General features: G+C 30.8%; 12 protein-coding genes across 15 annotated transcripts in view; 6 read left to right on the forward strand and 6 right to left on the reverse strand.

Moving 5' to 3' along the window:
• The first annotated feature begins 12,822 nt into the window (after positions 1-12,822).
• Positions 12,823-14,956, forward strand: LOC126741125 (39S ribosomal protein L14, mitochondrial). The gene is made up of 2 exons (XM_050447457.1): positions 12,823-13,146; positions 14,672-14,956. The coding sequence occupies exons 1-2, from the start codon at positions 12,936-12,938 to the stop codon at positions 14,923-14,925; spliced, it is 465 nt and encodes a 154-aa protein (XP_050303414.1). The 5' UTR covers positions 12,823-12,935; the 3' UTR covers positions 14,926-14,956.
• A 4,645-nt stretch (positions 14,957-19,601) lies between these two features.
• LOC126741249 (polycomb protein Sfmbt) lies at positions 19,602-43,624 on the reverse strand. The gene is given in 20 exon segments (XM_050447629.1): positions 19,602-19,764; positions 19,767-19,839; positions 24,110-24,322; positions 25,014-25,165; positions 25,379-25,511; positions 26,923-27,017; positions 27,079-27,235; positions 30,089-30,274; positions 33,427-33,533; positions 33,586-33,720; positions 33,785-33,914; positions 35,082-35,162; positions 35,164-35,269; positions 35,327-35,493; positions 37,735-37,899; positions 37,956-38,151; positions 38,208-38,424; positions 38,485-38,728; positions 42,142-42,350; positions 43,461-43,624. Coding segments are annotated over 20 exon segments (2,874 nt in total). The 5' UTR covers positions 43,468-43,624; the 3' UTR covers positions 19,602-19,663.
• Positions 43,625-48,781: 5,157 nt separating this feature from the next.
• Positions 48,782-100,405, forward strand: LOC126741008 (uncharacterized). 3 transcript variants are annotated; one of them, XM_050447250.1, is made up of 10 exons: positions 48,782-49,498; positions 67,767-68,085; positions 72,126-72,324; positions 72,626-72,819; positions 72,907-73,002; positions 80,924-81,383; positions 81,767-82,529; positions 89,081-89,272; positions 99,705-99,840; positions 99,987-100,405. In XM_050447250.1, the coding sequence occupies exons 1-10, from the start codon at positions 49,370-49,372 to the stop codon at positions 100,166-100,168; spliced, it is 2,670 nt and encodes an 889-aa protein (XP_050303207.1). In that variant the 5' UTR covers positions 48,782-49,369; the 3' UTR covers positions 100,169-100,405. The 3 variants fall into 3 exon arrangements, with proteins under 3 accessions (XP_050303207.1, XP_050303209.1, XP_050303210.1); XM_050447253.1 differs by lacking the exon at positions 48,782-49,498 and adding an exon at positions 60,203-60,469; XM_050447252.1 differs by lacking the exon at positions 72,907-73,002 and having other exon boundaries at positions 48,785-49,498.
• Positions 100,406-105,115: 4,710 nt separating this feature from the next.
• LOC126741124 (ER membrane protein complex subunit 3-like) lies at positions 105,116-106,239 on the reverse strand. The gene has a single exon (XM_050447456.1). It carries the CDS (start codon positions 106,147-106,149, stop codon positions 105,409-105,411), a length of 741 nt encoding a protein of 246 aa, XP_050303413.1. The 5' UTR covers positions 106,150-106,239; the 3' UTR covers positions 105,116-105,408.
• A 4,164-nt stretch (positions 106,240-110,403) lies between these two features.
• Positions 110,404-134,159, forward strand: LOC126741274 (rho GTPase-activating protein 19). Of its 2 annotated transcripts, XM_050447657.1 has the most exons (9): positions 110,404-110,788; positions 111,839-111,996; positions 124,449-124,668; positions 124,753-125,111; positions 127,613-127,782; positions 127,840-127,998; positions 128,199-128,358; positions 130,636-130,787; positions 132,439-134,159. In XM_050447657.1, the coding sequence occupies exons 1-9, from the start codon at positions 110,661-110,663 to the stop codon at positions 133,057-133,059; spliced, it is 2,127 nt and encodes a 708-aa protein (XP_050303614.1). In that variant the 5' UTR covers positions 110,404-110,660; the 3' UTR covers positions 133,060-134,159. The 2 variants fall into 2 exon arrangements, with proteins under 2 accessions (XP_050303614.1, XP_050303616.1); XM_050447659.1 differs by lacking the exons at positions 128,199-128,358; positions 130,636-130,787 and having other exon boundaries at positions 132,439-134,157.
• Positions 112,500-114,053, reverse strand: LOC126741275 (metallophosphoesterase 1-like). The gene has a single exon (XM_050447660.1). It carries the CDS (start codon positions 113,791-113,793, stop codon positions 112,642-112,644), a length of 1,152 nt encoding a protein of 383 aa, XP_050303617.1. The 5' UTR covers positions 113,794-114,053; the 3' UTR covers positions 112,500-112,641.
• Positions 134,160-139,166: 5,007 nt separating the features above from the next.
• LOC126741385 (uncharacterized) lies at positions 139,167-146,680 on the forward strand. Its single transcript, XM_050447779.1, has 3 exons — positions 139,167-139,281; positions 142,184-142,968; positions 146,384-146,680. The coding sequence occupies exons 1-3, from the start codon at positions 139,167-139,169 to the stop codon at positions 146,678-146,680; spliced, it is 1,197 nt and encodes a 398-aa protein (XP_050303736.1).
• Positions 146,681-151,737: 5,057 nt separating this feature from the next.
• Positions 151,738-153,963, reverse strand: LOC126741099 (uncharacterized). The gene is made up of 2 exons (XM_050447421.1): positions 153,822-153,963; positions 151,738-152,645 (listed from the first exon to the last, which is right to left on the reverse strand). Exons 1-2 carry the CDS (start codon positions 153,867-153,869, stop codon positions 151,989-151,991), a joined length of 705 nt encoding a protein of 234 aa, XP_050303378.1. The 5' UTR covers positions 153,870-153,963; the 3' UTR covers positions 151,738-151,988.
• A 5,433-nt stretch (positions 153,964-159,396) lies between these two features.
• LOC126741737 (splicing factor 1) lies at positions 159,397-184,683 on the reverse strand. Its single transcript, XM_050448282.1, has 14 exons — positions 184,356-184,683; positions 174,104-174,282; positions 173,750-173,896; positions 171,791-171,866; positions 169,202-169,354; positions 169,035-169,141; positions 165,667-165,833; positions 165,447-165,605; positions 165,113-165,254; positions 163,846-163,902; positions 163,139-163,312; positions 162,307-162,402; positions 160,704-160,838; positions 159,397-159,535 (listed from the first exon to the last, which is right to left on the reverse strand). Exons 1-13 carry the CDS (start codon positions 184,541-184,543, stop codon positions 160,726-160,728), a joined length of 1,758 nt encoding a protein of 585 aa, XP_050304239.1. The 5' UTR covers positions 184,544-184,683; the 3' UTR covers positions 159,397-159,535; positions 160,704-160,725.
• A 2,897-nt stretch (positions 184,684-187,580) lies between these two features.
• On the forward strand, positions 187,581-216,984 carry LOC126741736 (attractin). The gene is made up of 22 exons (XM_050448281.1): positions 187,581-188,136; positions 188,867-189,088; positions 189,238-189,361; positions 192,286-192,437; positions 192,547-192,589; positions 192,645-192,819; positions 192,923-193,034; positions 193,090-193,358; positions 193,413-193,593; positions 199,191-199,461; positions 199,519-199,740; positions 202,041-202,258; positions 202,368-202,536; positions 203,028-203,134; positions 204,271-204,374; positions 204,673-204,809; positions 206,596-206,824; positions 209,091-209,310; positions 209,364-209,528; positions 209,657-209,783; positions 211,573-211,726; positions 212,188-216,984. The coding sequence occupies exons 1-22, from the start codon at positions 187,901-187,903 to the stop codon at positions 212,352-212,354; spliced, it is 3,804 nt and encodes a 1,267-aa protein (XP_050304238.1). The 5' UTR covers positions 187,581-187,900; the 3' UTR covers positions 212,355-216,984.
• A 6,681-nt stretch (positions 216,985-223,665) lies between these two features.
• Positions 223,666-228,535, reverse strand: LOC126741738 (probable ribosome biogenesis protein RLP24). Its single transcript, XM_050448283.1, has 3 exons — positions 228,368-228,535; positions 224,024-224,274; positions 223,666-223,902 (listed from the first exon to the last, which is right to left on the reverse strand). Exons 1-3 carry the CDS (start codon positions 228,446-228,448, stop codon positions 223,710-223,712), a joined length of 525 nt encoding a protein of 174 aa, XP_050304240.1. The 5' UTR covers positions 228,449-228,535; the 3' UTR covers positions 223,666-223,709.
• Positions 228,536-228,958: 423 nt separating this feature from the next.
• The window catches only part of LOC126741138 (uncharacterized), a 4,568-nt gene continuing 2,994 nt past the window's right edge, over positions 228,959-230,532 (forward strand). The window contains exon 1 of the mRNA XM_050447474.1: positions 228,959-229,188. Within this exon, the coding sequence (XP_050303431.1) occupies positions 229,106-229,188 (83 nt within the window). The 5' untranslated portion in view covers positions 228,959-229,105. The remainder of the gene's footprint in view (positions 229,189-230,532) is intronic.

A 230,532-nucleotide genomic window follows, 5' to 3' on the forward strand; every position in this document is an offset into this window, starting at 1 on the left:
CACATCTCGTGAGAGTCCTCCCCATGTACCGCAGAGTGTATAATGACAACTCCAGCGAGCGTTATTATGAAAATTGCACCACATGTCTCCTCAATTCTCTTTTACTTCTCGTTTTTTGAAATAATTACATCGTGGGAGCGCGGGGATGGTGACATTTTATTGTTCCTCAAAATCTCCCCGGAGTCTATTGAAATTTACGGCTTTTAAATTTCGAGGCTTGAATTTGAATCGAATTAATGTAATTAAGTACAAATTGTATAATGTTATCAAATATATTACTGAACAGATGCGATTTGTGGCTTTGTATTTATTAAAAAATGTGAGATAATTTTTCGTTGAGGAACTATGTTATAGAATTAATTATGTTAACTTTTTTATTACTAAATATTTGACGATGGTTAAATTAGTAGTTAATGAATGTTTTTCTGCTGATTACAATATTAAAAACAGAAAGAATGGAAATTCCAATGGAAATTCGTCGTTTTACTTTATTTTTTTTAAAAATTAGTTTAAGAGGGAAATCATATATACAGGTAAATGCACTTTTCATCTTAAGTTGGAAATAACGGAGTTTTTACTGAAGTAGAGCAAGTTGTCTTTCAAACTTTAATTACATTAATTATTTGTGACGGTTATAATTATTATGAGAAAAGTTCCTAATTATTTTCTTGTTATTGTAATAGTCTCTATTGAAATTAAAACATGTAATAATAGGAGAAATTATATATGAGTAATTGTACAGGACGTAAAGCCCATTAGAAATAATGCTATACGAGAGTAAATTTTTTAATAATTTTAGGGGATTTTAGTCAAGAATCATACAGTATCAAAATTAATAAGATCCCAAGTACTTACAATTTAGATACTCTTAAGATTTCAAAGGAATGTAGTCCCGATGTAAAGCTAGTCAAACATGAAATTTGCTTAATAACAGGATAGGTTTACATCACAATTCTTTCCAAAAATTGATAAGAAATCTGTTCTCTGGTACACTTACGTTACATAATACAGATTTACAGAGTATCCCAATAAAGCGAACCCTGATAGTGTTTCTTTTTTAGTTGTGAAATTTGATTACAAACAACGCTTAATGCGTTGCCAAAGACTACGCATTTGCGCATATTAGGTGTATTGCGTAACCTCTGGTAACGTATATAGCGTTTTTACAATAAATTTTTAAATGTTTTAAAGTACTTACTCTTAGTATGCTTCAACCTTTACTAGCCAACCAACAATTAGTTTTTAGATTTGTATAAAAAAACAGCTAATGCGTGACCAGCGTCTACGCATCACTATATAAATTTCTAAACTGTCTTCGTTTAAATATAAAAAAATATAATAATGGTCAGACTTGCATGATACTGCATAGCCTCTAGCCACATACAAAGTGTTTAAAGTACAATTTTTTTATATGAATTAAAGTTCTATTAACTTATTAACTTATTAATAGTCACGAAGAAACTTGAATTTGAGCACTTTTAGTGATAAACTATCTATGTCTACTACAGTTTCTATGAAAATACATGGTCACCAGCCAACAATAAAAAAACACGAATGAATGGAATTTTGTTCTGTATAAAAATTCTCAGAGATAAGGTGACTCGCAAGGTGAACTTCAATAATAATGTTTAACACATCTCGTGAGAGTTAACTGTTGACTTTAGGTATAGGACATGATGCAAAAAACATACGTAGAATTGCACGCGAAATTCAAAAATTAAATAAAAAAAGGTTCATTTGAAAAAATTAAGTTGATGGTTGTAATTTATTTTGAGCAACCCTGTATATAAAAACTTAACGTACAAAAATGCGCAACTTGAAATAAAAATCGACGGGTCCGAGCGTTTTTTTTTCGAACACACCCCTGAATTTTAAATGAATTTAGACATAACTTTTGGGATACACTGTATAAGCTCTAGACACAAGACGTTTTTAGTACAAATTTTTAAATAATTTAAAGTTTTAATACTATCCTTTTCTGGCCGACACTTAATTTTTAAAATTGTACAAAATCTAACGAGTGGCTAGAAACTACACTTCACTAAAAGTTGCCTGTCTTGATTTTCATGTTAAAAAATTATGAAAATGGTAAGCATTATGTGGTGGTGCATAACATATTTTATGTATTTATGAGTTGCTGCACTATACCATTTTCAATTAAAACAAGTTTTACCACTTCTTCAAGATTAACCACGAAATACATCTCGCACATTTTGCTGTAGAAATCGTTACAGCTATTCATTGTAATAGGTTTATTTGTTGTAGAACCCAAAGAAATGTGTTCTTTTTCCAAGTCAATATCCTTTGATGCATCCTTTAATAGTGATCTCTATTATTGTGTGTACTTTATTCTTTCTAATTGTTTACTTAATAGCCTCTCATTTAATTTATATTTTCATTTTCAGAGAATTAAGCAGAATTATCTGCGTGAACATTCGCGATTCTATCTAAATCTATCTAGTTCTAAATTTTCGTTATCACTTTTTCCCTGCTACATTCTGGTACTTTTTTTTTGGCACACTATAATCTATTTTTTTTGTATTGGATCGGTCACACTGTTTGTATCCCTTAAAATAATCCTAATACCCTTAACATCTAATATCCTTAAACTAAATAAGATGTTTTGAAAGGATTGTTTCAATATAAATAAGGAGGAAATATAAATAGCACATTCCACACTTCCGTAAATTCATCTGAGAGGCACCACCCTGTAGGTTTGACTTTTATGTAGAAATATTAAAAACTCTAAAATACAAACAAAGAATACCAATTTTTGTCAGAAATCTCGAATTGATTTGTCTCATTACTCTTTCCTAGCTGTTTTCGCTTGTCGACTTAAGACCGGGGAACGTCATTACCGCATTTACGTTAATTACTGGCAGTACGAAAAGCCTCAAGATGCAAGAATGACTTTAATGAATATTGACGCAGTAATTACAAATCTCAAACAGGGATTATGAATTTGCATTTAACGATAATGGGATTTTATTTTGACGAATTGCAGATTTGTTCGAAGTTTTAATTATCCCTTAAAATAAATCGGCTTAATGTGGCCCGTTTTGTATAATTGCGAGTTGAAGTAATTGTAAAACTTATTTGGGCTTAATTTTGAAATTTTTATTTAGTATGATTATAACGTAAAACTTGAAACTTTATCTGTTGATAAACTAGGCAATTTTCCTTACATATTTCCTTACATATTATATTGCATGGTTGTTATAAGCTTTTGAATTTGAAACATCAATATTAAAGTCCCCGAGCCAGGTTATATGGTTAAAATTAGAAAACATATTAATTAGTGTCTCCTCTAATGTTAAGAAAACATTTTGAATATTACAATTTGGAGGTCTATAAATTATTCCAAAAATATGCGGTTCACCATCAATATTAATTTTTAACCAAAGGCTTTCTAAAAATTAATACATTTCAGACAAAAGAATTTCATAAGTTAATCTGCTCTGAACAAAGGCAACAATACCGCCACCTCTATAATGTTGTCGATCATTTCTTATTAGTTGGTAATTAGGGATGTGTACAGCATTACTATCAATATAGCGAGTTAGCCATGACTCTGTAATTGCAATAAGGTTCTTCAAAATCTTTTGACCAGTATTCCACAGAAAAATCATATATGTTTATATGTGAAACTTTTACCAAGGACATAAATTAATGTATATATTAGAACCCGAATAAATAAGTAAAAACAAAAACAAAAAAACCTAAATAGTGCGTTTGAAGAGAGGTTATGCAAAGAAAAACTATATGTAACAAAGATTATAAAAAAAGAGTCAAAAGAAAAAAAAAAGGTAACTAAGAAAGTTAGGAAGTTAGTTTGTCGCAAAGTTATCTAAGAAAAAGAGTTTTGAGTAAATAATTACGAAAGTACCTGTCATTTTATTAACATGTATTAGTCCTCCTCACGCCTATTTTTTAGCCCCACTAAATCACGTTCGGAACTAACACGATGAACGGAACCATCACTTGCTTTGACATAAATGTTGTCATTTGACACCCACGCACATTTGTTTAAAAAAAGGTCCATTGCTTGATTTAATAAAGTCAGCCGTGTCTTAGTCAGATCTTCTTTAACACCAGTATTTTTAAGCATTTTTATATTTTTAAGTACCGCCGATCGAACATTATCACTTCAAAACCGCACAAGCACTGCTGGCGGGTTACGGCCAGGAATTTTTTGCGAAATTCTGTAGCATTTCTTTAATTCGGTGGTATTGATATGTAAATTAAGTTTATTATTTAGCAGGGATAAATTTCTCGGATGTTTTCGTGTTGTTCAGCTTTTAAACAAAAAATCCGAATATTGTTGCTGCGCATGATGAATATTGTTCTTGATTCTCTATCTGGGACCGGAGTTGATTGTTTTCGTCCTGTAGCTGACGTAATCCAGTTTTTAGGGTTGATATTTCTTTGTTTTGGGATTCGAGCTGTTTTTCAAACTTCTCTCCTATTAATACTGCTACTTTTTCTGCAACATCCCATAGAAATTTATCGTGAAAAACACTAGAGATAATGGATTTTATCTTTCTTACATCTGTTGTTGACAAACCCATATTTTGGCGGGAAGCGATGTTGGCTAAGAATCCAAGAAAACTGGCACAAAACAGAACACAGACTACACAAAAACAGGTCAGTCGTCAAAAGAGGTTACTCTTTATCTCTAATGTCACTTATGTTTTTAAAAAGAAAACTTTAAAACCACTAATTAGAAGGATTTTTGAAGAGCAACAAACACCACGCCTTGTCTATTCAAGCGCCATCTTCTTTGGTTTTTCATATAATTTTTGTGATCACCAAAAAAAACTAGGGGAACAGCAAGTAACTTTTGTATGACTAAAATATGGATTCACATATGAAAATCCAAGTTTTATTTGTGTTTTGTCAACCTTAACTCACAAATCACACTTTCTCCTAAAACATAGAAATATTCAGAATCTATTTCGAGAGAAAGTACTAATAAGGTTTATTGGAAAAAAATAATAAATTTAATCATAACGTCATATAAAACTAAAAATCATCTCTTCCTGATAAATTAAATAAACTTGATAACTTTAATAATTAAGGTGAGGGCATAGATGTATAATGTTTAATCATTGGCATCGGGTGCGGATTTAATAACCATAGAAATGTTGTTATTGTTCTGCCCTAGAATTCTATCATTTCTTACTAATGTAGTAAATTCATGTCTCTTAGAGGGAGTATTTCCAGATGAATGGAAAATTGCACGAGTGATACCCCTTTCTAAAAATAAAAACGTTACAAGTTTTATGAGTTAAGACCCATTAGTATTTTGCATTATCTCTGAAAACTGTATTTAAAAAATTATAAATAATTAAATACGAAGTTTCTTACATAGAAATGACAACCTACACACTTAAACCATATATAGTTGTGTAACGATGCTTTTAAATATTAATGATGACATTATAAAGTAAATAGATTCTGGTCATTCATCTGTTCTGTCGCTTTTAGATTATTCAGAGGCATTTGATAGGTTTTTCGGAAGATGCTATAATGTTTCTATAATCCAAAATTTTCTTAAAGATAGAATGCAGGATGTCGAAACTAAATTCAGTCAATATTTGGTATATATCACTTATATTACTTACTCATAATATATAATGACTAATAAAGATTTTAAAAAATTAACATAGTTTTCATCACGTCACGGACTGCTAATAAATCTACTTAAATCTTATGTAATGGTTTTCAGTAAGTTTAGGGATAGTTTAATGTTAGATTTTAATATAGAAGTGGATGGTATGTTCTTATAATTTACAAATTGCTTAAAAAATCTTGATCTAAGAATTGATATAGAACTTTAACTTCAAAGGCATTATATACAAAGGGCATATATTTCTTTAAAGATGCTTTATCTACCTCGCCAAATTAAAATAAGCAGATTCTGTAGTGTTAAGTCAGTGCATCTATTGCGACATTTTAAATGGACCATGTCTAACAAATAGAATTGCGAAAGTACAAAAAAGATGTTTGCGATTTATTTATGGCATACGGAAATAGCTAGACTTGAAATGCACTTATTACTATTTTTTCACAAATATTTGACAAATAAGATAAATTATAGAACCGATGTTCACACCTTAAACCTAAGATTTAGAGATTTTAAAGATTTTTTTCTTATAGTATTTATAAACTGTAGAACACTGTTCCTCATTCATTAAAAATTGTGAATTCAATAAATGCAGAATGCAGTGCAGCTGATTTACATTTAGTTAAGTATTTTTTATAATTTTTTTTAATTACATTTTTCTGTGCCATCATATTTAAATTGTAGTATAGGTATTTTAATTTAAGATTAGTTTTTTTCTTTCTTTATTTTAATTGTAACTTTTCTTTTGGTACATAATGCTATTAATAGTTCACCTTCTCCATGAATAGGCTACCTGGGCTTGTAAAAAATATCGTTCACTTTGTTACCTAAGTCTTTTGTATTTGTCAAATTATTAAAAGTAAAATTTTCTTTAAAAAAAATTATTACTACTATTGTCCTTGGTCCTACACTCAACAAATTCCAGGCATTTAATTCTTTTTATAAATTGAAAATAATCTTTCATATCCTTTTGGCTATTGTTTTTTTTTGAAAATTGTGTTTTTGATTTTTCTTTAAAGTTGGTTACATTTGGTCTTTTTAAATTTTTTAAGTATTTAAAATTTCCCCTAGAAAATAAGTAATTTTTATCCTAGTCATATTTTTTCGCTTTAGATATATTTCTTGTTTTATTTCAGTGATTTGTCATATTTATTTTTATTTTCTTCAGAAATTGTAAAGATTTTTTTGATTTTTTTTCAGACACTTGAGTAATTTGCCATTTTATTCCAGCCGTTTCAAATTTCTTTTAGAAAAAAGATTTCTTTTTTGGCTCTTAAGAGTTATTTTCGATGCCTGTCTTTAACTTTTTTAATATCTTTTAGTCATTTTTGATGAGAATAAAAATATTTTTCCGTGCTTTCTGGCTTCTGGGGTCATTTTTTACATATTTTACTTTGCTCTATAATTTCTAGGTTTAGAATATATACAGTTGTAATAAAATAGTTTTTTTAGGGGGTCATTGATAAAATGACCTAATGAAAGAGCTCCTACTGAGAATATTCAGGTAAAAGTACATCTAATACCAGCACACTATAAAGGTTCACCAATTAAAAATGGTATGCTTAGAAATCCTTATTTCATATCGGAACCGTATTCTATTAATTAATATGAGACGCCCTACTAAAGGTGGAAATACAAAAATGACAAGATTGACACATTAATAATGTTTAATTTCACCCTCGATCTGTTGTGGTCAAGGTACAACTCGAACAGATTCTCAGTCTCACAAAACATTTTACGTACGACAACAGGTAAAAATCTATTCGTCTTTATTTTCTTTGCGGAGAATGAAGGCGGTGACATGTTGTTTGACAAGTACTTATGCTGTCCACACCTCGGTGAATGGATGTCAGCCGCAGCTTAGAATTGGACGGGACAGGTTAACAAAGGAGCGAGAATAAACATTCCTTCGGTCGACCCACTTGAAAGGTAATACTTTTAATCCAGTAAACAGTCAAAACACCGGGCCTATCAAAAGGGATAAAGGAAGTATTTGCTTAATAGGATTTATTGAATGGTGCTGGAGTAGTCTAAGAATATCTTGGGTTTCTGTTTTTTTAAGCCTGTTATTAGAGCTTTTAAGATATTATAGGGTTATAGTAAAGGGGTTAAAATAATATCCAAATATCGTATCACATCATTCGGCTATATTTGGACGAACTTGTTTTTTAATTCAGGCGAATTCAGGGTTATTATACAAATTCCATAATTGTGTATTTTATTGTACAACCACGTTTGCTGGATCTTGGATAAAAAAGAAAATAAAAAAGAAATTAAAGATGAATAATGGCTTCTGGCCGGCCGAAGTTGTTGCCACCTGGAACTCAAGAGAGATGAGAAATTCCTTAATAGAAACGTCTTTACCTAATTCATATGTAAAAATAAAGAACAATCGATAGTAAGGTATGTATTCTTCAAAAATATTCAAATTAAATTTGAGCGTTTTAGCAAGCCATAAAACATATGGTACAAACATGTTGATCTTTTTTATTGTATTGAAGAAGTCTATTTTCGGAAGTGGAGTGAATGGTTAATAAAAAAAAGGATTTTTTTGGAAAGCCTTTTCTCCACAAAACAAATGCCATATTCTTTTTCAATCTTATCTCATGAGTTACGCATTTCGATGCGATAAATCATAGTTTTGGTCAATAATTTATTTCGTTTTTTGTTGTCACTAACTGGACATTCTATGGACATGCAGGTAATGAATCCTAAAATGATGTTAGCAGCTCGAGTATTTTAATTTATTTTATATCCTGAGACATTTATTTATTATTGTAACATTCATTGAATATTAATAATTTGGTACCCATAGACGGTTCAAGAGTTGGCCATTGTAACCTTTTTCTATGAATTTTTGATTAGATATCAAATTTGTTTTAAATTTCATTTTAAAATTTATTATCTAAAAAATTAAACTTTGTAAGTCAACACTTTTATTTTATTATCTCTCTGTTTCTCTATCTGAAGGAGGGTTTATGAATTTTCATTAATACAATAAATGCATTCGTCATTTATTGATAAAATTTGCAAAAAAATACTCGAACCTAAACCGCCCTAAGTAATATAATTGTCCGTTGTCCGCTGTTCCCCTCCACAAGTTCTTATTTATAATATAGAATATGTTAATAATTCTGCACAGTTCCTGGCTTACTTTTTTTTTTCTTAATTTTTTCCGTTATTTATTTTTGTCAAAACTAATTAAGTTTAACGGTTTTTATCACAATAGGTCTTGCATATAAGTGGATCTTTTGCTATCGGTTATATAGTTGCGAAAGAATCCTATTTTGTCTATATGGAAAATATGGATTTTCAATTTCAATATGAATTTTTAACTCACACCCACGTTTATACCCTCAAACTCATCCTCAGGAATCTGAAAAAACTATATTTTAGTTGGTTCTTAAGTTATGCCCAAAATTTAAATTTGGTAGCTTTGAAACCTTATTTAACCCAACGACAAAATCTTTGAGCTACAAAAAGCGTTCTTATATATAAAATTATTTTATAAGAAATGCACTTTGACTAAAACATGTCGCAAGATCTTATGCTTCAAAAAACCTTTATGTTCTGTGGTGTAAAAAAGCGAAATTGTGCAAAATTCACCCTTTATGACATTTTTATGAAGGAGATGCACGTTACTCAATTTGTAAGAGCGTTGAAACTAGTAGATATGGAAAAATTGTCAGAGAACTTAGATTTTAAATATAACAAACAGCAAAGTCTAACAAGTAAATTCGAAATGATTTCTTATAGTCTCATAAAGCCAATTATTTGCTTTTTTCATCTGTAATATCCAGTGATATCAAAATGATGTCAAGTTTTCTGTATGTGTGTAATGGGAAAAATAAAATATACCTGATCTATTGAGGCGATATCATTGCCAAATATTCTATGTGCGTTTCAAAAGAAGTATTTCGTAACATTCCTTTAAGATTAGGAACATCCAAACATTGATAGACCTTTGCTGGGATGTTCCCCAAATTATCTGCCACTAGGAGGTCTAAGTTTCCCCTCATAAAATAAAGTGGTGATCGTCCTTTTTCTTCTTTCTATCTACGGTTATTATATTATCGTTATCATTTTTCACAAAATTTACGAAATTTATTATATCGATTTAATGAACTGTATCTATTTCGATTAATTTTTTGGACTTGGGACTGGGCTATTATAGATTGTCTCAGACTTTCCTTAAGTATTTGAGTTATTTACATAAATGGTAAATCCACAAAGGGTAGTAAATTTTTTTTTCAAAAAAGTAAGACTGGTTGGAAGTGAGGATGTTTTCTTTATTGAAAAAGTCCTCAAGAGCTTAGTACAAATTCTGCCGAATAACGCTGAAATTTTTAGTTTCAGACCAGTCCCTCATATTACTCGATTTCCCTATGCACGATTGACTAGCGTCTTTAAAATGGTAGATCCCGGCCAATAAAACTGGGTGTCATCACAGATTTAACTAGCTAACGCAATAATTGCGTTAGCTAGTTAAATCTGTGGTGTCATAATAATGCCTCAAAAAATATAGTATACACTTATATTTACGTGAGTTAGACATCACATCATGAATATTTGTGGTTTTTTATAAAATCACCATTCGATACAAATTTCTTAAACGTATATCTACTTCATATTCTGTTATTCTGAAACCAACTGTTGGAGTTAACATTCTGCTTAGCTCACACAGCTTCTTGCAAGATTTGAAGGGAAACAAAGAATTGGCGTTGTCGATGTTTATGTCACTTTCCTAAAAGAAGCGAAAGTAGTTGTATGATTTTAGATTGATATTTATAGTATCTATGAATATACTTTATATACCATTATTTAGCTTGTAACCTTCAGGATGTAAACCATTTCCTGAAATGAGTCCCGCCCCTGACCTATTCTTAAGGACTTTTGGGGACCACTGTAAGTGATTTCATTTGAACAGCTTGGCGACATCTATTCGCCTCTTAAGCAATTTGATCCAATTTGCGCCATCTACCGCTTAATATTTTACACATTTTCTACGCTTTGTGCTTTACATTTTCGTCAAAAGAGGTCCAGCACACGAGCATTTATGACATAAGGACTCCAGATTAACAAACAATTAACAACACAATATATTACGGAAATTTTTACAACTACACAATCCAATTTATACAACTTAACACAACTTAAAAGTTATATCATTCATATAACTAACTATAGATATTTTGACAATAATTAATCTGATTCTTATTGTTCATATTATCCTAATTAGATGCGATGAATCCAATAGAATGAAATGAAAAATTTTACTAGACCACAAATTAGGTCTGTGTTAAAAATTTTTCATTTCCTACGCAAAAAAAAAGACAAAAAAAAGTTTTTGTTTGTAAATAAATAAATATATTATTCTACTATAAGGAACAGAGGAGCAGAGGAGGCACAAAAATTAACAAGAAGGAAATTAAAAATTAAAGAAAAAGCCAGATAAATCATGTATTTATTTATTTATGCTCTTTTAAAACGTAAAATACCTGTTATTCCATTAAAAGAGTGCCTACTACTGATAAAAACTAAAGATACTTAAAAAAACTAAATCTAGATAAAATAGTGTATCTAGATAAAACAAAAAATAAAATCTAGATAAAACAAGTAAAAAAACTATACATCTAAATAAAAAGTTAAGCCTTTACAGCTTTTACAGACTAGGAATTTCTTTTAAAGCATTCTTTATTTGTTTTACAGAAGAATTTCGAAAGTCTATATAACACTTAATTATAACTATTATAAGCATTAACAAAACATTTCTATTAACTATTGTTTTAAAGTTTTTGAGAGGATAAATATGCTTTTTGCCAGTCCTGCAACACAATCCACATCCTTATCAAAGATAAGATTAGGATCCAAAAAGATGTCCAGGAATCCCACTCAATATGAACCCTTAATATCACTACTCTTAAATCCTGCAATTTTAAACAGCTTCTGTTACTCTCAACCAACTGACCTGTCTATATCATTGACATCAATACTGGATAGGAGTGACCCTAAAATGGAGTACTGCGGCATATCGTGAGATATTTGGCATTCTTTAGATATATAAAGTTCCAGCCAAACAAGTTTTCTGCGTTCTTCCAATAAGGTAATTTTTGCAAAATGATTGACTAGCAGGAGTTAAGCCATAGCATAGTGTTTGAACTTGCTAAGAAGGATCTTGTGGGATATGCTGTCAGAGGTCTTTGAAAGGACACAAAAAGTTCCCCCATGTAGGATCCCATTTCAAAGCCTTCAACCACATACTCCGTAAACTTCAAAATTGTCTTTGAAGTAAATCAGTTGTTTAAATAATTTCTACTTTCCATTTTAAAAATTAGTATGACGTTTTGAATTTTAAAACTGCTTGGATAGACCCCCTTATGTAAGGTTAAAAGCTAATATGTAAGGATTAGATGCTCTGTGAGTTTTTTTTAGAAAAGGGGCATTTAGTTCTTAAATGTTATTAGCATTTTTATTCCTTAAATTACATTTATTATATGAAGGAATATTAGGAATACAATGTTAAATGTTATTGTATTTCTCGACAGTGTTAAGCCTGGTTAATAAATTCCGTACGGTAAGCAGTAAGAAGTAACACGTATGGCGCAAGGAAAATAAACTACTAATATTCAAATGGAGCTATTCATATTTTGCGTATGACGCAAGTTGTAAGAAGTAATTTCAAGTTCAATTTCATTTCTTCCATCATACTTCTTACGGAATCGTAAGTGATCGGCATTGCATATAACTCATTTTTTAGAGCACGCAATGTTAACGTGGAGTACAACTAAATGAAGCAACATGCAATATTATAACCCAACCCATCCGAAGTAAAAGAGGTATCTTTCAAGGAGACGTGCTAAGTCCTCTTTGGTTTTTTCTGGCAATGAACCCTCTATCACGAAGTTTAAGCTTGAATAACTATGGATGTTCTATCAAAAACAACAATGCCGATATCGTTAAAATAAACCATATGCCCTAATCCTATTTGCAGCCACAAAACATCAACTGAACCAAATGCTTAAAATTACAGGAATGAATTTTGCTACATTTTTTTACTTCTTACGTTGTTAATTTATGAATTAGCACGATCCTTACTTTTTACGTCTTACTGCATACCGTGCGGAACTTATGAACCCACCTTTAGTCGCTTGTAAAGGATATGAAACAGCAACGGAACCGTAGCCACTAAAGCCTACTTAACCTAACATTACTGTCTATTAAACCTAACCTCAAAATTTATCTATTTATTTTAGAGATTTTGAATTTAGAATCAAGAAATTTTTCAACCTCTAGGCTAAAATAATTAAAAATGTTCAGCGCAAATGTTTGTAAATTCCGATCCACAGTCCACTTAGCCCACTGTGCAAGAAATTTCCACCTATCCCAAGCAGTATCTGAAATTCAAATGATGACCAGACTTAGGGTCGTAGATAATAGTGCCATCGGTAAACAGGCGATGGCAGAAGGAAAACCACCCAAATGCATTCACGTATACAATAAAACTGGTATTGGTAAAATAGGTAAGTATGTATAGTAGATCAAAAAAGTTTTTGTGTAGACTTAAGACCCAAGATATGAGGCTTCCAGTATTGCCAGTCTCATGTGGCATCCTTTCCTTCAGTAATATTTAGTTTCAGGTATGAAATTAGAAGGTTTTTATAAAGCAAATGTCAACATGTTTTTTCTACCTGGGAAAAACAACTCTGGACCATCCATCATCCATTTCTTGCCATTCATTGTTTCCTCATAAATTATTAATTACTTATATTGACTTTTAGCCCCCACTTGTGCAAATCTTTTGTTGCTCTTTTTGTCTTAATTATATAGGTTAATGACTCTTTTTTGTTGTTTTTTTTAGCTTCTTTATTAATTAACTTTTGCTTCTATCAGTAGCTGAAGAGTATCAGTTGTTGAAAATTGCAGATCTTTTTCCAAGAGCTTGATGTAGCTTATAATGTATATTATCTTAATTTTGTTTTTAACAATGTATTGACTCTTTATGGCAAATAAATTACTTTTGAATTAAAGAAAACAAGTTATAAATGATCAAACTTATACTTCACAGAAGCAGTTGTTTTATTTTATGTTTGAATATATTAGTATAATAATAGACATATCTTCAAATTGACCAATATATATTAATTTAGAAGTTTTATTGAATTATAGGAAAATGAGCTTTGAGTCATTTCTTTTTTAGTTATTTTAGGACTTTCATAGTTAAGTTAATTGAAGTGTGTTCCACAAGAGTAAACCAGATTTTTCTGAGAATTTTTTCAGTTTTTCTTAATTAAAGATCTTAATATCTTCTGATTTCTATATCTGATAATATAATTTGGAATCACTATTACCAACCAGCTTGCTGCAATATTTTAATATTCACACCATGACATTACTTAGCAAATCAATCTGGATCAATAAACAAAATGTCCCTGTAGTTTACATACCCAAAAACAAACCATTTTACCAAATTCTCACTTAAATATGAAGAATATCTGTAATTTGTACCAAGTTGTGTACTCCTAAAAAAATACTCCAGAATAAATTAAATAACTATAGGTTGTACAATAATGCATACTACTCCCAGATGCAGAGAGAGGATGAGAACTTGTGCAATGTCCACTATCCAAAACTTATACAATACAATAGTAAAGATGTACTATAGTATCTAAAAATACTTGTTTTTTCATGTCAAATTAGTGTTTAAATGTTAAACAACCAATTATAATATTGTCCAAGAAAGCAGATTTTTATTTCACTCTTACATTTTGTTACATATCCAAAATTTTAATGAATTTTAAAATATCCAAAAACTAGATATTTCAAACATTATGTAGAACCTTCATAACTGTTTCTTCATCTCTGTATTTACCCTTGTATATTATTTTGCCATCTAAAGTGAGGAAGTAAAATGACAACATTATATATTCTTATTTTCACCTCCATTACTTGTCCAATATTAGACTTTTAACAAATATAAACAGGACCACTTTTCAGTTCAGTTATGTCTCTATTACAAAAGTATCAAAATGTTACTCTTGCTTTTAGGTGACAAAGTTTTAGTGGCCATAAAAGGAGAAAAGAAAAAAGGAATTCTCGTAGGACTCAAGCAAAATCAAAAAGCGAAAACACCAAAGTTTGATAGTAATAATTTAGTTCTAATAGACGACAATGGAACCCCACTGGGAACCAGAATCCACGTGCCAATTCCTACGATTTTGAGAACAATTTTAAAAGAAAAGACCTTTTCGAAAGGAGCAGATTACACGAAAGTTCTGGCAATAGCTTCTAGATTTGTATAGGTTTGTTTGTTAATATATTTTTAAATTTTAAGTAGTTAGTAAGTCTTTTATTATCATTTGTCACGGTTTAATACCTTTTTTCTTAATACAAATAAAGTGGATATTATCAGTGATTAAAAAGCTATTATTATTAACTTTGACCCAAAAAACGTTTTAGAGACGTCATTATTATAGAATGAGTTAATTGATGGTACTTTTTCATACAAACAAAAAAACAAATATTCATTTTTATTATACTGAACGAAGTTTGGTTGGTACCAATTAAAATAGCAGGTAAGTATTCCAACATTTTAATATACTTACCATCTCAGTACATACTGGAAAATCTGCTATATGTAAAGACTAATAAGGATAAACTTATGCGCATAGTGAAGTACACCAGGTATAAGAACACCCAGAACAACTCCTTCATACCAGGTTACCATATATTAAAAAGGTGTCTAGATGGTCCACACTATACTTACTAATAAAGATAATTATTTTATATTATCCCTGATTAGATAAAAGATTTGGTAAAAAAAAACAAAATAAAATAACTTATTTTGAATATAGCTTTTACTCATTTGAATGTTTTTAAAAAAAAATTATAAAAAATGTTATTTTAATTTTTTTATGTATAAATATTGAACACCTTTAAAATGCGTGTGTTGTGCAAGAAAAAGTCTAACGGAGCCAAATTGCACGATCTCAGTATTTCACGTCACCTCCACGTGAGATGATCATCATCCTCAAATCGCTCCTCCAGAGTGTCCATTGTGACGTGAGTTGAAATCACACGCTGTTGGTATTCATATAATCCAGTTCAGGGAAAAATAAGGTAACGATCGACCTAAAGCGCTCGCCGTTAATGGTGGTTATCTAGCCAACGTCGTTCTCAAAAAAATATGGACCGGTGACGCCTTCAACCCAAAATCCACACAAAACAGTGACTTTTGAGATGCATTGGACGCTCTTGGATCTTATGTGGCTTGGTAGAGAACAAGGTGCAATTATGGGATATCATTCTGTTTTTTTGTTATTACTAATTTATAAGAATACTGTTTTTTTTGTCGGCAGACAAAGGACCTTAACTTGCATTATATGCTGGTTATTATATAATTTATTGAAAAACTTTTCTTCCAAATTTATGTTTTGTTAAATAAAAATTACATTTTAGTTGAAATGGTTATCGTGTTAAAAATATGGGCTTCGAAAAAAAATATCTACAAAAATCTTAGAAATAATCATCTTTGACAGCACCTGCGCAGTCGACATGGCACCACATATTAAACATTGAATCTAGCCCATAATTGTACCTTCTCCTCTATCATCTTCAATTCAACAACTTGGTTGATACCTATTCAACCAGCTTGATTCGCTGAAGATTTTTAATGAAAATCAGAGTCAGTTTCCAACTGTTTCATGGAACATTGATCGAACACGCGTCGGTCTATGGATTTAAATTATCATTTAAACGTGGTGTTAAATGCTGTATCGGTACAGGACGATTTGGTAAAACAAACTGAATAAATCACATCCAATTCACCTATATAACCGAACTCCCTATTTGACACTGTAAATTAGCATTAATAAAATTGTCTGTTACTACTGTCGCTTTCATTTGTTCACGAAGAATAATATAAAACTTGAACTAGAAATAGGATTGTCTTTTCCAGAATTAAATTTTTGTGATACATACATAGTATATGAAAAATATATCTAATAAATATTTCCCTTAAGGTAAAGTTTAACAAATAAATCAAACAAAAAAGTTATATGCATTTATTTATAGACCTTTATAGGTTGAACTAGAACTTATACAAAAAGTGTCAAAAAATATAAGTTGCCAATTACTAGATCTTAATATCACTATAGAAAATAAAGATAATAAATAGACAAGCAAACTTCGGAAACTCAAACTCGCAAACCTATATACATAATACTCTAAAGATATAGTATTCTGGACACTTCTTGAACTGGATAGTTCGTTTTTTTACAGTACATTAGTTTTACTTGAATAAGCGTTTGATTTTGAGAATTTTGACTCCAACATGTTTCATTCCCTTATAATTTCTTTAATGTACAATATAGTTTTTAAAAAATAAAGTGGCGTGTATTTTCGGAAGACAGAGGCAAGATAAATGGTGATAATTACTAGGTTTTTAGAATATAAAATAGTGACAAGTGAACGTTTTGTTATATGCGATTGGTGATTGTAAATGGAAATATTGGAAATTTCCTAACGCGTCTCGTAAATATTGAAATCTAATACACGATTCAGAAATGTTTATTAATACAGTAGAGTCCCATTAATCTGAATTAAGAAAAAAATGATAATGATGTATTATTGGTTTTTTATTATAAATTAAATCGTGGGTTTATTGTAAAACGCATCGACTATATTTGGCATTAAAAGGCAACACATCTCGTGAGAGTGTAGGAATTTGTATTTTTTTTCCATACGAAAATCACGGTTAAATCGATTAGAAAAGATAGATTCTACGCACAAAGTTAGGGAAAAATGTATTTTGTGGCTAGTAGGGGTTGGATTGTAAATTTGAGATCAATGAAAGCGCTGTACATCAATATTGTTCCTCGGTAATATGTAATGCATTAGCTTTATATTGGAAATAGCTGCCAGAGAAAGCATTGTTCCTGGTTGAATGGTTCCTTAAGCCATTCGTGTCGTAGGTCCGAAGTTACTTAAGTGGAAAAAATCGACCCACAAAAGCCTTTCTAATTGTTGACAATGCACCTAGCCATGGACGTCAAGAAGAACTTGTAACTGAAGATGGATGCCAACCTCTTAAATAAAACGCTATTCGCTTAATAAACCTATTTTGTAAAAAGAATTTGTTACAGTTGAGGTGTGCAAAGTTCTTTATCGCAAGAATCTGACAAAGAAATTATGGTTTGTACTGGAAATGATAAAGTATTTTAGTGAAAATAAGTGATGATGAAAATGTGATAACAAGTTTACATGTGATTCTGAAGTGCATGACAGAACAAAACGACTTTTCCTTAAATGATATTTTATAACTACCAAGATTAAAACAGAGTGCTTGAGAAAATTACAAGCCTCTGCAATAAACAATAGTTGTATATATTTCTTAGATTTATTGCATTTTGTATGCATTTGAATGTTCAAAATGAACCGTGTTACGGTAGCCCGAATTTTTAACTAATTAGAATTGTCCTGGTTTTTATTGATTCAGATAAACAAAGTTCTACCGTTTCAAAAAAATTTTTTCATATTTTATTTAGAACCCTATAAGCTACTTTAGTACAATTTTTACAAACATTTATAGCAAGGTTGTTTAGCTTTTATTTCAAATACTAAATTGAAAATTGCGAAAATTTCTAAGTCTGATGAGGGTATGCCTCTTGACTTGAAGTCTTATATATCTTTCCAATATTTCCATAAATACATGTGATTTAATAGATAATATTGGTTTTGCTTGGAAATTTAATTAACTTAAAGCGACAGTTCATTGCACGCGTCATTTTATTTTATTTTTTCTCTTTACAGTAATTTTTATTAGTAATCAAGCAATCAGCAGTCTTATATGGGGCACCATAATTTTAAATTAAGTGAAACATTTAATTTTAAAAAAATGTTGTGTTGGTGAAAAAAATACGAAATTGAAGGTGTGTCAACCCAGTGTAAGCCTCCCTTTAAAATAGTAATTAATTTAACTTTCTCAAGCCTACTTTTTTATAGAAATATAAATAATGTAGCATTCTTGAGATTAACTGGAATTTAAGAAAAATGCTTGGAGAATCCTCCTATATTACCTTATACTAATATACGCACAACATCAAATTATAATAAAGAATAAATAATACTTTTATTGTAAGTATTCCTATTTGTTACACTGAGAAAACTTATTGTACTTATTGCCATACAATATTTTCTATTTCAAAAGTAAGAAAAATGCAGGGAAGCCCTTTAAATATTAATATACTAAGCCTTAATTATTTGCGCTTGGAATAATTTCGGCATTGTAAAAATCTTATGAAGAAAATACATGTACAAAGAAAAACGTTATTAAGTATTAATTTTTTAGAAAACATGTATTACTAATGAGCAATCCTATTTTATTTTACCTATATTTAGTGAATAAAGATTAAGTTACTATTAATTAAGGCAAGTATACTCTAAAAAGTTACCAAAACCCTATAGGTTTTCCCTCTTTTTCTGAATTACCTAAAGTTACAAATCTTCTTGTATTGAAAAGAACTACACAAGACAAGAAGAGCCAAAATCACGTAAAAAGTTACTTAATGGTAAAATGAATCTATGTACTAAAGCGTAAAAGTGTAAGGCTTACATGAAGAAGTGTTTAGGCTGCACTGTTCATGCCTTTAAAAAATTAAATTCGAAAATTACAAATTAGTCGAATTCCCTGGATTGAAAAAAATTACCTCCATTTAATTACTGTAAATCTTTAATAATTTAAAATCATTTAAGATTTACAGTACACAAATTTTACGAAATAAATCTGAGAGAAAGCCTAAACTTTACAATGTTTCCTGTAGCGTCGTAAAGAAATCAGTGAATTTTAAATAAATAAGCCCTATAATAATAGAAAGTAAAAAGTTTACAGAAAAGAATTCACAATTTTCTGGAAAAAAAAAACTTCTATAAATCAATAAGATTAACAGGGATACGAAAAATCATGAACATAATATACTGGTCAAGTAAAAATAAATATAATTTACGCACCTCTAAATATTTACTTTTGCTTTATATCAGGCACTATAAAATCTTTTTGATATTGGCTTTTATATTTAGATGGCGTAGCGACGAAGGCTTAACCTTCATTTTCAACTGTTGGATCAGATCAAAAATTTTAAGCTCGGTCCCACCTTGCCACCCGTATATTCGAGTATATCTTCTTTGCTGAGATCCAAGAGAGCCTGGCCAGTCACTTGCTATTAAAAAAAAACAAAATTCATTAAAAATATATATATTGATTATATTATACTGTATTTCAAATAGGTAGAGAATAATTAAGTGTAACTTTCTGACAGTTTTGTGGTCATCCATAGGCCTGGGTAACCTTAATACAAAGTTAATAAATAAAGCGAGAAAAAAAAGGTAGGATTCAGACGCTATAAGAAGGGTACAGGAAGGTGCGATTTTTAAATTCAACACAGATTAGTATAATATTTAATATACTAATTTAGCAGTATATTTATAATGTACACTTCATTGTGCTTGTGCCAAATAATCTGGCGGATGTAAATAAATAAATAGGACTGGTAATAAAAACACAGAGTATAAATGAGGAGTGTCTTTTCAAATGGGGATATCTACATCTTATCTTTTTTTTCAGGAAATCAAAAAAAACTGTTAGAACAAATACGAAAATATTTGCGGATAAATGGTTTTACTATTTAGAAAGTACATAAACCTACTATTAAAACACAATGTTCAGAAAAAAATCATGCCTTTTAATTTTGATGTTAGAAATTGCCAAAACTGTAGAATATCCTCTTTTGAAAAATCCATTTCAATGAATCCCCTTTTGTCTTGAACTAATTGTAAATATCCCCTTTTGTTTTGTTTATTATTAGTAAGAAGTATGAGTTTTTGTTTTGATTACATTTTATCAGGATAATAAAAAATTAAGCAGATCTTTAATATTTTTTATTACAAATATCTTAGACGCTATCAAAAATAAACAAAACACAAATTCTAGGTCAAAACAATAAAATATTAGTGATCAGAAGTTGAAAATTTATTAAACTTTTATTTCACCTATATCATCTGTAACACAATCACACATATTTTCCATTTCGGGGTTTGATTGTACCTCGGAAGCACTATTTGGATCATCAATTATTAATTTTTTGTACCACTGTAGTTCTTCCAAATTAAACCACTCATCACCAAACTGTTTGTTCGGCAACTTTTTTATGTCCTTTTTTTTGTTCTTGGTTAATGAATGTAACCCCAAATTCAAATTATCCCATGACAAAGGGTGCCTCTTTCCCTTTTTAAGAATTGTTACCGGTTTTTCCAACAGATTCTCAAATCTATAGTTCTCATAGCATTTTAAATCAACGGTGTAATGACCTCGAACCTTTTTTTTAGTAAAAATCATTCGTTTAATTAGTTTAAAGTATAATAAAATTTAAACCAAACATGTAAAAAATGAAATGTAAATATTAATTTATGTAAATATCACGTTTTGAGAGAAATAAAAATAGTAAATCCCCTTTTGAAAAGAACACAATTATTTCAATGTAATTTACTAAGGACATATCACGTTTTGTTTCGGTTTATGATGGTCAAAATATGAATTTTAGCATAGATAAACGGATTCAAGACTTACGAACTGTACGAACAGAAGTTCTAATAATAGATCTACTACCCGTACTCCTGCATTGTCAGTCAATGAAAAAGTTATTGTTTTAAATGTGCATGATTGTTTAAAACACGACCACCCTAGTTTTGCTGTAGATTAAGTTGTACAGAAATAGGATTGGAATAGGAAAATCTACCAATTATAGAGTATTGCGAGAAAGAAAGACAAGTCAAGAAGAACCTCAAAGCATAGTACAGAAAAGCCATTAAGGAAGTGATAAGAAAGTTATTAATGTTTATTTAAATCAATGACGAAAAATACAATCTTTTATAATTAAAAACATAATATGTAATATTATTTATATTTTTTCTAAACTTTCAATAAAGTTATAATACTTGGTTTAATTAATGTTATAGTACCGTGCCTGCACGCGCTTGTCAATTTTCAGTGTTTATCCGATGGATAATAATAGAAAAGCTCATAAACCAACCCAAAACCAAGCAAACCTGGATGATACTACCTGTACTCCGTAAAAAGCATTAATTTCGCATTGCAAACTATGGAAGTGGTATACACTTTTGAAAGATCACCCTATACCCCAACTTTTCATACTTTACTTTTTTAATGCAAGATTTTATTACTCTCTATCTATTTGGAATCGACTATAAGTAATTGAAACAAAGTATACATTAAATTATTGGATTTAATTTTTTTAGTTAAAGATGGGTCGTAAATAAAATATTTATTTATACTGCATAGTACGAGGGTATGCAGTTTCTGGGTTGATTTTTGAAGTCACCAAAAGTTAATATTCTAAGGCCTTAGGTGAAGAAATCAATGTATTTTAAGTCTAAGTCACAATTTCAAGTTAAAAAGAGAGCGTTAGCATTTCTCCTACTTCCTTTCTACTGATTACACTTTAGAATTAAACGTGCAGATCGCCGAAACATGTGGTGTATTGCATTGCTCCTACAAGCCTCAACCGATAAGTTGTCCAACTTGTTTGATAAGTTGTATTTCAATCTAAACTTATTTGCCAACCCCACGGTAGGAATTAGTAAAAACTTCTATACTCTATAGAGCAAAAAAATGCACAATCATCTTCCTTTTACGATTAAATCTATGACAACATTTTCCTGTTTTCGCCATGCCTTAAAAGCTTTACTATTGGAAAAGGCTTTATACACAGTAGAAGACTTTTTTAATCTTTCCTTTTAAATACCACACACACACTGGCCCTATTTACTTTATAGTCTCCATCCCTAGAATTAGTTATACCTATATTGTGATAATAGTCGTAATTTAACTTCAACTTATTTTTATACTTCTTTTACCTAATTTACATTTTTGTATTGTTTTATATTCTTTTTAATATCAACTTCTGACTTTATAAACATTTAGTTGTATAAGTAATTTGACCTTGTACAATAGGTTACCTAGTTTAATATATGTATAAAATCTAAATGTCTTGTGTTTTTGTGTACTCATGTGTTTACTTGTATGTGTTTATTTATTTATTTATATTAGCTTTGTCTACAAAATTTATAATTTTTTGACAATAAAGCGATTGTATAAACAAATGAAATTTGTGCGAATTTTTTGACGTGTTCAGTTGTTTTTGGTCAGTTCTTGCAAAACCAAAATTGCCTTAATTTTCTGATTTTAAATAGGATACTCTTTATATTTTTACATACATCAATGAAACATAAAATTATAAATATATAAATATTTATTGTATTATTTAATAATGAATTCAATATTTATAGGCATAAAGAAGTATTAAGTTAATTAAGTGCCTATCTTGTAGAAAAAATAAATAAATAAAAATGAAAATATTTTGAGTATTGGATTTATTACCTTATGATTTTTTACGCCCCCTGCATATATTTAAACTTATCGTTTTAGATTTGCAATTATGTTGGTCTGGCTAAAGATTAGTCAGTAAAGTTATCAAATTTATGTACAAACCTATCGGTTACGCATACGTAAGCTCCACAGATCTGGTTTACTAGCTCGGTATTTCTCGAGGAAGAAAGTGCTATATCTTCTTATCTTTGACAGATGAAATATGTCAAAAATCAACATAGAAATAAACAAGTTTTGATAGGATTTTGAAAGATATATACTTTATAGAGTTGTATGATAAAGCATGATGCCAAAAATTATTATTCAATAGTTTTTTGAATATCCAGATGAGAAGAGTCTCTCAGTGTAGGGTATTCACAAAAACAGTTTTTCTATTCCCATTTTTAGTTTTGTTAATTACGAATATAAGCTATTTCAGACTAAGACATGCCTTAAGGCTTAAAACACTATCAGAAAAGTTAAATAAAACAGCAAAGAACAGTTTTTCTGTTTTGTTAATAAATCTGGTTTATATGCTATAAGTTACCATACCAATGATTTATATAACCGATTTTTTATCGAATTCAGAATAAGTATTAAAAAGCCTTTTACAGGCGAAAAGAAATCCTTTTTATTTATAAGAAACATTTCAAATCACTATGTAAATATTAATACCAATGTTAAGAGGTAAGAGCCAATAAGTTCCACAATAAAACTTTTTCTTGTACTGAAACTTTCCCTCTAAAGTATCTTTAATTGCCAGTAATATAAATTTGGATTTTAGTATTTTATATAGTTTAAAAACCCAAATATCATAAAAATTACATTAATATAAAAACAAAGAAAATAATTAATACCCAGTAAATGCTAAATCAAAATTACCAAACAAAACAGGTAATTCCAATAATATTTTGGTAAGAAATTTATAAGTATACTTTTTTATCATAATACAAGAAAATATTTGTTCTTTTTGACCCAAGAGTAATATTAAAAAAAACTGTTAAGGACCTTCATTATTTAAAATAACGATTCTTTTCATCACTTACCTTTTTGCTAAACGCCTCACAATAGTTTGCACAGTCGTTAACATTTAAGAACTCGGATACGTCCTCTACGGACCATTCCGACGGACACAACTCTCCTTTTGAATTGTTGATATTGTTACCGTTATCTATTAATCGCGGTATTACTTTCGGACTTGTACTAACGGCTGTTGTACTGGTGGGTGTAGGTGTGTTTGTAGACGCAGCTGCAGATGACTGAAGAGGAAAAATTAATATTTATTTACAACAATTTATTCCTTAAATGATATTATTTCTGCTATAGTAGAGTATAAGGCATTACATCATAATATAGTAAAAATATAGGCATATTTAGAAAATCCTGTCTTTCAACATTGTTTTTACGGTTATATACCAAGCACTTGAAATGATTTTAACTTTTACAGGTATCACCGTTCTGGACCAAGATAAAATTTATAAAAAAATTAGTTAAAAAGCTTTTTAATAATAATTGAAGATAAGTCGCATATAAAATAAGAAGTGCAATATGATAGAACGCATTATGTTTATATTATCTATTTAACACATATATTCAACCCCAAACTAAATAAGACATTACATATCAGGTCAATTATACAACAACAACAAGTTGAGCGAAAAAGTGCAATAAATTAATTGGGTATGTTAGTAGTGAGTTAAACTAATCCTAAATCAAAGCTTAGTTCGTTCTCACTTTTACCCCGGGCAAAATATTCCGATTAGCCTAAATTTCAACATTTCCGTATAAGCAACCCTATTAATTTAATTTTTATGTAAATCTTTATTTAAGAAGACAGATTTATTTAGACCGTATAAGTTTTTTTTTAATAATAAATTAGACTAAAAAAAGGTTTTTAGTCTAATTTATTACTACCGTTTTGGTTACCTTTAGTCAACGAATATTTCTTACCTCTAAAGCCGAAAATAGATTCACTGGCTCAACTTTAGGTTCTGGAGGCTCAGATTTAATAGCTGTAGAATTTTCCATAATCGGTATAGGCATTCTAGGCAGTCCACTCGAGGCAATAGGTAAGCTTTGGTCGGGACCTATAGATTCTTCTCCTAAAATTAAGATTAATAGAAGTAAAATTTTTACAGGCAAATTTTGTAAACCGTTTTATATGGCAAAACGTCAAATATTTATCCATGAGAGATGAAACAACAAAATATAAATAAGTTCCTTTTTAGTTTTTATTATAAACTTATCAGTACTTTTCTGACAAATTCAATATAAGAAAACACTCTATTGATAAATGCAAAAGTTTATCAATTTACCTGCTTCAGGCCCTTGGTGGTCCTCACTAGTTTCACTCTTCAGATCGACACTGACCGAGTTATCATCGTGATCAGCTTCGGGGACATCATTTTCGATGTATTGCTCAGAGTCAAATATCTCCCGGCTTTCAGTCTAGAATCGATAAAAATTATACTGCAAATAATTCTTTCAAGAGATTGAAAACAATTTCTGGTAATCATTTTACAGTTTGTTTAAAAGTTACTTATTTTATACAGTAAGCCGTAGGCAGTAATACCATGTAAAATAGTCAATAAATTTTAGTTATACATCATAGTAGTAGTCAATAAAAAACTAAACAAAAAGGCTAAAAAAACTACGGAATGTAAGTTATTTTCTCAAATTAGTGCTGGGATTTAACAAATAATATCAGCAAGAGTGAATAAACTCGATAAAGTTAAATTAAAAATTTTGCAGTCTCCCTCCACTTACTTATTAAACATTCAGTTTTTTAAAATTCTCGACATGTTTCGGACACAGTGGTATTATTACTATCAGGGGATAAAAGATTTAAAATTGGTATCAGATATACGCCCCAGAGTTTGATTACATGTCAAAAAAACCCTCTATTTATTATTATTGTTTTTTTTTTTATTTTATTTGTCTACATTCAATTGTTAACAAGGACCGAACAGTATATAAAAAATTTACTGATATATATTTTTTTTATCTACTTATTTAATGAATCATAACACTAATGCCAAATAGTAATATTGATTCATTGATAAATAAAGATATATTAATAGAAGTATGCATACATAATATGCTAAAAACCTTACATCTAAACAGCTTTTGTTTTATTATTTTTGAAAATTGCAACAAGTTGGTTAAGTCATGATCAATAACAACAGATCATTATAAAATTGGCACATCCTATATTAAGGCAAGCTTTTAAGAATTCTCTCCTGAGTTTGTTCTTGTTGAAAAATTAATAATAAAGTAAAATTTAAGTAACGTACAAAACGTTCACTATCTGATAATTTACTCTCTACGCTGATATAAAATCTGCAATATTTATCCAGATCACTATCAATTTTTCGCAAAGTGCCTTATCGTCAAATATCAAGATTTTCCGTCAACGTCCTATTTAAATTTTCTTGTCAGCTTTAACTTCATACCTCATGTCAAATCATTCTTTAAAACACCAAATAATACTTTCATTGATGTCTTCATATTTTACAATATTTCAGTGCTGTTGCCATTTTGCTTAACAATGTTATTCAAACCCTGTCCTGATTATCATTTAAAATATTAGATCATATGCCAATTTTATTTATTTGCTATATAAAACAATCAGATAAGAAATCATTATTGGATAATATTATACAAGGCATATTTAAGATCATTTAACTTGAATTGAATACCACCCACATTTTGGAAAACTGTAGAGTAGGAACTGTAAAGTAGTCTCTAGAATTTTACTGTGAAACCATTCTTCAAATTTGTTAAGTCTAATTATTATATAAATTTATCCCTATAGATGAAATACCTGTCAGTTATAAAAATTAAAAAAAAAAAAACTTACCTTGGGCGTTCTTATTGAATGAGAAGTCGACGATGAACTTCCAACGGAACTATTCTTGCAGCTGTCTTTGTTTTTCTTCTTTCGCTTCTTTTTTACTATGAATAGAAGAGCATTTAATAAGCATACTGAATGTAGACCAAAAAATGCACAAATTACCTTTTGGAACTTTTGATTGGGGTTGACTAGCTTTGCTATGAACTGGGGGCCCTTCAAGTTTATAGCCGACACTTTGGCACCAGCCTACCGGATAAATATCCGAGCTTTCACAGTCCAGCCACTGGTCAAATTCCTCTTCCCAACCATTAAAATGAATCTGAATATAGATATATAAGTATTAACACTCTTTGGTACATTTCCCTCATCTATTTTGTCAAAGCCACTATATTATTAGTTTGTCTATAAATGCAAATAAAATATCCCTTACGCTCCAGCATGTGACAATTGTGTGAGTCTTATTAACATGGGATATAAACATCAAAATGATATTTTAACTGTCCAAAACGATACGACACGATTGTGCAAGACACCTCTTTATGCTTTTAACGCACGGTCAATTATTTAAGTAATACATTGTTTTTCCTAATAAGCTCAAAAATATTTCAAAATATTTTGCGGCCATTTTTAGAAGTGCGTACTATGTCGCTGTATCACAATTGTAACGGGCCAACCAATACAAAAAAAAATTCGGAACTGTTTTTTAATAGTTATGTTTTTTCTAGGATCCAAGAGATTATTGAACTTGGAGAGGCTCGTAGCCAATCCAGATGACGTGTATGAACTCCTTGATGACCTCGAGTCCGATTTCGAGGTGGAAAGCGATAATGATGAATTTTTTGCTCCACCCGAACGCGTTTTATCGGAAGATGAAGAGTTCAAAAGCAGCAGCGACAGCAGCAGCAGCAGTGACGAGGACACGCCTAGACCTAGTACCAGCCAAAAAAAGTATTCTGCTCCAACATGGGTAAAGCAGCCATTTGAAGGCAAAGAAATCCCTACTATGTTTGATAACCATGAACCTGAGCCAGTTTTGAGTCCATGGGGTTATTTTAGTAGATATTTCAATGATTAGTTTTTTGAAATGGGGGCAATGTTAACTTCTCAGTATTACTTGCAACAACATGGTAGGGAAATCACTCCAAAATTGACTGATGAAGAAATTAGGCAATTTTTTGGTATGCATGCAATTATGGGATGTTTTAAGTTTCCTAGAATCCACCTTTACTGGAGTATCAAATATCGATTACCTCTCATAGCTAATGTTATGGCGCGTGACAGGTTTTATAAACTTCGAACGAATTTTCACGTAGTCGATAATCTATCAGTATCGGATGATATCAAAAAGAAGAATCATCTCTGGAAAGTTCAACCAATGATAGACCGAGTTCGACAAAGATGACTTGAAATTCACAGGCCAGAGAATGGTTGTTTTTCAATTGATGAGCAAATGATACCCTTTTTAGGACGATGTCCTATACGTCAATTTGTCAAAAATAAACCAAGGCCGGTTGGACTTAATAATTTTGTCATTACAACGTCTTGTGGTACAATATTGGATTTCGAAATATACCAGGGTTCCTTGACGCCATTGCCAGATAAACAACTTGGTTTAGGGCCATCAGTTATTCTTCGTTTAATACAAACCTGGAAGCTTTATTTTTTTTGACCGATATTTTTCTACAATATCATTATTTGAAAAATTAAAAGAATTAAAAATGGAAGGAACGGGAACCATAATGACAAACAGAGTAAAAGGATGTGTATTTCAAAAAGATGCTACTATGAAAAGAGGCGACGCAGAAGTGCACGTAAAAAATGATACGAAAGTATGTTTGACAAAATGGAAAGATAACAAATCAGTCGTCATGGCATCTACGGCTTTTTGAATAGAACCAGTAAAAACTGTTCAGACATGGGATAAAAACACAAAAAAACATATAGAAGTATCCTGTCCAAATGTAATTAAAGTTTATAATGAAAAGATGGGCGGAGTTGATATTTGTAATCAAATAACTGAGGCTTATCGAACATACTTTAAAACCCGAAAATGGACATTTAAAACCAATCTACACTTATTTGACATAGCTATTGTGAATAGCTGGATGAAATATCGAAATGACTGTAAAAAAAATGGATATAGCTCAAAGCAAATCTAAGATTTTTTGCAGTTTCGACTAGCATTAGGAGAATTTATGGTTTGTGGAACAAAAAAAAGAAATCTAAACTATGAACACGCTCAAACGGATGAAAATGAAGAACCTTCTGCCAAGAAGGTAAGATATACACCTCTACCTTGTGAAGATAAAAGATTCAATGGATTTGATCATTGGCCAGTGGATGAGGATCAAAAAAATCTCAACACTTATTGCCTGGACTCCTGTCAAAGTAGATCAAGAATCAAATGTATTAAGTGTAATGTTTACTTATGTTTACAAAAAAACCAAAATTGCTTTAAAACATTTCATGTTAAGTAGTGTATTTTCGTAGAAATAAACATGTTCAATATATTTTTCGTTTTATTCACATTTGTGCCAGTATCATTTTGGCTCCTATCCAACACAATCGTGAGAGTCCCTAAAATCTTATCAAATGTGATTTTTTTTCTGAAAAAAATTAGGATCTCTAATGTGGTCATAATAAGCATTGGCGTAAAGTTTTGTCTCAAAATTCTAAAAAAAGTAGACTCGGGAGCGTAAGGGATATACACACAAAAATTATCTAAATTATCTATGAAGAATGTAACAGAGTTTTAACAAGGACTTATCAGATTTTTCAGACGTTATTTGCTAATACATATCCAAATACACCAAAACCCTCATGTTAAGAGTTGAAAAACTAATAATGAAAAATTAAATAAAAAATACAATTGTTTTTATTTTTGCTATTTTTAGTTGTAAACATAATAAAATAATGAAAAAGAGAGCTTTCGTTTAAAAAAAATCGTTTTGAACAAATTTTTTACATAAAATTCTAAATCGACTAACCAATCAACTAAAATTAAACATCTGAAAAACGGTGAAACTTAGGCAGTCTAGATAACAGACGTTGATAAGACGTTACCGGTTATAAGTTTCATGTAATTATAAATTCGTCACCTTATAAAAAACAGTAGAAATTGACAAACAACAATTTCTACTTTTTCTGCCCATAGAATATGTTTTACACTTACTTTTAATAATCTGCCAACGACTTTTCCTACGGTGGCAATGCACACCAACCTAGGATCCATCAAATCAGCTGCCTCGATCTTCATGCCGGGAACAAAACCGTGCAAAGGTACGTATGTGTTAAATAAACCTGGATCTGCGGGAATATGGCCGGTTTGGATGAGGTAAGAGTTCCAATCGAAAGAAGCCTGAAAATGTCAAAGGAAGGAATGAATAGCTGATACTTTTGAAAAAAATTACATGGCTATGTGATAAACCCCCAAACTATGAAACAAACATAAAATATCCTAAATAACTCATTATAAACACATACGATAAAACATTCATATTTTTTTAAATTAATTGTATACTAATTTTTAGGAATATTTGGAATATTTTGTATATATATACAACGTTTATATAATGGTTACAAATTTTATATTATTTATAATTGAAAAAAAAGCACGGAAAGTAACATAACAAAAGGATGAATCGGACGATCTTCTAGTACTTGCCGATACGCGGTTCTGCTTATTGGCTTCTTCAGGACAAAATATATTAACTCAAGTTGTATCATATAGGTAGCATACACTATCCAACAAAAGTAGAGCAACACTTCCAGAAATTTTTGCAAATACCGATTTTAAAATTATAAATGCATGATAACGTATACAAATCCACTATGTTTTAAAACTACAAAGTAGGCTATGATTATCACTGTCAACAAAAATTTTCGCAATCAAAACAAATTATTTTATTTTGACGTTTAAGTTTAAATGCTTCGCGTCAAGTCTAGTAACGCGTCAAAAGTAAAGCAACATTCAAATAAATTGTTCAAAAGAAGGGTTTTAGCAAAAGTAAAAGGATAAAATAATTGTGTAAGGTGATTTTTATGTTTTTTTGAACATTTCTGTGTAAGATTAATCATCCCTAGAGGAATTCCAATTTCAAAAGACTTGAAGCAAAGAGTTGTGAATGGATTCATGGAAGGTAACAAACAAGCCGATATTTCAAGACAGTTCGAGTTACCCCGGTACACTGTGTCCAAAATAATATCATCGTATAATGAGAAGGGACATTTAGAGAAATTGCCAAAATCGGGAAGGCCAAGGAAAACATCAGTAATGACAGACGCATCAAAAGGATTTCCCAAAATGATACTTGGAAGTCCGCACCTCGAATTATTGCCGAAATTCCAGAAATTACGGTTGGTATACGAACAGTACAAAGAAGGTTAGTAGACGCAAAGTTATTTAGTAGACGTCAAGCTAAAAAGCCGTTAGTTTCAATAAGAAATAGAGCAGCAAGGTTGGCATTTGCACGCCGGCATTTAAACTGGACCGTCAATGACTGGAAAAAAGTTCTATTCGGTGATGAAACGCGATACAAAATATTCAATTCTGATGGAATGAGGCGTGTGAGGCGAACAATCAATACAAGGTTTAATCTTAAATACGTAACACCTACAATTAAGCATGGTAAAGGTAGTGTATTTTTATGGGGTTGTTTTTCATGGAATGGGGTAGGCCCTATGCACTTTATTAATGATACGATGGACCGATTTGTTTATAGGGATATCATGCAGAATGTTATGCTTCCTTATGCAGAATGGGAAATGCTACTGCGTTTTATTTTTCAACAGGACAACGATCCAAAACATTCTTCACAAGTTGTTCAACAGTGGTTTCGGGAAAATAATGTTCGTGTTTTACAGTGGCCAGCACAATCCCCAGATCTTAACCCCATTGAGAATCTCTGGGAAGAAGTAGAACGTCGTATTCATACCCAAATGTTTCCAAATAAACAATCCTTAATAAATAAAATTAGTGAAGTTTGGACAAGTCTTCCCGAAAATGTCATTCAGAAGTTGATTGCTTTAATGCCGCGCCGTTGTCAGCAAGTAATTAATAATAATGGATATTCTATCAATTACTAATGTATTACTTTCAATTGTTTTTGTTGTTAAATGTGTTAAATATATTTTGTTGAACTAAAGTAAAATAAAATACTGTTAAATACAATTTGTTGCTCTACTTTTGTCCGATAGTGTATGTTTCCTTAGTTTAAGGAGGTAATAAATAATAATAATAAACATTCTTTATTTGGCAAAAAAAAATACAAGCTTACAAAAACTAGTAGTAACCAAAAATGTGCAAATAAATGGCTGACAACGTCGGAATTCTGCCAAGGCAGATCTGGTTTTAACATTGTGGCTTAAAGACATAAGTCATTAAGCCACATAAGTGGCATAAGTAACGCTATCAATCTAATCTAATCAAATACAACAATATAAGTACAATATAAGTAGGTACATACCCAAAAAACAATTTTTATATTTTTTTTCAATTTTCAAAAAAAAGTCACTACAAAAAAAAATAAAAAAACAGATGTGTAATCATACCAAAGACCTCAGCAAATATATACAAAAAATGCAGTGAACAATCCAAGAATCATTAAAAAAAAAATTCTTTTTACGAGAAGTACTGCAAGAAATTGATACCCAATCTAGGTTTACATTTAGGGAATTTACATATATGATAAGAAAAATTGTAAAAAAAATTATAGTTTAAATAATCATAATATGTGAATGATTAGTATTTATTGTTAAATTTAAATGGTGTACATCATTTCTAAAAGATATTTTCTAGGGCAAACTACGATATTTTAAAAAAGCCTTTTAAAATACCCCTATCCTCATAATCAAGACACCAGCCATAAACCACATCACAGTAACTACACTGTGAGCACCAAGGAATCTTTTATTCTTCTAATCTTTCTTTTTATTATCCGCATTCCATACCTAAATAGTGCCTGTGCAACTGCATTAATTTTAAATCAAGATTTTTAAAGCTTTTTGAGAAAATTTGCAAAGTGATGTTTAAATCGAAGGTCGTCCACTACAAGGCTCAAACTCTTGCACTTGTCGACAACTGAAATTATTTCGTCCACCAATCTGATGTTTATACTAGTTGATCTGAATACACAAATCGGCTTCTGTTCGTTGTCCCTTATGTTTTTCTTTTAAATTTTCCTTTGTTTTGTGGTTGCTTTACCCTTGTTTTGATTTTTTCTACTTCCTGATTCGATGTGTATTATTTTTTATCTGACATTACATTATATATTACGTAATTGATTGTTTATTATGTGTCTTAGGTTTTTTGTAAGGTTTGCTTTTTGTTTGTTATTATTAATATTTATATTTTATTTACCACTACAACTTTATTTCACAAAATTCATTAAAGTTGGTGATTCATGAAACCATTTTTTGTGTGTTTTTATGTATTTTTTCTATAGTTAATATTATGATTTTTATTTAAGAAAATAATAAAATAGATATCCATTATAAAAATAATATTCTTACCTGGTCATAGCCCTTTGGTGGGGTAAGAGGTATATTGTGTTTATGGCAGAACCCTACTGGAAAAATGCATGGCGATTTTACGTGATAGCAAAACCAATCAGCGCCTACTAAAAAATATACATGAATATTAGAAATTGAATACGAATGACAAAATTTTACCTCCAATATCGGACTCGTAGGTGTCAATTTTAATCATTATATAACCATAATGTAGAACATCCATCACAGTAGCCACACATATCGAGGATAAATTAAGAGGGTCAATTGCTTCGAGTTTCATACCAATTCTGAAACCTAAAAGTAAAAAGTGTAAAATATTTTTTAAAAAAATTAGCTTTTGAGTCTATATTATATATACCTGAGTTATTATAGTCTGGGGATCCCACTTGAATCGGGTTAAAAAGTTCTTCAGTGGCATCCTCATCCTCATAAATTCCTTGACTAGTTCTTTCAATATAATTAATTGGTGCTACCAAGTGATGACCAACCTAAAAAGATTTTCCCTTAGATTAAATTTCTGATCTATTATATTCTTTTAAACTCTTAATTTAGTACAAAATATTTTTTGGTTGTTAAATACTAGCTCTGTATTACCATGGTCGGTACTAACATTTAAAAGAAAAACAATAATAGAAACTTGAATGAATTTAATAGATAATCATTTAAAGCGATTAGTTACCGTTTACCATTAAAGAAGTGGAACCAATCTTAAAATTTAACATAAATCATAATACTAGGAAACTGAAACATTAGAAAAGACATTAAAGGTAACTGGGACATTCATTTAGCTGGAAATCAACTTCCTATTGTCGACCGAGCAAAGAATCTTGGGTACTATTATAGATAGTTCTATAACCTTCGAGCCTTATATTAAATTAAAATTAAAATCTGCTTATCTGCTATACTTAAAAATGTATATAAACTAAAAAAATATATTCCTTTTAAACAAAAATATTTTGTTTATTGTGCAATACTTTAATTTTGTTACTTTTTGATTATGGTGATGGCAATTCTTTATAGCTTTATGTACGTATTATTAATGATCAAAGACCTGGTTATTTGGAGAGTCTTCTGTAAGCTGAATACTAGTTTTAGAAAGAAATTCTCGGGCTTAATATTATCAAGCAATTTAAAACACTTAATAATAAGCTGACTTCGGCATTAAAACCGTTAAAATTAAAATTGTGATCACTGTTCATTCAGTCGTGATGGGAACTCCAAATTCGCCGCACAGCTTCCTCCTCTGTGCTTTTGCTTTTTTCTTAAGATCATAGTCATATATAGAAAAATCTTTTATTTTTCACAGTTTTGCATACTATACAAAACATGCTGTAATTCAAAATAAGCTTGAAAGGAAAGTGTAAACTAACATTTGGCATTTAAAATGTATTTTCCTTTTATTTTCTTTTTTGTATTTGTTCGCAGGGCAGTTTTCTATGCATTTCTGTAGGAACGTATGGTAGCGGTTTCTTTTAATGAACGAACTGTCCTTTTTGTCGCATAAAATATATATTTTTTTAAAATGCCATTATATTTCTTGTAGTATTATTTAACAAATAAATGCTCTCGAATTGAAATAAGCAAAATGAATGAACAAAGCCAAAATGAATAGTAAATACACTAAAATACAGGTAAGCAAATATTTAAAAACTTACTTTTCGGGCCCATCCGACGGGATGTAAGAGAGGCGAGTCTTCATGGCACCAAAATCCACCATCTTCCGGCGCCATATCGAAAATACTTTACGTTAAGTCTTTTACCTAATATCTTATGTACTACGGCCACTTTTACTTGCGATATATGATTCTTATCCACTACTTCTAAATTAAGACCGATATCAAATCTAGAAATAATATGAATATATAACACAAATCAAGGAGAGCTCTTTACTAGACCTTACCTAGATTTAAGACTTTCTGTAGCTTTATTGCTATAGTTTGAAGGCAGTGTCCTAGCGCCAGTTAATCTCTTTCTCAAAAAGTCTTTCCAGTCGTTATATTTATTTTCTATGGTTTTTGGAGGTATAAGTGGTTTTCCTCTTGTCGCACACCAGCCAACAGGATGAACCTTGAGATAAAAAAATGTTTAGTACACACTACTCAGTGGGTTTAGGTTCTAGGTGTTAATTTTTCTCACTTTGAGAGAAAAAATGATTAACTTATCAAACGTTAAAAAATTTCATGAAGTTCAGAATTTAACAAAAAAACTAATAATAAAGGCTTAAAAAATTGTTTTATATAGTTCTCCTTACTAGTTTTTTTAGTTAAATACTTGCTTTTGACCCTTAAACTGATTGAAAAATGTTGATCTTAGACAAATTTAGAGTTATATTCTTATGCCAATATTATTTAGGTCAAATATTTAAATGTATAATATATAATTTTATGACATATATTTATGTTTCAGTGTTGCTGTTATACTAATATAACCTTTAATTTATTCTGTTATGATCATTTCCCAGAGTTGCTAAACATTGCCTTGTAAGGAAGATTCATTTTTATTAGATATTTAGTAACAAGCAATTTGCTACCAAGAATTGAATCATATTTGCAGGAATAAAAATGTTTAATCATCTTCCTCTGGAATTCTGGAAAGTATGGGCAGTGCTAAACTTTTAACTGAGTAGATTAAGATATTATTTATTGCAGGTTATAATTTTATCTCTTTGTTGTCTGTAAATGAATTTTTATGAATTTATTTTGCTTTATTTCTTAGTGTAGTGCTTAGTCGTTTAATACCAGTAGAGATGTATTTCATTTAGTATTTATTTCCTTTTTAGTAATTATGCTTGTTTTAAGTATTAATTCTTTCATAATTTATTACCCTTCATTTCTTTTATAAATTTTGAATCATATATGTTTAGTTTAAACTGTTATAATCAGACCTTAGCCGAAAAAGTCCTGTTATATCATCTTTCACATGGTTGGGTATAGTCATAATTTACCCTCTTTCAGTTCTAAAATGGCAACCAAAAAAAATTTTCATCTGTATTTGGTTTAATGCAATAAACAGGAAGTTCAGTAAACTGCTTAAGAGACTCTACCAATCCTCTATTACCACTAACGTTATTTGTAACAATTGTAACATTAGAAGGTCCTCTCCTCTTATACACAATCTCTTTCCAGTCATCTTCATCCTTTTTTTTATTTATCGACGGTACATTTTACCTGAGGGGTTTCATTTACAGTTGTAGTTGAATGTTTATTATCTTGCGAAATATAATTAGCACCCGGACTAAGATAAAAGGTTTTAGCAGCGTTCCGTGGCCATAAGGCCAACGTGGCAACCTCCCTTGAGCCCTATTTAAAAACTAGCTGACATGTTTGGTTTTTCAGCACCTTTATGACGGTTTCCTAACTTGAAATCGTTGACTTGAAACTGTTGATTATCAATGGTACGTTCCATCTCCTTAATTTTCAAACAGCAGGTAAGTTCCATACTCATGCATTTAATATGATTCTTTCAGGATCTGATATATCGTTTGACTTACCAGTCAAAGCCAAGTCTTCATTCAAATAATAAGAAAACTGGCCATTATCATTAGACTAGATATTTATTTATTTTTGTTTAGCTGATCTAACTCTTTAACAATAGCCTTATATGGAGCCATATTGCGATTAAGAAATATAAAATGTGAAATTAGAAAATCAAGCAAAGACATTGAAAAGGCTCATCTAATACAAAGTTTACTCCATATTCTGTTGAACATACTATGCAAGTAAAAATAAAAAGTTCAAAGAGGGACGATTTTGACATTCTCATGACAGTTATTGAGAAAACTGATGGAACATTTTTAAGGCTAGTCAAAAATACAATAATTATCGAAGAATTGTGTCCAGGAACCAATTTTCTGTGTGAAGTTGAAGAATTTATAGCTATAAAAAAAGTATCAATGGAAACAAAAAGTTACAAATAAGCAGTTCAAGGTTACAAACAATACAACTTTAAAGCTAAATGCATAGCCAATACATTTTTTAGGATTGTTTTAGTGCAAGCTTTGATTTGCAAAATTTGTTTTTAAACGTTTATCGCCCTGAACGCGTTTTACTCAGGTAAGTGTGAAACCTGTAGAATTTCAAGAATCTTAAACACATTATCCATTCTTTCTAGGTGTAAAGTATAATCGTTATTCTGATTTAACCCGTAACGCACACAGTAAAAGTGAAACTAAAACTGCCTTTCAAAAACACGTTACCAACATGACGTGAAAAATTGTATTAATAAAATTTAAATAGCAAAGTAAAGAGACTTTTAGTAGCAATTGAAAAAGATGTTTAGAAATATTATAGATTCATCAAAATCTGTTACCTGATTTGAACATAAGCTAACCCAAAAATCCTTGGAATCATTAGCACCAAATCCTTCATATCTTAGCTGAGCTTTATAACCCACAATTCTCATGACTGTAGCTACCCAAAATGAGTCTGGAATGGCATCAGAGACATTATCACAATCTGTATTTTCCACTTCCACCTAAAACAGTTTAGATTTTTTGTTAAAATCCACACATGCCATGGGAGATTTATTACCTTCATTCCAACCATAATGTTTTCCCAAATATCCGCCATTGGGGCATGCTTAAAGCAAGTTACAGGAGCTGCCACAAAGTACCTGTCACTTAGTTGTGAATCCCAGCTAAAAGAGTTGGCTAACTCAGATGGTTTTCTTCTTACTAGAGGCACTGTATCATCCACGGTGGGAGGAGGTTTTTCTAACTGAGGTAGCCTGAAATCATAATCACAAAAAATATATTAATAATATAGCTTTATTAAATTTACTACCTTGGATCTATATAGCAATCTGAATAGTCATCATTAAAATTCATAGAGAAACGATATCTTGCATATGGATATTTGGTCTCAGGAATGTCTTGATTTGGTGGCAGTGGTTCAGGTATAAGTCCGCTATAACCTCGAGCGCAGGCCATTGAACAGAACCTGCGTTCTCTTGTATAAAATGCATGCTTGACCCCTATTGCTCCACATTTTTCACAGACAGCTAAAAAGACAAACAAGGTGGTTGGAATGTATTTCCAAGATCAGCACAAACTGCAATTACCTATTCCATCTTTTTGAATAGGTATCACCGATGGGTCAGTATTTCCTTGGTAAGCAATAGGCGTTTTTAAGACGAGACCAGGATGTTTCACGGGCTTGATTTTTCTCGTCGGACAAGGCAAAGTTTGTGTGGCTGTCGTGATCATATATACAGGCTGAGAGCTGTCTTCGTCAAGATAGCTGGAATCATTGCTCTCATTCTTCATGTCAATAAAGTGCATCATGTCATAGCTTTCAGAAGGATCCTATAATTTTTACACCCATGGTTAAAACATCATTATAAAATTTAGTAAAATTACGTTATTTGAGGAAAAGTGGTACATGTATATTAGATAAATTTTAATAATTTTCAATTTATAACGTCCTCACTTATATTTTAAGTAAGAACAAAAAGAGTTCTTAGGTTTAAATGTATAGCAGTAACAATTGATAAATACTTGAGAATGCAATATATTTTATTTTAATTGCTTTTAGTAGTAAGCACTTGTCTTCTGAAATTCAACACTTTGTACAATATTAACTACTAATTGTTTTAAATCGATTAAAGTTTCAAAACCTGTTGCTAGGATGAATGCTTATTAGACTAGAATAGTAGTTAAATTTGTTTCTGCTTCTATTTTTATTATTTTCTGGAAATCCAATTGCAGCCTTCTCAGTAATGGTTAAGTCTATATTAACAAAAATGTATTATGGCAGGGAATTTTGTTATTGACACTAATTGTTAATTATCTTTTGGGCATCTGTCCCTAAATCAGCAGTTTTAGCAGAATAGGGGTACAACTTAATTTATATATTGTTAATATATATATACTTAATTTCTACTTTAAAGAAGCAACAAGCACCTGATAAGTAATAAATATATTAGATGTATTTAAGTTAATTATATTTTATCTAAATTGTAATAATGATCAATTATGTAACTGTTAATATTATGTTAAATAGTAAATTCTATTATTATTAGCTATACTGGGCTAGTAAACTTTCAATGCTTAAATCAGATACAATCTTACATATAAAAGAATCTTACCATTTAATATCAGTTATAAAAAATATCTTGAACACATCCATTACATAGTCCAACTAGAAAGTATCCAGAATTTTTTATTGTTTTCTAATTTTAATATATTTTCTTTTTGTAACATTTAAACAACAAGACAAAAGTACTGTGTTAAGTAGATTGTGCCGATAGTGGGCTATGGATAAAATCACATAACAGTAACTATCAAATATTTTTTATTGTAAACAGGGGTAAGTTTCACGAATTAATGTTGCTAGTAGAAAAAAGAAAAGGATGGAATACTTGTATAGAAAGTGCGTTTGAAACGTTAAAAAACTATTTCAATTGACTGAACTTGAAAAAACTGCAGTGTATGAGACAATTAAGAGGATAAAAACTGGTACAGATATAAGACCAGTTTCGGGAAGACCACTCAAGATTCGTGGAAATAATTTAAACGCTTTAGTGAATTTAGGACGACGAAATCTGAGCCTAGACTTAGACTGGTCTGCAGATTTACAATGAAGAATAAATATGGGTCCACAAATTGTCCACATGGCACTGAGAGGTAAGGCTACATATGAAGGAAAGAAAAAAGATCACTGCAATAACACCACTAGAAAAACAACAAAGAATGGAGTTTTGTCAATGTTTTTGAGGATAATATCTCAATGTGGTGCTACACCTCTCTGTATAGTTGATGGCGGTGTTTTCAGCAGGATAATTCAAGATGCTATACTTCTGCCTATACTCAAGCTTGGATGCATGAACACCAACTGACAATAATTCCAGAGCCAGCAGCTTCACCAGATCTTAGTCCCATAGAAAACATATGGAAATTGATGAAGGTTGAAGTGAAATGAGCAGTCTCATAAATTAAAGAAGATTTGATTCATATAGTTTTGCAGGCCTGAACCACCATCGCCATAACACCTAGTGTTTTTACTGTACCTGGACGTTTAGTTAAGTGTTTAGAATTAAATGAAGGTTGTATAAGTAAATGAAATGAATTGTTCATTGTTATTCTGTAATTCAAGTAATAAAAGTATATACTGTAAAAGTATAATTGTGCTCTCTTTTTTCCAGATACTTTCTATACTGACTGTGACTTCTGTGACTCAATGAAATCTGTCAATGGTGTTAATCTCAGAATATTGATGCATAAGTTGGATATCTATAGTTTTAGGAGTAAGGCAGTGGAATGGTTTATATTTGAGTGATAGAACTCAGCCTGTGTGTTTTGATTATGCTTCTTCTACCGCAAACCTTATATGGTGGTGTACCTCAGGGTTTGGTTCTTGGCCCAATTTTATTTATGTTAACAATTTTATGAGCCTAAAGATTTCTAGGATGTTTAATTTGTTTGCGGATGATGCTACTGTCCTGGAGTGATATGAATGAGCACATCCTGGCAAAATTTGTTAATAATGACCTGCCTCTAATTAAAACTTGGTGCAACTTAAATAAACTTTGTTTTAATGTCTCAAAAATCAATAATATCTCATTTAAATGTGACTTGGGACCAGTTTACTTAGAAAACCAATTGTTAAGCACTACATTAGATATTAAATTCTTATGCATTCAAATAGATAGAATAAACTAAAACTTCAACAACACATTGAACAACTGGGTAGAAAGCTTGCATCAAACTGGTTTGCAATTAGGGCATATTTTGCATTAATTGAATCCCATTTACGGAATGGGTTATGTTTTTGGGCTTCTCGTTCTAAACGCGAAAAAGGGCAATTAGGTACATGAATAAAGCTTAAGCTACAAATGCATGTAAGACTTTCTTTGTTGCAAACAAAATTTTAACATTGCCCTGTCTTTTTATACTTGAAACAGTATCTTTAATACACAAGAAATATGGTGGCAGTTTGAGTCAGCATTTGCCTTTTTAATCCAAAAGGCAGACACATAGGGTGGCCATTGCCCATTCCCAGATCGGTCCTGATGATTGACTTTTTTATGTATAATAGTTGTCAACTTTTTAACCACTTGCCTATCAGAATAACACAGATTTCTCAGACTAATAGATTTAAAAAGGAAGTCAGGAAATTGCTTGTTGTAAGACCCTATTATGATATTGAAGAATATTATAATGATACCTTGTTAATCAAATTTAGTACCTACTAATATAAGTTTGATTGTTTGGTGATTGTTTTTTGAGCTTTCAGTTTTATCAGTGCTTTATTTTATTTCAGTTATATTTTGATTTATTGTTCGTTCTCACTACTTTTATTTTTTTGTTTTATACAGTTTTGTTCACGACAACAGTTTAGAACAATAAAGCATATTTTGAATTTGTATATATATATATTTTTAATTTGTCCATGTTAAACCACATTTGCCTTGTAATGTAAATGCCATAAACAAGTAGTTATCAGGTACAATAATATTTTGACTTGAAACTTGCAACTGTTATGTATTGGTATTTTTTAACAACTTATATACATATACTATAAAAATAAGCCTGCTATTAAATGATTTAAAATTATTGGGACAGATTGGTTTGGAAGGTATCTGGCTATATATACAAAAATATTTTTGTAGTAATTATTTCTTGTAGCCTTAAGGCAACATTTCCTTAATTTAAAATGTTCACAATCTTTCCAGCCTTCATAAATTTATTTTTAACCCTTATTCTACCATTTTACTTACCATATGGGAACTCTGCATAGTGCTATGCATATCTTCCATTGATTGGCTGGACATACTGTGATGTGAAGGAGTGTAATACATATTTTCATGTGGTTCTAGAAGCATCTCTGGATCTGGAGGGACGAGCCCAATTGGAACATCACCAGCTGCTTGCTGGGATCCCATCCATACCATACCCATTTCTTGCATTCCTTGCATTGGATTATATACTAAAATGATATGTTTTAACTCAATTTTATGTTTAATTTATTGGAAAGTTTTTAAACAAATGAAAATCATATCAAGATTTGTTTTTCCTTAATATAAAATAGCAATAAAGGCCAAATTATATGGCAGTTAAACAAGATACCAAAAATAAAAAAGGTTACTGTTTTTAAGTTATTGATATCAGATTCATTTATTGTATTTCTATTTTAGTAACAACTTAAAGGTTTTCTTTTTCAGTTCATGTATAAAATTCATTAAACATGGTTTATTGTTGACATAGGACAAAATTTAATTCTGTAAATTATTTTCTACAGCAAGGTAACTCAGATAAGTAGGATGCATATTTTTATAATTAATAAAAAAACTTATATCTGTTGTCAACAATTTAAGCCTAATAAAATATTAAAAATAAAATTGCATTTTCATTATATATCAGAATACAAAATAAGGACTGCTATAATTTTACAATTAAACTGGTCCACAGAAAATTATAAATGTCTCACACCCAGGAGCAGAAAATAGTCTTGTACCAGTCATCTAAAATTGATAATCCAGAAATTCCTGAATACTATATTATAATAAATAACTGTACAGAGGTAAGTAGAAAACATACATTTTTTACAGAAAGAGGTGTATCAACCCATATTTTAACGACTAGCCAAATATCCATACCAATGGAGTTGTTCTGTACAATATTGTTTAATATCCTGTATTGGACAAATTAGTAGCAACAATTGTATAAGTTTTAAGTTATAAAATGCTTTGACCTTACAAGATAATGGGGTTATGCCTGTGAAAATCAGAAAGCCATATAATTCTGGATATAATTCCTGGTAATAGATTCATGTAAGAATGAATTATATTTTTTGGAAATAAAAACTAAAAAAAATTTAAAGGATTACAAACTTTATCCTAAAGGAAAGTATAAAATAAATCATGTTTTTATGTTAATGCTGAATTAAACGTGACACAAATTAGACCGCGTAGCAGATTATAGTAGAATATTAGCTAAAAAACCGAGGTATAACACCAAGACTTTAAGGAAATTACTTTTGGTAAGCTACCTAGTGGACAAAAGAGCATTTGCACGTAGTTTTGAACATAATACTTACCGTTCATATTTAATTCTTTCTTTCTATGGATAAACTTAAATAAAACCTAAAATACGAACATTTTAGGTAAAACTTATTTCATTTTCATAGAAATTAACAATAATAAATTCAAAAATTATCAATTACATATAGACATCTCAAACTCGGAGTTTTTGTTAATGATAATGACATGATTGACGCATACATGACATGAATGTCATTTGACAAGTGAAGTGAGAGAAATGACAATTTATCCGGTTATTTTAACCGCGTCTTTTAAAGCAACGACTATGTGTGGCGTCGTGCTCCTTTGTTGCTACTTCCTTAATCCCCGATTTACACGCAAAAACGTATATACGTTTTAACTTTAATGCCGATTATTTTAAATTAAACAAATGGTAGTAAGAGAACGATTAGGGATGATTAATGTTTTTCATGTTTTAAATACTAATTTTAATAGTGGATTGATTCAAATTCGTCAAGCAGTTTATACAATATCAGCATCGTAACGCAAGAAATAACATGAATCAATGCGTAAATGATACATGGTTTTAAATTTAAAAAAGAAGAAAATACCGTATCCCACCCTTGACTATGTAAGTGCAAAAGAAGTGGTTTATATCATAGATTCTCTCAGCTCACTATAAGCAACCCTGGGAGCATAGCAGCCGAAGATTTTTTTCGCTAAGTAGCATAAAATGAGCCCTAAAACTTAACTTGCCATCAGCAGTTATTCTTAAAGATATAAAAGTAGTAGTCTTGGAATAATTTAACAAAAGCAAATTAGAGTTGCATCAGGATTTACTATTTGTCAGGTCTGACGATTATGCTGTCTTTAGACTCTGGTGACCAATGGAATGTCAGAAGCTAATGATGTCTACAAAAGCCATATCATTTCTATAAACAGAACAAAAGGGACCCAATTTCTGAAATTCCCAACAGCTTTCCAGAACTTTTATGAAGAAGAGTTTAAATACGGTTTTTAGAACGACCGGATAAATAAAAAAGTAAACCAGAAGTGATAGCACTTCTAAGCCCATAATGAAAAAGGCTATTCAGCAAAATTCCATTATCTACACCGTTGTGCATTTAAAGGGCCACAGAATACCAACGCAAGAACGTTACCATCAATAATACCCAATTACAAATCCATCAAAGGCTCCAAAATTGCGTCGTTCGTATTATATCTCATCCATATTCCCGAGGGTACTTAATTGAATGTTATATTTACTATTTACGGGAAACTGGAAAGCTTTAAGAAGGTTTTTTTAGGGGACAAGTCATATGGATTTAAGGGGAAAATAAGGCAACAACTTAAATACATGCATTAATAATTGAACACAAACGTTAATGGTTTGCCTAATGTCTTAAATCATTCAAAAAGCATTTGCAATCTAATATCAAGTTTAAGCTTTATTGTTTTTAAACTTTACTTATATTGTTAACGAAGCATATAGCAATATGGGAATTATTATGAGGAACTCAATTTTTTTTACAAAATCTGATACAATTAAGTTTCTGTACCTATATTCAAATTCAAATTCAAAACAAATTTATTTATCATGAAGGTAAATAAATAATCATATACAAAATTGTAACATAATAATATACATATGTTGTACAACCCACCAAATACATGATAAATAGGACCATGCCTCGATTATAGAGAACCGTTTACACAGGTTCATCATAAGATAGAACCTGTGTGGTATAGCTCTTCAAAAACCTTAAAAGTAAAAAGTTAAAAAAAAGATTTTCTTGATTAATCGAGACATGCATGTGTTGAGTATCATATTCAAATATTTAAGTAAGGCGAAGCAGGCGGGGGTTCTGGATATGCAGGAAAGGTAAATTAATTAATATTTATAACAATAATAAGTAGACAGCAATAGAAGATCGAGCGGCTCAGCTCTTTTAATTTTTATTGTAGATTAGGTATTGTTTTTTTGAGAATCAAGCAGTTTATTACGAATATATTTTTTATATGCAGTAAACAGAAAACTTTTGCAATTAGCCGGAAGTCTATTCCAAAGTTGAGAGGCGAAAAAAATAAAAGATTTTTGAAAATTTGCTGTTTTATGTTGTGGTATCCTAAATAAATTTATAAATCTAGTGTTATGCTCATGAAGAAAATTTGTAAAATTGTTAGGTAAATATAATAGCTCCCTAGTTTTTATAACTTTATACACGAAGGAATACATGTGATATTTTCTACGATTTTTCATATTTAGAATTAAGTTATTGTTTAAATAAGGAGAAATGTGACTTCTAAATGGAATTTTGTAAGAAAAACGCATACAACAATTCTGAAGTTTTTGTATTGAGTAAGCGGAGTCTTCAGTCAATGAATCCGAATATACCACATCACAATAATCAAATAAGGATAAAACAAGTGTGTTACATAAAAAATATTTAGTTTTAGGAGGTAAATGATTTTTTAAGCCCTAAAGTTTTCTTAAGCGCATGTATGCAATTTTGAGCCTTTATACTTATGTGTTTCAAATAAAATACCGCTATCCTCTCATACTACTGGTAGCTGCTCATTACGAATTTTTGCATTTAAAGTTGTTGCTGCATTAAGGGCGTTCTTTCCACCACCCAGAAAAATTACACATGATTTAGACGAATTTAATTTCAAATTATGGTCGCAGGAAAAGTTATCTATATTTTCTAAATCCTTATTAAATTGTTCTTCTATTATGGGTAGAGTTTCACGTGTAAATGAAGTATACAGCTGGGAATCGTCAGCATATTGTTGTAACATTGAGTACTTTATGCAGGATTTCATATCTACAACATGAAAAAAGCAACGGCCCCAAAATAGAACCCTGGGGAACACCGATACAGGTTAATAACTTGATTTTTCAGTTGTAGAAGCCTTGTTGATTACTACGCAATTCGCTCCATTTTTAAGATATGACTTAAAGAAATCAATCGCGTTATTCGAAAAACCAAAATAATAAAGCTTTGCTAATAACATTTCGTGGTTTAAAGTATCGAAAGCTCTACTAAAATCCAATAATCCAAGACATGTTATTTCCTTTTTTCCTCATTTATCCTACAGTTATTAAGAAGGTGTACTAGACTAGTGGTAGTGCTAAAGTTCTTTCTAAAACCCGATTGGCAGTCCGGGATGATATTATAAAAATCAACAAAGCTGCATATTTGTTGGTGCACAAACCTTTCTAAAATTTTGTAATAAGCAGCTATTTAAAATATTTAATAATGGTTTTGTAAGATATGGTAGGCACATTTCTAGATCTTATAAGCCTATGGAGTCTTCACCTATTGCGTTACAGTGTATTGTTTTAATGATTTTAATTAATGTTCGCTCATCCAATTGTGTAAAATTTAGGGAAGACCTTGTGTTAAAATGCCTATTAGCTTTATAAAAATTAAGCTTTTCATTTGAAGTTGTATCCGCTGTAGTATTTAAACCTGAAAAATAGTTCCTAAGAGCAGTTTTTAAAAACTTGTCTGGTAAGCCAGAATTCCTCTTACAGCCAAGGTTTAATTTTCTTGCAGCATTCCAAAATTCTCTTCCATCCTTTTGGGACATTGTGTTGAAATAGGTGATTTTTTCCCTCGCAACAGCATGCTTAGTGAAATTCCTTAATTGCCTATAGTACTGGAGGTGTGCTTCAGTTTTTTATTTCAAATATCTACGATGAGCCTTATCTCTTTCTTTCATAAGAAATTTAATATTATTTGTAATCCACGGCGTAAACGAGCATGTTTATTTATTAATAATAATATATTCCTATTAAATATGTCAATCTTTTTATCTATATCTTGTGTATAATGTATATTATCTTGTGTATAATATATAATATATATTATGTATAATATTTATATCTCTATAGTAAGAGCACGTCTTGAATTGCCATGTATATTATATTAAGAAAGGTCCAGAAAAAGTTTTTTCGGTATTTATATTTGAAAGAAAATGAAGTCTATCCCTACTAAATACCTTATATTCGAATGTTTACTAGTTTTAACTTTTAAATATTTATTTAAAGAAGGTTAAATCACCCTGTGTTATTGATTTGCTAAATCTGTAATAATATTAGATATAATACTAATATTTGATGGAATTAATGAATATAAGAGTTCCTTATATCAATCAAAGAGTGCAAGGACTTTTTTGTGTTACTTATGCAGTAGTTCTCCCTTTACTTTAAAATTAAAAACATGTAATACTTTAACATTGCAACATGATTTGGATATTTTTGACCATAAGCTGTCCTGTAAGTACCTTCAGGTGTTGAATAGATAGATAACTCTCTGGAACATTAATTTGGCACAAGATGATCCTTTACGTTTATCAATTCCTAAATAAAAATCAACTTGATGTTATTAGAAGAGATGAAGAAAAGGGTCACGATTAAGTTAAATTAAGTTTGGAACCGGATTGTGAAACTTTGGAGCAATATTCAAGCAACTTATTAAAATTATTCACATATCATAAACAAGACATATCACGAAAAATGTTTTTTGTAAGCTTTTGAAATGTTATTCTTACTCATTCCTCTATACAGCGCATTTTAGTAAAATATTTGCAGCTACTATACATTGAACATCACTGGTAAAATTTATAAAATTATTTTTGTCCCAAAAAAAAATGTGTTTCTACTCACAGTGGGTGCCAACTAAATTGCAACAAAATATTAGAAACAGTCACAATGAACTGGAGAAAAAATACTTTTGGTTTTTATTTTTTTACGCCAAAACAGTTTGTTGTACGAAAGTAAGTCTAAGAACCAAATTTGGTCTAAGATAAATTGGAATTTCAAAAATAGTTTAGGTCTATAAAAAGTTTGAAGCACTTTTTTTCTTAGAAAATATTCAGTTCAAACCGTTGATAAAAATTTTTAAAATATTTTACGTCAAAAAATGGTTCCTAATAATGAAAAGGTGTTTACAAAATTTAGTAAATATATTATCTAAGAGTAATAAAAAATTATTATAAAAAACTCAGTTTTTTCTAAAATTTTTAACACCCTGTAGCTCAAAAGCTAATAGGTTTATGAAATTTATTGGTATAAAGTTTTCTGTTTAAAATTAACCGAGGATTCACACCCATTATTATCAACACCATAATTATTAATGAACACTCTTTAAATACCCTCTTATGATCTTGTAACCTTAGCATAAGATTAGCTTTAGCGCCCTCTGCGGACGATCGTGTGCATCCAAATTTCATGAGTAATCGGAATAATCGGTATCGACTCCTCCCTATTTTTGACAATATTAAAACTGTCATCCCTATCAAACTATCAATAATACAACAATTACAACATTACATACTACATACAACTTAATATTAAACATAATTACATATTTAATTTAGGAAAAAGATTTTAGGCTTAGGCTCAACATTTCATTTCATTCATAACACTACAGTACGGTCCTATCCATTCATTTAATGTTAATTTATTAGGATAAATATCACACAAGATAGATTTTTTTAATTTGTCTATTGCATTTATTAAAGTATTATGTATTACTAGGTACTTTAATTTATTTTAGATTTCTGTGTAGTGGAGAGTGAAAACAGTTCTGTGTTGACTAGAACAAAATGTATAACAGAGAAAGCTTTTAATAGTTGAGTGTTTTGCCCAAGAGGAAAATAAAATTATTGGAAAGGAATGTGTGTGTTGTGTCATATTATCTCACAGAAGTTCTTGTTTATTGATAAGTTATAAAAATAGACCTTATCCTCTATTGACAATATTATGATAAAACTGATAAAAGGTAATCCAGCTGATTACAATTGTCAAGGCTTTTTTTAATTCTCTCATAGATTCCTACTAGTACATACATCACATTCAGAAATATGTGTCTAGCCAATTTGGTAAAAACATCACATTGCTTTTAAATTAAGAAGGGCTGAGCATTTCTTAAAATCTCGAAAGCGGAGCATATACAAAATGGCTACGATTTCTGAAAAAATTGTTAGCAGCTCAAGTTCTAAAAAGGATAATGTGCCTCAATGGAAGAAGGATCTTATAGCTAGACTCAAAACACAGAAGGAGAGAACTGAGGAGATTCATGATGAGGTAAGCAATGCATATTCATATATAATTTTAAGATTACATTATGTTTGACACAATTTAATGTATTAAATAGAAGATTCATGAACCTAATACTATGTCTCTACACAAATAATAACTCTTGGCAAAATTTACATTAAATATGTAAACAAACACCATATGGCCATAATTCCTCAAATTTACATCATGTTTAGCTTAAAAATGGAAAGTTGCAGCTATAAAACTTAATGAATTTTAACAAAAAATGTTAACCTATTCATAATCCAACTGATTTTTGCAATCTTCTGATTAGGTTGGACCACATTTTCTTATTTAAATTGAAATGTTTATTTATATATTTATTTATTTGTTTATTTACTTAATAGACTTTACACACCTGCCAAGGTATGTAAAGAAAGCAAAAGCACACTAAATAATTATAAATAAAAAAAAACATTAAGCATTAAGGTCTATGCTATTTAATATCTTATTACAACCATGTAAGATACGGTAAAAAAGTGCACAATAAAGCTTATTATTGTTATACAGTAAAACAATCATATTTCCTCAGAATCAGATATAATTTTGGAATATGAAAGTATATCAGATCCAGGAAGGTACAGTTTTCATGTGATTGACTCTTAACACAAATAATATTAAACCCAAAGTTAGTCTCTGACTGGACAGTTATTGAATCTCTGCCCTAGTATAACATAGTCTTATGTTACAAATTACCAATTTTAAGAAAATCAATATTAAAAAAAAGCATTTTAAACTACATACTTACATTTGAGTGCCTTTTAAGATCTTTTAATTTGTGATTCTTATAGCTAAAAGGTATATGGAATAAAAAGTCTGCAGATTTTTGGTTTTTTATTGGTTTTATTTATTTAAACAAAAAAATAGGACTCCGTAATTATTACGAAATTTAAAAAAAATTAGATATTGATAACATAGAACTTTGTACCTTCAACTTAAATGAAATTAACTCGAATTCTTAAGGTTTAAAAGAATGCACTAAAACTCAAAAGAAATGAAAAAGCATTAAACATATCAAAAACTTATACCTAATATTTTATTTTTTGTTTGTGCTTACTCTACTAAAAATGGTCTCATAATAAGCTATGTCATTTTTTGGCATCCAGTTAAACATAGATTTTGCAGCATGTACTTTGTTTTGTGCAAGTGTTACTACAGAATCATTCTTTCTCAGTGTTTCGGGAAATATATCTTCACTAAGACTTTCTGCGGTAACATGGCATTGACGGCGACAACCATTTCTTAATCTTAAACTTAAAGATTTATATTCAGCATCAGAAAAGGAGACCCGATAGTTAATTTGAGAAAACGGTTGTTTGTTAAATTCTAAACCAACCACTTTTAAAAATGGAACAGATTTATAATTCAATTTAGCGGAATAGTGATTAAAATCAATAAAATCTTGTCCCTTATTTGAAGAATGGTATATGGTTTTCTGGAATTAACTTTAAGAAGTATCCTAATTAAAAAAATAGGAGATGAATATTCAGATTTAGGTAAAGTGCGCTCAATTGAGCTATGAACCGAATTGACTTCCTGGATGCACGAGTGACCTGGTACGGAAAATTTCATTGTAATCTTCTTTAAACTCGAGCTGACTTGTAAAAGATCAGCAATAGCATAACTCATCAAGCTATTACGATTTTGTGGGACGCAGCTATCGTTCCACAAAATTAATTCTTCTAATAGCTTCCGACCAAACTGCACAATAAACTTTTTGGTCCACTGAAAAATGTGCAGTCAAGTTGTAAAAGTTAAGTTTGGACTTATAAAAGAAGTTTTTTACGCCACCCTTTGGGCAAGTTAAAATATTTTCTAAGTCAAAATTTAAAATTGGTATGGTCACTTTCTTTGTCTTTTTTTTTCTCCTCTCTTATAAGATTTTTTTCATTAATATGCTTCTCAAATTCTTCTCTCTTTTCGTCAGTTAACCTATTTTCTTTTTTCTTTAATTCAACTTCGGCACACAGATCACATAAATCTTTTATTGGTTTATTAAAAGACTAATTAAACTCGGTACAGAAAAGGTCACGATATTTGTGAAATTTCACGGGAATTAGACCTTTTCCTGCTACATATTCTTCGTATATCTTCTAGGTATTTTCTTTTGGTTTCTGCCCGGCAATAATAACTCTCCATTACTGGAAACATTTTAATATGTTTTTTTACCAGATTTATCGACTCTTCAGGAATACACTTCTTTTTATGTTGTCCCTGTGTACTTTTATTGAGTGTGTGGGAACTCGTTGCATGATTATGGACGGTATATATGGGTTTTTGGCTCATACCCAGTGTTCCACAGTAAAAATCTTTGCAGACCTGTATTCTATTATTATTTAAAATAAAATAATAGCCATAAATATTATTTTTTCTTGAATTTTCCGAATTTTTTCCCTTTCTTCTTCTTTCAACTGTATACTTGGTCGTCGTATTTAATATAAACATTCTCTTTTCGTTGGCATCTAGCTTATAATAGTTTGAAAAAATTTCTTTTCTATCGTCTTCACCTATTTTTGTAGCACACTTAAAGTAACATCTATTCAAACAATATTTTTTTGTTACAAGTTTTCTAGCAGGACGAAGCTTTTTCTTGAGGACACGTATTCCAGTCCCCTATCATATTTTTCTTTTCGAATATTTTGTGCCCAGGATTTCTAGAAGTTCCTAGTTCTTTTACGTGAGAGCTTTTTTTTAGTTTTTTGCACCACTATATCGGGCTCTATATCTTCATTTTCAACAAGGTGTTGTACGGGGCTTTCAACTACGTGATTATTGGGCCGATCTAGGGGATCATCCACTAGATCCACTACTCCCTCGGGGTTTCTAAGGAGATTTATATGGGAGGTTCTATGGAAACTTCGTCAGGATGTTCTAGGGAGCGGTCCTGGGAATAGTCTGTAAAATGTGCCTCAGGGTTAAGTTGGGTTGGGAATAACTGCCGATCTACTGCACTGTAAAGTTATTTACAAATTTAATAATGATGATACCATGGCCTTAAAAATAACAGGTAAGAGCAAAAAGTTACCTGGAAATTTTCTCTTTCTTGTCAATGCTTTTATTGTTTAAACCCTCATTAAACTCAGGCTCTGAGTCCGAAGTCTCCGGTTGACAAGGAATATCAATTTTCTTGCCTTGTATTGTAATGCTAAAAATATTCGAATACCTATTCTTGGAACTATAAAAAAAACTTGTCTTAGACCTACCTTATGTGTTTTTTAGACTTCTTTTGAGGTGGTTTATATTCTGCATCTTTGTCAGAATCATAATCATCACAAATATCAGTTCCTTCATTACTGCTATTCATTTTTGATGTTAAAAAAATAATAATAATCAGACGAATAACACCAAAAATTTAGACTTACAAGGGTGTATGTTCAACATAGTTACTGAATTTTGAAATTTTTAGGACATACACCTTTGGTTTTTTTATGATTCTGAGATGTCTGTTTGCTTAATTTTAGTTTTAAAAGGTTCTATGTATACCTTATTACACATAGAACTGTGTTATCCCAAAATCTAAAAATTTCCAAATTTGTTACATACACCCTTGTAATACTAGGGCAGCGGAATGTCAAAGCTGACCAACATAATATTTACCATTTTTTGTTTACTAAAACATTCAATTTGTGGGACCATAACGGTGGTCTTACAAATGTATTTAAGTTTTATAAGAATGGAAATTTGTTTAAACATTTTTTAGTATTCTGGATAATGAAACCTAGAACCCCTTAAAGCATTGTAAATTACATGGGAATGGTGTATATCTAACTTTAAATGAGAATGGAGTGTGACTCCAAGTTCCTAACAGTTATCCTTAATTGTAACTTAAATATTGTCAATACAGTAAGAATAACTAATTGTATTCAGAAGATGTGTAAAAGTAAGGGAAAAACACTTGTTTTATATTACTGACATTTTATTATTCTTAAACCTATTCATCATATTTAAGTCATTATGAAGTATTATGTTGTGATCTTCACAGAAGATTTCCTTACCAATTTTGAAGTCATCTGCAAATAAGAGAGGGACAGCTGATAAAGCCATGTAAGAATTCAAAAATGATGCAGCTAATATCACATAACATTGTCAGTTAGAAAGGTATGAATGAATGTAATGAATGCATGTTTCAAAAAGTCACACAAAGAGAAACCCTTTTTCATTTATTTTTTTGATGCTAATAATATAAATTTTATCTAAATCAAGACCTAAAATAGTACATTTAAAATATTCATGTACCTAATTGCTGAATCCAAAGTCTGTATCTTAAAAACTCCTTAAATATATAAAATCTATTTTGTAGGTTTTTTTTTGTTGGTTGTGTTGAATGCATGTAATCATTTATGATGTTGAAAAGATTCAAATCACAATTCAAAGATAATTTTCACAAACTTAAAGATAGTTTTTATGGAAAGAAAACCACTGAAAAGCATAACTTTTATTTTACAGAAACCCATCTAAGGTAATAAACATTAGGTTTGTGGAGCATATCCACTGCATGTTAATATTATTCTCATCCCTAAAAAAACTGGGTTGGATTGACCTCAATATAAACCATGTTAATATGACATTCTAAATAAAGGCCCATTAACTCAAAAGTTAATTGTTACTTCCCCAATGATGGTTCAATTCAGTCCAATAAATAAAAGACCTCTAGGATGGCGGTAATTGAGAAAAACAAATAATTCTATATAAGAAAAGAAAAGATAATTGCTATCCTACTCAGAGGATGGATCTATTAGTATCATTATGGGTTAAAACATTTGCGGAGGAAATCATTATTGCAGATAATATAAGTATATAAATTATTAATCAGAAATATTACAGGCTAAAATTGTATTTATTTATTGAACGTTTTTGTAACATCATTGCTGATGAAAGTTAATTTCCAAAAATCAATAAAATATTGGAATTACTACATTTTATCTCTCTCCACTGACTGGAAAAAAACAGCTCATAAAGCATGTATATTTTGTTATCATTTTTTATGGTGAAAAATTACACCATGATGTATAAAATGAGGAGTAATGAAGTAAAACCAGATAAATCCACTTTTTAAGAAAACTGAGTTAATCAGGGATTCCTATTTCATTTCGCCAGATATTACCTTAGATTTAAGTGAAACCTGCTAAATCCCTTTTAAAATCGACCTCAAAGTCAAGTAAATCAAGAAAAACCAGATTAATCCACAAAATTAAATTGCAATTCATATTTCCGTTTTGTAGTGTTAAGAAAATTAAGAATAAATGTGTTACCATAATAATAATTAGGTTTTTATTTTACTTCTTTGCAAAGGAATGTAATTTAGAAAAAACGTATTTTTTTCTTTTTTCAGCAAAATCAGATAAAAATCAGATAATTTAAATTTTAAAAAAATTCTATAAAATAGAGAGAATCACAAAATGATGTTATTAACTACTAACCCATTTTCCCTTTTCAGAGGTTTTCACTGCAGTCGCCCAAATTAATCATTGAATAATAAGTAATAAAATACTTTTAATCTTTATTACAATCAAAACTATTGTAGGGTATGATCAAAAAGTAGTTTAATTTTTAATGTTTTTTTTAGACTACTGTTTCAATTGTAAATTTGTGTACAAAGTTCAACATTGACAAGGGCTAAATAAAAAACTTTTCAAATATTTCAGTACTATTTAATTAACTTAAAACTATCCTTAAAAACTAAATTTATAAGTATTAAACTGATTATTTTATTTATTAGTAGGTAAAATATAAAATAACAAAAGTTAATTGCTAAGAAAATAAAGCCTTTAGATAATTTCCACGTTCAGCAATTATTAATGTATAGGTATCATTGTCACGGCTAAAATAGTGCAATTACCACATTTTATAGAAGAATTGTTGACAATAAACTAGAGTTTAAGGTTTTAGCATAATTTACACTCCACAAATTATATAGCTAAATAAATTATAATGACATTTTCACACCAATAATTCAAAACATTAATTGAATATTAAACAAGATTTTTGTTTAAAATGTAGAGTAAAATAAATTAAGCTTTTTTCAGTCCAGAGTTTAAAATTAAATTATTCAGCTTTAAGATCATTTTCATTGAAAGGGAACCACTGAAAAGTAGAACTTTTATTTTAAAGAAAACCACCTAAGGTTTTAAGCATTAGGTTTATGGGAGTGTATCCACTGGATCTTAATATTATTATTATTATCATCCCTCTATTAAACAAGACTTTAAAATGAAGATAACTGTAAAAAAAACTATATAAACTATATAAGAAAAAAGAAGATGATTTGCTTATTATCATACTTCGAGGATATATTAATATCATTATGGATTAACAAATTTGTGGAGATAACCAATAGTGCTAATATGTAATGAAATCATCAAACCAATCATATTTCAGCCTAAAAATAGTTTTTCCAACATCATTGCTAATTGAAAGTCAATTTGCAAAAGTCATTAAAATATGAGGATAAGGTATTACATATTATCTCTCTATAACCGGAAAAAAAACAGCTCATCAAGCATGTATATTTTGTTATTAATATTAAACTGATCATTTGGTATGGCGAATGACATTCTTGGCATTGAGGGCAACAAAATTACACCATACATATAAAATGACTAATACTATATATAATATAGTAATATCTAAAGCTATGATATAAATTGAAAAAAAAATTATATAAAGTGGAGGGAATGGCAAAATGATGTTATTAACTAACCCATTTTCCATTGTTAGGTTTTCATCTCAGCCACCCAAATTAATCATTGAATAATAAGTAATAAATAACTTTTAATCTTTATTATGATTAAAACTGTTGTAGGGTATGATCAAAAAGTATCAAATTTTTTAACAGCTTTAAGATAAGTTATCATAAGTAGGGCTTTGCCTTTTAATATAATTTAGTTAGGGTGGTGGGGAGGAGGGATAAGGAGAAGTAAGTTTGTTTGCACATTATTTTGAGGATTTGAATGTTTTTTTATATTACTGTTTAAATGGGAACTTTATATACAGGATTCAAGATCGTGACGTGGGCTACATAGAAAGACTTTAGTACTAATTACCTTAAAATTATCCTTAAAAACTAAATTTATCAGTAATAAACTGATTTATTTTATAGCAATAAGTTCACTGCTAAGAAAATAAAGCCTTTGATAACCTATTAAATCGGATATGAACTTGTTATTGATATTTCACGTTTAGCGATTATTAATTTATAGTTATGATTGGCGGTGTTGTAATATTATTCACGACCATTGTCATGGCTAAAATAATGCAATTACTACATTTCATACATGAACTTTTGTTACTAAACCAGGATTCGGGTCCAAAAAGCATAATTATTACAATAATTATGGGATCTTAAACTAAATGTTTAAATAAAGGATAATTTAGGTAAAGGACATTTACTTGAAAATAATTAAAAAACAAGGAAGTCACCAACACATCAAAATAATGGGAAAAAAAATTATTTGGCTAGTGTTAGTATGGCCAATGTTGCTTTTTCCTCTCAAAATCATTCTTACTAATTTTTTTTAGACATTGAAGACAAGATAAAGAGAAAAAATTCATTAGCAACTTCATATAGCATTATTAGCAAGTATAATACTTAAGCAAGTTGCTAAGAGTTAAAAAGTATATAACTAGAGTGTTGAACAGATCATTTATTCCATCTCCATGGATCTGACTATATTTTATATAAATATATTTTATTTATTTCACTGGTTCCTCGGTTTTATAATCATGTAATGTAAAAACATTGAAAATAGGTTATTATTACCATATGTTATGTTAATTAATAAATAATAATATTATAAGTCATTGAAGTCTTTGATCTTAAAATAAATTTTTAATCGGTTACACATTAAGATGATCCTACTCTTGATCTTTGCACGAATTATTTTGTGTTTATAGTAGTGAGGGCCTGCAAAATGGCAATATAATTTTGTTTTCTAATTTCTGAAAAACATTTATAAATAATTTTCCTCAAAGGATGAAGATTACTAACATTTTATTTATTATTTAGATATTATGCATTCATTTGCTTAATTCCTGAATTTTTTCTTATTTTTTTATTTTCTACTTAACCGTATTTGATCCATTTCCATTATTTTTTGCTTTTTAAATTATTATTCTTGCCAGATAACTATATTTATATATTAAGTATTTAACTAAGCGTTAGAACAGATGGGGAGGGAGGTTTTGATGAGGATATTTATTTTTCATGGACAATGTGATCAAATATCAAGAACATGTAGAAAATTTAACAAAATCTATCCAGATTTACCATCAATGAATCGGCGATAGTTTGTAAGGTTAGAAAATAATTTTGTTAATTGTGGCTCTAAAAAAACCTAAATATAAGAAGTCTAGTTACCAATGAAGAATAATATGAATATATTGGTAGATTTTAAATAACATAAGTACATTCTGCTAATTTTTTAGAAAGTGTTGTAAGTAATTTTTTAGAAAATCTGCCATTTCAATACTTTTGTACTTGTTGTTTTCAATTTGACAGAGCTCAGCCTCACTGTTGAGGTAAGTGTATCACGAGAACTGTACGACATGTTCGATGATAGATCGTTTAGGCGTATGGGCCCGTGGGATTGGCCGGCGAGATCGCCAGATCTGACACCCCTTGATTTTTATTTCCGGCGTAATGTAAAAAAAAGGGTGTGCGCAACACCAGTAAACACTAAAGAAGAGCTATGTCAGCGAGTTTTTATGTTCTTGCTATTATTTGAGCACATTGTCCATAGAAAATAAATAGTCCTATGAAAACTTTGAGTAGTTAATAATAATGTTCCTTTTTTTAAAATTAAGTATATTATAAAACCTAATAGTAATACTATAACTGAAACTGTCAACATTGTAACATTTTCATAGCTAACTAAGTAATTTACAAAATAAATTTTTTTTAAATTATCAAATTTTATGAAAATAAGTATTTACTTCTAAAACGTGGCTACTACTACTAAACTAGGTATAGGAATATGTTATATTAAATTAAAGGTATTTTAACTGTCCCTTAGAATATAAAATAAAATATTCATTAAAGGGCGTTCCATTAAAAATATGGATATTGTAAAATATTTAACTTCGTTTCACACATTTTTCTGCTGAAATCTAATCTTAAAATTGTTTTCTCTTGTATAACATTTCCTCTACCATGATAAAGTTTATCTTAAAAATTTACCCTCTAATGATTTTAGGCAGGGAGATAATCCAAAGATAAGAACATTTTTAAGCTTAAATATTCCCTATTATAAGTCTTTCACTGTACGTTCATCAACCTGATTACTTTGATGGCAGCTGCATGTCGATACACCTTGCAATGGTGCCAGATTATTTTTTTGATAGTACTGGTTTAATTATTGCCATCACAATTGTAAAATAATAAGTCGATAAATACTAGTCACTAAATACTGCCCTTCTGGAGAAGATATGATGAGAAAACAATATTTTTTTTATGAAATGAAACCTCTGGAATCTATAATTTATGTTTCTTATCCATGTCTGCAATAAGTGTTAATTTGAGGATATCAATGATACACTGGAAAACCCAAGTGAAAATCGGTATGCTTTACTTGTTGAATTCAAGCTGAAAAATAAAGCAAAAGCTATTCCCAAATCATAAGATTTAAGTACAAATTTGTGTTAAAAGGTTTTACAAGAATTGCACAGCTGCTTGCTCTTATATATAAAAATACCAAGATTAAGTGACAAATACCAAGAATGTTAATACAAAACAATGTTAAACCAAATGAATGATTAAACTAATCGAGCAATAATAATGAAAATAAAAATAACACAATCAAAAAATGCGTATTTTAATGCCAGTGGTGAATTGAAATAATAAGGTTACAAATGAATCCATTTCAGGATAGTAGAGAAGTATTTTACTTAACTTCTGGCTAGCAATTTTAATAGGAATTCTGTTTAAAAAATGCAGTGATCACATTGTTTAGTTAATCAAACACCTTTGAGAAGCCACGATCTTCTTAGTTAGGGTATCATTTTCAAAAGCCGCTAACAAGGTTATTTCATAGGAAATAAGATGAATGGAAGTGGAACTACTTATAAACCCATGTCTCATCAAACATCCAGCTCAGCTGATTGAATCTTAGGGATTGCTGACTGCTGTGAAATACTCCTATTGTTTTCAATACACTCCCCCTTTCTAGAAACACACAGCAACTTATGGACCACAGGATAGTTTTCATGGTAGCTTAGATATGTTTCAAAACATCTCACATAGAACGGAAAACAGAATTTTCCTCAATGGGTAAATTCTATATTATCGCATTATTATCAGAATAAATAATATCCAAATAAGCAAGCAATTCTTTGTCCATTAACAGCAACTTTGTGATTATAAAATAAACTGTTTGTAAGGTTGAAGATTGTGTTTGTCTGTAAATTATCAGACATATGTTGCAGTCCTCATGCGACATATGTATATGTTTATTATATAGTTCTTATAATCAGAGTAAAAGTAATAAAATAAGGTAGTTTTGCTGCAACGAATGCAATGTAAAATCATGTTCTTTTTTATTTAAGATAGATTTATTGATTTGAAACTTGCAAATGCATCATAAAAGTCTAACGAATGAATTTAAAGTTACGATTTTGACAAACGCTTGGCAACCTAGCAAACCTGTTCGCGGTCACCCGAACCCGAGAGCTTGATTCAAGCGTTTTTCCGCTGAAATCGAAGTACCAGAAACCAAACGAGTCGTTCCATCGTCGACCGAACCTTGGATTCGGTACTACGAACACACGGACGGGTTAACGCTTTACAATCGGTTTGTTTTGTCTTTATTTTCGAGTTTTTTCACTCGTTGATTTTGTTTTTTTTTTTGTGAATGGAATTTGATATGTGCGTTCGTGGTTTGATTCCGAGTGAAAACTTTCAGTGATTTTTTTTTAGACTAATAGTTTTGATTTTAACGGATTGTATTAATAGTTGCAATGGTTCAGGTAAGGCTTTGTTTTCTGAAATCTTTGTTTATATTTTTTTTCTTAATTAAAATAAAGTCAAAACTATTCTAAGTAAATATTAAGCGAATTGCTTAGAACAAATATTTTTTATTTTAAAAAACATAATTGCCAGAAAACATGCTGTTATTTCCTTGAAAATCTTAAAAATATGTAAAACTATTTTTAATAATTGACTAAGTTGTTATTTTTGTTAAACTTAATATGTATTTTTTTAGCTAACAATCCGCCCACTGCAATAATTATAATTTGATAATCTCCTCCAAAATGTCATGATAGTGTGAAATAAATAAAACTTTTAAAATCATTTCTATTATTAATTTGTTCACATATGTATGATGCGTTTATCTGATACCGGACCCATGTGTCATGTGTCAATTCTAATAACGAAACATGATATGGCTGAATTTGTTTTAGTTGTTTGTCGATAACGTAATGTTTAATATATACCAAAAAATGATATGACACTAAATTGTTGCAGGTTTAGCCTTGAATCATTTATTTTGTTTCATGAAACATAAGAACAGACATCCTTTATGCAGTGTATTCCTGCTTAGGTAGAAAAACTTAAAAGTTAATTTGCGTTATGGATAACCTTAAACGTACCTGATCCTATTTTCAGTATTCTAAGCTTTAATAAGTAACTGAAGCTCTTATACTAACTTTCAGAAAAAAAAATCAATCCTAAAAATAGTATTTTACCTGTCAAATTTAGAAAAAGTGCTATTTCTATATTTGATATTCTACTATTGATATTTCTAAATACAGGGTGCTTACAAAGTTAGTTTATTCTTTTTCTAATTCCAAAAACTTTTTTACAATGATATTTTGTAAATTAGGACTTGCTTGAAGTATATCTATTTTTGTTTAATTGGGTTACAATTTCTATAAACTAAATAGTGTTACAATATTTTGCCCCTAAGTGTTGACACTTACAGTATCGGACAAAATTAGAGAGACTTCTCTATTTGCCAACTCCAATTTTTTGTACTTGAAATAATATTAATATTTGTTAAGCAGTGTATACCGGAGTTGACTACAATTATATTATCAACAATTCATTTTTGTAGCTCATGTTTACATTTATTTAAAGAATGTTTTTAACATTGATAAAAAATTACTGCGACAGAATTAAAGAGACTCATTTTGTATTTAGTTTCGCTGAAGTCGCGATTAGTTTAATTTCTGTTTATTAGTTTGAGAATATCATTAGCAATGCCTCGTGGTAAACATTATTCCATAGACCTAAAAGAAAAAATTATAGAAGCCTATAACTCAGGTCGCTCACAAAAATTAATAAAAGAGCAATTCAACGTCAGTAAACAAATGGTTTCCAGAACAATAAAAAATTATCAGCTCCGTGGAAGAGTGACAAACCTTAAAAGAGGTGGCCGCAAGAGAAAAACCTCAGTACTGCTGCACAGGAGAATTAAACGACTAAGTCAGAATAATCCGCGTCTATCTTCAACACAGATTTTGGCTGAATTGGAGGCGCCTGGGGTTTCATCCAGGACTGTGCAGCGGCGATTAGTGGAGGCGGGGCTTCCTGGAAGGAGACCAGCAAAAAAACCCCATCTATCAAAAAAAAATGTAGCTGCTAGAATGTTATTTGCAACACGTCACCGTTACTGGACAGCTAAGGACTGGAATAAGGTTTTGTTTAGTGACGAGTCTAAATATAATATTTTTGGAAGTGATGGAGCGCAGTTCGTACATCGCCCAGCAAACAAAAGGCTTGATCCAAAATATGTTTCTGGTACTGTGAAGCACGGAGGTGGCAATTTAATGGTTTGGGGTTGTTTTTCGGGTTATCGAATGGGTCCTATCCACAAAATTGAGGGCACTATGGATAGATTTATGTATCGGACTATACTGGAAGATGTAATGTTGCCTTACGCCGAATGGGAAATGCCGCTAAGATTCACGTTCCAACACGATAACGACCCCAAACATACGGCCAAACTTGTGAAGGAATGGTTTTTGGCTAACAAAATTCAAGTTTTAAAATGGCCACCGCAATCGCCGGACTTAAACCCAATTGAAAATCTTTGGGAGATTATAGAGAAAAAGATTCGCACTAAAAACATCGGGAATCGTGCTCAATTATTTGAAGAAATCGAGAATGCCTGGAAATCAATGGATCCGGTTGTAATTTCGAATCTCATTGGATCGATGCCGAATAGATGTGAAAAAGTGATCCAGAATAAAGGGTACTGGACAAAGTATTAGGTTAGTTTCATTAGTATAGGGTACAAATGTACTTTAAGGATAAGTCTCTCTAATTTTGTCACACAGAATTTTTTGCATTTTTTTATTTTTCCTAATAAATCTTGAGAAATGTTTTTTTTTTTTAAGTGCCTTTTTACTACTACTTCAAAACATAACATCCTTCAGCACAAAAAGAGGAATTTAATCATTTTTATCTTACATAAAAGACGTAAGTAGTCGAGTCTCTCTAATTTTGTCCGATACTGTATATATGCTTAAACATTTAAAAAACATTTAATACATACATAAAAAATATATAAAAACCAAAACCCATAGTTTATTAATCTACACGCTACCAGCGAAACTAAATAACCCTATAACATAAATACCTTAATATTTGCTTCATGTTATCTCATAGTAGTATCTATCCTAATCTATATATAAACAAAATATAGATACCCACATCACCACACCAGATTTTCTTTATAAAAAAGTAAATAATTCAGATAAGTTATGCATTTTATACATTTTGCATTGCTTTTGCATTTTTTTTTAATGAACACATTATTTCATTAGGTATTAAATTGAAAATCTTTGGTCCTAGATAATTAAACATTACAACAAGTATACGAAAAGTGTAATACACTATTCTGCTTTTTGAAATTTAAAGACAGATAAAGTTTCTATTTCTAAAATGATCCTTCTGATTTGACAATAATGAAATCCTCCGCAGGTATAAAATTAAGGTCCATAATATACAAATCCATATTCAGTGCTTGAAATGAAGTCTGCACTATTGTGTGAAATTATCAAATAGTAACTTTGTTTATTTTCGTTTGATTAAAATAATGATAAAAATACTTCAAAATATGATTACTGTTAGTCCTTTCATCAAATATTTTGTGGATATCTGAATATCATATTTCACTTACAGAATATAACAAAACAACTAAAAAATATCCAGTAAAAGTTGATTGTACTTTCGGTATACATATTTTTACTTTATTCATGTACGATTAGATTACATTAATCGTAAGTGACTAAGGCTATTCGTAAATTGATAAACAATTAAAATTTATTATGTATCTTATTTTTTCCATTTAATTTATTAGAAAATAAATTAATTAAAAACAGAAGTAGATTGAAAACAAAAATATTTTTGGAATTTAAAAATGGTTTGAATTATTTCATACTTTCAATTAGTTATAAATCAAGTTTAAAAGATTCGAGGACTGTTAAATAGGCTTGATAATATGTAAAAATATATTATAATTTTAATTTTTTCCAATTGTTTTAACAATTTTGTATATTTTAAAGTAGAATGTTGCATATTTTTTTCAGTTTTACAACGTGCGTCAAATTTGTTCACATTTCGTAGAATTTTTTTATATTTTATAGCATTTTTATTTATTTTTAAATTTTGTATCCATTTCATTTGTATCTCGAAGTCTCGATGTACGAGGAATTACCATCATCAGGAATTTTTCCTTAGTGTGCACCAGACACAATATTTATTTGGATTCATTATTGAATACTTTTAAATAATTACTAGTTAACTTAGTGAACCTAATAATTAAATGAAAATATTAAAAAAATTATTTTTATAAATTGTATTCATATCACGTTTTTTTATGGAAAAACTACGACAGTAGTAATTATTCTTTGAGCTATTATATTTGATATTTCAAAAAAAATCCGCCCTAAAGGAAAATTCCTGATGATGGTTTTTTCTATATCGAAACAAACAGTTTAAAGTGAATAATAAATGCTTATAAATTATGCAATAAAAATTCTGTTGGAAAGATACCAAAAAGAGTGCATGAAATTTGAAACTGTTGTAGAGCGGAAAAAGTATAAAACTTTCAATATATATTTCTAAATTAACAGTTTTCCTAAAATATTAATTAAATCCAGAATTACTATTTTTTTTATCTCGCTCAAATGTATCGAATATTCAAACAATACAAACAGCAAGTTTCTCAATCAATTTCTCACAACATACAACTGTGTGTTACATACCTGCGCACATTTAAAAACAAAATTCTACAGGGTCATTTACAGGGTATTTAAATTAAAATCCAAAATCTTTTTCCTAATTTCTTTACTGAGTATTTGGGAAATAAAATCGTTTAAAACCTTTGAAACATCTCTTTTTACAAGTAATCAAGTTTCTCATGTCATTTCATATTTTTATTATTAATACATGCTTAAAAACTAAAAATGACATGGAAGTTAACGCTGTTAAGTACAGCTTAATTCTTTTTCAAAACGCTTATAATGAAAAAAAAGATGAACGGAAACAGTTAAAAAATCATTGACACATTAAATAAATAGTATACAGTACGTTGGTCGTGCAATGGTGTCAGATGTGTGCTTTATTACTGTGCTAAAAACCAGTGGACCGTACATTTTTGACTGGCTCTAAAAACCGTTGGACCGTAGTTTTTTGACTGGGTACGCTGCTAATGATCTCATACTTTTGGTCAATTGTTTTTCTACAATTTCGCTAAACGAGATAACCGAGAAGTAACGATTACTTAGTTAATTCGAGATTTAACGCATCTTTGTCAATACTTTCGTTATTAACTAATGCAATTTTTATAAATGTGTTTAACAGATGGTTTCTTCATAAAATTTATGACTAAAAAAATATTTTTTTTGTGCTTTGCCTTTCGTGACTATTGAGCTTTCTTTTCATTTATGCTAATCGTTTTAGTTTCCTATTAGAACCACATTGACCTCTCAAGGCTTTATAATACCGCTGTGATTGCAATAATAACAATATTATTATTATTATTGTTACCTTCAGAGGTCATATTATATTAACGTTTGTAACATGTTATATTTCCTGGGATATCGCATTACCGTTTTTTTTCTTTATTTGTCTGTATTTTTTTGAAACGAGTAATGGCAATATCGCATGCTAATTTATTTTAAAAACTCCAAATATTATAACTCGGATAAGAACACTTTAAAATATCAGCGAAAAACAATTAACATATTTAAAAATATATATTAGTAATATTTATGCGTCAGTTACTATAAGCGGGCTAACCATATATAACACAGACTAATTTTAAGACACATTTACCAAAGTGGGTAGTGGTTTATGTTATTTTTGAATGTAATTTAGTCTTAAATATTTCTATTTCATTCTAGAATGTTTTACTCCTCTATTTATAGGACAGATAAATCCTACATAATTTGAGAATCAATTCAAATCCATTCAGTCTAGAAAGAAACTGGTTAATATCCGGAAAATCTAAATTAAGGATAATAAATACAGTTGCAGATTTTTAGCCGAAATTCATGTTTAATTGGTTCGAACAAAATCTGCAACTGCAACAATAATAATTAAAAATAGTTTTTTTAATTATTATTGTGTCATCGGAAAAAATAATAAATTCATTGCGTGGGTCACCACTCGCAAGATTAATATAGATCATATATCTGATTGTGTTTCATTATAATAAACTACCGAAGATCTACCAATAAGATATGTTTCTATTAGTTTAATGCTGGAATCTGATAAAATCTTTCATATTAAGTTTTCAAAAGAGATGATCAAGTCAAATTAATCACACAAAGTTTCGACAATTGAATTTGAACGTTCTGTACCTATATTTTTTGACAGACCAAATTTTAGGTATAACTACGTACTTTTTTTATAAGGCTATATGTAGGTTATATCCCATATGGAATGTTACAAGCTAAATGACCTAAAAGTAATGAAGAACTACTAAATGCAGATTTGTACAAACCTATATTTTATGGTTTTGTAAATTATGGTTTACTTTCTTGTTAATACGCCCGTGACTTAAATTAAAGTGAAAGTAACTATATAAATAATGACAATTTAATACACCGACACAAGCGAATAATGATTTATTTTTCAACGCTTTCAAGAATAATATTGTGAGAATTTGAAGGGAGATTTACATTTAAAACGCCCATTTAGATTTTAAATTGATATATTGATATTTTTTGTGATATTTTTACAAATAAAGAGAATTATAACTGGATTAGAGATATAAATGTTTCAGTTAGAAAATGCATGCTTATAATCACTCTTATTTTATTAACCAATAGAGTTTTGAGAGAGTATAATTAATTAAAATGTCCGCATTTTATGAAGATATTTCTAATATACTCCCCCAGGTTATCGTTAATGATTCAGCCCAATAGAAAATAAATAATATTATTGGATGCTAATAAAATATTATTTGCAAATAACCCCGAGGAATTACTCTACCATTACATGTAAATCAGTTGATAGTATTAACAAATTGATCAAGTGTAAAAAAGGCACGGCAGCTGTTTTTAAAGCGGCGGTTAACGGTCATAAAGTCCTGTTCTGATTTCTATAATATTTATTGTTTTTAGTTTATTCCTACTAATGTTGTTATATCATTACTCGTTTCTCTTGTCTATTTAATTAGCTATTCATTTCTGATATTTCTGTTCAGTCAAGTTAGTATAGAATTGGCATTTTCAGTATAAAGTGAGGTACAGCAGATCCTCTTGGATCTGAGAGGATCTGCTGTAATTCATTGGATATGGATTATAGACCTCCCCTATTTCCCGGAGCCCATATAGGTCTTAAGAGAGTTTCAGTAGTAGACTTTCCTCTATTAGCTTTAATGGAGAACAGATATAAATGGAATCTGACACTTTGGACCATTGTAAGTGGTAACCATTATAATTAAAATGAATAATTTATTTATCTACAGTAACCAACATTACTGTTGATAGCTTAACTTCAGTGTATAGGTCTTAGCCAGCAGTAATTAGACCTGCCCTGTCTGTTTCTCAAAATTTTGTGTACCCACGTTAGCTTGTCTCCCATGAATCTTTCACTTGATGATAGCCAAATAAAACTTCTTTTCTCGTTCTTTTTTATGAATCAGAGCAAAATTGCTATATCCATTAAGTGTTTAAAATTGATAGTGAATACTGGGCTAATTCTTAAAATAAGATATTTTTTACTGGGATACTTTCATATGTTTCTTATATGGGTATAATCGTCAAATTCTATTAAATTAATTTTAAAGTATTTTTTCTTGATTTCTAGGAACGGTTATGGGGCACCCATCATCCGCCACATCCACGCACCGATCTCGTTTGCCCGATGTCTCCCGAAAACGGCTTCCATAAGGAGTTGGATTCCCCCAACTCTTCGGATTCGGAAGATCTCCATTACGGTCCTGGGATCGTTAATCGTCTACGCAACAAATACCTGAGTCTGGCCCTGCGTGAGAGTAACAACCGACCTACCATTTTAAGAAAGGCCACCAGCTTAGAAAACCTATTGGATGACGAAGATAGGATATCTGAGCAGGGCAAGACGGACGGAGTTTTGTTTATTAGGCGAAATGGTGTGAATGAAAATGGTAAGGAATAAAGCAAAACATGTAATGATAATCACATAACGTACTCTTTAACTCTTTTTAAACTCATGTGGTGATGGTTTAGAAAAATTGGGAAAGAAAATTGTCGACACAAAATATTCTTAAGTGCCTCATATAAATAACTGCAATTAACCTTTTATTCTTAAAATCTTTCTTTAATATCTTAAACCCGTCATTTCGTTTATTCTTATAATACGACCCTGCAGTAAGGATGTTAATTTTCTACCTATCTGATCCAACACACTAAATGATGTTTCTCGTATATTCAAGGTGGTTTCCAATAGAAAACATGAAATGATAAAAAAAAGTATATTTATAAAAACACGTCTACTTCTTGGTTTGATATTTTTAAATAGCTGGAACTAAGACGGCAAAATGATACAATAGGTATATCATATATTTAGGATTTCCATTTCAATATGAAATCCAGATATTTATAATATTTCATAGGAAACAGATCCACTGTTAAAGACCTTTTAAACTTAAGAACTTTTCTATTTCATAGAGTCAACCACAACATTCTCGTTCATAAATTGAGAGCGTTTGGAATTTTGGCTCTATGTTGGTAGAATTTCAGGAAAGAGAGGATATAAGCAGTTAAAGATACTAATTTTATGTCAAAATCTATTAATAGCCCATCGGGAGCTCCAATTACGGACCCCTTCTTTGTTAATAGAATTCGCACATATACTTATAGTAGTAAGAGTACTACTATAATAAGTATAAGTTAGTAGATGTGGCTTGAGATTTAGAAGTTGATATTGAACGAATTACGTTTTCCACACATATTTCCCATTTGTCTGTAAGTCTTTGCAAATGCTGAGCTTCTTCTACAGATCAACTGTTCTGCAACTACTCTAAGATTCCTCTTTTGCATTCTGCTTAAACCAAATCTGAAATATTGTTCTGTAACTCTGTTCTCTCCAATATGATCTGTATGTGACATTGAACAAGAACAAAGAAAGTTATTAAAAATGACTGCTTAAAGGATTGATATAAACCTCAACTCCTCAGATCTCGATGCAGTCATTGCTGAATATTTCCTTCCTCAAAATTCTAAAAGTTCCATAAGTCACCTTTTATGTAATGGTATTCCGGAACTAATATCATGCACATAATGTTCCTTTTCATTAGACAATTATGGAATTAATTAACCCATTATGAGACTGCTTAGACTAGCAAACAAATTAGAAATATGGACGTATCTGTGATAAATGAACTAGATTAATTAAAATTAACATTTACATTGATGATTAAATTAATAATTAATGTTTGTGGACAAAGTGGATCCAGTACCAGTATATGGAGCTTTGGAATCATTTAAGAGTGTTTTTGCAAAGAAATTTACAAGCCTATTGAAAGAAATTCAATTTTAAATCAATTTTCAAAAGTTGACGAGTTTGAATTTTTCATTGTGCTTTTGTGAAATATCATATTCATGTCTGGTACATTTAGCTATTATGTATATCTTCTTCAAAAAGATTCTACCTCAGACTGACTTTGATACCTGATACCTGGCATCTGAGGAGATTAACTTACAGGAAAACCTTCCGCTCCAGTTTCAGATTGTGGAACCATCAATTCTAAGGGACGAAATAGAGAAACCACTCAAAGAAATTAAGAGATAGAAAATCGCTCAGACAATATCTTGTTGCACAAAATGGCCAGAAGAATGGAAGTAGTCCGTATACATTCTACTACACAAAAAAGGTCCAAAAGATGAATACGATAACTACAGAACCATCGCCCTAATAAAACACGCAAGCAAAATATTATTACACATCCTAATATAGCCCCAGAACAAGAGAAGAAATCTTAAATGTGACATAGATGGTTGAAACGCTATTTGAATACAGTGTTTCTGGATTACAGCAAGGCTTTCGATATAGTGCACTGAAATAAGCTTTGGTACATTTTGAAACAAATGGGAGTTCCCGATCATCTGACCTAACTTATTAAACAGCTATAGAACAACATAAAAATAGGATACGAACTCTTAAAGAACTTAAGTGGGAAAAGTCGTACGGCAGGGATCCATTCTCTCCCCTATACTTTTTAATGCCTAAGGAGAGTTAATCGTGAGAAGGGCTCTGGATGACTGGGCGGGTGGCGTATCTATTACAGGAAAAAGTTTTTGACCATCGGTACGCTAATAACACTATCACAGTGGCTAATAATGAACAAGAAATGTATGATCTCTTACAACCAATAGAACAAGTAAGCATGGAATGCGGACTGCGGCTTAATAGATCTAAATGTCATCTGATGAATATAGATCGGACAGGAACGATTCCTCTACCCTTACAACTAATCCAAGACATAGAAATAAGGGAAGAAGTTCTGTATCTAACTGTATCTGACACGAAAATACCAAATAAAGGTCTCTCAGAGCAGGAGATGAAAAGAAGAATTGGGATGGCAAGGAAGGCTTTAGATAGACTGGTGAAAATCCGGAAAGACCATTCTATGCGTAAGGAAACTAAAAGGAGACTTATGAAATCGCTAGGGTTTCCTATTGCAGAGTGTGGATCGAAATCCCGGATCATAAATGCGGCGTGTCGAAGAATTGAGGCTGAAATGACATGCTACTGTAGAATGCTGAGAATACCATGGACAGCCTACCGCACTAATATATCAATTTCAAGAAAAATTTTAATTCGCGACAAGGAACGATTATTACCTACAATCCATCGAGAGAGAGAAAATTTAATATTATATTATTAAAATTATAAATATTAAATAAACATTTTTATTATGATTTAATTTGTCTTATAGTCATTGTTTAAGTAAAACGACAACACATTCTTAAAATCATCTGCTTTGTATGCACTAGGGTCCTTCGTTTCGTCTTCCGTAATTGTAAAGAGTTGTCGGTAGAAACTTGGAAAAGGTTGTCCATATCACTGGTTGTTTCTTTGTTGGAGTATGGATGAATTTAGTCTCCTTTTTACATGAATAATTGTATTGCACTGGAAAGAGTTCAAAGCAAATTTTTACGGTTCTGCTTTTACAAGGTTCACATTCCAGTTCCTAATGACCATTGTTATGATCAATTTATGAACTTGCTGAATATGCGAAGTTTACTTCAAGACACACTAATAATGATTTAATGTTTATTTATGCACTTTTGAATGGTCTTGTGATTTGTCCTAAACTACTTAATAAAATTTCATATAATATTCCAAGGCTAAATCGATTGTTTTCTTTGCATCATCATCATACCAACTATAAATATGAGTCACCTCGAAAGAACCTGGAGACTAGTAAACTCTAATGGAATTGAAGTTTTGGGATTTTCCTCAGTGCATTTTAAAAATCTTATTAGGAATTTGTAGAATTTTGTCTTTTAAAATAATTTTTCTCCATACTTAGTAATTTGATGTGCACTTAATCATTGTCATTGATAATATCTTGTTTTTTCTTTAAGCTAATTTTGCAATGCCAATTGTTCACTTTTTGAAAAATTATTATTGCTACTTGTAAAACACTTTCATTATTCTATATACTGATAATTATTGTTAATTAGTGGTTAGGTAGTTTAGCTTTTATTTCTTTTTCAGAAATTTTGTAATGGGGATGGGGTTGATCCTGTGTATTAATTAATAAATAAATATTTAATAGTATTATTTATTAGTATGGAAAAATGTGACTTAACTTAATCTTGGCAGTTTCGTAATGGGGCGTATAAATTAAAACATTTTTTACATGTTTTAAATCACTACATTTAATTTAATAACTTATTGACTATTGTTTATATGTTTGATTAAAAAAAAAACTTGTTATTTAAAAAGCAGTGTGTTACGTAAAGACGTGAGTAAGTTTAGATTTGAATTTTAAACTTTGTTTGTTTTTTAAATAGGTAAACAATTTCAAATATGAACGTCTTCTGACATCTAGCTGATCCTATTTAACAATTTCGTTGGCAATTTAACCAGTAAATAAGAGCTATTACAAAATATTGATCATATTTTTACTGGAACAAAAGCATGTTAGATTGTAATAATGCATTGTATCTTCCGCAGGAAATAGATATAGGTCATCGAATCGGCAGCAGCAAATGAAACGCGCGAGGTCAGTTGAAGTAATCTCTCGTGCCAGCCATGATAATGAACTGTCTATGACGGCATCGGTTACCGAAAAAATTAATAACCGGCAATCGTTACATGAGGATCTCTTAATGTCCGTAAATGATGAGAAGGAGATACCTAAAGAAATTTCGAGGTAAGCAGTGGCTTTCGATATATACAGGGCGTAGCTATTTAGTTAATGGCACATGGAAAATCATTCCTTGAAAAATTTCCTAACGTAAAAATATTACGGGATGGATAGCCATATCAAAAAGTTCATATTAACTCAGATATAGGATGATTAAATTTATAAGTTTTTTTCTGATAACTAATGAAAAATCGATTTTTTCGTTAAGGTTTGATGTATAATGTAGAAAGCGTCCTTAAGCGAGTTCAATTTAGTATACCTTTTTCAAAACCGATATATCTTTGTTTAATTGCAGACTTTCTTTCAGACCTTATAAGAAGCCCTTATCAATAGAAAACGGGTCAGAAGACAACGAAAAACCCACTCGGGCAGTAAATAGGCCCAAAAAAATACCTCCCCTATTAAGAGAGAGGGAGAAACCTCCCGTTGATGTCGTCAAGCATGCGAAAATGATTTTTGAGAAACGGCCTGAAACTCGAACTAAGAAGCCTCAAACTACCGGTAAGTTTTGAACCATCGTACAGTACTCTAATTGTTGGAATATACTGGAAACATCTGTTTACGGTTAAACATTTCTTATTATTCTAGGCGTCGTAGCAGAAAAAGTATACAGTTTTAACAGTTTGATAGCTAAAACGAAAAATACAACATGGAAAACGATAAAACTTGCCGTTAAACCAATCGGTAAAAATTAGTTCAATGTGATTGTCTGGAAAACCGCATCATATTTTTGTTAATTAACTAACAAAATGCATTATACAGGGTGTTCCATAGAGGAATCGGCTATACATTTTAACTTCACTTTTAAATGGTCGGTGATTCGAAAAAGCCAAGATTGTTTTCACGGTTACTATATTTAAGACTAATAGTTCTGTCAGTAGTGACGTTTTACCATAAACCGATACCACCCATGGTTTCAATTATATTAGATTTTTTCTGAAAATTTCAAGACAATCAGTACAGGCACGAGTGTGAATGAACTTGACATTTCTTCGCTTGGGTCGTCAAGGTGGATAATTATGCGCTAGAACTTGAACTTATATTAGGTTCATATAAAAAAGGTTATCATTAACTTAAATTAAATACTTGATATTGGGTATTTGTATTTATAAAGAGAAACCTATACTTTACAAAAATATTTTGTAATTTTAAAAGAATTTTAATATTTACAAAGCATTAACAAATTTAAACATTAAAATATAACATCGCTAGTTGCAGCTTTGCATTTTAAATTTAATCTGTTATATATAAGAATTTTTTTTCTTGCTTCGAGTGCTTTGTAATGTTTAAGGAAAAATTACATTTGAAAACTATAGTAACGTCTATAAAAAAAATCATATATTCAATATGAATTCAATCTAAGATAGAGAAACGGATCACTGTAATGGAATAAAATATTTTTTACCTAGTTGTCATTTTTTAAACTGAAATATGTAGTAGGAAAGAGGTGGGGCAAATTCGACCCATTTTGGATAGTCTCAGTTTTTAATAACAAAATATTGTTTTTCTGTAGAACAATATACAAGTCTGCTCAACTTAGATCTTGGGTACCGGAATAGAATAGATGTATTCCCTTGCAATAACAAAACAAAAATCATCCTTTACTAATTAGAGTTTAGCCCAAATTAAAGGAAGTAAAGTGCTGCGTTTTCTACGCAAAAGTATATTTGTCTTTTAAAGTTAAAAAGTGATACTATTTTCTATGACCTATGATTTTCTGTTGCATGTTATTGCATAGATATATTGATAGATATTCTTAATTTCTTAATAGCGAAGAAATTGAACGGATTTAATTTTTTTTTTAATTTATACTCAATGGTACATAATCACTATCTACACAAAATCACTATCAGAAAAATACTAAAAACAGTTTTGCAAACAGGAGAATCGACGGATATCTGTAAGTGCGCCTTATGCTCTGATCTGCGATATTCAAAGCAACGCTTGTAATTTTTTTGAGAGGCGGTTTTTTCCTATCATCCATATTTTTTCATAGATCTTGGAATTTTGAACATTGAGAAAGTCGGTGAACTACGTGGTAAAGGACCCCATTTGCGCCAGTAAAAAAATGCAGGATTTTCCTTGAAAAAATTTAAATAAGTCGTGATTAAAAATAAATTAAATGAGAAATATTAAATATTGTAACGTTGCTTAAAGGTAAAACTTACGCACATGCGATAAAAATTAATAATATATACTTTCGAGGACTCCATGGGACCGGATTTGTCCCGTTCTTCCTATATATTTAAATACTTTTAAAATGTTTTTATTTCTGTAGTTCTAAACTTACAGCAGTAACAATGAATTACTTTTTATATGTGCCTGTATGAGAGCGACACCGATCAATTTTTTTCGCACGGTTATTTAGAAAGTTTACCAAAATTTTACCGAAATCGTGGTATGTAATTAATATTTACAAACTATTATATCGAAAGTAAAGTGTCGACATGTTCTCCTGAACATATGGCATATTATATTTTTCCCATATGCAAATATGTATATTTACGGTTTATTCGATTATATGTTAATGTAAATAAACATTATTTAGATTATTAACATTAATGATGGAGTATAGCTGTCATATTCAGTAATTAAAGATTATTTGTTGAGTTAAAAAAAAGTTAAGTCAGTTAAATAAACGTTCAGATTTGCTCTAATTGTTATAATTTCATTTCCTAACTTTACAGTTATTTATTGGTAATAATTTATTATAAGTTAGGGAAACTGTCAAAGACCAAACAAAAAAACAAAACATGATTATAATTTACGATTACACGTGTTTCGCTCCTATCGGAGCATCATCAGGCCTAGACCTACACAGATCACATTACAACTAATAACATCAAAAGCTAGGTTGGGTCAACAATGTTGTTTGTCTGCAATCTGTGTAGGTATATGCCTTTTATTTTTCCCCTATTGTAAGTTTATAGCATCATGATTCTTTTTTCCAAATGTATTTTAATTCAAAATATTCTAAAAGGCGTGTTTCATGATTTTTAGGCGTAAGGCATGTTTCATGATCAAAGGCGTATTTAATTAATTAATATATTTAAGTTTTTTAAATGTACAAGTAGATTTATAGAACGAATATTCAAATAAGTGTTGGATTTGTAAAGATTAATTGTTGTTTCGAGAACGGCGGATTTGTGCATAAATGTTTCTAGACTTTCGAATCTGAATGTACGAGGTTTGTTCCAAAAGTATCTGACCTACCTCCATATTCCTTTTTTTCATTTTGTAAATCCTTTCAGCTACTAGCTTTTTGGTAAGCGGTCATCACATTATTTTTAGTTATTTGCAAATCGGTATCCTTTAAGCGGTATTTTCAATCTCGTCGCACGGAGCTGTTTCAGGACTGAATGGAAAACAAGCGAAGCTATGCAGTACCATGTTTTGTCAAATACTACAGCACGACATTCAATAAATGTGCTGAAGCAACCATTACCGCTTGCCCAAAGCTGTTGCCGTTTTCTTGTTAATGCGTCGCGCAATATTTTCATAACTTGGAGATAATTTCCTTATTGATTGTCTGACCTTTAGGAGCTTACTCATGATGCACAAGACCTTCATAATCAAAGTTTTTGCGTGGGTGGCCATTTTTTGAACCGGTTATATCACTCTTTTATTTGTGTATTGCACATACACTCACCCCAACATGATGCCTTTATCAATTTGATAGTCTTTGCACAACTCTTCGAGTTACAAGCAGTATACAATACAAATTCGTTGGTCCAATTTCAGCTGTTTTGAAAAAATTGACTCAACAAATCGACGCGGTTCAATCAAGATTACCTGTAGGTAACTAACGCATTCACAGAGTTCGTGACAGACTTACTGGTCAAGTCCACACCCTATAGAGGTCGCTCCGACGTTTCAGTGACTAGATATGAACGTAAGTCGGTAATTTTTGGCTCACACCTCATATATAGATGACTTAAATTAAGTTAAAAAAAAACATTTGAAATAATCATCTTAAATTTAAAAATGTATGTATTTTTTCGTTAATAAATCACAAACAGCCCAATTAAGTTACCCATAGACACATTAAATTACATTAATTATAAATTAAACACAAATAATATATATAATGTATCTTTAATGTTAATTATTTTATTGTGAACTACTTTAACTTAATTTGAAATTATTATACAAGCTGATGCCAGAATTGGAATAATGTATTGTGATTTAGAATGAACCAATAATATTATAAATTTTGTATAATTTCTTAAATATAAATAGTGAAGGAATAGTCTGTAGTCTCCCACCAGAGGCTATAAACTATTTTTAAAGGTCCAATATGCAAGTTCAACTTACATTTTCATGCTTAAAATTTAGCACACTTTCTGACATTCGTGTATATTGTTAACAAAGTAAAGACTTTTATATTCATATTTAGTGGATTTTATAATGTTACTAGTTATCTTTACACAATTGATATCTTTTTTACGAAAATCAACTTACATGCTACACATATTAACAATAATTGATTATTGCTTATAAATTGTATTAATGTCATATTGATCATCTACACAAAGTGTGATTTGGGTCTTAAATCCTATGCTTGAAATTGATTTTTAATAAATTTAAAATTCTATGGAAACCAATATAAAGCCTTAAGGTACTTCATAAATTATTTTTAGAAGCACTAGTGTATGCATATAAAGGGTGTTTTTTTTAGAGGCGGACAATTTTAAATTGAAATTAAACACAAAATATTTTATTGATATGAACGAATTTGCTTTTATATTAAAGAATTTTTTTTGGCATTAATATTTAAAAATGATTTCGGGCATGTGACCCCCACGGCTGGCGCGTACGTGGCGTAATCTAGAGGTCCAATTTTCACACACTCTTTCCAGTACTGCAGGCTGTATTTCGGCAATCACGCGTCGTATGTTGGCTTCCAAGTGCTCAAGTGTTTCGGATTTATCAGCGTAGACATGCGATTTAACATAGAAAATAATCTAATGGCGTCAAGTCGCACGAACGAGCTGGCCAGTTTACAGGTCCGTTCCTTGAAATTATTCGTTGCTCGAATGTCTCTTGCAGTAAATTACGTGTTTGGCGCGCTGTATGGCACGTGGCACCGTCATGCTGAAACCACATTTCTGCAACGCCTGCAACGGCTTCCAATTGAGGCACAAAAAAGTTGGTTATCATGTTTCTGTATCGCTCACCGTTTACTGTAACGTTCTGACCATCAGCATTTCTGAAGACATAAGGACCAATGATTCCACCGGCCCATAAAGCGCACCAAACGGTTAGTTTTTCTGGATGTAACGGTTTTTCGCCAATAGCTCGTGGATTCTCATCCCCCCAAATTCGGCAATTCTGCTTGTTTACATAGCCATTTAACCAAAAGTGTGCTTCATCACTGAACAAAATTTTCATATGAAATCGTGGATCAACAGCAATCTTTCCTTTCGCCAATTCAGCTAATGTACGGCGCAAAAGATGATCCTGGGGTTTCAACTCCTGGACAAGTTGAATTTTATATGCTCGCAATTCGAGATCTTTGCGCAAAATTTTCCATAAAGTGGATGGACATAAGTTCACTTGTTGAGAACGACGACGAATTGACACATTTGGATCATTATCAACACTATGCTGCACAGCAGCTATCGCTTGTAGCGTGCGCACTGTACGGCCTATTACGGGATGCGTATTGTCGACTAGAGTAAAAGTATTGCGAAAACGATCAACAGTTTCTCGAATTAATCTCTCTGAAGGATGATTATGAGCACCATAAAACTCACGTAATGCCCGATGTGTTTCTCGAATAGAACCATGTCTTTCAAAATAAATTTGAACAATTTGGAAACGTTGCTCCGGCGTAAGTCTGTTCATGATGAATTGTCAAACTAAACTAATCTAAAAATAACCCAGAACTGTCAGGTGGGCTGTTATAAAAAACAGTGTTGCCAAATGAAAGTTCTCCGTCTCTAAAAAAAACACCCTTTAAATATAGTTTATCAATACTTTTAAGTGAGCTGTTTTAAGTTAAATATATTTTAGTGAACTGTATCCAAAGCTTTTTGCAGTTCTAAATATAATAAATCACAAGTCTTAGTACTATCAATATTGATTTGGGTATTAGTTCCTAAAATATAAATTGTCTTTCATCCTTTTTCAATATTTTGGAAATTATGGGTTATAAGGATATTGGGCAATATTAATCATCACACACAAAAGGTTCCTCATGGAAAACTACTAAAACCTTTTAAGTAATATTTATATCGTCTGGAAAAGCAGTTGAAACAAAAGATAATTTAGATAAATATTATAGCGAGAGAAAATCGTAAAGCTCTTCCATAACCGCTAGAGCAATTCCTTGTCTCTTTTCAGACTTCTCTATGTAACATCCTGTATAATGTTTCCATTTTAACTACATAATTCATATAGTGCGTCTAGAAAAAGCTATCGCTAATATTTTTAACACGGTGTGGACCAAGTGTCTATGTATTGTTATTTGTTTAGTAATTTTTTATTTATTTTATTGTAGATTTTGTTTAGATAATTTCAGCATACACATTACAGATATTTTTTTTCGAATGCACAATTTTATTTATCTTTCGAGTTTTATGAGATTTATATTATATTAGTATGCTAAAAAAATACTTTTTAGTGAAAATGCTTTAATTTTTTGTTCGTATTAAAAAAAGTCGAATTAGAGGAAATACATATGTATATTAAAAATCTGTTGCGTTACAGCAACTTCATTTTTCACGGACCTTGAGTGTATTAATTTGTAAATTTGGTTATTTTGAGAGTTTGATAGTTTTTCTCAAAACTTAGATGCAGGGTTAAGTTTTCGTATATTTTTCTACACAAAAGAACCCAAGAAATATATGAGTTAAAACATTTTATATCGTACTATTTTATATTTTATACGCTAAATTCTAAGCGGCTATAGCATACTTGTTTTCTTGAGATACCAGTACTACTAAAACCAGCTTTGCAGTGCTGCACATATGAACTCTAGGAAATAATTATCTGGCCGCAGTCTGTCTATATATCCAAAACTAATCTAATATGGCAAAATATAAAAAAATAAAATGAAAGACTTGTTTTTGTACTTCGAGCAATTAATTTATTAACAACAGGCAAAAGGCTTTCAGGCCTTAATTGACATTTTCAATATCCAGGAAAATTCCATTTTAGTTTGAGTTTTTACAAATAAAATGAATTTCGTTCTTCAGTTGTTGCAATATTATCTACAAAATCTCTATAGATCATTAAGAATCTAATGATATTTTGAATAGTAACAACCCTGTAATTTTTCAATGGCATATACGACAATGAAGATTATGTTTTTTGAACTGCATTTCTCACGATGTCCATTCTTTTCTCAATAGACTAAATAATGAACAACGAATTATCTTTTTTACCCTTTAAGTTCGCTTTTTTTTTACTTAATAAGGATAAAATTCAAATTCTATCCACATGTTTGTATTGCAAATTAAAAACTTGATTTCATGATAAATAGACGATCATTTGATATAATAGTTTGAACCTTAGAAGTTGTCTTAGTACCAGAGTAAACCTTATTTAATGTCAATTTTTTCCTCGTTTAACTTCTATTTTTTCATCTTTCTTTTTATTATAATAGTTTTTGTTTACGTACGTATCCCTAAAATTTTTTATAAAAATGTTTTCATCAAATTTCATGAAAGAAATATATGTACATTTAGAATAAACTTCTCCATTTTTTACAGTAGGACATTTTTAGGCCATAAACAGATTTCTGGTTCAATGTCACTTATGGAGTTTCATCCTTTGCATGTGTAAATTTTTATAAAGAATTTTTGGCTCAATTTTTAAAAACCATATTAAAAGTTTTTTCAATGTGTTCATGCTATCATGTATTCGTGCATTTTTAATGCATTAATTGCTGGAAATACAAAAACCACCCTATCATTCCTAAAATATATAACTTTGATAAATAAAACAATAAAAATCAATACAAATCTTAGATATTTAAATTTATTAATTTTTTTTTCTAATTTACCGATAAAACCTTCTCTTTGGGTATCTAAATTACTTGCGACTTTTAATGACGCGCTGCATATCAAAACGTAATTCTATGTGTTATGGTAAAAGGCTTTTTAATTAAGGCGGACTTGACCTACCTACATTACGGTTGTTGTTGTTATTTTGACAAATGATAGATATCAATCTGTGTTAAGTTTCGCTAAATTTGTGGCCTTATTAAAATTGCTTTAAGAAACGTATTTATTTGTTGTTATTAAGCAACGAGCCAACTATATGCTTCCACTGATTGTTGATATTGTATGCAAAAACTATAAGTTATATGACTTGTTTTTGAATTATGGATATTTTATCTTGAATATATACAAAATCAGCACGTTTATAGAAAACGTGCAGGTTATAAAAAATTTATTCTAGCTGCATAATAATTTTCAGAAAATAGTGCGATATCAATATGCATAGTATAATTTTTTAGTAATGGTTCTCTTATTTAGGAAAAATATACGAAATCCGGAAACCCCTGTGCAAGACTTAAGACCTTATCAATTTAATATACAATTTTTAAATTTCTTTTAGTGCTTTCCGATCCTCGATTAATTAACTTTACTTTTTTTAGGCGACGTAGCTGCAAAAGTCGATAGCTTTAATGACATAATAGTCAAAACAAAAGTGGGCTTAAAACCCACTAAACCTGTTATTAAAACCTCAAAACCAGTACTAGTTGATAAAAAGATAAGTAATACTCATATTAAGCCAGTGGCTAAGCCAGTAATCATTAACGAGGAGCTGGTCAAACCTAATTGTCTAGAATTAGTTACTTCGCCTAAGCAAGAGAAAAAGCCATTTCAGAGTTTGCCCAGTCCTATTCCAGATGTTTCTAGAGTTGAGATGCACCAGGACGGGGAGATTAGAAAAAATCACAAAAACTCTTTGCTTTGTGATACGCCAGATTTAATACTAACTTCAAGTCCTATCCCTAAGCTTATATCTCCTATTTATAGCAAGAGAACTACGGAAAACTTTCTGAATGAAGAGAGAAATAGATCGATTTCGGCACCTCTGGAAGTTGACAATAAGTAAGCATTACCAGAAGCATATTTATTTATTTAAAAAAATCACATTTATTCATTTATGTTACATAATATTTTGTCATTATTATCTATTGATTTTTTAATTTGTTAATTTAAATAGCAAGTAAGAATCTTGATAATAAGAAAAAAAACTTCGAGTTAAAATGTCATGCAATGTTCCTTTTTTTACTTTCGAGGGATCGATTTAAAAAATTTTTATGAAGTAATTTAATTCAGCTTCCACATTCTTTACTTTCTAAAACAAATAGAGTTATCTAGTTAGTCAATCAAATTTAGTTACCTCCCGCCCTTTTTAATTTTAATCATTCAATTTTTTTTAAATGCCAAATTGCCATTTATTTAAGATTTATATCAATTTCAACTTGTAGGTACCCCAATACACCACATAGCCCCAGTAAACCAAAGCCAAATACACTGAGTTTTAACCGCGAGAATGAGGAATCTCTAGGTATTAAAATGATATCACCAATCTCACAAAACAACATCACCAAGAATTCCGCCAGTTCTGTCTTCAATTTCACCCAGGCCCAAGTTGATCAGAGACACTTACCTGGAAAAAAAAGTCCTCAGAGAATCCAAAGTCCAATTTTCGCGGCATCCGGTCAAAGAAGTCCAATTCAAGAAAGGAAAAGTCCGATATCCGAATTCCGTTCCAGTCCTGATTTGAGACACTCACCTATAGAGTCGCCAACAAACGGTTTTGGGAGCAAAGTGAAATTAGAAGTGTCCGCCTTCGAAATGGTAAGAAATTTGAGAAATCACGCGAAAAGTGTCGAAGTAATTAAAGTCGCCGAGGTTAGTGTTGATAGTGTACGCGTCGAAAGTCATAAACCCGTGGATAAATCGGCAGAAAGTACGGCGGACACTAAAAAGTTTCCCCAGGAATCTGAAAAACCATTCGAAAAGGTCGTGTTGAAACCCGTGCAAAGTAAGAAAAATACCAGTGATAATTTTACGAGTGTGGTCGACTCCCCAGTTGAAAAGCCAGTAAAAGTGCCGTTACCGATTAAAGGAAAAAGTCGGAAAGAAGAAAATACCGTCGCTGTTTTCAACTTTACGACTAGAAAAGATGTACCGGATTATATCGCAAACGATACAAGTAGAGTGCCTAGCAAGCCAACGATTCCTAAGGTAATTCACATTTCCAAAGTAAATCTTACCAAACTAAACTTAACGAGTAGCTGCATTAGAAAAGTGATTTAGGCATACATTTTGCCCATACTTGTGATTTAAATAATATGAGACAATCTAGTAATAAACATGGGATGAGTTATATTGAGATCGTTTTCCGTTATAAATTTTTTAGTGAATTTCAAGCTTATTTTTGTTGTTCTCTTAGTTAAAACAAGGTCACAAACATACTTAAATTGTATATGAATATTGTAGTGCCCTAGAATTTAGGAAGCTTTGTCTATTTTAATAAAATGTATTTCTGGAGAGAGGAGCTCCCAGTCAGGGTGAGACATCTATAAAAGTATTCTGTGTGATGTGTCAAAGGCAATTGATTATGTGAATCATAGAATACTATTGTCTTAGCTGAAAAGATATGGTGTTTGAGATGTATCTTCTTTTTGGTTTGAATCCAGAGACTGGTGAACTTAGGAACTACTTTTTATCTATATTCCGATCTACATTAATGATCTCATTCATTTCAAAATCTCTAAAAGTTTCATCCTTCTTACATACCGCCATGTTGTAGAGCAGAAAAGTGATCTTGGAATATTGGAATGGAACATACTGATTTTTGTTAAGGGCATTCAGTACTTAGTTAGAAGCTGTCTTCAGAATGTCTTGCTGTGAAAGTGTTCAGATATGAACTAAGTCAACCACTGTGTATTTCTCGTTTTTTGAGTCTCTCCTTATATAGGATGGATAAGGCGAGAGTTTACCTGTATAGAAGGTGTCCGTAAAAGGTTGGGAAATCTCGAAAGTGGAGCTACTATAGACCAAAGTATGTGAATTGACCCAAACATACCTTAGTCCAAAAGTTGATATTTTCCTTATTGCCTAAAGAAGCCTTAATTTAGAAGCCTTAAGAAGCACTTCAGATTTTAGCATGAAACTGGTATAGGAAGGTTTTCTACTTGTAGAGACCACCACTTACAGTACTATTTTAGTGAATAATTTATTATAACTTTTTTGTGCTACCATGTATACAACTGACCGAAAAAACACTTAGTTTCTCGTATTTCCACAACAAAAAAGGTCCACTTGCTAGAAGTTTCTAAAGTTAGTAGTTTTCGAGATATTTGTTTTTATAAGTTCAAATGCATTATTTGTACCATGATGATAAAACATATGTATAACATAATAATCAACTTGCTTTGGATATTATCTGAGTAGTGTTGCTATGATTTCTAACAATAACAAACGAGAATGGCAACAAAACTAATAAAAGAAAAAACTAACTACAATTATTGCGCAAAGTGAGCACCATCTTCAACAAACTTATCTTTGCTGCACTCTTCAAAGCATTTGGATGTTATTTTTCATTTCCTAGCTGTGGTGGAAAATTCTTTGTCGACGATCACCATGAGGCCACTGGCCTATCGTAAACGCGTCGTTTTAAATCACTCTAGAAGAAGAAATCCATAGGATTTAAATCTGGTGATCTAGCCGGCCATGATACAGGTCCTGATCGGCCTATCCACTGGTCTAGATGTAGATGCTCTCTAACTATTAAATTGAAATGAGGTGGGGCGTCGTCATGCATAAACCATATATTCTTGCGTGTTTGTAATGGAAGATCTTCCAACAGAATGAGGAATTGTACTTTAAGAAATTATAAATACCATTGGCCATTTAGTCTAGGAGGTATATCAACGGGTCTTATTAAATATTATCCAATTATTCCTGCCCATAAATTAATTTGAAATTGTACTTGGTGGCGAGTTCGTCTTATTGCATGAGGATATTTGTATGCATAAATGTTTATGCTATTTAATCGGTCCATCCCTTCGAAATCATTCGTCATCCGAAATTAATATTAACGAAGTAAATCAGTTAAGAGACATGTACAAAAGGCTACTCTTGCAGGGTAATCATTCGTGCCTAAACCATGTACTTTTTGCAGGTGGTATGGATGGAGCAAGTGCTCTTGAAAAATAGTATTTATTGTACATTTGGAAACTTGAAATTCTCGAGCTACATTCCTAACTGTAGGCTTTTCAACGACAGCATCTGAAACATTTTCTACAGCTTCAGCTGTACGTGCAGTTCTGGGAGCTCTACTTTTGGAATATTTGGAACAAAAATCCAAATCGTTCCTGCTTCTTAAAACTTTACTTAAAATAAGGCTATACTCAATTCTTACCAGTTTTCCTCGTAAAAGCTTACAATCAGTATGCTTTTAAAGCATTATATCTGGCCAATCCGTACATTAAGTGCATATCAGAATATTCAACAAACATATACTCCATGATATTAGGGTACTATACTAGGACCTTTGTTTTTTATAATTTACTTAAACTCTTTATTGGAAACAAATTTTTCAGCAGATATTATTAGCTTCGCGGATGATACCGTTTTGTTTTTTACCAAAAAAAAACTGGGAAATTGTAAAAAGAATTTCAGAAGAGGTTTTAAAGGATGTTTTTAATTGGTTTTCGAGCAGGAAATTGAGTGTGAATTATGATAAAACTAAATTTTTGCGTTTTTCATCATACAGAAATGGTCTTCCAAATTATGATAGGTTAAATATTCAATTGAACGATAAGAGAACTTATATTTCAGCAGTACCAAGCATAAAATATTTAGGTATTATCATAGATGAACAATTTAAGTGGAATATTCATATACAAAACGTTACAAATACCTTAAGATCTTTATTGGGTAGATTTAAGTTTTTAGTTGGAATATTAAGCATTTCGCATTTAAAAATAATTTATTATGCCTTGGTAGAATCTCGTCTTCAATACGGAATTTTAGGATGGGGAGGGGCTAAAGACGTATTTTTAAAATGCCTAGAAATCGTTCAGAAGAGTATCATTAAAATTATTTATAAAAAACCTAGACTATATTCCTCAGATCTACTGTAAAGTGAAACAAAAATTTTCGATATTCGTCAAATATTTTTTATAATATTTTAACATATTTATACAAATATAAGTCAAACATTTCATTAATTACCGATCAGTATAATACAAGAAATCTTCAACAGAATTCCTCACAAACCACTAGAGCTAGGAAGACAATAGGGCAACATTGTTTTACTTATCTTCTTGCCAGATGTTATAGTTTTTTACCAGTAGAAATGAGAGGTGTTATTCTAGGTAGCAACTCATTGGGATTGGTTAAAAGTAGGATCAAAAAATTTATTATCCTTCAAAATAGACAGCTTATTTATTTGATTTTATCAGCTTATTTTATTGATGGTTTGGTAAATATTAGAAATTAACATGTCCACTTATATGGCCCTTTAATTTTAATCTTGATCTGTGTCTTGCTTTGGTGCAGTACGGTAATAACAGTTTTTCAAAGGACTACAAAATACAGTAGGTCTTAAGTTTGGTAATCCTGTTATAAAAATGTTTTGTTGAATTGTTTGATTTTTTTTTGTTTTGATTAGTTTTATGAGTTTTAATTAATTTTTATGCGTTGCAAATAGCATTGCAATTGCAATAGATTCATAGTTTAGATTGTTTGTTTTGTTTTGCAATTTAGGTTTATATTAAGGCGAAAAAAAATACCAGCAAGTCCTCGCACAGCGTACTAGCTCCTGAGGGCTGGGGGCATTATGTATTTATTGCCGATGTTTATTAAATTTACTTGTATTTCTTTTGTTATATTGCATTTGAAAATAAACATTATTATTATTATAAACACGCCAAAAATTTACCAACACAAAATATTTCGAGACTTTTAATAGTTTAATGGTTTTTGTTTTTTTTTCCGTATTAATATGATATGCCTATATATATAATACTTATATATTATACCTATTATATTAATAGTGTTATTATTCTGAATTATGACAAACATTAGAAACCATAGCAAAACTACTCAGATATTTTAAAAAATACTGCTGCTGATTATTATGTTATAAAAATGTTTTATACACACATTGTCACACATATACCGACTTTTATGCATCCGAAATGCTTTTCAAACAATAAGGAAAAATAGTCCAGTTTCAAGATTTTGCAGATACTCTTTATAGTATTTAATTCTTGGGCATTCCAGATCAGGGTCTTTTATAAACATGATTTACGATTGATACATATCAGATATATCAGTAGACATATAATGGAGTATTTAAACTTTTTATATCTAACATTTGTGAGAGTGGTTGGAAATTTTGGATATCTAATTATATAAGAAAAAGTTGTTTCTTTTATTACAATCGTTTATTAGCTTGAGTTTTGGGATACAATGACACTTTTTAAACAGTAGTATAGAGAAGCTAAAGTAAATACAAAAAATTTAATATTTACAATGTGGATTCAGGTATCAGTTTGAAAATGATTAGAGGATTAGTATTATACAAACGAAAATGGCATAAAAATAAAAAACGTATATTGGTAAGATTAATGGGATCTTGTTTTTGGAACTTAACATTTTTGCACTCCATTTATGACTATATTTTTTTGTAAATATTTAAAAATGTTAATATGAGAAATAAAATAAAAATTAAATTATTTTTTCTGAGAAGGTTAATTTATCATAATAAAAACTGCAAGTCCTCACACTCATTAAAAAAAGTACTTAATTCTCACTGTATACACTACTCTATCACTTTCTCAATAACTTATATATCTTTAGACCCAATACCAAAAAAATATAGTTTAAAATGGTGAAATATGACCAGTGAAACATTTTTTGATGATCGAAGTACATTTGATTCAAAAAGTCCCCTTTCCCAAAAAGTAATAATTATTTTTTTTCAAATCTAATAGTTGAATAATTCTTTTAAGTGATGGTTCATATTCCCTATAATAACTGTTTGTTTACTTCTTTAAACACTTCTCATAATTATTATGTCTACTGATTCTTGTTACTTACTACCGTAAAAAGAAACACGTTTTTTAACGGTAAGTTAATACGGCATCTCGAGACAATTAACTGGATTAAAAACCCTGACCGTTGATGAAATGGCTTAGGAATATTGTATAAACTATATTTTTTGATAATTTAAAGCATAATTTTTTTCTCAGAGTGATGTGAAAAATTCACAAACTTAAAAATTTTATTTTATTAGGTACCTACTTTTTATTTTATTTGCAAAGTACGTATTATTTTCATTAAGCAATGAAAATAGCCACCTTAAAACTGACGTACATATATATACTTTATTATCCTAAAAAGCTAAAAAACCTATAAATATATTTTTTTCATAATATAAGTGAAATTGTATTTTTGCTTTATTTCAAAATACGTAAATTAAAATCACGGTAACCGCATTACAAAATTTTACTCTTACTAAACAATAATTGTTCGTAATTCGTGAAAATTGTTATTAGACTAGATTGCAATGACCTCTGTTTCATTAGAACAATACCGTATTTGTTTATGTATTCTACTATTTCATTGTACGGATTATGTGATGCCTTTAAATTGGTAAAAAAATATCGCAAAAAAATAAGTTTAGCGTTTAACTTTAACAGCTTTGTGAAAGTCTGTGTAACTTTTGATCTTATACAGCCCACTAGAGGACACCTCGTAATCTTTTTAGGCATGTGATTTTTTAAATATTAATATGCCTATAACTATATGATTGACTAATTATTTGTTTGCCATACATTTAAATTATTATGTTATTTTTGCTGTGCTTTATTAATTTTTCTTTTCTTTTTTATTTTTCTAGGATATCTGAATAAAATGTGAAAAATATATTTGAAACAAAAAAGATAAAATTAGGTGAAAGAAAATAATTTCAGTTCAGTGTTGATAACTCCCATTTAAAATACCTTAGAGATACAAAGTTTTACAAATTATTGACTATTTCAAAAGTATATTTTGTATTATTAATAGTTTTTATTTATTTTGGGTAATGTCATGTAGTTATGTTTAGGTTTTAACGAGTTAAGCATAAAGTACAGAAAAGGTACAGGGTTAGTTAAATTATGGCAAAATTGCCTAGTTTGAAAAACATTACAATACCTTTTAAAAACTTCAAAAATTTTGAAAAAAAAACAAAATCTTTTTATGTTTTCTAGTGTTTTTGGTAACTTAGTTAAGGGAACTTTAAACGTTTTAATGAAGATATAAAACATTACTCTAGATTACTAATTTACAGAATTGAAAAATGGTTCGAGATGAAATGGTAAAAAAATATATTTTTTAATTATATTCTTCTGAATTTAATTTAATTTTCATGTTATGCTTTTCATTTACTTTTAAAAAAATATTGCTACCACTTTATAATATTCTTGTTTACTGAATTTTTGTATTTTTTAAATACTAAAAGCTGTCAAGTTCACCTGAAATCTTAAAAAAATCATTCATTCAGTTCAATTTTCTGTTACTTTTTTCAATTTTCAATTTGTTTGATCATGCAACAACAAGTAATCACAGGCTTATGTTCCAAATTTGTATAAATATTACGATTAGATCCATATGGGCAATAATAATATCAATATTACTATTGGATGATAATTTTTACCCTTTTTGACCATGCTAAATTAAAACCATTTCCGTGAATATAAATCAAGAATTACTATTAAACATTACTTCTTTTTTTTCAGCCTGATGAACCAGGAATTAAAATCCTACCCGAAACATTTATTGCAAACTTTCAGGAAGTTTGGGAGGAGGACGAACTCATCAGGACGCTGGAGGCGCGTCCTCCCAGTCCTTGCGATGTTACATTTATCAATGACAACATTTTAATCGATGGTAAATCTAGTCTTATTCAACAAACATCAAGAAGAATAAAGGTAATTATTATATTAATAGTTAGCAAATATTTTGTGAGGTCAGGGATATAATAAGTGTTTTGGTAAAATCGAATTAGATTAAACAATAGCCAATAGGGATAAAATATTCCTTCCTAACCCATCTTTCAGGTTCAGTTTGGTTTTTCTATTTATCATAAAAACATTTGTAAAGATTTGAAAAGAAAAGAAAAACGATCAGGTATACTGTATTATACTATACTATATTATTAGCATTAATGATACTTTTCCAATTAATGGTTGTTATCTTGGAAAAACTACAATTACTGGCTGGTAATTCCAAGTATAAAAAATATCCTACATTTGAATAAGTCAATTAATATAGAATTTATGGCTTTTTTAAAAGTATGGCTCAGAGTCCTAAGCAGGAAATCTGCAATATTACATTTTTTTATATAGCCTTAAAACTAAGAGAATTTGCACAAGCTTATAATATATACTGCAAATACCTAGCCTGAATTTTAATTATTTACTATAATTTATGCACTACAAACTAATTACCAGTTATCCTTAACACCTGCTAATAACAAGGAAAAACAATACATACAAATTCTTAATAATATTTTTTTAATTAAAATATTCCAAACTACATGTAGATAAAAAGTAATTGCCTTTTTATTTATTATAAGGTCGCGGAATTTTTAATTTGCAATTCGTCTCGGGGTAACAAACTTTTTGCGCAACTTTCCCGATGATAATAACCTTGGCAACAATAAGGTTACTTGACATGTTAATTAACTTATCAAAATTGGGAAGGACGAATGTGGTTACTTGTTTTCATGCAACGAAATTCGATTGTTTACTCACAAAGTAATAGGTGATGACTTTGCGTGAGGGATCATAAAAAATGTGAAAGTGATTTATTATTATTCACGATGGTAAATGATAAAAGTATTTGAATTGAATAAAAATAGAATCAATGGTGGTTTAGACGTTACCGCGGCTTTACGTTTAATGATTATACAATGCGGTTGGAATAAAAAAAGACTTGGAATGATTTCGGCATAATTTAATAAGTCGCTCGGATTTGAATAATGGCTTTTTTCAACTTTTTTTGATGTAATTGGTTTTTAATGTGAATAATGTTTAATTTGTCACTTTTTTTGCTTGATATTTCTTTACTATGAAATATTGATGGCTAAAATCCGCTTGATCTAGAAAATCCCTAAGCAAATGACGTGTTTGACACAATGGATGTTACAGGCAGAAATGTCCAGTATATTTATTTTTCTTGGTTTTTACAAACATAAAAACATTTTTTACAGATGTGTAAAGTCACATTAGGTCAAGCATTATGTTTTTCTGTTTTAATTCGCAAATGCAGTATGTGACAATAAATGTTATTAATAAGATTTGTCAGCGTTATTTCCAAGTATAAGTATATATTTTTTAGTTACAATTTTTATTTTCTTTTCTTCATCTAAGTATAATCAAGTATAATGATATTAAACTGTCTTGATTTATATGATTCAAAAAGCTACTTCTATACCTAACCACTCAACACTATACCTAAGTACCCTAACACACATTAAAAAAAAGGAATAATAATGTCACAACCTAAAAATGTAATTTAATTAATTTTAACAGTTGGCAACAAATTTCACTTGACAGTTGAGGTCTTTGGCGTTTGACACTTAACGGCGTATGATTTTTTTTTTTGCTTTTTACAAACATGAAAGAGTTTTTACAGTATAGTGGCCAGGATTTAATTATTCTTGTCAGTTTTATTTGACAATTGATGTTATTAATGACATTTATGGACGGTGTTGCCACCTATAAGTATATATTTTTTCATTCAAAGAAACCTTTACTGACGAATAGAGTTCGCGTACACCACTTGGCAGCTGACGTCTTTGAGAGAGTCTAAGTCACTTCTGCTGTGTGTAATTAAATTTGACAGATGACGTTTTTGACACGACGGATGTCACAGGCAGAGTATAGTGTATTTATTTTTCTTGGAAACTGACGTATGTGACAATAGATGTTACTGAAGCGATAACAATATAATTAAGTAATGTAAAAATAATAAACTGTCTTTATTTATGATTCAAAAAGCTACATAAAACTACAAACGTAACGACTTATTGAAAAAAAGCATAATAATGACATGACTAGAAACATAATTAAATTCAATATTAGCAGTTGGTAACAACAAATTTATACTTGACGTCTTTGACATTTGACAGGGTTCAAGTCACTTTTGGCGTCTTAAGTGTTTCGAGTTAAATTTTACATCTGCTGAACTTTTTACGTTATATCAACATTTATATGTTACGTTACGTTACATCTATATATTCTTTAGGTACGTGAGCTTAATTTCTTGCTCAACTGCCTGGAATCATAAAATGATGTTTCTTAAAACCAGTTGAAGAAATACAAAATATTCAAAATTTATTCTTTAAATATCAAGCGGTTGAACTTAGTTTGTTTTTTACCTGCCTGGGATATTAAAATTATATTTTCCTTCCAGGCAGTTGAAAAAAGAGTAAATAAACTCATAATGTTCTTTAGATACCATGCATTTATACATAAATTGTTGCTCAAATATCTGTAAATATAAAGTAAATATATTTCTCTTCCAGGCACCAAAAAACATTTTTTTTTCTATATTCCAACAAAAATTCCTCATTCCCCAAGAGGTCACAATTTGGGCGATTCTGTGAAATAAAAAACAAGTTCAAACAAATCTCAGAGAATTGAACTGGGATCTTTTGATTCAAACTCAGAAGCGTTATTCTTCTCGCTAGACAGAGCTAGACTAATTGGGTTGTAGGCGGAGAAGGTGAAGTTTAAGTGAGGTTTAAAGTTTGTTTTGCTCTAGTAATCTCTTGCTTCTCCAGCAAATCCAATTTTTGTGCTCAGCATTAAGGATTCCATTCTATTTATTAAGGATTCAAATAAAAAAAACCAATGCGCAAATTAAGAACCCGTTAAAGTTTTGTAATACCCTGCCTTCACTCTTCTGATACAGCCAGAACTTAAAAAATTCAAAAGGCTTCTATGGTATAAAAACAAGAGTGTATATATTTCATAAGCTAATTGAAGTAAACTAGCCAAGAGACTTACATTCTCATTGCTATTTGTACAAAATTCTTAAGTTTAGAACTTTATATTAAATAAAAAATATATATTTTCAATGGATAATCTTAATATGAGACGTATTATTATAACTGTTCCATTACATAATAAGGTGTTGTTTAAGAGGTCATTTTCATATTCTTATTTTTCTCTCTATACATACCCTAGACTAAAACACATAAGGACTCCATCATAATTCTTTCCAATTCCATCATAAAGCACAAATTTTCGGAAAAAGTTCCAGTATCACTGTTCATATAAGGGTGAATGAAATCCAATGTTCGCTTTATTAATTTTATATTGGTGATCATTTCTACTTGTATAGAGCGTTGTCTTCAGTAGTACACTGGTTTTGAAAAGTCTAATATTATCATGAGAAAATAATTAAAAATGTATATTTGCTTTCAGCCTTTATTTACACATCAAAATGGTCTAAAAATTAATCCTAGCAAGTTGGCAGTTATGTCCCTTGGTGTAAATAAAGCATGGGGAATAATTGTCAGTTAACAGTGAATGGTATTTCGATAAAAGCAGTGAGAGAGTATAAGAACTTTGGCCTAATAATCAATAATGATTTTCTTTAGAAATCAAATTGGCGAAATAGCGCAACAAGTGGTCATATTTTGTGAACTTGGTAGGTACGAAAAATTGAAAGAACAGAAATTGTCTCTATCTAATTCATATTAAAAATCTATGTAGTATTTTATCATGTCCGTTGTAAGTTTTCGGAACTTGGTTTAAATTCTGTTAAAAGGAGCTCATAATTTATAAAAGAAAAATTAAGACTTACAATAGATTACATACTTTTGATGGTAGATATCCTGAATTTTCTGCTTCTTTTAATATGCATACGTATAAAATAGCACTATTATTAGTATCGTTTGATCCAATGGTTTTGAAAATAGACTGGCTACAGAAGACTGGTTAAAGAACTTTACTCAGTAAAATAATCAATATGATGGTAATATGATTTTCTTGTTATTTGTTAAGGTTAACAGTTATTTGGTTTGGATTCATATATATTTTCTTCTAAATAACTCCGTAAATATCTTAAAAATTATAATTTTATACAGCCGCATCTAATTTTTATAAATACATTTGCATCAAATAGATCTATATCACTAATCAACTCTGTTTCTAAAACATTTTGTAGTCAACTTTACACATACATACACTCAGCCAATGACCATTTCTAACGGTCAGCGGCGGCATGCGAGAAAATATAATACCGTAACATTCCGCAGACTAGATACTTGATTTATATGCGGTCGGTACATGTATGTTGGTATTGATACTTGATAACGACAACGATTAAATAAATCATTAGAAACCAACGGATTCTGCTAGCAATGTGCATCTATTACAAAAACATTAAGAATATTAAAAGACCGTTTATAAGACAAATTACAATATATACATAACGAACAAATGTATGAAGATTTTACTTACGTAGTACTTGAGATTCTATGTGATGTATTTTGAATAATTAAGTAAAAAGAATATATTTTTAAATTATTTGTATTCAAAGTATTATATGTAAATTAGAAATAAAAACCTACTTCTAATGACGTAATTAAAATGATATTTTTTATTATATTAATAAATATTTTAGATCGGTATTGTACTGTCCGAATGAGAATCAAAATTTTCAGGCCTTTCGGATCTGTGGGTTGTGTGTTATGTAAAAATGTAAAATGTACAAAAAAATTGTTAAAAATTCGAATGTCGACTCTTGTGTGTTACTAGTAGGTACTAATACTAGTATATAGAATATACATTAGTAATATTTGAAAATGCAGCCATATAATAAAACTACAATATCAGGATTATGACAATACTACAATATCTTTTAGCATTTAAAAATGAAGCTCAGCAACTGCCATGGCATGATGTATACTATCGTAATAAGATTAATGAAAAAGTGATGATATTTAATAATATTATTAATTATTTAATTAATAAATATGCCCTTGTTAAAAGAAAACTTATGAAGAAAAACCATTTATTCCTTGGATTATTACAAATATATGTTTTAATGAAACTCAAGAGATAAGGCGCGTCAAAAATATATAAAGCAGAAAATCGAAGGTAATCTAAATTATAACAAGTTAAAGAATTACACTAAATATGCAATAAACAGGAAAAAAGTAGCTTAATTTAAACAAATGTCATTAAAAATAGGAAAAGAATTTGGAATAATGGTAAAAAACTAAATTTTACGAAAAATAAAAGCAGCTATTTGCCTGATAATTGAAATAATGCTGAAGACTTTATAGCATTTAAAAATTTAACATTTAACGAAAAAATCAATTTCTACATTACTATTATAAAAAATATAAATCAGGAAGAATTTAACATAAAATTAATAAATGAAGAGAAAGCTGCATATATTATAGAAAACATTGGAACTAATGCGGATAATAGCAATTGATAGGATTTCTATTAAAGATCTTTGCATATGCCTTCCTTACTGCCTGAAACCTTTGGTAAATATTACTAATTGTTGTATTTTGTAAAACTTCATATTTAAAATGAAATTTTGGAGTTTGTCTATAAGTCAAAATCATTTGAATATACAAGTATTGTGCCTAATCGCATAAAAGAATTTTCACCTAGAAATTTTTAGTCTATAATGCACAAATACTGTTATTTCTAATATTTTCTCATTAAACATATTCCGGGTCGCATGGGTATCGGCTTTAAAATGTGGCAGTACACTCCGATTACCAGAAAATGTATTATTCTTTAAAAGTACTCTAAATACAATAAAATAAATCTTTAATTGCTTAAAAATTGTAAAAGGACCCCAGAGGATGAGCGTGCCAAAAAAAAGAAACGATAATAGATACAATCTAGAAAAAAATTAGACTAAACTACTAAGAAATGAAGTGTCACATTTTGATTTAGACCAGTTTCTACATAGAAAAATGTAGTAGCTTTATACTGTAACATAGCCACCTGCTACAGTCCAAGATAACAAAAAATAAAGTATACGCCTCTTAACCAAGAAGGGCTTTATCTTCCTAAAATTCTTTGATAGTAATGTAGCATTTCTTAGCTTTCAGTATTCTTATCCTGTTCATCACAGCTTTCTCTTGAGATTAAGTGTAAAACATTTCTTATGCACTTCTTTGTATGACTAGTTCTCTAAAAAAGGCAAAAATATTACGTTTTCTGAGCTAAATGTCTCATCAATATCTATTAATAAGTTATTAATAGGAAATTAGTTTTTCAGATAGAGATCAGATAATGTATTGGAGATGCTGACGGCTGACCTGCTTTTTACTTTCCTCATTCTCCAGATTATATTTAGATTCAAGTTTTGAGCAAAATAAACAATTTTGGCTGCTTATTGGTTTTTCTGGTAGCTCTAGAAATTTTTGAAGTTATCTTTAAAGGTTAGATGGCAACACATCATAATTTGTATAAAAAAATTGTATAGAGAAAAAATACGTTTTTACCACTAATCCTAAATTTAACATTTTTTTTTTAATTTTAATTCACAAGATATTAAGTAAATTTTATTTGTTCAACTCCGTTATAAAGGACCATACATAATTCCATTAATATCTGTTAACTAACAGACAATCTGGCATTTGTATCCTAAAAGTTCTAATTTTAATGAAAAAATTAATTTTCAGTCATTAAGTTCATCTTTAATTTCTATCTTTTATTGAACGATTATTTCATTTTGATTTATAAATAATCTTTAGTTTCCCTATAAATCTAATTTGGAAACCTACCGTATATTTTTAGGTGTGAAAAGTATATTTATATGTTTCATTTCTTTAATTTATTCCAGCATGATATAAATTTTATGTAAGAGACATATCCACATGTAATTTTAATGCTATCGATTCCTACTTTAAAAATCTAGGCCAACAGAAGAGCATAGGGAAGCCTAAATACTCGGAAGCCGCAATTAACTATTAAATCTTTATATTAGGTCAGTGTCATTTGAATTAATAGTAAAGCGTATTTAAGCACTAGGGCTTCCCTTTTATTGTTTCACGGCCGTTTACAAAGCTTAATTTATATAGTTATTGTATTCATGCATTTTTTCTTGTTAAACATTACACCTATTAAAAGGAAAGCAATGTAAAACTAAGTTGATTCTTCTGTTTGTGCATGTTAATACACTTAATTGGTTTTTTATTCCTACTAATTAAATTGTTACCTTATGTTTGTATCAAAAATACCTTCCATTTTATTACTGTTATACAATAAAACCAAATGACATTAATATCATTTCATAGACTTGTTATACAACTAGTTATGATTTATGTCAAACAAGTTGTGATTTATGTAAGTTATAACCGCATTTATTAGATCAAAACTGGGCGTTAAGTTACGTAAAAGAACATGCATAAAGAAATTAGAAAATTTCATAAATAACAATCGTTAAACACTATGGAATGTTATTAAAGTCGGTGATGTATGCAAATGGTATAAATGTTATGTAAACGTAACGAGCTGCTGTAGATTGTTATAATTAATATTTGGTTTTATAGCATTAGTTGTAACGTAAAAGCAATTTAAGCTATAATTTAATATAATATAGTCTACCTGGAATTTGAAGGAGTGGTGGACTAAAGGTGCAAACTGAATTTTTTGACAGGAGGTAATTTTTTTCAAGTAAATATATGAAGAACGGTGCAAATAGAGATACAAGAATCTTTGATCAGGTATGGATATTTCAAGTTTTTTGAAATTATCTTCATGGCACTAAGCGTTAACAAAAGAAGTATAGTTGCATCCACCCATAAGCTATTTTAGAAACACAAAAGAAACAGCAAATAATCTAAGATATTTTGCAAATATTAAACATCGCTCATAACCAATTTATGTAAAAAAATGATATTAAGTGGCAGTTTACTGAGACTTATGGCAACACATTAGTTGCCAATGCTTAAACACTACTTTCTTCCATGAAAACTTCATTACCAATTGATCGCTTAAGTTGGAATGTCGTCTTATAATAAATACAGTACTTGAATTAGTTGTTTAAACCTAAGAAAAAGTTAAATTGTTAATATTGTTGTGGAAGCGGATAAGGAGTCTTTAGATTTTAATTTTAAGTTTCTTCAAGGCTTATGATCTTCAGGTATATTCAATACCCTATTTACCATGTTTTCTTCAGCAATTATCGGTGACCGATTAATAAAATTATCTAGATAATTCTATTACTAAAATCAAATGAAAAATGCTTGCAAGAAGCAAGAAAGAAACTTGGAGAAATGTCAATAATATTCGTTCAGAAAATAACTTTAAGTCAGTTGTGGTTCATGACATTTCTCCTGATAAAATAAATTAATTTCTTTGTAACATTTAATATAGGTCCTATATAAATTATGCTCCAGATAATAATATTAAGAACTCTTTTTATGTCTGCCGACTTAACATCAATAATAAAATGTATAATTTTTTTTTTCCGAATCCTTCTGAAAATTCCTTAGTTGTTTTGGCTGAAACTATAAATACTCCTTAGGATCAATCTTGCAGGGATCCATGTTATTTGAATCTGGCAAATGTTACGTAAATTTATGATATTCTTAAAATCACATTAAATTTTAGGCCAATCTTCCTTTTATTTATCCTATCTAATGTAATTGAAAGGCTTGTTAAGTAAGGTGTTAAGTTATGGGTCCAAATAACGCCATTTTTTCGATAGCACTTTATTCTTTTTTCAATGAAAGTGGGGCTTAATTTGTGTAACTTGTGATACTCAACACTTTCGAAAATTTCACTGGCAATATGGTTTATTATGGGATTAATTATTTATCATTTTTCGCACTTTATATAGAGTGATACTAAGTGTCAAAAAATACTGATTGTATACTGTTTTGTAAATTATCCATACAGTTCAATTAGCCTGATAATATTATCTTTTTATAAAAAATTAATCACCCAATAAATAACTCAAACATGCTTCAACGACCTGTTTTGTTAATATTTAATACATTTTAACACAACCTTTTATGTGGTTCTGACATTTAAGCCCAATATTTTTATTATTGTATAATATAATCATTACCGCCAAATCAGTGAATAAGTTTTGCAGTAATCTGGTGTATTATATAATTCTATTTAATTTATACAACCAACCATAAGGAAGTAGACAGCGTTGGTGTTTTATTTTTTGCCAATCGTTTTTTATTTTAAATCACCTATTATTTTGTTCCGAGTTTCGGCGGATGAATTAATAAAATATTGTTGTTATTATAAGCTATATTCCTACTCAACTGAATATAGCAACAGTTTTCCTTAAAAAGAGCGACCTCAATTTTTATAACCGTGCTATCTAGCGCCTACTCTCTAGCATATCCTAACCTAAGTTTCTGAACATAACAGTCCTATCTCGATCGTAGAATAGGTTTGTAGGATTATCAATACCCATTTTCAGTATTATACACTGATGATACACATTTGTTGATTAAAGATGATGATTTAGAATTATTAAAGTATAAGGGCGAAATGGTTTGGCCAAATTTTTGAGTCAATCAAATGGATATATATGTGGAGAAAACTATCTTCATGATTTTTCCATTAATACAAATGCTTTGCCATACTAGCTTCTCTATCAAAGCTGATCAGAAGATTACAGCAGTGACATCTATAAAACTGTGGTCTAAACTGGGAAAGACTTGTTATGCTCCGAACTTCTAAGCATTTTAATTATGTTAATCGAGAATCTCTACCAACTTTTTACTATGCTAACTTACGAAGTAAAGATTTGTAGTTTTAAAAATTTTAACTATGTAGGATTTATATGTTATGGAAATGTGAACTTTTACCTAGAGATATAAATATGTTCTTCAATCTGTCCAGTCAGATCATGGTTTTAATACTAGAATAAAGAAAAGCCTTGCTTTTTCGATCTATGCATTTTTTTTCGTATCTGACATGTAAATGTTTTAATAATTTGGGTAAACTAAAATCCTTTAGTAACATATATTTAAGGAAAGACAACAAATTACTTTTTCATACATTTTGAACATTTTAGTAAAGAGGTATGTTGAAACGAATTTTTATTAATTTGCTAAAAATGCATTGTAAACCGTTTGCTTTGCGCCGAACATCTTCCTGAAAAAATCTTATACAGCCTAAGTGTATACTAAGTTATATAAATTCTTAGTTGTAGGATTGTGCTATTTTTATCATTTAAGTCTCTTAGATGTAGGCTGTTTCTGATAAACCTTATACCGACGTTTTTCGTAATTATTGTATTATACTGCCACTGCATAATATTGTCTAATACTTTGAATTATCAAAATAAAAATATTTTAATTTTTATAATTATGTAAAACATTCAGTTATTGCTACTTTTTATTTCCAGTTGAAAATATCATTCATAGACGACGCTGAAATATACGAGTATCCATCTGAAAATTCGCTTTTATTGGATGACCAACACCCGTCTCCTTCATCTGCGACAGCGCCTCCTGTTGGCCATACAATTCCTAATTTAACAGGTAAACATCAATAATACACTTTAATTACGCTTTATTGTTGCTGGTGGATGGCCCAAGGGTGAAAAGCACGTTTATATTTCATCTGTTATTTTTTTCAAACTTTGTTATTATTCGTAACTTTTTTTATATTTTCATTTATTTATTAGGTTCTTCGTTAGCGTCTTACACTCCAAAAACTACAGAGGAATTTCAGTTAGGAATCAGCAAAAGTTTTCACGAGCCAATAGCAGCACCGAAAAAAGAGGAGCCGGTCAGTGACGACATGTTGGAAGAAGTTGATAAACCTGTGCTTTTCAGTTCAGGAAGCACCAGTGATATTCTTTTTTAAATTGAAAAGAACATTCCATATAGTAGTAATGGCATTTTAGCATCATTCCGAAGTTTAATGAGGAGCATTCCAAATAATTACATAAGACTGCCATATGTTGGTTTTTGATAAAAGTGCGATTTTTTTTTTGAATAATATTTTTGGAAAAGTAAACTATATACCATTTTTTATAAGAATCTATACATGTTAGTTTGTGATTGTGACCTATCATTTGTGTAAATACATAATATCACTGGATATTGGTTTTAATTTTTATACTGTGTCTATATATATAATATTTTTACCTACATTTACTTATTAAATCACTTTTGCTCAAAATGATGTTTCGCTGCCTTTAGAATGTTATTTAATATTAATTTATTTAGTCACAGTACATATTATGTTTTTACGTTAGACTGTTTTCTTTCCTTATAATATGCTAAATGTATCACATTGATATTCACATAATAAAATATTTTGTATTAAAATATCTGTGATTTATGAAAAACTAATGTTTAATTATTTTCTTAAGTTGTTTATTATGTTTTATTCCTATTTTTTTAAGTAATGTAGGTTAGCGTGTGAAAATATAAATATTATGGTAGCTATTTTAGTTGTAGTGTCGCATATTTCAAGCCTGTTTACATTAAACTTATTAAATAAATCAATGATTCTGGTTTTAATTTAACCTAATAATTTTACATTAATTAACATATTTAGTTAGTTTATTATTATAAAATTAAAGATAATACGGATAGTTAAATATCAAAAGAATAGGTTTATTGGGATACTTCGTAAGACGAGAAGTAGAACAAGTAAAGGCGGTACCTGCCGACATGTGTTTCTGCTTTTTGGCTTCTTCAGGGCAGGGCAACCAGACAACCAAAGAAAAATAAACATATGGGATCCCGAACAGGAACAAACCACCAATTTGTGTATTCAGCTCTATTAACTCCGGTTTTGGAGCAAAAATACAGCATCCCCACTAAGGAAGCTTAAGCTACCTGGGTGATACAACCTCAACCGGAGTCGATACAGTTTCAAAAAATTAAAGATGGGATAGTAAAATAGCAAAAGACTAGGTTTATCATACTATTGTACTTTCATTTCTTTAATCGAATTTGATTCAAACAAAACTGCCAATATTGGAAATTTTTTTAAACTCACTTTTAGAGAGGTTTCTTCCAATCACCAACAAAAAAAAACAAACAAAAATGAAAAATATACAAGCTTTAAAATTTCAATCTTTCTTATTTATTTATTTATTTTCAGCAAAATATCTATGTAAAGCTTTTAGAAAATTTGTCAAATTTCATATGCTATTTAAAATTTTGATCAGTGAATATTCCAAGATATTTACAAGATCTGTGAAACTTCCTTTATTTGATAATTTTATTTTTAATTGAAAAATATGAATATATAAGCCTTTCAGTTTACCCCAGTGAGAGAAAAAGCAATTTAATTTGTTTTTGATACATTCAGGGTTAATTTATAAGTTTTCAACCAGTTTTTCATTTTATTCAGGTATTCTATAGCAGACTGTTTTGTTTGATCCCAACTCGCACCATTTAAAAGTAAGGCAATGTCATCTGCATATGAAATAATGAATCCATTTGTTACTTAATATCAAGAAGAGAACTTAGGTAAATTATAAACAAAGGTGAACCAAGTACAGTGCCTTTGGGCACTCAGCACTATTTTTATAATTTCGCCATTGCTTAATGTATTATTATCTTGAAAACATCTTGTCGGACTTGCATTGTCTTACTTATTTAATGTAACACGACGTTTCGGTTGGTAAGTATCTTCAACCGTTATCAAGTCAGTGTAAACTGACAAGATGTTTTCACTGTACCATTGTCTACCACCTTCAAAAACGTATTATTATCCTAACAAATTGTCGTCTATTTTGTGTTGTCATTCTATTTATATGATCGTCGGATTTCCTGAGTAATATATTTTATAATTGTTGACCAGAGGCTGTCCACCGCGTTTCTTTTACTCCCATTATTTTTATTAATATTATTTTAATTTCTTTATGAATCTTGCCTGCTTTATACATGATTCTGACGTTGGAAGTACTAATCCTAGTACAACGGGTTATTTTTATCTGCGCACTATAGTATTGGTAAGCATAATGAATATTGATGTAAATAATTTGTCATAAGTGTCCTTGCGCTTCCCCTTATTCCATACTTCTCTAGAATTTGAAAGAGCTTAGTATGTGGTACCGTATCGAAGGCCTTAGCCAGGTCAATAAAAACACCAAAACATTTCTTTTCCCTTATTGTTCAAATGGCTGGTGATATCAGAAGTTCGCATAAAGCATCTATAATATAATATATACAGTGAGGGACAAAAGTATTGGCACATATTGATTTTTATTAAAATTCGTATCTGTCCTCTTAAGCTACTAGACCTATTACATTTAAATATTTTCTAATTTAAAGTGTATACCCAAGAGCATTCGTTTCTTAATATTTAATACAAATTTAATAAATAAAGGCTTTACAAAAGAACCCATATTAAAATTCTATCAAAAATCTAATGGACAAAAGTATTGGCACACATGTTTACAAAGTGTTTAAAAGTAGGTGCCTTGTATGTGAGAATTTTGAAGCATTTTTTTTACATTCTTTAACAGAATATTTATATGAAGTAAAATATTTCTTTAGGTTTAGTGCTTATTTTAAATGCATACATTGCAAATATGGGTCGCAAAGGCCAAGAAACGACGGAATCCGAGCGAAAAATAATTATACAGCAGCGAAAAGAGGGTAAATCGTATTCAGCGATTGCCCAAATTGCGAAGAAAAGTCGATTTATTGTGCGTAGTGTCTTAAAAAGGTTTGAAACTGCAGAAAATTTCAAAAATAAGCCTAGAACTGGACGTCCGCCAAAGTTAACGGAGAGGCAAGAAACAAAAATTGTGAATAAAATTAAGCAAAATCCTCGAACTAGCGCTTCTGAAATTGCGGCTATATTGACAGAAGAAGATAGCAACAACGTGAGCTCAAAAACAGTACGAAGAGTTCTTCATAGGGCTGGATATAGTGCCAGAGTAGCTCGGAATAAACCATTTGTTAATAAGGTTAACCAAAAAAAGCGTCTTGAATTTGCGAATGCACACTTTCATCAAGATAATATATTTTGGGACAAAGTAATATTCTCTGATGAAAGTAAATTCAACATTTTTCATTCAGATGGGAAAGTAACTGTGTGGAGGAAGCCTAATTGTGAACTAGATGCACAAAATCTGCATAAGACTGTGAAACATGGTGGTGGTAGTGTACTAGTGTGGGGCTGTATGTCATCGGGAGGGGTCGGAAATCTGGTTTTTATAGATGGTATTATGGACAAAAATGTATATTTAAATATTCAAAAAAAAACTTAAGAGCTAGTGCGGAAAAACTTAATTTGGCAAATGATTATTACTTTCAACAGGACAACGATCCGAAACATACAGCCTATATAGTCAAGCAGTAGATTGCGTTTAATGTTTCCTCATACTTTAAATACACCTCCTCAATCTCCAGATGTTAACTCGATCGAAAATCTTTGGAGTGAGCTAGGAAAACGAATAAGGAAACACCATATTTCCAGTAAGGAAGAGCTTAAACGTGTTTTTTTGCAAGAATGGAATAGTTTTGAGCCTTCCTATTCACAAAGGCTGGTCCATCCAATGAAAAGGAAGCTCACTCATATTATAAAAAGAAAAGGAGGTCCTACAAAATATTAGAACTGGGATTAAATTTTATTTTTATTTGGTGTGCCAATAGTTATGTCCATTTTAAATAGAATGTAATTTTTATTTTTTTGTTATGCTCTCGTTATGCTTAAGGAAATCTGTTTTATTTTTCATTATTATTATTGTACTAAATCTTTTATATGTTTTTAGTTAGATAGTTATATAAATATAGTAAACATTAATAAATTACTTTATAAAATTATGGTGTGCCAATACTTTTGTTCCTCACTGTATATAAACTATCTACGCCTGGTAAAAATCCATATTGTTTATCTGATATAATATTATACCTATTTAGGAAGTCTAATAGTCGATCTTTTAAATTCTTCTCAATAAAATTTTAGTAAAACGTGCATTTTAGCTAATCGGGTGGCCTATAACATATTTTATAGTATATATAAGGGTAACAACGGATATTTTAAAACTAGATTGATGGTACTTTCCCTGTTTCATAAATTTTGTTTATTATATGGAGTAGGAGTTCAAGAAATTTTACATGGGATTTTTTAATTAGTATAGCAATATACCATCAGTACCTGGACAACTTTTATTTTGGTGATCTTGAATATGTTTGATTAGGTAATTTTTAGTAACTGGAGATAAAAACTTTTCTTAAAAGTTTACATGCTTAGTGGAAACTTCAGAGAAAGTTGTCATTGCTGTTTCAGGGTCATTAATGCTTTTAATAATTGTCCAGTTTTGTTCTGCCAATAGTTTCTAAATCTTTTCAAAATTGTGAAAAGTTCATTAGTTACACATTTTGCGGACAGAAAAAAGATATATGTAATGCTTTTTTTCAGTTTCAGTTAAATTTTTTGACCATCCCATAAAAGCTATTTCAAGTTTCAATTTTTTTTCATGAAAAGTCATATGTTTTTAATAAAAGAAAGTTAGCACGGACAGTAAAATGGCAAAAAAATGGGTTAGTCAGGATACTCTATGATACAGAGCAGAACAAGTAAAGATGGTACCTGCCTACACATGTTTCTACTTTTTGGCTTCTTCAGGGCAGGGCAACCAAAAAACCAAAGGAAAAAATAAAAACAATTGCCCTGTCCGGAAGATGCCAAAAAGCAGAAACACATGTCGGCAGGTACCATCTTTACTTGTTCTGCTTCGTCTCACGGACTTTCCTGACTAACCTATTTATTCATTTGATATTTTTCATTTATTCATAACTTTTACTCACATTTATCAGAAATAAAAATTGTTGCAAAAACTACTCACAAACCAAACTTTATTTGTTGAACTTAACATTAAACCTTATTAGTAATAATAAATACACAAATTTTATTACAATCCTACTAAATTAGCATTATTCCTGAGCTATTTTTTTAGATACTGTATTTAACCTTTACAAAATTCTTTTGAATATTGCTATTTAAATCTCAAGTTAAAAGTGCATTAGTTATACATAATTCCTTTCTATAATATTCAAATTTGGTTAAAAAAAAACTCAACATAAAATAATGTGGGCAAATTTACCTTAATTTACTTACAACATGAAACCTTATTAATCTACTTTTTCATCTCCTATTAATTTACTCTCAATATCACTTAATGCCCATTGATGATCTACAATTTCTAATGCTTCCCACTCTGATTTAAATGCTACCTTAGGATCTTGGGGCATTGCCATTGCTGCTCCTGACATCTGGTCCTGCATTTGCCTTGACTGATCAGCAGCATTATTCTCTCCAAGAACTAAGGCATAAATGCTCCTTAAACCAAAAACATTTAGAAAATACCATGAGGCAGAAGACACCCATGAAGCATCCAGGTGAGACAATTCAATTCCTCTTTGAAGCATAGATTTAAACCTTAATGTCAACGGAAATGGTACTTTGGTTGTAATGAAGCCAGAAAACATCCAGTTAATCCAACCTCCAACTATAATCATTGGTAATACATTGGTCAAATTACCTTTGACTACATCAGTCATCATTGATGGGTCTGTCATCATATTCTGAGTGACTGCGGGTCTCTTTTGAGTTAGGTAGCCATCCTCCTCTTTGTTGAATGCCTGTCTGCGAGAGAGAAATGCCGCTTTTGGGATATACTTGGCATTCTCCCTTAAGATTCTTGCTCTAAGAATTAATTGGCTGTCTTGAAACTGTTGGGTCTCCACCTTTTTCTGGCTGGCTAAAAGTATTGAAACATAGTGCCTAATGATTCCTACCAGGAAGGTTATGATAACTATGGGCAAAAATACCCAGACCCGAATTTGGGTATCTACTATTAAATCTGTACTCATTTTTCGGTGAAATCTATACAAATATTCTACCCCAAATATGTTAAAAAAAAATTAGACTTAACCTCAATCAGCTAGCAGCTGATTATTGATTTTTTTGACAGAGATAGGGCAAGGAGGATCTTATGGTGAATTTACATAAGAAAATTATTGACACCATTCGTCGCAATCAGCGATGGTTTTTCTGGTATTGATATTCTGATATAGTTAATAATCCTGGAGTCAATGGAATATATAATGAAAAAGAGACAAAGAGAACAAGAAATACAACAACCGATTTATGTAATGAGCTCTAGTATCTAGTATAGAATTAAAATTTTAATAAAAACCTGACTATGGTTTATAGCAAGCCATTAACGATTTTAAAACCAACAATTAGTGCATTATAGTTGATTCTTCTTTTTTCAAGAGTAAAAAGAATAGTTAACACCCGATTTATTATTACATTTTTCGATTATATAATAAATTCTAATTTTGTGTATAACACCCTATACCTGTCTTGAACTGTTTTCGAAATATCAACAATTGAAAATCAAAATTTGTAAGACTTTAACAGGCTATAAAATCTAAATGACCTAACTTAGAGATATACGAGTTGCACTTTCCTATTAGTCTTTCATAAGCTATATTTTAACAATAACTTTAGATTTAACTGAAGCTTCTCTAAATTTCTAGTTTCAAAATGTCAAGCAAATAATGCCATTTTTTAATAACGGTATTGTAATAGAAACTTTGGTACAAAGCAAAACTATTTAATTAAATGTTGAAAATGCTTTCCTTGATAATCCGCAAGGTTAAAATAAAATTTGGCAATCACGTTTCGAATGATTTTTTGGGTAATTTGGCCAGCTTCATTTGTTATGCGTTGTTTTAATTCCTCTATATTTTCAGGTCTAGTGACAAAAAATTCTATTTTTTAAAAAGCCCCAAAAAAGCAATCTGAAGAGGTCTGGGGACCTAGGTGGCTATGGTACTCCTGCCTATTTATTTAATTAGAAAATTAAAATTTAACTAATCACGCACCTCTCGACTATAGTGCGGAGGAACTCCATCTTGTTGAAACTATACTTGTCTCTAGCTTGGACCGGCCAAACGTCTAATTGCAAGAACAATGCGCTTTTCCAGCATTTCTAAATACTTTACGAAAACTGGTTTCCTTCAATAACGTACATGTAATAATGTGGATTCCAAATATCGCAGCTCACACATTAATTTTTTGGGATTACTGGGTACGCACTTCATTTTAATCGGTCTAGAACCTGCAATTTTGGCGGTTTAAAATGCCATGAAGCATAAACATAGCTACATTCGAAAACGCAATGTTATTTACTAAGTTCTGATCTTGGTCTAGTTTTGCCATGATTGTTTCACAATATTCGACCCTTCTATCAAAATCATCGTTCAAAAGTTCTTAAATGCATCAAATACATTTTATAAGGACGAAATTTATTTTGTTTTAAAATTACTGCTGCCAGTTTCGTCGAACCTCTTCACTATTTTTTGAGCAGTTGATAAAGTAATGAGATTTCGATTTGGAAATGGTCTAACACGATTTGGAATTGACCACGCTCGGTATGGTCTAACAGGATCTCCATAACACCTCATCCTTATTAATGTAATTTTTCTCCTTCATTTAATTGAGCCATTTTGGATAATATTAAACTTAGCGAAGACGTCAAAACTAATTATCAAGGTCAAAGTATCCCACCTGCCACCTGTGACACAAAAAAGTACCGATAGTTCAATAATTGAAATCTTGAAACCTGGCAGTTTTTAAAAATTTTGATTTTCATTTGTTGATATTTTGAAAACAGTTCAAGATTGATTTAGGGTTTTATACATAAAACGTGTTTAGAATTTATCATATAGAATTCAAAAATCCATATAAGGCATTTTATTTAAGATAATAAAGTTGACAGCTATCCACTCTCCTTAACGCACACTGTATATTTTTTAGAAATCTGAAAACATGCAAAAAAGAAAAGGGAGTTGTCGTGTCCGAGCGTAAATAAAGAGTTAATAAACTAATACTGAAAATGCTAAAACAACTTGTTAAGTAATTAGTCAAAAGTGGAAGCTTTAAAAATTCATAAAAACACCTTGCTGATGAGAAAACATGAAATGTGCTAACTTGTGTTTTATTCTGATAAATCTTATCATGCAGTTGGATAGACAGTATAAACAGACGTAGTAAAAGACTTCCTAAAGTCCTCCCTGTAACATAAGCTACATCATCGCTCTTATCATTTTGCTCTGAATATGAAAGGCATTCTAGAAACTACAATAGATCCAAGCCTTCCAACCAAACTCTATGGTTTGGATCCATTTCTGGGTACACTCTATCGCACTTATAGTAAAGAAATTATTTTAGAAATTTTCTCTGTATGCTTTCAATCTCATTTATATAGTTTTGTGATAGGGGGACCAAACTTAAGAATATACACGTAATAATAGACAATATTTGCAACTTTATACAAATTTCTTCTCGCGTTTTATTATATAGGGTGTTTTTTTAGAGGCGGAGAACTTTCATTTGGCAATTCATCATAAACAGACTCACGCCGGAGCAACGTTTCCAAATTGTTCAAATATATTTTGAAAGACTTGGTTCTATTCGAGAAACACATCGGGCATTACGTGAGTTTTATGGTGCTCCTAATCGTCCTTCAGAGAGATTAATTCGAGAAACTGTTGATCGTTTTCGCAATACTTTTACTCTAGTCGACAATACGCATCCCGTAAGAGGCGGTACAGTGCGCACGCAACAAGTGATAGCTGCTGTGCAGCACAGTGTTGATAATGATCCAAATGTGTCAATTCGTCGTCGTTCTCAACAAGGGAACTTTATGGAAAATTTTGCGCAAAGATCTCGATTGCGAGCATATAAAATTCAACTTGTCCAGGAGTTGAAACCCCAGGATCATCTTTTGCGCCGTACATTAGCTGAATGGGCGGAAGGAAAGATGGCTGTTGATCCACGATTTCATATGAAAATTTTGTTCAGTGATGAAGCACACTTTTGGCTAAATGGCTATGTAAACAAGCAGAATTGGCGAATTTGGGGGGATGAGAATCCACGAGCTATTGGCGAAAAACGGTTACATCCAGAAAAACTAACCGTTTGGTGCGCTTTATAAGCCGGTGGAATCATTGGTCCTTATGTCTTCAGAAATGCTGATGGTCAAAACGTTACAGTAAACGGTGAGCGATTCAGAAACATGATAACCAACTTTTTTGTGCCTCAATTGGAAGCCATTGCAGGCGTTGCAGAAATGTGGTTTCAGCAGGATGGTGCCACGTGCCTTACAGCGCGCCAAACAATTAATTTACTGCAAGAGACATTCGAGCAACGAATAATTTCAAGGAATGGACCTGTAAACTGGCCAGCTCGTTCGTGAGACTTGACGCCATTAGATTATTTTCTTTGGGGCTATGTTAAGTCGCATGTCTACGCTGATAAACCCGAAACACTTGAGCACTTGGAAGCCAACATACGACGCGTGATCGCCGAAATACAGCCTGCAGTACTGGAAAGAGTGTGTGAAAATTGGACCTCTAGATTACGCCACGTACGCGCCAGCCGTGGGAGTCACATGCCCGAAATCACTTTTAAATATTAATGCCAAAAAAAAATTCTTTAATATAAAAGCAAATTCGCTTATATCAATAAAATATTTTGTGTTTAATTTCAATTTAAAGTTCTCCGCCTCTAAAAAAAACACCCTTTATCTATGTGTACATAGCCACTCTTGCAAGGTTCCGTAATATGTTCACGTAGAGCCGATTAGACAGACTAAATACTGTTTAAAACGAACAAAACACCTACTGTTTCATAACTTTTGTTAAGCGTAGTTGTTCACACGTTTTTATTAAGAAATTTAAATGCATTGTATCCTTACGAAACCTTAAAACTTTTTTTTAATTTAGATAAACAAATATGGAAGTGGAGATATAGGTGTAGAAAGAATGTTTCATAACCATAAAAACAATTTAATTCTTACCATCTAAAATCATGAGCCTTATGGAAGTTGAAGATTCAGAAGAAGAACCCACAAAAAATTTTGTCTATTCTTTTAATTTTTAAATACTAAAACTAACATAAATAGTATCCGGTTGGAATATATAAAAAACTTTTTGAGACTCGAATGCAGTCGCAAATGGCTTGTGTAAAACCAGCTTTATTGTGAAAGGAAAACCTCAATGTCAATTGTCATTGTCAAGACAAAATTATTTGTTTTGACTTTTGTTTAAATTTTTGAATGGTGCCGCATGCTCAACGAATTTTGTAAATATTGATGAAAAACTGTAAACTATGTTAACAAAACAAACATTAAAGTAAATTAATTTATTAGTATTTATATATAAGTCATCATTTTTGTTATTTTACGAAATCCAAATGGGAGAAATAAGAAGTAATTATTGGAAGAAAAGATGAAGAACTTTCTATAATTAAATTAAGCTTTTCAATCCCTCAATTATCAATTATACCAAAGAACCAACTTTTACCTACAAAAATGATAATGACTGAAGATTGCAAAGATGATGAAAGTTTTGTTGAATTGTTTAAAAAGGAACACAATGAGCAATTTTATGTGTTAATTAAAATGCATTTATCCTTTTTATTGCATATGACGACAGAAGAGTAAGTATAAAAAAATTAATATAGTTCAATCTTTAAATATACTAGACATTAATATTAAATATTCGAATCTTTACTATATTTAATTTATATTGACAGAAATACACAATATCTGACAGAAATACTATGCCGGCACAATTCTATAAATGCCAGTGATGTTGGGCTACATTAAAAACACAAAGCTAGGATGGATTATTAAATTACTCAGTTCCAAAATGCTTCAATGCTAGTCTACTCATTTAAAGAATACTAAATCATATATTTTCTTTTATTATTTGTCTATGTTACATTAAATTTTGCTTATATTATATTATATAGAGTTCTGCCTACTTACCTGATTAAATTTTAGCATCTATCAAATCAAATCAAAACAGTTTTATAACCTATTATTTTATTATACTTCTTCATATACTTTTTATAAAATTTTAAATATTTAAGTCCCTGTAATATGTACCTGTTATAGATGACAGTTTAGAAATTATTATCATTATCATTCAGTAATACCAACTCATCAGATATGTTTATCATTTTTGATTAATCAACAGCTCAGTAACTCACATTAGAGGAGATATTTCAATCATTGATTTTAATATTTCCTCTAATTGTGAGTAAAAACTATAAAAAATTGGATAGGCTTCACAAAATTTAAACTTTGTCTTGTAGCATTTAGTAAAAAGTTAGGATAATAATATCATGTGTCAAAATAATTTTATAACTTGAAACCTTTTGACAGGAATTTCAATACCCACACATTCCTAAACAAAATAATTTTGAATTGTCACAATTTTTGCCTTACCCTAAAGTTAAATTAAGTTTTTATTTTTATTAAGTAGTAATCTTTTATTCCTAATCATTCTTTGATCCTGTATACCTAATAAATTAACAATAAATAATGAAAAACCAAAATTCCTCCTAAATTTTTGACTTAATCAAAGATGGGAGTGAAGTCTCCTTGTTATAAGGTATCAAAGTCAATAACTAATATTAACTAAAATCATATATGCTGAATATGATAATTTAACCTAGAATATTAAACATCAATATTTTTTTTAGGAGTGAATGTTTCTACGAAAGAGTTAAATTACGAAAATGGAATCTGGTGCCATTTGGAAAAAAGTCTAAATCCAAACACCTACAAGATGGAGCTATCTTAAGCCAAAATGTTTTAAATCAAGTGCACCAGATCATAAATTACCTTAAAGCTGAAAAAAGTAAGTAATTAGCATGAGTATTAAAAATACATGAATAGTGAAAATGGAAAATAGAGGTTTTTAATGGCAAAGGTTTTCACATTTTATCTGTTGTAAGTATTTATATAATTGTTAAAAGGGACTATATATATACCCAGTGGCAGATTTGAACTTTTGCCACCCCTAGGCAATAAAGCGCTTCATTATTATCATGAGGTAAGGTTTTTAAATGAATTTATAACCAATCTAATTAAATATATTAAATATTTATTAAATTTCTTCAAAATACAAAGCTGACCTAAGTTATAGAGTGAGGCTCAATGTAAAACAATGTCAAAATTAAATACTTATAAAATACTTAATATCAGTTAAATGTAACATGTAAACACAGCCAATAGAAAATATATATTTATCTGTCTTTAGTTTCCAGTAGGAAGCTTGAATAGGTATTTTCAAACTTGACTTAATATTAAATGAAAAATATAAATAAAGAAAATGTAAGAATAACAAAATTTTTTATCATGCATGTTTTATTTTCCTGTTTTACTTACTTTAATAATGTTTCTATACATCTGGTATAAAAATATGCTTTTATTCAAATTTAAATACAATTATAGATTTTTCTCAAATTATATTGGTACAAGATTTATTTCTTTGTTATTTACTTCATTCGATTTTTATTGCCAACAATACCCTCTTTTTTTTAATCCTTAGCACTATTGTATAGATAATACACCCAAATAACCAACTGGCAAAACCAAATATATAGCTGTTAATAATATCATTTTCCCTAGGCATTTCACATTTTGTCACAGCATAATTATTGGTGGTAAAAACACCCAATAAATAATTTGGGTTATTTTTGTTTCTCCAACTAAAACTAGGTATTGTAATTTCGATCCCATCTTGAACTGGCTTGGGAAGTTTTCTAGTACATCCGTGATGAGTGTGTCCGCTAAGAACTAAACGGGGCCTCACTTGTTTCAGCAACTGATGGGTAGCTTTTTTGCTAATACATTCCCATTTTTCTCTAAAAGGTTCTTCTCGTTCTGGAAAAGGCGCTGCATCAAAATCTGAGCATTTCTCATCTGATTTGCGATACAAGGGATAATGTTGCATAAGAATTGGTCTACTGTAATTTGGAATATCTTCAAAAGGACAGGACTTTGTCATGTTCTGTGAACATTTTAATTTGGCTGCAATTTTGGCCAATTCCAGTTCAGCAGGTTTACATAAGAAACATCCATCACCTTCTAGTGCAACACTGTTTACCAGTACAAAGTTATTTCCTCTTATGTTTATTAGTCGAACTGCAGTGGAATTAAAAGCCTTGTCAAATCTTTCTTTTAAGTATGGAGTAACCCTATAATGAAATCCAATATCATGATTTCCTACCACAACATGCATTTGAATATCTTTAGGTAGTTTAAAAAGGTCATAAAACCTTCGTATGTAATAGTCAAACTCTACATCATTACATATTTGGCCTTCATCTAGAAGATCCCCTAAGACAAATACAACATCAGGTTTATGCAATGTTATAGCAGTTTGAAATGCTCTATACATCTGCCACTCCCTTCTTAGTTTGTCAAACCAGTGTCCCCTCAGTGATCCTAACAAATGCGTGTCTGCAATCACCATAATCTTGACTGGTTCCTCAATACTTTTGGTAATATTTTTATCTACCTTCGAAGGATCCATTGTGGGCCATGTACAGTTTATTTGCTTTATATAATACACAAGAAATTCACAATAAAACAGTAATAACACCATCCCTACCAAAACTTTAATAGAAAACCCAAAAATCTGTCTGATCATTTCCACAATATTTTTGTATCATTCACTTCAATTTTTATTAATTTATGATGATCAAACACCTATACATCTGGGATTAAAAATATTTTACTCATTATAGGGCAATGCTATAGGAACCTTTTGAAAAAAGATTTTTTTGGTTACCAGTTGAAACTTATACATAAAACCTCCACACCCGACTACTATTTATGGGGATTTACATTAAGTCTTAGATGCCAAACATATACAAATAATATTAAAAAAAACCTCTGTGCATTACTTAACCATAACCTCAATCAACAATATGAGTAATTAAAATCAGCTGATTTATTGACATGTGGTGAAGGAAAATAAATATTAAGCTACTTTTACATGAAACAATTTGCTATAAGATATGTTAGATTGTGGATTTCAAAAATAACTTTTTAAAAAAACTTTTATTTCAAATTACAAAAATAAAAACCGACATAGGTTTATCTTACACTAAATACTTAATAATAATGATTTTTGAGCTAACAAGCAATGGCTTTTTATACAAACAGAAAATGCTGACTATCATGAGAACAATAAGATAAGGTTCTTCCCACAGTCTTTTTAAACAAACAACAGCTAAGCATAAAAGGTGCTACGTTTGCTTATTCCCGGAAACGCCTACGGATCTGGTTGAGACGGTAAACATGTGGGTTGGCCTTGGTATCGGGTTTCATGGTATATTCTTATCTAACAGCTCCCCTTTTAAAAGAAAAGTTGGTGTTAATCTAAACAGCAACTTTTAAGCAGAACTCTTATTGGTGTTGAGTTCCATTGCTTCTTCTTGGTCTCCTAGGTGGATACTAGGACGTCTTCTTGGGACCATCCTCGAAAGCTGCTCTCTAAATGTCCGTATTCTGGGCTTAGGTTGGAATGGTGGGAAGTCATCATTGTTTGAACTATTCGTCACTATAGCAATGGTTGGAGTTCGACGTCTTCGGCATTTGCAAGTAATGTAAAGGACTATGAGCAGAGCTATGGATACAATTGTTGTAATGGTGAACCAATTCATGTGTTTTTCGATGAAGGGTTGATTGATTAGTTTGTCAAGCTGTTCGGAATACTGATTGAGATTATGTTCGGCAATGTTCAGGTCATCAACATTTAGTTCACTGATGCGTAATGGTTTCAGTTTCGGCATTTTCGTTTTCTCTGGCAATTGATCACAGCAAGAGTATGGAATCAATATTGGAGATGAGTTTGGCTTCGACGAAGTCTCATTTGTTTCTCGTTCAAGTGAAGCTTGGATCCTCGTACTTCCAACAAACGCACCACAGGTAGTTCCAAGGATTACTATGGTATTGTCCGTGAGAATTTCTGAGACTATACCCTTGTTTTGACACTTAATGGTGATTGGAACTGGACTTGATGTTGTGATTAGCCATGAGTTTTGACGGATAGGCTGCACATGGTAACCCTCTGCATAGAAAATGGAAGGTCTACAGGTTTTAGGCAGTTTTGTATGTTGCCTAAGGAGTTGTGCTTCACAGATCGCATCACTGTCGATGGGGTACGGAAGTACATTAGTACAGATTTTCGTTGCCCTGTCGATATTTTTACAATGGTCCAAGTTTTGAAATGTAGTGAAAAACAATGAATCATAATCACGCGCAATATAATTATTTGTAGTTGATATTGTGTGATAAAGACCTGTTCGATTATCTAAGATCGGGATTGGATAAAGGCGATACAGGGTATATACTGAGGGTTCAACAAGAGGTATTCTTAAAACAAATACTATTTTTGTATCAGATTGATAAGCATCTAATTCGATTAAATCTAAGTATTGAGCAATAGTTGAAGTTGAAATTGGCAAAGGTAAGTTGTATTTTTGTAGAGAGTGAGAGATTTCCCCAAGTGAATCCTCTAAATCTGATGGTTTTATTATAGAGCCATGTAATATCTTTAAGCGTGCAAAGGTGACTGCATTTAATGCGTCATTTATAGTGTCTTTAATGAATGTATAGCTTTCCATTAGCGATTCACATAAGTCTAGGATTTTAAATTGTGCACGATAAAAAGCTAGATCATCTGAAAGTGAAGCAATTAAGGTTTCTATTTCGCAAATATTCTGATTAAAGGTTTCTTCATCGATTTTAACTTTTTGTATGGTAGAATTGAAACTCTTTATAACAGAAGTTGTAACTGAAATTTGTTGTTGCATAAGCCGTTCGATATTTGCCTCATTACTATTGATTTTGTCAATACAGTCATTAAAGTATTGTCCATCTGATGCATCTAAGTTTCCAGTTATTGCTTTCCAAACAGTTCCGATACCGTCAAATATTCCTCGTTTTTCTCTTAAATTAATATCTTTAGTGCCGATGATTAATTCTTGATATTTGACGTTTACGTATTTCGAAATTTGCTTAAGAAGACTAGTGTGAGTTTGTATTTCAACAAAAGCTGCCATCATTCGATCAGATTTTTCGATTGACAGGCTGTCTAATAAACCGTTTAGGATGTTATCATTATGCTCAATTGCTTGTTTAAAGGGAATTAAATCTTGATATACTAAAAGTGTCCATTTGTCGTTTGAAATTTTAATGTTAATTTCTTCGTTGAAAAAGAGTCCAACTGTATTATTAATGGGCGTTATTCGGTATTGGCTGCTGGCGATCGAAGTCAATCCCAGTAACCTGCAAGGAAATGATAGGGAGATAAAACCTATTCGAAATATGGTTTTATTCTATCGAAATTAACTTTGGTTGTTTTATTCGTTTCGGGGTTTAATAATTTGGCTGAATTTAAAAGGATTTCAGTTATGACATACGGACCGTTAAATTTGTTTTCTGATTTGGATTTTATTTGTGATTCTCGGACGTAAACCTTATCACCAACGGAGAATTCGGGTTGTTTTTCCGATATACGTTGATCAAATCTTTCTTTTGACTTTTGTTTGGCATGTTCTGTTCTTTGCCTAGCAACTTTATAAAAATAGCTCATTCTATTATTTAGATCGCGGATGTATTTTGAAATAAGGGCTTCTTGATTGTAAAGTGTTTCTGGGGGTCTATTTGATGTATGGCCAAATACAAGCTCATACGGAGTAAAGCCGTGTGTCCTGTTTTTAGTGTTATTGTAACAAATAACAGCATAAGGTAAAATCGAGAAGGGTTGGTCTTCGGGATGTTCGGCCAGATTTACTCTTATCATTTCGCCTAGGGTCGCGTGGAAACGTTCTAAAGAGCCATTCGATTCGGGATGACCTACACTTGAAAATGTTATTTTCGTATCAAAAAGTTGACATAGGTCTTTTAGAAGTGTGTTATCAAATTCTTTGCCAGAATCGCAATGAATTCTTAGGGGCGTACCAAAGTGTTGGAAGTAAACTAAGAGTGTATTTACAATGGTAGAAGCTTTTTTGTCTTGTAAAGGATAAGCTTGAACAAATTTCGTGAGCTCATCGTTAATGGTTAAAGCGTAGTTACGAGTTGGGTATTCAAAAATGTCAATGTTTATTCTTTCGAATGGTGTTCGGGGGGTTTCCGTAATTACTAGAGGTCTACTTAAGTTTTTCCTAACAATTTTGACTTTTTGGCAAATTTCGCACTTTTTTATAAAGTCTTCGATGTTCTTATTCATACCGCGCCAATTGTATTTTTGTCTAATTCTTCGACAAGTTTCGTTAATTCCGCGGTGTAAATTGTTTTTGCCAAGGTGGTATTGTTCTATGATAATAGGTATTTGGTCTTCATCAGGTGTAGTTACAATATTTTGACAAATTTTTAATTTGATTTCTTTGTCGGCAAAAATAAATGACATCATTTCTAGAGAAGGTAGATCTAAATTATTTTCAATGCAATAAACTTCATTTAATTCAAATAAGTCTTGATATTTAAATAAACAATAAAACAAGTGTTGGCTACAAGAATTATTGTCAAATGGTAAAGGGATTATTAAATACTTCCGGTTTTTAACTGATTTACTATTAGCAACATTAATTTTTAATTCTTGAAAATCTAAATATTCTTCAAGAATGTCGTCAATAATTTTAAAATGTAAATCTTCCATTTTGTTTTGCCTAAAGAATGTAACGATATTTTTATTTGATTTGTCTAGTAGTTGGCCATTTGTAACGTCTATTTTAGAATAATCGATTAAAGATCTAGTTTTATAATTATCAACAAATCGATTGTATTCCTCGGTTATGTTTCGATCGTCTTCTTCAGTAAATGAGGGTTGAGGGCTCGGTTCAGGGATAACAGTGTCTTCTTCTAATGCAAAAATTTTTACTTTTTTATGAAAATCTACGCATTCCTTAAGGTGATTTATTTTAATTCGAGAAAGTGCGTCAGCATTTTTATTATATTTACCGGGTTTAAATTCGATTTTAAATGAATATTCCTCGAGTTTGAGGCGCCAACGCGTTAACCTGCTTCCGGGGTCTTGAATGGACCATAACCATGTAATTGGACGATGGTCAGTAACAAGCGTGAATTGTCTGCCGAATAAATACGGTCGAAAATGTTTTACGGCCCAAACTATAGCTAATAACTCACGTTCTATAGTGGAGTATTTAGTTTCTGCGGCACATAAGGTTCTTGATGCGTAAGCGATGGGCATATCTTTCCCGATCGGTCCTTGGGATAAAACGGCTCCGATTGCAAAAGCACTTGCGTCAGTAGTTAAGATGAACGGTTCTTCGAAATTCGGATAAATTAAAAGTGGGTCAGTGGTTAAAGCAGTTTGTAATGTATTAAAAGATTCTTGACATTCTTTACTGAAAATAAAAGGGGTATCTTTTTGAAGAAGGGTTGTTAGGGGCTTCGAGATTTTAGCAAAATTTGAAATAAACCGTCTGTAATAACCTGCTAATCCGAGGAAAGATTTTATGTCTTTTTGATTTTTTGGTTCTGGAAAATTTAAAATACATTCGACTTTTGCCGGATTAGGTTTTACACCGTTTTCTGTTATTAAATGTCCGAGATAGGCTACTTCTTTGCGTAAGAATTCGCACTTATCTGGTTGTATTTTTAGATTGGATTTTCTTAGGCGTTTAAAGACTTCTTGTAGGCGGTTAATGTGCTCGTGGATAGTAGGAGAATAGATTATGATGTCGTCCATGTAGACGAGGCATCTTTCGTTTAAAATTCCCATAAGAATATTATCCATAACTCTCTGAAAAGTTGATGGAGCGTTTTTCAGACCAAATGGCATTCGAACGAATTCGTAGTGCCCATTTTCTACGGAAAACGCGGTTTTAGAAATATCCTTTGGGTCTATCTCTATTTGATGGAACCCTGACGCTAGGTCTAAAGTAGTGAAATATTGGCATTTACCAAGTTGGTCGAGGAGGTCTGAGATATTAGGTAATGGGTATTTATTGTTAACCGTAACTTCGTTTAGTTTACGATAGTCGATAACTACTCGCCACTTTTGCTTGCCTGAAGCGTCAAGTTTCTTAGGAACTACCCAAACCGGGGCTGACCAGGGAGATACGGATGGTCTTATAATATTTTCGTCGAGCATTTTAGAAATTTGTCTTTTAACTTCCTCTTTATGAATATGAGGATATCTATATGATTTTGTGTAAATGGGTTTGGCGTTATTAGTATCAATCGAGTGTTTAATTTCGTTGGTAAACGTAAGTTGATCACCTTCGATATAGAAAATATCGGAAAATTCTAAACAAAGTTTAGTAATTTCCTCACGTTCTTCTTCGTTAAGGTGGTCAATTCTCAATTGTTCTTTTATTAGTTGCCGTCTATCAACAGGTTCGGCTGACTCATAATAATTAAAATTATTTATCGATTGTAGATCAGGTAGAGGTTCAAAAGATAAATTCGAGAAATCGATTATTTTATCAATTGCGTTAGGGTTAATAATGGTTGTTAAAAATTCGCCCTGTTCGTTTACGTGAATATTAGCATTTGGGACTTTTACTTTTTCTTTTTCTTGACCTAATAAAATTACATCGGTGTTTTTTAAATTGCATTTTAGTTTAAAGACTTTTTCAGTACGGGGTTCTATTGATATTAAATTTTTATTTTTTATTGCTTTATTTTGAAAATGCTGATTAGTTTCAGTATCAACTGTTGGGGTTAGAATTTGAGGTAGATAAGAAGAGTTTTTAGCTAAGTTTGATTTTACTACAGGTTTTTCATCCTCTGGTGTAAATTTATACATAGGAATATCTTTAAAATTTGTCTTAAGTATTTTTGATTTTAAGTCGATAACGCATTCATAGTGTTGTAGAAAATCGAGTCCTAAAATACCATCGAATTCGATATCTAAGTTACAAATATAAACTTTACAAGGATTATCTACATTAAAAGGAATCAAAGTGGATTCTTGGATCAATATTTTTTGATCAGTAATACCTTGTACGACAATATTTTCCGCAAAGCGTTGCTTAAAACCGGCTGCAACATGATCTTTAAAAACTGAAATTCCCGCGCCTGTATCTATGAGTAATTTATATGTTTTGGAAGCATCGTAAATATAGTAAAGGTTTTTTGAGCTTACGGTGTGTAAATTATTTAAAGAAAGCTTTGTTCGGGATTTTGTTTCGGTTCGTTGATCCGCAATGTTTGGATTTGTGTTGCAATTTGCGACATTGTCTGGTCTGTTTGTTTCTGATCTGGTGGGTGGTTTTGGTTCGATATTAATGGAAAATTTCGATTTGACGTTGCTAAAGGATTTTGTTGTGTTGCCAAGTTATTATTAGGTTCGTGTTGATTTCCTATTGGCTGTTCAAATAGATTATAATCAATTTGGTTAGAAAAATCTTCGACATTTTGATCGTAATAATAGGTTTGACTATTATCGGAATAATAGTTGTACTGCTCGAGGTAGTTATCAGAATAACTATTCTCATCAAAATAATTATTTTCGTCAAAATAGTTATATTGTGAACCATCATCAAGGTTCATATGATAGGTTCTTTGATAGTTTGGGTTTCTTTGAATGACACTGGGACGATACTGGTTTTGGCTACTTTGTCCAAAATTTGGTCGTGGTTGGGGGTTAGAAGGGTTTTGAAATGAAGGTTGATTTTGTGAATATGGCCTTTGAAAATTATTTGGGTTACTATTTAAATTTGGTGCTGGGTTTCCAAAATTATTAGGTCTGGGGCTTGACTGTACTCTACATTCAATTGAAGTATGGCCAATTCTTCCGCATTTAAAACATTTTATACTAGGATTTTGCGGGCGTCTTAAGGTAGTGTTTGGTCTGGATGATGGATGTGGTTGTATGGGTCTATTTTGTTTTTGGTTTTCAAAATAGGACAATTGCAATTCTCGCCTAATTCTAGCTTGAGCTTCAAGTAAATTGTTGGGATTACTTGCACGTACTATGTGACCAATACGTGGGTCTAAACCAGTTAATAGTGTGTTTAGAGCCATCGAGTCTATTAAATTCGTTTGTGCTATTTTTTGAGGTGCGGTTAAATTTTGTTTTTGCACGGCAGAGTGCATTTTAGAGTTAAGAGTTTGAAGCCTATTAAAAAATATTAACGGGGATTCATTTGGTAATTGTTTTAATCTTTGCAAATCTTGGATTAAAGAAGAGAGGTCCCGACTATCACCAAAATGTAAACTTAATAATTGCTTAACTTCTAAATATGATAATAAATTTCTAGAATTGACAAGTTGTGCGGCTTTTCCTTTTAATTTATTTTTTATGTGAATAACTAAAAGATCGCGTTGTTCACCGACTGCCATGTTGTAAGCACAATCGCACGCATGTAAAAATGAGCCTAAAAATATTGCATCACCATCAAATTCAGGAATTAGAGAAAAAATTTCAGATAGTTTATAAGTTTCAAGGTGAATATCGTGAGCTGACGTATTCGCTTGTCGATTATTTTGTTCAGTTTGTTCAGTTTCGTTTGTGGTAGACATTATAATATTTTAAATACTTTTTTCGATTCTCTGCTTGTTGGATACCAGGGGCTTCACCAGGTGTTCCTTCCGTACCCTTGTTGCTGAGTGAGGACGCTGGATTACCTTAGGGTGCTAGTGGTTCTTACTGTAGCTAATATTACTCGCGAATTTGGATCAACCTGTTTTCGCGGCGTATAACTATCCGTTCCGACTGCGCCAATGTTAGATTGTGGATTTCAAAAATAACTTTTTAAAAAAACTTTTATTTCAAATTACAAAAATAAAAACCGACATAGGTTTATCTTACACTAAATACTTAATAATAATGATTTTTGAGCTAACAAGCAATGGCTTTTTATACAAACAGAAAATGCTGACTATCATGAGAACAATAAGATAAGGTTCTTTCCACAGTCTTTTTAAACAAACAACAGCTAAGCATAAAAGGTGCTACGTTTGCTTATTCCCGGAAACGCCTACGGATCTGGTTGAGACGGTAAACATGTGGGTTGGCCTTGGTATCGGGTTTCATGGTATATTCTTATCTAGCAGATATTTTGAGCATTCAATTTTTATAGGAAGCGATTGCAAGGATGAAATTTGGCACTCAGTCGTTATCGAAGGTCATTTTATTTATTAGTTTATTAAAGGCAATGACAATTTAATCTTCGGCAAAATTATAAAAGCAATTTAGGAAGTTGGTTATAATCTGGCTCGATTCAATATATACACTTTAAAAAAAAGTTCCAAAAGCATCAACAATTTGCTTTGGATCTTTTATTGTATCTATTAATTAATTTTTTATTATATATTATGTATTATGTATCTTTTATAGCGACCTGTATGAAAACGGACCCGGTTAACGATCCCCTAAAGGTTCTCTTTAGGAACCGAATAAATATTTTTGTATAATTTGTATTTTAATTTATATGTTGAATTTGTAAATATTTTTACTCAAACTCTGCCTTAACTCATTGCTAAATACTGTTTATTACCGCAAAAATCACATTATAAAGATTTCTTTAAACAAATAAAATTTTTGCAAAAATTTTGTCAAAACTTTTATAGTCGTTAGTAATAATTAAAAAAGGTACAAAAAATACAAACCAAAAGACGTTTTAATATATTTTCTTAGCAAAGTTAAACGAACGACTGATATATTTATCCAGAATAGTTTTGAATTATCTATTTCATTTTATTTATCTTAGCTAATGTAAAAATACCTCTTTAATTTATTGGTTTAGGTGCATTAATTCTGCATAAAATATCATTTTCAGCATATGACAAAATGTAGTCGTGATCAAGCCATTTTCAATTTGCGCCACTCCTATTAATGGTCCTAACTTTTACATTTATTGTATTTAAGCCGACACATATACCTGGATAATATTATTCTTCATAAATTGCTATTAAGTACGTAGTCTCCGTGTGCGAGATCATATTTATTTCAATGGTTCAAAAGATTGAGAAGGCTCAATATTTTCTTAATCTTTCTTTTCTGTTTAATATTTCTTTCTAGTTTCTGTAGTTTTTCTAGTTTCTTTTTCTTCTGTCTTCTCTGGCCAGAACAAAGATTCCTTGAAAGGAGTAGCAAAATTTTTTATGGTGGGGAAATCTATTGTTGAGGATTTTGTAAAGTAGTAGTTTGATTAACATCTTTTTCAGGTGGTACTTTATGATCAGTTGGCCTGATACCTCTATTGGAAAAGGGATTTTTGACTTCTTTTATTCTCTGTTCATGTATCTTTATAGACATTTTCAAAACATATACTGAGATTTGTAGCATTGGTTGCTTGAACAAGAATCCCATCTTGTTGGACTTCTTTATTTAGAATATTGGTTTTATTTTTTTGAAATCTCAATATCTATGTTTATATTAAATAAATCATTTTCTTTTACCTTGTTTGCATCGAGAGTAGTGTCATGAAAGCTCACGAACTTTCGCATTAGAGCCTTCATTTTATTTTTCTTTAATTTTCATACAAAGGTTAGATAACTCTTTACTTCTGGGTTGATCCTGTTCTTAATACATGTATCCATTTGAGATGCAAAATCTTCTCATTTTAATTTTCTCCCATTGTTATTAATCCCCAATTTTTGAATAGTATTTTTCCTAATTTTAGTGGTCAAAAAATGGAAACATAATGGCTGCAGTAGAATTGGGCAACGGGACAAGTAGTATTCTGACTTTCTCAAACAAAAATCTCTACAAAATTGTGTGGAAAGGTGGCCAGTTAAATAACGACCAGTTTAATAATTAGGCAGAGATATGTTATTTTCGAGGATCCACTTTCTATAAAACACAATCATAATAAATTCATAAAAATCTCTGAATAGTTTATCTTTTTTATCTCCAGCTTTGGTCGGTAAATGTTATGTTATACATAATATGTAAAAATAACCCATGGTCACGTCATCGGTCTTAATCTCCCTACGAGCTTAAAGAAGATGTAAAAATAAACGTTGAAAGATCGGTCAATTTTTAATTTTGAGATTTCATGTACTATCCCTAATCCACTATTCTACCTTCTAAAGCTAAATCGATTAATGCTATAAATAATCCAGAAGTAATTTAAATATGTGAAACCGAGTTTTAAGAATTAAATTTAAAGATATTCACATTTTCCAATACTACAAGATGAAATTACCAAACAATCTTAAAATTCCGATCAATTCTTCTGAAACCTCTGAACTTCTCGATTCTCTTGAAGCCAAACATTCTTTTGTATAATTATGTGACTCTATTGTAACACCTAGTTACGTTATGATTAGAGATTTAAGGAGCTCTATCCTTTGTAAAATTACTTTATTTAATTTTAGATCTAAAAGCAGAAGGTATATTTCGAAGAACTGGATCGCTTGAGAGACAAAACGAGTTAAAGAATCTTCTTTCTCAAGGATGTACGATAGATTTTGAAAAAAATATGTTTACAGTTCACGACTGTGCTTCAGTTTTAAAAGGGTTTTTAGCGGATTTACCGGAACCTATTACAACGGACATTCAGTTTCCTATATTTTGCCAGATTGCAGAATCCTTTAGGTATGATTTAAAACATAAACACTTACTCATTAAATATATTGTTTTATTTTTATTTATTAATATAACTTTTAAATATATTTTTAGGCTGGAAGACCCATCCCACGAAAACAAAATCCACCAAAGTATACAACTTTTGTTCCTTTTACTTCCCAAAGAAAATAAGAAATTATTACAAGACTTACTCGAGCTGTTATATCTGGTCACTTTAAATGAGAGCTATAATAGAATGTCATCGGAAAACTTAGCAAAGTTATTTACGCCACATTTATTATGTCCTAGAAAATTGGCACCTGAATGTTTACTGAAAGAATCTCAACTACTTTTTGGTATTGTTGCTTACATGATATCAAAATTGCCCGTAATATTTCGAATACCCGCCCAGCTTATGTTGGATTTTAAGGCGCATCATGAGCAAGGTGGTGTCCTAAATGAATCGGTAAAGGGTAAGTTATATGTTTTGGTAATATTTTTTTTAGTAATCTCTGACAATATAAATTTTGAGTAAAACAATAGTTGTTGTTATGCTAACCTAGAATATGTGATTAGCGGAAAAAACGAATTCTTTATATCAAAAAAGTGTTTGAAAGATATTTCAGTTTAACAATGCAATATTGTCTTGGTTATATGATACATAAATTTGTATTGGAAATGTATTTTTAGAATTTAATTGCTATTTGGACCTTCATTATCTTGTTAATAACGATAATAAGTTTTTCATTTACGTTTAAAAAATCTCCTTAAATACGGTTCATATAAATAAATTTTAAAAAAACGAATAATAAGTAATGTACAAAATTGCGTAAGAAAGTTAATGCTAAGATAAAAAAAAACTATGAGACAATTTTCCTCAGTTCTTAGCATTAGTACAATTTACAAGCTAGAAGAATGAAGTGAATTTTGAAGAATCGTTTTTTTTTCTGTGAATACATAATGTGTAATATGTATTTTATATGTAAATATGTATCTTTTATATCATGGCCCTGAATATGATAGTATCCGGCTATCGAAACCCCTGTTAGTTTAGTTGAAATAATTTGGATTATCTTAAAACAACTCATAATTTTTTCTACCTCACAACAAAATTAATTAGGACATTCTTCAAATTTTTGATTATTAATTATGATGATTATGCGAATCTTTTATCTTTTACCTTTTATGGTTTTAAATAAAATCACAAGACGTAAGTGTGATGTCCATTTAAGTATACTTGAGCAAAAAATAAGTACCTATTATGAACACCTAATTCTTAGATTTTTTAATAGGGTGAATGTATTTATTCTATTATTAAGTTTACATAAGTACCCCATTTAGTCGCCATTGAGTCGCCATAAATCTAAATGAAGGTGAGCAGTTAAAATATGGAACGAATTTGTTTAAAAATTATATATTCAGTTTATTATTGTAAAAATATTCCAAGGGACCTCTTTTATAACATTTTTGTCCTTTTTTGTGAATTAAAAAGGATATACCGTTTGTTAAAAAAGTTCCGAACCTCATTAATAATTCCCTTTTATCAACAAGTGTTCCAAATAAAAATTATAGATCTCTTTGAGATCTACATTATAACTTTGCACAAACAGTAGTAGAGAGCAAAGTTACCTTTTTTTAAATGGAATGGTATATTTTTTATACTTTTTTATATACTATAGCTTACTTAAATGTTATTATAGTTACTTTTTAAACGTTTTGACCTGTTGAGGTAATTTTAACTACCTTATACCTGGTAATTGTAATTTTCAAAACACTGGAATTAATTTATAAATTAGTTCTAATTATATTTTAATCAGTATATCACTTTCTGAGAAATAAAGAATCATAGTTATGATTCGAGGATTCGGAGATCTTACCAACGAACTTAAGATCTTTTGAACATAATATTTCAAGACCGTCAACAAACAGGGAGGCCAAAAACCGTAAGCAATGATCAAAAAATTTATAATAGAAATACTACTACTATTTTATTGAAGACCCAAATTTATCATTACGCCAAGTTGCTCACCAGTCAGACGCTTGTTTTATATCGGCTCGGAATGTCCTTAAATAATGCAATACATTTCATCCCTATAAAATCATATTGTGAATTATGTTGCAAAAATGTGAAAAATCTATTTTTAAAAAACATAGTTTGTTTCTGATAAATCGATATTTATGTTGAATGGCGCAGTGAATCGACATAATTGCAAACATTGCTCAGATGAAAATCCACACTGGATGCGTGAAACACATATCCAGTATCCTAAAAAGGTAAATGTTTGGGAAGGTACATTGGGTAATAGTTAATAAACTTTATGCGACAAAGGAGGAAAATATTAACGTATTACAATACAGAATTAGAGCAAAATGTGAATTGATAATTCCCGATATATTAGAAGATGTAGCAAATGGTTTTTAGTGCAATTTGCTACATTGTCAAACCATTCAAGGAGACCATTTTCAACATTTAATTAAATAGGTTTATCGTAAATACTTTTTTTTGTATCGTTTTCGAGTTAGTAGTTACATGTTTTATTACATACCATAAGGACTTTGAGGGGATATTAGAAGTCACAAAAAAAGGAATTTCTGTAATGTCCTCTTATATATATTGTATGTACTTGAATATTTAAATGACATATTATCATCTTGATTACAAGCCGTTTAGTTTAGCCACTAATTTGTTTTCCTTTTCCTAAAGAAATTTGCATTTTTTTTTCCATTTAAGATGAAGAAACAAACATGGAGTATAAAAAAATTAAATGGTCCTGAAACATACATATCTACATAAACACATAATGGCATATTGTTTTTGCTTAATCATTATTTGGCATATTCGCGTGATATTCTAGGAATATAGTGTGATTTATTTCTTTCAATAACATGTAGATGGCACATTTCATGAATATTTGTATGTCGTCTGGGTTAAGATGATTAATTCAGTTATTTAATATTAATTTTTATGTTTAAGGTGCTGCTCATACTGTCTTTACTTTTGTTGATAACAAATTGACTGCAAAAGAAAATGAAGAAAATGTTACAGACGCAGCCCTTGCAGAATTGTATGCGCATATCCAAAGTTTGCCGGAAAGTTCCAAAAAAAGGAAATTAGTGAAACAGTTTAATAAGCAAAATGGGCAGGTACAGTAAAATTTAAAATAAACAGTAAATTGAATAATATGCTACCGATGATTTTAGGGTACTCCGCTACAAGTCATTAGAAGTTCAGTACCTAAAAGTTCCAAAACTTTAGGAGATTCGATTAAGAAGCACATGTTCCATAAGAAACTTTTGAAAAGTGTGAAAATGTCAAGTTTTTCACAAATGAAGAGTTCGAGCAGTGAAGAAGTTTTAAATGTAAGTTTTTTTGCGCATACGTTTTAGCTCTAATATTCTGCTTAACTGTTTTTGTTTGCATTTTATACTAATTTTCGATGTTCTTATGTGTAATATTAATCTACTCATTCTCTTTTCTTTTGCCTAATTAACATATGTCATGTTTTTTTTTGTTGCCGCATGCTTTATTTTAGCTTTTTTTGTTCTCTGCTTTATTCTAGACTCCTGATTTACATCAAAAAACGCCTACTAGAGGGCGTCTGTTCTGTCATAATTTTGACAGTAGCGATGACGACGATCTCCCGTTAAAAAGGCGTAAGAGTTCTGAGAATACGCCTATGGAACGACCTAGGAGTAAAAGCGATTCTGATTTGAGTTTAGGTAGGGTCTTTATTCAAATGCTGATATACAAAAAAAAATGCTTCGTAAAAAAATTTGGATAAAAATGCTTATTTTTGCAAGGTCAAGATAGTAGCAATGTACAAAAATAAAAAGCTTAAATAGGATAATATTTTAGTAAGTTACTATAAAACAACAGATCCGTATTATATGCTGGATTTTATACTTGTAATTCGAATTTATAATTTTCTATAATTAGAATTTAGAAATATAGAATTAGAATAAAAATATAGAATTTCCTCCTCAGTCACAAAAACTTTGTAATTGTGTTCATTATAAGGGAAAAGATATAAACGTAATTAAATTATACAAAATTTGGCATAAAAAGTAATGTTTTCCCTCCTTTTTGGTGGGTTTTTGCTTTTTTACTCATTGTTCTTTATTCTCGGGTTGTCAACCAGCATCATGATTAATCGTCTTCGTGGTATATTCACATGTTCTACACCCTGTTTTATCTTTCAGTTTATTGTTACACGTCATAAGTATACATACACATATCATACTTGCCAAGAAAAAATAAACTGAGTTATATTATTGATATTATTTTGACCACAATTATGATAATAATATTAATTATTGGTTGGATGGATAAATTAAAAATAAAAAAGTATTAAATCAGAAAAATCTTCGTACATTCTTTATAAGATTATTTACCAAAAAAAAAAAAATAATAAGAAGATGAATGAATAATGAAGAATGAAAGAAAATAATAATACATACATAGGTAGTATTTCGTGTCCGCAAATAATTGCTAAGCTGCTTTTAATTCGTCGAAGTATGGGGAGAATATTAAATGATATGTACTCAGTCAACATTTCGGATTTAATTTAATGCATGAGGCCTGGAAAATCAAATTGACAAAAAGTGTGAAAGCTTAAGATAAGGATAAATAATTTGCGAAATTAAAAATCGATTTAAGGGTTTATTTTTTATGAAAAAACACTGTCCTTTGGGTTGTCAAAAGTGTAAATAGTTACATGTAATACTGATGTATTTCATTATTATGAAGAGCACATATACCGTAGTAACTATTCATTAGGGTAAAATATATACTAATACTATTATACTATTTTTCGAAACTTTTTGTAACTTGTTTTCCAAATGAACTTATATTAGGTGTTTATATTTTTAGGAGTATCACATATTTTTTTAAATACTTTTACACAATACTTATACAAAAGATTCATTCTTAATTAAGTAATTACATAGGATAGGACATTGCAAATAACAAACAAAAAACTGAATGCAGGAATTTAAGTTTTTTAAGATAGATATATAAATATATAAATTTAAGAGAATCATAAAAACAATTATGAACAAGCTACTTTGTGAGAATTATGAAAACAACCACAATTTTGACTTTGATGATACTCAGATTTTTAATACGATGGCTCGTTTTTGTATAGGAGAATTTTGTTAATCCCCAAAATAATATTTATGTTTTGATAAGCTTGGCTAATTCATGATTTTTTTTTTAAATAAAAAGACTTTTTGTATTTATGACTTATAACAATAATTTTTTTCTTAAAAAATGTTTATTATAAACTTTAGAATAATAAGATATATGATAATACAAAAGGGGAATATAAGAAATTATAATATGTACACTATGCTCTGAGATATTACTGAAGTAATTCGTGGTACCAATAGTGTCTATAAAATAGTTTAAAAATGTAACTAGTAAAATTTTTATGGAATAATGTTAACCACATCTTCTTTAAACAATTTATAAAATTACCTCAAAGTTTCGAAGTTTTGGATTAATTTTAGCTTAAGTACTCATGTAATTACACTTACTAAATATGGGAGCCAAGGTTAACATGATTTAAATCAATAGAGAAAAGAGTACAATCAGGTATTCTATTTCTACCAGTAACTAGATATATATCGTGAGTTTATAAGCAAAAATCATTTAAGTAAGTAATTTTTATCTGATTTTGCATCTTTTCGTTTTACGTATTTTTTTTACAAATTTATCATAATATCTCCATATTAATCGATTAACAGAAAATCATAATTAAAATCTTTAAATTACATTAGACAAAACTAAAAAATAAATTATCGGATTGAGGGTAGCAAAAAATGACGTGTTCCAACTGGTTTCGTTAATGTTTTTATAAAATCTTCTGGGGTCTAAAAAACGGTTTTTGATATAAGTTTGAATATTACAAATGACGTTATATCTAGGACGTACGTTGTCGTCCTATCAACATTACTGTTTTTTTTTTTGAGGGTGATATATTGTGTTTGGCATCTTAGGTAATACCACGGGACTTCCAGGGCAGTACTTAACCAGTACGCCTGCCTGCCTTCTAAATAGGGTAGATAATGTGTTCACGCCCGATGATCAAGATAGAAAAAGTATGTCTCCTATAACAAGATCTGCCCAAAGAATGCCTAGAGCTATGCAGGTAAGGAATTTATTAAAATAAAGTGAGTTTTATTGTATATAATACATTGTGATGTCAGTTGTGTTTATTTGTTGCTTGATGCATTTTGGCTTTATTGCTTGTTTTTGTGTTAATCTTCTCCACTTGTCTATCTTTTTATTTTTATAATTACTTTATTGTTTTAAATATTAATGTTAGCAGGTTCGAACTATAAAGATTTTGGACTCAAAGGTACTTTGTGATTAATAATTCAATAACCGTTCATGGAAACAGTTATTGGTAATCACTATCTTTAATATTATTTAATTTGTCACGTTATGAAACAAATATGATTTTTACGACATGTAATGGATAAACTTTATTCTATATTTATTTTTTAGTTATAAAAAGTACAAATATAAAAAATATTTATTCATGCCCTAATAGAAGTTTTACACAGGTCAAAAGAAAATGTATATAAATACAATAACTGTACATATTAAATTTTAACACATTATGTATATGTAAATAGAAAATTGTAAAAAATTTGTAATTAATTGAAGTCATCAAAATTATTATATAAATATTCACGTATACGATAAAAACATTTTGAAATATGATACTGTTTGCCGGTCGAAGTGTTTAAATGGCAAAGATCTAATCTAACTCTAATAATAGTAGCAATTTATTATAACACATGTGCCCATAAAAATATTTTGAGGTTTTATGCGATTTATTCTATGAAAATCAATGTACATAATATATATTATTATTGTTTCTAGTTAAATGATCAAGAACATTCTGAAAGATTTCATAATTACCAAAATGTTTTCTTACATGTAACAAACAGGCAAAAATAGTTTATAATAATACGTTTTAAGTAATACCATATGGCTATCTCGCTAACGGTAAAACAAAAAATTTATGCATTTTTGTCGTCAATAAAGTTTACAGAGTTGCAAATTTTTCATTTATTTTTGGACATGGGAAAATGCCTAAAATTTATTCTTATTAATAACTAGAGGACTATCAATGATAAGAAAATAGTTTCTTCACCTGTTTATAATTATTTTTTTATATAAAATGCTACCAGCTAATTTGGCCAATTTGGTTTCAAATATCAATAACACCAATTACAAATTTAGTTTTTTTGTTAAAATATTTTTTGAGTTACTGCATTATAATATTCTATAATTCCAGTTCTTCCTTAGAAGTAAACGCTACGTATACTTAAACATATATGATTTTACAGGAGTCTATTTTGTAGATAAAATAATATTATATATGTAAAGAAATTATTTTACTGATAGATTTATACTTATTATTAAAATACATTTTAGGCATTTTTTACATTACGAAATTCATGTAACCGTTATTTATTGTCAGTTATTAGGGGTCTACGAGGCGGGCTTGAAATGAAAAGGTATATTTTTCTAACCCTTGTCGTCTTTTGAACTTGATTTTCTAAATAAATCGTAAATACATAAAATGTATAAAACAAAAAAAAATTAAGCTAATTAAGTCACAAACTTATACAATCAAAATAATTTTTTTAGCATTTTTTTTGTAATCTTAGATTTACTCATGTGATTTTGGTTGAGAATTTAATTTGCTTAATTGTTTGTTTTGTAAATTTGTCTGTACTTATACTATCTTGCTTTAGCCTTTGTTATATTATTCTTTATTCGTTTAGGAAACGATGATGACACCAAGAAGCCGCAAACCTGTGCTACTAGTTTCTGGAACAAATATAAATAACTTGGCAAAATTAAGCCCAACTCTAACTCACCTACAAGAAGAGGAACCTAGCTCTTATTTAAGTCACGCACCTAATATAGAACATCACAGATTAAACTTTGACGAGTCGAATTGCACCGCCACTCGTCTAAAATGTAACGTAGCAACCCGTAAAACTACATTGTTTGCTAAATCTAAAAGCGACGGAGATATTAGCAATGAGACTGAAAAAGTTCCAAAGCTTAATAAAACAGACAGCCCTCAATGCTTAAGCACCACATTTAAAGATTATTTAAATTCCAGAGATATGCTCATCGCGGACAGTCCTTCTGGTGATTCCAACTTTTGTAGTATTTCGGATGATTTTAAATCGTATAACGAGCAAACCAGTTTTATTCGGGACAAACCAAATCAACCTGAGGAACAGCGCATGACTGAATCAATGCTGTATATACTAGACGGGAATAACCCTGGTGAGGACTCACTTAATAACAGTGGCAGTGAGAAAAAATTCGTCTTAAAACCGAGACAATTTGATGAAAATGGAAGACCGATTGTTTTTGAAACTTCGTTTTAATGTTAGTAATTATACTGTGTTGAAGATAAGAAGGTTTAATATGAAAAAATCGTGTGTAAGAGACATAAAGTTGATTACATTGGAAAAAGATTCACAGCCATTCTTTTTTGGTTGCCTTAGCATATTTTAGTTTTAAAGTGTCAGAGGACATTCCTTTTTACTAGTTATGAGTCATTACGGTATCAAAGAATAACGGAAGAAATCCAGCAAATTCGTAAATTTTAAAATGGGATCCCACATTCAGAATCTATGTGTTATTACTTATATTAAAGTAAATAAACTTACGCAAGATTTTATATTATTCAGATATACAGGATGGTTATGCTATTTTTGATAAAATGACCCCATATCTTTTTGTAACCTTTATAAACTTCAAAGAAATTTCATATAGTTTACGAATCTTTAACCTAAATGATTGGTGAGTGATTAAAGATTGGCAATTTTACATTTACGGCTTAAGATAAGAAATAATTTGAATTTTTGTCAAAAAAATTTGAAGCATTCCTACAATATAATTTTTTACAACAATAAAATTATATTTTTGTTATGTCGTGCTTGAAGCTCTCCTGAAATTAGTATATGGCCACCCTATACAGAGTATGCCAAATTCGACCCTTTATATAGGGATCTCGGAATCTATAAGAAATACGAAGATAGTTAAATTAGGGCAAAGTTTATAATTTTTGAGCTTTGCTTATGCGGTTTAAAAAAATTAAAAACGAATTGTTCCTAAGACATTCGATTTAAAATACGACGTTTTGTCTTTTGCCAACCGTCATCAACTTTCTTTTTTCTTATAGACACCATATTTATCTAGATTTATTAAAAACTTATTTCATCATCGAAGTTGTGGCAATATTAAATTGTCACTTGAAATATCTTTTAAAATAAATTGAAGAAAAAATGAAACAAAATTTGCAAAACCTATATCAAAGTATTTGATCTCGTACTAAATATTTAAATATGATGTACATTTAATTATATTTACACATATTTAAATATAATTATTTAGTTTGCAAATTTTGTATTTTTTAATAGATTTTAGAACAAATTTTCAGATCTTAATAATCTACTTTGCATTTTACACACCCTATAGATCATATTTTAGCCTTTAAAAATCAACTAAAGAAAATAATTGTCATTTCTCTTATAAACATATAACAACGTTTGTGCTAAGAATCTTTGTCATCTCCAACTTAACAAGTTTGTTTTTTAACATCTTTAATTCTTTTTATAAATCCTAGTTTATCCTTCTTATCTTCAATACGGTTCATTTATTGGGTGCGTAATTAATTTATTGTTAGTTAATAAACTATCATACGCTCAGTTAGTATTTTTTAATGCATACTAAAATTGAGTTAGTAATTAAACAGCAAAAGAATCAATAAAAATTATTTATTGGGTAAGCTTCGTGGTGACTGTGTGAATTGTATTTTTGTATCAGTATTTTATATGAAATATGTACAATCTTGTACGTGCTATTTATAATAGTTAAGGTTTACAAATAAAATAAGTAATCTAATGTGATATCCACATATGGTAAATATATATTAGGTTTTTATTAGCACAAGTGTATTTTTTTTAGTTTAACCATATTCAAATTGGATTGTAAATAGTAATGTTGCGCAGAAGAAAGGAAAAGTATAAGGTATCATATTGGCAGAAAGTGTTTTACTTTAAACATATTTTATATAAAGTACTTACGTGTTTAGCTAATCAAAAATTCAATCCTTATATATCTTACCTGATAAGATCAAGTAGTTTTAATTCCAGTTTTTTTCTGCTGGTATAGAATTTGAAGTATTTACTTAATAAATACTTATACTCCACTCATCTTTATTTTACAAATCTTCTATTGATATCGGTTTGTTTTACTTATGCATTTATTATAAGTTTACAATGGAAACTATTTAATACATAACCTTTACTTTACTAGGGCATTACTTATTATCTCGTACTCAAAATTAGGATATGAACTTATAGTGGCAACTATTTATTTTTTTAAATGAATTATTTTTATTAATTTATGCCTTTAAATGATAAAGCATTTTCAAATTTCATTATTCTAGAAAATATATTGTTATAAGCATATTATTTTAATCGAATAGTAATTAATTATAACTATTTTAGTATTTGTAGTTTTTAGGCTGGTTAGTTGACTGTATGCCGATGAGATGAAGCCAGTCTTTACAGTTGCGGATTTTTATTTCGCAATACATTCGAATATAGTAAACTGAGACGAACCAGATGTTCAATGGAGTTCTGGGGTTTCAGATATGTATATGTTTTTCTTCAATCTTTTACTATCATGGTTCCATGTTTTGAATCATTGTTGAAATATCATATTCTCTGCAAATAAAAACATTCTATTTTGCAGTGTTTTTTTGATAAAATGGTTGGAAATCGATCAATTAAACCCGTACATTTGAATGTATGTTTGGAACGGTCCCAGACTGACGAAATCAACTTCAGACTAAGTTTATTGCATTATTAACATTAATACATAGTATTTGTAGGCAAAGCTTAGTAAAGGTAAAAGATGATTTAAAAGTAAAAGTCTAAATATAAAGTTAAAATTCTAAAACTATACATATACACACATAATAAAATGTTACCTTAAATAAGGGATTCAGAGTACATAAAACTTTGTTTAATTAAAAAAGAAACTTAAAAATATACACTATATGTAAAAAGGAGAAGAAAGTTTACTCTCAGCCATCTCCAATTTTGAAAGAGTTTTTTTCGATTGATCCTTTAAAACTTGTAAACGTTTTAACACTCTTTATATGCACTGGAAGATGGTTAAATATTTTGATGTTTAGATAAATTAGAGAGTTCATTGGCTTCTTGAAATGGGCAGTGGGATATTATTATTTTGTCGGGTAATTTTGGATAGGCAGGGTACCATTATAGTTTTTCCTCCATGCTCTCTAACTAACACGATCAAGCCTTAACTAATAATTATTTAAATAAAATATGTTATGGTTAAATATTTAATTGACTATAACTATTCTGAAATAAATTAGTTATAAATGAAATAACATGAAACGGCTTTAAGTAAAATTAGGATCAAAAATAAAAACAAGCACTTTGAAAAACAATGAAATTGATTTGTAGAAAATATCACAGTAAAATTTAATAACATATCAGTTAAAAACTTAAAATAAAATTCGGAGAATAACAAACAAGACAAATAAATGAGAAATAGATTACATTTAAGCAGGGCTCAAACGTTCATGGCAATTTCCAAGCATGTTTGTTGAAGATAACAGTAACACCTTGGATGTCCTGCTAAATTATAGCCTTAAATAAACAATATGCAACAAAACCAGACTGAGCCACTGCCTTGATAAAATTTTTCTGAATGAAGACTGTCACGCATTTAGAAGTCGTTTGATTGAGAAATGTATGTGACTTCCTACTACTACTATTTATGTTGATGTAAATTTATAAAACAATATGTAGTGCACTTAGACCGGGGTTGAAATATATGAAGGTTAATAATAAGTAATGATAGTCTTTGACAAATGAGAGGGTCGTATGATTGGGAGTCGATCTTCACTTTCTGTGGAAGGAGTATATGGACAGTAGGCATATATGGCGGATCGACTTGCAAAGAATTTATATCTATTACACTATTTAAAAAGTTGCATTGTACAGGACCCAGTTCTCTCATTCTACTTTGCAGTCTTTCAATCTGGTATGTCCTATGCTGTTCTTGCTTGGTAACATGCTGCTTTATATTTTAAACCAAAGAATGGCTCTAAAGCCATAGTGACAAAGCTGCTGATTACATTGCTTTTGATAAATCGAAACAAGCTGCTTCAGTCACGTTACCACCATTAATGCCCGAGTAGAAAGTCTCTAAAAACTCAAAAATGGCATCACTTATGCTAAGTTTCTTGTTAATATTTCATCCTGCTTTTCTTTTTCTATAAGTTTTAATTAGTTGTTCCACAATTATGAAACTCGACTTTATGAAATGGAATAACTTTTTTTTTGTTTAACATAAGTAATTTTCTTAAGAGTTTTTTTTTATAGAGAGTGGCAAATTAATATATTAGTAGCTATAATGAAGTAGAAAAAATCGAAGCGTCACTTACTTCACCCTCCATCTAGAAACCAAACTACGAATCTTTTGAGTCAGTTTAACTCCATCGGTTTATTTTAATTAAAAGTACATTTAGCAAGATCAACATTTCTTATTTTCATTGATCAAACTTTAATTAGATAAACCCATTCTTTAACACAACTGATTAATTAAACAATCCAGTTAAGTTCTCCACTCTTCAGGAATTTTTTTTATTAAGTAATTCTAGTTCTACAGTATTTGATTTATAAAAAATCTAAGTACTAAAAGTGATACGTATATAAGATTTGCATAAAACACGTTCTCCCTTAATGCGTATGTACATACTTTCAACTATATTATTTCTAGACCAATGACATTTTTTCGTGGGTAATATGTGTCCATAGCTACGCCTGCTTTTATGCGTTGACCCTTTTAGTTCATCACATAAAACAGTCAAGGTATTATTTACAACTCTTAAGCAAATTAAAGCTATAAGGGCCGAGAATTGGGTTATTTTAATTAAGAGATAGACGATAATAAAGACGGCTTCTTTGAACATGCGAGAAAACAATTTAGCCACCTTTAGCGGTCAGAGTTCGATAGGGCGCCAAATAGGTCGTGACGAAATAAATAGTGTTCTGTTTAATGTTCGTTTTGTGAGTTGATGTACCGGACTAATTTCAATTAAATACAAGAATTCAATTAGGGTGAGTAATTGTCCACAAAGTACATTAATCCATATACATGTCAGACACTTTTTTCTTGTAGTTTAATTTATAAAATACGTTTTTGTTTGATATATACGAACTTTTTAGTGAGGTGAAGTTTGAGAGGACGCCATGAACTTTTTGCAACAATGTCGAAACTCTATAGGATTGAACCTATAACAATGTTCAGTGGGCTATTTAGGAGAAGAACTCAACGAATGCCATATTATTATGTTAAGAAGATTTTTATATTATTGGAGAAAAGACATGTTGTTTATCCATTGGCAATATTTTTATTAGGTAAGTCTAATAACTTAAAAATATCTAATAAAGCTCAGTCCATTAAAGCTTACACTTTATCTTAAGATTACCACTTTACGCATTAAGAGAATGTAACCACCTTATTCATCTCCTATGATGGTTTTCCCTAAAATCTATTACAACTAATGTCATAGTTATCAAGTGGAAAAATAAAGTTTAGTGGAAAATAGATTTAATTTCATTATGGAAAAATAAAATAAAAATAACCGTACTAACACCAAATATTTTTTAAAGAAAATCCATAAATTCCAAAGCAAGAATTAGGAATCAATGCTAAAAAATGCCCAGTTCTTTTATCACATTAATTTCGTTGTTCGATTATAAAATTAGAGAATAAAAGTTGATCCCGCTTTGTCATTTTTTCCAACAATAGATCAAAATAAAGATGGAATGATATTGGAATTGATATGGAATATATAGGTATAAAAAATGAATGTTGAGATATAGGTAAATCAAAAATGTTAATTAGTTAATAAATGTACAAAATTATCATTTGCATAAAAAATTAATTTTTAACCAAACTATTGCTGATACAATAGTGGACAAATAATTAATTTTCTTAAAACCAATAATAATTTAATAATAATCTTAATTAAAGAATATTCCTTTCTAGTATGTAGCACATTCCTAGAACAAGTTCTTCCACTCGATTTTGATTGTACTTAGGAATATTAACTATAGGAATATACCATAAATAAATGAATTGTAAGCCAGTGGGCAACCAAGGAAGCTGTTAAATACATAGGTCTCCTAAGGGACCGATCGTGTCCCACTTAGGGTAACCAGAGGCCAGTAGCCTTGGAATAACCAGTGAGGTACTTTGGTTTGAAAGACTTTATTCAAGAATGTCGCTAAGTAAACTAGGCATTACCCAGATATTTGCACCTAGCGCGAGTGTGAGTTGGGCCTTTTTCCTTACTAATATGGTGTGTAGTTTCGTCCTCCTCCCAAGACCATCGACATTTCAGGTTGTCCGCAATACCCGTGGTGTGAAGATGGTGTCTTAAATGCTAGTCCGGTTAAAAGATTTGTCACTAGCCAGATTTCGGCTCTCTTTAAGCACAGTAGTTGTCAGGGGAGACAAGCAGAGGGGCCCACGTATGTGGGCCTGTCTCATTCCAGGTACGTCTATATACGGAGGGTCCGCTTATCTAGCAGATTCTTTATTGATGCAACAGCTATACATTTGGCTATACTGATAATATGTTCGGGTCCTACCAACCATTTCGCAGATCCCAGTCTATCAAGGGAGTCCACTTCCTCGTTTCCGGGATAGCTTGTGTGGCCAGGCATCTAGACAAGTTGAATCCTGCTGCCCACCTTTTCGGCCATAATAGTCTTAACGGCAGCCCTGATATCCGATAAATACGACAGTATTAATCTGCTCAGTTTTCAAAGTTGCAAAGACTTTCAAGCCTGAAAGACAATAGCGTACTCATCCAGCGAGTATGCCCTGCTGGTAAATGGGGCTTCACCACAGAGCCCTGCACCAGCTTTGTTGTTTAGTATGGAGCCATCTGTATACCAGATTGTCCCCCTGTTAAGCAATGGAGGTCCATTGGAGTCTTGCCACTCCTCTCTGCCTGCGACATGGTCACAAAACTATTAAAATCCACTGTCTCAGGTAATATATCTCACTGCCGATCCGAAAGAGAGGACATTCCTGTACCACCTGTGACCAGATTTTTGTATGACCAGTCTCACCAGTTCGTACTTCAGGGTCTGTAGTCTAGACGGAGTCCTCATTGCCTCGAATTGCACCAGAAAGTGTAGAAGCGGGAGATACGTAAGGCGTTGAACTCTATCCAGTTAAGTTTGAATTTTTTCATTCTCCATACAGGACTACCAAATGATAGCCTCGTATGTAAGAAGAGATTTATCAATAGATGAGTAGATCCAGTGAAAGATGTTAGGTTAGACTCCAGGTGCTCTTAATTCTAATGTCTGCATGATCGTACCAGGAGAGTTTGGAATCTAATGTGATTTCCAGAAATACAACCGTCTTAGAGTATTACAATTGCACGCCTTCCAGAGACACAACTGATGGTGTGCCAAAGTTACATCTTAGGTACATACATTTGTAGCCACATCTCATGTCTATTAAAATATGTCAATCGTGAAGGGGATTATGTGCTTTTTTATATAATCATGAGATATTGTTTAAACTTTTGTTTGTAAAATTATTTTATTACGGGCAGTAGAAACAAAGAATATCACTGTTTAGATGGCGCTTTTTCTATTTTTGAAAATGTAATATATTTGTTTTTGTATTTATTATGAATTTACTTCATAGCCTTACGGAGAATCTCTAATATTCATCATATCTATTTATTTTAGTTATACATCACTATGAAATAATATAGGGTACCCAACCAAAGTTTGAAGTCGATAAAATATCCATTATTAGCGCACATTTTTGCTTACTATTTGCTTGTGCGTTAACTGATTCAGCGTTTATTGGTACAGTTGAATAGAAAATGTTATGCTGCTCAACATTTGACATATCAAAATGTAGACGATTGATAGAACTTTATTAGTTCAGTTACAGTAAGTACAGTTGGTCAAGGTTTCTGTAATTCAAAAATTCGGCCATTGAGAGAAAAGAGTTTCATTGCAATGACCGCAATGGAAAAAGCAAACTTGCTGGGTCAGATGTTCGCATCAAACTCTACTGCGGATCTTTCACAAGGCCGACTTTGCTAAGAAAAGCTTTTTCAATGCTAGATATAGTCTTGCATCATAGAGATCTTGAAAAACCTCTTAAAGGGGACACCAACAAAGCCCTGATATAATACCGCTAATAGTATTGAAAAAGTGTGCTGTCATGCTGACACCATCGTTAAGAAAACTCTATGCTCTTTCATACAGAAGAGGTCTCTTTTCTGGAGACTGGAAGCTTGCGCGGATTCAAGCGATACCCAAAAAAGGAAAAAGGACAATACCCATCAATTATCGTCTGATTGCTTTAGTCCTTGCAATCGGCAAGGTAATGGAGAAACTTGTCAATCAGCAAATTTTAAAATACCTGGAGTCCATGAACATCATTAGCGACCGTCAGTATGGTTTTCGAAAACACCGGTCTACTGGGTATCTGTTGTCCTATGACACGCATGTTTGGACTGAGGCTATCGAGAAATATGGCGAATCCTGTGCAATAGCTCTGAATAGTTCAAAAATAGGGCAGTGGATAGGGACTGGTATGAAAACTTCTTGAACAAACTGTTGCTTGGTTCAAAGCTTGCTCGAGAACCGATCCATCCAGGTTGTCGTTGATGGATACACCTTGCAGAACTTTCAAATTACCGATGGTGTCCCTCAGGGATGCGTCCTGTCCAGTACGTTAGTGCTTTCCTTTAAGTCGCCCAACACTACCGTAGGCGTCAGATAACAGCTATGCAACACACTTTGAAGCTGCTTGGTTTCATCCAGAAGAGGGGCCTAGTTATTTCTAAATCTCCTATACATCGCTCGCTATACGCACAAGATATTCTCGACAAGCAGATGTGACTCATGAATATCGAGTGTATCTGCAGATGCCTAGAACATTGCTATATGGGAACTCATTTTTATGGAGAATTGCATCTATAGAACTAGCTCACAAAGAACGTCGTTCCTGAACAATACAAATTGCATAACTTTAAAAAAAATATATTTAGGCATCTCGTAGCACTAGCGCTACTCGTGCTCGAGTATACCATGGGATTTGCTCTTTTGTGACAGTGCCTTTCCGTAAAAAGAAAATTAAAAAATGCAAAATTAAACTGGTTTCTTTCTTTCGGTTTGTTTTGAAACTAAAACATTGTAAAAGCCAATAAAAAAAGTTGCTTAATAAAAAGCCACGTTTTTCATTCTGGCACGGTATTATATCTTTCTTATATATGGTTGTATATCTACTTACAGGTGTATAGAAATAATTATTTCTAATCTAAAATCTAATTCTAGTATTTTTAAACAACTTTTATTACATTATCAAATAACACTCAAATATCTTTATAGTTTTATTTAACGCTTTTATTTTTTATAGTTTTAGTATTGTCTGGTCACATCCTATCCCTCCAAGGCAAAAAAGTAAGCTTCGAAAACCAACAAGTGGCCGCGACCACAGCAGCCAACGTGAGTGACTTTTTTCTAACTGCAAGCATAGTTACATTTATTTTGTATATGCCGAAAAACAGCGAGGACTTCTTCCAGTTTTTCTCCAAGCTTTATCCCGAAGGAAATCAGCTATTCGGACCTTTACTTGCCATTAAAAAAAATCATTTTTGGAGGAACTTCCTGATATGCAACCTCTGTATCGGGAGCCTGGTCAGCCTTAACGCCTCATTCTTTTTGGTTAATTTCGGATGGTCAACATACAAATATGTAATATTTAGAGATTTAGAATTCTACATGTATAACTTGCTGCTGTTATTGCTGTTAGCTTTAGTTAGAAAACTCGAGATGAGATTTGCAGAGTTAAACGAATTATTGGAATATAAAACGGAGCATTTTTTAAAGACGAATAGTAATGCTAAGCAAAATGATGATGAAGCTGAACTTGATAATAGGCTAAGTTTCATTTTAAATTCGGAACACTTTTATAGTGTGCGAACATTTAGGACTATGCACTACGATCTTTGCCGATTGGTTAAGAGGTTTAACGAAATGTTTGGAAGAATAATTTTGTCGATGATAGTATTTAGTATAGCGAATATTTTAGCTAAGGTGACGTTTATAATTGATTTCTATGTAACCCCAAGGAGTGAGGAAGAAAAGCATAAATGGTCACTATTCGTTGGGATTGTTTGTGCATGGATATTTGCTAATTTAGTAAGTTTACTTTAATATTATATTTTATACTTCTAATATTATATTTGATCATTACCTTATATGTATTAATGGATCAAGCAAATTTAAATAATAATTTTTCATTTGTAAGCAGAAATTTACATAGTTATGAACAGGGCCTTAAATTCGATATTTAAAAAAAATATTCAAATTTGAATCTCGAAAATCATCAAAGATATAAAACGTCGGTTAATTTATGGCAATATTGCGTAATTTGATGTTTATTAAATAATAAGAATATATTTTATTTATCATATCTTCAAGGGTATTACAAATAAATTAGTTAAAAACGTAATCTACTATATCTACTTAAAATTTTATTTATCAAGAATCAAAGTTTGCGCCAAATGTGATACAGGCACATATGACATACAGGATGAACCTAAAACAACTATTACAAACAAAATCTATACTAGGTCTCAAATATAAGAATAAAACTTAAAACTAAAATTAAAATAATTAAAACGTAAACTCAGGTTAACACAGTAAATAGAAGAAACTTAAAATTAAAATTATCCTGGGGCTAAAATTGTAAAACAAAATAGTACCAAAACTGTAGAAAAAAAATTAAATATAAAAGACACTCTTTAAAAATTTCGTACTTAAAATAAACGTTCCCAAGAGCCTTTTGATCTGATTTAAATTATCACAGTTTTTGATGTTAGCTGGAAGATTGCTAAGCCTCTAAGAGGGATCGACATGAGCCTAATGGAACAGTTGAATAAAATATTACTTCAGCTATCTGTAAGAAATAAAAAATTGCAAAAAATTGTTTGTTTCTTAAAGGTAGTTAAGAACAAATCACTTTTTCGTCTTTAAGTCTCCATCATCAACTATCCATCGCTAAACTATCTTGCTTAGCCATCGACTTAAGCAAAATGGCTTTAACTATTGCACATTAAGAGATTTTCATATGATATTATAGACGTTTAATATAGTTGATTTCTGTAGTTTTACAATTAAATATGGCGAAAGACGAGACGAAAAAAGAGATTTAGGTATGACACACCTGGCTATGAGACTATATTAGAAACAAGAACAGCATTTTCTTTCCTCATTGGCAAGATCGTTATATTTTGCTAGCTTTTTAGTAGCAGATTGTGTGTGTTAGACCTTTGTCAAATAAAATGATACTGGTCGATTAGCCGAAATTGTCCTGTCTATAATAATACTTCAATCCCAGTACAATTAATAGTGTTTAATTTTCCAGGATATTTTCGGGGGTATATTGATAGTGAGAGACAAGTTCTGAGTAGCTGGTGAATTATCTTGCCTATACAGTTCTGGCGATGGAAATATTTCATATTGGCAAGGGATGGACAACCTGCTGTGAAGTGCTGTATTGTTTCTTGCGAGCGGAGAATTTACACAACTATCATCTACTACCGCATCTCTGACAATATGTTTCAGGTAATTTCTAGTAGTTATGACCTGATCTTGAATCGCTCACACAAATCTTTCGGTTTCCTGGAATAGATCCCAATGAGTCAGCCAGTAGTTCGATGTAACTATACCGATATTTTCGGCACTGAGTTGATTTCCAGGTAATGTTGAATCTGGTCTACTTTCTCTACAATTGGTTTGACATTAGCTGCCTGTAGGTGTATTGGAGTATATTTTTGCCGCCAAAGTAGCCGCTTTGTAGAATGGAAAAATTCAGTTTTCTGAAGGAAGCCTTTTGCTAGTTGACTATTTTCTTATCACGGAGAGATGAAATATCAAGTACCCCTCTACCTCCATGAGCTCTTGGAAGCGTTACCCGTTCTATCGCTGATTTCGGAAGGTGGGTTTTGTCCTTTGACATCATTGTTCGAGTATTTCTTTTAATTTTTTCAAAGTGAGTATCCATCCATTTGACTATTCCAAATGTGTATGTCAGCTCAGGTATAGCATAAGTGTTGATAACTTTAAACATTTAGCCTCGGATTCAAGATATTGTTATTAACTAAAAGAGCGATCCTAATACAATTTATGTTGCTCATTTTCAACATCTAGTTCCGGCTTATAGTTATGATATGGTACCTTGCAAATGCCTTATGGGTAGCTCAAGTTGCTGCTTGTCTGCTTCATATGTGGCACAATGAATGTCTGATGTTTTAGCCTTTCTTAAGAAAAAGGATCGCAAGTTACTTATTTGCTGAGTCAGTTGTTTCCCTCTTCCTCAAATATGTCATGTATGTATGTATTATTATTATTATTATTATTATTATTATTATTATTATTATTATTATTATTATTATTATTATTATTATTATTATTATTATTATTATTATTATTATTATTATTATTATTATTATTATTATTATTATTATTATTATTATTATTATTATTATTATTATTATTATTATTATTATTGTATTATGGACACACATCTCAGCCAATTGGTTAGATAAAATTCACCTTCTCCGGATATAAGTATCAAAGGGTTTGGACTCTCTCGTCATGCCTGTAAAAATTATTTTATGATGTGGCAAAAGTGTTTAGAATGAACTGCTTTTTGAAGGGTGCAGTCCCAGTTTTAATATGCTAGTTTCTAGTGATTCAACAACTTCGACCCTATTTACATCTGTCGGATCTCGAAGGCTAGATCTGCATATTTACTTACCTTCTCCTGATACTTACTTAATATGTTTTTTTTTAATAACGCGAGGTCTATTAAAAGTACCGAGTTTACTCCTTTATCCACCACCACAATATCAGCTCTGTTACTCGTTACCATGGTCTGTCGTTAAATTGAAAATAGAAGGTCTTTCTGAAAACTCCTTGTTTTTTATTATGAAGAACATGAAAAACAATTTTAGAGAAGCAAACCTTAAGGTATATGGTCAGGTATGTCAATATTCAGCATACTGCTAATGCCATTAACGATTTCTTTTTAATTTTATATGTTAGCATCTAAATTCTATAAAAATTCATGAGAACAATTTAGGACAAATGTCAGCTGTTAATATATTCAATAATTTTATAATAGGGAAGATTGGTTTTACGTATTGTCACAGTGTATTAGGTACTTTAATAAATAAAAGTACACAAAATAGTCGAATTTGCAAATTATTTTCAATGCCTTTTGAAATTGCCTATTTTTTTTTTAATACAATTAAGATATTTAAAAAATATGAAAAAATTGTATATTAGTTTTTCTGTCCCAAAAATCACTCAAACGGATTTGGGATCTAGTAATAAAAGCAATTCATGATATATGTTGGTAATAAAAACTGTTTTTATACTTGGGATATCCTAAATGGTTGTCGCTTATTTAGGAATTATCCTTGAAAAAGAAAAATTGTTTCTTTAATTAATAATGCTCAAGGAATTCAAACTGCTGTAAATCGGATTTTTTGTTTAGGAATTAACACCGCAAGTATGCTTTAAATATATTAATTTTTTTGTATTTTAGGGACAAGCTTACCTATTTTCCTACTACGGAGAACAAATCACCAAAGAAGGAGAAAAAACTACCAGGACTTGTTTTTATTTATTAAATAAGGTGCCCTTTCAAACGAAGAACGAGGATGAAAATCTGGTTCAAGATGAACTAAAATTATTTGCCCTTCAAAGCTACTCCAACATACCTTTCCTTTCGGCAGGAGGATTTTTCGATATCAATTTTAGAGTGTTAGGTCTAGTGATATCTAGCGTAACATCATATCTTATGGTTATTATTCAATTTCTCTTAAGACCGCAAACGAGTTAATACCAAATTAAAAACTAACTAATATATACTTAGTTAAGCAGTTATTGTAAGTTTGTTTTAGTAAAACAATTTCAAATTAAAAATAATTAAATTCTATAAGGATTTTATTGAATCTAATCATATGGCTTATTTCTGTAATTCTAAAATTGGTAGTGGCAATATTTTAAACAGATTTGAAGTTTGAGAACTCATAGGAGAAATCCTTTTTAATGCTTATGGAATAACGGAGTTTGGAAATAACATCTGTAATATTTAGATATAATATATGGTAAGGAAACGTAGGGAGTCTTATAGTTTTAACAGTCGGATATTTTATTAGTCTCCAATCCACTTCAATGGTTACATCATGTTAGTCACATCAAATTTATTTAGTATAACATGTTTACATACAAAAACTATTAATTTAAATAAATAACATAGATTCAGTTTTTTCGAATAATGGATCTGAGCTCATAAATACTCCATATTATACTTTTTTATGTTTATCTATTTTATAGTAGGTAGTTGTATAAAATCGAATATACAGACCAAATATATAATATATAAATGATAATACCTTTCTACTAATAAGATTTATTTTTAAATAATATCCTTAAAGTTTATACATTGACTAGATCCTTTAATTCGATAAGGTTTTTATCGGGCTCTTAAAAAAGCGACCAAAGGCCGATTTACCGTAAAACCCAGTTAGTCAAGGGTCTAAAGCGGATACATTTGGGTTGACAAAAATTGATACAACTCATTTTTATTGTTATTACATTATAAATACATTTTCATTTATAATAAATCTTTAATGAAAAAATCATCATAAACAGATCTGAAAAACAGGTGGAACTCATATTTATAAAAGCTTTTTGAAGATCAAAGACCGGAGGTCACGCACTCATTGTTAAACGGACGAAGCTACAGGCCGATCCATACTTTTCTACGAGGTAGAGATAGCAATAAAACAAATTTAAAAAAACCAGTAGGACCAGACAATAATACAGGCTGCCTTTCTAAAGCTATTGCATTATAAATGAATATCCTGGATTGCCCAAAAACCTGGAGCAAAGAAGTACGACGAATATCGGACTACCAGTTTGATGAGTCATATGCCAAAATTGTTTCTTATAATCATTGAAGAATTTACAACAAATGCAAGAACAGGTATTCGAAAACCAATTTGGTTTTATAATTAAAGTCCGATTTAGAGACGCACTCTTTGGAGTTCAAGTCCTAATCCAGAGATACAGAGACGCCATTCGTGATGATCATCCAGGATATTTACTGGAAGAGGCCGGCTTGCACTATACAGATAATTTCGAATAGTAGCTTGGAAGCACTGCAAGTACAGTCAACAATATGGTCTTAATATTAACTTTATATATTTAAAGGTTTATAATATTTAAAGAATGATTCGGTGCACAAGACATAAAATATCGTTTAGGAAAAGTAAGAACGGTATTTCACAAAATGAGTGCCTCAACATATTTCTTAAAAGAAAAGTAAGGCACTTAAGATGCGATGTATTTTCTGTTTTATTCTATGGCGTAGAATTCTGGACATTCACAGAAGCCATCAGTAACTTTGGAAGCAACTTATATTCACTACTTTACTTACTATTTCTAATCATTTACTGATTATTTAGCGTACTCAAATCACAACTATAGGTATACTTAACCTTAACATAGATTTTTCTATTAATTTCTTGAATTTAAACAGAATGTTCAATAATGTACAAATATAAATTATTTAGAATAATCCGGCCAAGACGAGGTAGTAAGGCAACTTTGTAACAATAATTACAATGCCAAATGCAAGCATAAACAGAAATCAAATTAAAATTATTGCACAATTTGCACACTTATGCGTTGGAAAATTCCCACTCTATTCGAGAAGAAAGGTCATAGTACCGATTTAAAGTAAACTTGTGGACCGGTATCTTGAACGGACGTGTAATTGGCCCATTCGAATTACGAGAAAATTTGAACTGGCAGGCTTATTTAAATTTTTGTCGAAACAATCTACCAATTCTTTTAGAAGATGTTCCTTTGGCCAGTCGCCGAATAATGTGTTTCCAAAATGATGGTTGCCCGGCACATTATGCCCATGAAGTTCGTCGGTATTTAAACCAAACATACCCCAACAGATGGATCGGCCGACTTGGTCCAATTTTATGGCCTCCCAGGTCTCCAGACCTAAACCCCCTCGTTTTTTTTCCGGGGTTGCATAAAAGAAAAGTTTTATGCAAGACCAATAAATAATATTGCTGAATTACGGCAGCGAATAAATGATGCAGGCCAAGATCTTAACGCTGCCAGGAATGCAAGATGGATCAATAGGTCATTTATTAAAAGATGCCACGCCTGCATTTGCGTTGGTGGTAGACAGTTCGAACATATTATTTGATTTTTAATTTTTTTTTTAAGTTAAATAAAAATATTTTTTGAACATAACATAAATATAAATTTGTTTTATTTTTTTCATAAGGTAGATTAGTTTTATTTTTCACTCTATCACAATAACAGTAAAGCTTTTTTAAAGCATATTGGGTAATTTTAAAATTAAATTAAATGAGCAAACTTTTTAAGGTATTAGCCGGGTTGCCGTACAATTTTTTGGTCCAGTATGAGCAGTGAAATTCAAAGTTTAAAAAATAAAAATAAGTAATACTTTATTTTAGAATAGATTTTTTATTAAATTTGTTGGCCGTTTAGTTTAATGTTTGTCTTTGATCAGTAAAATGGCTATTCAGTGTTGCATAGCTAAAAAGAGATTCTAAAAAATATCTATTTTTAAAGCGTGACAATCGAAAATCTGATCCGAGAGTAGGATTTTGGTGACTTCCACTAAAGTGCCAATATCTCGAAAACCATCGATTTTTTACTAAGGTCATTTTATGTTTTTCTGGGTGCTTATGAGTTGCTCCATCAGCCCCTTCAGTATTATCGTTGACTTTCCGGACACCCTGTATATAATTTATTCTATATAATTCCACAATTGTTAAACCTCTTCAAATTTGGTTCAAAAATTCTGTATTTCCCGACAGATAATAAGGATCGAGGTCAGAAACTAGAGAGGTGTCTGCATTTCCTCTATTCCCAAACTCCTTGATACCTTGGTAAGTGATCAATTGAGGTGGATGTGTCGAAATTTAGTCAATATGCATTAGCATGGCTTTTTTTTCTAGTCGGTCGACAGTCACAAATTTATTGTTATATCAAAATAGGTTGATCAATACCTTGGAGGATGTTAAACAAGTTGACTCAATTTATACTCGTATATATAGATTTATATTCAATTCTTCAAAGACCTTCGATCGAGTTGATCATAGAGTTTTTCTGAGTAGGTTGTTTGATTCGGGTTTTGGTGCGGCTACTCTGAATTGGATCGCTAGTTTTATCGTGAATTAACAACAGAGGGTGGAAATAGGTTATTTTTTATCTGAAGCAATTATTGGTACCTCAAGGGGGATATTGTCCTCCAATTTTCTTTAATTTATTTGTAAATACTATCTTTAATTGCTTCCCGAACAATTTTGCTTTGGCTTTTGCTGTTTTTATTTATTTTTGTTTTAATGATGGAATTCTTAGATAGATATAAACCATTAAGTAATGGTGTAATAAAGTATTTTATATGTAATGTTTTACATTTTAATATGTGTATTATTTTATCAAGTATAGAATTTAGTTTAACTAAGTATTTTATATTTTATCCGATGTGACTTATGTGGATACTTTGTATCCTGACATCAATAAACTGAATTGAATTGAATGACTTTAAAATTATGAAAACAATTCACTGTCAAGAGGATCAGACACTTTTGCAGGAAGACTTGGATAGACTCCCCGATTGGTGTGGATAGTAAGTTTAGATTGAATGTGTCGAAGTGCTATTTTATTAGCTTTTATAAGGAGGTCAGGAAACATTCTACTTCCTATCTTATTTAGTGAGGAACACTTAAAATATATAAGTAACCAAAGTACGATATTTGAGGGCCCTTTTTCAAGAGAATTTATCTTTTAATGAACATCTTATCGAAATTACAGTTAAATCGTCAAAAATACTTAGATTTATTCTCAAGCATTGTAAGAATGTTTTATTGGTTACTATAAAGGGTGTCTGGTTCATTCTAAGCTAAAATTTGTCTCCATAGTTTGGTCACCTTATCAGGCAGTACACAACTTGACTGTGAAAAGAGTTCAGAATAATTTTTTAAGATTTTGCGCATTCACTATGGGTTTGTTTATTTCTGATCATCATTATGCAATAATTGGCAGTCGTTTACATCTGGTTACGTTGGAACATAAGCTAATTAATGGTTACTTAGATTGTACCAACCTGTTGGAATGCATAAACTTAGATTTACCAATTAGCATAAGAAGGGATGCTTTTCAATCTTTCCGTTTTACTATGGTCATAATTCTCCCATAGGTCGTTAGTGTAAACTCATAAAGAGTTGCAACATTAAAGTGTTTGTCCTGCCAGTGAAATTATTTAGAAAGCAGTTGGTCAATTCTGTTATATAGTTTTAATGTTTGAACCTTTTAAGTTTATGTCTCTAACTTTATTATCTTGGATAACTTTAGGTTAGCTTCTAGAGTGCTATTATTATATTATTAATTTATGTAATGGGGTATCCCGTCATTAACAAATAAATTAAAAAAAAACACACATTGGTAAGTGTAAAGTTTCTTAGACCAGGCCCAAAAATCTAGTAATTTTTTAAAATAACTTCAAAAACATGCCTTTGTGCAGTAAGTTCATACAATCAAATACTTAAAGGAATAATAGGATTTACTTTTATACACAAAATGAGTTGGCAAAACCGAATTCACTAGCATAAACACTCTTATAATGTTATATAACTCGCTGATACTATATAATAAAATATTTGAGTTTATTTTATTAATTATCAAACACTTAAGCTTAATGATTTCCTGTGATAATGTATATTATTGAATTAGGAGATTTAGTAACTAAACCCAATGTTTTTTTACGGTTCTCCTTTTCATTGATAATGATCTGCAATTATCTTTAATTTCTTTTTTCTGGACGCAAAAAAACCTATGAAGTTATCCAAAAGGTAATTCTATTGAATGTTTACAGGGCAGTTTATATATACAACATCTATAATATCTAAGTCTATGGGAATAATATAAACATGTTGAATCATGACATTTTTAGCGTCCAAATCACTTTAGCGATATCTTAATTTCTTTTGGAATATATAGGCGTTAGTCTTAAGGGAAATTATAAAACTTAATCTAGGTTAGATTATTGAAACACTATATTTTTTGAACTGATTTAATAACTTGTATACAACTTAGTTATTTTTTATACAGGTATAGGTTTCGGCCAAGATTTGTTTGGTGTTAGCTTTTACATTGGTTTTTGTATCGCACATTAACAAATCACCGAAGAGTCTAAGGAAGGTTATGGTCCAAGAAGCAAGGTTATCACTAACAAAATCTTCAAAATATTTCAGAGCACTATATCCCTCATTAATAAAAGATACTAAACACTCCAGTTCAGATGCGGAGCAATTTTTCAAGTTATCAATTTGGTCTTGAACTTTCTGATGAACCTCCATTTGATTTGTCATAATGTCCTTCAAGTAAGGAAGTGCTTCGTCGAATGCGGAGAAGCCACAATCAGCCACATCGTAAAAAGTTTTATTGATAGCTTGATCAACACTCGCTCTTTCGTTCCTAAGACATTGGATAAAAGCTTGAACATCATCGTCAGATTCAGCTTGTAGTTCTCTAAGAATGTCTACGAATTGGTGATTGTAATCTAGAAAAATTGGGAGCAATTCTCCTAGAGTAGCATCCTGGAAATATTGTTTGTCTTCCTCATACATATATAAACTGACATTGATACTGTCAATGACAGAATCGGCTAATTTTAGATATTTCTCGTAGACTGTTGATAACATAGACACAATATTATCATCATCGTTGACCGGAGATTGATGACTAACCTACAAAATAAAATGATCTATCTTTATTATATTAATAAATGATTAATCCGTAAATGCAAGAATCTATTTAGCAGCACGAATCTTAGAAATAATGTAATTATCCAGTATTTATTCGTAACTAAATCACATATATATTATTATAGTTTTATTTTTTTAAAGCTTCTTAAATTTATTAGTTTATAAATAGGTTAAGTAAAATATTAGTAATCTTTAAGAATAGCGACCAAATTAGAAAAGTCTTGCTGCTGAACCCAAGTTTAACCAAGTACCGGACGTGGGTTAAAAGTTCCACATTCTAACCAGAAAATACTAAAAAATATATTTTCAAAACTCATTTTTTCACTCATCAAATTTTCAAAATCTAAAAATTTTTATTCAGAATTAATTTATTACGTTTTAGTCACAGGTTCAATCTTTGAAATCATGATAAAAAATTCTCGAACGAAACAACTCTTGAATTTATGATTTTTTAATCATAAATTCAATATGAAATTTAAGTATCATTTAGCAATTTAAAATATTTTTCGTTATTGGTAAATTAATCAGTTTCAACATTTTTCGCAAATTTTTTAATTCGAAAATTTTTCGAGTTTAACCGTGGGAAAATACATGAAGGGAATACAATCAAATAAATATAAAAAATACTAAAAGAAAATAATTATTAAGACATGTTTCTTTCTATAATAAGGATGTCTCCAATAAAATGCAGAGCTATTTTCGTGGAGGGACTCATTTATTTTCATAAAGCAAAATTTGATTATATGCCATTCACATAATTTCGTGTTTCATTTTATTAAATGAGAGGTTTTTACTAATAAAGAAGAAAATATTTCATGCATTATAAATGTTAGGACATTCTAGAACAAGATCATAAAAATTCAAGTTATGCATCTTCTAGTTGACGTTAGAAGGCATATTTTAAAAATTTTATAATCTTTAAAAAAAGCAGTATAAGACCTAATGTGTTCGCAGAACATTCATTATTCTACCCATCTGCGTAAAATTAGTTAGATTAAAATTAATTAGACAAATTAATTTATAAAACGAACATCCATTATTTTCTACTAAAGTATGCTAAAAAGACCAAAAATTATTACTTAATTCAAACTATTAAAATATGAAGAATTCTATTATCCTAACATTGTACGCTCTAAAATATATAATACTTTCACTTACTTGAATAGCCAGAAATCCAATCAAAATAACTACAATTGTCTTACTCATCTTTATTGATTGACTGATTGATTCTTTTGACTTGAAAGGTGAATATTTTCCTATTTATGGAGTGTAATAATCAGATAAAAGTGCTATAAGAGGCCTCTTGACTATAATACATATTTTATATGAATTATTAATTTTAATTTATTTTTATTCGAAAGTGAATTGTACACAGTGCTCAAAATAATATGTTAAATGCCTAGACAAGGAGTGGACGCATCTTTCAACCCATTTCAACTCAAGGAGGAAAAGAAACGAGTATTTAAGGTCATTATAATATAACCAAAGCTTAACTGAGGATGATTAATAGAAATTTAGATATTTTTTATGATTTCTGTCCTTAGCTAGTGTAGACATTTATGTTTTCAGAAGAGGGTCAAAAGTGCTTTAATAAAAAGAATTAGAAAGAAGAGAAAGAGTATGTCTTTGTATTCTTATAAGATATTACAAATTCTAATCTAAAAGTAAGTTTTCTTTTCATAAGCAAATTATAAAGTGTAAAATATATAGTCCGGGAGCCCACTGCAAAAAATCTTATCAAGAATATATACGGCCAAATTTTATCTAAAAAGATCAGTTGTACATTGTACAACAATAAACCATTGGCAGCCAAACTCGTATCCGTGGAGTTGTAGGCGATACAAATTGTTTAAAAAATTTTTAAATTTGAATCAACCATAACCGTTCGATCGGTCTGGATGTCCTGTTTTCAAAAATCCCTTGCCGCCTTGCCTAGACCGTGGCAAACTCCAGTGGCTGCAAAGAAAATTCGACTCGACTCGCAAGAGTCGGCTCGAGAGCGCACGCCGTGGAGTATTGCACTCGTTTCTTGTGCCACAACAGACATTATTGGATTCGGAATTTTTCTCTTTTAATAGCTCGATACTCTTTTTTTTCATCATTTTTATCATCACCATAATAGTAATTTATTCAGTAAACTTTGGTACAACTGATCTTTTTAGATAAAATATGGCCGTATATATTCTTGATTAGATTTTTTGCAGTGGGCTCCCGGACTAATATTGCTACACAAAAACCAATTTTTATATAAAATTGTTTTTAAATTCCAAGGTATTTTCTAGGACAATGCTTTGCCATCATAAAATGTATAAAGGTTCATAAACAACTCCCTAAAATATCAAAGCATTATTGCAAGTGAGCTCCACAATATGAATGTGTCGATAAATACATGGTTTAATATATAAATTGCGATAAAAAACTCAAATAAATAGGTTTATTGTTTCATGAATTTAATTCAATCATTAATAGAAAGGTCTTCATGTCACAGACATTATCAATTCTAATTATATTTCTTTCATAAGTAAATATTTTTGGTTTATCCTGAATTCTTTTAAGCTGCTAGCGTTTTTTGCTTATTTTATTGCTGAAGTCATCAATTTGTCTATTACAAAGTTTAGAGACTAAAAAGCGATATGGCGGATTGTTACTATTCGTTATACATACGACCAAGCATTTTCTTACTTGAAATACATATTGAAAGAATAAATTGAGGTTCATAAAAAAATTCAAGACCAAATTGATAACTTGAAAAATTGCTTCCTATCTGAACTAGAGTTTTTAGTGTCTTTTATTACAGAGGGACTGAAATATTTTGAACATTTTGTCAGTGATAACTTTGATGATCAAAACTTAAGTCCACGGTGATTTATTGGTGTGCGATATAAAAACCAATATAAAAGCTAACACCAAAAAGTCCTGACCGAAACCTATAGCTGTATAAAGAATAATTAAGTTGTGTACACATTTTTAATTAAAACATTAATCAGTTCAAAACAGATAGCGTTTCAAAATTGACAAAAAACGTCAACAATTTAAAATCATTAAAAATTAGTACAATTAGAATTCTTTCTTATTTCTTTACAGAGTAAATAAGGTTTCATATGTGTAAAAATTACAAAACTGAACAAAATAGTTTCAAAATTTCGCTTTTCTATTTTCAGAGATATTTGCATTGAAAATGTTTTAAATTGACCCCCTATATTTATCACGCTGAATTCACTTATTATTCTATTTGATTTTCTCGATAGTCAATTCTCGTCAGTTCTACATTGTAGTAGAACTGACGAAATTCGATATACATTTTAAAAGTAATTAATAAGATATCTATCGGTGATTTAAGACCATTAAAGACCTAAAGGGAAAAATTTGAAGATTGAACATGTTTGCTCCACAATTTCCCCCTGCTTAATGGATATTAGAGATGCTATAAATACAAACTGCCCTGTAAAACTGTAAACGTTTAAAAGAACTTTTTAGGTAACTTTTTGAGTAACTTCATAGAGTTTTGAAGATGTAGAAGATTGATAATAAAAAATAATATTTCTGAATATTATTAATTAATCCTTTTAATTATTAATATACATAATAACAGAAAATCATCGAGCTTAAGTGTTTTTTTTTTGATAACTGATAATGATGCAAATTGGCCAGCCTTTAATTGTGCGCTAATAATTGATAAAATAAATTATATGAAAACTTATAATTTGTGTAGTATCATCGAGTTATATAACATTGTAAAAGTATTTACGCTAGCGAAATCTTTACTATTTCTAATTACTAAGGCCAAAAGCCTTCAGGCCGCATTTGCCAAGTCCTGTGGGATCTGATAGTAAATTCTAACACTCCTAACGTTTATTAATTAATTACCCCAAAATACATTGCATCAGGGTTTTCGACGATGGGCACTTTCTTACCAAATAGAGGACATATTTTAAAATGAAGGATTTCTTCGCGATTTACTCTTTTTGGGATAATATCAAATTCATAAACCCTAAAGCAGAGTTATTCCAAACATATAAAGTAATTTCATATGCGCCACTATCTTAACTAATTATTTTTAAACATGTACATAACTTAGTTATACAGTTATAGATTTCCGATTAAATTGTTTAGAGCTAAATATAATATCGTACATATAATATTAAAACATCGGTTACGTCAAGATATCATCGCTTGTATACCGATATTTTACTTACTCATTAAAATAATTATCGACAAGCTACTTTCCATACTCGGGCTGGCTCAAACGAAATAACGACCCAATTACAACTAGTTAATAGCTTCATTTGAGTCAGCCTTAATTCACCCTACGCTCGTAATTATCCTTTAAGGAGGGATCCACTCATATTGTATTATCTGTATCATCATAACTCACCATAATTAATTCATGCCGTTTAAATATTATATATTCCAATTAAATAACACATTTAACTTAAAAATAGTGCTTCGAACAAATTCAGTGTTAAATTCAAGCAAACATGTTTTTACAGTATTATTTTCTATCGAAATATTCCATTTAAAATTAGAAACTTAAGGCAATTTCACCAAATTAAACCGGAGGCGACAGCAAACAACTTAAAACTTAATAAAATAATTTTTTTTTATCTATGACCCAGATCAAATATGGCACAAATTTGTGTTTCTTTAATATTCCCCATATGGTTACTAAGCTCACACCATAAGCTCTACCTAAATCTTCAGCTTTTCGAGCTTCAAAATAGAAATTTCATCATCCCTGCTTACTATAAATTGGTTCTTTTTAACACGTTTTCGACTATTGAAAAATATCAAAAACAACAAAATATTAGAAGTTAACAGGTTTCATAGTTCCTCTTTAAAAAAAACTATGTGGCACCCTTTTCAACGGCTGAATGAAAATATATATTTTTGCATTTTTAATTTTAAGGAAGAAACAATAAAAGAAATCTTAAGAAAAAACTCAACTCAAATCGAATTTTACCCTGAACCCATCGGCCTACCAGAGGAAAAATTGTTGTAAGTCGTCTAATGCATAGACTTGGGTGCCATACTGCATCAACATTTTTGATTCTTAAGACTTTACAATTTAATATTACGATTTAAATATAACAAATATGAGATAACCACATCCGTTACAAGTAATTATTGTGACGGATTGTGTATTGTGATATTGTCGAAATCAAGAAATGGTGTGAATCTAACAAACTGTGTTTAAATATTTCAAAAACTAGTGTTATGAATTTTAAATGTGTTTTTGGAGAATCACATTCTAAACAACTTAGACAAAAATAATTTTTTTGGTTTATTTATTGATAATAAACTAAAATTTGAGGGCCATATCACGCAATTGTGTAGAAATCAGCAAATTGTTATGCTCTTAAAGTAGTCGCAGGAGAGGTTGATTTTGACATGGCGAGAAACGTTTATTTTTCTTTAATTGAGTCCCATTTAAGGTATGGTTTGTGTTTATGGGGTGTATGCACACATTACTTATTTAATAGTGTTTTTGTTTTGCAAAAGAGAGCGATCCGACGTCTGTGTAATGTGAGTATGAGAGTCTTGCAAACAAGCTATTTATCACTCATAAAATCCTAACCCTTCCTGCCTTATTTATATTGGCATCTGTTTGCCTCGTTCATAAGAAATTTAGAAATGTGAACACAACTAATAGGCATGAATATAGCAGTCGACGAGCTAATGATGGGCTCTTGCCTATGCCTGCGAGTTCACTGATCAAAAGAACTTTTATATTTGATGGTAAAAAACTCTTTAATCATCTTCCTGCAGATTTGAAAGGTATAGGTAGCTGGAAACTTTTTAGAAAACGTATTAAAAAACTGTTAGTTGCAAAGGGCTATTATGAAATAACTGAATTTTTGTCGGATAGACTTTAGTAATTTTTACCGTTTTCTTGCAGTACTTTAGGTATATTCTTTATATTTTTTACACCATATCATTTGGCCTAATTTATTTCTGTGGTTAATTTTTTTTTACAGTTTTACATTTAATAAAATTGTATATTTCGAGAGTGAATAATATCTGTTTGTATTATACATATTGATACTCTCGACATTACATTAGCTTTGTATGTTTTCATTCAGAGTCTTGGAGGAGTATTTCTGAAGAATGGGGATGTTGTTGGTTTTACCGGTATAGGTAAACCATATTCATGGAAGCAGAATGCCTTTGGGATGATGGACCATAGCATGCTAAATAACCTTTTTACATGTTTGTGTATATGATTTTCTTTTTTACAGCTTTGTTAACAAATTTACTTTTATGACAATAAAGCATATTTTGATTGATTGATTTATATATGATAGTAAAAAATACTTACCCTTAAAATTGCCATTAACACACAAATAGAACTGTTATACTAACCTGTAATAAAAAAACAGAGAAAAATCTCATAACACAATATTCATACTATTTTACCACTATAGCAGTACTACTGACTCAAACTAGTAAAATTCATTTTACGAAAAAAAGTCTGATATAGCTTATACATATTTATTTGTATAATACACATACATTTGATTCTTACTATAGCTAAATAAATCCCTCAATAGCTAATGAAACGTACTCCAGAAATAATTTTAACATTAAGATCATTTTTTTTATAAAAGGTAAAAAACACGAAATCTACAGCATCACAAATAACTATTTGTGATGCTGTAGATTTCGTGTTTTTTACCTTTTATAAAAGTGCATGACCAGCATCTTTGGGATAATGGATGAGTTTTTCGAATTAAGATCATTTTTATAAAAACTTTTACTACATATACTCTTTTCTAAACTACAAGCCACAATACGCAATTAAATTAAATAAAACTTTCTCAAGCCTTTACTTTGAAAACTATACTTAGATGGGTGCAGGAACAAAGTCCAGTGTGCTGAAAAAAATAAAGACTATATTAGTTTTGCGTCGAATTATCACAATCTTTAACAAAATATCAGTGAGGTTTATGTTGTCTATTTTAAGATCATCAGACCTGAAAGATGATATGAAGTATCAAGTTAAGGGTAATTATGGCGAATAGCAATACAAATAGTTTGTCCGAGAAACGTTAATTCAAAAAAACACTAATTATTGTTAAAATAATCGTTTGTATTATATTTACATCCAATATATTTAATTTTTTCGTATAAGAAAATTAAATTTTGAATATCATAAATCGTTAAGGTCTTATGGCAACTAAGTGAAATCGCCTTGGCAGACCGTGAAAAAAATCATCAATTGCCACAAACCCAGTCGAATAATTATAAGTGCAAAACAAACAGTAGCAATCCACAGTATGACAAAAGGACTTTTTTTGCGATACTGTGTGAATTTTGAGCATTTATTTTGTTATGCTTTTAATAGTAGACATTTCTTCTCAAAATGTATTACTTCATGAAAATAAAATGCCCCCAAAAAATAATAACATGGTGATGACCAACTAGTAATTATAAATGCCGGGATAAAAATATACATGTTATTTACTGCAAAACAGATAATTCTGCTTCGTCATAAAATCTTTGTAAGATTATCTCATGGGTGTAAGATTTTGTTCATTGTTCTCCAATAAAAAATGTGTTAATTGAAATCCATAAGAGACAAACAAAAATAATAAGAGCTTGTACCTTACGTAGAAGTCTGTTTTGTAGTTTTATGGCTAGAAAACTTGATACTAACATAGTATAGAAAACTAGTTGCGACAGAACTTTGTCAAATATAAAACTAAACGTCCTCCTGAATCTGAATGGACGTGTATTTTTTTAAGCAGTTATTTAATTAAGGGTGGTTTGTTATGAAATAAAAGCACTGTATATTTTCTTACCCTATTGTATAAACACATTCCAGACTTGAAAAAAAAAGTACAAAATATCGTTTTATTGCAATTAATGTTCTTCTAAATTGTTCCTTAGTGTAGCACAAACTTAAGACCATTTGATTTTTACTGAAAAATCACCCTATAGAACATTTCATTCGCAGCCATTTAAAATTAACATGTAACATTATAACTACTATTATTGTTTGTATAATTATCACAACATATTTTTTTTCATTATTGTGCTTACTTTCTCTGAAACCATAAGTATTCTAGCTAGATGGCGGTGGAGGCGGCGGTGCAGTAAGTAAACTGGTGACATCTAAACCAGGGGGCGGTGGAGGTATGGAACCGGCAGCGCCAGTAGGCCAATATGGCGGTGGAGCTGCAACACACAAAACTAACGGTGAATTCTTGTATGTGAGCCAATTTTGTATAAATAAAAAATATATAAATGAATATCAGTAAGGGTTATGTTGTCAATCTTGGGATTCTCAGACCCGAAAGATGGTATAAACATCATGTATCAAAATGAAACTATTTTATATGCCTGAAACAGTTCAACAGTTTAGGTCTAATTCTCTATGTTACATGTTTCCAATATCATTTTAAATTCCAACATTATAATGTGTAAAACACTATTTGGGGTATAGTGAATCGTAAAATTCTCTCACTATACTTAGTATTCTTATAAAAGACTTTAAGCATACAGTGGAATCATAGGCGAAAAACTGATTTTGTGTTCAACCTAAAAAAAAATTGAGAATTCTTTAGAACTTCGTAAGCATATTTACTGTTTTGTATAAACAAATGTAGTTTTATGTTTATATTCTCCCTTTAAATGCTACTGTGCCCAAAAACACTAATCTACAATCATTAAATGTATTGAAACAAATTCCAGGTGTAACAAATACGTAAAATTTATGAAAAACAAGAATTTGGCATGAAAGCCGGTTTGTTTGATCGTAGGGATAGTCAGTCTTCTATTTGACGTTTTCATATGAAAGTTTGGCCCTTTTAACGCTTAAGTTTTTCAGAAAGCTTTGTCATTTGAGCATAACTTGTGCTGTTGTGACAAAAAAGTCATCCAAAAAAACGTAGTAAGAAGTACTGAATAAAGATTCTCCTGTGACTTAATTTGAAAAAAAATTTCGGAAAAATGTCAAAAAGAGCGTGTGAATTGGTTCTAAAAAATGCTCAGTAAATGCAATGGAGGAGCATCAACAGCTACGTTTAACCTCGAAACAGATGACGAATCTTGAATCTATGCCCATAAACTCGAAACAAAACCGAAATACACTGTAAGGCTCTTCGACTAACCGAAACTAGATTTAGAAGACAGAATTTACCGTGAACCGGTAAATTCTGGATGGTACAAGTGCATTTGTTTGCCAGAAGTAACTGATGAAATACATAAAAAAAGCAGCAACGATCATTCTTCATCATACGCTATCCGACTTTATATTTATACTACTTTAAGTAGAATGTGTTACGGTTGTTAGAAAGTTTATTCGAGTGCGCGCTCATCATGGAGAATCGCAAAACGATAAGGCCATTTTCAACAATAAATTGCTGTTATTTCCTTACTAGGCTCAAAATATAAATAACAACCCACATACAAGTATTCCTGTTGAATATAAAGTAGATTTTGCCTTTCGTTTTTCAAAGCGTCAAAGTTCTTCTTGAATCTAATTCAACCTACACCAAATCGACGATTTTACATAAGGTTACAAAGATACAAGTTTTATAATAAACATAAGTTTTCAGATAAGTAAATGTTGAGCGCCCACGTTATGTAATTAATCTTATAAATATGTAATAGATCTTATAAAAGAATGCAAAATTTGCCTTACCGACAGGTGGCCATGCTGGGATGCTAGTAGCACCAGGAGGTGGAGGTTGGGCGGCCCAAGTCGACATAAGTGGCGGCGGAGTCGTGCCTACAGCACCTAAATAAGAACAAAAATCTAAAGTGGTAGTAAAGGGTAAATTTAAATTTTTTTAAGGTTAATAGGAGTAAATTCTACATATTTTGTGTATTTAGTGGATGGTGTAAAGTATTTCTGCATTAAATTTTAGACACTTGCTGCCTGTATCGTATTCGCAAAAGAATTGATGAGTATATATTGGTAATAAAAAATATTCAAAATGAATGAGTAATATATTTGCAATAAAAATTTTTCATGACTTTTTATTATACTGAAAAAATCAATAAACAAAATTCAGTTTATGTAATTTTATCCACAATTTTCAAAATAAAGAATGGTTATTTTTTTGGACTTCCAAGAACAATGACTCCAAGTCTCTTTGAAAATAATGGCTAAATATTTCGGCTTGCTTCATTGAATTATAGCGCACTACAGTTAAGGCATAATTTAAATAAACTTTTGTTTGCTCTATGAATTGTTGATGGTTACAGTTAAACGTGTAAAAATTGTTGAGAAGACTACTTAAGTACAGGCTTCCTGTCTATTATTGTAAGATTTTAAATGATCGGAAGAGATATTAAATATATTTGTTTCAATCTATTACAATTTTCTGTACCGGCAATTTTGGAAGTACGGCAGATCAAATCGTCAATATTACAACAAAAAAACGTGCTTCGCCCGTGCTTAGTTTCGCCGAAACCCACATTTCAAAACGTATTTGGCGCTCGTTCTATTAATTTGGACAGAAAAATGTTACCTGGTGGCGGAGGTGGAGGGGGTATTCCAGGCGGTATGGGTGCGGGTCCCCAAGGTGTACCCCACGGTGGCGCCATCGGTTGGGTGCCCGGTGGTGCCATTAAAGGCCTTGGCGCAGACTGCGCTTGAAACAGATTGAAGGACGGCGTTGTACGCTTAAATCCGCCTGCTTCACCTAGAAATATTAGAACAATTTAGGAGTATATTATCAATGTTCTGAAGGTTTTTTTGTACTCTAGGAAAAGGGGGTATAGAAAAAGTCTACATATGCGCAAATATATTTTAAATATTCCTGGTGTTATACAAGACAATAACAGTAATCGCAGTAAAAACTACATTTTTATATATAGAAAAAACCATTGTTATTGTTACTTTAATATCATATATTAATTCTATTACCAATAATAACCTCCTGCACGTTTCTTTTTTTCTGTATTTATTACACGAACTCATAAGAACTTCCGTCTTTTAGCAAAGTTTCCCTACTGGCTGTCATAAAAACAATACATGTCGTTAAGAGAACATTATCTACATTAACTGCACTAATTCCTTTTTTTTTTCATGTCTTGTAACATCCAGTTAATATATTTTGTACAACCCCTTCTCAAAGTAAATTTTAATAATAATTAGAAAATGCAAAAAAATCCAATTATTATATTTAAGCTTTTTTTAATGTTATTGCTGTTATTAAAGAATGTAAAAACTTACTTCCTGGTGGTACCGGAGGGGGTCCTTCTCCCAATTCTGCCATTAACGACATGTACTCTAAAATAACACAAAAATGTTAATAATAATACTTAAAACATCTATATGTCTATAATTATATAGATGAATTGATCAGTATAAGTATGTTGTCAATCAAGTAATCTCAGACCCGAAAGATGGTGTAAAACATCATGTGGAAGTATTACTAAAAAATCTAATAAATCAAGAGTTTTTATAACCTTGGAAACAGTCAATATTCTCTATTATGGTGACTGACCATGAGAGATGGCCTTTTTCACTTGAATCCTAAAAACTTCTGTGTTTGCGACAGTGTTGGGCTTGTTATGCTTTTTAGTTCCACTTTTCTTATAAAAATAATACGAGTAACCGTATTCAGATGTAACTTTTCGGCCAGATTTTTTTTCTTGATATTACATTTTTTATTTTTTCAAAATTACAATTTGCAATAGTTATTTGGCATCCAATTTACCAAGCTTGCATCAATAGTATAGAGTATATTCAAAGAAGATTTGTAAAATATTTAGCCTTTAAACACAATGGCATATATCAAAAAGGCGTTTTACAAAAATTACTTCTTGATCGATTCAAGCTGGTGTGTTTGGACGATCGTAGCAAAATTATTGCAGTGCTTTTTTATATAAATTATTACACAATAAAATCGATGACATCAATTAATTAATCAGATGTCGCTATGCATTTCCAGGCTTAATTCAAGGAATTCTCGTACGTTTTACTGTAAGCGTCCTAATAACAATATATTAACTAGATCGTTATATGTGTACAACTTTTAACGATAATAGTAGATATTGGTATTTTTTCGATTTAAATAAAATTATCAAAAAGAAACTTCTTATGAAACACATGCTATGAATGAATTGGGATACAATATTATTTTTACTATATGATATTCAAACAGGAATACATTTTATTATATTTCTCTAATAGCTTTGTGGCACTTGTTTGTTTATATTTGTAAATTTTTGTAAATCCTGTAAGTAGGTGACTGTTGGAAGTAAAGAGCTATTTATCAGGAATAATAACACAGGAATGCGTATCTTAATGGACATAAAAAATAAGTCCGTTCCATCTCTAATTGTAATATGTTAAAGCAAATTTAAGAAAATAAATTGCATTTTTTAGTTTATCAATATTGAAAGACTTTGATAAACGAAATATGCAATTAAAAGACACAAACCTACGAGGCCAATTAAATAAGAGTTGAAAACAAAATGATTATAAAACATTTTACCTTCGTCAATTTTTGCAGTTTCTTCAGCATCCGGCGGTCCACCTAATCCAGGACGTTTTGATCTGCAATCTTTGGCAATATGTCCAGCAGCCCCACAACTTGAACATACTATATTGTTGGTCACATTTGGTTTGTCTGGACACTAAAATTAAAAAAAAAAACTGTGTATAGCATACCTTCCATAATCTCAAACAATCAAATTGTTGCATTTAAAAAAATCAGTAGAGGGTATGTTATCAATCAAACAGTTCTCAGACCCGAAAGATGGTATAGAACATCATATAAAATAGGTATATCATGAAAACACATTTTATTATTCATATTTCCAACTTACCAACCAAGATTTGTGATCAGTAGCCCCACAATTACTACATCTCAGTCCATCATTTTCTCGCAAAGTACCATTCAGCTGAGCCAATTCTCTTAACTGCATTCTCCTAAGATCATTTTGGTTTTCTGGTACTTCAACGCCTTGTCTAATAACTTCCTTTATCTAAAAAAATAATAAATATGTCAAATTTGATTTTATTAATGAAATGCCAATAATCACTAACCCTCTCTACAGCCTTCTTGACGCATTCAGGATTGGTAGCAGTAATGTAAGCATGTAGAGGCTCATCTTCACCTGGCAAGGGCTGTCCATCTTTTCGGCCCACTTTGCCTTCTTTTACGCTTCCCTTTCCTCTTATAATAATTTTGGCTCCAGTATCTTTTTCCATTGCTGTAAATAGCAGATTTTTCGTTAAGAGTTATATACCTTACTAATTTTTTTGACTGTTATATATGTATCCAAATATTATCAGTAAGGGTATGTTATCAATCTTGGAATTATCAGTCCCGAAAGATGGTATAAAAACATCATGCTATGACAAAAGTGGCAATATTTCTTTCTCTGTCATTTCAATAATTTGCACTTGAATTTTAAAATTATTTAAAGGATTAGATCTGTATAAGCATAGTTTGAGTTCAATTTATAAAATTATACTAAATATTCAAAAATATATAAATTGTGTTACTTTTGTAAGTCGAAGTTTTCTATACATATCTTGAATATTTAAGCGATTCGTTTACATTTTATTATAATTTCCACGAACTATAACTGGAAGATCTAACCGAGCCTTAAAAACGCAACTTCTATAGGTCGAAATTTTAACGCCCAATCTGCAAAACGAATAGTGGCGTCGACTATTGACTATTGATTGGCTAGACTATAGATAGACCACGGATTTTCCTTAGGGTGATGTTGGTCAATTTGTTGTATTCATTTTACTCCCGATACCAGTATATAGTTCCTGTGGCATGGTGTTCTGTAAATTGCCTTTAAAATGTCTTCACCGCAAATGCTTGACGATAAAAAAAAAAAATTAAATAGTTAAAGTTGATAGTGGTATTCTGAAGAAACTTAGTCATGAATATGACATACCACAGGGTACTTGATCTATAATTATTAAGAATAAAGCAGCCGTCCTTCAATTCGTTAACAAACTTTAAAAATAAATCCAGTTTAAAATGAAATAGACGCAGAGAATACGTTGCTATGATAAAATGGTTTAGAAAGCAGACATATTGCAACAAAAAGCAAAGAGCTTTACCGAGAAAGTGACTGATGATAGTAAGTTTTAAGACAGCTCAGGGTGGCTCCAAAATTAAAAAAAAAAAAATAGGCTAAACTGAATTACAGAAAAAAATTGCTTAAAATCGTGCTTGCGTGTAACATAACGTAATGTTTATTTTTTCCAAAAAAAGTTTGAGCTAAAAGTGCAGCTATAGAAGAGGAAAAATACAATACCTAAATGAAAGAAATTTTGCGGGCTATTTTGGCTCCCTATAAAGATATATTTTTTTAAATGCAGATGAAACTGGTCTATTTTTCAAATGTCTTCCCGACAAAACTTTAAGTTACAGGGATGAAAAATGCCATCGAGGTAAATTAAGGAGTAACCTTATTAAGTATTTACTTACAGCCAATAAAAGCTAAAAATACTCTTGATTGGAAAGATGCCAAACCGCGATATGGAATTAAATGTTTGCTGGTTACTTATAAAAATAATAAATGAGCTTGGACAACTGGTTTTTTGAATTATGGCCTCTAGACAAACATACTTCATAAATATTTTTGACGTCAAAAAAGAAAACTTTAATATAACTTCTAAACTGCCTCTTGATCAGGGTGTAATAAAAAGTTTTAAATTTCATTATTGACGTCGCATATTGAATAAAATTTTAAATAATATTGAATCACATGCTTCCACTCCAAAATCGATCTCTTAGATTGTGTTAACATTTTGTCCAGGGTTTGGAAGACAACAATCCCTAATTATTTTAGGAAGGTCGGTTTTGGAATTAATAACTTTTGTGGTAAAGAACATGGAATTCCACTAGCCGAATTAAGGAATAACATCACTGATGAACAACGAGCAGCCTTAGAAGAAGAGACATTTAAGAAATTTACGAAAGTTTATAATATAAATGGATGATTTTATAAATCTTAATGAAAATCTAATTACAAGCCAGATTCCAACACAATGATTAAATTGTTAGCAGTGCAGTCAGCCCAGAAAAACAAGAAGAAATGGAAATTTCAGATGAGAGATATAAAAAAATTCCAAGTGAAACATCACCACTAAAAGAAGTTTTAAAGACTTTGAATACTATTTAAACAGCCTTTACTATGAATAAGAATAAAAATGACCATATTTTTAATTCCCTTACCCAAATGAAAAAGTCGTATGAATCCAATTGTATTAAAAATACAAATGTTTATCAAAACGAATTATTTTAATAGAAGAATACACGGCTAATTAAAAATGTCTTTTTTTGTCCGTTGTTCAATGTGGTCTTAAATTATTTCCATATATTAAATTAGTCCCATGAAATTAGAGTTATGAGCGATTCCACTGTATTATTGAAATATTGAACATGATTATACAGTTGATTTCATTTACAAAACTTACAACTCAACACAACACTGTCTTTGTATAACACCTTGAGGACCTAACACCTGTATGACAATTTAAAACAATTTAAGTAGTTTGTAATTCTTAACAACGGTGGAGTTTAATTCCTTTCTTAACAAAGTTAAACACTTTGTATCTCAGTGAAATAAAATAATATTTTACTGGTGTTTTTAATGCTGCCAGAACATACCATATTATTGAAGCTTAAATATGCTTGCTGGCTTAACACAACCAACAAAGATCACTTTGCCTGTATGTGTTTAATTGTACTTAAACTGTAATTAGGGTTACATTTATCAAGAAATAATTTTTAGAAATTCTGTACATGAACAAAATAAATACTTGAACACCAACTATTCCCCACCATAGAAACAAGTTGTTTAAAAGACCCTTTACTTCTTTATTATCATTTGCACTATCATGTTCAGCTTTTAATAATAAAATTATTTTTTTAAGGTATTCCTCTAAGAATTTCGAGGCATCAAACGTGTAAATCAAGGGAAATGCTTTTGAATCAGTTAAGATTTTTTATGTAATTTACTTTTCTTCTTATTATATCCCCTTTCTAGCTTATTTATCTTTTTCTTCTCTCTCCTTTATGTTCTTTTTTCTAATTTTTTTAATCTATAATTTGTCGGGTTCCTCTTCAAAATCATCTACATTTTAAAATATTATTAAATAACTGTAGTAATTATCTGTTTATTAATCTTAATCTATTTTCTGACTTAATAATATTTTATGTTATTGTTTTAATTTTTGGAATAAAAATGTACTATGAATATAGTTCAGCATTGTAGATGACGATGTTAAGTCTTTTAAGACTTAAGGAACTAAAGTTCAGCCCTTAAGTTGCCTATAGGTCATGCTTTACGTTTTTCAATTTTTTATTTTAAAGAAATAAACCATTCCAAAAACTTACGTTGCCACATTACTTTTTTAAAATTAAAATCAACTTATTAACTTACTTTTTAATGTGTTTCCCCTAGGTCCTATTAACAGCCCAACAAAGTTAATTTCAGGGTGTTCTTCTTGTGGAATCATAACTTTGTCACTGACCCTTATTACTGGAGGTCTAAAACAAACAAAGAACTTTTAATTATATACCCAAAAATAAAATAAAACAGTCACCTACTTATAATCCGCAGGAGGCTTAAATTCTGGATTTATAGATTGCATTTTAAGGACTAAATTGTGCCTTTCTTCTTCTAGCCTCTTTCTTGTCCTAAATTCCCTAGTGTTCAGCCTTTTGCCATCACTGCTATAGATAGGTTCGGGACTAGGTGATCTGTTTGAAATAGATAGAATTAATTTCCTTCTTCTATCTAGCCCCGTGACGTAGGGATTTAAGTTTTGTAACCAAATGCTTAAGTTGGCTTCACTTTTCCCAACGGCTAAGAGCATATTTTTATCTTATAGCTAGTATCTTATTAAAAAGAATTAAAACTAAAGAAAACTACAATTATATTGTAAAAAAAATATAAACAGTATTTCTTTATAACATAAATGTAGTTTATATGTAGATGCTAAGTTTAATCCAATGGATATGTTCCTAAAGAGATAATTAATTAGTTATTTGCCTGAAAAATTAAAATTTCTATTAGGCTGAAAAGAAACTATCTTCGTTATTATTAAAAGCCTGAAAATGAATTTTGTTTTAGTCAGTGCTGAAAAGAACAAATAAGTATTAATTTTTAGCTAAATTCTGTCATTGACTAGTTGTTCAGGACTTTATCTGAAACAGACATTTTTTATTAGATTTCTGTAGCTATCTAATCCAAAATATTTTCAGGATGCTTCGTTAAACTTAAGTTTTTATTAAAATGATGGATTTAATAAAAATTAATACAGAGTGACTAAAAAAGTGTAAATCTAAAATTCCTTATAAAAAATGTAATCTTAAATCTGTTTACTAGCCCAGATGGATTATGGTCAAAATAATACAAATTTTGTAATGACTTTTAAAAATTAAACAGTAAAAATAACAATTGTAATAGAAATGAGGAGGCAATTTAAGTTTCCACATTCTTTTGAAGAATTAATTTTTTGAAAAACAGTCAGAAACTAAATCAATAATATATTCAGGACAGCATACATGGTAGATCAAGTACTTTAGAATATATATTAGCAGGTTAAATGTGCTTTAACGGAAACTTAAATAAAACCATTGGTTACAGTAGTGGCCAAACGTCGATAGACAAAGTATTATTTTCATATAATTGTTTAAAGATTTACCCACAGGTTCCCTAGATTTTAAATTATTGTTATTTGTAAGGCGGTCGATAAAAAGATCCCAATAAATTTCAGTTAAATAATATACATATAGCTGGTCAAAAGTAGATATACAAAAACAATTCTGGAATTACAACATGCCACGCGGAAATAGATTCTCTCTTAATTTAAGACAACGCATTATTAATAGGGACGGGAAGACCCGGTTCTTTTTGATGACCCGTCTATCTTCAGGTCATTCATTGAAATGACCCGTTCCACAAGATTCGTTCATTTGAATGATAAGGTCGTTCAAATTTCAAAAAAATTGTAGGGTCTAAACACTATAAAAAGAGGCAAGCATAACTCACATCACAAGTCAACAGCTCATCGGTCACCTGCGACCTGTTCGTAGTTTGCCGCGATTTTGCTTCCGGCAGTTCCGGCACTTGTAATTAAAAAAAATACTTCAAAAAAAAAAGAGTGTTGGTTATTTTTTAAATTTGTCTATCAACTTTTGTCCAGTGTATATTTAGTTATTTCTTATTATTTGCCATATGAGGTGATTGTTTCTAAAGAATGTTTTATTATTTTTAAACATGTTTATGTTGCCCATAATATACTTAAACAAATTTATTAAAGAATTAATTTTTATTTCCTTTGATTTTTTTAAAAAACCATTTGTCTATCTACTGTTTATGTATATTTTTTTAAATTTAAGACAAATTTTCAATAAAAACTTAATATTTTGACCCAAATCTCACCTGAGGGAGCATTCTGTAAAATATCTACTAATTAATTAAAAAATAGAAATTAGGCCTGTAATTTTTTTATTCATGTATACAAAACTGTGAAACTTCCATAAGTTTAATCTTAATTTACCCTTAAATCCATTAAACAATTAATAATTCATATCCATAGTATTATAACGTGATTTGGGAGATGAACAAGGAAAAAAAACTAATTAGCTAGACTTTGCTAAGCCTAAATTGATTTCAGCTTTATTTATATTTGAAAAATAATATATATTAATATTTTGATTATTGGACCCCTTGATAGATTGAGTCAGACAATAATGGTAAAAAATGCCTATTTTAATGGTTTTTCATATTTTTTTAAGCCTTGCATTCATAACTAACAAAATAGGACATATTTGCAAATAGAAAGTATATTTTATTTTAAAAGTTTGGGTTTAGAAACGATGATTGAAGCTACAATTAGTTATAAAGGACTATCTAAACTGTCCAAAAGCAATTAAGATTAAGCTTATTGTAAATTTCTCTGTCATTACTAAACTTGACTAAAAGTGCCTAAGATCATATTTAACAAAATGCCACTTAATATTCCTACCTACCAATAAAAAAATATTAAAAAATAAAATGTGATATAGTCAAACCACTTTAAAAACTTCTCTGTTATAAACTATTGGCACCACCATTAATAATGAATCCGCCAATTTCATAAACTCTTCTCCGTCAGCGGAGAGCATAAGAGGATGACAGTTTTGACAAACCTTTCTTCAGGATTAGGAGGAATTCCCAGATCTCCTGAGCGTAGTTTCCTGCTGACTTCTTCAATCTGTAGTTGCACTGAAATAAAATGGGTTAAAAAGGGCAAAGTGCCCTGGAGTTAGAAGAATAACTTTTTAGAGCGAAAATATAAAAATACAATATATATGTATATTTGCTGAAAATAAAACTTTTATTTTCATTCTTTAATTATTACAACCTACCATTTTTCGTAATAATTGACTATTTCACCAGGTAATAACTGAAGTCTTAGTAGGCTTATGGTGACTTTTCCTAGATAAGTATTAGAATTTTTAGCAAAGATTTCTTTTTTAGGAACAAGTGAAATAGACCTACAAAGATATGCAGTGTCTATGCTGTCATAAATATGTTCAGTAAATCCTGGTGAAATAATTTCAATCTGAACCACTCTCTATATAGAATAATGTTTAATTATATAAAGGGTGTCTCATAAATAATGGTAAATAATTTAACAGCAGATTCCTTTGAACAAAGAATGAGGTAGTTACATTTTCCCACTCCGAAACTCAAAGATAAATGAGATACAGGGAGATAAAGTCAATGTTTTTAAAAAAAATTGGACAATTGGTTTTTTTTTTATATAGCAAATCTTAAAATTAACTTTTTTTAAAATTATGTCATGGAATATGCCACCAGCAACATTTTGACTTTTTTTAAACTCAATAGTTTTTTTAGGCTTGACATAATTTATTTTTTTTACTAAATAAAAGGTATACTTGAAAAATCTCTATGATTAACCGTTTTCGAGATATTTACATTTAAAATTTTCAATGCACTCAAAAAAACATCATTCATAAACTATTTAAAATGCTTTATTACACTTCGAATGAATAATAAAATACAGAAGATAAATTTAAAATAAAAATTATGAATAATTGCCAGTATTCAATATGACCTCCATTTGTCTCATTTTAAAATTCTTTTACTGAAAGATCGCCGAATTCTATAAAATAATTACTTATTTCGAAATAACTCAGCAGCAGTTAATATTTTTACCATTATTTTATGAATAACTTAAGGTTTTCCATATAAAAAAAAACCTATTGTGCAAATTTTGTTAAAAACAAAGAATAAATGCTAAATTTATGGCCAAAATTCAAAAATATGACATTAGGTTTATCACCATGTTTCTTGGTTATCTTTGACTTTTGAACTAGGAAAAGTTAACTTAACCTCATTCTTTTTTTTAAAAGGAATCTGCTGTTAAAAATTATTTACAGAACACCCTGTATATACCATAATATATGTTCACAATTAGCAAAGAGGAAATGAAAATAATAATCAATATTTTATTACTTTTCTGAAATATATGTTAGTACACATATGCCCTTGAAATAACTAGATAGGTAGTTATTAATGTTGATGATATATAATATTTTCAACATATTGGGAAATGAATGTAAACACAACTCAAGATTTTTTTTTTCTCTTATTTTATTTTAAGTTATTGATTTATGTTACTTAATTGATTATTATATTTCTTACTTGTCTCTGACTGACTGATTGCCAAGTCCTGATTTAAAACTATTTATATATAACCTGTAAGAGACATATAATCTTTGGACCTTCTACTGACACAAAGTAATTTATGTATGCATTGTCTCCCTTCACCTAAAGTTCATTTGAATAACATATACCTAATAATTATTTTAAAATGAAAAAAAAAATAGATAATTAGCAGAAAAACACAGCATAACACAGCTCTGTGTGAAGTAAAACTCATAATAATCAGTTTATTACTACCAGATTCTTAAATTACACCATGGCACCCTATAAAAATGATCAATAACAGGGGTGTGGCAAATTTATACATTCACTTACCTTTCTATAATTTTAAATAACAAATTTGCATATTTAACATCATAAAATCCAAAAAAAGTAACATATACTAAAACAAACAAACACTACACAACTATACTTACATAAGTAAGCAGCCTCCTGGTCCTTATCCAAATTTGGTGGTAAAATAGTTGGCATGCCAGGAATAAAAATCTTCTCATGTTCACTTCCACCCCACCTCGACCGTCGCTTTCTTCTTCTCTCATTTGCTTCATCATTGTCTTGACTTCCTATTGACAAAATAAATTTGTCTAATGTGAAAATCTCTCAAAAAATGTTGATAACTCAAAAATCGCAAATTTCTCTTTAAATAACTAGTCTAAAAGAATAAAGATTTATCTAACAAGCATTTATACAGATTTATTTTTTGTTAATTCAAAACTAACTTATTAAGAAAGAACTAAAAAGTTTGCAGCTTGAAAAAGAGAAATACTTACCAGTGGAATGATTGGAATTCTCGCCCTGAGCTTGTAGAAATTGATTAAAACTTCTAGATGCCGCCAAAGTGGCTAAAGTATCTTGAATTAGTTTTTCCCCATCAATTTCCTCTGGAGTTCTTTCGCGCTTTCTTGAACGGCTTCTGCTTCGACTTCTATCTCTGTAACGATCTCTGGACCTAAAAAAAGAGAACTTTTAAATAAAATATTATTATAAAAAAATAATAATTTTCTGTATTTAGTACCTTAAATGAACTATCGAATTAAGGCTGTTATTTGCTTGATGGATAAAAATGCATTTATTTGATGGACAAAAAATACTTAGGTGTAGTTTCATGCATAAAGTGGGGTGGCATTTTCCCTAGCTCATGTGCAACAAGAGATTAGAAAGAAAAAATTACTTTCTTGTACATAACACGCGTTGTTTGTTGTGATATTGCCGCCGATGAAATTGAGATTAGAGAAAAACACGACAAAGCTAAGATGATCAAACATCTAAAAAGATTGACTGACAGACAAGAATAATCTACTGAAGGAAAATGAGAACTTATGGAAGCAGAAAATTCTAGAGGCTACAAAAAAACCATTTTAACTCGTCTCCTTTTTCCTTTAGTTAACCCCCTCTTTTCTCTTATTGGCACTATTAGCCTCCTGTGAACTAATGACAGTATGGGGGCATTAAAGGTAAAAATCAAAATAAGGAGTAATTTTTTATTACACTATTTTAACAAATTTTTTTTATATTTTAAGTTTTTAAGTGTCTTCAGATCTATTTGCAATTATCTGGTAATATATTATGTCCACTGTTTACATACTTCTATTTATGTTTTTTATATTATATTTTACCCCGTTATATTTTAGTTTCAAGTTTTGTCTAACCACTTTATATCTTTTGTATGTATGTAGATTAGATTAGATTAGATTAAAAAAAAGGGTGAAGTTTCACTGCGACCCAAAAGATCTATTGTGTGCCCCTTTCTAATTACTGCTTGATGTTATTCTCAAGTCAAATTACTTCGTACAATCCTATGGCTTTAATAAAGGCTAATAGTTGTGACGGTTCCAGTAATGAGATATTTCCTTCTGGAATTTCATAATTACCGAGGTGCATGGCACGACTTTCGGCAACTGTTTCGCATGCAGTTACTAGGTGTTCTGGGGTCTCTTCCTCTTCCCCACAGAATCTGCATTCACCTGTCTGTTCTAGTTTTAGTTTCCTGCGGTGTTCTCGAAGGTGACAGTGCCCTGTTAGGAATCCTGTTACAATCCGTAGTTTAGTTTTAGTTAAACTTACTAGAGCTTTAGATTTTTTTGGGTCGAGGGTTCCAAGGAACATCTTGGAGTGTCTCAACCCTGGATGATCATCCCAGAGGCTTTCTCTGAGTTGATCCTCCATTTTTGTAAGCTCATATAGGTAAGTATTCTTTCCTATGCCGCAGAAAGGTTCCGGTCCTACAAATTGAGAACCAGATCCCTTTTTTGCCAGAATATTGGCTTCTTCGTTACCTTGCACGCCTGTATGTCCAGGTACCCACAATATTGTGACTTTGTTTCTCTTTCCTACCTCATTAAGTTTGCCCAAACAGTCTCTTACCATTTTAGAACTGATGACATGTGAACTCAGTGCTGCTATGGCTGCTTGACTGTCGGTGAAGATTGCGATGTCCTGCTTGAGGTAGTCTTTGTTCAGGATTAATTGAGCGCATCTTTCTATAGCGTGTATTTCCGCTTGAAAGACACTGGTGTATTTTCCCAGTGGCTCTGAGTATTTGGTGCCAGGCCCAAATACTCCAGCTCCTGTTCCTTTTTCGGTTTTAGAACCATCTGTGTACCATTTGATAGTATTCTGCTTAAGTGAGCGGGCGACAGATCCATTTTCCCAGTCACTTTTGCTGTCAATTTTTGTACTGAAATTCCTAACAAAGTGATATTCCCGAGTTATATCGTCCTTGGGAAGATCGAACAGGGGAATGGATCTTGTTTGAGATACCCAGGCTCTCTGATCAATGTCCCTACTGTTCGTTCTATCCCTTGCTAATCTGAACATGGCCCTTTTAGCAGCTCCCTCTACTGCCAGGTGAAGAGGTGCCAGGTCAACTATGACCTCCAGTGCTGCTGTGGGGCATGTTTTCATAGCTCCTGTAATGCATACGCATGCAAGTCTTTGAACCTTGTCAAGTTTACGCCTTACTGTACTTAACTTTGTAGTGTCATGCCACACCACTGCCCCATATGTGATTATGGGTTTAACCATCATGGTGTACATCCATCGCAGTATTTTTGGGGAGCATCCCCAGTTTTTACCCGCTAGGTTCCTACAGATCATAATGGCTTTAGTGGCCTTGTTTACTGTGAATTCTAGATGCTTGTTCCAACTAAGCTTACTATCCAGTGTCACTCCTAGATATTTTACTTCATCCGATGTATGTACAACTTGTCCGCCCAGGTGGATGTCCCTGGTGGGTTGCATTTTCCTTTTACGAGTGAATGGTACGATAGTAGTTTTCGCTGAATTTATGCTCAGCCCCACTGATGTGCACCATTCTTCCGTGATGCTTAGGCTTCTTTGTATGAGGTCGTATAAAGTGCCCTTATACCTGCCTTTGACTATAATAACGATATCATCAGCATATCCTATGCAGGTGAAACCGAGATTTGTCAATATCTCAAGTAGTTCATCGACTACTAGACTCCATAGTAAGGGTGAAGTTACCCCTCCTTGAGGCGTGCCACGAGTAGTTTTGATGCCTGTGGTCTGTTCGCCCACAGTAGTCTCAGCCGTACGCGTGGCAAGCATTTGACAAATCCATCGGATTATGGTTTTGTTCAAATTTCTTTTTTCCAGGGCATTTTTTACCGCTACATGTGACGTGTTATCAAATGCCCCAGATATATCTAGAAAGGCGCAGATGGCTGTTTCTTTCTCATTCAGGCTTTTCTGGATGATTTGTGTCAGTTGATATAGTGCGGTTTCTGTGGATCTGCCCGCTCTATAAGCATGTTGACACTGATGTAGAGGTGCTCTCTCCAGAATGTCATTCCTGATATGGTTGTCTACAATTTTTTCTATTGTTTTCAGAATGAAAGACGTAAGGCTGATAGGTCTGAAAGATTTGGGGTCAGTCCCATCTTTTTTTCCTATTTTCGGTATGAAGGTGACTTTTGCCCTTCGCCAGCTACTGGGAATGTATCCCGACGCTAAGCTCGTCCTTGCTATTCTACTCAGGTGAGGAAGGATTTTCTCTTGTCCGTTTTGTAGGAGAGCAGGAAAAATTCCATCCACTCCCGGTGACTTGTACGGTCGAAAGGTGTTTATTGCCCATTTCAACCTTTCTGTCGTAAAGACGGTCCTTGCAACTTCCCAGTCCTCTTTTTTAGGATTGGTGTACTTTATTGGGACCGTTTCTATAGGTTCGCACCCTGGAAAGTGTGTTTGAAGTAATAGGATGGCTTGCTCCTCTTCTCCCTTCGTGTAGGTGCCATCTGGCTTTTTGAGGGCCATTATTGGGTATGTGCCTCCCTTAGCCATTGCTTTGTGCAGTCTAGCCGCAGTCGGAGTGTTAGCGATTTCCGCACAGAAAGTTCTGAAGTGCTGTCTTTTGGTTTTTCTTATCTCTTTGTTATAAAGAGTAAGCACTTCGGCATATACCTGCCAGTTACCGTCTCTTTTCGCTCTATTGAAAAGATGACGCACTTTTGACCTTAGTTTTGACAGGTGTGTATTCCACCACGGGGCGTCTTTAACGGGTCTCTCACTGGTCACTGGGCAACTTGAGTCGAACGCCTCATTTATTGCACGTGTGACAGCTTGTGAGTCCTGCTCTAAGTCTAGATGGTGCGGTTTCCCATTTAAGCTTAGATAATTTAAGTTGTTTTCCAGATTGGTGTTGTATAATTCCCAGTCTGTTTTTCCTGGGACCCTCCTTTCGGGTCGATTGTATTTAATGCTGTCCAGCTTGAATTCGATAATCCTGTGGTCGGACAGTGATGGTTCAGCTGATACTCTCCATTCCTTGATGTGGTCTCTGAGACTGGAGCTGACTAAAGTAATATCTAATACTTCCGATCTCGATTTAGTTACGAATGTTGGTGTAGTTCCCACATTCAGAACCTCGAGATCGGTTGTCGTTAGATATTCAAGCAGACACTCACCTCTAAAGTTAATATCTGTGCTTCCCCATGTGATATGGTGAGCATTTGCGTCGCAGCCTAGGAGGAGTGGTAGACGCAATCTGCTACAGTATTGAATCAGCTCTTGCACTTCTGCTGGTGGTGTCATAGGCCCATCTCCAGCAAAATATGCTGACGCAATTACTATGGTCCTGTTTGTGTCCCCAATGTCGAGATTTACGACAATAGGTGTTAGGTCCCGTGTCATGAGTTCTGAAATACATATGTAATTGATGTTATTTCTTATAAGAATGCAGGCTCTGGGTGATTCCTGCCTGGTATCATATATTACTTTTGACGTTTTGCTTGACAGACCCTTGATCTGCCCCCGATTGATCCAGGGTTCTTGGATCAAGACTAGTCCCAGATCTTGCTTGACAAACATCCGTGCAATCACATCGGAGGATGCTCGTTTGTGTTGCAGGTTTATTTGTGCTAATTTGCTGAATTTAAAGGCTTCCGGTTTGGCAGAGTGAAGTCCTCTTATGATTTGTCAGGGCCATCCGGTCCGTCCCCCTGATGGTCTACATTAGGTCCCAGAAGCCTATCTTCTTCTTCGCTGCTGATGACATTCTCCTCAGCGGAAGTGGTCGGGTTGACATTGAGATCGAGGTCCATGCCCTCGGTCTCTTGTGTTTCAGTCGCCGTAGAGGTGTTCTCATTGGCGACTGGCTCGGAGGAGGTAGAGGCTGAAGTGGATGGATCAAGCTCCATCTTTTCGTTCTTTGCCTTCTCCTGCTTTCTGAGGCCAGATACGGGGATTTGCCCAAACCTGTAGTGGATAGTGTATCCCTTTGCCTGGATGCTATCCGCAGATTTGGTGTCGATTCCAACAGAAAGCACTTGACCGTGGCCATTTCCTTTGGCGCTTATTACTTTCCAGGTCTCGGTGGAGATCTCTGGATTCTGTACTCCAATGAGTTTCAAGAGAGCTGTGGTGTCTTGCCCTTTGCTCCGTGGAAGAAAAAGGCTGATGGTATGCGCTTTTGGGATGTCCTCTCCTCTTTTCGCTACCAGCGCTGGCCCTTTCCATTCCTTCAACCTAGGTGCCATCTGAGCCAGCCATTCTGCTGTCTGCTCCGACTCGCAGTCCACAAGTATCATTCCCGAGCGAAAATGAATACCTGAGAACTGCAGGCCCTTTGTTGTGCTGTTGATCATTTCTGATACGATTGCTTCCTCCACATCTGTGAGTTGTTCGGAGGTTAGAGTTGCCTCAGGGTAGTCCTCCGGCAATACTCCGATTCTGATGAGCTTTGCCGCTTTTGCATAGCTGGTGGCTTGCCCTGCTATGTTTGCAGACTTGCTCGTCTTCATTACCCGGGGATCGTCACCGGTTCTTTTCTGTATGTATGTATATTAAGTCTACTTTTATAGTTTGTAACTAGTGCTCTTATTGTAAAATTAAACTTTTGAACTACAGTAATTTATATTACTTTTGTTAAGAAGAACCCCATTGTTCAAGGTCTAAAAGCTAGATATGCTAAAAGAAATATTTGTTTTCTCTCTAATTAGTCTTTTTCTTAGGGTAACCACAGTAGGTATTGACTGTTCTTCATACATCTGACAATTTTTCTTCCCAATAGATCCAAATCACTCTCATCCACACATATCAAGTAGTCAGAGTCTTCGTTTTCTCCTGGAGATTCTGGATTTCCCTATCTAGGATATATCCTAAACTGCAGACAAAGGTGTTTTTGTCAAAGCACATGCCTTGGCTGCAGCCTTGCCAGATTTAAAATCTCTTGCAAGTAAAGATTGATAAACATGTTTTATTATTTCTTTAGCATCAAAACTCAAATGCCTTCTTCTAAAGGTGTTACTGCAGGGTGGCTCACCATCAGAACCTGCCTGTGGTTGCCAAATTTTTGCACTATACTCCCTCAAAAAAAAAAACTTAAAGAGCAAGACAATTAACTATAAAAATATCTGAAATCACTTGCTTACAACAAAAAATAGCCATTTAAGTAATTTGTAAAGAACTTAATTAGAACTATATTATCACTTGGTTTTATTATAAGAGCTAGGTACATCAGACTTACTAATATATCAAGTAGAATCATCTTATTTTTAATTCCCTAATAAAATTGTGATTATGCAGCTCCATTCTGGTATCCAAACCGTAATGTTTACATTGTTAGAATTGAATCTGTCCAAAGTAATAGACAGATTCAAGATGGAGATTACCCTGAACAAGGATACAATCTGCACTCGTCAATTGAACTGCTAGCAGCTCTACATGCATATATCATTAATATTAAATTTCTAATCTGGCACTGATAACAAATATGATAATTTTGGGTCTTTTAATGACCCAACAAATAATTAGTTTTTTAATGCAGTCAACAATCAATGGTATATCTTTGAGTGAACTATATGTACAGTGTAAATGTATTAAATGATTAACCACATATACTTCCTTGTACCAAAAGAAATTGGGAACCTCACTATGGGACCAAAAAAACAAAAACTAAAAAATCTATAATCTAAACAAATCTATTCATCAATGAAACCACGGTGAATTACAGGAAAGAACTTATAGAAGCAATTATATGACTAGTCATAGCAAAGAATGAACAAAATAATTACATTAAAATTTGCAATTAAAAAAAACAATACAGTGGAGATTTTAAGTTCCACTATGTTGTTGAAAAATCCATAAATTTCTGAGCCAAATAAAATGCATGCCCAATCAGGAATTCTTTAGATTCAATTAAAAATTTGTTGGAGATGAGAACCTATAGATGAAGGTGAGCTCTGGCTTACAGTGAATCTGTAGTATAAAAGAACCAAATTCTGTGCCTCCCTTGTTGAATTTTGATGACTGATGCAATGTTTATAAATAACTAATTTTCTCACAAACTTTATCAATATGACTCTCCCACATTAATTTCTAATCAACACAATGAGCCCAAGAAACTTTACACTTAAAGAGCTTTCTATTGTTTTGCCTGCTAGTTTAACTAGAAAATCATAATTTATGGTAGTTTTTGAGAAATAGTTGCAAAAATGTAGTTTTGGTGATTTCTAGTACAAGGCCATTATTCACAAAATATTCATGAAATTAATTTGACACAATGTTACAGTCTTGACAGTTTGGCAACATTACCATTTCTTAATAATATATTAGTATCATCCTCATACAATACTGTGTGACCCAAGGGCACACAGAGATCCTGTATGCCACTCATAATTATAATAAAGAATAACTGGTAATTCTGCATTTTAGCGGGTTTTGTCTAAACTAACAGAAAATGATGGGACTTTTTGCACAATGGCTAGATTTGGATATATATTTTTCACTAAGAGGGGTGAAATCCAGATTTTATTATGACGATGGTGTTATCACCCATTAAATCACTTACTATAAGACATGATTATACTCTATTTCAGAAGTGTGTAGAGCAATAAAACCTTATTAGGTATGCAAAAGTGGTACCTGGTGATCCACCAATATTTTATGCCACTACCTCAGTTGGGTATTAGTTTCAATGTAAAATTCTTTCTTTTTGTTGATTGCAGGTAGTGCCACCCGGTTTTGGGTCAATTTATGAGTTTTGCCCATTGTTACCCACTGATAAACATTGAAAACGGTTCGCCAAAGGTGTGCAACTGGGACTTGTTTTTTACCTTATAATTAATGTACTTAAATGCTATTTTATTTTAGAAAGTTACTTTTGTTTAAATAGAATAATATATTTTTTTCACAAATTTATTGAACATAATATGTAGAGTAAAACAGTTGAAAATGTCACTTTTGGATCTGGCACTTTTTGAACAGTGTATAACAATTTTAAATTATAATAGATTGTAGTCTTCTTCGTCATCTGATGAACTGTCATCACCTCTTGACATTATAATTAAAGGATCGACTGCCTGATCGATGAGGTTGTCAAGATCCCACATTTTGTCCTCTTGCTTAATTACATGCTGGACTGCTTTTCGCCAATTCTCTGGTGTCGCTTCCGTAATGGCTTGATCAAACAGTAGCTTAACATCTTTCATTTTAAAAGTCGTGTTTTGTCTTGCTACAAATCCTTGTACCTGCACCCATATCAGTTCTATAGGATTTAGTTCGCAATGATATGGCGGTAAGCGCAGTACAGTTATATTATATTTTTCGGCTATATCTTCCACGGCGTATTTCATGAAACGAGTTTTGTGTAAGTTTGCTATGGCCAGCAGTTCTTTTTTTTTATCAAATTTGCTTCAAACGCAATACCTTTTGCAGTCAGCCAACCGATAATTTCTTGCTTTCTCCAACTTGAAGTTGGCGTCTTCTCTATTCGCCGTGAATGATAGCTTGCGTTATCCATAACCACCACCGAATTAGCCAGAAGAAATTTTATCATTTCACCAAAATAGTCCTCGAAAACGTCTGAGTTCATGTCTTCATGGTAATCTCCTGTGCGAGTCGACTCAAAGGTTAGCAGACCTTCTTTTAAAAAAGTTTTTTTCTTTTTCCCGAAGGTACTTTAATACCCGTAGACAGGCCTTCTATGAAAGCTTGGCGAGCACTGGTTATATTTTTGCCTTGCCACATTTTTTGGACTATATAACCTTCGTTAATCCACGTCTCATCAAGATAAAAAACTTTCTTTTGCTCCCTGCGGTACTGCTTGATACTTCTTAAGTATTGTCGTCTCCAACAAACAATTTCGTCGCTCTCCAGTAAAAGTGCTTTGCGGTTATGCTTTTCCCAGGCAAAATCCATATTTTTTAAAGTTTTCTACTTATCAACGGAATACTGTCATCTCGGCCAAGCTCCATTAAAATTTTGTCTAGGGTGGGTATTCCCTTTTTAAAATAAAAAGAGTGAATTTTTCTTCGAATTATACATTTAGCATTTTCATCAAGGACTTTTGTAGGTCGTCCTGGCTTTTGCTTGGGAGATTGCACTTGACCTGCTACTTTTCTTTCCCGCAACAATTTGAAAATGGTGGACTTTCCAATTCCACTCATTCGAGAACATTTTTCAACAATTTCTTGCACAGTAAAACTAGGGTAATCGTGTTTTATGCAATCATGTACATCTAAAATAATAACTTTTTCACTCAGCGATAGTGGAGAATTTTTAGTACATCTTTTCGTTGGACTGAATACCTCCATTTTTTAAATATTGGGATAATAATATTGTGATTACACTACAGCGTAGCAGTGACTACTAACATTTAAAATATGATTTAAAAGTATTTATAGTCTGTATATATTACCCGACCCCCTTTTTGCATGTTAAAACAAAAGCGTTAAAAGATAGGTACCTATACAAAAGGAATGAAAAGTATTTATTTAGTATTATATCTCTTTCAAAATAAAGGCATTTAATCCGTGAAAATTAAATTCATAAATATTATAAGTACCTGCGCCTATGAACTACCACGAAATGTAGCCAAACAGAACGGAATTTTCCAGTTTATTGCTCTATACACTTCTGAAATAGAGTATAATTATGTATTATATTATAGTGAGTGATAACACCCTTGTCATGATAAAATTTGGCTTTGCTCCACTCTTAGTAAAATATACATCCAAATCTACTTATTTTGCAAAAAACCCAACCATTTTTCGTCAGTTTTGACAAAAGCCACAAAACTGCAGAATTACCAAATAACTGACCCAGGATTGATCCCTGTGGGACACCCACACTACATCCCCAGAGATTGGACCTAACCCTATCAATAACAACTGTCTGTTGTCCTGCAAGTATGTTTCAACACAGTCTAGAGATACTCCTCTTACACTGCATGCATAGAGCTTCTTCAACAGCAAACTATGATAAATTGTGTCAAACGCTGAACTTAGATCATAGAATAGTCGAGCCACATGATCTTTCCCATCCTTGAGACCTTGTATCAAAAGCATCAATTGCAGCCTTGACAATAAAAATATCAATTCTAGACCTCAATACGTCCTTAAAAGCATCGGCTGAATATTATGTAACAAAGCATATAACTATTTTACAATAAAGGTCCTAAAGAGACCAACTCAAAGGATTAAGAAACCTGACCCGCCATGTGGCAAGCACATTGACCTCAGTTTTATACACTAATTATAACTTTAATAAATGTTAAACTCCTCATACCTTCTGCTTTCCCTGTCCCGGTCCCTGTGACGATCACGATCACGATCCCGGTCTCGGTCCCGCTCTCTATCGCGGTCCCTGGATCTGGTGCGGCGTCTTCGGTCTCTGTCCCTATCGCGATCACGATCACGTTCCCGATCCCTGTCTCTATCTCGGTCTCGAGAACGGTCGCGATGCCTTGACACCATTATTTATATAAATTTTTCTTTAAAATGCGGTTTTTTACCTTTTTATTATAAAATAAACTCTATGAAGCCGATCGATTGACGAATGCAAAGAAAGAAAAGAATGACGGGTTGACGTAAACGTAACTGCTTGGCAAAATGGCCGCCTCGTCAGCCCGTGACGCCCCTAGCTCGTCGTGGCGTGGACGCCCTCGCAGCGTTGCCAACTATTAAAGCAAAAAATCCGCTTTTACGAATGTAATCGACGTTTACATTCCGCTAAATTGCATATTTTTCCGCTAAATTATTACGTGTGTAAACGATTTCATTTTGTTTTAAAAAAAATTACATTTAAAGATATAAATAATGTTCTGATGATATTGTTTATTAATTGAATTAAATGGAAAATACATAACAGTAATCAATAAAATTGTGCTAGTTAATCTGCCTATTCAGCTACCTAAAAACTTTATAAGCCTTTTTCAATTTATTGATTACTAAGTAAACAGTATAAATACTCGTATCACAATTCCATTTTTGTTAGAAACTGTGTTATTATCGTGTTAACTGGCGTTTGTTACATTTAACTGACGCAGTCGATATGACACCTATAGTCAAAATAAAAAATTATGCATTGTATCGTCGGTATACTCCCTCAGTTCCCTTCAATAATACTTTCCAAATCATTATCCCACCCAACAAATACCTCCTTTTAAGTGAAGATAGCCACATTGCATTTGACACAAACTGCAGAAAATTAACGCCACAAAACTTTATATGGAAAGAGCAAAAAAAGCATCCTTTCGAGCATCGAAAATGACTCTCCATGTGAAGTAAGCTTACTACTGTATGCCAGGAAAACAATAAATTGTCAAATTATCAAGACGAAACTCAATAGCGTAAAAATTCAGAAGTTAGAAAAATAAAAATGGATGTTGATGGCACCTAACGAAACTATTGCCAGTCAATAATTTAGAACTAACAATAAAATAATACCCTTAAACAGAACATATATGTATTAGAATTCCCACCTAATTTTAACATCCAAGTAGAAGACCACTTCCTTAGTAACTACCACCTGAGAGAACAAGCCAAATTTCAAGGACATTAAGAACAACTGAGCAAAACATCAATTATATTAATACCATAAAACAAAGTATAATAGAAAATTCAAAAGTTAATGCTAGATAACAAACTAAATATAAATTTTTATATAATAGTTTGAATAGATTTTATAATCTTTTATATAATAGTTTATATTCCATTTTTATCAGAATACAGCTTTAGTTTTTATTATGCAATAAACATTTTGAGATTACGATTTTATGTGGGTTGTAGACAAATATAAGTAAAGCCTATATCAGAAAAATATCTTAGAAATGCCTGAACTTTCGTGGAACGTCTTGCAAAATTTTATTGCAAGTAATACAGTTAGTCCCTATTCCAGTCTGACACTTACTGACGTCTTAAAAATAACGACGTAGCAGAGTAGCTAGATATCCTCTTTAAAATCATTCCGGGGTTAATAAAAATTAATTTTTTTTTGCTTTTTGATATCGTATTATCGAATATCACGACGATTGCATATTAAAATCATCTGAAACCATGATTCTTCATAACATAGTTAAATTTAACAGGAAAATAACTAAATATGTCGATGTCCTAATGCAATATTACTATTAAATACATATATATATATAATTATTACTAAAGATTTATATTGCTGATTACAGTTTTGCTTTTCGTTTTTCAATTTTATTATACCATGTACTTGCCGAGAGGAACAATTATTATTATTATTCCCTTACATCCATAACAATGACGAATCTCGTGCTCATTCTTGGCGCCCACAAAGCCGAATAAACATTAACAATATTACAATTGGACAACAGAAACTACAATATTCTAATATACTCTTTAGAACAAGCTCATATAAAATTTAATACCACATATATTGTTACTGTTTCCACGTAATACTTCAAACAATAAGGAAAATCTTTTATAAAACAAATCGCATTATGTGTTAACCAATTTCTCTGAGACTGTTTGATTTCATACTAGTTAGATAAAACATGTTTACCTTCCTGAAGAGACAAACAGACTTTTATATTCATCAGAAGCTTAAAGAGTTTTAAGTTATGAGTATATATCAGATAAATTTAAAGATATCTTTATTAAACAATAAAAAAAAAAACAGAACTTAATTGTGGAACACCAGATTATTGCATTTGCATTCCTCAAATTTTTGATCTCACTTAACATATTACAAGAAATTAAGGATTTAAGATATGGTTAAACATCTGATATGTCTGATTAGATATACCCAGTATTCTTTTAAAGTAATATTATATTTTTTTCAATGAAGAGCAAATTTTGTTATAAAATGTTGAAAATGCGTATTGAATTAAATCTTTTTTACCCATCTACCCAATACAAACTTTTTCTGAACCCGAAAGATTTAGTTTTGGTGAATATTATCATCCATATAATGATTTGAGGAAAAAAAATGTCAAATATATGCCAATGAAAGTGGAAGCTCTCGACTATATAGCAGCAATTTTACAAGAAAACCTTTAATAATGTCAAATGAGTAAAGTAAGATTTTTTCCAAAAGTTTAGGGTTGAAAAAAAGAGAAAACAATTTTTTTATATTGAAGGTACCTATTTTCACCTTTATAACTAAAGAGTAGGAATCATCTGTATACCAAATAGCGTTGTTCTTCTCTCAAAATAGATCTATAATCAGCACATTGAAAATTATCTTTCCTACGCTAATAAAAGCGCTCATATTATTTATTATTCTAACATAAGGGCACCCTTAGATTTAAATCCAATATACGAAAAAAATTATTTATTTCTTTCGGACGACTTCATGTGGTGATTGAATTTGAAAATTCGTCGCCGTTTGCCTCACTATGTAGGATTCAGTTTATTGCTTTTTGATTCCGCCGTTATCATCACTGCCGCACATGATAGATGTATAAGCACCTTAAAGCTAACTTTAGACTCTAAAGTCAAAATTGTCAAATTGTAAATGTCAATGTCACCCACCTAACTTCAAATGTCAAAACGTTAAAAGAAAATTATAAAACAATACACATATTATTTTGTGTTCTTCGCATATTATTATTATTGTGTTAATTAATGACACATAAAATTGTTAAATATTAGAAAGACTCTTTCAAAATACTAAAAAACAAAATACAGTATACCCAACGTAGTTCGTTTTCGCCACTAAAAAAATGAATGCAGAAACAGGGTCACACAAACCTGTACAAATTTACCATACCAGCTAAAAAGAAAATTTCTTGGTTTGAGGAGATTGTTTTTGAATAATATGAAACAACAAAGGACATAGATTGCAAGAAAAAAATCATCACCATGCTTAAAGCACTTCAAATGTTTTTGTTCCTTTTTAAATCTAAGTACAGGAGAAAACATACCCTATACTTTGTTATTAATTTACTCATTTTTGTAAGTATAATGGTAAGAAATGTAATGGGGAAGTGTGTTGATAACAATCAGTGTATGGGCAATGGACTGTGTAAAAATGAGACCTGTATCTGCTTTGAAGGCTGGCAGGGGCCACACTGCCAGTTTTGTGGGGGTAAAGTAAGGTAACCTTAATTTAAACTTACTCAGTAATCACTACTATAGTAGTATATCGCTTCTATATATATGTATATAAACATGTTAGGAATTAACATCTATTTATTAATTTACTTAAAAACTAAACATTAACTGACAAAAAAAATATAATTAAACATAGATACTGCACTAATATAAAGCAGTACGCCAAAGCAATATTGTGTGAATAAAATATACATAGGTAAAGAAAAATATTTAGTTTATTTACATTTACATTATATCCTTAGAACACATCATAAAAATATACATTTTCAAGATTGTTTAAAAAGTGCCTAAGATATAATAATATTGTCTTTTGCATGCTTTTTTATGAAAACCATGTAATATGAATCGGAATTAGAAAAAAGTATGGTTTACAAGAATACAAAGAGTTTTATTTGAAAACTATTATTAATGTAAGAAAGAATATGCAACTAAAATTTAAAGATATGAAAGAGAATTGAAGGAAACTGAACTACAGCAAATTGGGATATAAGTTCTATAGAACAATTTAGGGTTTGCTCTAATTTAGAATTCATTTCATCATTTAATTTATGATTATTTTTGATTAATAATATATCAGTATTTTATTTATTATGTTAATAAAAATTTGTCAATGATTGTTATGATGATGATTATTAATTGAAATATTAATTTATGATTAATAATACATCAGTATTTTATTTATTATGTTAATAAAAATTTGATTTAAATTTTTAGGCTTGGAGCTAATAGTGGAACAATATTTGATGGTCCTGGAAATTATTCTCTTACTTCAAAGTGCAGTTGGCTAATAGATGCTCCACACCAAACCATTACTTTACACTTTGAAGAATTTGCCACTGAGTGTGGTTGGGATCACCTCTATGTGTTTGATGGAGACTCTGTAAATTCCCCTTTGTTGGCTGTTTTCAGTGGATTAATGTATAAAAATGGATATAAGTAAGTTATTAATGCTTTTAATTTTTTATAATAATAAAATTTAATATTATTAAAGATATTAATATTTTTATTAATAACTTTAATAATATTAAATTTTAGCAATGAGTTGTTATTTCATATTATGGAAAAAAACTATGTCCTTTTTTTAGGGTTCGAAGAGTTCCAGAAATAACAGCAACTTCAGGTTCAGCCCTAGTTCATTTTTTTAGTGATGATGCTTACAATATGTCTGGTTTTAATATCACTTATAGACTAAATGCTTGTCCATCTATGGTAAGCACTTAGACTTAATATTTAGGTTTTAGCATTACAATTTTATCTAATCCTACAGGAGTGAAAATAGATCATTTCAACAAAACAATTTATTAGGTATTAGAAATGTCCCTCATTTTAATCTTTAGAAGAAAGACATTATTTTTTAAGTAATTTAATTTAAGCAAAATTTGATAAATGCATGACAAATAATTGTTTGGCTTAGAGATCATTTTAATAATTGTCAATATTTCATTTTGTCAGTAAGAAAAAAATAATATCACTGTAATTATAATTTTATAAATGCCATAAAATAATTTAAAATACATAGGCAAAACAAAAAACACAAAACCAGAAAAAACAGAAGAGAAACATGATTCTGTTGACACTTTTCTGTTTATTATTTATTTTTGTAATTTAAACATTGCATACAAAATTTAAGTATTAAAAATTGAATGCACTTTTAAAAAAGCAAAAGATTGAATAAAGATAGCTTGTTTTGTGTATCAGAATTTATTATAATGGAGCAATGAGCTTTAAAAGTCATAAAAAGTAAGACTTGTAACTGTTTCTCACCTAAAAACAATTAAACCAAATGGGACATCCTACAGCACGAGCTTGTAATAGCGCGGATAGTCAGAGAACATACTACCAACAATCACAGCAATACATAATTATAATGACAAGTTTTGCACTTGTTTAAATAATCAAATAACAAAAATTACATGAAATTTTTGTTATTTGATGTAGTCTAAAAATTGAATAAAAGCATTGAGTAGTCCAGAAGTGAAAACATTTGTTTGTAGCACTTTTTTAATATCATCCTCTATATACAGTTTTCACCTAAACAAAAACTATGTAAACCCCCTACAACTTTTATATTGCACATTTTTTTTGCAGGGTTAATAAATTACTAAGAAACACCTTGTTCATATAATAAGAACAAAAAACTAGTCCTAAGCAAAATAAACAAATTAAACATAAACTTAAACAGCCTAAATTAAAAAAAAATACATATACAGTCTATATACGACCAAAATGAACAATCTTAACATTCCATTCTGAATTTTTGCAGTGCTCTAACATTGCACTTTTCATGCAGGATTCAGCACCCTATATAAATTATTATTACATAAAATTTCACTCTGTATTTTAGCATCATCTAAACATACCACTATATGATTCAGCATCATTAAGATTTATTCAAATCAACCATCATAAAGACAGGTGCTGAATCTTATAGTGAAATGTCTAAATGCCACCTGGATATAGAACTCTGAGGATGGATTTAAACTATTATTTTATATATTCTTCATTATTATTATTTTATATTCATTCTTCGTTTTATGAAACTTTATAATATTGTAATACTTTACCCAATAGATGAAAAAAATAATTTCAACCACTTAATCCTAAACTCATATTAGGGGTGAAGCTTTCAGAGCAGTACTTCAGTAGTAGATAGATGCATTACTTGTGCATTCTGGAGTCAAAAATCAAGCAAGTCTGTTTCAAAACTTCAAACCTTCCTTGTCGTCGAGTTAGGGCTTAAAATATTTAAAGAAACATCTCATGTAGATTCCGTCCAGGTTTAGAACATTTAAACATGTGCCGAACTTGTCATTATAATTATGTATTGCTGTGATTGTTGGTGGTATGTTCTCCGACGATCCGCGCTATTACGGAATAAGCTTGTGCTGTAGGATATTTAAAAAAAAGAGTATTATTTTATTATTATTATTTATTGAATTACTGAGCCTCCACCCAATTTACCTAAAAACACAATTTTCAGACTGCTTCTTAAAAAAAAAATTACAATAGCACTATAAAATTATAGGACAAAATAACAAGCTGAAACACTAAGGTAAAAAAAAATTAATTACAATTTCAGGCAAACTTACATAGTTACCTAATCCTAATATAATAAATTGTTATTAACAGGTACTCATTGCAATTCCGATTTTCATTTGCTAAGAGACACATTAAATATCTCAAGTTTTGATTGATTTATATCAACTTTTTCTATGTAGGTCAAATAATAAGGAGACAAAACAAAAGTGCAGTTTTCTAATTGTGATCTTACTAAACTATTGTCTAATAGTTTTAAGGTACAGATGTTAGTAAAGTCTCTGGTATGTCTTTTTAAAAAGCCAAGCATTGATACAGCAATTCACAATATGGTAATTAAAACATATCTTTGAATCAAAATAGACTCCAAGGTCTCTGACCATATTGGTGTTCTTTACGATGTATTGATTAATCTTGTAAGAGTTTAACACTGGGATTTTTCTTGAAAACTGAATATACTGACATTTTTGAAAGTTAAGAAACGTATAAGTTGCATTACATCATTGATTAAATTTGTTGATTTTCTATTGCCTTAGGGCTATCTGTGGTAATAAAGATACGGTCATCAGTGTATAACAGACATTGGGATTGATGAAAACATTGTCTTATGTCATTGATAAAAATATTGAAAAGTAGTGGAGGTATGTGCCCATCTTGTGGAACTCATGTATACAAAAGTACTCAAGAGCCAAATCTAATAAATTATTATAAAATGTGGATTTTCAGGCAACAACGAAATGAAGACGTATTTAAATAGAGATTTTTAAAATTTGTCTATAATTTCGTATTTTTATTTGTTAGTTTGCCTGCCCTATAGATATTTATATATCTAATTGCAGGGACATTCATACTTTCTAGTGTCCAGACGTCCTCTTATTAAGCTTAAGATTCCTTACCCAAATCAAAGGCTCTAAAATTAGAATCATCCACCATTATGCTGAAACAACAAAAGTGTTTTTCTTTATTGGTCTTTGATATTTAAGCATTTACTGTACACTTGCTAATTTACTTTTACTTTTTTAAAGAAGAGAAAGATCAATTTATTATTTTAATTAAAACCAGATTTTGCTCAATAGCATAAACATGCTTCCTTTTAGGTTTCTTCATTAAATTGTTCTGGTAATGGGGAATGCATTGACGGTATCTGTACATGTGATGGAGGGTGGGATGGGATAGCTTGCCACTTAAGAAAATGTCCTGACGACTGTGGCGCTCACGAAAATAGAGGTGTTTGTGAACCTGAGAGAGGGCAAGTTTGATTAATTTTTGACTGTTCTTTCATTCATTTAAAGTTTTTTGTACCCTCGTCTTGACCATTATTAAATAGAACGATTATAATATTTCAATTGGTGTTTCAGATGTCACTGTTTTGGAGAGTATAAGGGTGATGACTGTAGTCAGGTAAACAAGGTCATAATTTATAAATATTACAGCAATAGCTGCATTTTTTCTTTAGCTTTCAAGTAGGGGCTATTGGGAGACAATTAACATTCAGAGCTATGTTCCTCCAGGCTCTGCCTCTCATTCGGCAGTTGTATGGAAAGACTCTATGTTTGTTATAGCTGGGGAACGATATGATGCTTATTATAGAGAACGAAACATTCCTTTAATGTACATATATGATTTTAACGGTAAGCTGACAAGTTTGGCCATAAAAACTATTATTTTAACCCTCAATATTCCTATATGAATATATTTATTCAGTCTAATGCCATACATATTTTTATTTTACAGGCAATGTGTGGGAAACTCCCCAAATTTACAAAAGCCCTATGATGAGATACGGACATTCCACCGTTATTTACGGAGATAAAATTTTTTTATATGGAGGTGTGGTTGGAAATAGGTTAGTGTTTGAAAGTTCTCAAATATTCATTTTTGCCATACTAATTAAATTTCAGAGGAACAACTTCGGAGCTATGGGCCTTCGATATAAGCGCGCAAATATGGGAAAATATAACGGTGAAAGCGGATGCTTGTAACGTAAGCTTTTTAATGTGCGGTCCCCTAAAATCGGCGGGACACACCGCCACAATAGTAAACAACAACACCAACAAAAAAAATGATAAAATGGTTGTGATATTCGGACATTCCCCTCAGTATGGATATTTAAATACTGTGCAAGAATATTATTTTGGGACAAGGGAGTGGTATATTGTTAATACCACTGGTACAAACTTAATTAATTAATCTCACTCTTTAAAAATCATGAATATACTTTTAGGTTATCCTGTAAAAGGAGGTTACGGGCATACAGCAACATGGGATCCACTGACTCAGAAAATATATGTTTTTGGTGGGGTTATTTCTGAAAGTGAATCTTCACAACATCTCAGTAGAAACTTGTATTCCTATGAACCTAATGAAAGAATTTGGATATTGTTGGCTGATGCACCTTCTTCAAGGTATACTTTTATGATTTTTTGGATCTAGTAATAAGCTTTATATATCTGGTGTACATTAAAAGGTTTTTTCTTACAATTAGATAACGCGTAGCGGTGCAATTATACATGTAGAATCGGAAGTTGTAGGTTTTATACTGGAGTACTAGAAAGTATTTAAGATTGTTGATAGTTATTTCGCTGAGTTGAAATTTAAAATTTGAATTTAGTTGTGAACTTATGATGACAACAAAAAACTGATGGAGAAAATAATAAATTAAATAAAAATGCTGTTGTGAGACCTTACCTTTTGCTATCAGTGGCTGAGACCAGAATCTATGTGTACTTTTTAAGGGCTCAAAACAAGTATTTTAACCCAAAAAATTATGTGAATAAACTAAATATTTCCTTAACAAGGTGATCCATTCAAAATATTAAATTCTTTTTAATAAAAATACCGAGTGAAAAAAGGACATAATAACTACATAATAACTAAATGAAAACTTAACAAAGGTAATCTAGTTTTTTTCAAATAACATATGTTTTTTTAATAATGACATGTTTTTTGGATTTTAAAAATATAAAATGTTTCATATTTATAAAGCATCTTGCATGAGACAGTCTAGCTTACGTCAATAGTTAAGTCCAAATCCATATTATATATCATTATTTAAATAAACTAATTATAAAATATACAGACGGTAAAAAAAATATAAAAAAAAGATCAAATAAAAAAAACAAATTAAAACTCAGCGTATGTAATGAACTTTTCCTAACATAATACTTATAATGAATGAATGAACCTGCCCTTTGTAGTAGGGTAGACCGGGGATAAAAGTGCCACGGGGAGAAAGTGCCACTTGCCGCCATTTCTTTAAATTAACCGAAATGCGCTCGGCACTAACATTCTAAGATCAGTCCTATACCGCCGCCAGACGAGCCCATGCATTCAGTGTTCTAGTAGCCGTGTAAGCGAAAGGGCGCATCATTTTGTGTTTTGTGCTCTACTACGTAAAAATTTGCCATAGTATATTTTTTGTTCGAAAGAAGCTATTTTTCATCCAATTTAAACCAGGTAAGTTTGCTCTGATACCTTATTAATTCTATTCATACAGCGCTGTCAAATCTTCAAATTTCAGATAGTTTTTTTTTGTTATAATCAATAGTTTTGGAAAAAACAAGTTGGGGTCTAAAGTGCCACACACGTTCTATGTGGCACTTTTTACCCCACTATACAGAATGATTAATTAAATTTTTTTTTTCAGAATGCGAACTTATGCCAGGAAAACTGGGAGAGGGCAAACTTCTTTAGAAGAAATGCATCGCGCAGCTGATCTTGTTACACAAAATGGACAGTTCATAGGGTCGGTAGCCAAAGATCTTGCGATATGTAGAGTCTCTTTGAATAGATTTATTCAGCGACGCAACATCGATCCAGACACAACCTTTGGATATAGATCAGCACGTAGGGTTTTTAATGATGAGGAAGAGACAGCACTTAGTAAATATTTAACACAGTCTGCACAAATATACTTCAGTTTAACTCCAAAAGAAGTGCGTCGACTAGAATACGAGTGTGCAGTCCAATTTAATAAAGATATGCCAGACTCATGGCGACAAAACAAACAAGCGGGAGCTGACTGGTTTGCAGCGTTTCTAAAAAGAAACCCACAACTTTCTATTCGAACACCTGAGGCCTTCCCAAACTAGTTTGGGAAGGGCAACATCTTTTAACAAGAAAAATGTAACCGATTTTTTCGACAAATTAAATAATGTTTTGGAGCGCTACCCATTCACTGCTTCCTCCATATGGAATACAGATGAAACTGGATTTTCAACAGTCTTGACACCTCCAAAGGTTGTAGGAGTGAAGGGGTCAAGGCAAGTCGGTGGTCTTACTTCAGGCGAAAGGGGTACAAATGTAACACTTACAACAGCAGTTTCTGCAAGCGGGCTTTGTATACCACCTATATTTTTATTTCCCCGAAAGAATTACAAAGATTATTTTATTCGGGGTGGACCACCCGACTGTATTCGTACAGTAAATTCATCCGGATGGATGACAGAAGATAGCTTCCTTTTGTTCATGAGGCATTTCATTAAACATGTGAAACCGACAAAGCAATCACCAGTCCTTCTGTTGTTAGATAATCATATTTCGCATTTAGCTGTATCAGTGTTAAATTTGGCGAAATATAATGGCATTGTTTTATTATCGTTTCCGCCCCACTGCTCGCATCGGCTGCAGCCATTAGATGTGGGTGTATACGGCCCGTTCAAGAAATACCTATCTTCTGCCCAAGATGCCTGGATGAGAAGTAATGCCGGAAAGAATATTACAATTTATGATATTCCATCGATTGTTAATTCAGCTTACCCCCTAGCGATGTGTCCTAACAATATTATAAATTCTTTTAAAAAGAGTGGCATTTTTCCTTATAATCGGGACGTATTCTCAGACATTGATTTTGCTCCAGCACATGTCACAGATCGACCAGTTCCCCCTAACGGAAATGACAATCAGGCCAACCAACTTCTTGAGAATGAACCACAAGTCGTCAATGAAAATCTTCAAGGACTCATTTTTGATGAATCTTCTCAACAACCCAATGAAAATAGTCAATATCCTGCCCTTAATGAAAATGACCAACCGCAAAATAAAGAATCGAAAAAAATATAAACAATGCCGAAAATCCAATTGCTGGACCATCTAACATTGATAATCTGCCAGGAAAGAAAACATTTTCTCCACACATAGTAAAACCCCTTCCCAAATCAGGACCTCGAAGAGGATCGACAAAGGGCAGAGAACGTAGATATACCGCTGTGCTCACAGACACTCCCGAGAAGGACGCCCTAGAGCAGGAACAGGCAACAATAAGTCAGAAAAAGATGAAACAAGTTAAACAAAAGGCAACGCAAGTTAAAAGAAGGGTTTACTCAAGCAAGAAGAATCAAGACTCGAATTCCTCAACTCGATTCGGAGGATGACTGCGTTTGCCTAATATGTTGCGATTCATGTTCACAGAGCTTACCTTCAGAGGAATGGGTGCAATGTAGAACCTGCAAAGAGTGGGCTCACGACAAATGTATTACGGGTGATTCAAAATGGTTTATCTGTCTTAACTGTGACAGTGATATGGACTAAGTTTTTCGTTCTTTAACAGTTCCTTGTTCAGTTGTTTACCTTTTAAAAACACTTCTTACTTTTACTTAAACGTATTAAAAGCAGCCTTACTTACGTAGTTTCTATTCTATTCTATCACGGCACAATTTACCCCATGGGCGTCACTTTCTACCCCATGCATGGGGTAAAAAGTGCAATTTACCAGAATCCATAAAAACTGATAATACCAGTGTTTTTCTTCACGTTAGATTTTTGTGGCAAGCCAGTTTATTAACTTAAGGTTACATTGAAAGAACTCGTCCATTATCTCAAAGAGACCTACGTAACTAGAGAAAAAAGTTAAAAAAATATTTAAATTATATTTGTCAGTACTTAGCAGGTCATCTAGCTATAAGGTCTGATGATGCTTTAGTAGCGAAACATGTCACCTGATTAATTAAAAAGACATTTTGAGACTGAGACTTAGAGTTTTCATTTTTTCTTAAGGTTACAGTTACCATAGGAATCAAAAATGAAAAAAAAGTGACCTCTCAAAGTTTTTTAAAACCAATTTTTACTAGAAATGACACTTTTATCCCCGGTCTACCCTAATGTTCTTTCTCTAAGTGTTCTCAGATCATCTGCGGCAATTAAATAAAAGTATTATATGTTAGAGCTTGAATGGTGGAGAGGTATTGTCAAATCTAATATTTAATATAATTTATAAGTTTCGAACAATAATCCGCTTTTTGAAGATAAATGGAGCCTGTTTAATATGTAAGATCTTATTTATAAATAAACTGAAATTCATCATCGATATTCCATGTTAACCCATATCAATTATAAAAGATTATGGGAAATTATTGTTTCATTTTATTTTATTTCCTCCAAAATGTGACTTATTTCTTTATATACTTGATTGGCAGTACATATTAATTATAGCACATGTTAAAGCATTTATGTCGTGACATTTCCCAAGAGGAACTTTTTATATTAGAATTTTAATTTCATTCTTTAACCAGATAATAAGCTTTCAATATTATGGGTGTAATAATTCAATATCGAAGGATTATTACAGCAAATATTTAATAACATGAGAATTTCTAGATTCCCACATGTAAATGCGTCTTCGATATGCGAAATTAGTGTACAAAGCTTAACCACAAATTCCTTGGCCAAAAATAGAACGACTTAGGCGAAGTTGTCTATACCAAAGTTGCTTGGTTTGGCCGCCAAAGTTTAAAAATTAAATTGATTTTTTTAAGCAGGGTCTTTTTCGATTTTTATTGGTGGAGGATAACTTTAAAAAAGATGGATTGTCCATAAATAAATGCTCGTAATTATGGTTATATTCTCTGTATAAATGGCTTAAAATGCTGCTCAAATATTAGCTGACTTAATTTTGAAGCTTTTTTCATAAACATTTTTGTTCGACTTACGGTTTAACCCCAAAAAAATAAATTAAAATATGTTTTTCATATACCTTCTTTCTGATTATGCTGTTTTTTCGAAATAAGAGTTTATGCCTATGCGCATTAATTCGTTTTCACCAAATTTAAAAACGAAAATGTTAAAAGCTCCAAAAATAAAATTTACTCTAATATTTTCATATCAAATGCTTAAAATGTTGTCCGGCTTCTTGGATGCACACATTAATTCTTTACAAAAATTAAATTGCACTTTGGGCACTACATCTGGTTTGTTTCTAAAATAGGGTGCATCATTCAAAATTTGAACTTTGGGCTGAAATGTGGCTTATGCGTGACGAAGCTCCACCTCGTGATTACAATTAACGTTAAAAGATTTTTGAACGTAGCCCAATAAGAGGATCGGAAGAGGCATTGATGCACCCACAAAGTGACTGGCAAGATCACACGATCTAAACTTTTTTTTCTGGGACGCTCTTAAGTCGAGAGTTTATGCTTCTCACATGACTACTGAAGCCGCAAAGTTATTGTTACAAAAAATGTTGAATGCCGCAAACTATATGCTACTTTATTATTTATAATTTTTTTTATTATATTATGTGGGTCGGTATTTTATTTTTTTGATATTTTCTGTTTTTAATAAACGCAAATAATAAAGAGTATCTAATTTTTTTTTTTGATTTTGCAATAAACTGTATTTTTAATTAAAAAAATCATAGGAGACAAATAAAAAATAATGTTTGAGGCATTAATCTAAGATGGCGCCTCAAAATACGTCAATTTATGTAGTTATCTGCCACCCCAAATTTGGCAAAAATCGATGTATTTAGACGCTACTTAAAAAAATTATTTTAATTTTTAAACTTTGGCACTCTCTAGCGTCCAAACGAAGTAACTTTAGTATAAACAACTTGACCAGACACCCTGTATATCCCTGATGAAGCCAAAACAGCTTCATCTCTTCACTATAACTGAAAATTATAAAAACAAATATTCTCCACAGTAAGCTATTTTGCTTTTTTTTATCTGTTAATTTTTATAAGAATGATATTAAATTTTTTAAATTTCTGACGAGATTGTTATTTAAGGTTTTTACACTCGGCTACCTTTATATCCGGAGGTCTTATGTTAGTTTTTGGTGGCAACACACATAATGACACTGCTCATAGCTTCGGAGCGAAATGCTACAGCTCAGAGCTCCTAACGTACGACGTCATCTGTGATAGTTGGAATGTAATGACAGTCAGGGAAGACTTACACGCTGACCTAGCAAGATTCGGTCATTCGGCCGTAACGTTTGAAGGCTCTCTATATATTTATGGCGGATTTGATGGACAGATGCTAAACGATATGTTAAAGGTAAATACATGTCATGTTTGTCAAATTTTCAAGTAAGTTATCTTATTTTATTTTAAGTTTACACCTGGAGATTGCCAATATTTCAATAGCTCTAATAGTTGTTTGTCTGCTCGCCCTGGAGTGAAATGCGTGTGGGACGATAAAATGCGGTGTTTACCTGTAATGCGCGTGCCCAAAGAAGTCCTCAGGGAGGACAGTCTATTAGTAAAGTGTCCAGGAAAAAGGAGCACTATTCAACAGATGATAGTTGCTAATACAGAAAAATGTAAAAAAATGGAGGTAAATAGTTCTAATATTCTTCTATTACTAGTAATTTAAATTACAGAAAGATCACAAAAAAACTAGGGTTTTCTAGGGTTATTCTTTCTAAATTTTGGGTTTAGGTTCGTCATTACCAAAAAAACACCTGTTTTAATTTTTGACCTTTGACGTACATGAGACTAGTCGAATTTTAATGTTATTGATTAAAAATGTGGCCAGTCGTTAATTAGGTTATTTGTTTGATATAAATAATTATTTTTGATTTTTTACTTTTACTTAATTTTTCGGGTTTCTATCATATACGTTTTATTGGGTAAGTTCGCGGCCTAAATTACGCCAAATAATATTATGTAATACTCTCTAGATATGATAAAAGTAATTTTCTTTTCATTGTTTCGCGGTGAATGAAAAGTGAGTGTATTGAGAAAAGATACACAATTAGAGATTTATTAGTTTATATGTTGTTATATTATTATTGATTAGAATGAGTTACAAAATATCAAATCAATAAAAACAAATTTAAGGTATATAACTTAAAATGCACATTTCAAATAATTTTATTTATCATTAAAATAAAGACATAATTAACAATTGGTTCTATTCATCAAAGGGTATTGGAGTTTTAGTATATGGTAAGTAGTTGCTTTGGTTAGAGAATCAGAGTACAAAACATGACATTGGCCGAGCAAAGAAAGAACTAGTGAATTGCATAAATAATATTTAATACTAGATAGTAAATAATTTTTAGTTCATATAGTTGCCTTATGCGCATATATATAATTTTAAGCTTATTTAATATGAGTTTGAATTGTAATACCACTGTCACAATAAACGCCCAGATTTTGTATCTCATTGACTACTGGTAGCTAAATGATTTCGAATCTGTGTATTAAAATCATAAGAAAACGTAAAAAGCATTTTTGCGACAACTCAGTATTATTATATAAGATTTAGAGGCATTTAGTTTTAACTTGTGATTCTGTGAAAAATTGTCATTACTTTTTAAATCCCGATTAAACTGAAATTGAGCTATAGGAAGGTTTTGGCGTGAAAACAAACGAACGTTGAGTGTTTTATACAAAACAACATGTCAACAATATATAGAAACCGAGCAATGGACTCAAAATGGAACCGTGCGGAACACACATTCCTTAAGACCTGCAAAAACCTCTCTATTACTAGAAAATCTAAAATAATCAAGTTTTATTAATAACAGTGACAGAACATCGACGGCTCTACTAAAATCTAACAACCCAAGACATGTTAGTCGTGTTTCTTTTTCTGATTTCATTGATTCTGTACCAAACTAGAAGTGATACTAAAGTTCTTTCTAAAAGCTGCCTGGCATTCAGAAATTAACGAATCTGATTTAATAAATGCCCGAAGATTTTGGACACTAACGGCATTATACTTATAGGCCTAAGCTCCTTTGAATCACTGATTTTTGCTAAAGGTTTTAAATTTGCCTTTTTCCAGATTGTAGAATTAACATTTTATATAATCCAGCTGTTAATAATATTAAGTAATGACTTTAAACAAAAAGGCATACAAAGATGTTAATATTTTAAAGAAAAAGCGTTTCCACCAATTGCATTAGAGTAAATGGTTTCTACGACTTTAAGTAAAGTTGACATTAGAGTAAATTTTAATTCAGATTTGATCTTATCAGTTTAATGTGATTTATATAATTATATTAACTGTATTACTCACATTTGTAAAGTACTTATTAAAAGCCGTTGAATTAGGAAATGTATCAGGAAAATAAAAATCCTTGTTATGGCCGAAATTTAAGTTACTTGCATCATTTTAGAATTATTTGCTGTGTTTTTAAGACTTTAATAATTTCTTATTTTTCTGTAATATTGCAAGCGTGCTTCAGTTTTTTGTTTTAAATATTTACGGTGGACCTGTTAATCCCTAGTTTTTGGAAATATTTGAAATAATTAAATCTATATTGATTTTCTTTGTATTGTATAAAATCTGTGTTAAAACTTTATATGTTCAATGTTGAATTTTAGAGTTTTACGGGTGTTTCAGGTTTAAGTTTTTCCTAATATTAGTCGATAACATTATGTATTATAATGTAGAAATTTTCTTGTGATTTGTTTGATCAACTACAAAATTTCAACTCAACATATTACACTTAAATCAAAACAAGAAACCAAAAGTTTTTTCTCAAGACTTGTTAAAGCTTACTAAAGATATAACTTAATCAATTTTTTTTTACATAAAAGACGTTTTTTTAATATTGACCTACAATAAGAACAATTTTTGGACACAACTTATTATATCCACTCTCCATTTATTCGCGATTTCAGGACTGTCTAAGCTGTGTATACACGACCTCCGAGTGTGTATGGTGCAACGGAGTATGTATTCGACAAAAAAATTGTAAGAATGTTAACGGCGGAGAACAAATCACAAATGAAACGGGTCTCGTGACTTACGGACGGAGTGATTTATGTCCGGCCGATCATAAACCCATTTGCAGGCAGTTGCATACCTGTACCGCATGTACATATCAGCCGTTTTGCAGGTCAGATTCATTATATTTTATATTCCTTAATAATGTCCTAAATGAATCGGTAGATGAGAGAACTAAATGATCCGTAATTTAAATAGAATTATTTAAAAACATTTTGTAGATGGCGCTTTGAGCATGCCAAATGTGTACCTTTCCCGTACACTAATGCAACAGTAGAGGCTGATGTGCCGGCCCAATGCCAAAAAGTATGCTCAGAATTTACTTCATGTTTGAATTGTACCCAAGAAGAGTGTATTTGGTGTCAAAATGAAGGCAGATGCGTAGATAAGGTAAGTAGGTAACTGTTAAATAATTACTAACATACTAAGTCGTCCAAATTTTTATGGGCAATAAGCAATGCTGCAACAATGTTAATTGTTGCAGCAAGTTATTAAGTTATGGAATATTATATAGAGTGTTAATTAAGCCGATAATACAGGGTGTGAATCCTCGGGTGAGTTTAAGGAGAAAAGGTTATATCAACTACATGTCCTAAATCTCTTAGTTTTTGAGCTACAGGGTGTTAAAATTTTAAAGAAAAAGTGAGTTGATACTTTAGACTATGAAGGAAAAAATAAAACTTTTATGTCTCCAAATTTAAGCATATTTTTGGATGGTTATAGGCCACTAGTTATAACTTACTGTAGTTCCTCTGGAAAACACGATTTCTTTTAGATAAATCGGATCGTATTTTTTGGAATGTCCCAAAAACCCTTAAATTTGACTTACAATATTTTGACGTTGAAAACTTATCTAAAACTTGTTTTTTTTTAAATTTTAGAATGCATATACTTCTAGCTTTCCTTATGGCCAGTGTAGAGAATGGACCACAGTAGGCTCAAAATGCCGAACAAAAGAGGGGTCAGACGAAAATACATCTCAGTGTAGGTGAGTAAGCGCACATCTTATCAACATTTAAACTGATAAGTTATTAAGACAAAATTAAACTAAATATATCAATTTTTTTTAAGTGCGGGACAATATCTTTTTTATCTAGCTTTCAAAATAGCGCCTTTTTAACGAGCGTAATAAATCTGCAATGCACCGGGTGTATTTTAATGTAACCTACCACTTTTCAAGATAATCAGTGTTTAAGTTAACTTAATGTTGTAAAGGCAAAGTGGTACTTTTAATATTTTTTTCTTCAATTTAAATGTAAATTAATCTCAGGAAGAAAGACCCATGTGCAGCTGATCAAACTGAATTAAACTAAAAATTCACCTAGAAAAAAAATGATAGTCTTTTTAATTCCAAGATGAGTCTCCTATTAAATTAGATAAAATAATCGTCGTCTTGAACCACCCTCTATTCTGCACACTCTCATCCATTATTATAATTATTATTGCAACCTAAGATAGTAGCTTAATCTCATGCATCTCCACATGTAACAATTCCAGTTTTTCTTACGTCCCACAATTTCCAATATAAAGCTAAAGTTGTTGATAATTCAAGTGTTGATAGAAGAAAAGTATAAGATATCTAATGGCGACCAAACAGAATTGGTAAATTACTTTATAAAAGGAGTATAACTGCTATCTACTTACTAAAAATGTAGTTTAAGTATCAATTAGTACAAACTACTTTGAAAACTGGAAAAAATATATTATAATAATAATATAAATATAAAAGGAAACTTAAGGCAAGCTACGCTTTAGAAATACCAACTGTTCAAAAAGGACATTCGCTTGACTTCATCTGACGAAGGCAGGTCCTTGTCATATCTTTATTTTTCAGCATTTATATATTTCAATTAATGCAGCTCTAATTTGATTTTGATTAAATCTCTTTTTATCAAATTTGTGAAATTTTCTCGAGTTTACAAGTTAGTTCTTTTTTCTTAGATTTAATTACATCTGCACATATTTTAGAAAAGTGGTTATGCTAAAAGTTGTTAAATTACTTTAAGAATTCTTAATTTTTTTTATCTGGTGCTTGCCTCTAATAATATAGCCAGTAATAATCAAAACTTAACCATACATTATGATGTTTGTATCTTTTTTGTACCATAGTTTGTATTTTTTTAGCTTTTACAAGACTTGTCCAAAATGCAGGGACGACCCAGCCTGTGGTTGGTGCGACGATGGTTCTAGAACAGGGTTAGGTACTTGTATGCCAGGAGGATACGGAGGTAACGTTCTGTTTTTTTATGATTATTTCTTTTCTCATACATAGAGAGAAATATACTTTATACTCTCATACAATAAATAAATATTTTCTATATAAACAATACAATGTAGAAAATATTTATTAACACCCATTAATTTATCGTTAAAGATTTAAGTTCAAATTTCTTCTAAATTGTATGTGAATAAGTCTATTTTCTTCTTTTCAATAATCGAGCGTATGAGATAGTAGTTTCTAAATTGATATTTACTGAAATAGCAACATATAATAGAAAACTAATACAATATATGTTTCTACTTTAGGTCCAACTTTAGATATTCACTCCCTATCGCATGACGTATGTTCAGTGGAAAGATGGCATTTTACAACCTGTCCTTCTTGTCAATGTAATGGCCACGCTCTCTGCAAAGGAAATTCCAGTATGTGCCAGACTTGCCAGGTTAGTACCATAACAGATCTATTAACTTAAAAGGTTACCTTACACTCTTACTATCTTAAGGGAACTTTCATTAACTTCGGCAATCGACAATTCTCTGTACGTTTTTATTGATCGCTTTGTCGTACTTATTATATACTACTTGTTATAAGTTAAATCATCAAACGAGTGAATATAAACAGCATAAAACTCTTATTGTGAAAAGCTCTAAGCCAACTTTTTAAATATATAGGAATAATCTATTCTGATCTTTTCTCCTTGAATAATAATGTATATTTATTTAGCAAATATGTGCTACATACAGGGTGTTACAAAATTCGGTGCAAATATTTTAAGAGCGTATTGTTGTAGTCAAAATAAGACTTTTTTTTCCTCTAAACGTGTGTCTCAAAATGCTCTCTCTCAGAGCTACAGCTCGCGCAAATTGCTTGAAGATAATCGATTATTTGGAACACTGAGTACAGTTATACGTAAAATTCGTAAAAAAAATTGGCAAGTCGGTCTTTTTTGGGTTTTTTTTAGTGTAAACCCAGACTCAGGAGGGCTTACCCCTATGATGGCCTATATGTTAGGTTTCCAATAAGAATTTTGACAATCTAGAACATCATCTAGTTAGCAATTAAAAAATCTAAAATTATCTAAATCTAAAGTTTCTTGCATTTTTTCGATATAATTAATTTGATTTGACAAAAATTAAAGCAGTCACAGGACACTTCGTTTTTTCTAATTTGAGACTAAGACTCAATAAATAAATTAATGAATTAAAGTGCAAATCCTGTAAATGATTAAAAACTTAGTTTTGAAGCTGATTTCAACTGATTAATCTATCTACTGTTTCCTCGGCGTGCAGCAGTAAAAAGACTGAAACAATATTTCAGTAAATTAACTAAAATTTTAGTGGGCCAAACAAATTTTTCATCCAATTTACTGCCAGTATATAGAAATATTTTACCCTTACAAGATCTTAAATATGTTTCACTTTGGTTGTAATATCTAGTACGAGTCCAAACTTCAAATCAAAAAATTATTAAATTATTTCTATGATGGAAAAATGTATTGATCTATCAAAATTTTTGGAGCTCTTCGATAGGGAATTAATTAATAAAGGGGATTAATTATTATAGGTGTGCTTCAGATGTGAAGATGTAATAAAAAGTTTTTTTTTTAAATCTTTAAGAAAATGTCTTATAATTTCGAAGAAGAGCCTAAGAAAACTAATGATTTCCATCTCTGTCTCACTCTAGTATTCAATAGAATAATAATTAAAACAACTATAAAAAAATACCTCAGAACTTATGCAAAAGTTTTTCAATTTCAAAGACAACTGTTTCAGTATAGTATTTTAAATATAAATCTTTATAACTGATGACAAACACGATTGGTTGGTATATTACAATGGCTATGCCTGTTTCTGTATCCAAAAACCTGATATTTGTATCTAATACCGCTTTTGAAATTTTTCATTGGAAATATAAAAAAAGAAAGCTGCATGTCACATTTCTTGGCATCTGTGCACATTCTCTAGGCAGATGTCTCTAGACATAAAAAAAAACATTTATTATTTACATACATAGTCAAAATAATCTAAAGCAAAATATAATATCCGAATATTTGGTTATTTGAATACACTTACCTTTCTGTTGTAAAAATACACTTATTTTATAAATATGATGGAAGCCTAGAATCTTTTTTATAGATTAGAACTACTACTATTTTATGTTTTGCGGAATGAAATAAATTAAATACGAAAACACCCATGTAATTTAAAGATCACAAAATTTTATTCCAGAATTTAACAACTGGACCTCACTGTGAGCATTGTAAGGTGGGTTACTGGGGCAGCGCGGTCAATGGCGGGAAATGTCAAAAGTGTGAATGCAGAGGTCACGCGGACGATTGCCATAGAGAGACTGGCAAATGCCATTGCAGAACGAAAGGGCTTATAGGAGACCAGTGCGAGAAATGTGATGCGGCTAATCATTATAGACCCGATATATGGAATAATGGGTCATGCTATTGTAAGTTCGTATTTTATTATACCTATTTATTTATTCTTTCTAATTTATTTTGAAATGCTTGTGAAATTCTGTTCTTTGTTCTATATAACTGATTATTAAAGGAAAACAAGCCGCCGAGCAAAACATAAAGGCCCACAATGCTGTTTGTCATGACCGCTACAATGTATATTTTTTTCATCTAAAATTAAATTAAATTAAATTGAATTTTAAGTCACGATAATTTTGACAAGGTATAAAATAAATGCCAGATTTACTTTATCTACTGCATTAAAAAGGTGAACTTCTAATCGCTGAAGGGTGCAAAAAGTGAGTAATTTACATATGGTAGTAGACAACAAATGGTAAACAATCTGGATCATATAGGAGTCTATAATTGGGGATAAAGTCATATTTTTATATACCTCTATTTTTATACTGGATTTGAAAAAATGTCTGATTAGAGACGAAAGTATAAGGAAAGACTTGAAATACCTGAAAGATCATTATCATTCAGCCAATAATTCCCTATAAGTTCCAGACTTTTGAAATCCTTTTATAATATAATTATAATATATATATATCCTTACATCCTTTTATATCCTATTATATATCTATATATATATCCTTTTATAATATAAATATAATTAATTTATAAGTATAATTTCAACTGGCTTGAAAGATAGCTGGAAGATAATCTTTAATTCAAATAGCTGGAATGAAACACAATATGAGTTTAAATCTCTAGAATAAAATAGAAAATCCCTCCAAAAATATGGAACAAATAAGAAAGAAGTTAGGAGCAATAGTCATATCTCCTCTTATGCACAAACTTAGGTCGTTTACAGCTAAATGCAAATGTATCTATGCGCAGGGTATATGACTGTATTTAGATCAAGAAATTGACCTCCATTTAATCATCTTCCTTAACCTGTTGTTAGAACTTACGATACTTAACTTTTCTCGCCTTTGATCTTTATGATTTCTCCTCATCTTTTGTTATTTCTAAATAATATAACGCAATGTTATGAACCAGCCTTGAATAGACTGAATCATTACTACATAATTGTTCAGCATTTGTTGTATATCGAGTTTGGAGCATCTGCAGCAGAACACTAATTGTGAACACTAAACTCTAATGTTAAAGTCGGAACTCTAAATATAAATTTTTAGACTGTTAGTAGTTTCCTCAAATATTTTAACGCAAGGTGTTTTACGTGTCCAAAGAACTTACTCTCGACAAAAAGCAACCTAGTAGCATACTACTGAAAAGATAATCGCCTTTTAAACCAATGTGGCACTTGACCCCCATTCCCATTAAAAATTCTAATCGTGACATCTATCCTTCCTAGAGGATTGAAACAAGATTTCTGAAAATATACAACTAAAATTGGAGTAATTTTCCGATTTTTCATATTTAACTGCAAGAAATATATTAAGCGAGAGAAGTTTTCAAATAGACACTCGATATAAGTCATCGGTTGTATTAATTTTAATGTATGGTGTAAGCCTTTTTAAGAGGGGTAATGTATGTATAACAGTAATTCATCCTCTCAATATAACATAAAACTATATACTATAAAAATATTTACTAATAATATAAGAAGATATTCATCATATTTACTTTTTAAACAGACTAGCATTTTAACAGTTTTGCAATTGTATGTAAAACGGATCCTAAGTTTTGTGAAATGAATGATAAATACAAAAAATCATATCTAAGCTATAGCAGTTATTTAACGAAAGCATATTATGTAAATAGGACCTAGAATATTCAATTTGTTGCAAAAATAACTAAAATCTACTGGAAAACAAACAATAGTTACTTAATTAAAATATCGATTAGTATTAGGGATAGTTATCAGCAAATTTCTTTGTGTCTCATGTTTCCATTCCATGTTAAATAGCAATTAATTTATAAATCCTGGAGAGTATTTAAAGTCAGTACTGAGCCTAAAGTAAGTAATAAAAAAAATTACGAGAAATATTACATCTTATCTCTTCTTGTAATTAATTTATAATATTTTGTTTTGCCATTTTATTAAGTGTCTTTTCACAGCCTCTACATTTGAGTTTGGTAAAATGAGACAATCACTGTAAAAATACTAGAAGTTATTGAATATTATACTAGCGCGTGGAATCCAGGGAACTAGCTAGTACCTTTTGGTTTCCATGTTTGTAATTTATATATATTAAGTCTTATTAATATAAATGCATACTATATTTCAATATGCATTAATTGTTTTTTTAGTTTTCTGTTAGTTTTATATAAAACTAATGATTATTGTAGATGACCTAACAATAGACTACCAATTCACTTTCAATCTATCCAAGAAAGAAGACAGACACTTTAGGCAAATCAACTTTAGAAACTCCCCGCAAAAAGCCGATATAGATGTGGATTTTTCGGTAATTTGCTCTGAAATGGCCAAAATGAATATAACCATGAGGAGATTTAGTTCGCCGGGCGAGGTTCCTATATTTAGCTCTCTAAATTGTACAACTTTTAGGTATGTATTATTTTTCACTATACAAGTATTTGGACTAAGTTCTGTTGTTTTAGGCATCGGTTTGGGAAGTCAGACTATCCATTTGGATACGAAAACAATATGACTCTTACAACCTTCTATGTATATGTCTATGACTTCCAGCCCCCTTTGCTAATTCAGATCTCATTTTCCCAGTATCCTAAGCTGAATTTGCAGCAGTTTTTTATTACATTTTCTTCGTAAGTAAATTATTATATAAGCCCCAATAAAACTTACTGGCAATGATTAGTTTATCGGAAATTAAAACTGTTTTATAAAATAATGTTGTTATTAAGTATAGTTTCATTGCTTCAATTTTTCTTTTTAGATGTTTCCTATTACTACTTCTAGTCGCCGCAGTGCTATGGAAAATCAAACAACGCTACGATATGTTTAGACGTCGACAAAGATTGTTTGTGGAAATGGAGCAGATGGCTTCCAGGCCTTTCTCTCAAGTAAGATCTTTTAAATTATATCAGAAGGCACCCTACAATTAAACCATAAGAGTGGTTTTCTAAACTAAACTTAATGATTAAGTTTTTATCTTTTCCCGAAGATGCTAAAATCGTTAGCAAAACACGTATCGAGAGTAAAATAAGTAGGACTAAAATATTGTTGTTAACAAAGCGCTAATCACCAATCAATACGTAGACATTTATTAAATCAATGTACACAAACATATGGAATAAAATTAATAGTCATATAACACTGAAGAAATTATAAATATACATCTAGAAATGTACAGTATTAAAATAGTCAACTTACAAATTGAACTTTTACTCAATGGTAGTCAAGAACATAATTATATTCGATAATACTTAAATATGTCACACAATTATCAAAGACAATAATATGGCTTTCATAATAAACGTATTTCTAAACTTCTTTGCATTTTGCCTGTTTATAAATATCTTCATAGAAAATAGATTTATGCGTTAAAGTCTACGAAGAATAGGCAGATAACAGGTTTTTTATCTTCTAGTAACAAGTTTTAATACTGAAAGTAAACATGTTAAATTCTGCGTAAGTTAGGCTGTCGAATGCATTAAATTCTCATACTCTTGTCATTCTCAATACAGCGTGTTTCAGAACCATGGCATCAAACTTCTAGGGGTTGTTGAGTGCAACAATAGAATCCATTTGAGTATAGGAACCCATGTCCGGAAATGTGTCACTACGCCACTATGGACCTAAGACGCGTTTAAATTTAGAAAAAATATTAATTACCTAAATAGGATCTGATGCATTTATTTTTGGCTTTTGTATATGATACCATCACAACAATTGTTCAAAATTTCTTCCTCCAACCTCAATACACCGATTTAAACGCCGCACATGATTTCGGCGGACTACACTAAAAATTTGATCCTCGTTTTGAATGATTTCAAATGCTGCTGTTATTCGTCCAATTAATTCTAGCTCTGATTCTACTGGAGTTTCGTAGACTAAAGACTTTACATGTCCCCACAAGAAAAAATCGAGCGACGTTAAATCGGGTGACCTAGGAGGCCAAGAAACTGCTCCACCTCTGGCAATCCAACGGTGCCCAAACCGCTAAGCCAAATACTTGCGTACTTGTACAGCAAAGTGAGCCAGCGCTCCATCATGCTGAAACCATATTTGCTGTCTAACGTTTAGTGGAACATTTTCAAGGAGTTCTGGGAGAACTTCCTCCAAGAAACGCAGATAAATAGGTCCTGTTAACCGTTCCGGTAAAAGGTATGGCCCAATTAAATAATCACCATCAATGCCTGCCCATACGTTGACAGAGCAACGATTCTGATGTTTTCTTGGAAAAATTGCATAAGGATTTTCTTCGTCCCAAACATGGCTATTCCTACTATTAAAAATAACGTCTCTTGTGAAAGAGACTTCATCGGTCCACAAAACATATTGTAAAAAATTTGGTTGTGCAATGATGTGATCCAGAAGCCATCGACAAAGTTGAACTCTAGGATGATAATCGGCTGCAGTTATACCTTGAACTTTTTGGAAGTGGTAAGGATGGAGTTGTTGCTCGTGTAGTACCCGCCAGACAGAAGCGTTACTTGTATTCATATTCTTCAACAGAAGAATCCATTTGAGTATAGGAACCCATGTCCGGAAATGCGTCACTCAATTCCGGACATGGGTTCCTATACTCAAATGGATTCTTCTGTTGCACTGAACAACCCCCAGAAGTTTGATCCCTTAGTTCTGAAACACTCTGTATACATAAGAACATTTTACATGAAACATTTTTAGGTTTTAGTTGAGCTAGAACGGCAAAAATCGATTGACTTGTCCGATATGTGGAAGAGAGATAGAAAAAAAAGAGACTCGCCTAGTCCCATAGCCCTAGAGCCTTGTGAAGGTAGCCGCGCTGCTGTACTGAGTTTATTAGTCAGGCTACCAACTGGTAAGTTTAAAGAATATAACAGATTTTAAATTAAATATAGTTTGCGAAATACAATTTAAATCACAAGATTAATTCAACATTGGTTCGCCATAATAATATTTATAAGCTTTAACGTTTATAAGCTAAAGCTTATAAATTTATTATTTTCTAATTTTACATAATACTCAGGTGAGTAATAATCATGATTTATCAAAAACAAAGTATACATAATGCAATCTATTTATTTCTAAGTTATTTACCACTCACGTTAAAATTTTCGGATATTGTATGATGTAGATGCTTTACTAGTTTGTTTATAATTTTAATATTGTACTTGTCTCTCAAGTAATTTGAGATCTTGCCTATGCAATTTTTAATCTGATAAGTCTAAAAAATATTAATGATTATAATCAAATCATGCATTTTCCTAGTGGCAACAATTTATTTCAATAAAAATACCGTTTCTGTGTTTTTTTTTTCAGGTGGTGAAGATTACACTGTAAAAGGTCAGGCAGCTGGCCTCTGCATTGCTAGTGCGCTAGTTACACTGGGCAACCCAAGGCGGCTCAGTATAGATCACATGAAAACGGAAACTAAAACGGGTAAAGCGCGTAAAGGCCAAAGCCAGCACCCCGATAGTTGTATCTGAGTCTAAACAGTAAATGTTTCAAAATGATATTAATGTTTAGGAATTTAAGCTAATGTGATCAGATTTTCTCTAGAATTAGGCCAGATTTGTCTCGGCGTGTTAAAAAGTTAAAACATTGTATTTATGAGAGAGACGTTTTAAAAATGTTGGCTTAGAGTGTCATAGAATGAAAGGGAGAGAAAAATTAAATGTGTTATAGCAAGATACATGGTACTAGAATAATAAATAGAAAGAGATTAACATATGATTACTGAAGCATCATAAAAGCAACGCTTATTCAAAGTATTCTAAAATATAAGATTTTGAGTTGTACCGCGAGTTTTGGAGAAGATATTTATTTTACGCTTATGTGGTACTATCAATTCCGTTGCAAAGTACCTTCCATTAACACCTTAATGCTAAATCACCATTCGCAAATTGATTTAAATATTAATTATATTAGAAGTTAAATACTTTGCTTAAGCTTAATCGTCCAAATTGTAAAGTTCTTGTTGAATTTCGAGAATATAATTAAGGTTTGTCTCTATACCTCAGAATAGAGGGAAGCAAGTTGCTTCTGTCACACAATTAAATCCTTCAAAACGTAGAGCAACAATAATACATATTTCTTGATGAACTGTCCAACATCTGCGACATCAAAGTTGATGTAACATACTGGCAATATTGGCTATTAAAGGCCAAATTATTTATTGGTATTAGTCCAAAAGTTGATGTTATTCGGATAAGTAAACATTTTCCTTATATCTGGCTTCTAAGCGAGTTATCAAACTTTTGCGAAATTTAATATGCATTTCGTACTGATGATTGAAATAAAATACGTAGGCGTAAGTACAGGCTAATGAATTTAAAAATAATATTTTATCCTAAATGAGCAGCAAACAAAAGCATGAATATTTTTTAAAATAAAAGTAATAGTTTTTTTTATTAAACTTACTGTGTATTAAGGTGGATGTGGGGTCAATTAAAATCCAAGCCGTTCAAAACTTTTTTTTCCTTTAATGCCAACGCTTCGGCAAATATAAGGCCTTCTTCAGTGCGCTACAAATTAAAAAACGATTATAAACAAAGTTAAAAATATGATGGTGTACAAGATACCAAAGTGCTGATGTGTAAGCAACAAAGTTAATGAATAATATTTTAATTATTATTATTGTATACCATAATGTTTTTAACTTTGTTTATAATTAATATAATAGAAAAAAAGTTTTGAACTGCGTGGATTTTAATTGACCTCACATCCAACTTACCCTTAAAAGTTTAAATGAGTGAACTGGGTCACTAAAACAACATATAAATTAAAACGTTAGCATAAATATCAAAATAATTATAAAACATATTAAAAAGCTAATACTTTCATTTAAGACTATTGGCGTTACTTAGAGACACTCTATATATATTGTTTTTTTTACTTAAAATCGTGTTTAATAATTTCGTAACACTTCAAATTCAACTGTTCGTTTTATTATTCTATCAACTTAAATTTAGTAATAACAAATATATTTTTTATTTACATACTATTTTATCACATTAATCATCTGTCAAATCCAACATGACATATTTTAAGAAAATTTAAATTTTAATTCAAAAATGTATTTTAAAAATTCCCTGGGAACAATTTTTACAAAGTGCAGTACAAAACTTTTATAAAAATAAGAATCGTTAATTTTTTTAAAAAATGTTTTAGGGGTTTTACAAATTTCAAGTTTTATAATATTATAAAATACATGCTTGTTCCTTGTGGACAAAAATCTCTGAAAGCTCTCCAATTTTTATATTATTTAAGTAATATTTAAGACATGACCAGTTTAATCATGATATAAAAAATAAACTACATTTATGGAGCATTTTCCATAATGTTCAAAATGGAAAAATAAAAAGAAAATAATAGTGTTTCAAGACCAACCAAAGCGAAAACGTATAATTAACTTTAAAAGCTAAAATCAAGTAAATTTAGTAGTTTAATCGGCGAAAAGACTATCATAACAGTTATTGTCGGAATTGCCGTTAACCGATAGGTTTTGGTATAATATGATACTCTATAGGTCTATTACAAATCTTTCCCGTATAATTATTTCGAATATGACGTAACATTAACTTTGATATGAGTTTTCACGTATCAAAAATATCCCGCGGAGATTAGTAATTAAACAAATCAGTTTGAACAAATAAGATCCCAATCATTTATTTACTTAATTAATATTAACGTACACTCCATTGATTTTAAACTCCACTAATTTTTTTAGATGAAGTTTTAGTTTTACTATATTGGGTTTAGGTTGAAATAAAAGGCTTTTAGATTATTTAACTTAAATTTGGTCTTCTAGTATGATATCTTTTCAGATAACGTTACCATGCCACTTCCTTAAATGTTCCTTATTGCTTATATTTTATGTCATGTTTTTTTTTAAACACAGATGATCTATTTTATATAGTTCTGAGGGGAACTGATAGAGATCGAAACGTCGAAATTTAATGTACAATTTCAATGTCTTAACGCCCTACATTAGAAGAACAAATTAAAATAAAGGTTTTCAAATTATTCGAGACGTAAAGGATAATATAGGGTGTCTCGTGAGTGAAGGGATAAAGTTTATTACGTTTTTTTTTATAAATTCGAGCCGAAAATATCCTATCAACAGGAGTCCGCAAATGCTTCCTTATCGGGATACGATTTAATTAATTTTAATTGTGTTAGTGGGACGAAAACATACAATTCTATTGCATACAATATCAATTTTATTTAAGAGTTTTTTTTTAACAAAGTAATTATACACAATAATTGTTCAAACTATCCACTTTCACATCGTAAGCGTAGCCTAGCCGGTTTAATAAACTGACTTGGCTTTCCCAAAAACAAGTTGGTTATTACTTAGATCCTTACGGGTATTATTAATTTTACGAAGCAGTTCAGTTGGGCTGTTTTCACAGATTTCTCATAATTAATAGTCCAAGAGATTTAAATCTGTCGAACGAGAGGGCCAGGAAACACTATTAACTTTAAAATAATATATCTCGATAAGAAAGCATGCGGACCCGCGTTTAAAGGACAATTACGACTCGAATATAACCCTTTAGGTAAATTCGTGTTACTTATAAAATTTCGCTACGTGTTCTTTAGTGAGTTAAGATCTCTTAACTCGCTGGACTCCCTGCATTTTTAAAAATAAGTATAACCTCAAGGGCCAACAATGTAAATAGATTGAAGATAATTAAGTTGGTGCATGTTCTCTTTAAAACCTTCTATATGTAAATTCAATATTCTTGTCGTAGAGGATAAAAAAAAACATTCTTAAATGATTTGTGCAAAATTGCACTGTTGGACTTAATTTGAATATGTTGCTTTTTGATCACACTTAAATCTTAAAAGCTAACAACTTGAAAAACCATCTTGGGCCAACAAATTGATTTTTGCTTATGTTAGAAGTGTAATTAAACCTATATTCACTTAACTAATTATTGCTTGAATTTAAATCTTTATCATATATTATGTAGAATAGAAACAAAGTTTAGGTCCTATGTACATAGTATAGAAAATACAACAAAACATAATATCTCTTTGTGATTGTTAACGTAGATTCAATTATTCTGGGAATTTAATTCTTAACTGACATTATTTTTATTTCCGTACGTAAAATATTCATGTTTATATTCATATTCATATCTTTAAAATTAAAAAAAAAAATTATGTGCATTCTACAAATACATCACCAGATACTTAAGCGGGGATGCTAATCACTTTGGCTGGAAGATGAACTACTGTATAATATGTATAAAGGTATAAATTATAGTATTACTTCGAAATTCAGCGAGTCTTTTACTGAAACACAGAATGTTTTAGAACCCAACGAAAAATTACCAGTTCATTTCCTTAAAATAATAACTTGGTTTACATCAATATTGATTAGACTAAAGTCCAGTCGTATTTGGGAAAAATGCCTCTAACGCATATGAAATAAGCATCCATGTGTTGCCTATTAGTATTAATTCGTTGACCCTGTACTAGATTTTGATTAAATAATGTAATATTGCCTACGTTTTGTTATTTTTTAGGACCATTTTAAAAGACATAAATATACGCACTTTTTATATCACATAGAAAAGGTTAGATTATTTAATTTATTAGAAAACAAAGTGTAATCTATTTATAAAATGTTTGCTGCGCTTATATGGTAAAATTATTATTTCTGTTTGTGTACCTGAATACGAAGTAGGAAACTTATTCATTCGTAATAATTTGTCAAAGCTACTGGATTTCAGTCTTGCAGGAGACTTTTTTGGCATTCTGTGTTTTGACACCTCAATAACATTTGTTAATACAGTTGCTAGGAAATGTAATAGTTTTTAATTTTAGCTTATGTTATTTATTACAATTTTTAAATTAATGTTTATTGCAGCTGTCTGTGACCTAAAATTCGACGGACTAGATGTACTTTTTTAAAGACTTCACAAATAATTTGTAATTGTTTTTTTTATAATTTTTTTTGTTGGTGTTCGTACAGTTTCCTTAGTTTTTAGAGATTTTTTTCTAAGTTTATACTGATTTGATACATAGCATTATTAGAAACAAAATCACGTAAATTAGGTGTTATTATTTATTAATTTTAACAAAAATAAAAATTGAAAAGCGACATTTTTGTGCTTTATTCCATCCTTCTTAAAATCAATAAATTTTATGATCAAACGTTAATAAAAATGTTTGCAAAAAATTGAATTCTGTATTAAAATAAAGACTGGCTATGCGATTTGGAAAGAAGCTTTGAATGGCCTCCCGAATAATCTTTTTGCTGACGATACTAATATAATTCTTTTAATTCAATTATATACTTTCTCTTTCATTTTAAACACAGTAACCAACATCGATCATCAACCAATTGCATCCAAGACTTCAAATTTAGCCTGAGATTTAGCTTACTTGACATATCATGTGTTGCTTTCACAAATTTTCTTAGTGTTGGTTTAGATACAAAAAAGAGGAAGAAGCACATTTGCCGGCTCTCTTAACAAATATTTTTACAATTGGTTTTTTTGTTAGGTCCTTAAAAGAAATAACGTATCAACCGTTACGTCCGCATAATTTTTTAATTAGTTTATTTTTAATGTATGTATGCTAATTTTAGCTAGTTTCTATATGTTAGATCTATTGCTGAACTGAGATAATAATATTTCCTCAAGCAGCATTTTAGGTGCCGTCAACTGTGTTATATTTAGGTTTTCATCGAGACGAGAAATCTCGTCTCGATGTTTTTCTCGAAGACAATTTCTCGATCTCGATTCGAGATTCTCGAAATTGTTAAAAACAATTACATACAATTTAAAAAAACAATCGATTATTATTAAAAAATATGTTGTATATAAAGTCTATACTAGATTTTTTTTCTGTAAAAAAATACTTAAAAAAAAATACAGAGCTATAGGTATAGTATGAACTAAATACTAAATGCCACGTGTAACAAAAAAAAAAACGCAAAATTTTACCCGAAAATAAGAACATATTGTTTAAAAAAGTACAAATCCAAACGAATCATTTATTTTTTAATAATATTTTATCCATGGATTTAAAATTGTTTAAAATTAAAATTTAGTTGGTTAAATACACAGACTGCGCACTGCGGTACTTGTTCTTCATTGATTAACATGACATGACTTTGATAATTATTATTTTATTAATGTAGGTATTTATTATATAATGTAGGTATTATTATTTTAATAATTTTAATATTACTTAAATCTATTAAACAATAAAACGCTTTTAATTGATTATGCTTGCTTGATAATTGATTATTTTTTATAAAGAGGTTATGTTTTCATTTATAATAATGTATTTTGCCCTGATCGTTTTGGTTAGTGCAGAAATAAACATTTATGTGCGTACCTTTCCAAATACTTTGATACTTCTTTTTTTTTTGGACACAAGATCTACTAAATTATAGAGAATAGCCTGTTTTTTTAATAGGTCTTAAAAAGAAGGGACAAATGATGATGTTGGTTGTTTTATTTTGTTTTAAAAACACCCCATAATGGCATCTACAGGGCAATAAAAAAAAGGCAAATTTTCATCATTTTTAGGAGGTGATATTTTCATTATTTTTTTTTTAATTAAAAAAATTAATACAACCAATATAAAGAGTAATCCTTGATGTATCCAAAATGGTTTATACATTTAAAAATGTTTACATATTAGCCGACTTTAAAGGTCCGAAAAATGCCCTGCTTTTCACGCGATTTTCGAATTGAGCGGGGCCTCTTATCTTAATTATCGTTGTGTCTTTTACAACAATAATTAATAGGTTTTATAGCTGACACCTGCAGAAGCGGCGGCGGCGCAGCGGCGCGCTTTTATATGGCAATTTAAAAGTTTTAAAAACATTATTGATCCATTTCAAGGCGAAAAATACTGCACATTACCTATGGTCGTCTTAGGAGTTAATATGCTTCTAGATAAATTGGAAACCTGGGCTTTTGGACTGAATAATTGTCCAAATAGGAATACAACCGACGAAAAAGTTATAGAAGCTCTTCAAGCAGCAAGGAATAAATTCGTCAAACACTATTCAAAAACCAATTGGATATATTGTGTTGCATTAATATTGGATCCACGACATAAGACTGAGACATTTAACTTTACGAACTGGGGAAAAAACTTAAAACAAGAAGCCATAACTAAATTCGAAAACTTGTATAAAGAAATGTATTACGTTATACTCTATTTCAGAAGTGTGTAGAGCAATAAAACCTCATTAGGTATGCAAAAGTGGTACCTGGTGATCCACCAATATTTTATGCCACTACCTTAGTTGGGTATTAGTTTCAATGTAAAATTCTTTCTTTTCGTTGATTGCAGGTAGTGCCACCCGGTTTTGGGTCAATTTATGAGTTTTGCCCATTGTTACCCACTGATAAACATTGAAAACGGTTCGCCAAAGGCGTGCAACTGGGACTTGTATTATACCTTATAATTAATGTACTTAAATGCTATTTTATTTTAGAAAGTTACTTTTGTTTAAATGGAATAATATATTTTTTTCACAAATTTATTGAACATAATATGTAGAGTAAAACAGTTGAAAATGTCACTTTTGGATCTGGCACTTTTTGAACAGTGTATAACAATTTTAAATTATAATAGATTGTAGTCTTCTTCGTCATCTGACGAACTGTCATCACCTCTTGACATTATAATTAAAGGATCGACTGTCTGATCGATGAGGTTGTCAAGATCCCACATTTTGTCCTCTTGCTTAATTACATGCTGGACTGCTTTTCGCCAATTCTCTGGTGTCGCTTCCGTAATGGCTTGATCAAACAGTAGCTTAACATCTTTCATTTTAAAAGTCGTGTTTTGTCTTGCTACAAATCCTTTTACCTGCGCCCATATCAGTTCTATAGGATTTAGTTCGCAATGATATGGCGGTAAGCGCAGTACAGTTATATTATATTTTTCGGCTATATCTTCCACGGCGTATTTCATGAAACGAATTTTGTGTAAGTTTGCTATTGCCAGCAGTTCTTTTTTTATCAAATTTGCTTCAAACGCAATACCTTTTGCAGTCAGCCAATCGATAATTTCTTGCTTTCTCCAACTTGAAGTTGGCGTCTTCTCTATTCGCCGTGAATGATAGCTTGCGTTATCCATAACCACCACTGAATTAGCCGGAAGAAATTTTATCATTTCACCAAAATAGTCCTCGAAAACGTCTGAGTTCATGTCTTCATGGTAATCTCCTGTGCGAGTCGACTCAAAGGTTAGCAGACCTTCTTTTAAAAATCCCTCTTCGCTTCCAATATGTGTGATTATAAGTCTTTTTCCTTTTCCCGAAGGTACTTTAATACCCGTAGACAGGCCTTCTATGAAAGCTTGGCGAGCACTGGTTATATTTTTGTCTTGCCACATTTTTTGGACTATATAACCTTCGTTAATCCACGTCTCATCAAGATAAAAAACTTTCTTTTGCTCCCTGCGGTACTGCTTAATACTTCTCAAGTATTGTCGTCTCCAACAAACAATTTCGTCGCTCTCCAGTAAAAGTGCTTTGCGGTTATGCTTTTCCCAGGCAAAATCCATATTTTTTAAAGTTTTCCATAAAAGTTTTCTACTTATCAACGGAATACTGTCATCTCGGCCAAGCTCCATTAAAATTTTGTCTAGGGTGGGTATTTCCTTTTTAAAATAAAAAGAGTGAACTTTTCTTCGAATTATACATTTAGCATTTTCATCAAGGACTTTTGTAGGTCGTCCTGACTTTTGCTTGGGAGATTCCACTTGACCTGCTACTTTTCTTTCCCGCAACAATTTGAAAATGGTGGACTTTCCAATTCCACTCATTCGAGAACATTTTTCAACAATTTCTTGCACAGTAAAACTAGGGTAATCGTGTTTTATGCAATCATGTACATTTAAAATAATAACTTTTTCACTCAGCGATAGTGGAGAATTTTTAGTACATCTTTTCGTTGGACTGAATACCTCAATTTTTTAAATATTGGGATAATAATATTGTGATTACACTACAGCGTAGCAGTGACTACTAACGTTTAAAATATGATTTAAAAGTATTTATAGTCTGTATATATTACCTGGCCCCATTTTTGCATGTTACAAAGCGTTAAAAGATAGGTACCTATACAAAAGGATTAAAAGTATTTATTTAGTATTTAATTTCTTTCAAAATAAAGGCATTTAATCCGTGAAAATTAAATTCATAAATATTATAAGTACTTGCGCCTATGAACTACCACGAAATGTAGCCAAACAGAACCGAATTCCCCAGTTTATTGCTCTATACACTTCTGAAATAGAGTATAGTTCTAATATTAATATTCCTTTAGCATCTCAACCTTTCACCGATGATATTGATGACAATACTGATGACCTTAATCTGCAAAGTTTGTTTGAAAAAAGCAATGGCGACAGAGAGAACTGGAGAAAAGAAATCGATGAATATTGTTTATCTAAGAGAGCTGAAGGCAATCAAGATATTTTAGAGTGTTGGAGAAAGAACGAAGCCATTTATCCAAATTTATCGAAAATGGCTCGTGATTTTTTAGGTATACAAGCCACTTCAGAAAGACTGTTCTCAAGGGCAACACTGACAATTAGAAAAGAACGAAGCCGATTGACTGGAGAATCGGGTCAATTTTTACTATGTTTAAATTCTTAGCAACGTCTTGCATGTTTAAATACTTGGCAAAATCTATGCAACAAAGATATATTTATGAGTGCATAAGCAATAATTTTGTTATCTATACTTTTCGTATTTCTATTAATCTTTATTTTATGTTTTGTTACATTTATTTTCCAACATAGTTTTTCATTTTCATTCTTCTAACCTTTTAAAGGCTGTCGAGTTATTGCAGCATCTACAGTCTTTCGAGATCGAGAAATCTCGAAAAAATTTCTCGATCTCGTCTCGAAAAAACAACCTCAGTCTCGTCTCGAAATCAAGACGAGACGAGAAATCTCGAATTTCAAGAATCTCGTGAAATCCTAGTTATATTTTTGGAAACAAAAAAAGAACAATAATATGCAGTTATTTCATCAACTTAAAAACTTATTAAGCATTCCCTAAACTTTATTAAACAGCACAAAAAAAATATGTCTGATCAAAGTTTTACTTGATTTAGGGCAACTTTGATTATGCCCTAGTTTTGCTCTTAATCAATGAATTTAAGTCTGTTTATTTATAAGATGTACATTTTTTATGTTTCTTTTTGCAATAATTATCATAAAAACACATTATCTCCAAATAGCTACTAGAACTAAATACCTCATGCTTTGAATTTAAAAATGTTTTTATTTTTTTATTACAAAAAATTTTTCTAAAAAGATATAAAATATACATAAAATTATTTTTTTTTCTCTGAAGCACACGAAAGAATAGTGTTGTTACTCTACACCTCTACAAAATTTTCAAACAGCTTAAAGACGTACTGGCCTATGCTTTTCTGAGGGTTCTTGGGATGCTATGATTTTAGACATGCATATGTAACTTTCATCCAAAGATGTCAGGAAAAACAAAGAAATGGTTCTTTTTGCCCTTTTTAAACTAACAATGAAAAGATTATCACCCAATATTTTTCGCCCCCAAGTTGTTTATACTCTCGTTTACGTGTGAGCTCCCATTTACCTTATAGCCCCAGTTGACAGTACCTTATTATACTCCCTATATTTCCGTATGCATATTTTCTACAATTGTTTACTTTACATTTTTAATAACACCTCCCAGTTTACCACACACTCAAATTTGCCATAACAGAAACATTGCGCCTGCATTTAATAGGCTTCCAAAGACCAGGCGTGGTTCTGATTGTTACTGTGTCAAATTCTTTAATGTTCCACTGCAAGTTAGGAATATTGAAACCAAATAATTTTGGTTGAAAATTGAACATTACTTAATTACTAACGCTTTTTTACTCTTCTGAAGAATACCTGGAAAAGGGTTTTAGAGGTTTAAAAGGATTTTTTATAACATCTTCAGACTTTCTGTAATCTAAGTTATTTGTAATTAACAGTATTGTAACACGTGATTTTGTGAACATTCAATTCATAAAATTTGTCTAATATAAATTTGATTTGTGGGTTTGTTTGAAGAATATTGGGTGTCAAAAGGACACCCAACAAACCATCTATGCCAATTTATTTGTTATTGTATCTTACCTTTATATTGAAAATTGTATTCTTTACAGGCTTAGCTTGTTTATTCCCTTTATAAGATTTGAGAAAAATCTTTGCCTTAATTAAGTATTCATTATCAGATATCACATTGAAGTTGAACATATTCTTCTAATCGTTAAAATGAACAATTTGAAAATATTTATAGTTAATATAAATACGGATAAATTACTAATCGACACACACTGCGGAAATATTCTTTCTTTCTTTTAGTATTAAGTAATAAAACCTTATGGGTGAGCAAAAAGTACAGGGTGCCCCACTAATAATGTTTGCCATTGTTTGGCACTCGTTTTATTGCAAGATTTCTTCCTTTCAAGTGCAGATAATATATCACACGGTTTCGGGTCATTGTATTATTAAATATGCACATATTTAATAATGCAGTAGATAAAATAACGATGAAAAAATAATGATGATAAAAATGCTTCTATTGCATGGATTTTAACGCTATAAAAATGATTTCTTTATCGTTATTACAACTCTAAAGCGAAACTTTGTTGAACTTTAGTTCTCACATTACTGTAAAAAATTTTAAGCATCCCGTGAAATAAACAGTCAATCAACACACTTTACCTATATAGTATTTTTATGTAATTTTTCGACCTGTAACTGAAGTATGGAATTAGTATTTGAAAAAGATTAAATAGTAATATACTTTATTCATAAACAAAAAAAATATCGTTTCACAGAACAACTTCCCCACAATCTTCAATAACTCCTTCCATTTCTTCTTCATCTTCACTTTGTTTATGGTCTTCAGCCATTTTCTCGTCTTGTTTTTGTTTAAGACCGGCTGCAGGAGAACGGATAAGAGCAAGATCTCTTTGGACTTCTTTGACATCGCGTTCTTGTTCGAGCTCTCTACCTTTGCGTAACCTGATAATAAATATATATTGACCATAAATCTATTGTTGCATTATAAACAAAAAACCTGTTCAATGAAAATTAAATTAAATTTATAGTAATCAACAAGATTTTTAAAAACTATAATTGTTACCTCTGCATAATGTATGCTCCTTGTCTTTTTTGTCTGATTGCTTCAACTTTCTTCATTGCCTCAACTGCTTTGGTAAATGTTTCTCTGCTATATTTAACAGGTACATTTCTCCTCTTTTCAAATTCGAAAGACGGGTCAATGGCCAATTCTTTACCAACTGTCTTTCTGTATGCTTTGGTCCATTTTACTTTACGAGGATTCTTTTTCTTTTTGAATGCAGCATGGCATTTTGATCGACAAAATTTAAAGATCTTAAAGAGAAGAAAATAATTAGACTTTCTTACTTTAATTCAAGGTAGCATGAAATATTTTCCATAGACAAAGAAAATATTTGAACATTATACACTTAAAATGGGTTATTCTTCTGCATTTTACAAATAGCTCTTTAAGATAATGAGGAATAATTTACATAAAATAAAAAAATAGATACATGTAAACTAAAATAAAAAAAACAGTGATGAATTTGCATAGAATTTAAATATGTGAATATAGACTGATGTAAATGTTTCTTATGTATCCTACAAGTGATATCACTTAAATATATCTTTTATTATCCATAAATTTTTTAAATATAATGCTAAAATATTAAATAAAAGTATCTAGAAAGAAAAAAATGCAAATGAAAACAAAAAAGTACAAACCATCAACATATGAAAATTGCATAACATTCTTTATTTTATACTTGCTATACATCTTATTAGTGGCATAAATAAAGAGTTACCTTTCCCTATGCTTTTCTTTTAGGTAAAAATATACACACAGTAACACCAAATTTTAGAAAGTTTTCATGAATGTGTAAATTGTGATTCTAAAAAAAACTACATTTTGACTATTGTTTATTCATAATTATTGGCTAGGTAGTATATATACTCACAACTCTCATGTATGGTCAAAGGAAAATCCAAATGCAACAGTCGAAATTAATTTTTAACCCAAGTTATAGTAATAATAATCGTTTATTAACAGTGATAAGATACACCAATTTCTATGCAAAAATATTTAACCATTGACAATTTAAATATGGAACAATCACAGACTTGAGTAGATATATTCATACTTGTCAAAGAAAGAGTGAAATAAATGGTTTTGGTTAGTGCTAAAACTGTCTTGTGTTTTTGATTGGATTTAACAAGCAATTGAAGCAAATCTATTTATTAACAGAAATAATATCTAACCTTAAATATAATATCCAAGCTTAATAATATTTAAAAACTGATTATTTTTATTAAGATACATATACAAATGTATTTAACTCTGTGTTTGTGCTGCAAAAGTGTGCCCTAAGACAATTGTGTCTTCTTATCATGAGCGTATCATGAGCCTTGCAAAATTCACTTAATTATCCAGAAAATCTTGACTTTTCCATCTTTATTTATACTGGAGACTGGTTGTTGAGAAATATTCTTTAGTTATCCAGTCGGAAAATGTTAAATAATACTCGGTCCTCATATAATATAAATTTACAAATCTCTACCTTTTCCCTAAACAAAAAATCAATTTTTTATGAATGAAAGTAAAAAAATATGTAACCTCCTAAGGCCTCTTTCTAAGACAGTTTCTTAAGTTATTTAGGAGAGAGGTAAGAAGGGTGTTAGTTGTAATAAGAGAGAAAAAAATATAAAGATGTTATTGTTTTATTGTGGTTTTTACAGTATTGCATGATGAATAATTACAACACAGATTTTGACCAATTTTAGTTACTGCTATTTTAAAGGTTTTTATTATGCTTTGTTATGTGATACTTAAATATTTTATACATTCTGATATTCTAATTTTATTGACCAATTTATTTTTTATGTGTTCCCTTTTGTTTTTTTTTCTTGTCTCTTTGTTTACTCTATATTTAGTCAGCTTTGTCAACAACATTTTTATGTTATGTGAAAATAAAGCTTGATTTTGAACATAGAGCTTGTCCTTTGAGTTTAAACTATTACCCTTGAAACATCATCATATCCAGTTAAATACATTGAGCTAACATAAACCGATTCCAAGAGGTCTAGGTATCGGTAATTACCGTTCCTAAATGGTATTAACCAAACACATATTTCACTCAAGCGATTATAGTTATAACCGCTTGAGATACGGGACGTCACCAATTAGCCCTTTATACCTCATCAATTTGGAACAGTAATTGAACCCACGTCCGGAGCTGTTTTCTAAACGTCAAATGTCAAAGATATTGAAATAAGTGCCAGGAAAAAATAAAAACAAATAACAAATTATTTCTTTTTTAAAGATGGCACAAAATTTATTATGGCTAATAAGTTTTCTTTTTTGATATTTATGTTTAAGAACTAATTACATAAGTAAAAAAGTAAAGTAAAATTTATTCATGCTTATGAAAAAAAAAATTCTCTTACAATCGTCACAAGTAGATAAATACATATTAAAAAATTATTTTGCTTACAAATTATTAAAGTTTTACATTGCAAATCAAAATCATTATCTAAAATATTAAAAAATTATTAAAAAAATAACACCCAAGATACAATTTTACAAATACTAAACAAAATAATCACAATCCACAAACAGTTAAAATTTTGGAGACCCCAATATTAATTTCAACTTCCTAAAACATATTTTTGTTTCATTTTCACCAATTTTCACAGTTGAGCTTGTAGATACTCATCAAAGCTATAGAAGGCTTTATCAGCAAGTAATTTTTTTACTGAGGCAGCAAAAAGTTTTTCATTTAGAGCTTTAATATTATTAGGAAGTTTATTAAAAAAGCTTGGGGCATAATAAGTAGTTGAGATACGAGATTTATTGAGTCTTAGAAAGTGCATTTCCAGGAAATCTACTTGTCGAGTGCTGTGAGTATGAATTTCTGATCTCTGGGTATATTTATGTAAATTTTTCTTTGTATATATTAGACATTCAAAGGTATACCGTGATGGAAGTGTAAGAATTTTAAGTTTTTTGAAAGAGTCTCTCACATCGTCCCTGAAACCCAGACCCTCGACAACCCTCAGAGCTCTTCTCTGCAGTTTAAAGATTCTCCTAGCTTGAGGTGCTGGGGTCATGCACCTCAAGCTAGGAGAATAGCCAAGAGACCATAATTGCAGGTGGACTGTATTAGCGCATGGTAAACCATTAACAAAACATCCTTATTTACTGTGCCTTTTAAGCATTTTAAAAGAAATATGTGTTTTGCCAATTTATTTGCGATGAACTCCACATGCTTATCAAATATCATAGTAGGATCTAAGTGAACACCCAAGAATCTCACATTCTGACCTCTCAACATTGGTACCCTCTGTATTTCTCAGAGAATAGGACTTCCTTCGTTTTGTTGACATTTAGGCTAAGGCTATTAGCACTGAACCACTTGTCCAAATCTGACTTCACCCCCACCAGCATCAGCTCCAGTTCTTGCAAACTAGTACTCCTGCAAAGAGCAGTAGTGTTGTCAGCAAACAACAGCAGCCTAGACTCAATTGAGTCTGGGGTATTATTTAAAAACAAACAAAATGATGAAAGAAAGAAAATGTGCTATATTACGTAAGACAACAAAATCTTGTGTACAAGCATCCTAAAAACTAAAAAATTCCAAATTCACTTTAAATTTCAAACAAACATAACTTCTAAAACACTTTACCATAAAATTCACACACATTACCAAAATTAATCATAACAAAACAGATTGAGAAAAAAAAGCATCTTTTTGATAAATTTCATTAAAAAATAAGTAAAGCTGTCAATAAAACAGAATTTAGAAGAAGTAAATTACATTATTTAACAGAAAACAAAACTAAAACACTAAAATGATGTCAGAGCACAGGTTAAAAGGTATCATTAAAAAAATCGTCAAGGCTATAATATGCCCTGGATAATAAAAGTGATTTTAATTCCTTTTTGATGATAGTGACAGCTGACAAAACACGAAGTTACTTCAACCAAACACGTCCAAGCGGACACGATTGGTAATGTTATAAAGGGACTGTTCAAGGTGAACCAAGGGCTTAACTGCAGTTAAAACTGATAAATCTCTTGGAATCGGTTATAATAAATTGGGGGGCAATATGGAGGACCCTTGCACAGTGCGAAATAATAAAATATATTCAAATATATAATACCTTATATAATAAATATTTTTGCATTATTTCTGATTTTTAAAATATGGCCATGGTTGGAAAGTTTTATTTTTAATAAACTAAAAAAGGGAAAAATTACAATTTTTGGTTAATATTACACAGGCCACTAAACGACTTTTATCATCTGCTTGGGCTCTTTAAATTCATGTTATAAGTTTAAATAATTAAACTATAAATGTAACAATAATAATAATATACCTAACCTAGCTTTTTAAGAACCCTGTTTTCTTTTATGGGAAAATTAACTTACTTTGCAGTCGTTTCGTACAAACTGAATACCGTGGCCAGGGAAAATTCTGGAGGAACAAAAGTAACAAGCTTCTATACGCATTTTTGTGAATTATTGTGAAACTTTTGCTTTATTTTGGAATCCAATGCACGAGATTCCAAACGTCAAAATGTAAAGAAAAATAAAACGCACCAGAAACGTCAGTAAGGCTACACGTCAAAAATTATATTGTTTAGACCCATGTCACACTGGACGATGTTGGACGCGTAACGAGTTGTGCAACTCTGGTCTCAAGATATTTACTTCGGCAACCAGTTGCGCAATACTGAAAATTTTGTTTAATTTTGTTAATAATACAGCCTTGCACACGCGGCGATTAGCTGCGATCAACCACATTTATTGTAAAATATAAACTTTTTACAGGAAGAATTATACTGTGACGTTTTGTTAATTTTAATATATAAAAAATCTAATTTTTTACGCCGTTTATCGTCTGCAGTAATTGTGCCAGATACCGCGACATGGAATCGTTGCGGCAATCAATCGAATTTGTCGCCGCGAATCGCTGATTTCAAAGCAGCCTTAATGTCTGTGTTTGGGTTTTTATAGGTTATGGTTATTAATTTTTTTTTTTTTTTAATTTTCTGATGAAACAGCAATTTTTGTTTAGAAAATATATTAATAAATAATCGTTATAAGTTTTCTATACGATATTGTCTTTAAAATAATAAAAGTAACTACTTTTTTAATAAAAACACTATGTTGTTTGGGGAAATTGTAGAACCATCTACAAGGGCTTTTATACTGGAAGAGGATCTGGATGCATTACCTGAATATAAGGGGTATGTTTAATTCCTAAAGTAAAATTAAATATTCGGGGAATTGTTTAAGAACCCGAAAAACTACTGGTGTCTTGACTACCCTGTAGTATCCATCAACATTATTTTAATAAACCTCACCTGCCCTATATGTAGACAATATTGTCTTTGATACTTTTTGTACATAAAGATTCTGTAGGACTAGGAAATCCATTTGGGTAAATTACAGAACACTCTAATCTAACTCATGTCTAATAAGTGATAAGACTGGGCTTTAAATTATGTTCGAATACATCATATTTGTTTTCCTCGAATATACTTTGTTTATTATTTATTTTATTGATCAACCCACACTGCCAACTACAAAATACATAAATTTAACCATCAAATACCTTAAAAATAAATCACAGTTCAAATTTAATAATGTAGGCCCTAAATTTTAAATTATTGGCAAAATAAACCAAACTTAACAAAACAATGACAATATCAATGGAAACTGTCATGTACCTCTCTCAGGAAAGCATAAAATGAACCAAAAAAGAAAATTTCAGAATGTTGATTACTCAATCTGGTGGTTGTAGAGATAAATTTTAAGACATAATTAGTACAGTGAATTTACTAGTGAACACTAATATTTCCTCTTGGAGGTCTTAATGAAACCTGCAAATCAATTTTTCCAAGTAATTAGGAGCTGACATCCTATTATGCAGAATGTTATAAAGAATCGAAGATTATTATAAAGTTTGATCTAATGAATTGAAGCATCTGAAAAGCCCTAGCTACAGAATTATCCAAAAGAGTATCCAAATGAATATTAAACTGGGGGTTTTTACCAGTGCAACAGAGGCTCTGTTAAGACTGTATTGGTTAATCTTGTAATTGAGTTGTATACAACATCTAGTGTGAAAAAAACTTATTTAAATTTAGTATGACATTTCAGATAGGAAGTATCTCCAACCTTTATTAAGTGTAAACTAACAACAATAAATATTCTGCAGGCTTATATGCTAGAGGTATGAGTAGATGTGTCTGATGTCTGGTCGTGCATCTTGTAGTGTCCTGATAGTAGGGATCTCCAGTTGTTGAGAATATCAACACTGGCCTAGGTGAAGATTGTTGTTTTCTATTTCCCTGATGAGGTCAACATTGTTGATACATATTGTGGCTATCCTCCTATACAGGGTTTTAATAACTCCCATCTTTGTTCAACAAGGATGATTAGAGTTGTGTAGGTATTAAAAATACTTGATTTCCCTTTAAAAAGAAAAACAATTCTAACTAAGAAACTAATGGCAAGAAGAATCACATAGTTTTCTTAGAAAAAAAGATGGTATTGTGATTTTTTTAAACCCTTGACACCCGACATTA

The sequence above is a fragment of the Anthonomus grandis genome, chromosome 10 (genome assembly GCF_022605725.1).
Source record: "Anthonomus grandis grandis chromosome 10, icAntGran1.3, whole genome shotgun sequence".
In the NCBI taxonomy this organism is placed as follows: domain Eukaryota; kingdom Metazoa; phylum Arthropoda; class Insecta; order Coleoptera; family Curculionidae; genus Anthonomus; species Anthonomus grandis.

Excerpts from the sequence above, each read along its gene's own strand:
- LOC126741125 (XM_050447457.1), top strand. The coding sequence starts at position 12,936 with ATGTTCAGCGCAAATGTTTGTAAATTCCGATCCACAGTCCACTTAGCC. Across the intron at positions 13,147-14,671 it reads AACTGGTATTGGTAAAATAG|GTGACAAAGTTTTAGTGGCC; the intron begins GTAAGTATGTAT and ends TCTTGCTTTTAG.
- LOC126741008 (XM_050447250.1), top strand. The coding sequence starts at position 49,370 with ATGGCTACGATTTCTGAAAAAATTGTTAGCAGCTCAAGTTCTAAAAAG. Across the intron at positions 73,003-80,923 it reads ACTTGCCGTTAAACCAATCG|GCGACGTAGCTGCAAAAGTC; the intron begins GTAAAAATTAGT and ends TACTTTTTTTAG. Across the intron at positions 81,384-81,766 it reads CCTCTGGAAGTTGACAATAA|GTACCCCAATACACCACATA; the intron begins GTAAGCATTACC and ends TTCAACTTGTAG.
- LOC126741124 (XM_050447456.1), bottom strand. The coding sequence starts at position 106,149 with ATGAGTACAGATTTAATAGTAGATACCCAAATTCGGGTCTGGGTATTT.
- LOC126741274 (XM_050447657.1), top strand. The coding sequence starts at position 110,661 with ATGATAATGACTGAAGATTGCAAAGATGATGAAAGTTTTGTTGAATTG. Across the intron at positions 111,997-124,448 it reads TTACCTTAAAGCTGAAAAAA|ATCTAAAAGCAGAAGGTATA; the intron begins GTAAGTAATTAG and ends ATTTAATTTTAG. Across the intron at positions 127,999-128,198 it reads GCAGTGAAGAAGTTTTAAAT|ACTCCTGATTTACATCAAAA; the intron begins GTAAGTTTTTTT and ends GCTTTATTCTAG.
- LOC126741275 (XM_050447660.1), bottom strand. The coding sequence starts at position 113,793 with ATGATCAGACAGATTTTTGGGTTTTCTATTAAAGTTTTGGTAGGGATG.
- LOC126741385 (XM_050447779.1), top strand. The coding sequence starts at position 139,167 with ATGCTAGTCCGGTTAAAAGATTTGTCACTAGCCAGATTTCGGCTCTCT. Across the intron at positions 139,282-142,183 it reads GTGGGCCTGTCTCATTCCAG|TTTTAGTATTGTCTGGTCAC; the intron begins GTACGTCTATAT and ends TATTTTTTATAG. Across the intron at positions 142,969-146,383 it reads CATGGATATTTGCTAATTTA|GGACAAGCTTACCTATTTTC; the intron begins GTAAGTTTACTT and ends TTTGTATTTTAG.
- LOC126741099 (XM_050447421.1), bottom strand. The coding sequence starts at position 153,869 with ATGAGTAAGACAATTGTAGTTATTTTGATTGGATTTCTGGCTATTCAA. Across the intron at positions 152,646-153,821 it reads TTGGATTTCTGGCTATTCAA|GTTAGTCATCAATCTCCGGT; the intron begins GTAAGTGAAAGT and ends TTTATTTTGTAG.
- LOC126741737 (XM_050448282.1), bottom strand. The coding sequence starts at position 184,543 with ATGGTGTCAAGGCATCGCGACCGTTCTCGAGACCGAGATAGAGACAGG. Across the intron at positions 169,142-169,201 it reads AAGCCTCCTGCGGATTATAA|ACCTCCAGTAATAAGGGTCA; the intron begins GTAGGTGACTGT and ends TGTTTGTTTTAG. Across the intron at positions 163,313-163,845 it reads CCCTCCGGTACCACCAGGAA|GTGAAGCAGGCGGATTTAAG; the intron begins GTAAGTTTTTAC and ends TAATATTTCTAG.
- LOC126741736 (XM_050448281.1), top strand. The coding sequence starts at position 187,901 with ATGCTTAAAGCACTTCAAATGTTTTTGTTCCTTTTTAAATCTAAGTAC. Across the intron at positions 188,137-188,866 it reads TTTTGTGGGGGTAAAGTAAG|GCTTGGAGCTAATAGTGGAA; the intron begins GTAACCTTAATT and ends TTAAATTTTTAG. Across the intron at positions 203,135-204,270 it reads GAAAATACATCTCAGTGTAG|CTTTTACAAGACTTGTCCAA; the intron begins GTGAGTAAGCGC and ends GTATTTTTTTAG.
- LOC126741738 (XM_050448283.1), bottom strand. The coding sequence starts at position 228,448 with ATGCGTATAGAAGCTTGTTACTTTTGTTCCTCCAGAATTTTCCCTGGC. Across the intron at positions 224,275-228,367 it reads TTGTACGAAACGACTGCAAA|ATCTTTAAATTTTGTCGATC; the intron begins GTAAGTTAATTT and ends CTTCTCTTTAAG. Across the intron at positions 223,903-224,023 it reads GGAGCATACATTATGCAGAG|GTTACGCAAAGGTAGAGAGC; the intron begins GTAACAATTATA and ends ATTTATTATCAG.